Raw genomic sequence first — 288,358 nt, 5'->3', positions numbered from 1 at the left:
TATATGATTATATGACTCTTCTTACAGTGGAAATTCCTTATTGATCAAATGTTTCTGGCCCTCAGAAAACTAAAATGTTAAAGGAATCACCTTTGATCTTAGAAGTCAATGCTACCTGGATATCTTTTTTTTTTTTTTTTTTTTTTTTTGCTTTTTGGGTCATACCCAGCAATGCTCAGGGGTTACTCCTGGCTCCTTTGCACTTACTCCTGGCAGTGCTCGGGGGACCATATGGGATGCTGGGAATTGAACCCAGGTTGGCTGTGAGCAAGGCAAATGCCCTAGCAGCTGTGCTATCGCCCCAGCCCTGGATATCTCTTTCTTAAGAGGGTTTCTGCCACAGGTGTGAAGGTACTCTTAGCTTGAGGAAGAAACAAACACCATTCTGTAGTCAGAAATCAGATTCAAAATTTCTTGTCAATTTTTCCCCAACCCTCCCCTCCCCCAACCAGAGTTTTTCCCACTTTCTTCCCCACTTTCCATTTTCAAGCATTTCCATTTCAAGCATTTCCTGGATTTCATTTCATTTTCATTTGATAGGCAATTAGTTTCAGCCTCTTTAGATCTGTGTGTTTCCAGCACTCTCCAAAACTAGAACCTTCTTATTTGTTATGATTTGGTGAAGTGGGGTAGAATCAACAATACTTAATTTTTGTTTTTTTTTGGTGGGGGGGATGGAGGGGAACACCCAGGGGTGCTTGGGGCTTAATCCCAGCTCAGTGCTCAGGGACCCGGTGGTGTAGAGCTAGAACCTGGGCCTCATGCATGCAGAACATGTGCTCCAGCCCTTTGAGGGAGCTCTCTGGCCCCTGACACTCAAAACATTTTCCTCAGAGACTGGAATGATAGAACAGCGAATAGGGCATTTGCCTGGCACATGGCCGACCAGGCCACGGTTCGATTCCAGGCATCGCATATGGTCCCCCAAGCACCGCCAGGAATAATTCCTGAATGCAGAGCCAGGAGTAATTCCTGTGTATCACCAGGTGTGACCCAAAAAACAAACAAAAACAACAACAAAAAATATTTTCCCCCAAATGAATGATAACAGCACTGCAGACCCAAAGAAACAAAGCCCCAAATGGTACCCAACAGGAGGTTCAGCTTTCAGAGAGTGGAAGAACTCTGAACTCTCACTTAGAAGTCACTCAAGGTTCTTAGTAGCTACTGACCTGTCGTCCTTACTTAATGTAAGTCATTTTCTCTTTTGCCTCCTCCCTTTATGCACTAAGGAGAGTCATTCAGAGTGGACCACAAAGTTCTCATAGAAGACTCCCTATAGGCTGGAGCGATAGTACACCGGGTAGAGCATTTACCTTATAAGCAGCTGATCCGGGTTTGATTCCCAGCATCCCATATGGTCCCCCAAGCACTGCCAGGTACAGTAATTCCTGAATGCAAAGCCAGGAGTAACCCCTAAGCATCACTGGGGGGGGGGGGGGAGGAGGAGGAGGAAGAAGTGGAGGAGGAAGAGGAAGAGGAAAAAGAGGAGGAGGAGGAGGAGGAGGAGGAGGAGGAGACTCCCTACATTGTTTTCATTGAGTTTTATTTTTGATACCTATAGCACAGCAGATAGGGCGTTTGCCTTGCATGTGGCCGACCCAGGTTTGATTCCTCTGCCCCTCTCAAAGAGACCGGCAAGCTACCGAGAGTATCTCGCCCGCACGACAGAGCCTGGCAAGCTCCCTGTGCTGTATTCAATATGCCAAAAACAGTAACAACAAGTCTCACGATGGAGACATTACTGGTGCCCTCTAGAGCAAATCTATGAACAATGGGAGGACAGTGCTACTCAGATGAAACAGAGAAATTCCCTTTAAATTTCTTTTTCTGGACTGTGTATCAGGAGTCTGTTTCCTGATTACACTGGAATCCTTTTCAAATAATTACTATTCATTATTTTTTTTATGGCTCCCATGGTCACTTTGGTGTTTGTTTCCCTCTGCTGGCAGAATTATAGTGAAAATACACTTATTGGTTGTCACACACATATCGTGCAGGTTTCCATCAGTCCTGATTAAATCCAACAGGAACTTTCTTCCTTGGATGAAAAGAGAGGCAAATTTAGCAGCGCTCTGAGAATTTATGAGGCTGCATCATGATGTGTTGTGACTGGACAGGCCATCAGCATGGACAACACACTGCCACATGAAGGACAGGCAGGAGTTTGTTCCCCTAACAAAAAAAATTATTGCAGCATCAAGAGCCTATGCCAGGTTGGGAGATGGTGCTATGGCCCCCACTGCCCTGGGACCAGATGGGGCGGATCCCAGCAACCAACATCATCTTCAACCATTGGAAAGCTCCCCTGAAGTAGCAGCTCACCCATGATACTAATAATGATACTAATAGTCTCTATATAAAACAGAAAAGGGAAGAGTTGCGGGAATCCATTCCCCTAACAGAAACCCTCAAGGATGGGAGAGCCGCCCAGGTAAGATCATTCAGGTCTTAAAATGCAAAATTGCAGCCAGGAAAGAATAATATAGTGGGAAAGAATAGAATGCATGACAAATATCAGCTGCAAAAATGCACCAGGTGAGTATAGAATAAGACTGTTTAGGGTCCCTTAGATACAGGGACAAAATGGGCAAAAATAGAATTGGAAACTGTCAGGACTTGATATTCTAAGGGTGCTTTCTGATCGCTATGTAAAATATCCCAGCCTCTGATCAGCACGTACCTATTGAATGTTGAGGTGTTTAGGAAGTGTTTTTAATGTCTCTGTCAACAACTCACCTGATGGGAGCCCCATATGTGTGTGAAGGGGGGGAGTAATATTGTATTAAACATCTTGTGAGACCAGTGAGGGCTGCCCAGGTGACCTAAAGTGTGCTTGTTTGTCTCCTTACATGTTTTATCTCATTCTCTGCAACCAACCTCTGATGCACACGGGCCCAAGGTGCCAATCTGACTGGCTTTAGACAAGACACATTTCATGGGACATTTCCTCTGGTATTGGGAATCATGAGGAATTCACAGCCAGGACTTCCTCTAAATAGGCAGGTTCTCAGGATACTCTTTGTATCTTGGGACCAAAGAAGAAGTGAATCTACACTACTTGTCAGTTATTACCAGTCTGGTGGTGTCTTCCTCATCTGAGCTCTGCTACTTGATAGCTCAGCATCGGGGCCGAGGCTGCCTCTCAAGACCTATTGGCCACAGTTCTCTGTCTTTTGTGGCCCTTTCCTTTGTGGCCCAGCCACACCCATTCATATGACAACTGATGCTTTTTACCATACACTGGGGCACAAATGAGAGGTTAAAGGAAGCAGACATTCATCTGGATGCAAATGGTGGATTCAAGAGGAAGTTACCTGATCTGGAACTCCTTTGAAGTATTTGCTTTCTCTATACTTAGCCCACTATTTCTATAATCTATTTGACTGGCCAGTTTCCTGTAGGAGAGTTTTAAAACCTAGATTTTGGGATCAGAGCTAAATACAGTGGGTAGGGCACTTGCCTTATGTGTGGCATGCAGCTGAGTCAGGTACTATCCCTGGCATTCCATATGCTCCCCTCAGCCTGTCAGGAATGATCCCTGAGCACAGAAGCAGGAGTAAGTCCTGAGCATTGCTGGGTGTGGCCCAAAAAGTAAATAAAAACCAAATTCCTGATGTTCCTTCATACCCCACTTCCACCACAATACAACCAGCACCAAGGTCCTAGAAAGCAGGAACAGAGTGGAAAAACTGTACATGCCTTGGACATGAAGGACAGGAACTTGGCAACAAAAATGACCCAGTAGCCTTGACCTTCTTCCTAAACCCAGAACCTTTCTAAGTACCACAAAAGTGTCGGCAGCACCCAGAAAGGATACAAAAAGTTGTCCAAACAGATATCCGGATACCTAGATGAAAATTTGAACCTGAATCAAGTCAAAGGGTCAACCCTCTAGGGCGTTTGCCTTGCATGCAGCCTGCCTGGCCGAGCTGGATTCGATTCCTCTGGCCCTCTCAGAGAGCCCGGCAAGCTACTGAGAGTATCTCGCCTGCACAAGCTACCCATAACAACACATGTTCTAACACACATCTCTTCACCAGTATACATTTCCCACCACCAGTGTCCTTAGTCTCCCTCCCACCCAACATCCCAGCACCTCTATAGCAGGCATTTTTTCTATTCCTATCCCTCTCCCTCTCTCTTCCCCTCCCTGTCCCTCTTTTTCTCCCTCTCTTTTTCCCTCCTCACCCACTCCCCCTCTCTTCCTCCCTCTTTTCAGCATTATGGTTTGAAAAAAACTGAGTGCCCAAGAACAGATGACTGGACAAAGAAACTACAGTACATCTCCACAATGGAATATTACACAGATGTTAGGAAAAATGAAATCATGAAATTTGCTTCCAAATGGGTGGATATGGAGAATATCATGCTGAGTGAAAAAAGACAGAAGTAAAGGGACAGATATAGAATGACTTCACTCACTTGTAGGATATAAAAAAAAAAATACCATGAGATAATATCCAATGCCAGGGAAAACAGGGCCAGGAAGCCTAGTGAATGGTTGGCACAAGTGTGTGGAAGACAGAGGGCAGTTAGGATAGAGAAGGGACAGTGTGACAATAATCATTGGAAACATCACAAATAGCCTTGAACATTAAAGTCTCTAGCATGTCTCTTTGGTTAAACTCTTAACCAGGGGATAAATGAAGAAGTCACTTTGAGCTGGGGGAGGAGAGGGTCCCCCACCTATAATAATGCCAATATTAAACACTATACAGTTTGGCTCATTCCAATTTATAACAGCACAGTAAACAGGTTTTATTAAATCTGTTAAAACTAAGACTCAGGAAATTAAATAGCATGACCAAGCCATGTAGCTGTGAAGAAGCTGAGTGGAGTATTAAACTGAGGAACATGATTCCAAAGCTTGGGTTATTTCCCAGCATGGAAGCAGGAAGCCTGAAGAAGAAAGTGTGTTGAAAAAGGAGCTGGAATTTGGAAAAAGGCAATGGCATGGTTGGCATGTATCAGCAATTTGGAAACCTCACTGCCAATCAACAAAGTTAAGGGATTTTCTGCAATGAGTCTCCAAAACCATAGAGAGAACAAAGAAAATAGATGAGCAGATTGTCCGAGATTTGGGCTGTAGTAAAGTTCCCCAGACAGAAATGAAGGCATGATGACAATTATACCCACATAAGGAAACTCAAATACTCAACCTCATAAAACTGAAGAAAAAAATACAATAGTGGTGGTTATCAGGGAGGGCTGGATCAATAGCACAGCGGTAGGGCATTTGCCTTGCATGCAGCCAAGCCAGCCAACCCAGGTTCTATTCCTCCGCCCCTCTCAGAGAGCCCGGCCGCCATCTTTCTTTCCAGAGAGGAGCGGGCGTCATTCCTGTTTTAAATTAAACTGTTTTCCAGAGTTACTGTACTATTTTACATCCTGCCAGTAACTGAGTCATTTTTTTTCTCCACCTTCACCAAATTACGATACTCTCACCATTTTCCACTGGAGTATTCTGATAGGTTTGTGATTGTGTTTCATTGGGGGTTTGATTTACACGTTTCTGATGTCTATTGAAATTGACCACATATCTGTTCACGTTCTGGTCTAACATCTCTATTTTCTCCTCAGTATGATGTATTTGCATGTGTTTTTCCAACATTTTCAGTCTGTAATGTTTTAAGGGTGTGTGTGTTCACATACATATATATGTATATATATGAACCAATAACAAATATATTTATTAGTACGTTATGTTCATAGTAAGTTATAAAATTATTATATGTGTGTATATATCTCACAAGTCTATTTTTTGTTTGGGGGGAGTTGTGTGTGTATATGTGTGTGTTAGGAATCAAACCTAGGGCTTCCACGTGAAAGATAAATGCTCTACCACTGACCCACATCCTTGATCCTCAATACTTTGTTTTCTAAAATGAGGGCTGTGTGAAAAACTGAATAACAGAAGGGTGTGGGGATGGACTGGGATGACAAGGAAGGATTTGCAAACCGAGCAAAGGTGACTGGGTAGGTGTGGGGAGAGAGGGAAAGGAATCCTAGAAAGTAACTCAAGGAGAAGAATAAGTGAAGCCATTGAAGAGGCAAGTTTTGGAGTCAGAAATGGTGGGGGTAGATCATATCCCATCTCCTGCTTCATCTAGTTCTTCAATCCCATTCTTCAACTCCCTCTAACTGTCCTGGTGGCAAGATCCAATTCAGTAATACATGCTATGGTGTGAACTGATGCTGTAAGTGAAGGGATAGCAATGATGCCAGGATCAACTGCACTTAAACAGGCACCTCTTCCCACGTCCTTGAGAAAGAAAAGATCCTTAATGTCAGAATTGTAGGCACCACAGAGATGTGAAGGACAACAAGAGTTATATATCTTGTGTGAAGGCATCCCTCAGGACCTCCTCGAAATCTTACTACAAAGTCAAGGTCTAATCTACCTCTAAGAGGGTCAGTTCTCACAGAGGCATCTTCAAAAAGATGACCACAGAGGCAAAGACTATCAAAACAAAAACAGACAAATAGGACTCCATCAAATCCTAAAACATTTGCAAGTCAGGATAGCAGAGAGATAGTACAGTGAGTAGGGCACTTGCCTTGCATGTGGCCATCTGGGGTTTGATTCCTGGTACCCCTATAATCCTGAGTACTAACAGAAGTTATCCATGAGTACAGATCCAGGAGTAAACCCTGAATACCACCAGGTGTGCTCCCCTCCAAAAAAATTTCTGCACATCAAAAGATATTCAAGCTCTAATAAAAGACAGCTAATTGAATGGGGGAAAAATATTTCCACACAGTTTATCATGTAAAGGGCAATATTCAAGTTCTATAGAGCCCTCACAAAACTTAACAATAAAAATCCAATGATCCCATCAAAAATGAAGAGAGAAAATGAACATTTCTCCAAAGAAGACATAATGATAGCCAATAAGCATATATAAAAAGTGCTCATCTTCATTCATGATTAGGTAAATGCAAATCAAAACAACACTGAGGTATAACCTCACACTAGTGAAAAGAGTATACATCAAAAAGTTTGGAAACAGCATGAGTTGGCAGGCTTGTGGTGAGAAAGAACCCTCTTCCACAGTTGGAAGGAATGTCATCAGGTTCATTCTCTATGGAAAGCAATATGGAGATCTTTCCCAAAAATTAGGAATAGAACTGCTATTCAACCCAGCAATACCACTTCTTGGTATCTGCCCCAAAACACAAAAAAAAGTAATTTGAAGGAATATATGCACACCTACGTTCATCACTGCACTTAGTACAATAGCCAAACTATTGAAACATTCCAAAATGCCCAACTAAGAATGAATGGATCAAAAAGTTGTCAGATATACATAGAAAGAGAGAGAGAGAGAGAGAGAGAGAAAGAGGTATACTATGCATTTCTGAATAAAGACAAAATCATGCACTTTGCCATAACATCTCTCTCAGATGTGGGACTTAAAGAAGCACAGCAAGGTAGCAACAGTGGACCAAAGGCAGCACAATGAGAGAATTGAACTGAGTTTGTAGGGGTGGGGGGAGGTGGAAAGGTTTACAGGGAGTGCGTTGGGAGCTATGGAGTAGAAAGGTGGGTACACTGGTGATGGGTGTGGTGTTGGAATTATGTTCACATGGAACCATTTTTAACAGTATCGTAAATCAGGATTTAAGCAATACAGATTAAAAATGTTTTTAAAAGAAAAAAAGTTAGACATTGTATGACTGAAATAACTGTGCCATGAACAACTTTGTAAATCACAGTGTTTTCATTAAAAATTTTTAACCCAAAAGAAGAAAGAAAAGTTATAGCATGAAAAAAAAATAAAAAGAACCACTCTGCCTGAAATCTCTTGAATGTGTTTTGTGTTTTTTTAATTGAAATCACTGTGAAATACACAGTTACAATGTAATTCTTGATTAGGTTCCAGTTATATAACATCCCAACACTCATCCCTTCACCAGTGCACATTTCCCATCTCCAATGTTCCAAGTTTCTTTCCATACAGATCCCCAGACTGCATCAATAACAGGCTGATTCTTTCTTTCTCTCTCCTCCCCTCTTCTCTCTCATGCTCCTTCTTTTCCCTTTGAGGCATTGTGGTTTGCAATATTGTCACTGAAAAGTTATTATGCATATCACTTTACCTCCTTTCGGCTCTCCTGTTCTTGTCCAAAGTGATCGTTTCCAACGATCATTGTTACAGTGGTCCCTTCTCCAACTCAACTACATTCAAGCCCCTCTCCCCTACCTGTGGCCAACTTCCTACTGTGAACAGGTTCTCCTGGTCTTTGTTTCTATTGTCTTTGAAACTCAACCTTTAAAAACACTCATCCCATGTTTTTACAAGGCTCAAGTTCCACCTGGGACACCCTCTTGTCACAGTCAATAGTGCCTGGACACTCCCCTTCAACCTCACTCTGCTCTAGACAGCCTGTTCTCTTCTTGGCTCTTGGCCATTTCTTTCTTGCTGAAGGACTTTGCTCGTGTCATCATCTATGTCTGGAAACCTCATCCATCACCGTTTTTATGAGGCAACTTCTTTTCATTACTCAGGGCTTGCCCAAAATGTCACAGCTAATAAAGAAGTCATACCCAATCGTTCAACCTCAAACATCCTGTACCCTCCCATAGAGTACTTGTCCCCAGGTGTGATTACTGTGTTCATCACCTTCCATCTCTTTCACGAGAAAGTCAGCCCCATGCTAACTGGGCCAGTGCTGGTGCATCTTAAATGGTGTAGGCGGGAGAAGAGTCTCCCCAAAAGAAATTCTCCTGGTGACATGCAAATCATGTTGTAGATGATCTGACTCCTGGCTGTCTTGCCAACTGATGTAGGAACTGGGCTAAAGGAGGGAGGGAGGGAGGGAGGAAAAGAAAAGAAAAGAAAAGAAAAGAAAAGAACATTACTGCATTCCTGCTTACCCATTGGTCACCTAGAGAAATGCCTTAGAGGGTTTAGATGGTGAAGTCACTCATGAGCACCTAGATGGCATGGAAGCTTAGTGGAGTGGAAAAAATCCCATTTACAAATGAAAAGTCAGCCTCCCAGAGGTCAAAAGAGGCACTTTTATAATGCCAGCAAGCTTCAGGGAATGGGTATTCATAGTGCAAACTTAGATTTTCCTGTGCTGGTGGGTGCTTAAGAATTGTATGAAAGATTCACACATAAAATTCATAAGGTTAAGAAGTGAGAGTATATTGTCTATATCTATACTCTTTAAGTAGATGAATCCGGGTCCCGTCCAAAATGTCCAGATCTCTCCTCTACCTATATATGCCTATCCCTGGTGCTGTCCCATTCCATGTACATCCCAGTCCTGTTCCAGGTGGTCTACTCAATTCTGATGTACTATGACCAAGTCCCATCCCCACATGGCTTTCTTCATCTGAAATCTGTCCCTGGTCCTGTCCCAGATTATATCCCAATGGTTCCCTATGTCTTGTCTTAGCTTTCCTGAGTCCCCGGCCATGCCCATATGTGTGTGGGGGAGATCCCATCACTCTATACCTGTTACTGGACCTCTCAACTGTACCCTGGTACTTTCTGCCATCCTGTCCTGGCTTTTCTAGTCTCTCGCTATAGCCACATACATGTGGTTGAGACACCCTTGCTTAGTATCTGTCCCTGCCTGGCATCAAAACCCTGCCTGAATCTGAATGTTTCTGGTAGTCTGAACCCTTTCTGTATGCTGCCATCTGGCCCAAGGAGCCTGTGCTGGGCCATCCGTCAGATCAGGGGTACAGTCCTACCTGATCCTACAGTCTGCTGGGGAGAGGGGAGGGAAGGGGAGGGGAGGAGAGGGGAGGGGGAAGGGAGAAGGGGAGGCGAGGCGAGGAGAGGAGAGGAGAGGAGAGGAGAGGAGAGGAGAGGAGAGGAGAGGAGAGGAGAGGAGAGGAGAGGAGAGGAGAGGAGAGGAGAGGAGAGGAGAGGAGAGGAGAGGAGGGGAAAGGGAGGGGAGGGGAAGGGAGAGGAGGGAGAAGGGGAGGGGAGGGGAGGGGAGGGGAGGGGAGGGGAGGGGAGAGGAGCATGCTACCATAGCACCCTTGGCTAGAGATCTGACCAGTGATGTTTGAGTAAATAAATGGATGAATGAGTGAATGACCAAAGAGTGAGAATCTCAGACCAGCAGACAAGGGATGGAGTAAAAAAGGAAGTGGTTCCATTGGTATGTTGGTATGTGGTTTATTCTTTTTATGATGTACCTTTCAACTCTTCCTGTTTGTCCATTTCAATCAATTTCTCAGTGAAAAACTTGTAGGAACAAGACAGAGACTATCTGTGCATTTCTGTGGGCTCCACTGGTGTCCTGAAGATGATCCTGGGTCCTATCTGGCCTCGGGCACAAGTCCAGCAGTCAGTTTATGGTTAAAGACTGTACTGTGTTCCCTCACCAAACTCATAGGCCCAGTTGTAATATTCAGTATCTCAAAATAAAATTGTACTTGTGCACAAAGCCATGGGAAGGATACTGGGTTCAGTAAAGCTGTTAGAAAGAATCTTAAGGCAAGCTTACCAAAGCCTGTATAAAAGGAGAAAAATAGGACATATAGAATTTCTGGGGATGTATACAAACACAGTCACAACAAGTCTCACAATGGAGACGTTACTGGTGCCCTCTCAAGCAAATTGATGAACAATGGAAGGACAGTGCTACAGTGCTGTATGCAGAAAGTGTATGCAGAAAGACCACTTGAGGACACAGTGAGACTGTTTTACTCTCCAAGCTAAAGAGAAAGACCTCTGAGAAACTACCCCTGCTGATCCCTCCAACTTAGACTTCTAGTCTCCAGAACCGGAAGAACAAAAATGTCAGTGCTGAAACCACTCCATCTGTTTCATTATGACAGCCTGAACAGATGAATGTAAACATGAATAAATAGTCTTCTCGCACCCGGGATGACTTGAATAGACTCAGGCAGGCTGGATGGAGCTGACCTCACTGTCTGGGAAACAAGATGGTGCAAAGCAGATGACTATGCAATCACACTCCCACTCCACCGCGGACTTGTTCCCTGGGCACTTGGCCCAACTCTCTGGGAACCCATATCCTCCTACACAGTGGCATAAACGGAAGGATTATATAAGACAGTGTTCATGAAAATACGTGAGATGGACCTTGAAGGTCACTGCTCAACAGACATTCACCCTCCCCCCACCTTCCTCATCTAATCACTATACAGTGACCAATTGGAGTAGTAATACCTCTATTCAAGATTATAGCAAAACATCAGTCAAAATAATGAGAAAAATAAACACATCAGAGCCAGAATGTGTATATGCATGTGAATGTGGGGCACAGGAGAAACTGATCCATGAACTGATCTTCCTGACTAGCCGCAACCCTAATCTGATTTCAACTCAGGTCATCTGTGTAACACTCTCAGCCACAAGCTGGCAGAAACGTTCAGCTAAAAAAATGCCAGTATATGAAGGGATATATTCCAGCTTCCCAATTGCTGAGTGAAACTAAAATCAGCTTACTGTAGGTTAAGACAAAGTCCATTAGGGCTCTCAGTGATTTAACCAGCTCTCTGAGAAACCTCTCTCTGAAGATACTCTAGTTCTTTTGCACAGATAGATCCTAAATAATAACTTCCTAGGAAATGTGGACTTTTTTTTCTTTTTGGGTCACACCTGGAGATTCATAGTGGTTACTCCTGGCTCTGCACTCAGGAATTACACCTGGCGGTACTCGGGGGACAATATGGGATGCTGGGAATCAAACCCAGGTCAGTCACATGTAAGGCAAACGCTCTACCCGGTTATGCTATCCCTCCAGCTCCAAAATGTGGACTTTTTAAAAATTGTGATGTCATTCATAGTTTATTCTGGGATCACTGTTTTACACTTACATTGCTACTCTACTGATTCCATTCACCAGTGTATCAGGATTCCAATTCCCACCACTGTTCCATTCCCATATTCACCCCCGCCCCTACCCCTTAATAATCTCAGTGCCCAGTTCTAGTAACCAAGTCACAGGATTTCTCACTGGGAATTGTCCCCTCTCTTTGTTTCTCTAGACATTTTAGTGAGATCATCCAAGTATCTGCCTTTTACTTTCTGACTTCACCTAGCATGTCACCCACAGAGGATAAAGCTGGGTAAGATGGTCAATGATTACAAAATCCATGAAGGAACCTTAAAACCTCCCTTCATCAGCTATGTGGTTATAACATCATGCTAATGTCTGAGGGACAGTACTGGCACCCTTTTGTGCAAAAAATATATACTCGAGGGAGTGAAGAGACAGCACAATGGATAAGATGCTTTACCTTGAACAAAGCCTTCCCAGTTTGGGCCCCCAATATTCCATACAGTCTCCCAAGTCCCACCTGGAGTTATGCCTGGACCCAGAGCCAGAAGCAAACCCCGAGCATGGCCAGGTGTGGCCCCAAGAAATTAAAAATGCTTTGATGGATTTAATAACTGAGCAATCTTATTTCATTTGTAGGACCTAAGAAATAATTTGGTATTCATTAGTCTGCTTGAGCTATCATGATAAAAGATCCTAAATTTTTGTAGTCTAAACAACAGAAATTTATTTCTCACAATTCCAGAAGCTACCAAGTTATAAGAATAAGGTGCGGGGGAGCTGGAGCAATAGCACAGCGGGTAGGGCATTTGCCTTGCACAGAGCCGACCTGGGTTCAATCCCCGGAATCCCATATAGTCCCCCAAGCACCGCCAGGAGTAATTCCTGAGTGCAGAGCCAGGAGTGATCCCTGAGTATCGCTGGGTATGACCCAAAAGGCAAAAATAAATAAATAAATAAATAAATAAATAAGGTGGAGGCTATACAGGTATATTCTGTAACCTCTTGTTTTGGTTCATAGATGACTGTCTTTTTAGCTCTGAACTCTTTTCTTGCAAGGACATTAATCCTATTAGATTAGGGCCCAGTCATCATAACATATTTAATTTTTTAATTTTTATTGAATCATTGTGAGATACACAGTTACAAAGTTGTTCATGATTGGGTTGCAGTCATACAATATTCCAACACCCGTCCCTTCATCAGTGCACATTTCCCACCATTAATATCCTTAGTTTTCTTCCTTCTCTCCCACTCAGCTTGCCTCTATGGCAGATACTTCCTCTCCCCTCTCCCACCCTCCCTCTCCCAACCTCCCCCACCACCCCCCTCTCTGTGTAGTTTGCAATACAGGTACTGAAAGGGTATGATACATATCACTTTACCTCCTTTCAGCACTCAGTTCTTGTCCAGAGTGATTATTTCCAACTATCATTGTCATAGTGGTCCCTTCTCCATCCTAAATGCCCTTCCCCACAACTTGTGGAAAGCTTCCTACTATGGTCCAGGCCTCCTGGCTCTAGTTTCTATTGTTTTGGGGTATTATTCCCATACTATGATTTTTTTATATCCCACAAATGAATGTGAGCTTTCTATATTGGTCCCTCTCACACTGACTCATTTCACTCAGCATGACACTCTATGACCATTCATAGTATTGGCAAATTTCATGGCTTCATTTTTAACAGCTGCATAGTATTCCATTCTGTAGAAGTATCATAGTTTCTTTATCCATTTGTCTATTCTTGGGCACTTACATTGTTTCCAGATTCGGGCTATTGTGAATAGTGCTGCAATGAACATAGGAGTGCAGATGGTTTTTCTGCATTGTGTTGTTTGGGTCCCTAGGGTATGTTCCGAGGAGAAGTATTGCTCGGTCATATGGAAACTCAATTTCTAGTGTTTTGAGGAATGTCCAAATTGTTTTCCAGAAAGGCTGGATCAGTCAACATTCTTACTGAATGAGAATCCCTTTCTTCCCACATTAATATCTTTAACTTTACCTTCTAAAGACTGTATCTCCAAATACAATTACATTGATAGTTAAAGCTTCAATATATGATTAGACTGAGGGTGTAAGAAAATACAACTTAGTCCATAACAATGGATATGAAAATAGTATCTACTTTCATCATCTCTTCACTTGAAAATCTCATATTTTTTAATCTGCCTATACCAAGTTTACTCAACAAAGAAACAATAGCAATTTACTTAGTAATAACCCTCATCCTTGGATTATTCTAAATCCTGAATTCTCACAAGCTTAGCATTTTTATTTGCCTGATTTTTTTAATTACCTAATTTTTATTTATTTTGGTTTATTTTTATTTTTTGGTTTTGTGACAATGCCCAGTGATTCTCAGGGGTTATTCCTGGCTCTGCACTCATGAATCACTCCTGCCAGGGCTCAGATGACCATACGAGATGCCAGGGAACTAACCCGTGTTAGCTGCATGCAATGTCTTATCCACTGTACTATCACTCTGGCCCTCCTAATTTATTTTTTCATTTGTGTGTGTGTTTGTAACGTCTCCATTGGAGACTTTGTTGTTACTGTGTTTGGCATATCGAACACGTCACGGGGAGCTTGCCAGGCTCTGCCATGCGGGCGAGATACTCTCGGTAGCTTGCCGGGCTCTCCGAGAGGGGCAGAGGAATCGAACTCGGGCCGGCCATGTTGGTTGCGTGCAAGGCAAATGCCCTACCGCTATGCTATCGCTCCAGCCCGTGTGTGTGTGTTTTGCCACAGTGCTCAGAGACTACTCCTGCGTCTGCACTCAGGGGTCACTTCTGGTTGGCTAGGGCACCATCTGAGATGCCAGGGATCAAACCCAGGTCAGATAGGGCAAGAAAGGCAAACACCCTACCTGGTTTCTATCACTCCAAGCCCTCTATTTTTTTAATGCTTCTTTCAACAAAGAAATCAGTTTTTTCAAGACTCTAACATATTTTCTTATAGAATATCAATATAAACAATAACAGATATATGGGGGAAAAACAGACTGTGGGATAATGATGGAGGGATCTTGAGACACTGACAGAAATATCAGTGTGGTAGCTACACAACTACAAAATAACTTCAATATAATCATAAAGAATCCCCAATTTAAAAATGAAAAACAAAAAAGGAACCTCAAAAAAAAGAAGTTTTTTAAAATCCCCAATCTTAGGAGGGCCAGAGACATGGCTAGTACGGCAGATAGACTACTTGCCTTGCATGTGACCAACCTGGGTTTAATCCCTGAATCCCATAAGTCCCCCAAACTCCATCAGGGGTGATCCCTAGGCTTAAGTGTGATCTGAAAATAAGCCAAAACTGAGGGAGGGGCGGTAGAGCGATAGCACAGCAGGTAGGGCGTTTGCCTTGCATGCAGCCGACCCGGGTTCGATTCCCAATATCCCATATGGTCCCCCAAGCACTGCCAGGAATAATTCCCGAGTGCAGCACCAGGATTAACCCCTGAGCATTGCCGGGTGTGACCCCAAAAGTGAAATAAATAAATAAATAAAATAATAAACCAAAACCAAATATATATATGTGTGTGTATATATATATATATATATATATATATATATATATATATATATATCTGTGGGCTGGAGCGATAGTGCAGTGGGTAGGACATTTGCCTTGCAAGCGGCCAACATGGCCGACCTGAGTTCGATTCCTCCGCCCCTCTTGGAGAGCCCAGCAAGCTACTGAGAGTATCTCGCCCTCACAGCAACGCCTGGCAAACTCCCCGTGACATATTCGATATGCCAAACACAGTAACAAGTCTCACAATAGAGATGTTACTGGGCCCGCTCAAGCAAATCGATGAACAACTGGAGGACAGTGACAGTGACAGTGTTATACTTGTAACTATGAGATCTAACTGTATATGTTCCCAATTAATATACTGGAGAAAAGTGAATATGTGAATCTTTTAAAACTTAAGGCAATTAGTTGCCTTGGTTGGTGTAACAGTCCTCTCTGATATCCCCTATTAACAGAATATTTCCTATTAATAAAAGCCCTTACGTAAGACTAAGAAAAAATATTTAAGTATGTGTGTATTTCAATTAAAATTAAGTGTATCAGTGGAAAGTTGATAAACCCACACCCATTCTGAGATAAAAGTATTTCCCACTCTATTTAATTGAGGATAAAAAGTTAACAGTATAGTGGCAAGAAGATCCTGCAATGAATGCCACATACTTTAACAAGTCCTCTCTTCGCCCCTAAAATCTCTAACAAATGGTTTACATCCCCCATTGACTTTTTTCCCCCCTGGAGATAAGGTTTTAGTAAATCTAGAAAACTTCTAGACCACTGCCCCTCCTCACATCAGGTATATATGCTGGGACCCGTGGTGGTGGAGGATGGGCACTGGTGGAGGGATGGGTACATGATCATTGTATAACTGAAACCCAAGCACAAAAGTTTATAAGCCTATAACTGTACCTCATGGTGTTTCACTAATAAAAAAAAGGAAAAAAAATATGTTTTCAATGTAAGGGTACAAAGGCTGATGAGTTAAGGGGCTGGAGCGATGGCACAGTGGGGAGGGCATTTGCCTTGCACGCAGCCAACCCGGGTTTGATTCCCAGCATCCTATATGGTTCCCTGAGCACCGCCAGGAGTAATTCCTGAGTGCAGAGCCAGGACTAATCCCTGTGCATCGCCAGGTGTGATCCAAAAAGAGGGGGAAAAAAGGCTGATAAGTTGATAAAGAAGTTGTGTATATGGGACCAGAGGGTCAGTACAGAGGTGAAGAAACTTGCTAGCATGACTACGTCCACAACCCTGGTCAAATCTCAGCACTAAATAATGGTCTCCCCACTCATCCACACAAGCACTACCAGGCATGGTCCCTAAGGACAGATCCAGGTGACCACCGAGTCAGGAAGGACCCCAAGCAGAGACCTGGGTATGGCCCTGAGTGAGTCACCCAACCCCTCGAATATTTATAATATATCCCACAGTGGAATATGATTTTTCTGTAAGAAGAGATGGCATTTTGTATTTTTGCTGCAACATGGATAGAGCTGGAACATGTCCTACTATGGGAAGTTAGAAGGAAGAAGACAACTACCAGATGATGTCACCGATGTGTGGGATATAAATAAACCTTTTAATTCTGATCAGAGAATTGAGGTTATTGGGGTAGACATGGGGAGGTGGAAGGAAGTAGACAGCAAAGGTAGACCGATGTCATGTAGAGGTACTGGCACTTTGGGCGTAGAGGTGATGCAGTAACACTGGACCCCTACAACATAAACACTAACAGTCTTGCAGAGCTATTAGCACATGATTACGATCACGATCACGACCATCCTGTTATTCGCCGATTGCTTCGAGCAGGCCCCAGTAACGTCTCCTTCGTCCTAGCCCTGAGATAGTGCCATATTCAAGGCTCTTTAGGAGAATGAGACCCATCATTGTTACTGGTATTTGGCATATTGGGTACGCCACGGGGAGTTTGCCAGACTCTGCCGTGTGGGCAGGTCACATTCGGTAGCCTGCCAGTTTGTCCAAAGTAGGAATGAGATTAGCACGATTAAAAATAAAGAAAATATAGATAAATAAAATAAAGAAAAAATAAAACATATTTCAAGTTTTAAAATAGTTATACAGCTTAAGACATAGGTAAAGGTAAAGGCCCTCCCGTTGATCGTCGATTTGCTCGAGCGGGCCCAGTAACGTCTCCATTGGAGACTTTGTTGTTACTGTGTCTGGCATATCGAATACTCTCGGTAGCTTGCCAGGCTCTCCGAGAGGGGCGGAGGAATCGAACTCGGGTCGGCCATGTTGGCTGCGTGCAAGGCAGACGCCCTACCCGCTGTGCTGTCGCTCCAGCATAAGACATAACAGTTATATTTTAGTCACTGTGAAATTACAAATATATTCATGATTGGGTTTCAGGCACACATTATTTCATCATTGATCCCTTCACCAGCACCCACTTCCCTCTCCCAATGCTCCTCCATCCCCATTTGCCTCCCACTAACCAGTCTGCTTCTACGACAGGCTCTTTTGAGATATGTGTGTGTGTGTGTGTGTGTGTGTGTGTGTGTTTGCACTGTGACTTACGGTACTGTTGCCAGTAGGATTTCATGCATTACAGGGTACTACATTTCAGCACCATCTCTTCCTCTCACTTAAACGCTTCCATCTACCAAAGACATCGTCCATTCTCTGTCCTATCCCTAAGTTCCCTTATAAAGTAACATCACTTGTTATCATGCTAAGCGAAATGAGTCAGAAAGAGAGGGACAGACATAGAAAGATTGCATTCATCTGGGGAATATAAAGTAACAAAATATGAGATTAATACCCAAGAATAGCTGAGATCAGCACCAGGAGGATTACTCCATAGCTTAGAGGCCAGCCGGGCATTCTGGGGGAAAGGGCAGCTCAGATAGACAAGGGAGCACCAAATAAAGGGTGTTTGGAGGATCCTCCCAGGAGGGGAGATGCATGTCGAAAGTAGACTATGGACTGAACATGTTTGCCACTCAAAGCCTGTTTTGCAGACCACAACACCCAAAAGGAGAGAGAGAACACAGGAGATTGCCCTGCCACAGAGGCAGGGTGAGATGGGAGGGATGGGGGTGGGAGGGATATTATCCATGGTGGTGGAAAATGGGCACTGGTGGAGGGATGGGTATTTGATCATTGTATAATCGAAACCCAAGCACAAAAAAATTGTAAATCTACAACTGTACCTCGTGGTGTTTCACTAATAATAATAAAAAAAATTACAAAAAAAAAGTAACATCACTTGTATCGCTTGTCATCCAGTTGTTCATTGATTTGCTCGAGCGGCCACCAGTAACGTCTCCATTTGTCCCTGTTGCGTGCTAGTGTAGCCCAGTGGCATCTGCTCGCTCCAGGAACATGAAGAGCATCGAACCAATCATTCAGGGTCTTGATGAAGAAGTCCAACCATCTCGTAGGTGGGTGTCCAGGCATTCTTTTGACATCCCAAGGACTTGATCTTCTGCGCTTGCACCATCAGGTCCTTGATGGATGCTTCTGATGCTAGCATATGTTCATTGAAAATACATATAGTCATTTTAATCCTTTGTTTTGGCAGCCTAGTTCGCCCCTGAGATTTTAGCAGCCTCTCCTTACTCATCCTTCCCAACACTGCCGTATTGGGGGTTCTTTCAGGATCAGGGGAATGAGGCCCATTATCATTACTGGTTTTGGCATATCGAATACTTCATGGGTAGCTTGCCAGGCTCTGCTGATAAAGAAACATAATAACAAATAGCCAAAGACAATGAAAAACAACATGAGAACTGGTGGTATTCAATAGGAAACATGCGAAGACATAAAATTTACATCTGCATTCAAGACCCCACCCACCCCCAAATGAAAACTGTCCCCATGAAAGATAGAAAATACATAATAAAATACTGGGACATTTTGGGGTAAAGACAGGTGCCAGGAGTGGAACACGGAACCTCCAACAGGAGACCCAAGGCCCCTCACTCAATTGATGCACTCCCCTGAGCACCCTCCCCAACTCCCTTAAAGTCTGGATGCTTCAACATAACAAAACGATTACAAATATAGACTAGATTCTTGAGTCCAAGTTTAGCAAAGCTTCATCCCCTTGGGATAAAAGCCAAGTTAGTGCCTAGGGATTCCTCCTAAACAACTGGAAATGTGCTGCTACACAATCCAGAAAATTCATGTCCTTCCATTTTAAATTGGTATGATTCAATAAAATAAAAATAAATTAAATGTCATGCCGTTTGTGAGAAAGGTGATTCAAAATTTTGTAAGGAACTGTCAGGAAAAAAAAAAAAGAAAACTGCTCTACTGAGAAAAATAATAATGATTTAGTAAGAGAAACTCAGCAATGAACAGCGCTGTAACACTGTCCTCCTATTGTTCATCGATTTGCTCGAGCACGCCCAGTAACGTCTCCATTGTGAGACTTGTTGTTACTGTGTTTGGCATATTGTATACATCACGGGGAGCTTGCCAGGCTTTGCCGAGTGGGCGAGATACTCTCAGTAGCTTGCCAGGCTCTCCGAGAGGGGTGGAGGAATTGAACCCAGCTGGACTGGGCGGGCTGCACACAAGGCAAACACCCTACCGCTGTGCTATCACTCCAGTCCCAGCAATGAATAGGACTGAAAAAAAAATCAACACATGAGAACTTCCTCTAGATCAGAAGCTGAGTTTTATTTCCAAGTTGTTAATTAACATATTAACACACTATGAAGAATTTTAACTGTTAAGAATAGATCACCTCCCTGGGACTTTACTATACCTTCCGTGAAGAGACTGTTGCTGAAGACTGAAAATTCATTAAAAATTACCCAGTTAAAAAAATTGCCTAGTGAAATTGTCTCTTGAAGCTAATTAACTAAAGTTATCAGAAGTATCAAAATAAAATATCAAGTCCAAAGTTTTGAAAAACCTATAGAGTATTGCTAGCAAACTTTTTGCTTTTAAATTTGACAGAGGTTTTTTTTTCTGGATGCCATTCATCCTGAAATGTATGGGGGGAATAATATCTTTCGGTCTACAATTGCAGGAATTATTTTCCATGGGCAATTTCCTATTTCTAAATGTCACTGCATTTTAATTTTTGTAATCCTATCAGGTTGATGTCTTCTCTGCCATCTCAACCGAGTCCATATTAGAACTGCTGGGTGATGTGGGATTCATGGACGCAATTTCAGCCTGAATTTCAAGTTTGTTGGGAAGAGGGAAAATCTATTTCATGACCTTGGATGTGAGGGCACACTTCACCTAAGTTTAATGAGAATCAGGATTTGATTCTTTCTTTTTTGGCAGGGGAGGGGATCACACCTGGAAATGCACAGGGGTTACTCCTGGTTCATGCACTCAGGAATTACTCGGGGAACCACATGGGATGCTGGGAATCAAACCCGGGTTGGCCGTGTGCAAGGCAAACGCCCTATCTGTTGTGCTATCGCTCCAGCACCTGATTCTTTCCTTTTTAATTGACATCTACTTCTACTTGACTTATTTTGGTTTGGTTTGGTTTGGTTTGGTTTGGTTTGGTTTGGTTTGGTTTGGTTTGGTTTGGTTTGGTTTGGGGAGGGTTTGGGAGGGCACACCCAGAAATGCTCAGGAGAACCATATGAGACGCCAGAGACGGAACCTGGGTTGGCTGCCTACAAAGCAAGCGCCCTACGTGTTGTTCTCTCTCTCTCTCTCTCTCTCTCTCTCTCTCTCTCTCTCTCTCTCTCTCTCTCTCTATCTCTCTCTCTCTCGTCCCCAACTTGACATCTGAGAGCCTTTTGCTTTTGGAAAGTTGGAAATCCCTAATCTTCCCATTCCAGTCAACTTGGTCATGCCTAGTTAAAAATGAGGCAATTCAAGCAAGACTGAATCCTGTGAGTTCAAGCCTCTGTTTTCTCAGATCCTTTCTCATATGGAAAGATATATGATGGTGAGTGGGCTTTGCATTTTCCTGGCATCCAGTAAAAGAAGAAAATACAATTAAATCCTATGTAGACTTCTTCCACACCTAAGCTGGAGGTCATATAAGGTCACATAGCTCTATCCTCAAATGTTCCCAAGCAACATCACTGAGGGGCAGGATTTAGACAAAGGGTTAGGAAACTCAGTGGCTTTACCTGCTTTGTACCATAGTCAGAGAGCTCTACGCTCAGTTCTTCATCTATTCACATAGTAAGTCAGTTCAAGGTGCCATGCTGGACATTTTTGCAACTGAAGGAATGAAGCATATTAGGGATCCAACGCCCACCAGTATCCAAACCATGTATCTTTCCTCTCCAAATCACCTGCTCCTACCCTCTGAGAATTTTGTCTACTCTTTTGATTGAAATATTATTTTACATAGAGTGCAATGCATAAAGTCTAGTTCTTAATTGCCGACTTGATCTCTTTTAGTAAATATATATACACCTGCAGAGCCTGTACTCTTTTATAAGATATCCAATATTCAGGACCAGAACGAGAGTACAGTGGGTAAGGAATTTGTCTTACATGCTGCAGACCCAAGTTCAATCCCCAGCATACCACATGGCTCCAGGAGCCTGTCAGAAGTGACCCTTGCAGGCAAATGCAGGAGTAAGCCTTGAGTACTACCAGGTGTGACCCAAAAGCAAATAAACAAAAAATGACATCCAATGCTCTATCATTCCAGAAATTTATCTATGTCCCTTCCCAGTCAGTCCCCACCCCCAAGCATTCTTCTGATTCCTGTCATCAAAAATGAGTTTTGTACATGGTACTATTCCATAGAAATGAAATCACACAGTGTGTGCTCTTTGGAGTCTGGCTTCATTCATCTGACATTATGTTTATGAGATCCATTCATCTTGCATTTTTAAGGAGCTTGGACCAATACATGAATATTCTACCCTTTATCCAGTCACTTAATGGATGTTTACTTTTTTCAGGATTTCTTTTGTGAATATAAGTAAAACTGCTATGAACTTTCATATGTGAATCTATTAACATAGATTTGTGTTTTTTAGGTATAAAATTAATAGATTGTTGGATAAGTATATGCCAAGCCAATTCAAAATGAATTAAAAATTAATTTGAAATGGGTTAATTAAATATAAAAACAAGACCTGAAATCACATAACTTTTGTTCATTTATGTATGGGGGATTTGGGGACACACTTGGCAGTGCTCAGCTCTGCACTCAGGAACCATCCTGGCAGTGCTCAGAGAACCATATGGGGTGCTGGGGAACAAACCCAGATTGACTAGCTGCCATACAAGGCAAACATCCTAACTTCTGTACTATTGTTCTGGCCCCAAATTCATATAAATTTTAGAACAAAATACAATGGACAACTACTTGGCATGTGTTTTTTGTGATGATTTTATGGGATATGACACCAAGCACAAGAAACAAAAACAAAAATAAACTAGTATTTAATCAAACTAAAAATCTTCTGCACAGCAAAGAAACAATGAAAAGACAGTCTACAGGATGGAAAAAATACTTTTCAATGCATCAAAATAATAAAGAACACATGACAGCAAAAAAGTGTTTAATTCCAATGTTTCCAAAGATAACAGATATATATTTCCAAATGGCCAACAGATATGTAAGAAGCGATTCAGCATCACTCAGCAGCATGGAAATATAAAAAAAAAAGCTCATCATCCCAAAGACAAAAGAGTGAGCTACAGAGATACTTGACTTGCATTCTGCCAACCCTAGTTTGAATCCTCACCATCCCATATGGTCACCTGAGCACCATCAGGGGTCACTTCTGAGCACACAGTCAGGAATAGTCTCTGAGCACTGCTAGGTGTGGTCCAAAACACAGAAAGAAAAACAGACATGATATAAATGCTGGTAAGGATGTAGAGAAAAAGAACCCTTATGTACTGTTGGTGAGAATGTAAATTTTACATACACTACAGAAAGCAGCATGCAGGTGGTGCCTCAAAGTATTAAAACTAAAACTATTGCATGATCCAGAAATTCCACATTAGGGCAAAGGAAATTATCTCATGGTCTCAATGCCTGCATCCCTGTGTTGATTGCAGTATTATTTATAATAGCCAATAAAAACAACCTAAATGTCCATTGACTGATGAAAGAATAAAAATCTATATATACTGGTCTATTTTTCAAACATTTTTTTAAAAATCTTGCCACTTAGAACAATGTGAATGGACTTACACTGTTAAAATTATACTGTTAAAATTAGTCAAACCAAGATTATAGTCAAATTAGTAAAACTCAGTTATATCGTGCGTGTCTAAAAACTTATAGATGAAATCAGTGATCATCAGGAAATGGCCAAATGGGTAAAGATGATCAAAGTAAACAAGTTTCTAGTACAAGTTGAGTTCATTCTGTGGGTTAATGAAAGAATGGTGATTCTAGTCAGCAATTCTGTATGGTATATTTTTTAAGTTGCTAAGGGAGCAAGAGACACCCAAATGGAACTATGAGAAATGATAGATTTTTTTTAACTGACATTATTATGATCACCATTTGCTATATACACGTAACAACCATTGTAATATGTGTCTTATACAATGTTGTGAGTCAATTATACCTCCATAAAATTTGGGGGGGTTGGGAAAAAGGAAATGCCAGTATCCCAGGTAATTGTACATAGCCTATTTGGAGAGAGTCACTCTTGGCCATCTCACGTCTTTTCCTATTCTGCATTTATCCAAAAAAAGCTCTGCTATCTGTCCTCCAGGCAACAGGTACTTGAAAGCCTCACACACTTTTCTTGGGGCTGGAAACTGAGTACAGCAGGGAGGGCTTCTGCTTTGCACACAACAAATCTGGGTTCAATTCACTGCATCTGATTTGTTTCCCCAAGCCTGCCAAGAGTGATCCCTGAACACAGAGCCAGGAGCAAGCTCTGAGCATTGCTGAATGTGGCCCTGGAAGAAAGAAGCCTCACTTACTTTTCTCTATGAAAATAGCTGAACTTTATAAATCTAAAATGTCAATGCATCCAGACCAGGGATTCTACTAAGCAAAAGGTGGTTTTAAAATTAGAAGAATTTGTGTTCACATTGTGCTCTTTTGGGTCAGTCTATGATTTGTGAATTATTTTAAATAATGAAGAGAGGTTCAGTATTAAAATGGAATATGGGGTCGTAGTACTAGTAGGGTATGGCAACTACCTTGCACATGGCCCACCTAGGTTCAATCCCCAGCATCCTATATGGTCCCCAAGCCCACCAAGGAGTAATCCCTGAGTGTAGAGCCAAGGGTAAGCCCTCAGTAGTGTGGGGTGTGGTGCCCAAACCTCCTGGCCATTCTCAGGGGACCATATTGGGATGTCCCCAAATAAATAAATAGGAATGAAGAGAAAACAAATGACTGGAATCCTATTACTAAAATTTGGGGGCATACAATAATGCCACATAGAGTTTGATAATAGCCAACAGGCAGCGTGTGTGTGCGCGCACACACACACACACACACACACACACACAACAATTAGTCAATGGTTAAGACATGGCTCAGTGGTAAAACCTTACATATATAAGACCCTGGACTAGATAGAGCACCTCTTTATCTCCAGGCATGGAGCCCATTGTAGCTCCTGAGTGCCAGTATGGACCAAAAGCAAACAGAACAACAACAAATATATAAATATATATATATATTTTTAGACTGTGGAGCGTGATGCGGGGCATTTCACTGACCGATCCAGTGATGTCCCAATGGAAAAAAAGGAATGAATTCATCTTTTATTCAATACCTACAGCTATCAGCATACTTCCTGGTAAAATACAATATGAGGAGAAGCCCTAAATATTGCTCTGTTATGCCTCTATTCATAAATTATAAGTTACAGCCTCTGAGGATAAGAATTTCATGTAATAATTTTTATTTTTAAAAATTCTAGAAGTTGGGCAGCAGGAAGATAATAGAGGGGATCGGTTGCTTGCCTTGCACACAGCTGACCCCATTCGAGCCGAAACACTGCATATGGCCCCCCTGAGCCCGGCCAGAGGGATTCCTGAGCACAGCTAAGCATGGGCCAACCCAACCAGCCCCCGCCCCAAATTCTGAAACTTGGGGCTTAGAACCTGACTCAAACTGATAAAAGCACATACTTAATGTGTGTGGGATCTGGGTTCTAGTTCCAGTTTCATATATCATCTCCCATCCTCATCCCCACCACAACTGAGCACTGAGTAACAGAGCACCCTAGGTGTAGTTCCTAAATAAAAAAAAAATTTCATTCGGAAAGGATATACACTCATTAGACTCAGAAATTCTTAAGGAAGAATGCCTCCAATATATGTGTGTGGTGCATGGGGCCAGAGCAAACACAGCAGGTAGGGCATTTACCTTGCACACAGCTGGCCCACATATGATCCCCTGGCATCCCATATGGTCTCCCAAGCCCATCAGGAGTGATTCCTGAACACCACTGGTGTGACCCAAAAACAAAAATAAAATATTTTTTAAAATACACACACACGCGTGCCTTGCATCTTCATAACTTTTTTATTGAATCACCGTAAGATACAGTTACAAAACTTTCATGATTGAGTTTCAGTCATACAATGATCAAACACCCATCCTTCCACCAGTGTACATTTTCCACCAACAGTGTCCCCAGTATCCCCCCATCCCACCCCTCCCCCTGCTTCTATGTCAGACAATTTCCCTCTTACTATCTCTCTCTACTTATGGGAATTATGGTTTGCAATATACATAATCAGAGGCCATCCACTTTCAGCACACATCTCCCATCCCGAGCGATCCCTCCAACCATCATTGGTTTAGTGATCCCTTCTCCATCCCAGCTGCCTTCTCCCCCAGCTCATGAGACAGGCTTCCAAGTATGGAGCAATATTCCTGGCCCTTTTGTCTACTGTCTCTGGTATCAGTCTCATATTATGTTATTTTATATTACACAAATGAGTTCAGTCATTCTATGTCCGTCCCTCTATTTCTGACCCATTTCAATTAGCATGATACTCTCAATGTCCATTCACTTATAAGCAAATTTCACTTCATCTTTCCTAACAGCTGCATCGTATTCCACTGTGTTGATGTACCAAAGTTTCTTTAACCAGTTGTCAGTTCTCGGACACTCAGGTTGTTTCCAGATTCTGGCTATTGTGAATATTCTATGCTCATCTTAACTTGCATAATATACAGAATACTGTAGCTCTGCCGGTTCTGGGTCTTATGAACACCCAGCAGTTCTGCTCGTTTTGCCCTTAGGAGTAGTGGCTAGCCATGAAGAAGTATAGCTGTTTCTCCAGCTGAGAATAAGGAGGTTACATAGGGTGAGAGATATCAGGAAGTAGAGCCATGGAGTCCATTTGATGGTGAGAACAGAGGTTCTAAACCTATCCCCCATCAAACCATCCTCAGTGAGTCACCACACCTGGGGGTGAAGAAGCCTTTGGAAAGGTGCAGCCCCAAAGATATCACATTGGGTGGCAGTGATCTGTCCCCACCATATCCTTTCTAAATTCCTGACCCACAGGATAACAAGCACATAAAATTGGTATTTGAAGCTATGACGCCTGAGATTTTGTTTTTGTTTTTTAATGCAGCAATACATGTGATCTTCTGAGGAGTTGATCATAAGCAGCTGATTGAGGAAGAAATAGTGTTAGGCCTGATTTATAAATAGCTCTGTATGATAGGCTTGAATCACCCCCAAAAATTGACAACCAGGGCACCACAGTGCCATTCGGGAGCCACCCTTAAGGAGTGCGGTGGAATCTTCATGGTTGCCGGTTTCAAGCAAGGACAGATGGTCCTAGACAGAGATGGGTGCTAAGTTGTAACCAGTGGACTACTTATGACTTGACTGGAGGGACAGAGAATCAGAAGAAACAGGATAAAAAAGAAGTACTGGAGCTAGAGCGATAGCACAGTCGGTAGGGCGTTTGCCTTGCAGTGGCCGACCCAGGTTCAATTCCCAGCATCCCATTTGGTCCCCTGAGCACCACCAGGAGTAATTCCTGAGTGAAGAGCCAGGAGTAACACCTGTGCATTACCGGGTGTGACCCAAAATGAAAAAACGAAGCAGTGACAATATCTGAATGGAGTCCTGTGATAGCCACAGGGTGGAAAGGTTTGAATTCTGAGTTGAATATTCAACCAAGAGTAGCCTCTTCAACAGAGACAGACACAGAAGAAAAGCGCCTGCTATCGAGGCAGACTGGGAGTGGGGGATGATGGGAGGGAACCTAGGGATACTGTTGCTGGGAAACGTACACTGGTGAAGGGCTGGGCGTTGAAACACTGTATGACTGAAACTTAATCATGAACAGCTTTATGAAACCTAATCATGAAGAGTCTATCTCACATTGTTTCAATTAAAAAAAATTTAAATGTATCCTCTTCATCAGGTACATAAGATGACCTCTTCAGAGACTATCCATTGGTCTCCTTTTTAAGTCGCCCCAGTCCTTATGCGTTGACCTTTTGAGTCCCGAGGCAGGGATGAAAATCACACATGGACTCAGAAAATCATTTTTCCCTAGCACGAACCAGCTTCTTGCCTTGTGCTCCAGTGGTCGCCAGCCAAGCCTAACACTGAGTTTCTAATACAGCATCACTTTCTGAACAAATTATCCAGTATCTGGAAAAGGCAATGATTGTGGCCACTGGAAAAGATTTTCTGCAAAAGAACTTGCACTTTCTGACCACAAAGCTTCTGCCCAAATCAGTACTGGTAGGTTCATGAAATGCCTTGTCAGGTATCATAATACGCCAGAGAGTCTTATTTCCAATTTAGGAAACCATATCACACCCGAGTGTGAGCAAAAACTCATGCATATGGAGATCAAAAGTCTGGCCAGGAGCCTGAGCAGCCACTCACTGGGACGGAGCAACAGGATGGCCACTTGGCAACTCAACGATGGCATCAGCTAGAGGACACAATTGGAGGGGTGGAGGGAAATGAAGTTAGAACTGTTTGCGTAACTGTTAAATAACCACACCAAGGAAAGAGGGTCTGTGTCATCTGTCAGGCAAGGACCATGACCAACTAGACTGGGCAGATGAAGGAGGAAACTGTAAACACCAGCTGAGCTCTCCTGATGAGTTACAGGAACATGACATGCACTGCATTTCAGTATTTCAGTTTCCCTCTCCTCCCTCAGATCCAAACATGTGTTTACATTAACCAGTTGCTGTTATTTTCTTTCATTCTCCCTTCTAGCATCATCCAGATTCCCCGCTCCCTGCCCCCATAGTTTCTTAGCCTTGGCCTGAGTTACAAAGTTCTAAGATATCACAGGAAGAGCACGACGCCACACAGAGAGGAATAAATGCACCTAGATCAAGATTAAATGGCAAAGGGGTCGTTCCACCTTTCAGGTGGGAGAGGGTTAGCCTGTAGCAGATGATTTGGAAGACAGTGTGTCATGTTAAAAGTCAAACATGGGTAATGAGTTGGCAAGAAGAGAGTTATTGGGGGCTGGAGCGATAGTAGGGAGTTTGCCTTGCACGCGACTGACCCGGGTTTGATTCCTAGTATCCCATATGGTCCCCTGAGCACCACCAGGAGTGATTCCTGAGTGCAGAGCCATGAGGAACCCCTGTGCATTGTCGGGTGTGACCCCCCTCAAAAAAAAAGAAAAAAATTGGGGCTGGAGCAATAGCACAGCAGGTAGGGCATTTGCCTTGCATGCAGCCAACATGGCCGACCTGGGTTCGATTCCCAGCATCCCATATGGTCCCCCGAGCACCGTCAGGAGCAATTCCTGAGTCCATGAGCCAGGAGTAACCCCTGATCATCGCTGGGCGTGACCCAAAAAGCAAAAAAAAAAAATAACAAGAGGGTTATGCTAGTTTTAAGCTATGTCCTCTTCTGGCAGATGCCTCAGATTTGGGAGGGAGGCCATTATTAGTCTTTATTTTGTTTTGTTTGGGGGCCATATCCGGCTTGCTCAGCACTTTCTGCTTTCTACTCTGCACTCAGGGATCACTTCCGGTCATGCTTCAGAAAACATGTGGACCTCAAAGATGAGATGCAGGTAATCTCTAGAAAACCACAGACAGGGAAAAGTTTGCAAAGAAATAAATAGCACACCAGAGAAGTATGGGATTAAGTCAAAGGGAATGATGTAAGACTAATCAGAGTCCCTGAAAACCAGGAAGTCAAATGAGATAGAGAATAGTTAAAGAGATAAAAGCTAAGAATTTCCCAGAATTGAGGAGTACGGAAACTGGGGTCCAAGAGACCACAGGGGTTCCAGCAGAAATATACCCAAATAGAAAGACTCCATGCCCTAAAGATAGAGGCATCATATCAAAAACAGCAAGATTAAAAAAAGAAATTACACACAAAGGAAAGACCCCAAGATTCATAGCAGATGTATCAAATGAGACTCTATGAACCAGAAGAGAATGGTGGAATAGAATGAAAACACTCAGTGAAATAAACACCTCACCAAGAATACTCTACCCAGCTAGACTGTAATTCCTGTTTGAAGGAATGAGATGAAGCACCTGAAATGATAGATCATGTGACTTCAGAGACTGAGGTGGAGCATTTTCACATTCCCAGTCCCAACCCCTGGTGACATTGGAACTCTGCCCTGCTGGTGTTCCTCTCTACCCCAAGCCTGGGACTTTGCTCACCAATAATTTGTAAGATGTGGGGCTGGAGCGGTAGTACAGCAGATAAAGCGTTTGCCTTGCATGCAGTCAACCCAGGTTTGATTCCCAGCATCCCATATGATCCCCCGAGCACCACCAGGAGTAATTCCTAAGTACAGAGCCAGGAGTAACCCCTGTGCCTCACTAGGTGTGACCCCAAAAGAAAAAAAATGATGTGTCCTTCCAACCGGTGAGAAATTATTTTCTTAGCTAGTATGATGTCACGGACTTTGGTTTATCCTCAGTGAGAGTCAATCTTCCTGCTGTGGGAAGTTGTTTAAGCTAATGGATGATAGGGGGTGTTCAAATTTCTTGTTATCAACCAGAATTATAATCGTTTGCACTCAGTAAAAGTGTTAACAGAGTTCAGAAGAAGTAGAAAATCAAAATACTTCACATTCAAATTCATAACTCAATTTTTGCTGGGATAAATTCATTTTTTCCCAAATGCACGTGCTTTACTAAGGTGTCTCAAAAGTTCTTTTCCAAAATAAGATGTGCAGGACTGGAAAGATAGTACAGCAGGTAGGGAGCTTGCCTTGCACACAGCTGACTCAGTTCGATTCCCAGCATCCCAATGGTTCCCCAGCACCACCAGCAGTAATTCCTGAGTGCAGAATAGAAGTAACCTGTGACCATCACCAGATGTGACCCCAAAATAAAACCGAATTAAGATAGGTTCCTTGTTACTAAATTTACAATGTGAAACTAGAAAATAAACACGTGGCATCTGTCTGAATTTTTTATGTGCTCTTCTATTATTAATTAGACATTGTCAGCTAATCCCATCCCCAAAATGCAAAGTACTGATAATATTATGAATGGTATCACCTACTGAAAGATATTTTAGTTCAGGAAAAGCAGACATAGAAGAGTCCCTTAATCCCCCAATAGTGGAGTCACACCTGTGCTGAGTACAATATCCACAGTAGATTATTCTGCAACAATCTACTCTAGAACAACCTAAAACAATTGCTTTTTTTGTAATTTGAACAATTCCCTCCGGAATATTTCTATAACATATAGAATCTCTGTATAGATTCTTAATCAGTTATTAAACTACCTACAATCATGACATTGTTTTTTAAATTTTTTTATTTTTATTAGTGAGACATCATGAGGTACAGTTGTAGACTTACAAATTTTTGTGCTTGGGTTTCAATTATACAATGATCAAATACCCATCCCTCCACCAGTGCCCATTTCCCATAACCACAGATCCCAGTATCCCTCCCACCCCCCATCCCCCCCACCCCACCCTCCTCATGGCAGGGCATTCTCTTTTGTTCTCTCTCTCCTTTTGGGTGTTGTGATTTGCAAAAGAGGCAATGAGTGGCAATCAGGTTTGGTCTACAGTCTACTTTCAGCATGCTTCTCCCATCCTGGGAGTATCCTCCCAACACCCTTTATTTAGTGCTCCCTTCTCTATCTGAGCTCCCTTTTCCCCTAGCATGTATGGCTGGCCTCCAAGTCATGGAGCAAAATTCCTGGTACTAATCTCGGCCATTCTTGGGTGTTACTCTCCTATTTTGTTAGTTTATGTTCCCCAGACGAATGCAATCTTTCTATGTCTATCCCTCTCTTTATGACTCATTTCACTTAACATGATACTTTCCATGTAGTACCACTTGTATGTAAATTTCATGACTTTGTCTTGAAATTTTTAAAAAATTTTTAATTGAATTTTTTAATTGAATCATCATGAGATACACAGTTACAAAGTTGTTCATGATTGGGTTTCACTCATACAACGTTCCAACACCCGTTCCTTCACCAGTGTACATTTCCCACCACCATTGGTCCCAGTTTACCTCCTACATAACACCCCGCCCCTGTCTCTATGGAAGGCACTTCTCTTTCTCTCCTCTCATGCTCCCCCCGCTCCCTCCTTCCCTCTCTCCCTTGGGGCCTTATGGCTTGCAATACAGATATTGAACGGTTACCAAGTACATCCATTTACTCACTTACAACACTCAGTTCCTGTCCATAAGTACCATGTCCAACTATTATTAGATCATGACATTCTGTGTTTGGTCATATCCACACTCAGAAGTATTGGATTTTAATCTCAGTGTTTGTGGATAACCCCCGAAATTTATTTTAAAAGGTATTCTCTGCCCTGTCCACTATTGGGAACCGCTTTCTATTGTAGACAGTTCCAGTAGTAAATCCCAGGCGGGTTTTGTCTGCAGGCTAACAGTGCAGGTCCGGCAGAGCACAGCAGGCATTGCCATCTTACAGATGCTTCATTACATCATTCTCTGAAACAGACTGTTTAAGCAAGGACAAGATAAATGGTCGATGTCTATCTGTCTCTTAATCTGCAAGTGAATATAGGGCCAGAGGCAGCTGTTTCCTTAGGGCTTCCAATTAAGAGAGAGTAAGAACTTTCCTGCCCAAAGCTACCCAGACTTCTTCTCTGACTCTGCATCATCATATTGACTCCCTCTAAGAACTTCCACTACTGTGTGGCTTGCGAAACACCAGTCATATATTGAGAAAGACTGAAATTTACCAAGTTAGATCCAAATAGTTTAGGATCTGGAACCTAAGGGATACAGCTTCCCACTTTTCTGCCTTGTTCACTCCAGGTTTCTACCAGGAGAATATTCTCTCCTCCTCTCTGATCAGCATCTCTGAGTCATGGATTCTTCCCTGGAAAGGTTCTATGACCCACTGACCTTCCTGGGGTTAATTTGTCCCCAAATTCCAAGGCACTGGGCATAGCTGAGAGGGCACACTCTGACCTCTAGAGGGCACTGACAGCTCCCCTCCTCCATTTGGCAGGCCCAGGGAGATAATTAGCTAAGATATAATTGGCTGAAAGCACTTGCCGGAGATGCTTCACTAAAGGAATAAAAATGAAATGAATGGTCATCCTTTTTGAAAGGATTTCTTTCTCCTGTGTTGCATTGGGAGCTATTAAGTCAAAATTACCAGATCACAATGACCATTGTCAAAAGACCGCGTGGCCGCCCACCTACCATATGGTCAGACTTCTTCATCAAGATCATGAACGATCGGTTTGAGGCTCTTCGTGTTCCTAGAGCAAACAGACGCCATTGGGCTACACTAGCACGTGATAGGGACAAATGGAGACATTACTGGCGCCCACTCGAGCAAATCGATGATTAACAGGAAGTGATCAAGTGACCACAATGACCATTCGGGACAACCCTGATATGTCTTTAATCTAAGTCTAAATTTCAATGTGCACAGAGAGCATTTGGAGCTGGGTGTGTGCATTCTAAAAGAGAAAAGAGAATCAGTCCCCACGCCCTTTCTAGTTCCTAAGGAAGGCCTGCTTACCTGACTCCTGGCCCCTTACTTTTGATCTTTAAAGCCAGCCAGGATTTTATCTGCCTCACTCCTTCTATTTCTTTTAGCATAAGTCTATATGTGTGCATCTCTGTATGGGTGGAAAGGGAGAGGGAGGGAGGGGGAGAGAGAGAGGAAAAGAGGGAAGAGAGAGAGAGAGACTTTATGTGTGTGCACATATATATGTATATATGTATATATATATATATATATATATATATATATGCACACACACATATAGGTTTGAGGGCCACACCCCGTGATGCTCATTGGTTACTCCTTGCTCTGCACTCAGGAATCACTTCTAGCAATGCTCAGGGGACAGTATGGGGTGCTGAGGATCAAACCCAGGTCAGCTGCATGCAAGGCAAGTGCCCTACCCTGTATTATGCTGTACTATTGCTCTGGTCCAAGCAATATTTTATGAGTCTTTATAGATCACTTATTTTCATTTAGTTTCTTTTGGTTTTTAAATGTACACTGTAACATGTCTATAGTGGAGTTAACATATATGGTAACATATATGGTTTTCGCCACCAGTAGCATGTTTAAGACCCTCCACTGCTGTCTTTCTATTTGTGATCTCTTTGAAGGCCCATTTGAGAGATCCAAAGTGAATTTCTCACCTTCTCCCTTAGAGAACCTTAACCACAAATCTGCAAAATCCCTTTGGCCATAGGAAGTTAGATATTAACAGTTTTCTGGGACCAAGAGACAGACATTTCAGGAGGTCATTAGTCTCACTGCCCACCATCTATACACACACACACACACACACACACACACACATACACACATACACACATCCCTATGTGGCCATTCAAACACTTGTGAAGAACTCCCACACTGATATAGATGCTTGGGAGAGTAGTTCGTAATGTTCCCACAACAGAAGCAATGAGAGAGCAAGGGAAGCCATCATCGTCTCCATCTTTCAGGGAAGAGAAGGATGTGTGAATGGATACCTTCCCTTCTGGACAGAAGACGTCATCAGTGACTCTTTAAGATCACAACAACTGCAGGGTTTAGGGCCAGAGCAATAGTATAGTGGGGAGGGCATTTGCATTGCACACAGACAACCCCGGTTTAATCTCTGGCATCCCATATGGTACCTCAAGCACCGTCAGGAGTAATTCCTGAGTGCAGAGCCAGGAGAAACCCCTGAGAATCGCTGGGTGTGACCCAAAAAGAAAAAAAAACAACAACAACTGCAAGGCCCTCTGGCAATTAAAAACATGTTGTCACTGTTGCTCTATCACTGATATACTTATTACACTGTTTAAAGGACATGCGGTATTGGAGACTCTTTGGCAAAGGAAATAATCGCTCTCCCAGTGAATATTCTGGGCACACATGAACTGCTGTACAGAAGATGACTTAGAATTGGACAGCACCCCATCTGTAGAATGAGATTCAGCACCCTAAACCTCCTTTTGCCTCCTGAGTTCTTGGCCCAAGCCCCAAAAATAAGAAATATTGGGAGTCCTCCTCAGAAAAATGAAGATCTGTGATCTTTGGAATAAGGGATTGAAGAGAACAGATAAAAGGAGTGAAGGAAAGGAGTGAAGATGAGAGGCACAGAATTAAAAATTTTTTGGGCATGGAACCATAGCGACATCTTGCATTGCATGTATCCAATCTAGGTTCAATCCCCGCATCCCATATGGTGCCCCGTGCTTCACTAGTATTGATTCAAAACTGTAGAACCAAGAGTAACCCCTGAGTGTGGCCCTAAAGGGAAAAAAAACCAACATTTTTAATTAAAAAATAAAATTGTCTAATAGTTAGCAATGATCACTCTGGACAAGAACTTTTATATTTGTAGAATATAAAATAACACGAGACTGACACCCAAGGACAGTAGATACAAGGGCCAGGAATATTGCCTCATAGTTAGAAGCCTCTCTCATGAGCTGAGGGAGAAGGCAGCTGGAATAGAGAAGGGATCACTAAGTCAATGATGGTTGGAGGGATCATTTGGGATGGGAAATGTGTGCTTAAAGTAGATAAAAGACCAAACATGATAATCTCTCAGTGTCTGTTTTGCAAACCATAATGCTCAAAAGTAGAGAGAGAGTATGGAGGAAACTGTCTGCCATAGACACAAGGGGAGGGTGGGAAAGGAGGGGATACTGGGGACATTGGTGGTGGGGAATGTGCACTGGTGGAGGGATGGGTGTTTGATCATTGTATGATTGTAACTCAAACATGAAAGCTTGTAACTGCATCTCATGATGATTCACTTAAAAAAAAAAAAAGAACTGAGGTTGCATGCAGCGACCGGGATCCAAACCCTGGCATCTCATACGGTCCCCTAAGCATCACCAGGAGTAATCCCTGAGCACAGAGCTAGGAGTAGACCCTGAGCATTGTCGGGTGTGACCCAAAAAGAAAATGAAGGGAAGGAGAGAGGGAGAAAGAGAGAAAGGGAGGAAGGGAAGAGAGGAGGAGGAAGGAAGAGGGGAGGGAGGAAGGATGGATGGATGGATGGATGGATGGATGGATGGATGGATGGAAGCAAAGGAGGGATGGAGGGAGGAAAGACAGATGTCTGTTCTTTAGACTGACCACCTCCAGACTGAAATTCAGTGGCTGATTTGTGCCCCTTTCCAATTCTTGCATTGTGGTAGTTCAACACAATGAAATTTTCTGTTGGCTGGGAAATATTCTTGTTCTGTTTAGAGAAAATGTTCCTAAGTGTTGCAATTTGCAGAGCAAGGCAGGCAAGGTTAAGTGGCTCTTGGTGGCGGGGGCGTCTGCCTAAACCATCAGAGCTGAGGTCTGTTCCTCAAAACTCGTGTCTCCTCACTGAAGTGCTCTGCCCCCTTCTCCCCACATCAGGTCAGGCATGCAGCGCACCTGGGTGGCATCTGACAGGGCATCCTGGGGCTCGGGGAGCCTTTGAGGGAGGTGCCCAGGTAAGATGCCACACTCAGGACAGATTCCTGAAGATGTGAGAGGCGTGAGCTTCAGGATAATAAAGAATGTGTCAGCTGTGTTTGGGAGTCGTCTGTAAACCTGTGCCAAGGTCAGATGAATAGGTCAGGAGTGCCAAGGTCAACTGAATGGGTCAGGAGTGGTCAAGAGATGCATATGAAGAGTCTGCATCTGAAGGGAACCCCATAACGAGAACGCACACTTCACTGTCGAAGAAAGGGTGGACGTGAGGGGAGAAGATGCAGAATCTTCCCGGAAGGGCACTGGGGAGGGATCAAAAACAAGATCTGGGCTGGAGCGATAGTACAGCGGGTAGGGCGTTTGCCTTGCAAACGGCTGACCTGGGTTCAAGTCCCAGCATTCTATATGGTCCCCCAAACACTGCCAGGAGTAATTCCTGAGTGCAGAGCCAGGAGTAAACCCTGAGCATCGCTGGGTGTGACCCAAAAAGAAAAAAAAAACACCAAGAACCACCTCAGCCTTTCAGCCTCTGCCTCCCCAGACCGTGGAATCTTGCTGGTGCTGCTTTTGAGTTGTCTGCACGGTCAAATATATGTCCATGATGCAGAAAGAGGGGAAATGGTTGTCCAGACACTCAGGTCCAGCGGGAGTGCTGGAAGGAGGCAAAGGGATACGCACTATGACCTTTCAATACCGGTATCACAAACCATGCCCAGAAGGAGAGAGAGAGGGAGAGAGAGAGGGTAGAGAGGGGGGAGGGGGAGGGGGAGCAAGAGCAAGAGAGAAAAAGAAAGAGAGTGAGAGAGCCTGATGAGAGAGGAGAGAGAGAGAGAGAGAGAGAGAGAGAGAGAGAGAGAGAGAGAGAGAGCCTGCCATTGAGACAGCTGGTGGGAGGGGGAGATGGTGAGAGGGAAACTGGGGACATTGGTGGTGGGAAATGTGCACTGGTGAAGGGACACAGGTGTTAGAACACTGTATGGCTGAAACCTGGTCATAAGCAACACAACTGTAACTGTGTATCTCACAGTGATTCAATTTGAAAACAAAAAAATAACCACTCAAGTCTGGGGGGGAAAAGGGGGGGCAACAAATCTCCAGCTATCCAAGCTGCAGTCCACCCGCATTAAACACAAGGCACAGTGGACATCCTCTCTACCTGGCCCCCTTCCCCTCCCTTCCCTCCAGCCCCAGAAAGAACCAATATGCTGAATCTGGCCCCCGCCAACAGCCCTGTGTTCCAGGATGCTAATATGTTAACTGCACTATTTCTGGTTGCAAACCTGATTCAGAGGGTATCCTGCAGTTTCTATCCTCTGCATTGCTCTTGCTCTAAAGTTTAGGCTTCTGCCATTTACCTACTTGCTGTTTTGGGGTTAGCCACATCCTTTTTGGTGGCTAGTATTCAGGAGCTTAAATGTATTCTCTTAGACGTTGTTAGAGCGCCCTCTACAGGTCCAATCTGTGAAGTTCAGTCTGCGTTGTCGCACTCCAGACGCACCTGTAGGCGAAGAAACCTTCCTGCTAACAGGATTCAGTGGGAGGGAAGAGGGAGGGGCCTCCTTTTAGGATATTAAGTCTCCTTCCTGTCTGGAAGACAATTATTGGGTTTAAGAATACCCGGGGCTTCAGCTCTGCTAAATAGTGACAAATTTCTTCTCAAGTCCTCTCCGTTGGTGATTTGACAGAGGCTATTGACCAGAACATTAGGGCCCAGGGATAAGGGCCAGGAGGATTGCTCCACGGTTGGAAACCTGCCTTGTACTGGGGGAGAAGGCAGTTTGGATAGAGAAAGGATCACCAAGTCAATGGTGGTTGGAGGGATAGCTCGGGATGGGAGATCGTGCTGAAAGTAGACAAAGGACCAAACACGATGGCCTCTTGGTATCTGTATTGCAAACCATAATGCCCAAAAGGAGAGAGAAAGAAGTTAGGTGTCGGCCACAGAAGCAGGGGGTGGGACTGGTGGGAGGGAAACTGGGGACATCGGTGATGGGAAAGTTACACTGGTGGAGGGATGGGTGTTTGATCATTGTATTACTGAAACTCAATCATGAAAGCTTTGTAACTATCTCGTGGTGATTCAATAAAATGACTACAACATGCAGGTTGTTTTTTTTTAAGGGGGTTGTCGATGATGTGAAGAAGCGTAACACAGACACATGTCTGGTATCTATTAAAACAAATTGAAATTCTTTATGTTTAAATTATAATCTTGGAGAGCCCGGCAAGCTACCGAGAGTATTTGATATGCCAGACACAGTAACAACAAAGTCTCCAATGGAGACGTTACTGGGCCCGCTCGAGCAAATCGATGATCAACGGGAGGGCCTTTTACTTTTTTAAATTATAATACAAATTGAACCAATTGGCCAAAAAAAGTGGAGGGATCATACTCAGTAGGAGAGCACTTGCCTTGCCTCAATTAGGCCCCCTGGCAATGCCTCCCACTGTGACATTGCTGAATGACATCCTGGTCACTCTACCAATGGGATGCCCAGCATCACTTGAAATGTGTCATCTCTGGGGCCTTAGCGCCTGCTGCTCTGGGGATGCAACTGAAGGGACCCCAGGGGCCAAGTGTCTAACCCCACATCACATGCTGTGTGCAGTCTCTCGCCCTGAATCTCTTTCTCTCTATATTCCATAAGTTCCATTTCTTGGGATGACCCATACACATGAAATAACATGTGTTATTTCATGTTATTGCGGCCACGGGGGATCCAAGAACAAAGGCAGGAAGACCTGTTAGAAGGCATTTGAGAAACCTAGTAAAGGACCTAACTCCACGTCTTGTTTGGTGATGGGGACAAGTGAAACCAGGACAAAGGAAGAAAGAAAGAGAACAAGACCCGCTGAGGCCTGGGGGTGGGGGGTGGGGGCGGGCGGGTCCCTACCAGTCTCCTCTGGCTATTTTGGACAGCCCTGTGGGAAGCAAAAATCAGGAATGAATAATCAAGTTTGAGTTTGAGGCTCTTCGTGTTCCTAGAGTGAACAGACGCCATTGGGCTACACTAGGACGCGACAGGGACAAGTGGAGACGTTACTGGCGCCCGCTCGAGCAAATAGACGATTAATGGGAAGTCAAGTGATCAAGTGATCAAGTGACTAATCAAGAACCTCATCTGCCTCCAAACCCTGGGAAGTTCTGGTCCTTCCAACCATGGAGTCCAAGACACAAATCTCCAGTGTGTTGAAGATCACACTAACCAACAAGCGAGGCTGAGGCATAGCTGCAGAACCAGCTTAATGTTTTAACTGTGTCACTTCCCGCTTACAATACAGAATGATATCACTCCACCCCAAAACAATTAAAAATGCAGATGGCACCTATATTTTCAACATGCATACACCTGATTCCCTGTTTCTTAGGTGACAAAGTTCATTATTTATAACATTTTTGAGCCGGGGATGGGGGGAACAGAGCGATAGTACAGCAGGTAGGGTGTTTGTCTTGCATGGCATACAGCTGACCCAGGTTCGATCCCCAGCACCCCATGTGGTCCCCTGAATCTGTGAGCAGCACCAGGCATAATTCCTGAGTGTAGAGCCAGGAGTAAGCCTTGAGCACCACTGGGTGGGGGCCAAAACGCAAAAATCAAAATAAAATATCTTTGAGGGCCAGAGAGACTTGATGGTAGAACAATTGTCTGTGTGAGTCCCTGGGTTGGATTCTTGGCACAACAGGAAGGAGAGAGATGCTCCCTGCCTTTGAGTTTGGACTTTAGGAAGAATGAAACTATCTTTGGTTATCTAGTTTCTTCTTTGGTGAAGACTATGTGTGTATGATTAAGCAGTAATCAAGTTAAAAACATTGTTTGATGCTTGACTCAAAAACACTGTATGACTGAAACCCAATCACAAAAGTTTTATAACTGTACTCATGGCGATTTAATTAAAAAAATTAAAATTAAAAAGTCCTCAATAAGGCCAGAGAGAATACGAGGGTATACTAGGGTTAAGACACTCCCCTCGCATCACCACCTAAGCACCGCCAGGGGACGCTCCTGAGTACGGTCTCGGTGTGACGCAGTCCGGCCCCACTCCCGCACTCCCCCCTAACCCTTCAAAAAAGAACATTTCAGGTGGATACTTCTCCTGAGTTAACCTAGGAGGAGATAGGGAAAAGACAAGGACATAGAAACCTGGGCGAAAACCTTCTAAACAATGAGATTTTTCTTTCCCCTCAAATGATAATATTGGTGATCAATTCAAAAGACTAATAATAGTCTGCACTTAGTTGTTTCAGGAAAGAACTGGAAATCTGTTGTCTCCCTGCAGGAAATTAAAATTTAAGTATCAAATAGCACAATCTTAAAGTTTCCCAAATTGGACCACGAATTTTTCCAAACATCTCCCAGGACTGGTTAAAGTTGGAAAATTTTTCAAAGCGAAAAAGCACGTGTTCCTGCAATTGGCTTGGCTGTTTATTTACACACACGTGGATGTCCTTTTGCAATCTTGAAAGCAAGCAAAAAGGAAGGTCGAATGCCTTTCCCATTAGGTCTGTTTATTCCGGACTTTTATCATTAGAGAGAATTGCATTCGCTGGCCAGAGGCTAGAGGCGAGGGAGGGAGAAAAAAAGGAAGGAAGGAAATCATAATATAAATAGGGTTAAGGTCTGAAAACATTCCTGGTGAAAGAGTGCCCCCTTCTGGTCTTATGGAGAAAATTTGAGAACTGGCCAAAGTCACAAATTTGAGTTCAAATCAGATGGATTCCCCGCCTTCAAAAAAGACCCACTTTTAACCATTCCTAAACCTGCAGCTGTGCACGAAATGAACCCCAGAAACAAAGAAATTACACCCGAGTACAGTATCAGAAAATCCTATGACCCCCCCCCCCCACCGGCCCCAAAGCACAGCGCAGAAAAGACGTCTGCTCTCCTATGTTCATTACAGCACGATCCAGAATCGCCAAAAGACGGAAACAACCCAGACGCCCACCGATGACTGGAATACTACTCAGCCGAAAGAAAAGAGAAAGTCATGTGTTGCTGCAATAAGGTTCTGGAGAGTATCGTGTTGAGTGGAATCAGCCAGAGGGGGAGCAACAAATTCAGAATGAGCTCTCACATATGCAGGATATAAAGAAACCTCAGGGGGGCATATCAGATGCCCAAAGGCAACAGAAATAAAGAACAGGGAACTGGTCTTGAGTAGGAAGCTCAGGGCAGGAGTTGGAAGGATAAGTGAGTAAGGGGAAGGGAAGTGACTCCCACAGAGGCAGGCTGGGGGCAGGAGGGAAACTGGGGACATTGGTGGAAGGCCCATAAACGGACTCTCTGGCTCCTGATCTAGCTGCTTAACGGCCATGATCCTAGAGACTCAGACTCAGAAGGTAGTGCACACTGGTGAAGGGATGGGTGTTAAAACAACATACTCCTGAAACTCAATCAGAAATATTTTTGTAACTTTGTAATTCATGGTGATTAAATAATTTTTAAAAAATGAAATGTCAAGGGGCTGGAACAATAGCACAGGGGGTAGGACATTTGCCTTGAACCCGGCCCACCTGGGTTCGATTCCCAGCATCCTATACGGTCCCCTGATCACCAGGAGTAATTCCTCAGTGCAGAGCCAGGAGTAACCCCTGTGCATCACTGGGTGTGACCCAAAAAGAAAAAAAAATGAAATGTCAAGACACAATTTCTGTATATTAAAACCTTTGGAGCCTGAGTAATAGTATAGTGGGTAGGGCATTTGCTTTGCATGCAACCGACCAGGTTTGATCCCCATCATCCCGTATGGTCCCCCACTGAGCCCACCAAGAGTGATTCCTGAATGAAGAGCCAGGAGTAAGCCCAGTGCACTGCTGGGTGTAGCAAAAAATTTTTTAAAATCCCCCCCCACACAAAAAAAATATTGTTTTCATGACTACTATCTCTTATGCGTATTGCATGATTCACTTTTTAAATTTTAATAAACATTCACTTTGCCAGAAAAAATAAAAGAAAACACCATAAAAAATTAAGCTTACTCACCATCTTTCTCCATCCTCTTCTTCCCTGGTTCAAGGAAGCAAATCAGAATTATCTTCTCCTTGAGGGTATGGTGCTGCCAGCAGGTCAATCTGTACCTGTGAGGCAAGTGCATCAGCAGCCTGATGGCGCCTTCAGACTTCCACATACACCAAAATTGCTGCTGTGCCTTTGGCCAGACCCAAAAAACTTGGGGCAAAGTTTACCAAGAAAGTAAACAGCCAAAAGTTAGGTATGTGGGAGACACACCCACAAACCACCTTTGGCTCAGCTATATAATTGGAGGCATGGCCTCTCTGGCTCCTGATTGAACTGCTTAATGGCCATGATCTCAGAGACTCAGAAACAAATCTCGAAACCCAGCGGCTTTTGGCAGAAATGGATCCGGTCCCCGCAATAGGTTACTGGTGCTGGGTCATCCCAGATGGGAATAGGTTTTGTGCCTTGGCCTGTTTCCCTTGGTGGCCCAGTGGCCGCCATCCTCCAGAGGCCACGGGACAGTCATGTTTGGATCCACAGTGACGAGGCACACAGGGCCTCACCAAATGGAGGTGGAACTGGCCCTTTCCTCCCCATCCCTACAAGACCCCACTGCTCACGAGTGGCCTCTCTGGCTCCTGATCAAGGGGCTTAATGGCCATGATCCAAGAGACTCAAGAACAAATATCGGAACCCAGCAGATTTGGGCAGAAATCCCTCCAGATTTAATTGTTAAAATTTTGGAATTTCAAAATCGCTCAGCCACTACTGCAGCCACGCAACATCATATGTTATTCATAACCAGCAATAGAAAACAAATTGTCTACTGTTGCCTTTTCAGCAGATCTGAGTGTTGGGGTAAAATCCCAAATAATAATGGTGGGTCTGGTGTCAAAATATTGAATGTAATCAAAGTAGAGAGAGAGTAATGTGGAAATCATCTGCCCCACAGGTAGGGGGAGGGCGTAGAATGGGGGTATACTGGGGTTTATGGGGGTGGAGAATGGGCACTGGTGAAGGTACAGGTTTTTCATTGTATGACCAAGACTTAAAACTTGAAAGCTTTGTAACTGCTCTCACAGTGATTCAAAAAATAAAATTATAAAAAATGAAAAAAAAAAGATGGAGTTCATGCCCAATTTCAATCAGCTAATCAGTGACTGAATAAATAGCAGTACTCATACATAAAATAAATAAATAAAAGTGTTTGCCTAAGTGTGTACAAAAAAAAAGAATTGTCCTCTCTAGTGCGAGGCAATTTTTTCCACAAGAGAACCTTCTGGAAGAAGAAGCAAAAGAAACAGCAAATTGGGAAGTTTGAGGCCACTATGAAGTCCCTGACCCAATTTGCTCCACAAAAAAAAAAAAAAACAAAACAAAAACTTGCAATCTCACTTGCAGTCTGTTTTCTCAACTGGGAATGAGGTTGAGCCAGGGAAGCTACCAGAAACCAAATCCTCAGCACCTGCCGAACAGCTGATGGTTTGTTTACACGCTAGAGCCCAGGGCTGTGTGTGCTTTAGCACTTTGTTTGCTTACTTGCTTGTTTGTTTGTTTTTTTAACTACCCCCAAAGGTGATCAGGGCTTACACCTGGCTCTGCACTCAGGGAACGCTCCTGGCATTGCCAAGGGGACCAAATGGGGTGTCAGGGATAAAACCCAGATTGATGGCATGCAAGATGAGCATCATACCCACTGCACTATAGCTCTGTCCCGTGTCTTCCCTTTTCTTACATTTACTGTTTACAGAAACTAGAAACAAATTAAAAACTAGAAACTAGGCTAGAAAATAGTACAGAAGGTTAAGTCGCTTGCCAGGCTTATAACCGAGCCTGTTCCATCCAGGGCTACATGGTTCCTTGAGCACTGCCAGAAGTCACTACGGAGCACTGTCAGAGGTAGCCACACATGGGGGAAATAAGAGAGGGAAAAAAATCCCGCAAAATATAATCATTTCCAGGGCTGGAGCAATAGTACAGCGAGTTGGGTGCTTGCCTGGCACACTGCTGAGCAGGTTCTATCCCACTTGGTCCCCTGAGCACTGCCAGAAGTATTCCTGAGGGCAGAGCCAGGAATAAATCTGAGCATATCCCAGTGTGCCCCCCACCCAAAAAAATAGATAATCACTTCCTTTACAATCTGTCATTATGTAGCAATACAGATCATGAAAGCCATTTCAAGTAAACAATTCAGGGGTGGTGATTACTTTCCGTACCTTGTGCCAAAACGCCACTGGGATACACCAGCACGCAACAGAGACGAATGGAGACATTACTGGCGCCCTCTCGAGCAAATCAATGAACAACGGGATGACAGTTATGATGGTGATGATCTTGTGCTAACATCGTTTCCAAAACTTTGCCACAGCCCTTCACAATAGCACCACTTTCCCCAGGGCAATGAGTTAAGGTAAAACATCATCCTCCAACTCTACAAGAAAAAAACATCCAACCCCATCAGAAAATGAAGCAATAAAATGAACAGAAACTTTCTCAAGGAAGAAATATGAACGGCCAAAAGGCACATGAAAAAATGCTCTTCATCACTAATCATCAGGGAGATGCAGATCAAAAGAACTATGAGATATCACCTCACACCACAGAGACTGGCACACATCCAAAAGAACAAAAGCAACCGGTGTTGGCATGGATGTGGGGAGAAAGGGACCCTCCTTCACTGCTTGTGGGAATGCCAACTGGTTCAGCCCTTTTGGAAAACAGTATGGAGACTTCTCAAAAAATTAGAAATTGAACTCCCATTTGACCAAGCAATACCACTTCCGGAAATATATCCCGGAGATTCTAAGAGTATTGTCAAAATGACATTTGCAGTTGTATGTTCATTACAACACTGCTTACAATAGCCAGAAAAAACCCACATGCTCGAGAACAGATGACTGGTTAAAAGAAACTTTGGTACATCTACACAATGGAATACTGTGCAACTGTTAGAAAAGATGAAGTCATGGAAAGTATCATTCTAAGTGAAATGGGTCAGAAAGAGCAGGACAGGCATAGAAAGACTGCACTCACTGCACTCATCTGTGGAATATAAAGTAACAGAATGGGAGACTAACACCCAAGAATAGTTGAGATGAGTACCAGGAGGTTTGCTCCATGGCTTGGAAGCCGGCCACACATGCTGAGGGAAAAGGCAGCTCAGACAGAGAAGGGAACACTAAGTAAAGGGTGTTTGGAGGATCCACTCGGGATGGGAGATGCATGCTGAAAATAAGACTATATACTGAACATGACAGCCACTCAATACCTCTATTGCAAACCACAACACCCAAAAGGAGAGAAAAAAAGGCAGGGTGGGGTAGGGTGAGGTAGGGGGATAGGGTGGGGAGTGGGAGGGCTACTGGGATCATTGGTAGTGGAGAATGGGCATTGGTGGAGGGATGGGTACTTGATCATTGTATAACTGAAACGCAAGCACTAAAGTTTGTAAGTCTACAACTGTACCTCATGGTGATTCACTAATAAAATTTTTTTTAAAAAATCATCATTCTCCAGTTAAGCTCTTCTTCACTCAGTGTCTACACTCCTTGGAATTCCACCGCGGACTCAAGTCTCAGATTTTCCCCACCACTGTGATGGTTCCAAAATGATGACCTGCAAGGAACCTTCCATATCCCCTGGGCGCTGGTTCTAAATGAGGTGCGGCACTGCCTGTCGGCCAGCAGGGGGCCCCAGAGAAGCGCGTCACCTGAACTCAGAGGCGGTTCCCTTCCACGGGGGAGGGGGGGGGTAAATGGTGTAATTAGCAGGCACAGCTGCCAGCTTTCTGTTATCTTTCTACTCCTGATCCCTTTATTAAGGCAAGGAGCATTTTCCTGCTCTATGCTGCTTGAGTTCAGTTCGATGTATGAATTTTCAAGGAAAATTAGATCCAATAATTTTCAGTCCCATTAAAGGGGACAAGGAGAAAAAGTTTCTCGCCTGTGATTGATGGGACCGGTTTCATTCAAATCCCCTGCGTACTGTGAACTATATCGATCCAATCCCAGAGCAAAGTGAGTTCCTGCGGGTTAAATAAATAAATAAATAAATAAATAAATAAATAACTCGGACAGATTTTTCCCAGCTCACTTCCCTGCTCGCTCTGGCAAACTCACCACCTACCTACTAAGTAGTTCAACTCCTTCCTCTCTGGGTCCGCCTGCAAAAGAAAAACTTGAGATTGCCAGAACGTGTCCACCAGGGGGCAGTCGAGTATGCAAGGGATGTAAACTGAGGCAAAGCGTTTATTTATTTACATTTACTTAAATTGAATCTGGAGGATAGCTGCATAGCTGGATGGCTGAAGTGATAGCACAGCGGGTAGTGTGTTTGCCTTGCACGCGGCAAACCCGGGTTCGATTCCTCCGTCCCTCTCAGAGAGCCCGGCAAGCTACTGAGAGTATCCTGCGTGCACTGCAAAGTCTGGCAAGCTCCCCGTGGCGTATTCCATATGTCAAAAAGAGTAACAAGTCTCGCAATGGAGAGGTTACTGGTGCCCACTCTAGCTAATCGATGAACAACGGGACAACAGTACTACAGACAGTGCTTTAATTGAATCACTGTGAGATAGACCCTTACAAAGCTGTTCATGATTAGGATTCAGTCATACAGCGTTCCAACACTCATCTCTCCACCAGTGCACACTTCCCAGCACCGGTGTCCCCATCTAACTGAGCAAGGCATTTTTTAATAGAACGTTAACAGAGGCGGTTGACTGGATTCTTATCCTTGTCAACAAAGTAAACCCACAAAGGAAATGCCATTGGAGACTTTTAGAGGCTACACCACTTTGTTTTCTTCTAAAAACGCAAGGACACAAACCCATCCTTGACGTTCTTGCATTCTTAGAGCCAACCGATGCGTTTCTGGCTGGCGGTGCGTGGATTGGCATAGGTTTCTGTCTCTCCATGTGAATGTCTAATCCTGGCCACGAACACGAAGGAAAAGCTGCTGGAACACCAGACACTGTATCTCTGAGCCTTCTCTTCTCACCTCTAATAGAGATAAGAATAGTTGCTCCAAATCCCCGCGGATTTCATGAACACCAGACAGAACCTGCTTTGCCATGTATAAAATGATGCAAATGCCAGGTAACCGGTTTAGAAGGGAAAATGACTGCTGTTTTTTTCTTTCTCAATTATCCAAAATCTTCATCTAAAATTATTCATTTTAATTGTGTGTGTGTGTGTGGAGGGGGTGTTGTTGTTGTTTGGTTATTCCTTTTGGTAGTATTTGAGAGTCTTGCTGTGTTGACTCAAAAGAAGTCTTTGAAACCCCTAACAAGTATGTTCCTTTAGAGAGAGAGAACGAAAGGGAATGCCGTGCCACAGAGGCGGGATGGGATGAGGGGCTGGGAGGGTAGAAGGGATACTGGGATCATTGGGGGTGGAGAATGGGCACTGGTGGAGGATGGGTACTTGATCATTGTATAATTGAAACCCAAGCACAAAAACTTGTAAGTCTATAACTGTACCTCATGTTGTTTCACTAATAAATTTTTTTTTTGAAAAAGTATGTTCCTTTTTAAGACTAATATGTTTGTGGGTTTTTTTGTTTGGAGGTCACCCCCAGTGGTGCTCAGGGTCTACTCCTGGCTCTGCAGTCAGGAATGGCTCCTGGTGGTTCTTGGGGGGTCATAAGGAATGCTGGGGATCTGACCTGGGTCAACCACAATGCAAGGCAAGCTCCTTACCCAGACCCAAGACTAATACAGCTTTTAAAACTTGGTGGCCTCTGCGCGGGGGCGACAAAAACCTCGTGGGAAGGGGGGCGTTCCGGTCTGTCCTTCACGCCCTACCGAGGTCACCAGTTGCCCCCCACGAGCGGCTCTCCGGCACGACCACAGCCCCAGAAGCACAAGGACTTAATGCAGAACCCAGCAGCTTGGAGCAGAAAAGTGAACGGACTATGCGTTAATCCAGGCCATCATGTCTGCCCGGAGGGGAAAGGGTGTTGCTCCCTTCCGCCCTCCTCCCTCTGGAAAGAAAGATGGCGGCCACATGGGTGCCTTGTGGAGAGCAGGTGTGAGCCGGGGGTGTGGGGGCAACTAAAACCTCATGGGAAGGGGGGGTGTTCCAGTCCGTCCTTCACGCCCTACCGAGGCTACCAGTTGCCCCCCACGAGCGGCTCTCCAGCACGGCCACGACTCCAGAGCACAGAAACCAATCTCTTAATTATCTGACTCTCAGTAGAAATACTTCCAGGGTTAATTAGCAAAATAGCGGAAATCCAAAACCAACATTTAATTCTTGAACCCAGCTGTAGAAAGCGAATCACTTCACAATGCTTTTTCAGCATGTCTGATGTGGGGGGAGGGGGTAAACTCTAAATAATAGTGGTGCATCTTTTATTGAAACAATGAATCTAATCAAAGCAGATAGAGTGTCAACTAGAATTCATCTGCCTCGCAGGCATTGGGAGGGGTGGGGGGTGGGGTTTTATTGGGGTTCTTCGTGGTAAAAAATAAGTATTGGTAAAGGGAAAGGTGTTTGATATTTGCATGACTGAGACCTAAACCTGAAAGCTTTGTAACTTTTCCCACAGTGATTCAATAAATAAATAAATTATTAAAAAAAAAAAACTTGGTGGCCTCAGCATGGCTGGCCCAAACCAAGGCATCACCAACAAAGCACCCCCACCATTAGCCTGGCGTAGACTAAACAAATATGCAAATATTTATTTAATAGGTGCACATGGACATAGTTGAAGAGATGGGAATGAAGGCAATGGTCCCCATGATATGAAGCCCTCAGGTGGCTGTATGTGGCTGCCACCTAATGTCGATTTGAGGATTAAAGGATGAGAAATAGGCTAATGGAACCACCCGGCAGGGGTCCCCAGGTTTTATGTGAGTGTTAACCCATTGGCACCAGCATCATATACTGGTGGTCACCCATCAACGTGATTTAATTAACACTGCAGAGCAAGGGCTAGTATTTAATTCACGTTCCTAGAAACGCATTGTGCACATTTGAATTCACATGGATTTCATGCTTTTATTGATTTTTGGTTTGGGGGCAGTACCCAGGACTTACTCCTGGTTCTACACTCAGGGATCACTCCTGAAGGGGCTTGGGGGATCCCACGGAGTGCCAAGGATCAAACTGATGTTGGGCTTTTAAAACAGAAAGAGAGGCAGGAGAGATATAGCACAGAGGGTTGGATGCTTGCCTTGCCCACAGAGGACCCAAGTTTGATCTCTGGCATCCTATAAATTCCCTCCACCTGGAGCCCCTTCAGGAGTAACACCTGAGCTTCACTGCCTGTAACCCTCCTAAATATATATATATATATGTATATATATATATATATATATATATATATATATTCACTTGTCATCCTGTTGTTCATTGATTTGCTTGAGCAGGCGCCAGTAACGTCTCCATTTATCCCTGTTGCATGCTAGTGTAGCCCAATGGCGTCTGCTCACTCCAGGAACACAAAGAGCATGATTTTAGCAGCCTCTCCTTACTCGTCCTTCCCAACACTGCCATATTGGGGGCTCTTTCAGGGAATGAGGCCCGTTATTGTTACTGTTTTTGGCATATCAAATAGTTTACAGGTATCTTCCCAGGCTCTGTCCTAAGGGCAGGATACCCTTGGTAGCTTGCCAGGCTCTCTGAGGGGGATGCTCTCTTCCGGGAGCTTTGTTTTATAGTCTCTGGATCTTGGCTGTTGATGAGATTACATGGTGCCAGGGGAAGTTTGTGGGTGTGATTGCCAAGCTACCGGAAAACGGGGGATCTGGGTGGAGGAGGCCCAGTCCCGATCCAAGCAGATCTGGAGATCTCAGACACGGGTCCCGCATACCTGGGTTCCTCTGTTGACTCCCTCAGGTAAGGCTTGTCCAAGCGTGTGGAGAGTGGCCTTGAGCATGGCTGCGGCTACGTTCTGGAGGTTTTCGGCCGCCAGGGTTCTTCTTGGGGCCGGGAGGGAAACTCGACCTACCTCCCTCTGAGGTGCCCCGGTGAAGTCAGCCCCATCCTAAAAGGTTGGGGTTCCACCACTGGGAGACCCTCTGCTGTCCCTCAGGGTTGGGGTTCTCCCACTGTAAGACCCTCCCTCTAGCTTCATCCCTGGAAGAGGCACAGACATTCCTACTCCATCATCGCTGCCACACCCCGACTTCCCCAGGCATTCCCACTGGGGGTCCTGCCCTCCCTCCGCCCCCCCCCCCACACACAAACACACACACTGTTCCTTGCTGTGATGTTCCAGAAAAAAAAAGCACAACAGTGCCCGTTTCAGACCCATGGCTCCAAACACACAATGAGGAAAGCAGAGGAGAACAGGTAAGACTCTAGCACGGAAGGTCATCTGGGACCTGGTGTGTGCGTGGTGGCCAGATGTTCTGAAGTCACCCACCCTGGAGAATGCTCTCGGCTCTCATCCTTGAGTGCACTAGAAGCAGGCCACTATTCTGCTCTATGCAGCTTGAAGATCACATTATCCCGCCTTAAAGCTGGTGGAAACTCCAGCTCCTTGGAGCGGTTTCCGAAACTTTAGCTGGCCTCTGGGCGAGGCTGGGGAAAGGAGCCCCTTAGATTTTTGTTCGCTACGTGGTTTTACCTCTGCATTTACAAAGAAACAAACAAAACCCGCACTGTGTTAAACCACTCAGGGTCACTCCCAGCTCTGTGCTCAGAGGTCACCGCTAGTAGTGTTGGGGAAATAGGATGTAACAGGAATCAAATGCAGACTTCTTGTATGCAAAAAGAAAAAAAAATGTGTTCAAGAACTGGAGAGATAGTACAAGAAAAGGTCTGCCTTACATGTGGCCGACCCAGATTTTTAAAAATTAATTTATTTTTTTAATTGAATCACAGGGGCTGGAGTGATAGCACAGCGGGTAGGGCGTTTGCCTTGCACGCGGCCGACCCGGGTTCGATTTCCAGCATCCCATATGATCCCCTGAGCACCGCCAGGGGTAATTCCTGAGTGCAGAGCCAGGAGTAACCCCTGAGCATCACCGGGTGTGACCCAAAAATAAAAAATTTAAAAAAAATTAATTGAATCAAAGTGAGATAGTTACAAAGTTGTTCATGATCAGTCATATAATGTTCCAACACCTGTCCCTTCACCAGTATACATTTCCCACCACTAATGTCCCCAGTTTTCCTCCCGCCCCCTGCCTCTGTGGCAGACACTTTTCTTCTCTCTCTCTCCCTCTCTCCTCTCTCTCTTTCTCTCTCTGTCCCTCCCTCCTTCACCCCCACTTTGGGCATTATGGTTTGCAGTACAAATACTGAAAGGTTATCAGGTAAAGGTTATCAGGTATTTTCCTTTTACCTACTTTCAGCATTCAGGAACTGAGCCAACCTGGATTTTGATGCCCCGCATCCCACCTGGTCCTCTGAGCACCACCAGGCATAATTTCTGAACGCAGAACCAGGAGTGACCCCTGAGCATCTCTCTGTATGGCCACCAAACAAACCAAATCATGTGTTCAGCCTGTTGAGCTCTCTGCAGCCGCAGGCTTCTCTCGCTTGACTTCTTTGTGAAGCTGTCCTCACAAAAAATCTCCACAGCACGAAGCCCTACCAGGGCCGGGCTTCCCCAGGAAGTGCCCCAAGTTCTGTTTGTCTGCTCAGTGCCATGCACTCTTGAGGGAACCCAACCGTTCCCTCAAGAGTGTTGGCTCCAGCGCTGGAGCAATAGCACAGTGGGTAGGGCTTTTGCCTTGTATGCGGCCAACCCGGGTTCGATTCCCAGCATCCCATATGGTTCCCCCCGAGCACCGCCAGGAGTAATTCCTGAGTGTAGAGCCAGGAGTAACCCCTATGCATCACTAGGTGTGACCTAAACAGAAAAAGAGCACTGGCTGAGTGAGGATGACTGTGTTTCGTGTTCTGAACTTCCCTGGGACACGGAACAATACACAGTCACATTTGCTGAGCAAAGGAATGGCTTATCTCAGGCAAGTAGCCCAGGCTGGTCCCTTTGCAGCCTTGCCAGCGAGTGTCGCTACTTCAACTGCCCAGCAGAGACCCATCAGGCACTGGATAGATACTTTTGGCACAGTAAAGTCCAGCAAGAACTGAGAACCTAAAAGGCCGGACATGCCAATGAGTCCAGCTGACGCAGGAGGCTGGAAGTCAGCCAACCATGGAAGGGTTTGTGCCCAGTGCTTAGCAGGTGGGCACTGATGGTCGTGACCTTAATCTAAGACTGCCGGCCTGGCAGGTTTTGTTTTGGGGTCACACCTGATGATGCTCAGGGCTTACTCCTGGCTCTGCACCCAGGAATCACTCCTGGCGGTGCTCAGGGCATGCCGGGGATGAAACCCAGGTCAGCCACAGTGCCAAGGCAAACACTCTACCTGCTGTACTATCGCTCCAGCCTTAGCAGAACACATTCTTGGCATGAAATTATGTAAGTCTTGGGGCTGGAGCGATAGTACAGAAGGGAGGGTGTTTGCCTTGCACGCAGTCAACCCAAGTCTTAATTCCCAGCATCCCATATGGTCCCCTGAGCACTGCCAGTAGTCCTTCCTGAGTGCCAAGCCAGGAGTAACCCCTGAGCATCGCCAGGTGTGACCCAAAAAGCAATTAAATAAATAGATAAATAAATAAATGTGAGTCTCTTACAAGGGAAAAAGTTTTATTCATGCAGCACCCACAATTATGATGGAATCAGCCCCCACAGACCCCCCCACCTTCTAATTGCACCCGACACAGTGAGTGTACTGGACAGGAAATGGGGACCTACGGCAGGTGGAGATTTTTATGGGGTGCTGGGAAGGCCCCATTTCTTGCTCTAGATGGTGGGTCCATGGTGGTGTAGAAAAGGAAAAGACTTGCCCATCTATTTCCTGTCTGGCACACTGTATTAAGTATACATAATACTTAGCTTTTGAAATTCATTTCTGCAAAAGATGCCACTCCCTCTTTGTTGGTTTCCTTGTTAGTTTTTTTCCCCTGGGCTGTATCTGGCAGTGCTCAGGGGTTACGTGGGGTTCTGCACTCAGGAATCACTCCTGGTAGATTCAAGGAAGCAGATAGGGTACTAGGGCTTGAACCCAGGTCAGCCACGTGCAAGGCAAATGCCCTACCCGCCGTACTCTCTGGGGCCCTGATCCCACCCCCTCTTGGAAAAATCCTTCTATTTCTTTTGATTCATCTGGTTCTCAGCTAACAAAGCAGCAATGATTCAGGGGTACCATGGAGGGGCTGGAGTGAAAGTACAGCTGCTCAGGCATATGTCTTGTATGTGGCCCACGTGGGTTCAATACCACCAAGAGTGATTCCTGAGGGCAGAGCTACGAGTAAGCTCTGAGCATCGGCATGTGTGCCATCACCACCCCCCTCCAAATCCCCCCAAATCCCATTTATTCATTTAGAAAAACGAGACTCATGACAGAAAGCACACGCCCACATGCCCCTTGCCCCCCCAAAGCCTCATGACATGGTAATGCTTTTTCAGGGGGCTCCCACATTCAGCGTGAGTGATATCACTGAGGTGTGTATACCCATGGCTTTCCCCGCCCCCAAGTGCTGTATTTGAGGGACCAGAGTGAGAGAACAGTGGCAAGGGCACTTGTAGGGCATAAGCCAGCCCAAGTTTGATCCCCAGCACTCCATCCAGTCCCCCAGGAGAGATCCTGGAGTGCAGGGCTGGGACTGAGCCTTGAGCACCTCCGGGTGTGGTCCAAAAAATACAAACAATTTTTACTTTAAAAATTAGTAACATTAGGGCCGGAGAGATAGTACATCAGGTTGGGTATTTGCCTTGTACACGGCTGACTCAGATTATATCCCCAGCATCCCATATGGTTCCCCAGCACTGCCAGGAGTAATTCCTGAGTGCAGAGCCAGGAGTAACTCCTGAGTATCGCTGGGTGTGATCCAAAAAAGCAATAAATAAATAAAAAATAGCAATGCCAAGGATCATGAAGCATATGAAATTGTGGGGGGGAATAATGTGAAAGTATCAATAAAATTATGATTCCATTCTCAAAGGCATTCTTGTTATAAATAGTACTGTAACCTGAATTTTTTTATTTTATTTTTATTTTGCCTTTTTGGGTCACACCTGGCGAAGCACAGGGGTTATTCCTGACTCTGCACTCAGGACTTACTCCTGGAAGTGCTTGGGAGACCATAGGGGATGCAGGGAATCGAACCCGGGTGGGCCGCGTGCAAGGCAAACGCCCTACCCGCTGTGCTATCGCTCCAGTCCCTTTTTGAGGTGTCATAATTCATAAAACTATTGAAGTCATTATTTCTTACTGTACCAGTAATACTTCCCTATGGGTGCTTGCCCATGAAGGGCTCCTACTCATCCCTCCACCACCCCCATGCTCACAAGGACAGACACCGAACTCCCCAGACAGACACTTTCCAATATTTTTTATTGTTTGACAGGCATTTACAACGTTCCATTCATAGACCTAAAAACATAAAAATAGACCTTCTTTCAGCTTATAAAAGAAATATATAAGAACTTTTGACATAGACACGTCATGACCTTATGTACAAGAGACAATGGCCCCCTCTCCAAGCACGAGCCTGGCCAGCCTTCCCTGACGGACCGTTGCACTGGGGCTTGAACACGTGACTCGGAGAAGCTTCTGTTTGACCATCCGGGTATACAATCAAACTGGAGATGATGAGGGACAATGCAGTGGTACAAAGGGTATATATAGAAACCATTCTAAAGCTTTTTTATTATTATTTTTTTAAGAAAAAATCAGAAGATTTAGCAAAAATTTAATAGAATAAAACTTTCCAAAGATCAAGCTCAAAGCCCTGGAAACCCATTAAGAGGAAGGGTGCGAGATGGGAAGCATGTTCAGGCAAGCAGAGGCCAAGAGCACGGTGTTCGGACGTCTCTATTGTCTGGAAGTATAAAGTCATAACCGATTTTTATAAAATATAATTCCTAAAGCTACTATAAAATTCAGGTCCTTTAAAGTACCTACTGATGTGTCAAACACCAAATAGATAACTTCTTCCCCACCCCACCCCCCGCAAAAAAAAAAAAGAAAGTTTTCATATTATTTAAACCCTTCTTAGGAAGTGGACATTGTGAAATGGGAAAGAAAAAAAAAAAGCTATAAACCTTTTTCTTTAAAAAAAATCCTTTTGAAAGTGCTTTTTATTTTGTTTATGTTCTCCCTATTTGGAAATCTGTTTAGAATATTATGACCTTTTTTTTTTTTTAAAGCAAGTTTACCCTGTTTTGTTGGCGTGAGGGAAGTGTTCAATGCAAGATGTGTTGTTGAAGAGGTCGTTTTGTGAAGAGGTTTGGCTATGAACTGTCAGGGAAGGGTTAGGTAATCTATAGAGGAAGGATGCAACTTGGATGGGGTGAAAAAAAAAAAAACGATCACCATGGCAACCCCATGAGGTGTCTCCCCTCTCCCACCACGTGCAACAGACTCACACACTTGCCCGTTTGGGTGTCATGTTCAATCCAACCAAGTTCCCCTCTCAAATAGAGATTCAAACATTAACAAACAAAAATAATAAAAATAAAACAAAACAACTCCCCAGCCCATCCCTCCCCAGAAACCCCAAAACAACATCAACGACAACGAAAACCCGAATCTACTCTCTGGGGGCGGGGTGGAGGGTGGGTGGGGTGGAAAAAGTGTCTCCCAAGCATGAGCATCATATTGGCCTTTCATATATAAATATAAAATCACCATGACTCACTCTCTCTCTGTTAAAGGTAAAATCCTCACTTTTTAAAACTCAGAGTTACACTAACACTGTAAAATTCTCATCTGTCTCATCTGCTCCCCCCCCCCTTGCATCTCAGATAAAATAGAAAAAATAGTGTTTTTTTTTTCAAGTGATAAATTTGGATCTCTTTTTCAAAGAGTTTGGCATCTTTATAATTCTATGCAAAACTAGAACTTTCGAACACTGACATCAAGTAAGACCAGCCGTAGACCGAAAACAGGAGAGAACCAAAAAAAAAAAAATGGGGGGCAGGGTGGGGGTGGGAGGGAATCATGGAAACATAAATCGCAAATCACCACCCTCTCCTCACGCATCCTTGAAATACACAGAAATGCTCAGACGCTTAAGGGTGGGGGCGGAAAGGGGGTTCGAACACTCTCAGCTGTCCAGTTGCTTTGTTCCGGGCTTGAAGGTGAAGCTCCCCCAACCACTCGTGGCCAGCTCCCGGCTGGATTTCAGACACGGGTGTCACGGGATGACATGCTCTTCTCTGTCCTGGGGTCTGGACCCCGCATCCTGGCGGGGTGGGGTGGGTCCATGTGCTTTCCAGGGCCGGAGGAGACTTTGCACCGGGGCGTGTGTTTTTCCGGTTCCTTGGAACCTGCTTGGTGGCGAAGGCACCCGGAGCCCTTAGTCCGGTACCCGCTGCCTGGGGATGCTTCCACCGATGCGTTCCGGTGCCCGTTCCCAGTGACGCAGAGGGCTTTGGGACCATGTTTGTGGCTTCCGAACAAAGTCAGCTGCCAGATGTGTGAGCGTGCGAGCGTGTGTGCAAGAGTGCATGACCTAAGGGAAGGTGCCCCTCCTCTTCCAGGGGTACAAGAGGCGGGAGCCGAGGGCAGGGCAGGGATGGGCAGGAAGTTCTCGAGACGCGCACACCCACACACACACACACGCAAGCACAAATGCACACAAACGGACACACGTGCATACATGCACACACACACACACACGCGCGCGCACATATGCACACAAACGGACACACGTGCATACATGCGCACACATACACACACACAGTCACACACGCGTGTGCGCCCGTACGCCCACGCGCGCCCACACGCCCACACGCGCACGCGCTAGGGGGGCCCGGGGGACACTGTCAGATCTCCGTGTTGAGTTTCCGGGACGGGGCAAAGTCCTCGCGCCGGACCCAGATGACCTCCTCGCCCGGCGACTCGGGGCCCCCGTTGAGGCCCGACAGCGCCGCCTGCTTCTTGAGCTGCGTCATGCGCGACGCGTGGCTGTCCAGGGTGCGGCGGCCGCGCTCCCGCTGGCCGATGGACGCTGCCTGCAGCCGCTCCTGCAGCTCCCGGTCCTCGCCGCGCACCGCCTCGCAGAAGTCATCGTCGTCGCTCAGGATGTCCGTCTCCTTGATGTCCTCCTGCTCCTCGTACTGCGCGAGGTCAAACTGCTCCTCCACCCAGCGGTCAGTGTCCCCGCCGCTGCCGCTGCCGCCGCCGCCGGGGGGCTGCTGGGGCTCCTTCTCGGGGCTGCTGGCCGAGATGGCATCGGAGTCAATGGTAAACCTGTTACGGGCCAGTCGCCGCCGCCTTCTCCCAAGGGACTTGCTGGGGGCGGACACTGCGCACACACACACACACAAAAGTGTAAGAGATAAAAATAAAGCCCGCCCCACCCCGCGATGCTTTCACCCTGGGATGGCAAGTGGAGAGCAGCCGAGAGAGGGCTCATGATCCAAAACGGGGAGATGACCCCACGGTGCGCGGGGTATGGCGGCTGGAGCCGGCGGTCGTTATCAGCCTTGGCCGGCAGACGTTGGGACTGGGGGGCAGGGGTGGGACCAGGGTGCAAGTGATGGATACAGGGGACTGATGTGACTCACCCTTTCTCACTAAGGAAGGGGGATAAGACAGAGTGTTAATTTATTAGACTCTGCATTTTGGGGTTCCTTGGTGCCCTCAAGCTCATGGTACAGTGCTCCTAGGACACCCTCCAGCCCACTCCCGACTATCCTAGAACATTTAGAAGAGGTCTTAAAGAAGGGTGGAGAATATTCCTAGATGTGGGCTGTTTTCTTTTTTTTTTCCTAGAAACTACCATGGAAAGAGGGAATTAGCATGGTCTAGGTTACAGAGTTTTGCAGAAAACCAATGCCTCCCTCGAGGACTTGCACCAAGATCCAGGCTCTGGCACCCCCGTGGGGGTATTTACAGAGAAGAGAAGTTCTCAGAGTCCAAGCTGCCAGCTCAGGGCCCATACTCTCTCTCTAACGAAGCCCTAGATGCACCATGAGACCAAGAGACCAAGCTGGTGTGAGCCTTGGCCACTCCCAGCCACCTTCGCCCACCAGTGACGACTTCTTCCGCCCAAGCAATGCCTACAAGCAACGGAGCAATGACTCACAAACACCCCCCACCCAAGTAATGAGTCAGCCCTATGCTACCTGAAGAGATGAAGAGAAAACAAACGCAATTTCTGAATGCATTCTTCCCCCTGATGGTCCTTGAAGTGAGCCGAATTCTTTCAAGGAAAAAAATGACCTCCACTTAAGTACGCCAACCCCGAGCATGCCTGCAACTCCATCATTATGCAAGCTTTCACACACACACATCCACAGACACACACTCAGACACACAAACAGGAGATGCGGCAGCTCCTTCCTTGTTTGTGAAGGGGCTGTTGCCGTAAGAGGCAAGAAGGTACAATGCAGTGTGAGTTTTCCAGTGGAGAGAGAAGACTTGACAGTCCCTGGCAGCCCCTTTCCAGAGGGGTGAAACCAGCCCAAGCTGCTAGGAGGAGGAGGCTTTCTGGACTGCTCAGTTATTGTCCGGTGCACCTTGACCTCAAAACACAGCTGGCAGATGCAAGTCCAGTGGGCAGTGGATGGGGCTAAGTGACTCCTTCTCTGACTGACCTCCGCCTGAGTTGCCATACTGCAGCTGAGTGTTCTGTTCAACACTGACCAAATGGACAACATTCTCGATCACAGGGGAATAAAAACTACGTCCAGGAAAATAGAAAAAAAAAAAAAGCCTGGGGTGGGGGGTGGGGTAGGGAGAAGTGTCCTCCTTCTCTGATGAGAAAAAGGAAAAACAGAATTCTCATTCAATGCTGTCTCTACACCGCCCCGGTGCAGCCGGGATCTCTCCAATCACCAGGCCAGAACTATCTCCACTCGATACAGAGCTGCGTTGAAGATTTGCTAACAGGCTGGATGCCGATGTACTTAGGGGAAAAGCATCAAAAATAAGATGAGTGACAGATGACAGAGGAACAGGTGTGATGATGAAGTCATGGAAAATATTAATAGTACACTACAGATGGCAGGTGTGAATGTACACGATTCTTTGAGCTGTTCTATACATCTCATATTTTTCCTCAGGAAACGTTAGAACATTAATTAGAAAAAAAAAAGTCCAAGTGTCACTGCATTGCAGGCAAATGTTCACCTAAGCGAAGTACTGACGCAGGATACAGCCTGTTCCCAAGGTACTGTCCTGTTCAAACTGAACAGATGGGGAAACAGACTACCTGGGTACAGGAGGCAGGATGAAACACAAGCAAACATCCTCAAAGGAAGCCTCACTGGATTCCAGGAGAGAATCTTTGGTCTTGGATATCTGAGGGTCACCAGCCAGCACTGTGCTGACCACTCCCTGACTGACTCTTCTAACATGAAGATCCTGATGATAATAAGATGCTTCCAAAGCAGAGATCAAACAAACAAACAAACAAAAAAACACCTTTCTCTGGCCCACAAAGGGCCATCTGGCAAGACCTCCCCATCAGCCAAAGCCAAGAGGCTTTTTCTCGGTGATAGGATGCTCGTGGAAGTTGTGGGGTCTGGTTTTCTCTCCCTTCTGACTGGATCTCAGCAGGGAGACAGCTGGGTGCCCTCCAAAATAAACCTGCTTAGATTCAAAAGAGCTCTAAGACTGAATTTAGAATCACCGATTAACCACTGAAACCTGGGCCAGGCCAGGTAAGGCTGGCAGAGGTTGGAACATTCTAAGGAAAACATTTCCTGGGTAGCAAAAGGAACAGATGATTGGCTCCACTGAGGGCGATGTAGGGCAGCTTTCTCACAGGATGACCCCATGGGAAACTGTGGATATGGAGCTATCAGACCCTCAGGATGCCTCAGAGAACCTGACCAGGCACAGCGTGTAGACCACACCAGCTTTTAAATAAACACTTGTAAGTTAATCAGAGGATAAAGTCATGGTGATGAATCACTTAGCATGAGTTACACAGAAGATGCTCAAAGAATATATTCCAAGTCAAGCTACAGGCGTTGTGCCTATGAAAACCTTCAACCATTCAGTGCTTTGTGAGTCTTTTAACACACTTGGCAACAGGTGCAAATTGTCAGTGGGCTGTAAAACTGGAGGGCTTAAGAAGGCATTGATAAAAAATGTCATTGATCCCTACGTGTCATGAAAGTATCTTTTTCTCAAGATGCGATATACTGGCTGATACTGGTCTTCCTCACTCCATCGTTCAGTGATGGAGCCAAGTTCTAAAAGAATATTTGCTCTAGAATCATTTGAGCATTAGAATCCTCTTTATCCATAGCACCTCAAAGCCCCTCTCCCCACCAATCCAAAATATAAAAAAACTAACACTGATGCTAAAAATGGCAGGCATAAGGCAAAAGTGAAAAAAAAAAGGTGGGTGATCTGGTCTACCCAACATGGACTCAATCCTGAAAACTGGCACCACTGTGTGTGTCTGGGGTCCAAAGTCACCATGTTCTCGCCATGGCAGGCTGTGACCTCGCTAAGCCGTGATGCACGCTAAGCTGTGGCTGCTGGCTAGACAAAGCTGGCTGCCATGCAAAGCAGTGACTCTCATTCTGCAAGCAGGCTAAGACAGCAACCCTGCCGAAAGAGAAGATACGCTCACCTCCTGGCTTAGCAAATCAGAGAGGAGCTCACCAGCCACAGGAAGGCAGCCAAGGGGAAGCATGAGTCGGGGGACAAGAGGAAGAGAACAAAGGGCTGATTGCCAGGAAGCCAGTAGAAAGAGACCTCCGGACAGAGAAGACCCGTACTCCAACGTCAGCCCAAGGCCATGGCTAATTCTTACTCCATCACGTCAAGCTCCCTGGAGTTCTACAGTGGAGTGGGGGTGACGGGGATCGTGAAGGTCTGAATCCCCACAGTACCTGCCCTGCTCATGGCCGGCCTGGCCCCTTTCAACGCACACAATCTCTTTCCTCCAAAGGGGACATATTGCTGGGACGAGGGAAGGCTTTCCGTTTTGAGGAGCTGTCTTCTGTGCTTATCACGCAGGATGGAATGCACGGCCTTCAGGAATTCCTTTCGGCTCTCCGGAGAGCTGGGAAATGAAGATTGATATATGTGAGGGGATCTGCCTATGAGCCACGGGGAACCTTCCCAGGCTATGAAGTGAAGTCGAAGAAATATCCCTGAGGAAAGCCTATTCCTTTCCAGTTAACGCTCTGTCTTCCATTTCCTGCAGCCAATTTGGGGCAGAATGGCCCAGGAATGAATTGATGGGTGCGGAGATGGATTTTCCAACATAAAGTTGACAGTCTCTTGGTCCTTAAGGCAGAGCCTTCATTCTAAAGTGTTTTTTTTTATTAGACAAATGAGCCCCAACACCCTGGTAGTTCTGCCAAGTACCCTAAGACTAATACCCAATAGCATCAGTTCTTCAAAAACTGGCCTATTAAATATCACTCCTTCCAGACATGGTTCAACATGTAAACATTAGAGCAGTGTGAATACAGGACTGAAAAATCTCCCAAGTCCTCGTTCCCATAATTTAAAAAACTCTACTTCCTCCTGGTCAGCATTATTTTTTTTTCTGGTGAAAGCTGATAATATTTGACCCAGGTTAAATATCATGAAGGGAGACTCATCAGGTAACACTCAACTTGGGTGAGGGACAGAATGTAGTATGGCAGGTCAGCTGTGTGCAAGGCAAACATTCTATCTGCCATATTATCGCTCTGGCCTTTACCCTGAGTAAGCTTTATCTAACCTAACTCATTTGCTGCATCTCAGAGATTCTACCTCATAAACAATGTATCCCAATCTCCCAGATCAACTCCCATATGGAACCATGTCCTTCCTATAGACCAATGTTAAATATGAAAAGAAAGTTCTCAGTAAAGGTAGACTCTGAACACTGCATAAGAAAAAAAATCCTATTTAATTATTTCAGAAATATATTAATTGATTAGATTATTGTGTATCATCTGTTAGTATAGTATAATTAATCCAATGACTTATTTTCTAAGCATAAAATACTTTCTCAAATGCACACAGTGTCCAGGGTTGTCCAGGCTGGTCTGGAACCCAGAGGTGATGGAAGGAGGGCCAGCACAGTCACATCCCTGACTCTGAGCTCTAAGGGTTCCCATCCCAGCTCTGGGTTGCATGTCCCAACTCCAGACTCACCTGCAACACAGGTGAAAGACTCTCTCCGGCCTCCCTTCAGACTCCGATTTGACATGCACAATTTCACACACGGTGTTGGCTTCTGCGTCTAGAGCAATGGAGACAGTGGTGAATCAGAGGGTGTTTTGAATTAATGGCATGGTGTGAGAAAGCACTTCCCGTGCTTGGATCTCAGATGAAGTCAACCTGAGCAGCAGCCGACTGACCAAAGGAACTTGACTCAGAACCCAAGATCTAAGGAGATGATGCATAATGAAAAGCAAGGAAAAAGATGACTTGGACAATTTCTTTTATTTATTTTTTTTGGAGAGGCTCATACCCAGCTCTGCTCAGGGCTTATTCCTGGCCCTGCACTCAGGTATCACTCCTGAGGGCTCGAGAACCGTATGGGATGCTGGGGATGGAACCTGGGTCAGCCGCGTGCCAGACAAATGCCCTACCCTCTGTACTATTGCTCTGGCCCTGATTTGGGTAATTCTAACTGCTAGAATCTCCTTCTCGATGGCCTAAGAGGTCGACCAAGCAACCCGTGACAGTGATGGAAGAACTGAGTTATGGAGCAGCCCAGATTCTGGCGTCTGGCTCTTTCAATGAAGCAGTGAGTTCCAAATAGGGTTGATCCAAATTCCATCCCCCCCCCCCCCACCCCAATAAGGTAAATAAAATGCAAAAAAAAAAAAAAAGATTTAACAAGACATGGGAAGCTGGCTTTATGAGGACATAAGACAAGTTGTAGGCTCAGCACTGATTAGACACTAAGAACTTATGGGTCCTAGTAAGTGTGGAAGCGGCATGGATAGAAATGTCCACAGTGGAGGTCCACGGGCAGGGGGCTCTCTGGGCCACAGGTAGGCTATACCTGGCATCCAGGTGGGACAGGAAGCAGCTTTTCTTAGCCAATACCTGTAGTGCTCACCCCCTACTAGAGCTACAATATCTACTTCTCCCGTGCTTAAAGCATCCGCTATTCAGATTAAGTTGCCCAACAACTTGCTTCACTGCTATCAAGAGCAAAGCAAAGGAAAAGACATTTCAAAAGCCTTCATGCTGACACACACATAAAGGCCTGCGATGCTGGGGGGAAAGAGTATTCAACGGCTTTCTTGAGCTCTGGGCAGTCTGCTGGGATCTCCCAGTTAAAACTCATGTGAGTTCTGTGCATGGGCTGCATCTGTTCATTGTCTGGAGAAATCTTTCCAGAAGGAAGAGACTGACTGCTACCCAGAAGTTATTACACTGTACTGTTATTATTCACACATACAAAGAATGACTAGAATTCCTTGGAACAATGGTGAAAGCAACCCATACACTTAGGGGCTGCATTCCCTGTGCCTCCAAGGACAGAGAGCTGCCCTCACACATGGCTTTGCTTTCTGAGGGATCTACCGAGGAGGTGACCTACAGCCTTGGGAGGTGAACTGGGTTGGCCCCATAGATATGGGCACTGCAGACCTGAGGAGCCACCAATTTGGGGTGAGAACTGCCCCAAGATCTGTGATGGACCAGGAGCAAATGTTCTAAAGGAATGGCTGGGGCCACAGCAGCAATGGAGAGAGGGAGGGAAAGGAGGGAAGTGAAGCAGAGACGAACTAGGGTGGCCAGACCAGGAGCCTGGACTCAGACAGACCACCTACCCACAGGTCTCAGCGACGAGCCGAGGAGGTTACCTGCACTTGCCAAAGCTCGAACCTGCAGAGCCTCGGTAGGGATCATGTGCCGGAACCGGAAGGGATCCCAGTCCTCATAGATGGAGAGTCGGTGAGATCCTACCTGCAGGAAGAGAAGGATCCAGGGCATGAGAACCAGTGGCTGGAACCCAGGACAGCCCGCACCTGTGCTCACCCAGGAATCAAAGGAGCATCATTTCGGTGGGCATTTTTGTTCCCTCAGCAGAGAACAAGAGCAAGAGCTCCTGGGAGAGATATGCTAATTATATGCAAATAATCCCACAAATCAAGGGCCCAAAAGTGAAACTCATTAAGTCTCCCCTCCCCCCAAAATAAAAAAAAAGAAACAGAAGAGGAGGAGCGGGAAGAACAGGGGAAGGGAAATGCTCTAGGAAAGGTTTTAGACAGGGAAAATCCAGTAGCAACTCACTCTCAGGTTCTAAACACGAGAGGGAAAGGGAGGTGGGCATTTCCTCAAGACCCTAGTGATGCTTAGCAAGCAAGAAAAGAAATTATTAAAGAACTCGTGACTAAGGGGGAGAACTGGAATTATGTAGATCTGAGATGCAGAGAGAGAGAGAGAGAGAGAGAGAGAGAGGAAGAGACAGAGACAGAGAGAGAGTGAGAGAGATAGAGTGAGAGAAAGAGAGACAGAGAAGGGTGGGGGGTAGGATGAAACAGGAAGGCTTACGAGTTTCTTCTTCTGTTTGGAACCATCTTTGTACACCAGGACCACAGCAGTTTTGAAGACTGGGGGAGCAAAACATAAAAACAAGATAGTTACGGCCCTAGCTACGTGGGGTTCCCCCTTGGCTTCAACCACGGGTGATAAACACTCTGGCTATGAGGAGGAAATAGGGGTTCCGCCCACCTCCAGCAACACCCACGCGACCTTCCATTCACTTGACATAGCTGCAAAATTCACGAGCCCCCACGGAGACAAAATTCCCCAGGTTCAAAGTCAGCCGAGAAAGCCTGCATAGATGGAAACCACCGCCCCCTCCTCCCCTGGAAACTTCGAGGGCAAAACACGGTATTTTAACTATGGAATCCTTTCAACTTTCAAACTTCAGCTGAGACAGGCTTTGCTCAACATTCAGCTACATTATGTAGAAAATAATGCAAGCATCTTCCAGGGTTAAAATAAAGCAGTAAAGGCACAATGGCTTAAGAGGATTATATTTACCCAAATTAAGCTGCAATCACACAGACAAAGAGCCTATGTGTAAATAATTCAGAAGCTATCATTTGTATTTTGACTTAAAAGGTGAAAATTTGTTTATTAGAACTCCAGTGCCATCCCACGTCTCTCAGAAAGACTGGGTCACAGCAGGCTCTTCAGAAGCAGGGAATACACATATTAATTGTATTACTTGGTTTAGGATATACATGGTATTATGTTGTGCTGGACTGGAGCGATAGCACAGTGGTAGGGCGTCTGCCTTGCGCGTGGCCAGCCCGGAAGAGCCGGGTTCAATTCCCCCGCCCCTCTCAGAGAGCCCGGCAAGCTACTGAGAGTATCTCACCTGCATCACAAAGCCTGGCAAGTTACCCATGAAATATTCGATATGCCAAACACAGTAACAAGTCTCGCAATGGAGACGTTACTGGGCCCGCTTGAGCAAATCGATGAACAATGGGAGGACAGTGCTACAGCACTATGTTGTGCTGCGCACATTACATTAATTGTGCTACGTTATATTTAAGTATATAAATTAGTATATATGTTATTTTATATTTATACAATATTTTTATTTTATAAAAATAAATATTTTTAAATATTTTATATTATTTTAAATAATATATTTATTTTAAACTAAACATATTTATTAATATATTTTATATTAATATTTAATATAAGTGTATATATTATATACTATATAAGTATTCATACAAAGATATTCTATTGGGGGCTGGAGTGAGAGTACAGCGGGTAGGGCATTTGCCTTGCACGCGGTTGACCGGGTTTGATCCCTGGTATCCCATATGGTCCCTTGAGTACCGCCAGGAGAAATTCCTGAGTGCAGAGCTGGAGTAACCCAAGAACATCACTGGGTGTGACCTCTCCCTCCAAAAAAAAAAAAAAAAAAAAGAGAATATTCTTTTGGAAGGGCTTGGGGAGATTGGCCTCAGCCAGCAGTGCTCCTGGGTCTGGCTGGGGGAACACTCCTAGCCATGCTTGAGAACTCCCAGTTATTCTTGGGGGACCACATGGGGCACCAGGGATCGAACCTGGGTTGGCCAGGTGAAAGGCAACTGTCTTAACCCCCGTGTTATCTCTCCTGTCTTTAAGGGGTAGAGCGAAGGAACGAGTTACCCCTCATCTTCCTGAGTTCCTGATACCATGCCAAGCACGGGACACATTCCGCAAACCCAATTTTTTTTCTTTTTGGCTCACACCCAGCGATGGTCAGGGGTTACTCCTGGCTCTGCACTCAGGAGTTAGTCCTGGCAGTGCTCGGGGGACCACATGGGATACTGGGAATTGAACCAGGGCTGGCCGCGTGCAAGGCGTTTGCTCCGGGCCCAATGAACCCAACTCTTAGTGAGGAGTGTGGACTTTTACATGGGGGCCCCCCTCCCATCTCGCACTGCTGGCTCCTGTCCCCGTCCTGTCTACCTCCCTTCACACTCTTGCCTCCCAGCACAGCTGGCCCAAGGCTGGGGGAGTGATAGAGAATGACGGTGAGACTGAGCTTGAGGCATTCTCAGGGACAAGCTCTGGAGGTCTCAGGAGAGCAGCCCCTGGGAGGGAGCCTCTCCTTCTCAGTGGGGGTCCAAGCTGAGAAATATTTGTGCTGTGGTGCCTGCACCAGGCCCTCTACCTCACGGCACCCTCCTGGCCCTCCGAGTTGCCCGCAGACCCGAGGAGACCATCAAGCTCCATGCTTCCCAACTGGCATCTCCCGGAACCCAGAGTGCTACACAGGGTTGCCACAAAGCCCAGTGCAGCCCATGCTTCTGGCCACCCTTCCTCACCCCTCCTGGTCTCTAAAGTATACCCAGGGACCTCTTTCCCATCGGTGGTTGGCCAACTCCCCCACTTTCCCAGTACTTTTACTTTCTTCCAAATCTCTGTTTCTCGCGATAGGAAGCCCATATAGGCACTCGTGGGAAGAATCTCAGTACTGAGATGCGGGCTTACCTGCAGGCCAGTGTGTGGGGGCAGATGGGTTTTGGGGGAAATGTCTTGGGAACCCTACACCACGCCTCCAGGAGCTGATGGGAAGTCTCAGGGCACCCCAGAGTTCTCCAAGAAGAAAAGGCTAGGTCAGCCACGCCACTCTGCTTTGGGGTTTGCAAAGCAAATACTACCTGCTACCACGACCCATGCCTAAGTCATGCACCCCTATCACTCACACACACACACACACACACACACACACACACGGCTGCAATAACCCAACACTCTTCTGAACACCTGGCTCACATTCTCCCCCATACTTCCATACTCCTGATATTTGGAGAGGGTCTGGGTCACACCCAGAGGTGCTCAGGGATCACATCGGGTGAAGCTCTGGGGACATTTTAAGGTGCCAGACACTGAACCAGGGCCAGTCACATGCAAGGCACGTAAGCGACCTCCCCACTGTACTGTCACCAGCTGTCCCTAGTCTTGCTTGCATGCAGCACTGGGATCTTTGTGCCTTTGGGACCACTTGGCTCCCATCAGGGATTAACAGGGTGTTGAAGGATGCAGTTAACAGACACTCTCTTCTCCCCCCTTTTCCCCACCCCTAGGAAAATTAGTTCCTTTAGGGTTTGGGCCAAGGAATGCTCTCCCAGGGGGAGGCCGGGAAAAGAACAAAGCAGAGACGCCTGAAATGCTGACAGGCTCCTTTCTGGGGCTCCAAGGCAAGCATCACCATGGCAACCCCAAGCTGTGTCCCCCCCAAAATCATGCACTACTCCTGGGGGGCTCTGCAGAACTGCTCTCTTTCCTGAAGCATCTTACAATGTCATCGCATGAGCTTTTAACTGCAAGTCACTGCATCCATCCTAACGATTAAATTCATTTAAAAAGTGAATTCCTGGCAAACGACTCTACCATCCCCAAGGTTCATTATGCTGGGACTGCGGCTACCGCGGTGAGGCCACTGCAGGTCAGCTGAGAACCCAGGTCCCAAATTCTAGCCACACAGAACAGGAGGGACTATAAAAAGAAACTAGGATGGAGCCACAGTGATAGTACAGCGGTTAGAGCATCTGCCTTGCTTGCGGCTGCCCCGGGTTCGATCTCCAGCATCCCATATGGTTCCCCGAGCAACGCCAGGAACATCGCCATGTGTGACCCCAAAAATCCAAAAAAAAAAAAAAGAAAGAAAGAAAGAAAGAAAGAAAGAAAGAAAGAAAGAAAAGAAAAGAAGCTAGGATGAAGGATGGGAGGATGGGGGGTGTCTAAGAAAGACAGTAAATCTATCTTGATCTTTTTTTCCACTTTATTACATATGTTCAGCTTTGGGGGAGGGGTGAGAGGGGCAGTTACCCATATCTGGCAGGGCCAGGGCTTACTACTCCTGGCTCTGTATCCAGGAATCACCCCTGATGGTGCTCAGGGGGACCAAATGTGGTGCCGGGGACTGAACCAGAATTGGTCATGTTCAAGGCTAGCGCCTCAACCCCTGTAGTATGTATCTCTCTGGTCCCCACATGCGCTTACTTATTTGTGATTCTTGGGCCATACCAAGTGATGCTCAGGGGTTACTCCTGCCTCTGCACTCAAAATTCAATCCTGGCAGTGCTCGGGGAACCATATGGGTTTGCAGGAGATCGAACCTGGGTGGGCCGCCTGCGAGGCAAGTACCCTCCCCTCTGGTGCTATCTCTCTGGCCTCTTCACATTATTTTTAACCTGTCCTTCTACAGGGATATTCCAAGCAGCAGCAGTCAAATACAACAACGTGAATCAACAGATCTTTGCCCGTCGACTTCTTCCCGGAAGGTGTGAGTGAAGGCGTGTCACGGGTTGCTGGGAAGACCGCAGGAGAGAAATGGAACTAACCTTACTTGAGTAAATTCCACCATGTGTCCAGCAGAAGTGTCCTGCTGCCAAGGAAGCCCGTCCCCCATCCCACCTCCCACACCCTCCAACCCTCCCATACGCACCGAAGGCCGCCAACTCTGGCTCCTTTTTCCACTTCCCCAGGGAGGCCGGGGGGTTGGGCCAGACCACAGTGGTGTGTAGCAGCAGGTCCCCCATGCTCAGATCCGCGACCTGAAAAGCAGGCGGAAGGAAGGAGTGACTGGGCATTGCAGCCAACAGGGCGACTGTCATGCTGCGTCACGCAAATGTCATGCTGTGTCACGCAAATGTCATCCCCAAATAGCATCCCTAAACTCTGGGGGGAGGGGACGTGGCACAGGCCGAGTGTGCTCAAGGTCCTGAGCTGGACGCCCAGCATCACTTCTTTTCCTGCCCTCCAAACCCATGCACCCTCCACATTCACTTTTAGTTCCTTAGCATTATGACTCTTCGCTTTTTACAGTGAAATTTACAGTGAAATCCAGAATTACTTCTGTTTGTAACAACAACAACAACAACAAACACAGAATGAAAACACCCTATTTCCTTGACCGAATAAATTTCACTTCTGTGAAAAAAAATCATCAATTAAAATATAGTGGGGGTGTTTATGATCAAAAATGTTCCCAGGAATTGTTCAGAGTGAGCAGTCAACAGAACTGAGAGGAACTGCTGAAGGAAGTGAATAGGGATATCACTGTTCTGTCACACAATGCAGTAACTGTCCGAAAGCTGAAATAAGTCCTTTGAATAACTTAAAATAACATGAACATTCTTCATTCAATATCAGAAAAGTAAAAGGACCAACACTGTAACAATATCCTCCAGCTGTTCATCAATTTGCTTGAGCAGGCCCAGTAACATCTCCATTTTGAGACTTGTTGTTACTGTGTTGAATACTGCATACTGCATATTGAATACTCTCGTTAGCTTGCCGGCCTCTCCGAGAGGGGCAGAGGAATCGAACCCAGCTCGGCCGGGCTGGCTGCGTGCAAGGCAAATGCCCTACCGCTGTGCTATCGCTCCGTTAAAAGGACCAAATAGTCAAGTACATTGATCTATTTATACATACACACATTTTATACTATATTTTACAATTGAAAATAAATGTCCAACATTAAGAGCAGGAAATTTTGTATTTTGAGGTAACAAATGTTCTCCTTCCTTTCTCCATACTTTTCTCTGCTTTTTAATAAACACGCGCTTTTCTTCTTATCATAAAGAGCTGGAGAGATAATATAAAGGGTAGACACTGGACTGGCACCTGGTCCTGCCTCAAAAGAGGTTTATGTTTTACATCTATGATAGATGATGAGAGTTTGCCTCTCTCAGTAATTCTCTTATAATGATCCAAAAAAAAAAATGCATACCTCACTGATGCCGTAAAAATCAAGCTGGAGAATGACCCCTTCATCATTTGAGGATGAGGCTGTTTACTCTGTCTAGACTAAACATCCAGTTTTCTCCTCCTCCTCTTCCTCATTCCCCCCACCACCCCCCAGTGGAATTGCTGTTCTCAGTAATTCTCTAAGAGCTTTTCTTCTTTTTCTCTCTTGAGGCAAAAAGCAAAGCCAAGGACCAGCTGAGCTGTGATGGAGGGAGGCACAGAGAAACAATATCATTATCCCTCTGATTCATGGCGGGATCCTCAGCAAGTTTACTCATCCCAACTCTGCAATGACTCATCTCAGAGATTGTTCTTTTTTTTTTTTAATTAAAAAATTTTTTTTAAATGAATCACCATGAGGTACAGTTACAGACTTAGAAACTTATGTTTCAGTCATACAATGATCGAGTACCCATCCCTTCACCAGTGCCCATTCTCCACCACCAATGTTCCCAGTATCCCTCCCACCACTCTCACCCCATTACAAGCCCCACCGCCCCAATCTCTGTGGCAAGCACATTCCTTTTTACTCTCAGAGATCATTCTAAGATTTGCTGCTACATGCATTGGCTCCTGACACTGCCTCTCATAAAATAAGTTTTCTAGTAGATTTTTCACGTTCTGAACGAATAAATTCTTCCATTGTTGTACTGCCAGTCATAGTTTGCAGTAGTATAAACATCTGCAGTACTGAAGTCCAGTTACTAACCTCACTACAAAGGTCCCCAATACCTTCCACCAATTCTAGTTACTCTGGTACAGCTCTTCATGATCTCCCTATCTCCTCAGTGATCTCAGTTCTGTAATCCAGGGCATGGCTTTGTACTATGTCAGTTCCCTGTCTCTCTCCAGACCACACATGAGCGAGATCATCCGGCATTTGTCCTTAACCCCTCTGGCTTATTTAATTTCACATGATAGCTTCCAGTTCTTTCCACATTGCAATGAACTTCAAGATTACATCTTTTCTTATCGCTGTGTGGTATTCTGCTGTGTAAATATGCCAGAACTTCTTTATCTAGTCCTCTGTCTTGGACATTTAACCTATGTTTTGGTTTTGGAGTGACACCTAGTGATGCTCACAGGTTACTCTAGGCTTTGTGCTCAGGAAACACTCTTGGAGGTGCTCAAGGGACCACATAGTATGCTGGGGACCAAACCTGGGTCAGCCACATGCAAGGCAAGTGCTCTATCAGCTATAATATTGCTCCAGACCGCCACTGGACATTTGGGTTGTTCCCATAAACTACTGCGCTCAGTGCTGTAATGAACACACACATCTTTTTGACTTTGTGGGGTTTTTTTTTTTGTGTTGGGGGTGGAAGACTCTAAGAAACACAGTTGCTAGGTCGTGATAAAGCTCAAATCTTCTTTGAGAAATCTCCACACTCTTTTCCATAGGGGCTAAACCAGCCAACTCTGCCACCAGTGGCGAATTCGGGTTGCCTTTCCACCTCTGTTCCCACTAGAACTGATTCTTTTTAGTCTTTTTGATATAGGCCATTCTCCCTGGTGGGCAATGATAGCTCACTGTTTTGATTGGCATTCCCCTGATACTAAGCTACAACGGACACTTTTCCATACCCCTTCTGGTAAGTTTGTTTAAACAAACTTTTTCAGAGTTATTTGAAACTTTCCATTCATTCAAGGAACACATTTGAATATCCACTGTAAACAAATCATTATCGTAAAAGAAGGCTTTGTCCCTCTAACAGTGCTTGTGAAAACTGCCCCAGTGATGACCAAAGGTGACCACTTCACATTTAAGCCGGAATAAAACCACAGAGCTCCAGGGGTGCAAGCAGGAGATACACGTAGCCATGTTCCAGACTAACTCAGCTGGGGAAGAAAAGTCAGCCCTCCATTGGGATCAAGGAGAGAAGGGCTGGCCACAAAACATCTGCAACATGACCTGACCATCCAGGAACAGAGTGAAAACAGCAAAGCAGCCCAGCTTTCTGAAGAGGTGGCTGAGAAGTAAGTTGGCGGGTGCGTGTGTGTTTGTGTGCGTGTGTGTGTGTGTGTCAATAGGTGAGAAGTTGATGTGTGTGCGTGCATGCGCACGTGTGTGTGTGTGTGTGTGTGTGTGGCGATAGGGTGAGAAGTTGGTGTGTGTGTGCATGCGCACGCGTGTGTGTACGTGTGTGTGTGTGTGTGTGTGTGTGTGTGTGGCGACAGGGTGCCCTCACCTCCTTTTTCTCCCCTGTCTGCTCGGCAATCAGCTGGTCAAACACGGCTCCAAACTCTTCGTGAATCTTCTGCATTTCATTGATATGACTTGCGACCTTGTTCATGGTCTTGATGGCCACTGCAAAGAAAAGGACCCCGGTGAGAGGTGGGGGCTGGGAGGAAACGGCGGGGGGGGGGGAGAGGAGTTGGAGGAGGGGTTCCCCCATCCCGCCTGGGGCCTGACCGTCCAGATGATAGTGCTCCTCGCTCTCAGCGTCCGTCAGAGCAAACAGCTCCTTCAGCAGCAGCGGGTACTTGAGGATTCTCTGGATGGGCTTGATGAGGTAAGACTCCAGCGTGGCCGAGTGCTGCTGCCTCGGGTTCTGGGCGTCCAGGAAGGCCTTGAAAGCTGGGTCTGTCTTGGCTGAAAGAGGGTGAACAGAGGTATTTGCGGGGGAGGATCCATATGCTCCCCTGCTGACAGGGAATGCACGAAATCAGGGTCTGGGGCCAGAGGATTAGGACAGGGTGCAGGCACTGGCCTTGCATGCAGCTGACCAGGTGGGGTTCCCAGAAGCACAGAAGGTCCCCCCAAGCCCTGCCAGGGGTGATTCCTGAACACAGAGCAGGGACTGAGTTCTAAGAAGGGACAGGTGTGACCCAATATCCCCATCCCCGCTCAAAAACAAAAACAAAAAATCAGGAGCAGAGGCCAGGAAGATGGGTCAAACGGCTGGAATAGGTGCTTTGGTAGACAAGACCTGGGTTTTTCCTACCACCACATTTTTCAAACACCACCAGGTATGGCCCTCAAACCAAGATATTGTGATACTTTTCAGGAACAACAATGAAACAACACACACACATTATAACTATACTGAAATTGTAAGAATTTAAAAAAAATCTATGGGGGCAGAGTTAATTGGAATAATTACAAATAACACAAATTGAGAACTGGAGCAATAATATAGTGAGTAGAGCATTTGCCTTCCAAGTGGCCGACCTGGGGGTTCAATCCCTGGCATTCCATATGGTACCCCTGAGCACCTCCAGGAGTGATTCCCAAATGCGGAGTTAGGAGTAATTAAGGTCTGAGCACCTCCATTTATGGCCCAAAAACAAAAACAAAAAACAGAACCAAAAACCCCCCACATTTTGGAGGCCAGATGGATAGTACAATGGGTAGATCACCTGCTCTACGTGTGGCAGACCCAGGTTCGATCCCTGGCATCCCATACGGTTCCCTGAGAACCACCAGGAGTGATTCCTGAGTGTAGAGCCACGAATAAGCCCTGAGCATCGCCTGGTGTGACCCCCAAACAAAAATTGCAAAAAGTCACTTTCAGGACTGTGAGGACTTGAGTTTTACTGTAGGGCCAAGTGCTTCTACAGCCATTCATCTCAGAGCACCGGGTTTAAAATGAAACACACATGGGGACCCAACTCCCGGGCCAGTCCAAACCACAGGCTGCCAAGGTCTCCATCAGAGAGCAAGAGAGAGGAAATCCTGTGCATGCCTCCCCAGCTGTGCAGATCGGGGGCTCTGCGGTGTAGGCAGCAGTTCCCATCAAGTCTCTCTTGGCATGAGGGGCAGCTCTTTTGTTATCCAAAGAATTCACACTCTCCTGATCGTCCCTATGATCATTTTATTTATATTTTTAATTTTATTATTTATTTATTTTTTAAATGTAGGAGTGCTGCTATTTATTCAGCCACTGATTCCTATGATCATTTTGAAATGAAATCAAAGCTCATTGTCTTGGGCAGCAAGCAGGAACAAGGCATATGCAAATGCCCGGCCTCACCAGGGACCACAGTGGCAACTGTTCCCGGGCCAGCTGAGGGAGAGCGGGCTGGGCGCCAGAGACTTTCGACACCAACCTCGGCACTGCTTCTGGAGGGTTAGCCTAGGAAACGTTCCTCTCCTGCTTTGCCCTTTCACCCATCACCCCACAAGGAACAGGGGAGCAAAAGGACTCGGGCAGACCCTGAGTGTGTTTCAATCTCTGCCTCGGGCAGGCTCAGGGAGCGAGCTGTTGGCCCTTTGGAAAACTCAGCATGGCACTTGGCAAAGGCTGGCTAAAGCTCCAGCGATTCTCACAAAGAACCAAAACAGCTCGAAACAACAGTGGCAGCTGCAACCACGAGTCTCCAGGAGGCCAAGGGCTGAGGATGCGGCTCCAGGATGAAAGTAGATCATTATGGCCCTGCACGAAGATCTCGATTTGTGGCCAGAGCAAGCCCAGGGGGGTAGGGCGTTTGCCTTCCAAGTAGCTGACCCAGGTTCAATCCCTGGCATCCCATATGGTCCCCTGAGCACCGCCAGGAGTAATTCCTGAGTGCAGAGCCAGGAGTAACCCCTGAGCATCACAAGGAGTGACCCAGAAAACAAAAACAACAACAACAACAACAAAAAACTAGATTTGATCCCTAGTGCCACCAAGGGAAGAAACCAACCACATGAGGGAAAAGGTGAGATTCCACTAAAGGTGGGAGCGGGTGCCCAGAGGGAGGACAGAGAACTCAGGGTTGATTCCTCGCAGGCTATAGTGCAGCACTGGGGGTCCGCCAGCATGGCCTGGGTACCCCAGCACCACAGTCTCAGACTCTTGAACGGCTGCTGGCCCAGTTGGCTGAAAATCACCTCCTGAACAGTGTGAGAATCATAGCTCCCACACATTAAATAAAAGATGGAAGTGAGTTGTGATGGAATTAATGAAAAACAGCAACTAAGCTTAGCACGTAGAAGCTGCCCACCTTTAGGCAGAATTGCATCAAGGAACCAGTCATTCTGGCCCCCAAACTTTCATGACCAAGAAACAGAGGGGTGGGGAGATTTTCATTACCAGCAGGGAGGTTGTTTGCCTTGCATGGAGCTAACCCGGGTTCGATCCCTGACATCCCATATAGTCCCCTGAGCACTGCCAGGAGTGATCCCTGAGCATCACCAGGTGTGCCCCGCACCCCTCCCCCTCCACATAAAGAAACAGTGCCTGGAGAGATAGTATAACTGGTAAGGACTCTACCTTGCACGCGGCTGACCTGGATTTGATCCCTGATACCATACCAGGAGTGATCCCTGAGCACAGAGCCAGGAGCAAGCTCTGAGCACCTCTGGGTATGGCACAAAACCAAAAATAATGGGTAACAGCTGAAGAACTAGTCCAGGGGTTGAGGCACTTGTTTGCATGTGGAACCCCAGGTTTGATCACCAGCATCGCGCACGATTCCCAGAGTCTAACAGGAGTGGTCCCCGAGTGCAGATCCAGGAGTAGCCCCTGGGCACTGCAAGGTGTGGCCCCAAGCCCCCCACGCCCGTAAGGAAACGGACAAACACATTCCCGGGGATAACAATGATCTGTCATTTCTCTGATTCGTCACACAGATGACCGTGAGATTTCTGTTCCCAGCGTCCCCACAGTGGGTCTGACACCTATACCCCCCCACCCCGCCCTTCGGTCTGCAGGAAGCTCACCTTTCACCAGAACTTTGGGGACCTTCGTGTGGCTGGCGCAGAAGGCACTATAGAGCTTGAAGCGGTCGGCATAGTAGAGGAATGAGCCTCCCAGGGAGAACAGCACTTTCTGTGTGGAGAGAGAGAGAAGCGCCATGAGTGGGTGAGTTCTTCCTCTCAGCCCCTCCAAGCCCGCATCCCCATCCTGCATCAGTTCCCCTCACCCCAGCGGGGTTCATGGAAGGACCGAGGCTGCCCAGGGCAAGGGGGAGTGTGTGCGCCAAAACATGCTAGCTCCACTACCCTCTGGACGTGGCACCAGTGTTTGAGGGTGTTTTGGGGGTTTTTGTTTTGTTTTGTTTTTTTTACACCTCTCAATGACCCAATGGGGAACGAGTTTGAAGGTTAATGAGAAAACTCTACCCGGCATTTGGGAAGAGGCCGGACTCTGAAAGCTCTCCCAGCTATGGTTGGGAGGCAGAAGTGGCACACCCCACAAAGGTCAGGCAATGCGGACACCCCCAAAAGAGAAAGTGCACCTTCCCTCCGCCCTCTAGCAGGCCGCTCGCCTCTACCTGGGAGCAGTGAAGAAGAGAAGAAACCCAGTTTGAGGGACTGTTGAGAGGAGGAGGCATTCCCCCAAGCCTGAGTCCTCTGTCCCCCAAAGAATCAGAACTTGAGAGAGATGTGGCTATTAGCAGCTTAACACGCCCAAGGCAAGATACTCTCCTGCATCCCTGAGGTGAACATGGATACAAATAGGGAAACTCTCTCCTTTGTCTCTGAGGTGAACATGGATACAAACAGGAAAACTCTGGTGAGTCTGAGGTGAATATGGATACAAACAGGGAAACTCCTGTGAGACTGAGGTAAACATGGATACAAACAGGGAAACTCCTGTGACTCTGAGGTGAACATGGATACAAACGGAAACTCGGGAAACTCCTGTGCTGAGGTGAACATGGATACAAAAAGGGAAACTCCTGTGAATCTGAGGTGAACATGGATATAAACAGGGAAACTCTTGGGAGTCTGAGGTGAACATAGATACAAACATGGAAACTAGTGTAAGTCTGAGGTAAGCATGGATACAACTAGGGAAACTCCTATGAGTCTGAGGTGAACTTTAATACAAAGCGGCAAACTCTCTTAGTGTGTCTGAAGTGAGTATCACAAAAAATATTATTATTTTTTTGGTGGGAGGGGAGGGATTTGGGTCGCCCCTGGCAATGCTCGGGGCTTACTCCTGGTTCTTCACTGAGGGATCACTCCTGGCAAGGTTCAGGGGATCATTTGGGGTGCTGGGGATCGAAGCTGGGCAGGTCAGTCATGTGCAAAGTATCCTCTCTGCTATACTATTGCTCTGGGCCCAACTACTTCTTGAAAGGAAAAAAAACCCCCAAGTTTAGGGACTGTCACACTGTCACACATTGCATTAGAAGGTTGTATATTTTGGGCGGGGGGGGGGGGCAGGGGGAGGAGGGGGCATCACCACAAGTCAGTAGCTCACAGTCTGTATTAAACAAAACTTAAAAAATTTATTTGTTAGGAGCCAGAGCGATAGCACAGTGGGTAGGGCGTTTGCCTTGCATGCAGCCGACCCAGGTTCAATCCCCGGCATCCATATGGTCCCCCAGCACTGCCAGGAGTAATTCCTGAGTGAAGAGCCAGGAGTAATCCCTGAGCATCGCTGGGTGTGACCCAAAGAGAAAAAAAAATTATTTAGGTAAGGGAGCCGTATGCGATGTTGTGGGCTGAACAGTGACTAGCCCTTGGCCAAGGAAAGCTAGTATTTACCAAGAAACAGCTCTCCAACCCCAGACTTAATTTTTTTGTTTGTTTGTTTGTTTGGAGGCAACACTCGGGCTTACTTTTGGCTCTGCACTCAGGGATCACTCCTGGCAAGACTCACAGGATCACAAGACTTGGTGCTGGGGATAGAATCCCTGTGTGCCGTGTACAAAGCAAGTTCCTTACTGGCTGTACTCTCCCGGCCTCACTTAATTTTTAAAAAAAATACTATCTTAGGGCTAGAGAGATAGCACAGTGGGTGGGGCGTTTGCTTTGCATAATGCCACGGACCCAGGTTTGATTCCCAGCATTCCACATGGTCCCCTGAGCACCGCCAGGAGTAACTCCTGAGTGCAGAGCCAGGAGTAACCCCTGTGCACCGCCAGGTGTGACCCAAAAAGCAAAAATAAATAAATAAAAATAAAAAATACTATCTTAGACTAGTGTTCAGTGCAAACACAGTGGGACTATCTGAACCAATTTTGGGACCAGGATCTAATCAGAATTTTTTAAAAACTTTTTAATTGAATCACTATGAGATATACCATTACAAAGCTGTACATTATTGGATTTTAGTCATACACTATTCTACAACACCCATTCCTTCGCCAGTGTACATTTCCGAGCACCAGTGTCCCCAGGTTCCAAGCCATCACCCCCACCTCCCAGACCCTACCTGCCTCTAATGGCAGGTACTGTTCCCACCCCCTCTCCTTCTCTCTCCCCTTTCTCTTTCTCCCTCCCTGCCTTCTGAGCAATGTAGTTTGCAATCCTAATCAAGATTTTCAGCAAAAGGCCTTAGCAGAAACCCCACTGCAATAAACCTGGGCGCCAATACAGCAAACCCAGGAAGCAGCAGAGGGGCAAGAGAGGCATGTGGCCACAAACAGCCAACGGGCTTCAGCTGTCCTCTTTCCCGATGGAAGGGGGCCTGCCAGGTCATGTACTAACCCAGTCAATGGAGGGGCAGGGCAGGAGGCCCCACTGGAGAAGAGTGTCTGCCGCTCCAAGAGTGCCAAGCCCTCTCACCAGCCCCATGTCCCTGCCTCAGACCGGCGAGCCACTGGACCTCAAAGCCCAAGAACCTACCCCACCTTGAGAGGCCAGTGAGAATGGCGGCTTCTGAGTCTCTAATGGCATTCCGTGCTGACGGGCACCATCATATAGCTTTGTGGATTAACCTACCAACTCTCGGCCATGCAGAGGCGTCCCACTGCCTGTTCCCCGGCTTAGAAGATCCAGACCAGAGTTCTTACACCCTTTTACACCCGCACACTACTACTTCTCTTGCCTACCAATGCATGGACCAGCAGCCAGGTGGTTAGACTGATGATTTTCTACATTTCCAAGGTTGCAGACCAGCGACAGCACTACAAATAGAAACCTCAAAACCAAGCTGAAGGGCTGGAGTGATAGCACAGCAGGTAGGGCATTTGCCTTGCACGCAGCCGATCCAGATTCGATTGCCAGCATCCCACATGGTCCCCTGAACACCGCCGGGAGTAAGTCCTGAGTGCAGAGCCAGGAGTAACCCCTATGCATCGCCGGGTGTGAACAACAACAACAACAACAACAAAACCACACAAGCTGAACTGCTGAACTTCTCTGAGTAGCAAATCACTCTGAGGAGGTGAGAAAACTCACTCAGGCCTTTCTGTTTTCTCCCCCTGCTTTTTGGGCCACACCTAGTGGTGCTCAGCGCTTGCTCCTGCCTCTGCACTCAGGCATCACTGCTGGCGGGCTACGGGGACCATATGGAATGCTAGAGATCAAACTCAGGTTAGATACATGCAAGGAAAATGCCCTACCCGCTGAGCTATTACTCCGCCCACTCATCCAGCCCATTTTAAACACACAAAATGAGCTCTATGCCATACATAAGATGAAAAGAGACACTGAAGCGTTATGCCTGCGACATACTCTTAAACAGTTGTGAAAAAAAATTTACAAACATAAGGCATGCATATAGAACAGATACACAGGAGACAGGAAGGGAAAGAAAAGATGAAGCAAATATGCGCAAATGTTTAAGTTTGAGGATTCCAGGGCAAGGGTATTCAAGAGCCCTTTGCATTATTCGTGCAACTTTTCTACATGTACTAGGTTTATTTACTTATTTTTGGCTTGGGGGTACACTGGGTTGTTTGTGTTCAGGGGATGCTATGGGTAGCCAGGGATTGTACCCAGGTTGGCTGATTGCAAGGCAAGCACCCTATCTGCTGTTCTATCTCACCAGTCTGCCTCACACTGCAAACAGTGTATTACCACAATAAAACAAAATAGAGAACTGCTACACGATAACCTTTCATTACCTGTATTATATTGATGCCTAAACCATAATGCCCAAAAGGAAAGGGGGGAGGGGTGCAGAGAGATAATACAGTGGGGAGGGCGTTTGCCTTGCACTCGGCCAACTGGAGTTCAATCTCCGGCATTTCATTTGGTCCCCACCCCCCCCAGCACCGCCAGAAGTAATTCCTGAGTGCAGAGTCAGGAGGAACCCCTGAGCATCGCCGGTGGAACCCAAAAAGAAAAAAAAGAAGGGGGGAGAAAGAGTGAGAGAGAGCAAGAGAAAGAAAGTGATAGGGAGAGAGGGGGAGGGGAGGGAGAGGGAGGAAGAGAGAGAGAGAGAGAGTCTGCTATACAGGCGGGGTAGTGAGGAGGGAAAAAAAACAAGAGAACTGTCTAAAGATACAGGCATATGCATGGGTGTGTAGATGTGTGTTCTAAATAGCTCGTATGGCAGAAAGCCACTGGAAGCCACAGACACTTACAAAAGATGCCATCTTTGCCTGAACTACTAAACTGTTTACAGCCCCCACCCCGACCCCAGATGGCTAAACCTGACACACCAACCTCGAGTTTAAGTACGAAAGTAATTCCTCAGAAAAGATCAAAGGAAAACACAGTGCTAGAAAAATGAGGTATTCATAGACTTCCAAGTACTGACTTTGATGGGGCTAGAACGATAGTACAGAGGGTAGGGCGCTGGCCTTGAGTACAGCCAACCCGGATTGAATCCCCAGCATCCCAGATGGCCTCCCGAGTCCAGTAGGTGCGATACCCAAGTGCAGAGCCAGGAGTCATCCCTGAGCACTGCCAGGTGTGGCCCCAAACAACAACAGCAACAACAAGAACAACAAAACAACCAGAAAACAAATCAGGAAACAATCCAACAACCCAGATGTCCACAAAACACCTTTTGTTTTTTTTTTTTGGGTGGGTGTGCAAAAGTGGGTGCAAAAGGGCCGCCGCTCCATACTGTGATACGAACTTGATGATATAAACTTGGATGACTGCTCCATGGTATTAAAAACAGAAAAGTACCAACCGGGTATATATGTAGCAATTTGGACGGAACTCAACCATGCCGAGGAAAAGAGGCCACAGTACAAAAAAGAGTATAAACTGTAAATCCCACTTATATAAAGTCATAAAACTAGGCCAGGCAGAGGGCTCAGCGGCAGGAGCTCAGGCCTTGCATGCAGAAAGGCCCCCATGCCTGGTCACCATCCACCCCCAAGGACTGCGCAGACAGCAGTCCCTGGGCACCTCCCAGCGTGGCCCCCAAACCCAAACAAAACCACTGCCATGACAAAACCTCCGACTCCACAGCAGAACCAAGCTCTACTATGAGGAAGCAGAAGCTGGTTGCCCGTGGCTGAGAGACAGGAGCAATGAATCAGACGAGTGGGTGACACTCCCAGCCAGCCCCGTGGGAGCAGCTTCCCCAGCGTCTATTCTTTAAAACACATGACGCCTTGCGTGGCCTGCCACCAAGGCCACCTCTCTGCCGTGGAGACGTCTAGGAGGTGACGTGTGAGATGCTATCCCTGTGCAGGAATCCATGAGATCGTTTTTTTTTTTTTTTCTTGGCCAAAAGTGCAGCCCAAGAAATGTCCGTGATAAAGGAAAGCCAAGCATGGAAGGAAGCTATAATAAGCCGTGAGTGTCCGCGAAGGTTCTAGTCATAAATCCTCATTAAGACTCCAAGGACACAGCGTGCGGGGACATCTTCTTCCCGGATCACGATAAGCATTTCCACTAAGCCAAGTTTCCCAGAATAGCAGAAGTTAATGCGTTTGCTGGGAAGCCAAGGGTACTAGCAGTCTTGCTGGTTGATAGCAAAGGATCAAGGCTTCCCCGGAAACACAAAACAAGGTCAAGGTTGGCCCACCTTCCCAGTGTCATGGGGGGGGGGGGGGGGGGGGGGGGGGAGGGCACAAGTACCAGTTTAGTGTAAGTTTGGGCACCAGTTTGACCTTTCCTGACTGGAGGCAGAGTGGTTGCATCTCTCAGACTCCCCCCAAGCAGTCCACTGGCCGCTCAACCCCAAGCATCCACAGTCCCCTGTGATGCGTCACCCAATGCCTGGACCTGGCATTCGGGGTCACCCACCTCAGAGTGTCCCACACCTTGGGATGACGCTCACCTTGAATTGGTCGACTTTCTCCAGCTTTTCCAAGTCGGGGACCAGCCTCACGCCGTCTTCGAGCGTTTTCAGGAATTCAACTTGGAACTCGACCATTTCGGTGAGATTTCCAAAGAGCACATCCAGCTGGAAAAGGAAAACAAAGCCCTGAAGTGGAATCCAACTCCAGGAGTTATTAGCACTCTGGAATCTGATTGGCTTCTCAGTTCTGAGTTTTCCTACAAACCCTTGTCTGTGAGAATGGTAACCCCATCACCCCGGGGGGTGGGTGGGGGAGTGGAGGTGGGGAGGGGGGCAGGAGCACCTCCTTCTTCTGCGTGCGAGCAAAGACTGGGACTTGAGCAGGTCATGCTGTGACCGACTGGGGAGCATGGAATGGATTTAAAATGCTTTCAAGGGCGCATATGCTGCCTGAGCCCTTGTGCTGCTTGCGCCCACGTGGCCGAGCACATGTGGGCTGAGCACATGTGTCACCCGCATCTCCCCTCTTGAGATGTGTACTTTCATGCTTTCGTGTCTAATGCTAGGATGTGTGTAGGGGCTCTCTCCGCCCTTGGAGAAGCCCGTGTTCTCTCTTGAGTACGTTACTCTCTCATTCTCTTCCTCTCCAAAACCCCCAAATAAAATCTATTTACTTCAAATAAATAAATAAATAAATAAATAAAATGCTTTCAAGGGGCTAGGGCGTTTGCCTTGCACACAGCCAACCCTGGTTCAATTCCCAGCATCCCATATGGTCTCCCAAGCACCCCCAGGAGTAATTCCTGAGTGCAAAGCCAGGAGTAACCCCTACACATCTCCGGGTGTGGCCCAAAATGCAAAATTAAAATAAAATAAAATGCTTTCAGTGGGGCCGGAGCCATAGATCAGTAGGAAGGGCATTTGCCTTGCATGTGGCCAACTCAGATTCGATCCCAGCAACCCATATGGTTCCCCCGAGCACCACCAGGAGTAATTCCTGAGTGCAAAGCCAGGAGTCACCCCTGAGCATTGCCAGGAGTGACCCCAAAAGACCAAAATAAATAAATTCTAAAGATAAAATAAAATGCTTTCGGTGTTGACTGCCTAAGCCCATCTCTGCACCAGGCTGGCCTGCAGCGAGAACCTCCCCTATCAGGGCAGGGCCCCCACTGACCTCATCTTGGGTGAGAAAAGTCTCCTTCTGAAGAGGTTTCAGGTATCGCTCCATGAGACAGTTCAAGTCCTAAGGGTGGGAAGAACAATTTGTTAGCACAGCTGAAAAGCCCAAGAACACTCCAGAGGAAGAAGATGTGACGAGTTGCTCTGGAGAGTGGGGGGGGAGCTTGCCTTCCATGTAGCCCCACTCACGTTCAAGCCCCAATAGGTTCCCCGCCCCCCAAACAGTGTCAGGAGTAATTCCTGAGTGCAGAGCAAGGACTAACCCCCTGAGCATCACCGGGTCGGGCTCAAACCCACCTACCTCCCACACACACCCCCCAAAATGTGATGATGTCCTAAATGTGAATCCCCTGGTCTTGAATGCCACTGGACTCAACAAAAACTAAAGGATGGTGTCACAGTTCAGAAAGCTTTTCTATAAATATCTCAGGCTGTGCGGAGTATCAAGTCAAGACTCAGCAAGTCCACTGTCAAGGGAGGGAAGCAAGTACACTCTTTCTAGGACTGAATGATCCTGGCCATAAGTTTTCAATCAAACATTATTTGCAAAAGCACTTTTTTTGTGATAGTTGGAAATGATCATTCTGGACGAGACTTGAGTGCTGGAAGTAGATGAAAGGTACATACATGATAACCTTTCGGTTACTGCAAAGCCATAATGCCTAAAAGGAAAGGCACAGAGAGAGAGAGAGACAGAGAGAGAGAGAGAGACAGACAGACAGACAGACAGAGACAGAGAGACTGAGAGAGACAGAGAGAGGATGTGTGTGGGGTGGCAGGATAGAATCTGGTGATATTGGTACATTGGTGGTGGGGGACAGGTGTTAGAACATTTTATGGCTGAAACTTAAACAACTTTGCAAATGTGTACTTCACAGTGATTTAAAAAAAAATCCCAATAACTTTATATGCAAGTGGGAGGAATTTGACCCGAAATCTCCTATTCACCAGCCCCTGCTTCAAAATCAAAACTAGACCATTAAAAACATCACATTGTTTAGCATATAACTAAGGCTAACTAAACTATATATATAGTTACAGGAGCATATAATTATATGATGCTTATAGTGAAAGGAATTATGTAATAAATTATATAGTTACACCTATGAATTACACAGGGATAAGAATAGAACTGAAGGTCATCGTCAGAGCAAGGGAGGATGCAAAGAAAACAGACCCCATACTTTTGTTTTTCATTCTGTGTTTGTTTTGGGGGGTGCGGGTTCACCTGGCGATGCTCAGGGTTCACTCCTGGCAGGCTCCGGGGACCAAATCGGGTGCTTGGAATCAAACCAGAGTCGGCCACGTGCAAGGCAAAGCTACCCTACCTGCCGTACTGGATCTCTGCACCCCCAGATCTGACACTTTCTGACTAGCCTATATGATGATGATACTTTTAAACATTTCAAAAGATGAATTTAACTACTCGGTAACATGAAAAGATGTAAGTCACAGAATTTGCTGCTCCATGGAGGGGCCTGGAGAATGTCATGCTGACCAAGACGGAGAAAAACTGACACAGAACGGTCTCTCTTATACTCGGGATATAAGGAAGCATAGTGGGGAACAATGAATACCCAAAGGGCATGTGGACAAAGACAATGGAAACCAAAAAAACGTGAGACCTGATATTCAGTAAGAAACGGGTCACTTGTGGTGGCTGCAGGCTGGGGCAGGGAGGGGTCTATGAGGAAGGGAGCGGCAGCGTTCTGCTGGGAGAAGGAGGTGGTGGGGAAGATGGGGAAGTGACAGCAATGGAACCCCGTCGGCACCGGGGCTGTAAACCACAGTGCAAAAACGTATTATATAAAAAAAAAATCTCTTGTAGAAGCAGATTGGTGGGTGGGAGGCAAATGGGGGAAGGAGAGGGTCATTGGCGGAGATCAGTGGACACTTGGGAAAGTGTCACTGCTGAAACAGTGTATGCCTGAAACCCAATCAAGAATCATTCTGTCAGGGCTGGAGTGACACCATAGTGGGTAGGGTGTTTGCCTTGCACACGGCTGACCCGGGTTCGATTCCCAGCATCCCATAGGGTCCCCCGAGCACTGCCAGGAATAATTCCTGAGTGCAGAGCCAGGAGTAACCCTTGAGCATCGTCAGCAATGTGTAGTTTCAAAACTAGGGGGAAAAAAAAGAGAGAACAAAAGCAGCTTGAGTGATAGCACAGTGGGTAGGGCATTTGCCTAGAACATGGCCAACCTGGGTTGATTCCCAGCATCCCATATGGTCCCCCAAGCACCGCCAGGGGTAATTCCTGAGTGCACGAGGTAGGAGTAACCCCTGAGCACTGCCTGGTGTGACCCAAAAGGCCAAAAAAAAAAAAAAAGAATCACTTTGTAATTTCAGTGCCTTAAAAATTTTTTTAAGCTGAGTGTCATTTTAATATTCACGCAACCCCATCCTCACTATGATCTCCTTTCCCTGTCGATCAATTCATTATTCTATTGGTGCTCCGCTGCCAGGAAGTCCCTCCCCTCTCCTTTCTCAGCTGACCCACGCTGCATTCCCCAGTACCTCGCTTCCAGAATATTCACTATCATCACCTTTCCCAGTTGACCCATGACATCCCCTGGTGCGTCGCTCACAACCAGAATACTGGCCGCCATGGGTCCTTTCCAGCCAACCCCTCATAACCAAGAAGGAATCGCTCTCAGAATCAACATACTTCCAAGACACCTTAACGTCTCAACCAAGGCCCAGCAACATGAGAGAGCCCGGAGACACTCTTGCTGCCATCAGCGCCCCTTCCCTCCACTGAGGAGTCAACGCCCCCCACCCCTCAACCGTGCCTACCTTCACGTAGGTCCGCTCCGTCTCCAGCAGCTCGCAGATGACCTTGCGCAGCTTGTCGGCGTCTGTGAGCTGCCGCATGGTGGCCAGCTGCGGGCCGCTGGGGTCCTGCGGGGATGGGCTGGTGTCCGAGGAGCTCATCTCATGCAGGCTCCGGCAGAAGGCCGACACCTGTTCCGTGCTCTTCCGGGCACCGGCGAGAAAGCAAGGCAGACATGGTGAGTCTCTGGGCTCTTCCCGGGGAGGGACCGTCCCACGCGAGGTCCCGCCTCCCACTTGGCTGCACACACACGACTGCTCACACAAACCCCCTGTGTGGACAGTTGCTGGAACAGACCCGCAGGGCCTGGAAGAGCCCCTTTCCTGTCATGCGAGGACAGTGTGCTCAGAGAGGTCCAGGGACTCGTCTGAGATGACACAGCTGCAAGGCGGCGGCGAGGCTGGGATTTGAGTGGGGCCCGAGTTCCATCCCCGACACCAAATGGACCCTCAGCACAGAAGAGAATAAGTGCAACTGGGTAGAGTGCAAATATCTTCCTCAAAGGGAGAGGAGGAGGAAGAGGAAGAGGAAGAGGAAGAGGAGGACAGAGAGAGAAAGAAAGAGAGAGAGAGAAAGAGACAGAAATAGAGAGAGAGAGAAAGAGAGACAGAGACAGAGAGAGAGAGAAACAAAAACGGTTTTACTTCGTGACACTGGGGCTTTAGTACTTCAAAGCGATCCTTGAACACACAGTTAATACCGCTTGGCCTTACAAGTTTAAAAGGAACAAATAGGCCCAATGTTGCTGCCAAAACGAAACCCCCACGGACAGAGATGAGAGCTGCCTGCGAACTGGCCACCCCGGCAGCTTAGCCCAGCCCTGTTCTCGCTCTGCTGTGGGAGCAGCCCACACAGGCCCAGCTGCAAACGGGTCACTGGCACCTTTGCTTCCACGGAGATTTCCCGGCGGTCCCAGTAAATGCCATGGTGGCCTGTCCCCGTGACAAACAATGATGAAAACCACCCCATAAGACCACTGCAAACCCCTCAGTGAACCACAGTGCCTCTTGGCAGCTTCAGTCTTTAGACAAGCTAAAGACTTGTCTTTAGCTCCACCCACTTTGATTAAAATTTTTTAAAAAAATCACTCAGTATCCCCAAACAGAAAGTGCCCCCCCCCATCCCCAATAGTCCCTGAGGGCATGAAGCACCCCATTCTCTTACACGCTCTGGATCATTCCAGCACCCAGGGTGGCGGCTGGGGGGGATGAGAGGGGGCACTAGGAATGCAGTATCATCCACCTGGTGAAACTCTGCCCTTGGGACTCTAACATACTGCACCCAAATCAGGAAAATCCCAGCGACCCCCCTGTGTTTTCCCTCCTTGCACCCCAACTCCCTGCCCCATCAGCCGCACCCACAATGCAAAGGTTGGGCATTGAGGCCTCAGCGCTTTCGGGCCCTGGGTATTCCTTCCAGGAAATGAGGACGATTTCCTTCTGTTTTCCCTTCTGTTTTGGGGGCCACATCTGGCAGTGCTAACTCCCCGATTTGTGCTCAGGGATTCCTCCTGGCATGATCCGGGAACCCAATGAGGTACCAGGGATCGAGCAAGGTTGACTGTACGCCAGACAAGTGCCCTCCCTGCTGAGCTATTTGCTCTGAGCCCTGAATTTCCTCCACTTCCCCATACAGGACTTGAGCTGCTGGGGCATAAGGCTGCATGCAGATGCTCTGAATGCAGCCATCTCTAATGCCACCTTGACTTTGACCTTCAAGACCCACGTGACTCTGGGCTGGAGCGATAGGACAGTGGGGAGGGTGCTTGTCTTGCGCGTGGCTGACCCGGATTCGATCCCCGGCATCCCATATGGTCCCCCGAGCACTGCCAGGAGTAGTAATTCCTGAGTGTAGAGCCAGCAGTAACCCCTGAGCATAGCCGTGTGTGAAACAAAAAGCAAAACAAAGAAATAAATCTTTTTTAAAATAAAGAAATAAAGACAGACCCACGTGACTTGCCTTTCTCCCAGCCCCTGCCCCAGCCTGGTCCTGAATTCCATGAGGAACTGCTAAGTTTAGAAGGCCAGGGGACACCACCCGCAACCCCCAGAGATTCCTGAGGGTTCGCAGCCCCGACACTTTTCAGACTAAGGGAGCTGGGGCCAGGTGGCATCAGACTAGGAGGAAGAAGACAAAAGAAGTGTCTGCAGGAGCCTCCCTGTTCTCTCATTCAAGGTCTGATGAACACCCCCCGCCCCCTCGCCTGCGCCGCAGAACTGGGTCAAAATGGAAATCATCGCTTTTTTACTGCCAATTACATGTTCCATTTAAAAACACAAGATGACAAGGAATGATGTGTACGTGTCAAGGGGGGTTATTGCGGAGCTGCCTAATAGAATCTTGGGGTGCGCAAACAGTTAACCGAAAGAGATGTTATCAATTTTGAGAGACTGTTTTAACACAAGTGTTATGTGCCCCCCCCAGCCCCCAAACCTTAGAAGGAAGTTAAGAAATGTAGGTTGATTTTTTTTTCCTTTGTTTTAGAAGAAGCTCTCTAAGCTGGAGAGGTAGCAAACGATAAAAATGGCTCCGGCTTTGAACTCCCTCCTGCCCCATGGCTGTGGTCCTGCTCCGTCACAATCTACCAGGACTGGATGGAAGACCAGGTGGTCTAGTAGGTAGGGTGCTTGCCTTGCCTGCCGCGGGTTCTTGCCTTACACCACGGATGAGTCCCCTGAGTGCCACCAGGGGTCACTCCTGAGCACAGAGTCAGGGAACCGGCCCGGCACATACAAGTGGTACAATATGGAAAGTATCATGCTAAGCGAAATGAGTCAGAAAGAGAGGGATAGACATAGAAAGATTGCATTCATCTGGGGGATATAAAGTAACAAAGTATGAGATTAATACCCAAGAATAGCTGAGATCAGCACCAGGAGGATTACTCCATAACTTAGAGGCCAGCCGGGTATCCTAGAGGAAAGGGCTATTCAGATAGAGAAGGGAGCACCAAATAAAGGATGTTTGGAGGATCCTCCCAGGAGGGGAGATGCATGTCGAAAGTAGACTATGGACTGAACATGTTTGCCACTCAATGCCTCTTTTGCAGACCACAACACCCAAAAGGAGAGAGAGAACACAGGGGATTGCCCTGCCACAGAGACGGGGGGATGGGGGGATGGGGGTGGGAGGGATATTATCCATGGTGGTGGAAAATGGGCACTGGTGGAGGGATGGGTATCTGATCATTGTATAATTGAAACCAAAGCACAAAAAATTGTAAATCTACAACTTTAAAAAAAATAAAATAAAATAAAGGGAAACAAAAAAAAAAAAAGAATATTTTTCTAAACTAGAAAATGTATAATAGAAAAAAAAAAAAAAAAAAAAACCTAGCGGTACCCGAGTTCCGGCGGGAATTCAGTGGTGAAGCGTTGGCTGAGCAAGTGTGTGTGGGGCCTCAGACTCAATTCCCGCAGCTGCGAACACACACGCTCTCACACGCCAACCCCAGGATCTTCGCACCCATCCACGGGTTAGGGCGTGAAATTGACATGCTCAGCCCCCCTAAGGACCTTCTCAAGAAGCAAGGTGCCCTCCCCACTCCACCACTGATATGCCCGGGGCTCCCTCATTAAGCAGAGGACCCCGCAGCCAGGAGCTCCCAGAAGGGCAGCTAGCTGCCCAAAAGCCCAGCTTGCTGGAACTGGGACAGGGACTCAGGGTTGCTGAGAAAACAGTCCAGGTTTCTCCAAGGGGAGAAGCACAAAAGCCTCCCTCAGCACACACAGATTGCTGGGAGGGCCCCAATCGGTCACCCTAGAAACAGAAGTTTGTGGGGGGGGGGGGGGGGGAAGGCCGCGCTTGGGGGCCTTTGAAAGGCTCCAGCTCAAAAGTGCCAGAGGAGGGCAAGAGTTGTCCAGCTCCCAGGCCCCAAAGCGATCCCACCCCCACCCAGCAGAGGGCACTGCTGAGGCCACTGTGGCACTGTTGCTTCCAGGGCTTTCTTCCAGAGGAAGATGAAAAGCCCGCACAAAGAGGGCTAGGAGCGAAGCCTGCTCAGAGCACACCGCCACGCCAGACGCCCAGCTGTTCAGTCTCTGCCCGTTATGCAAGCACGAAGGGCGACTTCTTTCTGCCTCTGAGTTCAGAGTTCTAAAATGGTCCTTTGAGACTGACCGACTTAACACATCCCACAGGCTTTAAAAAGGGGGCCCAAGTGGCCTCAAATCTCTAAGCTGTATTTGGGATTTTTGGGGGAGAGACAAACAGCATGTAGGCGATGACCCCATCACCCCTCCGACCAGATCCACAGGGCTGACCCTGGGGGGTCTTCCTCGCCTCTTCCACCCTCCTGAAGTACCTCGGGAGAGGACACCACCACAGTGGGGAGGTTGTTGGGGGGGGGTCCACGGGGTGTAAACTCTCAGAGCTTCCTCAGATGACCCCAACATCAAATTGTGGGCATATTCCGCGGGGCACATCACACCCTCAAAAAAGTTTCTACTTATTTCGGTTAAATAATCCCTTGCCCCAAACACACTCAACCTTCTTTAGCAGGCATCAGCCAGCCCTAGCAGAGGAAGTCAGCGGCCACTCAGCCCTACGCCTGAGCCCTAACCATCTCCTTAAGAAAGCGGAAATAATGATCAAAGCGTTTCAAAGTTGGGAGTTTGGTGGTGGGGTGTCCTGTCTGCATCAGCATCGGCTGACCACGGCACTCACCCTGCCGACCACCCCAGAAACCCCACCCCCACTCCCCGACCATCCAGACTGAACATGGAAAAGGTCTACCCGACCTAGGGCATAAACACCCAGAATTCCAACATTCAAAAGAGGGGAAGGTCAAGCAATGCAGTGTTTAAAAGAAACAAAAGCAATCATCACACATTCCCTGGCATTAGAAAGCTTCCTTAACATCAGTAATCATAAAGATTCTTGGCTTCTCCCATCTCGCCCTGATGCTCCACCCGGTGCTAAAAATCTCTCCAATATTACTAGGAAGGGGCTGGAGGCGAGAGGGATCTGAGCTCGGGAATGGAAAAGATGGAAAAGACGCATAATTACTTTCCTTTGGAAAGGGAAAACATCACCAGGCCAAGTCGGTAACCTCAGGCTAACAAAAGAGAATCCAAAGTGGAAAGGGGGAAGGGGGAGGGGGGGCTCACCAGTCGGAGGGTCCCCGACCCTGGGTCACCACCGGACTTGTCACCGCTATCCATCCGGGCTTTGCGCTTTATTTTCCACAAGGCAGACATCCTGGGGGCCGCCGCTGGTCTCCCGGGATCCTTTACCACCTGCCGTGCTCGGCGGAGAAGTTTCTTAAAATAAGGCAGCGACGAGCGCATCCAGCACCCGGTCGGTCCGCGGCAGAAGAGGGAGCCAGCATCGTCTCGGGCGCGGCTGCGCTCGGGCGGGCGGCCAGCGCGTGAGCCCTACCGGGTGGCAGGTGAGACCTACCTATGGGCTCTACAGCCCGGTGACGGCTACATCCCCAACTACAGCTACAAGATAGCGAGAGCCGAGCTTCCCTTCCCACCAGCGCCCCTCGGGGCTGGTGTCAGCAGTCAGCCACTCCGCTGCAGCTGGGAAACCCGGCTGGGATTTCACCTGGCTGCCGAACCCCCCTCCCTAACCCCACCCCCAAGTTCCCAAGAAGAAGGCAGGGTCCAGCCGGATGGGAAGACAAAGCACTGAGAACCTCCCTCACCCCGCAGGAGTGGGACTCTCCCCCCCACCCCCAGGCAAGCCGGGACCAGCTGATTGGCCAGCATCCCCGCCTGCCCAGGAATGAATATTCAGCCCGCCCGCACACTCAACTTTGAAGCTGACCCTTCTTCAAGGGGTCTAGGGCTGGCACAGAAGCAAACACAACCAACCAACCAACCATATTTCCCCAAAACCCTTTCTATTCCCAACCCACTCCACTTTAAAAAAAAAAAATTCTATTAACGCTTGTTATGCAAGCAATTCCTAGAACATTTTCTTTTAAAAAAAGCGGCTTTCAGTATGACAGTGCTCTGAAAACTCTTCTGGAAACACCGGAGAAGCAGATCAGGTCTAAGAGAGCCTGGCATGGCTCGAGAGCCCCTTCCTCAGGCACTGAGAAGGCCAGCAGGGTTAACAGCAGTGAGGAAAGTTCACCACAGACAGAAGCGGAAGGAAGGAGGGAGGCGGGTACAAGACAAAGGGCACCAGACAAACCCCTGCAGTGCCAAGTGTGTGTGTGTGTGTGTGTGTGTGTGTGTGTGTGTGTGTGTGTGTGTGTGTGGTGGGGGGGCCAGGTCCATCCCAACTCTGAATGTGCCATTCTACTGCCTCCATTGCTAACACAACCTAACAACAGGCTCCTTATTATCTACTAACCTCAAAGGCCTGGGGCAGCCAAAATTGTGATTTTTTTTAAGGTATCAAAATAATCATAATAAAACTCCTAATAGGGGCTCTCTTCGGGGCTGGAGCAATAGCACAGTGGGTAGGGCGTTTGCCTTGCACACGGCCAACCCGGGTTCAATTCCCAGCATCCCATATGGTCCCCTGAGCACCGCCAGGGGTGATTCCTGAGTGCAGAGCCAGGAGTAACCCCTGTGCATCGCTCGGTGTGACCCAAAAAGCAAAAAAAAGGGCACTCCCCTCCCCATTTCTGTAAAACAAATTCAGCAAAAATTCTTTCAGAAACAACAACACAAAAATCACTGTGCCCTCACAAATATTCAGTCAGGTTTTTAAAAAAAACTTAGTATTTATTTTTGTTTTAGTGCTGCACCCAGTGATATTCAGGGCTTACTCCTGGCTCTGCACTCAGGGGTCACACCTGGCTGGTTCTAGGGACAATACGGGACACCAGGGATTGAACCTGAGTCAGCAGCATGCAAGGCAAGTGTGTAGTATCTGCTGTACTATGTCTCCAGCTTTCAGAATTTTTTTTTTTTTGTGGCTTTTTGGGTCACATCCAGCGATGCACAGGAGTGACTCCTGGTTCTGCACTCAGGAATTATTCCTGGTGGAGCTCGGGGGACCATATGGGATTCTGGGAATCAAACTGGGGTCGGCCGCATGCAAGGCAAATGCCCTACCCACTTTGCTATCGATCCAGCCCCAGCTTTCAGGATTTTTGAAAGGACTATTTGCTTCATTTCATTTAGTGGGTTCACTTATTTCTTTATGTTTATGTTCCTAAACCCTGCCTCTTGCCTTACAGCAAGGTTAACTCATCCTTCTAGGTTTAGGCAGTGCAGTGAAGAACTTAAAATAAAAAAAAAATAATGTTCTGTTTATTCTTAGGAAGGGCTAGAGCGATAGCACAGCGGTAGGGCGTTTGCCTTGCACACAGCCAACATGGCTGACCTGAGTTCGATTCCTCCGCCCCTCTCGGAGAGCCCGGCAAGCTACCGAGAGTATCTCGCCCGCATGGCAGAGCCTGGCAAGCTCCCCGTGACGTATTCGATATGCCAGACACAGTAACAACAAAGTTTCCAATGGAGACGTTACTGGGCCCGCTTGAGCAAATCGATGAACAGTGAGAGGACAGTGACAGTGATTCTTAGGAAAGGTCTCAGACTATATAAGACCTAGCTCCCCACGCACCCCTCCTCCAAATAAAACCTCTGGGAAAGGACTAAAAAAGAGTATAGGGGGTTAAAGCCTACTTATGGGTAACCGGGGTTCAATCCCTGGCTATCATACATGGTCTCCGAAGCACTACCAGGAGTAGTAGTGCATGATGCTCTCCAAAGCGACTCACTGAAGGTCACACAGCTCCCAGGAAAAAAAAAGGCATTGGGGGAAGTTGTGGGAGGGAGGGGTTTGTACCTGACAGTACTCAGGAGTTATTCTAGTTCTGTGTTTAGGAATACGCTGGGTGATTCCAGGGTCTTGATCTGGGATGAGAACTTAGCTTGCCAGGCTAGCACCTAACTGCCTATACTATCTCTCCAACTCCTCAAAGGGGGAAAAAAAAAGTTTTAACCTTAAGACATGAGGTAATATGCTTGCTCTGGTTTTAACTCCTAAAATAATATATGCCCAGAGAGCTTGAGCACTAGAAAAAAACAGGAAGGAATCACAAATGAATCTCGGAACCGAGCAGGTTGCTGCAGAGATGCCTGCTGACCTTGCCCAGCCGATCTCACCAGGGAGCCTGGGACGGGAGCAGGTGCCGTCCTTAACCTGCCCCCTAGGAGTCCTGCAATGGTCACAAACTTCCTGAGCCCAGTGAAAAACCCACGTACGCAGGAACAGGGACTGCAAACTCCAGGCCGCAAGGGCTCTGGGACAGGCCAGTCCTTCCTGTCTCCCCGCCCCTAAGGGGTTCTGGCTGTCACACCCACAAACTGCCTCCAGGTGCCATTTAAGCACATTCGCAGCCACGATCCAGAGACTCACAAATGAATCTCAGAACTGAACAGCTCGCTGCAGAGACGCCTCTGGACCCTGTAGCACTGTAGCACTGTCCTCCTGTTGTTCATTAATTTGCTCGAGCGGGCCCAGTAATGTCTCCAGAGTGAGACTTCTTGTTGCTGTGTTTGGCATATCAAATACATCATGGGTAGCTTGCCAGGCACTCTGAGAGGGGCGGAGGAATCAAACTCGGGTCGGCCTAGTCGGCCGCGTGCAAGGCAAACACCCTACCTGCTGTGCTATCGCTCTAGCCTCTGGACCCTAATTATTTAAAATTTTAGAATTCCAGGAGCGCACAGAAATGGGTGTGTGGCATCTCATGCTATTCATAACAAGCAATATAAAATAAATTATCTAGCATCTGCTGGTTGGGCAGGTTCGAGTGGTGGTGGGAAATTTCAAAATAGTGGTGCTGGGAAGGTGTAATGGTGGTGGGATTGGTGTTGAAATACTGAATGCAATCCATTATTGTGAACAGCTTTATGAGAATTAAATTAAAAACATTTAGGTGACATATGTACTTAAATATTAATATCAAAATACCTTTGGGGCAGTAGTCATAGAACAGTTAACACAAGGGATGGTTATGACCCCACAATACCACTTCTGGGAATATATCCCAAGGGTGCAAAAAAGCACAGTAAAAATGACATCTGCACCTGTATGTTAATTACAGCACTGTTCACAATAGCCAGAATCTGGAAACAACCCAAGTGCCCGAGAACAGACAACTGGTTAAAGAAATTTTGGAACATCTACACAATTGAATACTATGCAGCTGTTACGAAAGATGAAGTCATAAAATTTGCTTATAAGTGGATGGTCATGGAGAGCATCATGCTAAGTGAAATGAGTGAGAAAGAGAGGGACGACATAGAAGGACTGTACTCATTTATGGAATACAAAATAACATAATATGAGATATGAGACTGACAGCCACGGACAGTAGACAGAAGGGCCACAAATATTACTCCATAGTTGAAACCTGTCTCATGAGCTGGGGGAGAAGGCAGCTGGGATAGAGAGGAAATCACTAAGTCAATGATGATTGGAGGAATCGTCTGGGATGGGAGATGTGTGCTGAAGCAGATAAAGGACCAAATGTGATAGCCTCTCAGTATCTGTATTGCAAATCACAATGCCCAGAAGTAGAGAGAGAGAGAGTATGGGGGAAACTGTCTGCCATAGAGGCAGGGGGAGAGTTCGAATGGGGGGGAGGGGAGATACTGGGGACAATGGTGGTGGAGAATGTGCACTGGTGGAGGGATGGGTGTTTGATCATTGTATGACTGTAACTCAAACATGAAAGCTTTGTGACTGTATCACACAGTGATTCAATGAAAACAAATAAACAAACACAAGGGATAGTCTTGCTACCTGGGAGCTGTGTGACCTTCAGTGAGTCGCTTTGGAGAGCATCATGCACAAAATAGAGGGAATCACAGCATTTCTGGCAAAGCAGGGTACTGTGAGGACAAGATGGGCTCATGTGAACCACAGCCCCCGTATATCCAAAACCCTACGTAAGTATTTGCTCCCGTTTATTATCAACTGTGCATTCCAGCACCCAAGCTCCAGGCTTATTGACTCACTTTACAAGTTTTGGCTTTTGACTATCCTAATTTAACTCATTAAAGGGGATTTTAATTAAGCAACTTGGGTTGCATGACAAAACAGTTCAAATAAGGAAGGTAAAATTGGAACCAAATCAAAACAAGGCAATGATCTGGGGTAGAGAATCACTCCGTGTCCCCTATCTCAAACCGAGCTAGTCAGCAGTGAGTGAGGGGGGTGCCCTGCAGTCCACTGTTTGATTATTAAAATACTATTATTAGAATAACACTCAGAGTTGTCTGCTATTCGGAGTCAGTACTCTTTGTTTTTCTTCTCGTTGTTTGTTTGGTTTTGCTTTTTGGGTCACGCCTGGTGGTGCTCAAGGACAATATGGGAGATGTTGGGGATCGAACCCAGGTCAGCCTTGTGCAAGGCAAATACCCTCCCCGCTGTGCTATCGCTCTGGCCCAAAGCTCTTTGTTTCTATACGAGGTCCAGGAATAGTGCATCCACCAGCTCCTGCATCCTACCCAGTTTGCTCAGGGTGACATCTGGGCTTCATTCAGAGCAAAGGGCCAGTCAGAGCCAATCAAAAAACCTCAGGCCAGCTTCTCCCCCCACGTTCTCCCCGCCTCTTCCCAGCTGCCACAGCCTAATGTGACAAAGGACCCTCCTGAGGAACTCATGACACACAGTATCTAAGATGAAAACCAACTCTGAAGAATGTGCACACTTCAGTTGTTAGGGTGAAGTTATAAAAGTGATGCAATTTTGAGCCATGAGCTGAGTGCATGCTTTGCACATAGGAGGCCCAGGTTCAATCACCAATGTCACATGGTTCCCACTGCATACTGGGTGGGACTCCTGAGCACTAGGAACAATAGCCCCCCAAACCTGTTGGATGTGCCCCCCACCTGCAGCACTGTCCTCCCGTCGTGCATCGATGTGTTCAAGCGGGCCCAGTAACGTCTCCATTGTGAGACTTGTTACTGTGTTTGGCATATCAAATATGCGGGCGAGATACTCTTGGTAGCTTGCCAAGCTCTCCGAGAGGGGTGGAGGAATTGAACCCGGCTCAGCCTGGCCGGCCATGCGAGGCAAATGCCCTGCCCACTGTGCTATCGCTCCAGCCCCCCACCCTCTCACAAACAATTTAATGTCAGGAACATATCTCAGTGGAAGCACGCAAGCCTTGCCCGTGTAAGACTCTGGTTCCAATCCCCAGCACCACCCCCCCCCACACACACACCCCAGATGTTTTAAGTATTCAAAAATTGTTTTTAGCTACAGGAAAAACAGTTACATTCCACAAATCAAGTTAGAAATAGAGAATTAGCTTTTTAATTTTCACAGTCATGGTCCTCCCGTTGTTCACCGATTTGCTCGAGCGGGCCCAGTAACGTCTCCATCATGAGACTTGTTGTTACTGTGTTTGGCATATCGAATACATCACGGGGAGCTTGCCAGGCTCTGCCGTGCGGGCGAGATACTCTCGGTAGCTTGCCGGGCTCTCCGAGAGGGGCGGAGGAATTGAACTCAGGTCGGCCATGTTGGCCGCTTGTAAGGCAAACGCCCTACCGCTCTGCTATAGTTCCAGCCCTTTAATTTTCAATGACAGAATAACTTAATAAATGACTTCAAAAACATCTCCTTGGGGCTAGGAGATGGTAGAGGGGCCCAGGGGCACACGTTCCATGCAGCTGGCCTTGGTTCATATCCCTGCACCACATGGTACCCCCAAGCATTGAGAGATGCTCCCTAGGATGACCTCAGGAATCCCAGGTACCACAGGGCCCAGGCAGCCCTGTATCCCAGGGGCTTCCTGATCATCACTCTGGAGGACTAGCTCCCCCCCCAACACTCCCCAAAATATCTCATTCTGAAAAGATTCGTTTCTCTTCAAGGCAACTGGTCCTTCATTCCATCCCCAAAAACAGGAGTAAAAGAGAATAACCACAAAAATTAAAGTGACTTTAAGATTTGGCTTGGTTTAGGTAGGGCGCTTGCCTTGTACATAGCCGACCCCGGTTTGATTCCCGGAAACACTGATGACCTTCTGAACCCTATCAGGAGTGATCCCTGAGCACAGAGTCAGGAATAAGCCCTGAGCAATGTAAAGTGTGCCTCCCTCCTCCCAAAAAAAAAGTAAAAAAAGATTTAACTTGGTTTTTCATATTTAAATGAGACATTTGTGTCTACATTAGCCTATTTTGGTTTTGTTTTTGTTTAGATTTTGGGTCACACCCAGTAGTGCTCAGAAATCACTTCTGGAGGGGGTTGGAGGGCCCCTATGATGGGCTGGGGCTCACACTGGGGGTCAGCCACATGTCAGGTCAATGCCTTAAGCCCTGTGCGCACTTTTCATCCACTACATTAAGCTGCTTCCTAATGAGTAACTACAACGCAAAGACATTCAATCTATCAATACTCAACTCAAAAACACTGAAGTCGCTGTCAAATAACGCACTTGAGGCTAGAGCGATAGTACTGCGGGTAGGGCGTCTGCCTTGCATGCGGCCGTACCGGGTTCGATACCCAGCATCCCAAATGATCTCCTGGAGCACAGCCAAGAGTAATTTCCCAACGCAGAGCCAGGAGTAACCCCTGAGCGTCACCAGGTATGACCCAAAAAGAAAAAAAAAGTCAAATAATGCATTTGATACTGTGTTCCACTGAAGAGGTGACCGAGCATAGAACCAGGCTGGTGAGGGAAACACACAAAATTGGAAAGGGGAGGCTGAGAACAATCACACGGGGACTGGAGAGAGCCCCACGTTGGGCCAGAGAGACAGCATTGAGGGGTAAGGCACCCCCATTACAGGTGCCCGAGTCGGTACCCCCCCACCATATACAGTGCCCCAAGCACTGTCAGAAGGAGCCCCCAAGCACTGCTGTCTGGGGATGCGGCCTCAGCCCTCTACACCCCCCAGCCCCCTCCCCACAAAGAAAACCCTAGAGAGAAATATAAACAATGCAGGAGACCAGAAAGGAAACAGGGTGAGACCAATGTGTTTAAGATAACGGCTCCTGTTTTAAAGGTCTATTTCCCTTATCAATATACACAGCTGCCGAACCCGGACCCACCCGGTAACACAACAAAGGCACCAATCAACCCCCTCCCTTCTCCCCCTAAAAATATTGCAGACTGGACAGGGTGGAGGGAGGGGCAGAGGGCTGGGGGCAATCGCTAAAACTGTTGCACAGATCAAGTGACTGGACACTATCAAACCTAAGAGCAAGGAGGAGTGGGCCGGGCACAGAGGGAATGGAAAAAAAATGCCAGGGACACAGAGACTGCACCCACCCGCGCGATGGCTCTGCAGCAGGGTGGGCTGTGGGATGTCTGGTGCTCGGTCTCCCCAGGGACGTGCCTTGGCAAGAAGGAGCCGCATCCCACAAAACTCTCTATGATGCCACACAAGGCAAGAGAACTATGGAAGGGACTGTCTGTGTGTTTGGTTCTTTTCTGGGTCGCACATGGCGATGCTCAGAGATCCACGCCTGGCGGTGCTCAGGGGACCATATGGAATGCTGGGGATCAAACCTGGGTTGGCCGCGTCTGAGGTAAACGCCCCTCCCTGCTGCACTATTACTGCAGCCCTTCGTTTTTTACCTCCTTAATTTTGGCGGGGGTGGGTTGGGGAGGAGGGTCACATGCAACAGTGCTCAGGGATTTTTTTCTCAGCTCTGTGCTCATGATCACTCCTGGCAATGCTCAGGGACTGAACTAGGGGCAGATGCACACAAGGCAAGGGTCTTTTTTTTTTTTTTGGCTTTTTTTTCTTTTTGGGTCATACCTGGCAGTGCTTAGGGTTTACTCCTGGCTCTGCACTCTGGAATTACTCCTGGCGGTGCTCAGGGAACCATATGGAATGCCAGGGATGAACCCCGGTTGGCTGCATGCAAGACAAACGCTCTATCCACTGTGCTATCACTCCCACCCCAAGGAAAGGGTCTTAACCTCCATGCTGTTTCTCCCCCAAGAAACAGTCTTCTAAATTACAAAAAAAAAAAAAATCCTCCAGGGGGTAAGATGCTTGATCTCCAGCATCCCACTGAGTCCCCCCAGCCCTCCAGGAGTAAGTCCTGAACACTGCTGGGTGTCATCCCAACCCCCACCCCACAAATAACAACAACAATAATAATAAAGGGCAGGGGAAGATCATTTCTGGCCATTTCTTGTAAAAAGGTGTGATCGCAGAAGGAGCCTGCACCCCGGTAACGCAAAAGGAGTTGGTCCCCGAAGACGCCCAGTAAGGAAGCAAGGAGTAAGAGGAAGGAAGTTTCAAGGGAGAGAGAAGCAGGAGTGTGTCCTTCAGCGTGACTCCACCCCCTGTTCTCACACAAGGACTCATCAGGGGGAGGTCTGGGCTGCAAAGGCCTCCGAAGCGGCTGCAGCTACGAAGCTGGGCGAAGCTGAGCCGCGAGGCGGGAAGGGCTGTGGGCTCGAGCGTCTCACCTTGCTGCTGTGATCCGTCTCATCAGAGGATTCCAGGTCCGGCCCTTCGCTCTCCTCTGGGGGGGTTTCGGCACTGCTGCTCGGCTCACTGCCCACGCTGTGTCCTGCAGGGTTGGAGGGACAAGAACACATGGGTGAGCACTGAGCGCAACTGCCCCGAGCCAGAGCCAGAAGGGGCGCGCTGTGTGGCATGGGTTAAGCCCTCTCCATTAACTGGGCTAGTAAGGGTTACTGCGAAGGTGCTGCGGATACTTCCAGGATTTGTATTCAACAATGTCATACCTTTTGTTATGTTATTACAGGCAAAATGCATACCAAAATGCAATGTTTAAGGGCTTTTTTCCCCAGATTTTATTTTGCATTTTTTTTTCTGTTTTTCTTTCTTAATGTTTACTTTTTCATTTTACACGAGTTTAAAGAATACATGCACACCTTTATTCATGGCTGCACTTGGTCCAATACAGGAAAACAACCCAAATGCCCAACTACAGATGAATGGATAGGTATGTCATAGCTTTATGGGATGCCCTGCCCCACCCCCACCCACATCATGCATAAGTTGAAGTCCTAACCCCCAACGTGGTGGAATCTGGAGGCGGACTCAAAGACATATTCAGTCCTTATGATGAGTGAGGAGATTGGCTTTTTTTCAAAGGCTGGAAAACTAGCAGTATCTTCAGATATCTTATTCTCATCATGCCCTATATGACCTCTGTGAAGTAAAAGCAAAAAAAAAAAAAAAAAAAAAGATCCAGGGCCAGAGAGATGGTTCAATGGGCAGAGCACATGTTTTGCATTCTTGAGGTCTGGACTTAATTCCCAGTACTGCATGGGCCCCTGAGCACAGAGCCAGAAATACACTCCCACCCCTAGTTTCCTCCCTTCTTTTCCCACCCAACCTATGGCGAGGAGGAGGGTGTGAAGGGAGGCTGGAGACTATGCCTGTGGCCCCAAATCTGAAATAAATAAAGATAAACCACTTTCTTCTGGAACCAGCTATCAAATATAACGAGCATCTGAATCTTCAGGAGAATTATGGTTTGATTTTTCTGGGGTTTTTTTCCTGCCCCCCCCAGTAGCAGTCCTCGAGGGATCACGCAGTAATGGGTGTCAATCTTGGGGTCTCCCGCAAGCAAAACCTAAACTCTAGTACTCAGTCCTATCTCCTTAGTCAGAGGGTTCTGTAAGGCAAATTCAGAATCAACAGCTTTTAAACTGAACCTACATTCTGAATTTCTTTTCATTGTGGCAAGTGCCCTGCCCTTCGGGTGGTGCTCTGCAAACCAGGCTGTGCCTGGGATTGAGCCTGGAGCACAAAAAAGCCAGCACCCCAGGCCGTGAAGTCATCTCCTGGGCCCCAATTCTGCCTTCCTTAGAAGCTGCAATCAGCACGGCAGCCCACGCACCACACAGGGAGTAGCACGTCTCAAGACTTTTAACAACCTCTCAAGGCAGGAGAGAGAGGTAATCAAACCAGTCTGGCGGGGATCTGAGACTCCTCGCAGTCTAACCCGAGGAGACAGAGGGAAAAGAGAGGTGTAAGTTAGAAAGACCTTTCTTTGCCTGATCTCTGGACAAAAAAATGCCTTGTCTGCTAAGAGGCAGTCATAATTACTTCAAGGATGCCCATCCCTGTCAGTGGCTTGCCATCCCTTTCTATTCAAATTCTAAACTGGGTGGAAAATCGGGAGTGGTTTGATCCCTTGGCAATACACTTGCCCCCCTCGCCTTCAACCCCCACTGCCCAGAACTGCCAGGAGCAAGCCCCAAGCAGAGAGTCTGGGCTGGTCTGTAAGCCGACAGGAATAGTCCCCAGCCCCCCTTCACACCCTCCTCCTCGCCATCAGTTGGGTGGGAAAAGACGGGAAGAAACTGGTCTCTAAGGAAGTTTGCAGCCAGAAAGCAGCTTGCTTGCAGTCCGGAGCCTGGGGGTCTGCCCGCTTTCCCCTGTCTTGCTCTAGGACTAGAATTTTCCTTACCTTTAAAAAAAAAGAAAGAAAAACCAGAATATCAGGTTTCATTTTGATTTGCTATTACTGTTTAGGTAATAGGGTTACATGAGTGTTCAAGTTTCTAGTATTGATGTATAAAGTTCTTGCTTGCGCGCGCGCGCGCGCGCGCGCACACACACACACACACACACACACCAGGGAAGGAACAGAGGAAGTGGCTCATGGGACTTCGCTCCCACCCCTCCCCTTTTTGTTGATTGTCAGATACATGCTGTTCCCTCCCTTAGCACCAGGCATGTACTCAAGACCCTCCACGTATGTTCCTGTGCTCACTTCCAGGAAATCTATTCATTCCTACCCACACAGCCTTGCCATTCTCAGGCCTGTCTTCCAGGTCTCCAAGGCTTATAATCAATTGATAAGGTCCATATCCTCGATTTGTTTCTCTCTATGCTGCAGGTAAGTGAGACCATCCCCTATCCACCCTTCTGTGCTTGAGCTGCTTATCTTTTGCTTTTTTTTTTCCCTTTTTGGGTCATACTCGGCGATGCACAGGGGTATTACTCCTGGCTTTGCACTCAGGAATTACTACTGGAGGTGCTCAGGGACCATATGGTGTGCTGGGAATAGAATCTGGGTCGGCTGCGTACAAGGCAAACACCCTACCCACTGTACTATTGCTCCAGCCCCTCTCTTGCCTTTTTTGACATTATATGCACACTCCGTGATGCTGGTGGGCATCAATGGTCCCTTCATCACCTTAACGACAGTCAACAGCCAGGTGGGGTGGAGGAGGGGACAGGACAGACCAATAACCACTGGAACGGAATATTGAGTGAGCAAGAATAAATGTGGACTGTTAGGACAGATGAAGTTATGAAATTTGCTTATGAGTGGATGGTCGTGGAGGGCATCATGCTAAGTGAAATGAGTCAGAAAGAGAGGGACAGACTTAGAATGACTGCACTCCTTTGTGGAATGTAAAATAATATGAGACTGACACCCAAGGACAGAAGAGACGAGGGCCAGGAATACTGCCCCATAGTTGGAAGCCTGTGTCATGAGCTGGGAGAGAAGGGATCACTAAGTCAACGATGGTTGGAGGGACCATTCAGGATCGGAGATGTGTGCTGAAAATAGATAAAAGACCAAACGTGAGAGCCTCTCAGTGTCTGTATTGCAAACCATAAAGCCCAAAAGTAGAGAGAGAGTTTGGGGGAAATTGTCTGCCACAGGGGCAGGGGGAAGGTTGGAAAGGGGGGGTAATACTGGGGACATTGGTGGTGAAGAATGTGCACTGGTGGAGGGATGGATGTTTGATCACTGTATAACTGAAATTCAAACATGAAAGCTTTGTAACTGCACAGCGGGTAGGGCGTTCGCCTTACAAGCGGCCAACGTGGCCGACCCGAGTTCGATTCCTCCGCCCCTCTCGGAGAGCCTGGCAAGCAACCAAGAGTATTCGATATGCCAGACACAGTAACAACAAAGTCTCCAATGGAGACGTTACTGGGCCCGCTCGAGCAAACAATAAAAAATAAATAAATAAATAAATAATGACTGTGGAATTATCTAACCTCTCCCTGAATACATTTCCTTCCTAACGCAAGCCTCAGGCTGGAACTCTCTGTCCCTCTTGGCACTTGCAAGCAGGAACATGGTTTAGTGGAGTTTTTTTGTTTGTTTGTTTGTTTCTTTGCCAGGGGATGGGGGTTATACTCAGCAGTGCTCAGAGATGACTCCTGGCTCGGCATTAAGGATCACACCTGGCTGGGCTCAAGGAACTGTATGAGATGCCGGGGTTTGAACCCAGGTGAGTGGCATGCAAAGCAAAGGCCCCGCCCACTGTACTGTCTCTCTGGCCCCCTGCAACGCAGGAAAGATGGAGTAGAAAGAAGCGTGTGGGTTGCTTCCTACATGGGCAATTAAATAAATAAAATAAAAATACAAGGTAAGGGCGAGGACTATAGTCCAATGCTTAGAACCCTCGTTGGGGCGGGGATGGAGTGATTAAAAAATGTCAGGGGTCACACTCCACATACTTGAGCTGAGCCTCACCCACAAGCGAATCCCCAGAAAACCCAGCTACGCGGGACTTTGTGACTTGAGAACTCTGGGTTCAATGGAACAGGGCACAGGGATCCTCCACCCGTATTCCAGTTTCTGGCAACTCAGCAGTCATGCCCATAAGTCACCTCTGGCTGGCACCTGATAATCTCATCACCAGCCACGATCCATAGTCATGTGTCCTTCTCTCCCAGAAGGGAGCATGACACTCGCCATAACCATGCTGCCGGACCTCGCGCCAGGCTGTTTCACTCGGGCACCCCCCCCCGGGGGGGGGGGGGCGGGTGAGACCCCCTACCTGCCCCAAGGGACCCAGTCCTGGCAGCCCAAACTCAACCGCCATCATGCTCACGGCCGAGCCTCACCCACGAACAAACCTATTCCTGGACCACACGGCCACATTTGCAGCCTGGTGTCTACTCATACCTCACATCACTCATACTCCAAGAGTACCGTACCACATTTGGATGTGGATGCATCTCATCCTCAGCACCAAAATGGGGGAAAAATAAAACAAAAACAAAAACAAAACAAAAAACACCAATCTAAAAAAAAAAATAAAACAGAAAACAGCTATTTGATTCTATGCCTCAAAAGGGTACAAAAGCCGGAAACACAGCACAGGAACTCAGGGTCTTGCCTTGCATGCAGCAGCAGACCCCAGTGCGCTCCCAGACTTCACATCTGGGTTCTGAGCACCCACCTGGAAGTGGCCCAACATGCCATGGTCCCCGCCCCCCCCCAAAAAAAAGCCTTTTTTGGGGGGAGGGGCCACACCCGGTGATACTCAGGGGTTACTCCTGGCTGTGCACTCAGGAATTACTCCTGGCGGTGCTAGGGAGACCATATGGGATGCCAGGGATTGAACCCAGTTCAGCTGCGTGCAAGGCAAACGCCCTCCCCCCTGTACTATCACTCCGCCCTCCAAAGGAGGGTTCTTAAAAGGGTTAGCTTTGCCTCCTATATTAGGAATTATGTTAAATTTAGAAGGACAACAGAAAAAAAAAAAACCTGGAGTGATAGTACAGCAAAAGTTGGGCTTAAGCCAGGTTCGGTCCCCAGCATCTCATATGGTCCACCCCCCCCTACCCCGCCCAGCACCACCAGGAGTAATTCCTGAGCGCAGAGCCAGGAGTGACCCCGAAGCACTGCCAGGTTTAAAACAAAAACTTTTTTGAAAACTTACTAATATCCATTGAAAGGGGGAAGAGGGATTTAGAAATCCGATGCCAAAGAGGGAAGGTAAGAAAAGGAAAATAAGCAAAATGAGAACAAAAGGAGGAAGGAAGAAACAAAACCCAGAAATGCACCTAAATCTAGACTAAATTTAATACTTCAGCTTGATGCGCACAGAAAATAATAATAACAACAACAATAATAATAATACTGCAAGACAAAGTCCCACCCACATGCTGTATGCCAGCCATAGACCTGAACGGAGTGTTGCAGAAGAATACGAGGCAAGAAATGGAAAATTTTATTAGGCAACAGCAAGGAAGCGCTACAAGCCTCAGACAAAATAGACCTAGCTGGGATCTGGAAGATGTGTGTACCAGGAGTCATTAAGCTGACGGTGTTCATTTGCAACAATGACCTTATTTGCAAGAAACTGCGGATACACATTTTGCTCAAGGATTAGCAAGTTATGCAAATAGGCCATCCATGGGGCCACCTCTAAGTGGGGCCCCCAAATACCAAAGACTGTAGCACAGCAAGTAGTTTTGTTGTTGTTGTTGTTGGGAGAGGGGGGCGGGAGCAGGGAGCAGGGTTGAATTAAGTATGTTATGAAAGAGCACAGGCCAATAATAGCAGAGACAGCTTTAGAAAAGAAGTGCCAAGACCAGGGTGCTTTCCCCACCAGAGAGCCGAATGCATTACCAAGTTGCTGGGGTACGAGGCGAGGCAGAATTAGCTCGGAGGCAGGCGGCCAGGAGAGAGCAACCAGAAACAGCCCATCGCAGATGGACATGGGGGACGCAGCAGATGTGGAGAAGGAGCAGGAAAACGTGATCCGTGTAACTAGGACGGGCGATCACACACAGGAGGAAAGTACAGAAAGTTGAACCCTAACTTGCAAAGGAAGGGCACGGGGTGGGGGCAAAAAAATAAATGTCTGGAGCACAAACTCTGCATGAGGCAAGTGTGAAGTGTGGGCTGGATCCCTGACACTGGGTGGACCCCAAAAAACTCCATTGGCTCAAGTGGCTTCTTTTTTTTTTTCTTTTTGGGTCACACCCAGCAATGCTCAGGGGTTACTCCTGGCTCTGCACTCAGGAATCACTCCTGGTGGTGTTCGGGGGAATCATACGGGATGCTGGGAATTGAACCCGGGTTGGTCGCGTGCAAGGCAGACGCCCTACCCTCTGTGCTATCGCTCCAGTCCTGGAAAGTGGCTTCTGAGCATCACTGGGTATGGCCCCACCACAAAAACAAACAAACAAAAACCATTAGTATCTGAAGCACAGCGGTAGGGCGTTCGCCTTACAAGCGGCCAACATGGCCGACCCGAGTTCCATTCCTCCGCCCCTCTCGGAGAGCCCGGCAAGCTACCGAGAGTATTCGATATGCCAGACACAGTAACAACAAAGTCTCCAATGGAGACGTTACTGGGCCCGCTCGAGCAAATCGACGATCAACGGGAGGGCCTTTACCTTTACCTTTACCTTTATCTGAAAGGTGTAAACCAGAATGTGAAGAGCCCACATGATAAACCTTTTCGAAGAATATACAGAAGACAATATTGGTCAGCCCGGGTGGGGGGGAGGAGGGGGATTATTTCTTGTCTTTTTTTTGTTTGTTTTTTGGGTCACATCTGACAATATTCAAGGGTTACTCCCGAGTCTGCACTCAGAAATTACTCCTAGTGGTGCTCGGGGGACCATATGGGATGCTGGGGATCGAACCCAGGTCAGCCATATGCAAGGCAAACACCAAAGGGGGCAGATTCTTAAAACAAGTGTATAAAAAAGCACCAGCCCAGGCACAAGAGAGAACGCAATGGGCTTGGTAAGTTCTGCAAGAGGGAGATCTGGCCTCGATCTGGGCATTGCATGGTCCCCCTGAGCACCTCTGTGAGCACCCGCTATTCACAGAGCCGGGAGGAGTCTCTGGGGGTTGCCAGCAATGGCCCCCAACACACACACACCCATCAGTCTCATAAGAGCACACACCCCAGGAAACAGAAAATGAGATTTTTACCAAAGTTAAAATTAATCAATTTGCTTTAGCGGGCCCAGTAACGTCTCCATTGTGAGACTTGTTGTTACTGTGTTTGGCATATTGAATACGTCACGGGTAGCTTGCCAGGCTTTGCCATGTGGGCGAGACACTCTCGGTAGCTTGCAGGGCTCTCCAAGGGGGGCGGAGGAATCGAACCTGGCTCAGCCGGGCCGGCTGGGCGCAAGGCAAACGCCCTACCGCTGCGCTATCGTTCAGAGAACTTTAAATTAATCTTTTTTTAAAAAAAAAAATTTGTTTATGGGGAGTTACACCTGGCAGTGCTCAGGGTTTAGTCCCGGCTCTGCACCCAGCAATCACTTCTGCAGAGCTCAGGGGACCCTGCGTGAGGCTGAGGACCAAACCCAGGTTGGCTGTGGCATGAGCAAGGAGCCTTTGTGTGCTGTGCTCTCTCTGCAGCCTCTCACCTTCTAGATAAAGCATCACAAATGCCTCAAGACACATTAAAACCCAAGAAAAAAGTTTTCTGGAACATTAAACCTGGTTAAAAACAACAACAACACAAAAAATGGAGGGTTGGGGGTGAGATGCTAGAGCAATAATACAGCAGCCGGGCTGCTTGTCCTCACATGGGTTTTGATTCCTGGCATCCCAGCTTCCCCCAGGGTCCTCTGAGCACTAGTCAGGAGTGCTCCCTAAGCGCAGAGCCAGGAATAAACCCTGAGCACTGCCACGAGTGATCTCTGAGTGCAGAGTTAGGAGGAATCTCAAGCTGAGAGAACTCAGAATGAAGGGGATCTGACGCGGGGTTTGGTCAACCAAGCCCCAAACACCATGGGGCGCTGTTGGGAGCCAGTTCAGGCCAAGCCCGCAGAGGACAAAGCCACGTGGGTCACTGCAGGGAAGGGACACAGCACGGGCGCCCTGCTGAGTCCAGCCCGAAGACTGCGTCAGCTGGGGAGAGAGTCCATAGGTGGGGGACAGAAAATTGGGCGATGCGGTTCCCCCGGACCCGGGCAGGGTGTCCCCGGGGGTACCGGAAACTGCGGATGGTGCAGACCCCCGTCCGGACTGCTTTTCCAGCATGGACATTCTGCTGGGAATATTCAGTTTATAAAGCAGCCCTGGAAGAGACAAACGATGGAGATCCGCACTGCTATGAGGCCACCTCTGAACGGTGCGGCCGCTGCTCAGCACATTTCACGGTTATACCTCTCAGCCCAGGATGAAAACGAGCGGGAAGGAAAAGAACAATTCCCAGCCTACTTCCCTAGAGAGCCACTGTGCCAGGAATAACCCCAGAGCATCGCCGGGTGCAGCCCCAAAACACCAAGAAGTAAAATAAAAATAAAAAAAAAAAGGTTCTCATGGGCCGGAGAGATAGTACAGTGGGTAGGGTGCTGCCCTTGCACGTGGCGAGGCCTGGTTCGAATTGTGGGACCCCGGTGGCTCTCCCCAGCATTTCGCGGAGTGATTCCATGTGCACCAAGTCAGGAATAAGCCCTGAGAACAGTCAGGTACGTCCTGAACGCCAAAAAATAAATCAAGGGGCTGAAGTGATAGTACAGTGGGTAGGGCATTTGCCTTGCACACGGCCGACCTGGGTTTGATCCCCGGCATCCCAGATGGTCCCCTGAGCACCTCCAAGAGTAATTTCTGAGTGTAGAACCAGGAATAACCTCTGTGTATCACAGGGTGTGACCCCAAAAGCAAGCTAGCAAGCACGCAAGCAAGCAAGCAAGAGGCTCTCAACCTCCGTACCCCTCAGGGCCAGAGGTCAGTCGGGGCCTCACAGCCAGGCTGGGAGGGTCCCTAGACCAGACTCGACTTTATCAACAAACAAACAGAAGCTGCCGGGGCCTGCAAGACCTCAGAGAAACTGAACATCTGACATGTGCTTGTTTGCGGGAGGTGAGGTCTGGGACTTCCTCTTCCTGAACCCGCTTCCCTGCTGCTCCCCTGTCGCCTTAGTGGAATCCAGAGAGCCTGGACTGAGGCCCTCACACCACTGAGCACGAGGCAACGCACAGGGAGGGCAGAGGGTGGGGGGAAGAAAGGAGGGCGGAGAGCAAGGAAAAACAGACAGGAAGTAGTGGGGGGCAGGGGTCAAGGGCCTGGGGTTCAGCCATATATCCAAGACCACAGCTGCAGCAACACTGACAACAAGAGGTGCAAACCACAGCAACTACACTTAGAAAGGTGCAGGATGGGTGTTGGAGCCATAGTCCAACGGGGAGGGCGTTTGCCTTGCTCATGGCCAACTGGGGTTCAATCCCCGGCATCCCATATGGTCCCCCAAGCACCGGCAGGAGTGATTCCTGAGTGCAGAGCCAGGAGGAACCCCTGAGTATCACCAGGTATGACCCCCCCAAAAAAACAAAACAAAACCCCCACAAAACCTGATAGAGCTGCCCTAGGGCTTGGGAGGAGCAGTGAGGCGGGCTCAGCCCTTTAATCCAACAGCAAGCTCTCTCCTGGGGCTATCTCCGGACCTTCCGGTTAAGCCTCCCTTCATCTCCCTACAGTAGAGTTGGTCACCTGCCACTCAGCCCCAGACAGATGTGCCCAGGGGGAGGTAAAAAAAGGGCTGCTCCTGAGGCGCCCCCCCCACCATCCTGCCCCGTGCTCCTCATCTCATGATGACTGGAACGCGGTGGCCGGAAGCAGCCAGGACTCCCGGCTCCCTGCTGACCCCTGGAATGCCCGTCCATCAAAGCAAGAGCCACTTCCCTTGGCTGGGTCCTGGCTCCTTGGGGTTTGCTGAGCTAGTAGCATGACAAGAAGCTGCTACTCCCCCGCCCCCATGCCCCCAGACACACCCCAAGGCAGTCTAGTGGGACTCTGAGGTAGAAAGAAGCAGAGTTCACATATGTCCCCCCAGAACAAGTGAGGAACAAGGACAGCCAGAGATGAACACAGTCACCTGCTGGGTCCCGGGCTGAGGCTCCTATCAGGAGAGCAAGACTGGCCTTCTGCATCATTCTTTTTTTTTTCTTTTTAGTATCCACTGTTAGGGATTTTTAAAAAAATTTTCTTTTTTTGGGGGGGGGAGGGTCACATCCAGCAACATTCCTAGAACTCCAGCTCATGAAGGCAAGTCCTTGTAACTTTTTGTTGTCTGCCCTAAAGTTCTTTCTTTTTTCTCTTATGGGGGTGAGGGCAGTTGGGTCCCACCCTGCGGTGTTTAAGACTCCCTGGGGCTGGCTCTGTGCTTAGGGATCTCTATTGGTGATGCTTCAGGGACCAAATGGGGTGTTGGGGATGAAATCTTGGTCAGCCGCATGCAAGGCAAGTGCTCTACCCACTGTATTATCTTTTCAGCCCCTGCCCTATATTTCTTTATTTTTGCTTTTTGGGTCATACCTGGCGATGCTCAGGGGTTCCTCCTGGCTCTGTGCTCAGGAATTACTCCAGGTGGTGCTCAGGAGACCCTATAGGATGCTGGGGATTGAACTTAGGTCGGCCGCGTGCAAGGCAAACGTCCTCCCCTCTGTCCTATCGCGCCGGCCCCTCTGCTTCATTCTTGGTGGAGACGCCTTTGCTTCCTTTTGTGGGTGACTTCCCATTCTTTTTTTTTTTTTGCTTTTGCTTTTTTTTTTGGGGGGGGGGTTGGTCACACCGAGTGATGCACAGGGGTTACTCCTGGTTCTGCAAGAATTACTCCTGGCGGTGCTCAGGGAACTATATGAGATGCTGGGAATCGAATCCAGGTTGGCCACGTGCAAGGCAAATGCCCTCCCTGCTGTGTTATCGCTCCAACCTCCCCGTCCTATTCCTGAAGTGGTTTGGTGCCAGGGCCAGCTCGGGTCTGAAGGCTGTGTGAGTGGTGCAAAAATAAGAAAAAAATGCACTGGTTGGAAAAGGGCAGGACAGTAGAGTGGAAGTTGGAGGACAGAACTGGGTCAGGCATCCTGAGAGCTCTGGGGGCTGGCTACAGGCTCAGCGCAGGAAGCACTTAAATGTTGCTTCTGACTTAGGATCCTGTCACTGGGACATAAAAGAAAAAGAAACAAAGTAAGTCTTCCGCAGAAACAAAGTAAGGCTTCCACTTCCACGGAGGAAGTTAAAAGCGCAGGCAGCGGCAGTGGGAAGATCCCCTGGATTCAGCTCAGGGTTCCAGGGTGACAAGCAGGCAGGAAGTAACATTGGCAGGAAGTAACTGTCAGGAAAACCTCATTCTAAAAAAAAGGGGGGGGTATTGGAGAGAGGGAGAGAGGGAAGGGGAGAAAAAAGGGAGAGGGAGGGAGGAAAGGGGAGGAGGAGGGAGGAAAGGGGAGGAGGAGGGAGGAAAGGGGAGGAGGAGGGAGGGAGGGAGAGAGAGAGAGAGAGAGAGAGAGAGAGAGAGAGAGAGAGTTGTTTCTAAAATTCCCTGCCTACAGATACATTTTTCATGTACAGATGAGGCGGTGCCCTGAAGCTGGCTGGAATGGCCCCGTGTCCTGCTTTTTGCGTCTGGAGTCTGAGTTTGATCCCTATCTCGGATTCTAGAGGAATCCACAAACCCAGGAGCCCTCCAGCATACCCTAACTGACAACAATGTGTGACCACAACCCTCTCAATTTATCTCAAACACAATGGAGGTGAGGGGGAACTTTGGTTTTTGTTTTCTTTTTTTGTTTTTGGTCACACGGGACCATGCTCAGGGGTTACTCCTGGCTCTACACTCGGGAATTACTCCTGGCAGTGCTCAGAGGACCACATGGGATGCTGGGAATCGAACCAGGGTTGACTGTGTGCAAGGCAAACACCCTACCCACTGTGCTATCACTCCAGCCCCGAGGGGGGAAGAGTTTTAAAAACGTTTTCTTCCCCGCCAGGAATGAACCCTGAACACAGAACCAGGACTGAGCCCTGAGCACTTCTGTGTATGGCCCCCAAAACTGTCACTGTCACGGTCCTCCCACTGTTCATCGATTTGCTTGAGCGGGGCCAGTAACGTCTCCATCGTGAGACTTGTTGTTACTGTGTTTGGCATATCAAATACATCACAGGGAGCTTGCCAGGCTTTGCCGTGCGGGTGAGATACTCTCGGTATTAGCTTGCCGGCTCTCTGAGAGGGGCGGAGGAATTGACTTTCCCTTGGCTCCATCCATGTGCATCTCGGCCAAAGGCCCCCAAAACAAACCAGAAAAATAACAGAAAGTTTTCTCTTTGGGGGCCAGAGAGATATCCAGGGGTTAAGGCGCTTGTTTAACATTGTCTTCCCAATCCTGGTTAAATCCCCAACACCACGTAGGGTCCCCTGAGGCCTGCCAGGAGTGATCCCTAAGCACTGAGTCAGGAGTAAGCCCTGCTAAATGTGGTCCCAGAACCAAAGAAATAAATAAATAAACCTCCCCCCCCCACACACACACACTCTTTTTAAACTTGAAAGACGCATGCGAACACATGAAAGTATTTGAAAGAAATAGATTACAGAGATCTGCAATGTATGTCAGGTCATGTAGGATGATTAGCGGGCGCGCTATCTGCGGAACGGCAGTCACATTCCAGAGACTGTGGACACACAAACAGATCTCAGTGCCCAGCGCCCCCCTCCCTGGTGCTGACCGTCTTTCTGAGAATAAACTGTCAGAACTTCAGCTGCCCTTCACCTCGGGGATCAGCAAACGTCAGCTCTCCAGGGCCGGAGGATCCCTATTTTTGGCTTTGCCAACCACACACCTTGTCACAAGACCTCAGCATTGCCCGGCCCTGGGTGTCCACGGGTGTGAACCTGTTCCAAAGATGCATCATTTACAGAGACGGGCACTGGGCTGAGCTGGGCCGCAGGTGCTGGCCTGCCAAACACCTCAGCTGCTGCTTTCTGATTAACCCACAGGAGGGCAAGTGGGAGAAACCATCCAAGCCAAGTCCAGACACCAGACAGCTAGGTTGGGGTACGAGGCTGAACCTGCACGGGACCGACCCTGGTTCAGAGCTGGATAGCAGTGCACAGGGTCCTCCTGAAAACAGCTGTATCCCTGAGCATCCACCAGGGGTGGCCCAGAAACCAAAAACCAAAACCAAAAAAAAAAAAAAAAAAAGTTCAATATATAGTGTTCTTTATAACCAGACCTGATGAACCCTTTCATTAATCCTATGCCTAGATTTTTAAAATTATGGGTCGGGGCTGGAGCAATAGCACAGCAGGTAGGGTGTTTTGCCTTGCATGCGGCCGACCCAGGTTCAATTCCCAGCACCCCATATGGTCCCCGGAGCACCTCCAGGAGTAATTCCTGAATGCATGAGCCAGGAGTAACTCCTGTGCAACACCAGGTGTGACCCCAAAAGCAAAATAAAAAAAATTGTGGGTCACCAAATCTTAGAAAACCAAGAAAACTCATACTTGAAGTTGGAAAGATGTTAATCCACAGGACCAGTTAAAAGTAAATTCTGAACAGAGAACTCTAAAAAGAAAAAAAAAAAACGAAAACAAAAACCAAAACTGTCTAGAATAGAAAATAAACTGGAAACACACAAGCAATTGCAAGAAGAATGTGTAATGTCAGATCCTCAAGAAGTTTTTGACAAGAACTGGGACAACCCAAGTGCCCATAAAACCATGAAACACAAGGATGATTTTAAAGAAACGGTACCTGTCGAAAACAAAACAAAAATACCTGTGGGTGGCAATCCCACATGGGGTGACATCACTGAACGGAGAGAGGGAGTCACGGGAAAGTTGGTAACAGTGAACGGTTCCTAAATTCTCCACAACTGAGAAATGAATCCAAAATCAACCGCGTGAAGAATCCAGGCTGTTTCTGGCAGTGTTTGCCCTGCTGCGTTTCCCCGGTGAGTGAAAAGGGTTGAAAAAAAGCCTCGGTGTCATCTAACAACACTTGGGATGAGGCTCAGGGGTAGAGCATATGTGAGGTCCTGGTTTCAATCCAATGCACCCCAGGAAAGAAAAGGAAACACCACACATAGACACACACACACACACACACACACACACACACACACACACACACACACAGTGGCCCACCTAAGTCCCAGGACAGAAACGGGCTATAAACCTTATTTTCTGGGACCGAGCCTGCCACCTTGTGGTCACAGGAGGAAGCAACAGACTTCAGGGTCTCCATTCTCAACTGCACCATGAATCTGTTCTATCATTTGCTTGGCGGCTGAGAACCACAATGACATAAGGAAGCGAGAAAGTCAACAGAAATTAAGTGAAATTGATTTTTGACACCTCAATTTGCATGATTACTCATGAGAGAGCCAGTGGTCAAAAAAAAAAAAAAGAAAGGAAAAGAAAAGAGAAGAAAAAAACAAAGATGGCAACTTGTGAAACCAAGTTTCTGAAGGGTATTAAATCCAACAGTGGGGTGGGCTGAGGGCTGAGGGCAGCGAGGAAAGAGGAGTGGGGGGAGGGAAGGGGAGAGGGAGAGAGCTCGGTGGCTGGAACACAGGCCGGGTTCCATCCCTGGTGTGCCATGATCCCCCACGCACTGCCAGGAAGTCCCCACCGAGAGCAGTGAACTGAAAGTAACCCGCAAATAAAAATAAAAAACAATTAACAGCACAGCAAGAATACTCAGAAGGTCTGCACACTGATTTTGCAACAGAAGACTTTTGTTGTTGTTATTTCTTATTTTTCCTCATTTCTGGGCCACACTCAGTAGCGCTCAGAGCTTACTCCTGGCTCTGCGCTCAGAGATCACTTCTAGCAGGGTTCGAGGGATCGTATGGGATGAGGAACCATAAAAGTTTTCTTTTTTCTTTTCTTTTTTTTTTTTGAAGGGAGGTCGTACCCAGCAATGCTCTGCACCCAGGAATTACTCCTGGCCATGCCTGGGAGACCATATGGGATGTCGGGGATCGAACCCGGTTTGGCCGAGTGCAGAGCAAACACCCTCCCCGCTGTGCTATCTATCACTCTGGCCCCTTTTGCCAAGTTTCAGAAACAAATCTCTAACCCCCACTCATTAAATCGACCCCAACTCTGGGAGCAAGTCAAAGAGACATAGGTGAGAGTAAATCTGAAAGCCCCCACCCCCTGGCCGGCCAGCTGGCCACAGGTAGAGAACAGGAGCCGGCCCCAGAGGATCAGTCTCAGGAGAGGGAGGACCAGCATGGAAGCTGCTTTCAACGGGGTCAGCCACAATGTCTTGGCGGGACCCTTGTGCTCCCATGGGGGGCGCCAAGGGGGACTCTCAGGTCAGCCCAGGGGGAGGGAGGCCGGCAAGCAGCTTCCTGTGGCTTACTGGCTGATTCTGAGTTTGAGTTTGGAGCGGGGCCCACCAATTCTCCCAAGGGCTGGAGTTCATGCCTCTCGTGAGACAGCCTGGGGTCTCATCCGGGGAACCATCCAGGGTCCTCTGAGCACTGCACCTGGGAGGGGGCCCTGGGAGCACCGCCAGGTGTGCCTCCTCTCAAACAACAAAAATAATCAAGTCACAAAACAGATGACTTCTTGCACAAGAGCAGCAGAATGCAGGAGGGAGAAAGTGCAGAGTCTGGGAGGTGAGAATGAGCAAGGCGTTACTTAGGACGCAGGTTGAAGACTCCCGAGAGAAAAGCAGAAAAGGAGGAAGGATAGTCGTGCCACTGGACTCCATGCCAGGCTGTTTCACTCGGGGCGCCCCAGAGCCTCCCGGCCCCAAGGGACCCGACCCCGGCAGCCAAAAACCTCCAGAACCCAACCGCTGCCACACTCAAGGCTGCTCCCCACACGCTCGGCCTGAACTTCACCCATGAGGGAACCTATTCCTGGACACATCATAAGACACTCCCTACTCATTCTCCAAGAGTACCACATCACATTTGATTGGGTTCAAATAGTAGGCAACAAATCACAGAGGGAAATACATATATAAATGTACATATATATGCATATACACATAGTTTCAGATATATATACATATATATATGCACTGCACTGCCCTCCCGTTGTTCATCGATTTGCTCAAGCAGGCCCAGTAACGTCTTCATTTTGAGACTTGTTCTTACTGTGTTTGGCATATCGAATACATCACGGGTAGCTTGCCAGGCTTTGCCTTGGGGGCAAGATACTCTGGGTAGCTTGCTGGGCTCTGCGAGAGGGGCGGAGGAATCGAACCCGGCTTGGCTGGGCTGGGTGCATGCAAAGCAAATGCCCTACCGCTGTGCTATATATGAAAGCTCATACACATCACTCAACCTTTAACAATATGTTAGTTATATTCTAAAGAATGTCTTAATGGTTTCTGCCAAAATTGGACAAACTTCACACTGTCTCCTGTATGGATACTTTTTGTAGCATTTCCAGCGGCTTTCCACAACAGACAATACAAAATATATTCTTCTGGTTGTGCTTTGGGACAGGGATTGAGGCTTGGGATGGAAACATCCCAAATTTGGTGGTGGGACTGGTGTTTGAACATTAAATGTCATCAAATATTGTGAACCACCTTATAAAATTAAAAAAAAAATTTTTAAAAAGAAAAAGAAAAGCAGAAAAGGAGACTGGGGTAGAAGTGAGCGCCAGCTGCCTTCTCCACGCCTGTCCTGTGGGCAGGAAGTCAGGCTGGGTTCTGGGGGTGATGAGGACCGGAGGGGGGGGACACACAGGTGAGCAACGCTCCCCACCCCCCGGAAGAAACCTAAGACTTCTCCCCGCCTTGCTCAGCACCTGGAGACAGCCACCTCTTGCCTGTGGTCTGCCTCCAAGCTGGCAAGTGGCGGGCAGCCTGGAACTTTCCAGGAGGCTCAGGTAGATTTAAGAGCAGAAAACCGCGATGCCCAAGCACAAAGGTCCCGGTTGGACCCCTTTGCAATTTTTTTTACAGAAACTTGCAGACTCTAGATCTTTGCTGCCATTGCCAGCCAGACCCAGGAAGGGCTAGAGATCCACTGAGATGCAGGAAATAGACCAGATGCAAGAAACAGACAAGAGACAGGAAATAGACAAGCAATGCACAGGTTTGTGGGTTGGGGAGAAAGGGGGGGGGTCTTGTAGGAGACCCCTGGGCTCCCCCGGGCACCGGGCAGGGTCCTACCTGGGTTGCTGGCCAGCAGGGCCAGGGGACTGTCGCCCGGGTCTGTGGTGCTGTCCACGCGGTGGGGCGGGCTGTCCAGAAGAGCCGCTGCCCCCTCGGGCGGGGGGTAGGTCCTCACCAGGAGGCCCAGCGCTGGCTGTGAGAGGCAGTCTTTGAGCGCCGACGAGTTGAGGCTGCCGGCGGGCCGGTTATTGATCTCGAGAATCTCATCGCCCGCCTTCAGGCCTGCGAGGGGTGACAGGGGGAAGGTTTCCAAGAGCACCAAGACACCCACGCCGAGGCTAAAGGGCACCCGGGGTGGCGGGTCCCCAGCAGGTGCAGCGGCCAGCACGAAAAGAGATGACTCTGTGGTTTTCAGAAAGTTCTAGACAGGGACGTCACAGCTCGCCTGACAGAACACCTGAGCTCCTGCCTGAGCCCAGGGTTCCCAGCATCTGCTTCGTTCCCTGTGCAACTGTCCATCACCAGACAACTCGGAGGCTGGAGCGATAGCACAGTGGGGAGGGCGTTTGCCTTGCACGCAGCCGACCTGGGTTCGGTCCCCGGCATCCCATATGGTCCCCCCACCATCGCGAGGAGAAATTCCTGAGCACGGAGTCAGGAGTAACCCCTGAGCATCACTGGGTGTGACCTCCCCCCCCAAAAAAAGAAAATGCCCTCTGATGCCTGCAGTAAATAAATATGTGCAATCCAGCCAGCTAATGGCTATGATCAGCTCGATGGAACCAGGTGCAAGGACTTGGGAACCGGGAGATGGTGCACTAGATGGGCATGTGCAAGGCCCTGGGTGCGAGCCCGGATTAGCCCCGCTGTTCTCGAGCACCACTGGGTGGCCCAAGCAAAATCACCCAAACTGTAATGAAACTTCCGGTTGCTGCTATCAAAGAAGGTTGTCATGGCTTGTGTTTACAGACCACAGAACCAAACCTGACTTTCTTTTTTCTTTTTTCTGATCTTCTTCGTCCTTTTTTTGGTCAGCCATCAGGATCTGGATATTTATGTTTTGGGAAGCTTCCCCCCTGAAACGCTGATAAGCAAGCTAAGGGGAATCTCCAAAGTTAGGTAACCTGAGGAAAATTCCTGAGCAAAGCCAATTTAGGATGTCGGATGATGGTTGGGGGAGGACAGGCCAGCCTTAAAAGAACAGCCTTAAAAGAACATTGCAGAAGGGAGCAGTGAGGGAAAGACCTGACAGGAAATACAGTTTCCCCGCAGCTCTAAGAATGGGGAAGGAGGCTGGGTCTGGTTTTGGAGCACGATGCTGTGGTGCCGTGTGTGGGGAACCAAAGATGAAGGAGGAAGTGGGAGTTGGAAGGACGGCAGGCAGAAAAGAGAAGCCGCCTCTGATTCCACAGTCTCACTCCCTCAGAGACATACAAACACACACACACACACACATATACAGACACATGCACATCCACACACAAACACAGACACACATATCCATACACATCCACACATAAACACACACAGACACACATACACAGATCCACAAACACACACAGACACACGTACATACACAGATACACATACATAGACACACATACACACAGACACATGCACTATACACACAGACACACACATAAATACACATATACACATGCACACACAAACACAGACACACATAACACAGATCCACAAACACACAGATCCACAAACACACAGATACACTCACATACACACAGAGATACACACATACATACACACATACAGATAGATACATACACATATACAGACACAAGCACATACATACACACATAGGTACACACACATGCACACACAGACACGCATATACACAGGCATACAAACGTACACACAGATACACACACAGGCACACATAGACACGCATACACACATACACAGACACGCACATACACACACATACACACCATAAGCACATACGCACACACATATCCATACAGACAGACACACACACAGACACATGCACATACATACATATACACACACACACACACACACACACACACACACACCGCTCCTTCACTGAGTCACACCCCATCCAATCCTCTTCACCCTGAGCCAAACAATTCCGAAATCTGTTTCCTATTGTAAAACCCTTCCGGACCCAGCACGAGTGGGAAGGCAACGGAAGAGACCCTAGAACTCATCCCTGCAACTCAACTAGAGGGAGGAAGCCCAGGGAGCGAACCCCACTCACTTTCTTAGATTTGGAGTCTCACAGCTTTGGAAAGGAGAGTGTGCCATTTCTACATGGAAAAGGTAGTTGGTTGCTTTTGTTCTATTTGGGGGCCACACCCAGCAGTGCTCAGGGACTGCTCCTGGTTCTGTGCTCAGGAGGTGCTGGGGAACAAATCCAGGCAAGTGCCCTAGCCACTGTACTCTCTCACCAGCCTTGGGTCTTGTTTTTGCTTTTCATAGTTTTCTCTTGGACTTGGTTAGCTACTAGAGAGGCAACGTAAGGAACAAGAGAACAGGGTCTGGAGCAATAGCACAGTGGGTAGGGCGTTTGCCTTGCACGTGGCCGACCCGGGTTCGATTCCCAGCATCCCATATGGTCCTCCAAGCACTGCCAGGAGTAATTCCTGAGTGCACAAGCCAGGTACAGTAAGCCCTGTGCATCGCCAGGCATAATCCAAAAAGGAAAAAAAAAAAGAAACAAGAGAACTGACCAGAGTTAAAAAAAAAAATCTAGGGGCTGTGCTTTGTTTTTGATACATACACACATGTATCAGCTCAGCTGCTCAACTTTCTGCCTCTCTGCACCTGTGGCCCGCCTCACGGGGCGCGTGTGCATGCGTGTGTTTATGTGTGTGTGTGTGTGTGTGTGTGTGTGTGTGTGTCTTTTTGTTCTTGGCGGTATGTGGGTCCACCCTGGCAATTCTCGGTCAGTTTGGCTGGCAGTTCTGCATGAGGACCCAAAGGCCTGGCGTTGCTGGGGACTAAGGCACGTGTCTGAATGCCTTTGCTTTCTCCGGCCCTGAGTCCCGAGTTGACATGGCCCGGTGGAGCGGGAGGAGGTGGCGACTAGAACAGTGGCCCCAGAGCGAGAGTGCGCGCGCCCCAGAACTCATGCTCTGGCCCTGAGGGGCCTGAGAGAAGAAGACCAGGCTTCCTGACGGCCGGAAGCCCAGAGACCAACATCCCAGCTGGAAGGCACGAAGGAAGACAGACGGAAGTGACGATACCCAGAGGGCCCAGAGGATAAGGGGGCAAAGGGAACTGGGCCCCCTGTCTCCATCCCGAACAGCAGAGCAGCCCGAGACAGGACTGGGCTTGTGACCACAGAATGGGCCGGGAGAGCCCTGGAAATGGCGCTGACCCTGCTAAGCAAGGAACACGCATGCTCAGCGGTTTCTGCTTCTTTCTCTTCCACCTGCTGCCTGCAAACGTGCCTCCCCTCTCCCCATCATAGATGCCGTAAACCTGAATCCTCGCCTTTGTGCTGGGCCCGGTGTGGAGAGCAGGAGCCCGGCTGGGTCCGCAGGAGTAAATCAATCCGGCTTCTGCAGCTCAGGAAGGGAGAGGCGCTTGGTCTTTCCCAGCTGGGCCAGGTCAAAATCTCTCAGCAGCAGGGAAGGCAGGGGCTGCGAGAGGCCAGGGCAGCCCTGCAAGACCCAGGGAATGGAGCCTTGGCCAACTGCTGCCCCCCAGTCCCCGAGGCCCGGGGCCAGGAAGGCAGAGGGTGGCAGAGCAGTGCCAGCACAGAACTGAGCCGTGATGAGGAAGCAGAGGAAGGCGGGCCACGGGTGCAGAGAGGCAGAAAGTTGAGCGGCTGAGCGGAGCCCTCATGACCCAACACTGGCCGAGGTCACCCCCACCCCACCCCAGTTTCTGGGCCATGCCCAACTCTGGCTGATGGTCCCAGAGATGTGTCCAGAGGGCGATGACCCAGCTGGCCTGGGACCTCTCGGGAGTCATCAGAGGGTCCGGAGCTGCTGAGTGTGGTGAGAGAGAGGTGGAACCTGGGGCCCAGAGCCACCGTGAAGAGGGCAGGGGTGCTTGGCAGGCCCTAGTTCGACCCCTGGCACCCCATATGTTCCCCCGAGTTCATCAGGAGTAATCTCTGGCCACCATGGGGTATTCCCCCTAGCCCCCCATCATGGAAGTGAGGAAACCCCAGGGATCAGATTATCAAAGAGGCAAAAGATCAGATTATCAAAGAGGCAAAACGGTACGGGGGAGTTAGAGTACAGGTCACCTTCAGACACATCTTCCCAGCAGCTGGCCAGACCAGAGAGCACACCACAGGGACCATGAGCTGGGCTGAACGAACAGCACCCCTCATACCCTTCAGGGAACCCCCAGCGCTCGACAGGCCAGGTCTGGAGGGGGTGGGCCGGAGGTCAGCCCTCTAGTATCCGGGAGAACTCTGTTCCCCAGGGCCCGGGGAAGGGTGTGGGCAAAAGTCTGTTATTTTCTTGCACACGGGGGCCCTCGGATTCCAAGAAGACAGGATGTGAGTGAGAACGGCCCGAAGATTCCCCCACCCCCGGGGCAGAGAGAGATAAAAATCAGCCTTGGGGTGTGCAGAGGAAAGAACCGTCAGCCTTTGCAGAGCTGAGCGGATCGGTGGACCTGAGCCTGGGGCCCGGAGAGCCTGAACAGCCAAGGAAGCCAGCCCAGCCCTGCACACCCCTCCAGCCCCTCACCCCCCAACGCCCTCTCCTGTACTGTCTATGTGCTAAGCCCAGGCGCTGCGCTGGGTCTGCTGATAGTGGGGGAGGCGAAGGATGCAGCATGAGGTTTCGAAGGAACCGAGCAAGGGCCTTCCGCCTGGCTGGCCTCTCTAGCTGGCCTGGGCCTGGATGAAAGTCAGCACACTCAGATAGAGAAGGGAGCACCAAATAAAGGATCCTCCCAGGATGAGAGATGCATCCTGAAAGTAGACTACAGACCGAACAGGATTGCCACTCAATGCCTCTTTTGCAAACCACAGGAGAGAGAGAACAAGGGGGATTTCCTGCCACTGAGGCAGGGTGGGATGGGGGGATGGGGAGTGGGAGGGATACTGGGATCAGTGGTGATGGAGAATGGGCATTGATGGAGGGATGGGTACTCAATCATTGTATAATTGAAACCCAAGCACAAAAATTTGTAAGTCTACAACTGTACCACATGGTGTTTCACTAATAAAAAATTTTAAAAAAAATAGAAAGTCAGCATAGCCCAGGGGCAGGAGGAAGCAGGCTTTCCGGCCCCTTTGCATACCCCACGGGTTTTTGATCAGCCTGGTGGGTGATGTTTGCATCGCCTACGAGCATCCCAAGGCCAGACTGTGTTTGCGAACAGGCCTTTGCAGATGGACACAATGAAATGAAGTCGTGCTGGGCTAGGGAGCAGGGGCGAGTGGGGAGAGGGGCTGGGGGGCAGGGGCAGCTCTGCCCAGGAACCCGGGCTCTCACAGGCAGCCCCACACGCAGAGGAAGGCGGGTTGCTGATGCAGAGAGGCAGGACGCGGAGCGGCTGAGGCGAGCTGAGGTTTAAGCTGAGCAGAGGTTTAGACACAGAGTCCCCCGTCACCCCTCTGCCCACCCCGGGCAGGCAGAGCGAAGGAGAAATTCTTCTCTCCTCCTGGGGGCTCTCCCAGTAGTGGACCTGACACTCCCTGGACTGGGCACTTGCGGCCACCCGAACTGGGTTTTGTTGGACAAATACAGCAAATGAAAGAAAGAAGCCAGAACCCCTGGCTTGGAAGGGTCCTCTGAGAGGGGAAAGCACCTCGGCACCGGTTATTCTGGTTCCTTTGGATCCGGGCCAGGCTCTGTGGTGTGAGAGGATAACTCATAGTTGTTTGGATTTGGAGCTCCCTGAGGATTAGCGATGTAGAGCATTTTGTCATGTGCCTTTTCGGTCATTTATATTTCTTCTCTGAGGAAGTTTCTGTTCATTTCTTCTCCCCAATTTTTTTTTCCTGCTTTTTGGGTCACATCCAGTGATGCTCAGAGGTTACTCCTGGCAGTGCTTGGGGGACCGTATGGGATGCTGGGGATCAAACCTGGGTCGCCTGCATGCAAAGTAAACGCCCTATCTGCTTGCTGTACTATTGTTCCGGCCCCTGCCCCTCCCCACGATATGTTGGGGTTGGATGTTTGTTTTCTTGTAAAATTCTACCAGTGCCTTATGTATCTTGGATTTTAACCCTTTATCTGATTGGTATTGGATAATTGTAAACCATAATGCCCAAAAGGAGACAGAGACAAAGAAAGCGAGCGAGCAGGCAAGAGAGAGAGACAGAGACAGAGACAGAGAGACAGACAGAGAGAGACAGAGAGACAGAGAGAGAGACAGAGAGAGACAGAGAGAGAGAGAGAGAGAGAGAGAGAGGAAAAATGCCTGCTTTAGAGGCAGGCTGAGGGTGGTGGTGGCCGGAGGGGAACTGGGTCATTGGTGATGGGAAATGTACACTGGTGAAGGGAGGGTTGTTGGAACATTGTATGCCGAAAACCTAAGCATGAACAACTTTGTAATTGTGTATGTATCTCAAGGTTGGGGGAAAAAAAGTAGAGAGAGCACCAAATGGGGGTCTAGGGGGCTTCCTCCAGAGACCCACCTGAACTAGACAGCCCTGGGATGCAGGGGTGCTCAGACACGGAGTCCCCTGGAATTGCCCCCCTGAGCTGGTGGGATACCGGCCCCAGGGGTTCCACGGCTGCAAAGATTCCTCCACCAGGGGGCGCCACAGACCATAACTGCCTGAGACAAGATCCCAAGTCAAACTTTGACCCAAGCTGACCAAAGCACCAAAGGGTCTTCTGGAAAATTCTACTCCAAGAGACCGCCCTAGGGTTTAGAGTCCCTGAACAGAGTCGGAAAGGTGGTGAGAAAGGACCATCCCATGGACCCCGCCAACTGGGGCTCAAGTCTGCATTCTCCCATGCCTGGATAAAGGGAAGAACATTTCTATTTGCTGGGAGGTTTTTCTATTTTTCTGTGGTTCATTTTGGGGTCACACCCAGACCTTAGCTCTGTGCTCAGGAATCACACCTAGCAGTGCTCAGGGCTGGAGCCTCGGGGACCCTATGGGATGTTGGGGACCGAACCCGCGTCAGCTGTGCACAGGGCAAACACCCTCCCCACTGTGAGGGTTTTCAACAAGACAAGGTTCCAGGCTTCTCCTCTTCTCATCTTCCACATCCCCCAACTAGAAGGATCTAGAAGGGCTCGGAAGAGACGCCTGCAGCCAGGAGACCCAGGACTTACCTTTCTTAGACGCTAAACCCGTTTCCTTGACGCTGTTCACGTACAGTCTGCGCACCCCGTCCTCCTCCACAGAAGACAGCGAGAACCCTGAGGACACAGGACAGAGTGGTCAGGGTCACTTGCTCCAGCTGTGGCCAGCTCCAGGCAGGATATGCCACGAACACCAAGCGCTCAAAGTCTCTAGGGCTCAAGCTCAGAGCGGCTCCTTCCCCTGTTCTGACTTATTTTACCAAAAATACCTTGGTATTTTTTGCTTTTTTTGGGTCACACCCTGCAATGCTTAGGGGTTACTCTTGGCTCTGCTCTCAGGGATCACCCCTGGTGATGCTCAGGGGACCACGCGTGATGCCTGGATCAAACCCAGGTTGGCCGCACGCAAGGCAAACATCCTATCCCTGTACCATAGCTCTGGCCTCAGGAAGAGTAGCAGTGTGGCACTGTCCTCCCATTGTTCATCGACTTGCTCGAGAGGGCACCGATAACGTCTCCATTGTGAGACTTGTTGTTACTGTTTTTAGCATATTGAATACACCGCGGGGAGCTTGCCAGTCTCTGCGGTGCAGACATGATATTTCCTTCTGACCATATGGGACACCAGGGATAGAACCCAGGTGGGTCTCGTGGAAGGCAAAAGCCCAACCCGCTGTACTATTGCTCTGGCGCCGAAAACAAACAAACAAAACAACAAAACACCCTATTTTTGAATGCCTCTAAAAGATTCCACCGCTGGTAAAAATAAAATAAAATAAAAATAACTAACTACATCTAGTTACAGACTGCCTTTCTGATGAATTCAGAGAAAATAAAATGAGTCTGTTTTGCTGTAGATATTAGTCATTGCCATCATTTACCTTTATTTATTGAATTATAATTTTTAGAATTATTCATTACTGGGGGGGGGCTCACATCCAGATGGGCTCTGGGGCTACTCCTGGCTCTGTACTTAGGTGCTCCTAAGTGGTCCTGGAGGTGGGAGGGAGCCCTCAGCAGTGCCAAAGCTCCAGCCGGGTTGGCTGTGTGCGAGGCAAGTGCCATCTGTCTAGATCATCTCTCCAGTCCCGTTGCCGCCACACCACCCGACAGAACCTCTGGCTCCAGCCACGTCGCTTCCACTCAGCAGCAGTTGGCCGGGAGCGCCAACATCCTCAGCCCTGCTCTGAGGATGCCACTTTCTGCTGTGCTGTAAATCAGGACGGGTGGCCCTGACTTTACCAACCCCACTGCACAGGGATGGAGCACGCCACCCAGTGCGTCTGATCAGAAGATTATTATCTCCTCCTTGTCTGGGTTGCCTGAGCTCAGCAGCTCCTTAATCCTGGCTCTGCTAAAGTCCCTCCAGGGACAAAGTCACAGAGAAGGCAGAGGAGTTCGGGCGTGGGGACCCTGCGTATCCGTGAGTCCTGGCCACCTCCTCTGCTTCTGGAAAGGGCCTGGTAAATTCTCTTTTGTATATAAGAGCTTACTCGTGAGGGCCCGAAGCAATAGAACAGCAGGTAGGGTGTGTGCCTTGCACATGGCCAACCCAGGTTCGATTCCCAGCATCCCATATGGTCCCCTGAGCACTACCAGGAGTAATTTCTGAGTGTAGAGCCAGGAGTAACCCAGGTGTGACCCAAAACAAAAAACAAAAAAAACACCTCTTCTCCACCTTCACCATGCTCGGGGGCATAGCAAGCCTAGTTAATGTTGGTGCCCTTTGGTAGGTCTCTGTCCTCCAGGTCTTTTTTGTTTGTTTTGGGTCACACCCACTGATGATCAGGGGTTCCTCCTGGCTCTGCACTCAGGAATCACTCCCAGCGGTGCTCAGGGGACTATATGGGATTCTGGGAATTGAACCGGGTCAGGGGTCATTCGTATGCAAAGCAAACACCCTCCCTGCTGTACTAGGGCTCTGGCTCCCACATGAGTAAGTTTTTATGTACCAAAAAAAAAAGAAACCCAAAAACCAGGAGGTACCAAGAGCACCAACTCAGGCTCGAGTGTAGAAAGAGAAGGAAATGATTCATTCTAAACCAAGAGGGCAAATGCACAGGCCTGAGCACCACCAGAAAACCCTCCTGCTCCAACCCCCAGCCCACGGCCACAGGACAGAGAACAGATGATGTCTGCTAAAGGTTCTCAAAGTCAGCATCTCTGGCACAGGGAAAAGCAGAAAATGACATAAGTGGGGCCGCGGGACCTGAGGCTTAATGGCTGTCTCAGTGTCTGTGGAAAGTCACTGAGAGTGTTCTTGTGACATGTCACCATGCACAGAGACCACAATGATGGCGGGGCGGGGGTGGGGCGCTGTGGGGGTAAGTGGGGGTGAGCTAAGCCCCCTGTGAAGGACAATCCATGCCCCAACAAAGGCTGTATGAGTATCTAGCCTCTACGACTGGTGTATCCAGCCTGGAAGGTCTATCCAGCCTCAATGGCAGACTGCCCTTGACAGTCCCAGAATGGTCTGGACTAGTCTAGACTGGCATAGACTGGCTCACACTGGCCCAGACTGGTCTTGACTGGTCTAGTCTGGCCCAAACTGGCCTATACCGCCCAGACTGACCTACTGGCCTAGGCTGGCCTATACTGGCCCAGACTGGCCTATACTGGTCCTTCCAGCCTCAGTGTGGCCGATGCTCTGTGTCAGTGACACTGTATGGCGCCAGTACAGCGAGGAAATCGCTGAATGACGCATTTCTGGACCTGGGTGGGGGTATGGGAAGCCCCCGGAGGATAAGTGTGCTCATGGTTGCAACGATCCACTTCTTGTCAGTCTAGCTCTCTCGCTGAGTCGGCCTAACTCAACTTCTGTCCCCAAGGTCCAAGACCCGAAGTGGACAGAGGAACTGAGAGACAAACTCAAACTCAACGGGCCTCCTTCTATCTACCCAGTAGTGTAGTCCTATTTGCCCCCACAAGAGGATTCTCAAACAGGAGGCAGCACCCGGCTGGCAGCTGGGGGTTGTGAGGTGGTGGGGTGGTGGATGCCAGGAATTTTCACATCCAGAATCCAAGAGACTCAAGACAGAGTGGAAGCTGCACCCCGAGACGGGCCAATAGGGCACCCCAAGGGCTGAATTTAGAAGCTGAGGGAACTGGGAGATTAGAAGGAACCAGAACCCTTCAGATGGGGGATTCGGGGGCTGGAAAGGAAGCCCAGGAATCAAGGCGCTTGCCGGTCCAACACGAGTACCACAGGCAGTGATCCCTGAGCACTGAACCAGAAGTAAGCCCTGAGTACTGCTGGGCATGGCCCAAACCACCCCCAGACAAAAGATTAAAATTGGGGACTTGAACTTTCTCCAACAGTAAGCTGCCAGAGCACCTGAGGCCAAGAGGAACTGGGCTGTGAGAAAGTGAGTTCTTTTTAGTTCTTTTCAGGGAGATGCTGACCCGAGGCATGAGACAGATGGTTTGTTATTGACTGGACAGCAATCAGCAATCAGTAATCGCCACCAAGTGCTGAGCTTCCAAGATCCAGAAAGGTCTCAACCTTCAGCCAGGGGTGGGGACTAGGGGTGGGGGTGTCTGTGGCTCATAAAAAAAAACAATGATGGTCTACTCTCTTGGGCTGGAGTGATAGCACAGCAGGTAGGGCAGTTGCCTTGCACGCAGCCAACATGGCCGACCCGAGTTCGATTCCTCCACCCCTCTCAGAGATCCTGGCAAGCTACTGAGAGTGTCTTGCCCACAGGGCAAAGCCTGGCAAGCTACCCATGACGTATTCGATGTGCCAAACACAGTAACAACAAGTCTCACAATGGAGACGTTACTGGGCCCGCTCGAGCAAATCAATGAACAACGGGAGGACAGTGACAGTGGTCTACTCTCCAGACCAGAAATTAAAACAAAACAAATGGGGGGGAAATAAATCCCTGAATCAAACCCCTGCTACTTGACATCAGATAGTTTTTGTTTTTTGTTTTGCTTTTTGGGTCTCACCTGGCAATGCATAGGGGTTGCTCCTGGCTCTGCACTCAGGAATTACTCCTGGCTGGACCATATACAATGCTGGGAATCGAACCCAGGTTGGCTGCATGCAAGGCAAATGCCTACTTGCTGTACTATCACTCCAGCCCTGCCATCAGGTAGTTTGAGGGGCGAGGCTGGAGATACATGGTTGACGCCTGTAGCCTGCCTAAGACCTTTGAAGTGGAAATGCAACTTCCTGGATCTGAAAGCCCAGCAGTGCCTTCACTGAAAAGTATTCAGAGATGGGGCTGGAGCAAGAGCAAGGCAGGCAGGGACCAGGCTTGCATATCACCAACCTGGGTTTGATCCCTAGTAACCCAAATGGGTTGCCCGAGCCCACGAGGAGTAACTCCTGAGCATAGAGCCAGGAGTAACCCCAAAGCACAACTGGATGTGGCCCCCAAACAAACAAAAAAGCATTCAAAGAGGGCCCAGGGAGAGAGAGAGAGTACACAGGGCAAGTGGCCAGCCTTGAATGCGGCTGACCCCAGTTCGATCCCTGGCACCATATCCAATCCTCCAGAGCACCTCCAGGAGTGACTGATCCCTGAGCACAGAGCCAGGAGGAAGCCCTGAGGACTTCCTGGTGTGGTCCAACCACCACCACCTCCCTTAAGCATTAGGAAAGGGTGCAGGTGCTCTAGCTCTCTGAGGGAACTCCCTGGAAGTTGAGCCCCGAGCTGGTCTCAGGGAATGGAGGGTGTCGGTGGGCTCATAGGAGCTTAACTCTTAGCAGCTGGGCGATGGGCAGGCACTGGGTCTCCAGGTGCTACTGCGTGACAGTATTTCACAGGTCCTGGTTGTCTGATGCCTGGTGGGTTGCTTGTAAGGTTTTTGTTTTGGTTTGGTTTGGGGGCCACACTTGGAGATTGTTAGAGCTTACCCCGAGGCTCTATACTCAGGGCGGACTTTTGGCAGGACGCAGGGAATCCTGTGGGGTGCTGGGGATTGGACCCAGGTCAGCCGTGTGCAGTCAAGTGCCCTCCCTGCTGTCCTGGCTCTCTGATCCCTGTTGTGAGTATGTTTTGGCCAGACACTGTCCTGTGCTATGAATACAATGCTGGGGGTCAGATATGAGCCCTGTGACTCCTCTTAGGTACCAGCAAATTCAGGGTCTTCAGTCTTCAGAACCCCCAACACAGTAGCAAAATAAGTGTTTTTTTTTTATTTTTGGGTCACACCCAGTGATGCTCAGAGGTCCCTCCTGACTCTGCACTCAGGAATCACTCCTTTATTTAGGGGGGGGGGGAGGGAAGGGTGTCACACCTGGCGATGTTCAGGGCTTCCTCCTGGCTCTGCACTCAGGGATCACTCCATTTCTGTTTCTTTTGTTTTTTTCCATTTTGGGTCACACCCCAGCGATGCTCAGGGGTTCCTCTTGGCTCTGCACTCAGGCATTACTCTTGGTGGTGCTCGGGGGACCACATGGGAGGCTGAGGATCGAACCCGGGCCAGCCACATACAAGGCAAACACCCTACCCACTGTACTATCGCCCTGGTTCCTGCAAAACAAGTTCTTATATCCCATTTTTTGGGTGGGATAAGGGAGAATAATACACCTGTCCTGAGGACACATCCTGACAGAAGGCGCTAGGAAGATAGCTCTGAGGGCTGGGGAGACATACAGGCATTAGCCTATCCTGTGGCTGACCCACCTCTGCTTCCTGACACCACCTAGGACCCCCTGAGAACCTCCAGGAATGATTCCTGAGCAAAAAGCCAGGAGGAAACCCCTGAGCACTGCCAACAGCACACCCCCCAACAACCAAAAAACCCTCTAAGGCTGGGGCCACCCCATGCACTCAGGGTTCAATTCCTGCTTCCACATGGTCCCCTGGACACTGCCAAGTGCAATCCCCTCTGAGGGGAAGCAGCCCCTCAGCTCTTCTGGGTGTTCCCCACCCCAAAGAACTGTCACTGTCACTGTCGTCCCATTGTTCATCTATTTGTTCGAGCGGGCACCAGTAATGTCTCCGTTGTGAGACTTGTTACTGTGTTTGGCATATCGAATACGTCACGGGTAGCTTGCCAGGTTCTGCCGTGCGGGCAGGACACTCTCGGTAGCGTGCCGTGCTCTTGGAGAGGGGCAGAGGAATCAAACCCGGGTCAGTCGTGCACAAGGCAGACACCCTACCCACTATGCTATTGCTCCAACCCTCCCCAAAGAACAAAAATTAAAAAAAAAAATACAAATCAACTCCCGATCCATCCCTTTCCTTGTTTATGGGAGTCAAACATCTGTCAGCGATTAAAGTAACTTAAAGCCTGAGTGTGTGGTCTTTTTTTATTTTATTTTATTTTATTTTGCGTTTTGCTTTTTGGGTCACACTCGGTGATGCTCAGGGGTTACTCCTGGCTCTGCGCTCAGGAATCTCTCCTGGCAGTGCTCAGGGGACCATATAGGATGCCAAGGATTGAACCCGGGTTGGCCACGTGCAAGGCAAATGCCCTACCTGCTGTGCTATCTATCGCTCCAGCCCCCCGAATGTGGTCTTACCTCGGGTCAACATCCCCCCTCCACCCGTCAGTCTGGCTACTAAGCACCGCATCGAGGCCAGATGTACCGTTTGCTTTCACCCGACCCCCGAGGCAGCACGCTGCACGGCAAGCACATGTGTGTGTACACAGGAACGGCTTTCACGTTGGGGGAAGAAAGGATTCAAAGATCAAAGGAAAACATACCATAATTATCACCGGCAGCGTCTGACTTCTCAATCTGGATGTTCTGAGTGACTTTTGGACAAATTTCAATTTCTTTGTACAGCTGAAATTAACAGAGAGAGGAGTCTAATTAGGACCTCGTTAAAAATGACTTGTTAGGAATCGTCATCGTTTTGCACATTTATTTCTGCACCGCTGGGAAGCTGAAGGCCGTCACCTCCCCTCCCTCTGACTGAACACACGCCCCCACCTGAGGGAAAAAGGAGAAACAGATCTGTCTCGAAGTGAGTTCGGTTGCTGGTGTCCAAATCCTTCCCTGGCATTGCTTGGCATGTGGGTCCCACCCGGTCATATCAAAACCCAGAAGCAGGCAAACCAACACGAATGATGAACATCAAGAGGAGATTGTGAATAAAAAGGGGAGAGAACAATTGGATTCCTTCTCTTTCACTCACCTGCCAGTTTCACCCAGAGAGGTTCCAGGCAGTACACTTAGCTGAGGCCAAAGAAACAGGGAAGCCACCAAAAAGAGGAAGTCCAGTCGAGTCATTGGACTGTCCCCAAATTTGCAAGAAAAAGTCAAATACACACATGTCCCAAGAAGCTCCAGGCAGCCTCAGGACAGGGAGAGACATCTGGGTAACTCCTGATCAAGATGTGATTTCAGTGAGTTATCGGGAATGGTCATTATCACGCAGGCACTGACTCACAGAGGCTTTCCCAGGACCCCGTCAACTCACAGGCGCTCTGCTGGGGAATCACGATGCCCATTTTACAAACGAGGAGAATAAAAAGAGGTCAGAGGGGACTGGAGTGATAGCACAGTGGGCAGGGCATTTGCCTTGCACACAGCTAACCTGGGTTCGATTCCCAGCATCCCATATGGTCCCCTGAGCATCGCCAGGAGTAATTCCTGAGTGCAGAGCCAGGAGTAACCCCTGTGCATCGCCAGGTGTGATCCAAAAAAAAAAAAAAAAGTCAGAGAAAAGGAACTTTTCAAGTACAATTACTATGGGCAGAGCCCGGGGTGACCTCTCATTGGAGTTTCAAAGGCACGGAAAGGGGAGGATACCACCGTGATGATGAAACTTCCCAACTTCTAAGGGCTGAGCCCACCCCGTGTACTCAGGGTTCAATTCCTGCTTCCACATGGTCTCTTGAGCACTGCCAAAGGCAATCCTTAAGCACAGAGCTGGAGGAGCTTGGAGAGCAATAGGGCTGGAGCAATAGCACAGCGGGTAGGGTGTTTGCCTTGCACTCAGCCAATCGGGCCAACCCGAGTTTGATTCCTCCTCTTTTAATTCCTCCGCCCTTCTTGAAGAGCCCGGCAAGCTACAAAGAGTATCTTGCCTGCACGGCAAAGCCTGGCAAGCTACCCAAGACGTATTCAATATGCCAAACACAGTAACAAGTCTCACAATGTTACTGGGCCCGCTTGAGCAAATCAATGAACAATGGGAGGACACTGACAGTGACAGTACAGCAGGTAAGGCACTTGCCTTGCACACGGTCGACCATAGATCACTGGCATCCTAAGCGGTCCCTCCCAGCACCGCCAGGGGTAATTCCTGAGTGCACAGCCAGGAGGGAATCCCTGACATCACTAGATACGACCCCTTCGCCACCTCCCTCGAACCCCCCCCCCAAAAAAAAACTTCCCAAAGTAACAACTGTGTTCAGGTATTCACCTGGAAACTACAAATAGGTGCTCAATTTCTGAGTGAGCGTTGTTTCTGAGCTCCAGGCCAAGTCAGAAAGTCACCCTTGGGTAACCATGAGAAATCTTGGTGTTTCTCCAAACCTGCCTCTTCTAAATGCACGGCTGTCCACCCTGAGCTCACCCGGCAGGCAAGAAAGAAGGAACACTTCTCTCTCGTGACCTTCGCAGAGCAGCTGGCTGGTAGGAGAATCCCAAACCTAGGCAGCTGACCCGGGTTCGAGCCCTGGCACCCCATTTGGTCCCATGAGCACTACCAGTAGTGATCCCTGAGTGCAGAGCCAGGAATAGCCTTGAGCGTAACCAGGTTTGGCCCTCCTCCGACAAACAAACAAAAAGGAAGAGTAACCAAGAACCGTAAGCAGAGAATCGAGTTTGGGGTATGGATGGTAACACCATGGAAGGTTTGATAAAACGCTCTAAGGGTTCAATTTCCAAGTTCGATTTTTAAGAATTTCCTTGAGAACCATGCACATCCACAAGGTGGCAGTATAGCACTACTTGTTCTAAACCTCACGCAAACGTGACCAAAGGCTTTCCAGAGAATTAGTGGAAATAAACTAATTCACCAATTTCTGACAAATTCCTGTCCTTTCACCGGAAGCCCTCCTCTCTGACCTCTCCACGCATCCAGCTTGGATACCTACACATCTGAATGGTGTGGAGCCATAGCTTATGATAATGTAGACAGGGGTCTTGAAGAGCCTGCTTAGATTAAAACTGTTTAGCAAAAAGTATCTAAAACTGATGTAAGTCTACAACTGTACCTCATGGTGTTTCGCTAGTAAAATTTTTTTAAAAGTATCTAAAACTGTTTAGCATAAAGCATCTAAAAATCTCAAGGCTGAGCCGTACTTTCAGATATATAAGTTCAAGACAACCACTCTGCAAGCGGAGACGCTATAGCTATGTTTGCTCTACATAAATGTCTGGCACAAGCCTCGCACACGTGCCCCTGTTTTATTAATTCGGTGGTGATGCCCATTTTTCTTCTTTACAAAAACCAAATGAAAAGACCATCCAGCAGTTAGTAATGGGATTACCCAGGCCCTTGAGCTCTCCGTGGGGGGACCACGATCATTTCTGAGCATGTCCTCAGTGGGAGCCCCCAGACACATCAGCATCACCTACTGGCAGGAAGCACGAGGCTGTCTCCAGGCCTTAAGGCCCCCGGGAGCCTATGAGACGGGCAAAGCGAGTCTGTGAAAACCCGAGTCAGCCGCATCTGTGCTGTCCTGGGATTCTTCTTCTCCCTGGGCCCACCTTGGCTTGTACAGTGCCTCACTGCCTTCACAGACACACACCAATACACACACCAGACACAGATATAGACACACACAATAACACACAATATACACCTTTGACACATACACATGCCACACAATGCAAACACATATACATACACATGACGAACACACCAGAGTCCTACAAATATATATATATACACCCGTCACATACACAATCACAGATACACAAACACAACGTACATCTCGCACAAACAATGCACATCTTAGACATGCAACACACAGACACAATGCAGCCACACACAGAGCTACACACACACAAGACCCAAACAGACATATATACACATCATATACACCACCTACACAAACACATATGCACACATCACACATACCATACAATACACACAATTACAACATAGACTACGAACACACACAGACCATGCACACATAAACAAATACCTGCATACCACACATTACACACAGACCATGCACACATATACAAACATCCTCACAGCACAGACACACATGGACACACACACACAAACACAGACCATGGACACATTTACAAACATCAAGCACAGACACACAAATATACAAATCCCACATATCACATACACACACACACACCACGGACATGTATATAAACACCCAACACACACATATACAAATACCCATATACCACACACACTCACACACACACTCACAACCTCCACCCACCCTGCCCTCTGCAGAAACACTCGAACACTCTCTCCAAAACACCTATGACTCACTCCCACGTCCCTCACCTCCCAGGGCCAACATCACCCGTGGGTGTCAGCTCACCCAGCCACCTTCCCTCTCGCTCTCTTTATCTGCCTGAACTTTTGTTCCAAACCCAAATCCCCCCCCAGACCATCACACAGTTTCCCCATTGTCCAACCTCTTAAGAAGACATTCCGCCCCGTACCTGGCTCTTCTCTATGAACCTAAGGATCGGTCAAAGGGTTGATTTGTTTCATTTCTTTTTTTTGTGAGCATCATAGTGCCAAGGAAAGAGAAAGCAGAAGGGCATCCAACAGGAGGCAAACAAATGTTTGCTGCATGCACAAATAGATGCAGTGTGCTTACGCGGGCCCCTACCTGTCACGTTTAGAGAAACACACTGTGCTGGCTTTTGTTCCCCGAAGATCGTGACACTGTAGCCGTCATCTAGCCATGGACTAAATCCCACCACCAGCTAACGAGCCAAATCAGTATCTCTGAGGCACTAAGATAGACACCACAGAGCACCAAGATCAAGAAGAAGCAAGAGAATCTGCCCCAGTGAATAAACATCCTAGCCTGATCCACCAAAAGATCTTTCAGCACCTCACCTCCATTTCCGTTAAGAACTACTGACCTTGGCTACCCAGGAATATTTGACAAAAGTGGGAGAGACAGTTACGGGGGTAAAGGCACTGGCTGTGTATGCTGCCAACCGCGGCTGGAACCCCCAGCACCACATATGCCCTCTTGAGCACTTTCAGGACAGACCCCTGAGCACAGAGCCACAGAAGTAACTCCTGAGCACTGCTGGGTGTGACCCTAAGGCCAAAGGAAGCTGAACGAGACAATGAGCGAAAAGGAAAGAAAAAGCAGAAGGGGCCAACCATCTGGGAGTCGGAAGTCACATAGGACAGAATTGCCGACACCCAGGGTGTCACAACGACACGGGTGAAGAAAATCAGTTCACCACGAGGGTCCCAGGGCAGCCGGCAATCTCTCCAGGAGTGAGCAGGAAGGCTGACGGGTCAGAAGCCCGAGCAATCCTCTCCGATCCAATCAGCTTCTTGGCGGAAAGCAGGACTCCAGGATAAATTCTGGAGGCCTGGGAACATGGAGGTGGGGACCGGAAATGACATCTCGACATTCACTCACCTCATATTCACTAAATGAGCCCAGGCGACCCAGAGACATGTGCTTGGTGGCTGACAACGTCCTAGCAAGGGCCCTCACAGCTACTGTCTCGTTTCTGCTATCGTCCCAAAATATTCACGGAGGCCCACTGTGACTTCGAAATGGTGATGGCCGCAAGACCGCCCACCAGGTCTCCTTGTTTAATGGGTTCATAAATGCACACCCATATAATCTGCCATGTAAGATATGTGGCCCGTAATTATCTCCACATAATTGGGCCACGGGGCATCGTAGGCATTTTATTTCATGAACTCGAGGGTATGGGGAGGACTTCTTCTCAGAGGCACTGCTGGGAGGCCAGAGAGATCTTAAGAACAAAAATGTTAGGGAATTCAACAAAAAATAACGGTGGAGGGGCCCGGGAAATAGAGCAGGGGTAAAGGCTTCCAAGGGCCTCACTCAAGTTCCAGCCCTGGCACCACAAATGGTTCCCCGAGCACTGCAAACTGAGCTCTGAGCACAGAGCCAGGAGGGAGCCCTGAGCACTGCCTGCGGTGGCCCAACACCACCAGCTGCCAAGAATAGAGGTGGCAAGGTGACACTTTTAAGGACAACCTGAGTAATAAAGTGAGTGAGAATATGGCATTTGTTTCCTTAGGTATCTCTAAGTTGGAGATGTTTCTCAAAAAAAAAAATGTCTCACAGTCTCTTGATAGTTTACAGATTTTCCTAAAAATCATAGGCACCATGGGGCTGGAGCAATAGCACAGTGGGTTGGGCGTTTGCCTTGCATGCAGTCAACCCGGGTTCGATTCCCAGCATTCCATATGGTCCCTGAGCACTGTCAGGAGTAATTCCTGAGTGTATAAGCCAGGAGTAACCCCTGTGCATCGCTGAGTGTGACCCAAAAAGAAATAAAAAATTATAGGTACCAGCAGACGACCCTGAGTCTCCCATATAACGGCTAAGACGAAGTGAGTCAATGTCATTTCCAAAACAAGGTGTTTGAATGTATAAGATATATACATCCAGTACTTATAATGTATAAGATATCGGGGATAGGAAAGGTGCCCAGGGGTGAACCGGATCGTTCAGAATCAGGCTAATTCATTTCCCCGTAACAGGAAAACAGATCCTTGAGACTCTGCTGTAACCAGCAAACCACCTGAACCCTCTCACCCCTCTTTTTTTCTTTTGGCTTTCTGGATCACACCTGGCAATGCTTGGGGGTTCTTCCTGGCTCTGCACTCAGGAGTTACTCCTGGTGGTGCTCGGGGAGACCATACAGGATGCCGGGGATTGAACCGGGGTTGGCTGAGTGCAAGGTAAACGCCCTCCCTGCTGTGCTATCACTCCAGTCCCTCGCCCCTCATCCCTCTGCTAGAGACAGGTGCTGACCGGCGCCTTCTGCGTCAGCCTCTCTGTGCCGAGAGCCCCCTCCTCTGCGAACACACGAGGGTTTCAGAGAAGTTTGAGGATGACTCAGCCCTTTGCCCATGCGTGGCATGGCTTGATGCCGCTTCCCCCCCCCCCCCCAACATGCTTTCTCTCCCATGTCACGAGAATGCTTCAAGAGGCATACCCATTTCAGGGACCCAGTGACAATGGGGGTAATAAGATGATCGACTGTCTGTATATGCTAAAAAACGCTTGGATCAAATGGATGCTCAGAAATGGGGGAACTTAGCTGCAGAGAAAGCAAAGCTCAAAAGCACTGATGAAAATGAAACTCCTGGACTGGGCCAGGGGACCCATGCTGGAGCACTTCCATGCAAAAGTCTATGCCTGATCCTCAAAATCATCCTGAAAAAGTATAATGGAGCTACTTACTACTTTATTTAATTTATGTTTTTGGCTTTTGGGCCACATCCAGCAGTGCTCAAGGGTTTACTTCTGCTCTGTGCTCAAGGAGCACTACTGGGTAGGTCATGTGCAAGGCAAGCGCCTCTGATCTAGCTCTCTGGCCGCCCTGCTAACCACACTTCCCTTTTTCAGAAACCACTAGGATTCAAATGCTCAGTTTTTTCCACTGTGATGAAACTGTCTGAAGTCCCTCTACAAGCATATATAGATCCAGAGCAAATAGCTCGGGAGTGTTGGGGAGGGAGAGAGGGAGAGAGAGAAAGAGGGAGAGGGAGAGAAAGAAGGAGAGGCAGAGGCAGAGGCAGAGAGAGAGAGAGAGAGAGAGAGAGAGAGAGAGAGAGAGAGAGAGAGAGAGGAGAACAAGACTCCAAACTGTTTCTTTTCTGGAGCTCCACTCAGCTAACAAGCTAAGAATCAGTCCCAATATTACGACTACGACACTCCTTTATTAAGCATCTACTATGTGGATTCTAATTTCTTAACTCAGCAAACCTCCTAGAAATGAAGTATTAGCACCTCTCTCCTTCCTTCCTGGCCAATGCCACAAAACTAGTAAGCAGCCATTAGCCAACAGGTTTGTACAACCAAGAACAAGTCCCAGAATGAAACTCCAACATACATAAATGCCCTCACAAGTCTATAGACACACGGCCGCATGAGGGAAAGGCTGGCATCTGTAATTATACAGTGACCTGTTTGCATGGCAGAATTCAACCCATGGTTTCAAATCTGTGGGTACTAAGTCACACAAACATTTAAAAGGGTTTCCCTTGTTTGGGGCAGGGGGCGGGGGGCTGACTACAGCCAGCTGCTCTCTGGGACAGATACTTAAAAGAAACCACCCATCTGTGTTGCTAGAAGAGGAGGAACAGGAGCAAAGTGCTCCTGAGGCCAGCCCTGACTTCCACTTTTCCTGAGAGCAGCCAGCATTACTACTGGCAAAGACCGAGGTGCCATTTCCACCCTGTGCCCACCGTGAGCTCTGAGAAGGGCTCCGGCCACAAGCTCCAGCCCTTGAGAAGAGCCTCGTCAGCTCCCACGTTCGCTCCATCCCCCAAATCGCCTGGACACACACCCGCTCTCGGGAGGGTCAGTGGAGAACAGTCTGAAACCTTACCAGCTCATAGATGTCCTCCTCGGGCTTGGGGACATAGTGCTGCATTTTGTTCTCGATCAGAAATTTCAGACGCAGGTAATGAGCAGAATGGTCCAGGTGATGCATCTGGAGGTGAAGGAAAAAAAAAAAAAAGAGAAGAGGAGAATGTGTCTGTTCAATACTAAACAGGAAGAAGCACGAAGTCAGGATTGGACTGTCGTGAAATCCCAAGGGTACAGCATGTGCCTCTGGACATGGGACACGGTTTCAGACTTCATAAAATATCCAAACCTCAAAAAAAATGTATATATATATTTTGGCTTTTTTGGGGTCACACCCGACGATGCTCGGGGTTACTCCTGGCTCTGCACTCAGGAATTACTCCTTGCGGTGATCAGCGGACCTTATGGGATGCCGGGGATGGAACCCAGGTCAGCCGTGTGCGAGGCAAATGCCCTACCTGCTGTTCTATCGCTCCCGCCCTAAACTCATTTCTTTTTAAAACATTAATAACATTAATTTACAGAGTGCTTCCGATTCCAGAGAAATGACTGAGTCATGTTTTCACTTCTGCTTATCAGGACCATGATTCTCTCTAACCCTGATGAAGGCCGCCACACCGAGCCAAGAAGACCGGGATAGAATTCCCAGTGGACATGAAGAAAGCAGTAAAAAGAGTGACAAAAAAATCAACAGAGGAACCGGAGCAAAAGGACAGTCAGGAGGGTGCTTGCCTTGCAGGCGGCTGATCCGGGTTCAATCGCCCGCATCCCATATGATCCTCTGAGCACCGCCAGGAGTAATTCCTGAGTGCAGAGCCAGGAGTAACCCCTGAGCATGGCTGAGTGTGACCCGAAAAGCAAAGAACAAAAAAAATCAACAGAGGGTTTTCCAGTGTTAGGGGGAAAAAAAACTGTGCCCAGGCAAGCAAAGTTCCTTACCCACTTGGGGACAATTGTTCATGGGTCATTGGAGAGCCGGTGTGAGCGAAGATTTTGGTCTTATTTACCTTCACCCAGAGCGAGCCCCACTGGAGGAGTTGGACATAGGCATAGGTCCAACTTTGGAAACACAGCCACTGGCCTGCCCAAAGCAAACAACTGTAAAATAGTGATGGGTTGAAACTTCCAGCCCTTCTCCCTGGGTTCAAAATGGACCAATTCAAGCTCTTTTTTTTTTCTACCAAGAAGTTCATGCATGAATGAACTTTACAGAGAAAGCAAGAAGGTCAACAGAGGCTTATATCTCACATGCTTTTGAGAAGGTGCAAAGGGAAAAGTCAAACGTGGCCTTAAAAATATATGCGACTATGGGAAAATGTACTACGAGGCAGAAAATGTTTCCGGCAAGTCATTTTTCTCTGGAGCTTCCTTATCTGCCTGAGATTCATCCTCAAGGACCAGCAGATACAGACAGGATGTCTGGAATTTGCTTCCAAAATAATCCCAAGCCAGGGTCAGGGGGAGGAAAAGATAAAACATAATCTCGTACTTCTGATACTTAGTTTGGATTTGCTTGTGTTATTTACCATATGCTCTCTACTCCCAAGTAAGTCTCTGAGTTCTGTTTTTTTTTTTCTTTTTGGGTCACACCCGGCGATGCACAAGGGTTACTCCTGGCTCTGCATTCAGGAATTACTCCTGGCGGTACTTGGGGGACCATATAGGATGCTGGAAATGGAACCCGGGTTGGCCACATGCAAGGCAAATGCCCTACCTGCTGTGCTATCACTCCAGCCCTCTGAATTCTTTTTGTTGTTATTATTGATTCTGGGCCACCCCCAAGAATGATCAGGGCTTTTTCCTTGCTCTGCAACTACGGTTGAATCTCTCCTGGGAGGCTCATGGGACCACACTGGGGTTCCAGGGGCTGAACCCAGATGGGCCATGTGCAAGGCAAATTCCCTACCCACTGCACTATTACTCTGGCCCCTGAATTCTTCCCCCCCCCCATAAACATCAATGTTCCTCACGCCAAAATCTCTACTGATAAGAATCACCATTAAGTGAGTGAGGTCCTTTTTTTCCCCCACTTTTTGGGTCACACCCGGCGATGCACAGGAGTTACTCCTGGCGGTGCTCAGGGCACCATATGGGATGCTGGGAATCAAACCCAGGTTGGCTGCGTACAAGGCAAACACCCTACCCACTGTGCTATCGCTCCAGCCCTTTTTTTTTCTTTTCTTCTTGGGTCATACCCAGCGATGCACAGGGGTTACTCCTTGCTCTGCACTCAGGAATTACTCCTGGCAGTACTCAGGGAACCATATGGAATGCTGGGAATCAAACTCGGGTTGGCTGCGTGCAAGGCAAATGCCCTACCCGCTGTGCTATCGCTCCAGCCCCAAGTGAGGTCCATTTTTTCACAAGTTTAGTTTTTCTTTCTATTCACCTCAGGGCTGTATGGACACACGGGCCGTTCTTTCAGCCCTGCTGACTCAGTCCTGTCACACAAACTCTTGAGGGGGACGTTGGGAGAAGGAGGTGCAGGAAATGGGAGGTGGAAAAAGGGGTGTGATGGGGCCTCCCATGGGTATAACTACAAAGTCAATGCGTATACCTCAAAGTGGCACAGAGCTTTTGCGCGTCCACGAGAAGATGCTAGAAACATTCTCCAGGGATGATCCTTGGGACCCCCAACATTGGCTTTCCCTGCTCCCAAGTCACCGGAGCCTGTGGCCCACTGTGGTGCCCCCATGCGCACCTCACTTCCTCTGACTCATGGAGCCAACAACTGTGAAATAGTAATGGTTGGAATTTACAGCCCTTCTCCCTGGATTATTACTGGAGCGATAGCACAGGGGGTAGGGCATTAGCCTTGCACATGGCCAACCCAGGTTCGATTCCTCCGTCCCACTCGGAGAGCCCGGCAAGTTATCCAGATTATCCCATCCCCATGGCAGAGCCTGGCAAGCTCCCAGTGGCATATTCAATATGCCAAAAACAGTAACAACAAGTCTCACTATGGAGACATTACTGGTGCCCGCTTGAGCAAACTGATGAACAATGGGGGACAGTGCTACAGTGCTCCCTGGGTTGATGGGCTTTTCCCTGAGAATACAGACAGGTGTGTGAGAACGGGGACGGACCAAACAGGGTGTTTGAAGGGGTGGGGGGGCCACAGGGTGATGAGGACTTGCTGAGACAAAACAGCAGATTCCAGGCGGCTTGGGACAGAGAAGCAAGAACAGTTTCCCTCACAGAAAAGGAAGAAGCAAGAACATCCCCAGCTACCTAGGTGTTCAGAAAACTCTGAAACGAGAGGCCTGATTTGGGGCTCACCATCTGTTTCTAGTCATCGAGGTGGGTGGGAAAAAGAAAGAAAACTTGTTTGGGGGTGTAAGTGTGTTAGAGGGAGAGTTTGGGTTCACAAATCCCCTCATGACCTTCTGCATCACTGTTTAAGAAGCGCTTGGCAGCCACCTGTCTAAGGCATTGATGGAAATCGACCCCCCCCCCCCCAGTGGCCCTCAGAGGCTCTGGAGGAAGGAGGGTTGGGTGCCAGGCCACCGCCCCCTCTCACCCCAGCTTTCCAAGTGGCCGTGTAAGTGCCCTCCCTCCTTCTCCTTCCCCTGCCCCCATGTCAGAAACACAGACACACAGATGGGCAACACCAAACGGCTGCCCATGTGGCGGGCCCAAAGCCGCCGGGCATCCACAAAAGAGAAAACACAAGATCAGCTGTGGAGCATGGTAACAGGCACTGGAGCAGATAAGACCCGACCTTGTAAAGCGGCCCAGAAGCAAAGCCTCGCAAGAGGGAGTATCTGGACAAAGTTGGCAAGAACAGGGTGGCAGCCAGCACCAGGTGTTCAGCCTTGAGCCCCAACTCGACCTCCTGGTCACATGAGCCCAAGACACAGAAACTGTCACGTATGCTTAGGAAAGTCATCCTAAATGCAGCATCTAGCCTTGATTGGGATTGGACCGGCGCAAAGCGGAGTTGGAGAGGTGAGAGGCCAGTAACGCAAAACTTACTGTGACTGGACCTTTCTGTAAGCCAAGACCCTCTATAAAATATGTGTGTGTTTGGCAATAAAGGGAAAACAGCCATCAGCTGCTCCCGGAGGGTGTTTCTCCACGTGCCCATTATCCTTCACCCCACGTCTGCCCGGACCTGGTGAACAAAGTGTCCAGGCACATTGGGGGAAAACTGTTCCCCAACAATCAGCGTTCCAGTGACATGAGAGCAGGCATTGCCAGCCTCTCCCACCCACCACACTTGTTTGAGTTACAGTCATCCCGTGGCAAACACTGGAGAAGTCAAAGTAAACTCATGCAGCAAATCATCATCCTCTTAGAACCCAAGTCTGATGGGTAAACTGAGACCCTGCAAATGGGCCGCAGAGCCAAGCAGCTCATCATTTTGTAAAGAATTCTCATTTAGGGGCTGGAGCGATAGTATGGCAAAGAGGGCAATTATTTTCTATGTGGCTGACCCTGGTTCGATCCCCAGCATCCCATATGGTCCCCAGAGCAGTGCCAGGAGAAATTCCCAAGTGCAGAGTCAGGAGGAACCCCCGAGCATTGTTGGGTGTGACCCAAAAAGCCAAAAAGTGGGGGTAAGATTTCTCATTTAGGACTGAGTGAAGGACTGGTTGGAGAGAAAGGGCGAATCGTAACGCATGAACTGGATCAAGCAATCAGAACTCAGCCAGAATTTCATGACCCACCAGAATCAGGTGGGAGTCCCAAAGCTGGCTGACGACTTAGCACCGTTGCAACATATTTTTGTGCAAAAGCATTCCCAGTATTAGTATTTTGACAAAACGAATCTAAAGTTGGCTTGCTTTAGGCTTGGAAGACATTCACAAGCAAAATTTCCCAGCATGAGAAATTAACCTAAGAAAAAAAAAAAGTCAATGGTAGACATCTGCCTCCCCCGTCCAATACCTGAGTGACTCGGAGAGCACTGGGCTGATTCTGAGACAAGGCAGCAGCAAATTACACCGCGTGATAAATATTATCATGGAATGGCTTGGGGTTTCGCAGGCAAACATTTGCCTCTTACTGTGATGGCTTCACAGTACGGAAAAGCAAAAACACAAAGTCGGCATTTGCAGTCAGTAGCTGGAGCCCATGAAAATAGGGACTGACAATCTTCCAGTCTAGCACATCTTGTTCAAGTCCACTCCGGATGTGTCCACTGCAGTCCAACATCTCAGGGAAACATAGAAGCATGCAAGCACCAAATACACACACACTTACACACACACAAACACAAACACACACATGTGCAAGCACACAAAAATAATTGTTCAAGCTACTGAAAAATTTCCACAGATGTTCCTCTTTCTTTCAAGAACTCTTAATCTCTTTTCAATGCCAATGGTTATGGACTATCTAAAGCCATTGGCTAACATAGCAATTAAGAGCGATAAAACCAGTTTCCTGGTCAGACATGAATTTTTTCAGTGAATTCGAGTGAAGGAACTTCTCTTTGGCCAGGGTTTTGCCAAACACAATCACCAGAAGATAGACCGAACTCCAGGAGCTGCCTGGTCAGTGCGATTACTGATCACTGGCAATTAATCACTTTCGTGACCCCCCCACTCCCGGAATGGAGATCTCGAAATATTGACTAGACCCTGATGCGTGGGTGGCAGATGGCAAAATGATGGGAAATGATGTGGACCAGAGGAAATAGGAAAGAGAATGAGGCAAATGCAAGAGGCGAAAAGAAAGAGATGCAATACAAGAGCGAACATCTATCTGCGATGCGGAGAGAGCGACAATAGAGGCATCAAAGACATCATGACAATCACGTTTGGTTTTGATCCCGCCCCCAAAAGAGAGGAGGGAGGGAAAAGGAAGAAAAAAAAAATCAAAAACACCAAGAACCCTCACTCACCATTAATTAGATCATTAATAACATGTGGCACTGTTTCCCCCATTATCTCCTTCCCTCTTAAGAATAAAATCGACTCTGCTAATTAGCATAAAGTGTTTTCCAAAGATGCGGCAGGCACGCTTTCAAAGGCACCTGGCTCTGGGCACACTGTGTAATTTACCCTCCACAGATGCGTTCCAGAGACCATCAATTTCTTAAAGGGCACACTAAAGTTTTCCGTTTTTAAACTCCTGAGGCGCAAGGCTGTTTGGCATCATACTGTTTTGGCCTTTGTCTCTGCGTTTGGGGGGCGGGGTGGAGGGGAAACAACTGAGGAAAGATCCAGGAGAAAAGGGGGTGGGGTGACCTTCTAAATTCAGAGAAAGGGATCTCTGTGCCCTAAGGATTCCATCAAAAACCTTTCCAGGGACAGTGACAATGGTGGTTTTTAGGAGGGGGCGGAGGGCAGGAGCCCCTGAGTTTCTGGTGAGGGTCTCTGTTGTTGGCACTTTTTTTTTTTTTTTGCTTTTTGGGTCATACCAGGAGATGCACAGGGGTTACTCCTGGCTCTGCACTCAGGAATTACCCCTGGTGGTGGTGCTCAGGGGACCCTATGGGATGCTGGGAATCAAACCTGGGTCGGCCGTGTGCAAGTCAAACGCCCTATCCGCTATGCTATCACTCCAGCCCCCTGGCTCACTACTTTTTGCTCCTTCCCTCTGCTTCTATCAGAATAGAGACCTGGGAAGGGCATCACTTATTTCTGCACCCACATTTCCATTTCCTAGGGCTGGAGCGATAGCACAGCGGGTAGGGCGTTTGCCTTGCACGTGGCCAACCCGGGTTCAATTCCTCCGTCTTGGAGAGCCCGGCAAGCTACCAAAGGTATCCCGCCTGCATGGAAGAGCCTAGCAAGCTGTGCGTGACGCATTCGATATGCCAAAAACAGTAACAACAAGTCTCACAATGAGATGTTACTGGTGCCCGCTCGAGCATATCAATGAACAAAGGGAGGACAGTGTACAGTGCTACCAAGGAGGGTTAACGGGAAAGGTTGGAAGACCTCTGACAGCTACCTGAGGTCAGTGTAAACAGTAGGTGCCAAAGCAATGCGACTCCCTAGCCCCACCAGAGTTCTGCTTATACAAAAGGGCCAGAGTCCTATTTCTGACACCTTCTCCTACAGTTCTGAGAATAACTCCCACAGCTCTGCGGAACAGTAATGGGCCTCTAAAGAATCCAGCTAATCTATAAATAAAAGAATGCAGAAATCCTCAATAGACCAATTTTGCTAAGTAACTAAAATGAAAAAATGTGCACAGAAACAGCATTATCTTTGTAAAAAAGTGAGTGCCCCAGAGCAGGCGGGGCATGCAAGGGGCATGACTTATTTCTAACACCTCTCTGGGGGCTGGTTTCAGCTTTGTCCTCAAACAAATGGTCCTTCTACTGTTCCTCCGAGTCAGAGGACCCGGAAGGCTCAAATGAGCTGCTTCCCCGACTCAGAGCCAGTTCATTTTTGGTCCTTACAAAGGCTCTAGTGATTTCTCTTCCTGAAAACAAACATGGGCTGGGTCTCGAGAAATAGTACAGAGCTAAGGCTCTTGCCCTGCAAGCGCCCACCCCGAGGTTCAATCCTCAGCATCCTACAAGGTCCCCTGAACCCTGCTAGGAGCAGTGAGCCCTGAGCACCGCTGGGTATAGCCCAAAAACTAAAAAAGAAAAAAAAAGGAAAAGAAAATAAGAGAAAAGAAAAGAAAGGAAAAGAAGAGGAAAGAACAGAGAAAAGGAAAAGAAACGAAGAGAAAAAAAAAGAAAAGAGAAAAGAAAAGCAAAAAGAAAAGATGGACCAGAGAGTGTCACAGGGTTAAGGCATTTGCCTTGCACATGGCCAGTTACATTTCCATTTCTGACATCACATATGGTCCCCCTGAGCACATTTGTGGCTCAAAAAACCAAACCAATATGGGGTTAGGGAGACAGTACAGTGGGTAGGGCTCTTGCCTTACATGCAGCTGACTCAGGTTCGATACCTGGCATCCCATATGGTCCCACATACATGCCAGGAGTATATCCTGAGTGCAGGAGTAACCCCTGAGCATTGCCAGGTGTGGCGCAAACACTAAAATGGGGGTGGGAGTGGGGGTAGGGCAGACCCCAACAACAACAACAAACCACATACACTGACACATACATTTTTAAGAAATACACCAAAATAATTGCTTGTGGCAGAATTACCCAGTTGATGATTGAGCTCAGGCACTGTTATTCGGTCCATAGAAGCCACTGGGTTGAATGATAAGATGCTAAGCGCATCTTCCACCTCCCTCTGAGATAAAGTGGTGATGGCATGTGTTTGCACTCCCGGCCTCTCCCCCTGCAGGAAGACCACTGCCCAAACCTTACAGCCTGCATTCCGGCCACCATCCACTGGGTGCTCTTGGGACCTCCCACCCGTGGTCACAGGTGGCCACACCCAAGCTGGGAGTGGCCCAAGGCAGGTTGAGCACCTCTCCTGCAACCACCTGCAAGGTGAAACCAGGCAGGCACCAAGGGTCTCTGGGCATCAGAGGGGACAGAGTATCATCTCTTCTCACACCCGACAGAACTGCCAGATAGGTCACAAACTGGAAAGGAGGCGTGGGGAGCTAGCCAGGGCCCCTCCTTCTAAACCCTTCCCTCACTTAAGGCCGTTGATCGAACTATCCTTCCCGGGGGAAACTCTGAAACCCAGTTCACCCAGGAAAGTATCAAGAAGCCATCCCCCCTCCCCCCACCTTTCTGTTTATGAGCTACATCTGACAGTGCTCAGGGCTTGCTCTGTACTCGGGGATCACTCCTAGCACAGCTCCGGGGACCCTACACGGAGCGGGGATGGAACCCAGGTCAGTCACATGCAAAGTAAGCACGCTAACTGCTCTACTCTCCCTCTGGCCCTCTTGCTCAGGCAGTTTCTATAACCTAAAGGGAAATCGAGAGGAAGGTAGCGCTGTCATTTTTCATCCCTTTCTGCATCGCCCCCAAAATGGTTCATTACATGTCCACAGGAAGAGGAAGTGGTTGGAGTGGGGGGGGGGGGGCGAAATACCAATCTCCGTTTTTCCTCCCCTCTGTAGATGCTGTGGTTGTGTCACTTACCCTCCTCAGCGAGCTGGTTACAAACTGTGCACCTCATCTACTGTGGTCGTGTGTGTGTGTGTGCGCGCGTGCGCACATGCGCCCATGCGCATGAGTGCATGTGTGTATATGTGTGTGTGTCTGTGTGTACATGCCCATGAGTGCGAGTGTGTGCATGCACACGTGTGGAGAGAAGGAAAAGAACTGAGACCAAAATCAAAACGTTTCCGGGAGTCACTTCTGCATTGCTGGGGGAAGGCTGACCTATGCATTCTGCTTCATGCTTTCCCCAAAACAGTCGAAACTTTTTAACAAAAAGCATGTAACAGACCGAGTACAAACACACTGAAGTTGGAGAATTCCCTCACTCAGACCACATGTGTGCACTGTCATGAGAACCCAAGGCCCGGGAGAGTGGTCTCACGGCGCCCCTTGAGTCCGACCTGCCCCTGCAGTTCCCCGTGTGGACCCTGCCCATCCCTCCAGGCTCTAGGACTCCTCCTCAAGAGAATCACCCCTCGTGGCATCGTACCTTGCAGATCATCTCCAGAGTGTCACGGGCAGTGTCCCCCGGCCGGACCACCGTCAGGACTGGCTGGTTATTCGGCAGACAGAACCAGGAGGGTGTGAAATACTCGTGGACCCAAATGTCACAGTCAGGATTGTGCTGGTGGACGCTGGGTAAGACCAGGTCTTTGTCCCTCTGTCAGAAGAAACAGAGTCAGCTGGGCAGTGAGCATGGTATCTAGCCCTGTCGGGTCCCCATCAGGGTCCCTATCACCCCCTGAAGTCCCCATGGTAGGTCAGTGAGGAGGATCCAAGGTAGGAGGAAAAGGGGAACGGAATCCTTGCACGGAGGAAAAAGCTATTGAGAAAGGAGGTTTCCTGGGGACCTGCAGGGATCTTGGGGCTCGGGAGGGCATGACATAAAAGCTTGGAGGGAAGAAGTGGATCATCCATCCATTCAGTTCAGTTTTATGGCGAGTGTCTGACATCTGGATGCCATCCAAGTAAGCTATCTGGCTCAAGCTAAAAATAGCCCATACCGTAATGGAATGACAGAAACACTGTTTTCTTTTCATTGCCTTCTATTTCAAATCTCATTAATAATTTTCCTTATAACATCTCTTGAATATGCAAAGTTGCTCTTTATCTAGGAGTCACTGAGTGGTGCTCCATAGCCACATAACTAAATCAGTGGTGTTTGGGGGGCAGAGAGGGGGCTGGCACCAGGGATCAAACTCAGGACCTCACACATGCTACCACCTGATCTGTCTCCCCAAACCCCAATTTCTTTGAATAATGTTAGGGCTCAGCAGTAGAAAAATCCATATTGGGGGACTGGAGCAATAGCACAGAGGGTAGGGCATTTGCCTTGCACGCGGCCAACCCGGGTTCGATCCCCAGCATCACATATGGTCCCCCGAGCACCACCAGAAGTAATTCCTAAGTGCATGAGCCAGAATAACCCCTAAACATCGCTGGGTATGACCCAAAAAGAAAAAAAATCCATATTGCTCTATCTGATTCTTGCTAATGAATAAGCCTTGATTACTGGTTTATAGCCAAGCTGCTGACTGGTTAATATGTACTAACAAGGCTTGGGATCAGCAAATTACAAGGGGGAAAAAAACCCCCACATTTCCAAAGAGAAGTTGAGAGACGGTAATGTAACAGTGTCCATACATCAAAACAAGGAATCCAGAAAAAGGCCAATTTTTGTCAAGGCCACTAAAGGAAAATTCGATTGTTGAAGACAATTTCAGCGGTGCCTTTGAATGGTGTTACTTGCACAAGTAAATTGAACCCCAGGGGAGGAATTGTCAAAAAGCAATCAACTTGCCTAAATCCCATTAACTATAATTGGACTCTTCCCACTCGGTCCCCACATGCCATGTTAAATAAATGCCCTGTAGCAGTGGATCAACGACTCAAGCTTTGCGTGGAGACTGCTTCGTGGGTACAGGGCATTCCAGCCAAGAAGAGGGATAAAGACGAAGGCAGCAAAACGGGGACATCAAAAAGTCAACAGAATTACCCGACAGAAACTCTGAGCTCTTCCTAGGATCCAAGAGCCTGGAGAGCATCTCCCATGGACAGCATATTAATATCGGTTGCAAAATAAAATTAGCTAAAGACAAAATGGCTATACACACGTTTTAAGGAGAAAAAAAAAAGGACAACCTTGGCCTGGGTGCAAGTACAGCAATTTCATTTCATCCAATTTCATCAGACACAGAGAGAGATGCTCCAAGGATGGGTGTTTCCAAGGACAGTTGATTTTTGTATCCTCAATGACATCATCCAAGAGCGGTTCGGGTTTGAATGGGAGAAAAGGTTTCTCTTCCCAGTCCCCCTGGGCCCAGGGCTTCCGAGATCAGGCTGCGTCTAGAGCGTGCGGTCCAGCCAAAGCTCGGTGCCACTGCCTGGTTGCATGGCAACCAGAAGCTGAACTCTGTCCTATTGATTCCGAGAGGGGGTGGGGACCAAGATCGTACCAAGGTCGTCTTATCCATAGCCGAATCCCTGGCACAAAGAGGCCGCTGATATCACTTCTAGGGGCTGTACAGCTAAGGATGTCCATTTATCGTGAGGATGGTGGGGGGAAAATGGCTGAGTTTAAAAAAAAAATCAATATTCCTTATGGGCTTTTCAATCACAGCAATGAGAAAGCTCCTTGGAATGCAAGCGCAGAGCTGAACCATGTCTGTGAATCTTTCATGGTTGCTTATCTTGGGAGGGTAAGATGGAGGTTTCTGAAAGAACGTACTATTGGAGCAATTCTCTCAAACAAATGGGGGGAGGGCGCCAAAAAGCATGTGTCAAGTCAGACAAATGGGTACCAAGAAGTTGGCCCTGAAAGCTGCGTAGAAAAAGAATTGGTGAATGAGTGAAAGATGGAGCTACACAGCCAGATCCCAAATGTCTTCTGAGATTCTAGACGAGAGCTGACACCTTTCCCCGACAAAGACGGAAAATTCTGTGGCAGGGGAAGTGTTATTTAGAGCTTGTTACCAAGTTAGGACGCGGAACACTTTGCAACTCTTGTTGGCAGGTCCAGAGATTTTAAAGAACTGGTCCCTTCAGCACTGAATCCCGACTCGACTTAATTTGAGAGCCCCCAGAAACCACGGTGTGGTATGTAATGGGATGCCTTTGTGGCGTTTTTTAGAGAAAAGAAAAGGCGTTTATTTTTACCTTGCCATCTGGAACGGTGTCATCGAATATCCCCTCTAAAGATTTCTTGACAGCGTCCGTGCCCTCCCCGAACACCTGCGCACACAAAATTACGGTCTTAGAGAGAAATTAGGGTAGGAGGGTGAGGGTGAGCTTGGAAAGGGCAGGAAGACAGATGGGCAAACAGAAACACAGCATCTCCCACCCCACCTCCAACACGCAAGTTCACAAACAGCAGAGGACCCCAACATTCCACACCTCCATCCAGGGCACATCGCTGATCTTGGATAACTAAAAAAAGTAGCTAAAGGGGCTAGAGCGATAGCACACACAGCAAGTAAGGCGTTTGCTTTTCACACGGCCGACCTGGGTTCAATTCCCAGTATCCCATATGGTTCCTCAGCACTGCCAGGAGTAATTCCTGAGTGCATGAGCCAGTAGTAACCCCTGAGCATCACCGAGTGTAAGCCAAAAAGAAAAAAAAAAGAGTAACTAAAATCGAGCTGGACAAAAAGGACAGTGGGTAACGCACTTGCCTTGCATGTGGCAGGCCCCTGCTGGATCCCAGAGTGCAGAACAGAAACATTGCTCAAGACCTGCCTGGAGGGACCCCTGAGCATGGAACCAGGGAATAAACCCTGAGCATGGTTAAGAGTGGCCCCAAGACATTAAATGATCTAGCGTCTGGCCCTGGCAGGCAGACTTGAATGGTGGTGGGAAAATTCGAGCAAAACATAATGCCCAAAAGTAGAGAGAGAGTATTGGGGAAATTGTCTGCCATGGAGGTAGGGTGAGGACTGGGATGGCGTGCGTGTGTGTGCGTGGGGGGAGGGGGATACTGGGAACATTGGTGGTGGGAAGTGTGCACTGGTGGAGGGATGGGTGTTTGATCATTATATGGATGAATCTCGAACATGAAAGCTTTGTAACTCTATCTCATGGTGATTCATTAAAAAAAAAAAAGTAATGTGGAGTTCATACCCAATTCAATCAGCTTAATCAATGGCTGAATAAATAGCAGTACTCCTATATTTAAAAGAAAGGGGGAGTGGCCCCCAAATAAAAACTGAAAAAAAATAAGAATCAGTGAATGGACTCTAATGTTTAGATCTGGATAATTCATCTATGTGCAAAGAGTGATAGCATAGCAGGTAGAGCGTTAAAAACTTTGCCCTGCATGTGGCTGACCTGGGTTGATTCCTCCGTCCCGCTCAGAGAGTCCAGCAAGCTACCCAGAATATCCCACCCACATGGCAGAGCCTGGCGAGCTCCCTGTGGCATATTCAATATGCCAAAAACAGTAACAACAAGTCTCACAATGGAGACGTGACTGGTGCTCACTCAAGCAAATCGATGAACAACAGGAGGACAGTGCTACAGTGTAAAGAAAATAAACTTAGAAAAGTAGTGAATTTGGTTTATAGACAGTGAGGGATTTTCTGTTACGAGTCTTCTCTGCCTGATCAAAGTTTATCAGTAACTGGGGGCCAGAGAGATAGTACAGTGGGTAGGGCATTTGCCTTGCATGTGGTTGATCGGATCCGATCCCTGGCATCCCATGCAATCCACCAAGCACTGGCAGAAATAATTTCTGAATGCAGACCCAGCTAGGAGTAACTGAGCATCACAGGGTGTGACACCCCCCCTCCAAAAAAATAGTATTAGTTTCCTTTTGAATACTCTGAAAATACACTCTTAAGATGCAGAAAGCATTGTTTCATTTAGAAATTAGAAAATCTAGTCTAATCTTTGAAAGAGGATGAAACCTCTAACTTAAAGCTACAACCAAATCCTGATCTGCGTGCCAACAGGCAGTAAAAATCAAAACAGGAAGGTCGGAGACATTTCATATATTGGCTAAACCTGGCAGATACTCACTCTTAGGATAATAATCTTGATGAAGAACAAGCCTTTCCCCAATGCAAAGGAGAAATACCAAAATTACAATCGCTTGTTCATTTCAAAGTACCAAATCAACAAGTACATTTCAACGGGAATGCTTATGGCTTGGCAAGATTTTTTTTTCTTTTAACTATTTAATCGAAAATATGAATTGCTTATAAGGCATTACGTGGTCCTCTGACTTGAAAAAATAAGCATATTCTCTTGGATTCATTTAAATTCAGTCATGTATTTCAGCAGCAGAGAGCAGTGACGTAACCTGGCTCGAGTAAAGTAGAACCACATGAAATAAATAAGGATTCTAACGCTTTTGAGGGGAGTGATGTTCAAACCCACTTGTCAACTGCCAAGTCCGGACATGGCTCTGTGGCTGTGAGCTGAGCCATCAGCAGTGCTGGGGGTTGCATGGGGAGGCCTCCTTCCCCATCTCCACCCCCCAAAAGGGGAAAAATCCTGATTGCTTTATGCCCCCTCGTCCCCACTTCTGCAGGCCTCCTCATGAGCATCTCATCTCTGAGGGACCTCATCTGATGAAATACTGACTTTGCTCCAAACAGTTACTTCTTCAGCTAGACGGAGACGCCCAGTGCAGCCAACTGGAGCTTTGTGTCTCCCCAGAAGTCATGAAAAGAACTGCAAGAGGGCTCAGTCTGGGGCTTGGTCTCGCCTCCTTCCTGGGTCTCCTCCAGGGCCCCCCAGAGGAGACAGGGGTGCCGCGTGTTTGACCGGGAATACCCCCTTAGCTTTCGTGATTCCTCTCTTCATATCTATTTCCATGAAGGAATGGTCAGAGCTAGCAAGGCAGGATCTATTCGAGCAGGTCGCTGATGTCTCTTGCTAGGAAAGGGCCCAAGGAAGAGGGGCAGATGGATGGGCAAAGGCATCTGCTGGGTTCAAATGCTTGATCCCGGGAGTGGGTGATTTGCATTGTACGCTGGAAGCCCCAGGTTCGGTCTATGACACCGTGCACAAGGAGAGTTTCAAAATACAAAACACTCCTGCCCTGGCTGAACATGCTGCCTGGGACCCAAAGCTGCGTTTTTCCTCCTAAAAGAGGAGAACCTATTCTTCAGGCCCGGACACTCCACCAGGCTGCACTGGACCATGTGGTTTCAGAGTCGATGAAGGATGCCAACGTGTCACTTGCACAGGGCCCGGGCCAGGAAGGAGGGAAAGCAGTGTGATACCAACACGGGGTTCTTGGGGTTCTGATGCTGAGCCCTTCAGGGAGGGGGTGCCCTCTGTGAAACCCTGAGACTCCCTTTGGAGAGGGAAGAAGGGAGTCCAAGTGATGGTGAGCTGGTCTCCTGGAACCATGTGAGAACTGTTCATTTCATGTCAACATAAGGGGCACAGAAACAAATGCTCGTGCCAGGGGTCTGCCTCTGATCCTGCACCAGAGCAGGGGGCCCCAGCAGGATCCATGCCAAGCCACGCAGGTGGCCTCATCATCTGCCTTTCTCTTTGTCCTACCCTGCAGGCACTTTTCAGGAGGTCTGAGAGGATGCAGGAGGGAGCCAGCCCAGCACCCGAGGAGGGTCCAATAGCAGCATTCGAGGTGACGAGGAGTCTCCTTTATCCATTCAAAGCATCTTGCGTGACTTCCTCTCTGTCCTCGTGGTAGATGTTTCAGAACATTCAGTCATCAACCAAGAAACGCACACATGACACACAAACAAATCCTGGACCCGAGCAACTTGCTGCAGAGATGGCCCGAGACTTTGCGATAGGCTTTCTCTGCTGGGCTGCTCCAGATGGGGGCAGGTGTTGTCCATCTGCCTGCCCTCTAGGAGCTCCGGTGGCCGCCATTTTCTAGAAGTCAGTGACAAGCTCCAGGTACAAGTTGCGGTGACGGCAAATCCCAATTCTCACAGGACAGGGGAGAAGTGGGCCCTTCTCCATCCCCCCGCCCCGATGGGACTCCGAGATGACGCCACATCCGTCTACTTAAGCTCCCTCACGGCCACAATCCAGAAACACACAAACGAATCTTGGACCCGAGCAACTTGCTGCAAGGATTTCTTCAGACCCTAATTATTAAAATCTTAGAATTCCTAGAGCGGGCGGTCATTCTTGGAGCTGCACGACATTATATTATATCCATAATAAGCAATACAGAACACATTGTCTAGTATTGCACTTTCGGCAGGTATGAGGGGTGGTGGGACTGGTCTCGAAATATCGAAGGTAACTAAAGTAGAGAAAGAGAGCATTTTTGCAAATTGTCTGCAACACAGGCAGGGGGGAGGTGTGGAATGGGGTGGGGAGGGGCGGATACTGGGAATTTTGGTGGTGGAAAACGTGCACTGGTGAAGGGGTGGGTGTTTGATGACCGTATGATCGAAGCTCAAACATGAAATTTTTGTGACTGTTCCTCATGGTGAATTAATAAAATAAATAAATAAAAGAAATGTATACAAGCACACTCCCCCCCCCCAAAGTGAGGTGAAGCGATGGAATGCGTCCTACCTGATTGATGCTGGGGCGACCCTGCTTCTTCTTAGACGTGGTGTCCAGCCCCCAGAGGGAGGAAAACCTGCTCCTCCGCTTGCTGGCAGACCGGGACATGGCCTGAGTTCGCCGCCTCACTCCGGTCTCTCCTGTGCGTGCTGCCACCTGAGCAGAGCCAGGAAAAAACTCAGTCAGAGTGATGTGGGGGTTCCCCAGGGCCACCCCTGGCCCCTGCCCCGAGATGATGCCCTGTCCTGCAAAAGCCAGAGAAAGCGCTCCACTGGCTGAGCGTAACACGGACCCTTTACAACAAGATGAGCTTGAAGAAGGACAAGACGATGAAATCGCCACCAAGAAACACCCAGAGTGGTGAAACGGTGACGTTCAGATTCAAGAGAGTCGCAGGACCCAGACCAAATAGGAGTGGGAAATGACAAGAAAAAATATTTTAAGGGGCTGGAAAGACAGTACGGTGGGTGGTGCAGGGGAGTCCTTGAGGGGCAGGAAGCAACTGCATGGGAGCGGATCCACAAAGATCTCTCTCTCTCTCTCTCTCTCTCTCTCTCTCTCACACACACACACACACACACACACACACACACACACACATGCTTGGGAGGGCGAGATTTTTCTCCCTCTGCTTTGGGGGCTGGCTCATCTCTTTCTCACTTTTCCATTCCCTTGCTCTCTCCCCACCCCCGTCCCACATTCTCCGTTGAATCAGAATCCTCCTTCAAGGAAACCATTTTACTGAAAAAAAGGGCCAACTAGAGCAGTGTTCCAACTCCAACCGTAAGTTCAGTAACCGCCACTGCCTAACACACAGAGACCCACTGAGTGACGGAACAAGGAAACAAACATCAAAAAGCCAGAGCCGACATTCGCCATCACACCGAGACAACAACCAAACTGTGATTCCTGCATTCACAATTTTTGAAAAGCAAGAGTCTGGCAGGGCCCTGCACACCAGCCTGAGTATTCTCAGTCACCAGCTGACTCGTTACTTTAGTCTGTTGAACAAACGGGCACTTTATTTAGGGTTCCGAGAGAGACTCTGCCAAATTGTCGGGGACCTTGTAAATTGCAAGAGTTATTGTGAACAACCCTTAAGATGATCAAGACTCAAAATGAGCAAAGTGATGCAGAAAGAAAAAAATTTTTTTTTTAAAAAGTGGACCAAAAAAGGAAAAAGACCATTGGACAAAAAGCTCCAGAGAGTTTCTCAATGACCTTCCCTGCGACAATGGCTGCCTTTATGGCTGAAACCCGATTACTCTATCATCCCGCTCATCTGTGCAAACAAGAACAAAGATAACCTTCTTTCAAAGAGTACAGCAGGACCCTTCAGTTAATTACCACCAATCACCGGGCATTCTGGGAAGCCCTCCTGGTGAATGGGACTTAAATTGTAGCTCACATCTCCCCTCCCCTTGGCCTGTTACCCTCAAACCTCCTCCTCCACCTCCTCCTCCTCCTCCAGGGCTTAAAAACAGGAGGCAACCAAGTCTGGACAAAGACTAAATTGAATGTTTCAATCCCATGAGAGGGGAAAAAAATTCCCCGAGGTCAAATGACATGGAGAGAAGAAGAAAATGAGCATCTAATAAATCAGAGTAAACTTCCCTGCTTGCATCTTGAAGGGGAGGTAGAGAGACGGAGTGAGCAGGCACCCAACGGGCTGGCCTGACTTGTTCTCGGGGATAAGGTGGCCCTCCAGGAAAAGGGAAGTTTGTAAAGATATATGGAACCTAGATTTGCATTGACAATGTGGCCAGCAAAAAACAACAACAACAAAAAAAAGGAATTGAGAAGTCACTCTTATTCTTATTCTGCTTTCAAATGAACCAGCCAAAAAAGCCCAAGTAAAACAACACAAAACAAAACCAATACAATCCGGGTCGAACCCCTTACACACACACACACACAGATTTGAATGACCTGCCCATCAAAGGAAAATAAACACAAATCACAGATATGGAGACCAAGGAAATTAGAAAGTTGGGAGCTGAGTTCTGGAAGCGTCATATCCAGAGGCTTTTCCTTGCCCCTCTCAGAAGTGGGGAGATGCAAGGGCTCTGAAATCAATAATTAATGGATGGAATAATATCATCCAAAGACGGGAAGTCTGAGGGGAAGAAAGAGGATGTCTCCCCCGAACTCCCTCAAGCCAGGTCAAAGAAAAGAGTTCAGGGCTTGGCAACTCCTATCCCTTACCCCATGGTTGGCATCGGAGCAGCCTTCACATACGCAAAATTAAGCTAAAAGGTTCCTCAAATGGATGACTTGTTTCAAGGGAAACAACAGGAAATTTTTCATCCTGATATTGCTGAATAGGCAAAGTGAGACTGGGAGATATGGTCAACGTGGGTCCAGGTCTCAGAGGAAGCATTTTAAACTCAGGCACAGAACAGGTTTTGCCTGGAATATTCATGACAGTACTTCTGACCCATCGTTACTTTAAAAAAAATTTTTTTTTTGAAATAGGCCTTTAATAGCTCTATGGAGAGGTGGTAGTCAGGGAGACCAAGAGCTGTAATTAGCTGAACAAATCAGGATGCCAGTTTTAATAACTCCTGAAATTGGTTTAAGACTTCTTTAAAAATGTAAATCTACCCCTAATTATCCGAATGATGACGCTAATCTATTTATAAAGAATACAAACGCCTCTGACTGAATTACAGCTCTGAATTCAATGGGAGGGTACAGCTGACGTGGCCAGCCCAGAGAACGTTGTGCTAAGGGTTTTCTTTTTTTTTTTTTTGGATCCAAAGCAGTTCTGGAACCTGCACTAACATTTCATTCCCCAGCAAATGTGCGAAGGTGCAGTACATTTTAAGTGGGTGGTGACTTGGAGAGGCTAAAACCATGTTACTCGCCTAGTGATTTTTTGAGAAAAGAAAGGAGCCCCAAAGTACACAAAGCTGCTCGCAATTTAGCAAGTACATGAAATTACAGATTGCAAACACACACCACCGCTCTACAGTCTGCCACTCCGGAGGGCGGGGGCAAATCCTCTCCCCCCAGCAAGTGACTCTGCAGGGCTAGCCAATAATGGGAGATTGGGCTGCCTTGTTCTAATGGATCAGCTGTCTTGGATCAAAACTCTCTGAGGGAACTAGAATATCCAAACACTCAAATATCAAGCGAGAAGGGAGATGGCGAGACCTCTGTCTTCTAGGCCGGGTGCAGGATGGAGAGCACATGGCTACGAGCATGGAGAGATGGATGGATGGATGGATGGATGGATGGATGGATGGATGGATGGATGGGTGGGTGGGTGGATGGATGGATGGATGGATGGATGGATGGATGGATGGATGGATGGATGGGCAGATGGGCAGATGGATGAATGGGTGGATGGACAGGTGGATAGATGGAAGGACAGATGGGTGGACAGAAAGATGGATAAACGGACAGATGGATGAACGATGGATGGATGGATGGATGGATGGAAGGATGGATGATAGATGGAAGATATGGACATAGAAGTCCACATTCCATATGATCAATATAAAAATATGTACTTGGGTTAGTAGCACATCAATACCCAAAGAGGGTTGAATAACAAACTTTTGTGTGTATGTGTATGGGTGTGTGTGTGTGTGTGTGTGTGTGTGTATGCACGCGCACGTGTGTACATATCACAGACCAGCAGCCTCCATGATTCCCAGACTTATTTGGCCTATCCCCCTCCCCACATTTCAGAAAGATACCCCTCAGAGGTCCGCCACCCACCCTTTCTGCTCTTCAAGATGTTTCTTCTTCTTTTTTTTTTCTTTCCTTTTTTTGTTTGTTTTGGGCCAGAGCCAGTGGTGCTCAGGGCTTACTCCTGGCTCTGGGCTCAGGGATCACTCCTGTCAGCTTGGGAGACCCTACTGTTTCCTGGGGATCAAACGTGGGTCAGCCATGTGGTTTTTTTGTTTGTTTGTTTTTGCTTTTTTGAATCATATCCAGCAATGCACAGGGGTTAGTCCTGGCTCTGCACTCAGGAATCACACCTGGCAGTGCTCAGGGGACCGTATGGGATGCTGGGAATCTAATCTGGATAGGCCGCTTGCAAGGCAAGCGCTTTATCCACTGTGCTATCGCTACAGTCCCGTGGGTCAGATATGTGGAAGGCAGAGGCCCTACCCACTGTGCTATCATGCTGTGCCAACCCCTCTCTGACCTGTAGGTCAACCAACAGAAGTACCCCCGACTCATGCCATTGTTGCTCCCAAGCCCAGATCACTCTAATCCAACCTCTCTGGGAATCACTACAGAGAATATTATGCTATACTAGATAACAGACTAGATGTACAAGAATAGACTAGCTATACCATCACAGGTAACACTGCAGTGGCTCATGCTACTCACATTCCCTTTGCTCAGTAATTGAGACCCTGTCTGGATTGATGTAAGGGATCAATTTCGGAATAGATTCAGATCATGGCTTCGATGTTCTGGGCAGAGAGCAGATGGGTCTGAAAGCAACACGCAGGGCAGGAGATCAACTAGAACAACCGTCCCCAGACACTTGCATCCCTGCTCAGGATTATCAGTCAAGGGAAGCATTTCTACCGAATACAACAGTGATACTCACCAGGGCATGGAAAGACGAGACAGAGAAGATGCCCAGGCGGCCCATGGCCACCTTCGTTGGCCGGCTGGCGAAGGCAAGTAGCCTTTTGGGGTTCGGCAGCTCCCCACCCTGAAGGCTAGCTAAATAGCAGCGGTAACGGAAGAGGTCCATTTGGAACTGTTCGAGGTTCTGCTCCCAGACGAAGACCTACAGGGATAGAAGATATGGAAAGAGTAAAAAAAAAGGGAGAGGAACATCCAGTACTAGTGTTCTCAAACGGTACAGAGGCCTTTGGGGGCAAGGTCCTTGTTTGAATCCTAGGGCATAAAAGGTACCTGAAGCATTTTAGTAATTAGCAGGGCTAATTGACTATTACCCAAAACACTATTGAAGTGTTTTCTGCAAAGATTCGGGACAACAAATACAGTTATGACAAAAGACCTGCCAATATCAGCGACAAGGCAAGCTGCCATCCGACGGTTCCTAGGTGCAGGCATTGGCGTCTGTTCGGTCCATGCTCTGGACCCCAAACTCAGAGACAGAAGAAACGAAACCCACAGAATTTCCAGTATGGCGAACGAGGAAGTTTCCCGAGGGTGGGTTTGGCATAGGTAGAGAGAGAGAGAGAGAGAGAGAGAGAGAGAGAGAGAGAGAGAGAGAGAGAGAGAGAGAGAGAAGAAAAGGAAGGCGAATTAAAGATCAAAGGCTGGAAAAAAAGGCCAAGAACAACTGGGGAAGGGATATATGACAGAGGGTGGGGGTGGGGGTGTGGAGGATGCTACAGGAAACAGATGCTGGGGACCCAAACTCTGGGATACATAAAGTTCCAGCCTTGAGGAGAAGCCAAGGTTATTTTTTCAAAGTAGCACAATAGTACCCAACTCCTAAGGCTGCAGGGATGGCGAGATGAGGGATGAAGACTTGGCGTACAGCAAAGACACCAGGGTACTGACACTCTTCCAGGTAATTTGTACTTTGTACAAGAGCTACTTTGTACTTCAACTTAAAATAAAGCATGAGAACGTTGCCCAAGGCATTATAACCAAAAAGGAGAAATCGCCCAGAGGTCCATCACAGAGTGAACAGAGAAAGAAACGGGTGGCGAAACACAAAAAGCAGAAAACCAATAAAAGGGGAAGAGACTACTGACTCTTCTCCAAAACACAGCACCAAGGGAAAGACTTCCCAGCACAGAAGCCACACTGTGGAGTGTAATTCCATTCCTATGAAATATCCCAACCAGATAAATCTATTAAGATGTATAGAATGCTAGAGGGGGTTGCGGGAGTGGGGGATGAGGGGTGGGGTGGGCAGAGGGGCAGTGACTGATGAGCAGGTACTGTGTTTTCCTTGAGGGATAGTTTCTGGAGTAGGCAAAGGTGATGGCGGCACAATTGTGAGCGGGCAAAGTACATGAACTGTACAATTCTGAAGGCTTCATTTTTTTGACTAGGTGAGTCTCGCCCGCAGTCACGGTCCTCCCATTGTTCATCGATTTGCTCAAGCAGGCCCAGTAACGTCTCCGCTGTGAGACTCTGTTGTTACTGTGTTTGGCATATGGAACGCATCACGGGTAGCTTTCCAGACTTTGCCATGCGCGTGAGATACTCTCGGTAGCTTGCTGGGCTCTCCGAGAGGGGCGGAGGAATCAAACCTGGGCCAATCAGGTCAGCTGCGTGCAAGGCAAACGTCCTACCGGCTGTGCTATTGCCTCAATTTTTCAAAACAGGGGGGCACTTGATAGGAACATGGTCGGAGAGCAGGGTGGACTATGCTGTGAGCCTGAACCGTAACCGTCTCTAAATAGTATTTGTTCAGGTCACACATCCTAGATGTTAGGTTAGAGGACCCCATGCATCACTAGATGGCTCTTCCTGCTGCTAAAGCAAGAGCACAGAAGGTAGGCACCCCATCTCTCCTTCTTAGCTCAATGCAGGCTTATGATCATCCTCAGAAATTACCTGCAGCCCAATTTTTTCTTCCTTTAAAATTCTAACTCTCTGGAGGCATCGGAAAAGAATCCCACCATGGCCTGAGTCTGAGTGCCTCTGAGAAAGTGAGAACTGATGGGGCCGGAGAGATAGCATGGCGAGGAGAGTATCTGCCTTGCATGTAGCCAACCTGGGTTCAATTCCCAGCACCCCATATGGTTTCCCTGAGCCTGCGCAGACTGGTCCCTAAGTGCAGAGCCTGGGGTAAGTTGAGCACCATCAGGTACGGCCCAAAGCCCAAAGTGAGGAACGAAGTGTCAGCATTCCACAGCTCTGGGAGAAGGGGCATCACCATTCTCAATTCGTTGTCTTTTATTCCATACAATCTTGTTCCACTTGGATTATAACAATCACTCATAAACAATGGGTGAGGAAAAACTGAGTCACAATAACAAAGCTAGCAGCCTGGATGACGTGCTGACAGGGGGATCCCGCCAATGGCTGGGGAGTCCGAGGTGACCAGAAAGACTGGCTAGACGTAAGTGATTTCTCCCCACCCCCACCCCAGCCGGCACCCATGGGGCACGCTCACCTGGTCTAATATCGTTTTCTTCTTCTTGGAATCAGTGACGGAAGACAGCTGCATTTCGCCCATCTTCTTCATCTTCTCATCCATGTCGATCTTCTGCTCCAGTTTCTTGATCTCTGACCGCAGGAGGCGAAGGGTGTCTTCCTTGTGGTGGTGTCTGGCCACGGCGGCAGCGCAGGCTGAGTGCACGGCGGTGATCCAGTTTTCCAGCTCCGTCTGGCTGGTCGTCTGTAGGGGGACGAGGGTGGGGGGGACAGGGGAAGGAGTGAGAGGGAAGCGTCACCTCTGAGGTTATCCGAAAGGAAGGGGTGTCTGCAGAGAAGCCAGACCCTGTCCAGACACCCCAAGGGGAAGAACGGCCTTTTTGGCCTCCTCCTTGAGAGAATGGTCAGAAAGTCACCCTTAGGGCACCACCTCTACCACCATCAGGGCTGTAGGAGTTAGGTGGCCATGACCGCCCTACCATGTCCATCCTGCCATGTCTATCCTGCCATGAGCATCCCGCCATGTCTAGCCCACGATGTCTATTTTCCCATGTCTATCCCACCATGTCTAATCCCCCATGTTTATCCCTCCATGTCCATCCTGCCATGTCATCCCATCATCTCTAATCTACCACGTCCATCCCACTATGTTTATCCCACCATATCTATCCTGCCATGTCTATCCCATTATGTCTAATCACACATGTCTATCCCACCATGTCTATCCCATCATCTCTAATCCACCATGTCCATCTTACCACATTTTTCCCACCATGTCTATCCCGCTATGTCTAATCTGCCATATCTATCCCACTGTGTCTATCCCACCATCTCTAATCAACCATGTCCATCCCACTATGTCTATCCCACCATGTCTAAACCTCCACATCGATCCCACCATGTCTATCCCACCATGTCTAATCCTCCACGCCTAATCCACCATGTCTATTCCATCATGTCTATCTCACCATGTCTAATCCTCCATATCAATCCCACCATGTCTATCCCACCATCTCTAATCCACTATGTCTATCCTGCTATGTCGAATCTGCCATGTCTATCTCACCATGCCTGTCCCATTGTGCCTATCCCACCATCTCTAATCCTCCATGTCCATCCCGCCATGTCTATCCCACCATGTCTAATCTGCCATATCTATCCCACTGTGTCTATCCCACTATATCTAATCCACCATGTCCATCCCACCATGTTTATCCCACCATGTCTAATCCTCCATGTCTATCTCACCATGTCTAATCCTCCAAGTCTATCCCACCACATCTAATTCTCCATGTCTATCCCACCATGTCTGTTCCACCACGTCTAATCCTCCATATCTATCCCGCCCTGTCTATCCCATCATGTCTAACACACCATCTTCATGGTATTTACTGGACTTGCATACTGCAATGGACTGATGCTCATGCTTTCCTACTTCACCCCACACCCCCAAATTCAAGCATGGAAATCTTAACTTCCAGTGTCATATACTAGGAAGTGGGGTTAGGGAGGTAATTAGGTCATGAAAGTGGAGCCTTCATAAAGTCCATCAGCGACCTTCTAAAAAAAAAGAGGTCACAGAGCAGCTACCCAACCCCCTTCACCACACAGCACACTGCAAGGAAACAGCCCGTGATGAAGTGGGGGAGTTGCTGTCACTGAGAACCAACTCCGTTGGCACCCGAGCTTGGAAGAACAGGGGCAAATCAATGTCTGACCTCTACAAGCCAGAACTTAGGCAGTTTGCTGTTAGCAGGAACTAAAAACACCTGAGTGTCTCGTAAATCAGCTGAGTGTCTCGTAAGATAGCTGTGTCTAGTTGCTGTAAAGCAAAAAAAAATCAGGTCCAAGAAGAGAATGAGGCCAAAGGGCATTGCTAGCCAAGGAAAATGCTACAAGACACTACAGTCAGGCTTCTAGTGAGCCACTGTGACCCAAATCCAAAGGTCCTTGGCCATATTTGAGCAGCAATGATCCATTCAGGTCTGAGGAGGTTGATTGAGGCAGTATTAACAAGACAGTCTAGAACACACGGGGAGAATACCCAGAACTGCAGCCATTGCTAAGGATGGCTACGTCAAAGAGGACCACAGAGACAAGGAGGACTGAGCCAGAGCTATATACTACAGCGGGGAGGGCATTTGCCCTGAATGCGGCCGACCTGCATTTGGTCCCTGGCAACCCATAGGGTCTCCTGATCACCACCAGGAAGTAATTCCTGAGTGCAGAGTTAGGAGTAACCCTTGAGCACTGCCAGGTGTGACCCAAAAATCAAAGAACAAATAAAAAAGACAACAAGGACGAACACCTGCAAAAGGGCACCAACATCAAAGTGTGCTTGCTGTGCCCCCGAGAACGGTGAAGGCGGAGATGTTTTGGAAGACAATCACTGTGTAATCGAGTGTCATTACTAAGTACTTAGAAGCTCAGCCCACCAAGAGGCCCTGAGCAAGTCCAGATAGTTCCTGAAATCCAGGGAAGTTGCAGAAAATCTCAGAGGTGGGCCCACCTGGGGCCAGAGTGGTCGTACCGCGGGGAGGGCGTTATGTCTTGCATACAGCCAACCTCGGTTCAATTCTCGGCATCCCATATGGTTGTCCGAGCACCACCAGGAGTAACTCCTGAATGCCTGAATGCAGAGTCAAGAGTAACTCCTGAGCATCACCTGGTGTGACCCAAAATGCCAAAATAAATAAACAAACAGAAGTGGGCCCACCTGACAAATGGTTCTCTTCAGCCACCACAGTCCCAAGACAGCTGCCCACATCAATCTTTTAGGCATCAAACACTTGGTTTTCTTTTTCCCCCACACATGCTCCAATTTTGTTTTCTGACTCCTTTGAGTGCTGGTTTGCAAACAAAATTCTCTGAACAGGACCACAGGCTTGTCCCACTGGCAACTGAGAGCTGAGCCCAGGCCGTGTCGTGGATGTGACGGCTTCTGAAGCACATCGGTTTGGGATCCCACCCCAGAAACAGCACCTAAGACCACAAACACTTTCTATTTTTTTTTCTTTTCTTTTTGGGTCACACCCAGCGATGCACAAGGGTTACTGCTGGCTTTGCACTCAGGAATTACTCCTGGCAGTGCTTGGGGGACCATATGGGCTGCCAGGAATCGAACCCGGGTCGCCCACATGTAAGGCAAATGCCCTACTCACTGTCCTATCATTCCAGCCCCCACAAACACTTTGTCTGCACAGACTCAGGGCACGCTGGGGTTCATTCCAGATAACTGCTTGTGACACGATAACCTCTCAGTTTCTGTACTGCAAACCATCATGCCTAAAAGGAGGGGGGGGGGGGGTACAGGGAAGAGAAAAGTGTCTGCGACAGACACCATCATGGAGGGAGAGAAACAGGGGACATAGGTGGTGGGAAATGGATACTCAGGGAGGGATGGTTGTTGGGGCACTGTATGACTGCATCCTGATCGTGAACAGCTTTGTAACTGTGTGTCTTACAGTGAACCAATATATAAAAAGGGATTTTTAGAAATAATAAAAATCACTTATTGAAAAGAAAAAGAAAAAAAATAACTGCTTGTGTCGAGAGATGGTGAGTTTTACAGCCTCCCGAGGAAACCACCAGAGAAAGCAGTGTTAACCTTGCATAAAGAGACAGAATGCAGAGTGAGGAGAGCAAGTAGGACAAAAACAGCAGGAGAAACGGAAGGGCAGGAGGACGCATGGCGACTTTGCTTCCTGTTCGAAAGCCCACTCTCCACAAGGAAAGCCGATGGGTCACGACCATCCCCTTTGTGCATCCGAAGCTACACCGCACCAATTTAATTGTTACATGAGTAAGTAGTTCCCAAGACTCTAGTCAAGGAGTAATGCTCATATCTGTTCACTTTAATCGGATCCTTTCAATTCTTTTGTTTGTTTGGGTGGTTTTTTTTTTTTTTTTTTTTTTTTTTTTTTTTTGCTTGTTGGGTTACATCCAGCAATGCTCAGGGGTTACTCCTGGCTCTGCACTCAGGAATTAACTTCTGGTGGTCCTCAGGGGACCATATGGGATGCTGGGGATCAAACAAACCCTGGTCAGTCACATGCAAGGCAAATGCCCTTCCCTCTGTACTATCACTCGAGCCCCTTGGATCCTTTTCAAAATAATTTTTCTTTTTCGACTGGTAGGAATAACAGATTTCTGCTTAGTGAATGCAGAAAGATTCGTGCTTTGTGGTTTAACTATGTATATCAATGTGATGATGTTTCTTAAATAGGCACTGTAAAATATTGCCCTTGGCATTTTCTTCTTAAAGACGCCAAATAACGCCTAATAAAGAAATAAGTAAATAAAGTGATGTAAGAAGAAAGATGATAAATAGTTTTAAGATCTTCCAGTAGGGCCAGAGCGATAGTACAGTGGGTAGGGCATTTGCCTTACACACAGCCAACCTGAGTTCTAATTCCCGGCATCCCATATGGTCCCCTGAGCACCGCCAGGAATAATTCCTGAGTGCAGAGCCAAGAGCAACCCCTGAGCATCGCCAGGTGTGACCTCCCACCCACCCCCAAGAAAAGCACCCCCCTCAAAAAAAATGCCCAAAATTCTGTTTGGTTAAACAACAGGCAAGTAAAAAAGAAAAAACCCAGCCCCAGAAAACTGAGAGAAAGACAGAAAGTCTGACCACTGCTTTAGGAAAAACCAAGCCACAGGCGGTCTTACACATTTAGTGTGCCTGCATCCTCAATGCATTTCAAACCTGTCAGCGGCCGAGAAGGGCCACAGGAGGGCATTTCTGCTTCCGCTGCCCTGTCTAAATAAAACAGCGGGCTCAGCCTCACTCTGCCACTAAGGCTGATGCATTTCTAAGTCTTGCGGTTCCCTAAAGGAGCTTTTCGACATTCTGTCCCTTTGCAGCGGCAAACACAGGACTCTGCGTGCATGCCGGCCAGAAGAAGGGGGGTGCACAGAGAGAACCCTGATGGCTGTCACTCAGGGGTTCGAGAGAGAGAGAGAGAGAGCTCTGGACATGGTCTACCATGGTTTACAGGGCTGAGCTGATGATAGCAGACCCCCAATGCCCTTCAACAGCTGGTTGTTCTGATAATGATTTTGGCAATGGAGGAAGTAGGGGGTGGGAGGGGGGAAACGGAGTTCTGGGGGAGTCCAGCCTGATGGTGGTGAGGAGCCCAATGCTTTGGGACCATACGGTGCCCAAGAAGTATGAAGTGCAGGAGATCAAACCTAGGGCCAGTAACTTGATATGATGCATGTATCCTGACACGCGGGGCTGGAGCGAGAGTACAGTGGCTAGGGCACTTGCCTTGTACGTAGCCAACCCCCACTGGATTCCTGGCACCAGATCCGGTTCTCCCAAGCCCCACGAATGATCACTCCTGCTGAACAGAGCCAGAAATGGCCCCTGAGCAAAGCTGGGTATAGCCCTTCAAATCCAAAGCTTCAACTTAATTAAACACAGACACGCAAGGAAATATCTTTGAAGGCGGCTAGCCTTGAACCAATCGAGGTTCATTTAGGACATGGCATGGATCACAGGTTCCCATCTCAGGAATGGGGGTCCACAAGGTGGAGGAGACATCCCCAGGGACCTTCTCAGGTTCCTCATCTCCCTCACAGGCCCCCTGGACAGAGCACTGCGGCAAGACAGGTAGAGGGGGTGAATTTGGACCTTCTTCCTTGGCCTTGTGGGGAAGCTATAAATACTGTACGAAGTTCAGTCAGGGTTGAATAAGCAAAGTTCTTGGCAGCACAGGAATATAATCAACCCGAGATGCATTTTGCATGAGTCCCCCCTGAGTGCAGAGCCACGATGAAGCTCATTGGGGCTTCGTGATGGATTTAAACAGACGGAGCTTTCATTATCCAGCTGAACGGAGGAGATGCGGTGATTTCGGATAATCAATGGTTTACATAAGTGGCAGCAAAAGCGAAATGCTTTCTTTTTCTTTTTCTTTTTTTTTGTTAGTGATGGTGGTACTTGGCGGAGGGGGGGTGGGATTCACCACCAACTCCATATCTGGCCGGGCTGAATAAGGTGAATAAGGGTGAGGCTGTTGGCATCAAGTGCCAAGGCTCAAACCCAGGGTCTCAGATATGCAAGGTGTGTGCTCAACCACTTAATCCACATCCAGCTCCAGATAAATCATTTTATTTTAAAAGTTTTTTCATTTACTTTTTTGGCTTTTGGGGGTCACACCCAGCGATGTTCTGGGGTTACTCCTGGCTCTGCACTCAGGAATCACTTCTGGCAGTGCGCGGGAGACCATGTGGGATGCCAGGGATTGAACCGGGTCGGCTGGGTGCAAGGCAAATGCCCTACCTGCTGCCACCATGGAGGCATGCTGAGGCCTCCAGGGCCAGACCCAGCAATCTGGGGGGTGCTGGGAGGACCATGCGATGGCAGGGATGAACCAGGGTCAGGCATGTGCACGCTACACTAACCCTCTAGGACCAGATTCACAGGACTTTAAAAATCATGTACACCAGCATGCATCCTGCATGATTCGACAGACACAGAACAGGGCATAAATGACTCATTAAATCTACCTCAGCCTCCAACATCTTCCAGACTGTTCCTAACCCAGTGGCCGGGGCCCCATCAGAGAACACCCACTCTGGGTGCTGTCAAGGACACCCTCAGGGATTGGAGCAATAGTACAGCAGGGAGGGTGTTTGCCTTGCATGCAGCCAACCTGGGTTCGATCCCCGGCATCCAGAGGGTCCTCTGAGCAACACCAGGAGTAATTCCTGAATGCAGAGCAGGAAGAACCCCCGAGCATCACCGGGTGTGATCCAAAAAAACAAAAAATAAATTAAAAATAAATAATTGAATGTTTTTAAAAGAAAAAAGACACCCTCAGTCCCTGCATGGTAGGGGTTCCATACTTTGAAAAGATGCCCGGGGTACCCAGAAAAGGCAGGTCTGAGTGGAACACTTCCCAGAGCCCTCTGCCCCCATCTGAGGATGAGTTTGGTTTGCGGACTTGAGTTTAGGTAAGTAAGTTGGCACTGCCAGTCTAGCTGATATTTTACTCGCCAGATGGCATGAGACTGGGCTAGTGGCATGGTGTCGGCAAGCAAGTTCCTTACAAAGATAAATTTTCTTTGACTAGTTTTGCTCTTCAGCTGCTTGTTTGTTTTACCTGCAGCAAGACACATACTGGCCCTTATCCTGCCCCAACTATCCTGGCTAGAACCAAGGAAACCATTTCCCCTGGGGCTGCCTGCAAGTAGGTGTGATAGAGGGAGATGCATTTTGGGCTGAGCCAGAGACTAAATCTAATGCTGACACCCACCAAGAAGAATGGAACGAGCCTTCTAGGGGCTCAGGACCCCATCTGAAGTGCACAGGGCGACCCACCCCAGGGAAAGAGAGTAGTAAAGACCCCTAGGATGATTCCCATCAACACCGCATTGAAAAAAAGAACCAACCCCACGAAGATACCATTTCAAGGAGGTTCCTGCAAGGAGTTGGGCAGCGGGGCTTGGCTCTGAAGATGGTATGGAGAGAGGAGCCTGCTGGGGTAAGAGCTGGTGCTGAGGGCGTGGCAGGCCATGGGCCAGGATGACTCAACAAGGAGCTCTGTGGCTTCTGCTATAAATGAAGGAATTGACCCTCGAGGCCTGGAGGAAGAAATGAAAGCAGCTGGGACTGACCGCAGACCACACCCTAGGGTGGGCCCTCCTGGTGCTGACAGGGTGTGGGTTCCAGAACAGGAGTGCAGAGAGGAACTAGATCATAGCAGGGAGGACCTGAAGACCAGAGGGAGGGAAGCCCGTGTGTGTGTGTGTGTGTGTGTGTGTGTGTGTGTGTGTGTGTGTGTGTGTGTAGAGAGAGAGAGAGGTGAGCAGGAGAAAGGCTCTCTCCAGCAGCTCGAAAGGACGCAGAAGCTTGACACTCCGAGGGTGACTTACGGAAACGAAGGACCCCTGTGTGTGGAAAAAGTCCCCACAAGAGGCAAAAATGCCTGAACATTGGGAAGAACTTTCTAGAACGTGGCACTGAGGAGACAGGGCGCTTCCCAGGGAAGCAGGTTGGCAGGGAGGCAGGCTCACCTGCTCTCCCAGGCTGCTCAGAGAGGACACCTGAACTTCAATCTACTAAGACACAAGGTTGCCTCTCAAGTCTTCTCTGCCTCATTGTGTAGATAAGGTCACCTTGTATAAAGATGATTCCAGATGTTTCCCTTTCCTGCCTTGTCCCTGTCAACGGCAGTTACCGACCTTTGCAAGCCTGACCCATACGGCCACTGGTGGCACTTCAACAAATGATGAGTGGCATAGGGTCATTCTTGGACTCGTGACCCCCTCCCCCCCAGCCCCCAAGGTCACACTGGGCTTTGCTTCTGAGAACAAGCACTGCAGAGGAGCGCAGGGAGGGGTTGGGGTGAGGCCAAGGAGCTACACATGTGCTCAGCAGGAGCCGCTAAGTGCGATCTCCGGCACCCCACAGTCCACCAAGCACTGCCAGGAAGAGCTCTCAAGCACTGCAAGATGTGGCAAAGAAAACTGGGGGGAGAAAGGATGAAAAAAATTGCAGGGATTCTGGAGCTTTTTCGAAGTAAAAGGACGATCATATTTTTTGAACATCTGTAAATTGCATGATCACATCTAATCAATGCAATGGGTATAAATTTTTTCTCTGTCTCTGTCTGTCTGTCTGTCTGTCTGCCTGCCTGCCTGCCTGCCTGCCTGCCTGCCTGCCTGCCTGTCTCTCTCTCTCTCTCTCTCTCTCTCTCTGTCCCCCTCTCTTTCCCTCCCTTCCTCCTAGGGATAAAACCAGGGCCTCACACATGCAAGGCAAGTGGTCTACCACTGAGCCACATCGCTGATCCTAACCAGCCTCTTTTATTTTTGTTTTCAGGCCACACCTGGGGATGCTCAGGGGTTACTCATGGCTCGGCACTCAGGAATCACTCCTGGTGGGGCTCAGGGATCGGATGGGATTTGGGGGATGGAATCCAAGCCAGCCACATCCAAGTCAAGCGCTCTGACTGCTAGATGAACGCTCTGATCCCACCAGCCCATTTTTAACAGGCATGCTAAGCGCTAAGAAGAAAATGTTCTACGCAGAGACAGGAACCAATCAGGAATAATAATTTCTACACTTTTTCAGCGATATAACCTTCCACCCCTTGGTGTATGGTTCTGATTTGGAGTCACACATGGTGCGGGTGAGGGAATTCTTTCCATGGGGTGTCCATGGGATGCTGGGGATCAAACCCACATACAAAGCAAGCACATCAGGCCTTGGCACCATGTCACCCACCTCTCAAGCTACATTCATTTGCTCGTTGGTAACTTAATTCCCAGAGCATTAGAGGACTTGAAAAAAGAAGTAGTAGGAAATGCAATCATAAAAGTCACTGGGCTTCTTGGAAACGCACGTGATGTCTTCCAAGTACAGACAAATCACGTGCAGGGCAAGGAAATTACTCTTTAGGAGGTGGTAGGAACTAGCCTCCTCTGCCTGCAGACTAACACTTCTCTTCCATAAGCCACTCTTAACACTCAGGCCCCTTCCCACCCCACCCCCCCCCCCACCCCACACACAAAACCCCCTTTTCTACTTCTGCCGGTAACAGGACTCTCCTTTTCACGGGCAGGACTCTGAATAGCAGTGTGGAATCAGCAGCACACAGCTCTGGAAACTTCCTGCAAAGAATGGAGCCCTGGGGCTGGAATAACCTACAAATTATTTCCATGATGGTGCTTGATCTCCCTCGCTTTTTAACCTCACCCCCTGCACACACAGGTTTCTTTCAAACACAGCCCTCTAGAGTTCCCCGCATTACAATAAGTAGAAGGTAGAAAAATGCCCTCACGAATTCCCCAACAGCAGTAATTTCCTCTGAAAAGGTTCACTTTGTGCTCTATCCCACGTAAGTAACAGAAAAATGTCTCCTGAACAAGAGGACACAGAGGTTTTCATGAATAAGGTCCTATGTGGCCACAAAAGGATTTTATTCGATGTGACCTATTGGGTGGTGAGATTCTACTAGCAATTTTAAGGCCAGGAAGGTCCTTTGAGAAGGAATTCACACGCAAGTGTGAAAGTTTAAAATAAAAAGGAAAGAAACACTTGAAACTGATCCGGCTGTCATGTGAAATACAGTCATTTTCATTTAGAAATAGTCACCAATGGGTGGCTTAATTCGAAAGATGAGAAGGAAACTCTTTCTACGGTCAGTGATTCTTGCTCAAATTCTTCTTAAACATAGGTTGATGGTACAGTTGTAAAGTATACACTATATCCAAGAAGATTTGGAAAGACGCGTCAGTGAATTTAGCCCCAATCCACTTGGCTTCTAAGGACTATGCTTGTAGCCTTGGCTTTGCCAAACTGGGTACATGATCCATCTTCACAAGGCAAAACGTGAAAGGCAAGGGGTCTAACCACTGAGTCACATCCCTGACTCTTACCAGCCCCTTTACCAACCCAACTCCCTGATTCTGGTAAGAATTAAATGGACACTGTAAAGCATTTTCAAGATGGCAGCATCAAGTAGGGTTGGGAGTGGCGGGGGGGGGGGGGGGAGGTTGGTAGAACAATAGTACAGAGAGGAATGTGCTTATCTTGCGAACAGTTGAACTGTATTCAATCCCCAGCACTACATATGGTCTCCTAAGTCCCGCCAAGAGTAATCCCTGACTGCAGAGCCAGGGGTAAGCCCTGACCACCAGTGGGTGTGGTTCAAAAATTAAAGGAAGGAACTAAAGGGTGGGAGTTGAGGGAGAGAAAGAGAAAGAAAGGCTCATTAAAGACTGCTAGCTAATAACCAGAATCTGGAAACAACCTGAGTGCCTGAGAACAGACGACTAGATAAAGAAACTATGGTACATCTACACAATGGAATACTATACAGCTGCTAGGGAAAATGAAGTCATGAAATTTGCCTATAAATGGATGGACGTGGAAAGTATGAAGGTGAGTGAAATAAGTCAGAAGGAGAGGGACAGATATATAATGACTTCACTCACTTCTGGTACATTAAAAGAAATATATGCAGTAGAAGACTAATATCCAACGGCCAGGGAAAACAGGGGCTAGGAGGACTCGTCAGTGGTTGGAATCAACCACAAGTGTGTGGGGAGCTAAGAGTAGGTAAGATAGAGAAGGGACCAGTATGACAATAATAGCTGGCAATTATTAATGCTGGGCAAGAACTGAGTGTTAAAAGTAGATACAAGGAATATGCCTGACAACTTTTCAGTATCTGTGTTACAAACCACAATGCCCAAAAAGGGGGAGGGGGTTGATGGAAGGGTGATGGGAGGAAACCTGGGGACACTGGTGCTGGGAAATGTACAATGGTAGAGGGATGGGTGTTGGACACGGTATGACTGGAACCTAACATACATGAACAGCTGAACAGCTTTATAAGGGTCTGTCTCAGTGATTTAATAAAAAATAATCTTTAAAAAATAAAGCGAGCTAGCTGTTCTTTCCATATTGTTATTCTAAAAGCACCGAGACATTTTCTCATTTGCAAGATTTCCAATTCAATAATAAAAGCGATGTCAGTTGCAGAAAAACCGTTGCTAAGACAATCAGGATATTTTCCTGACTCAGAAAGCAGATTCTTCCAAATTGGACACACAGAGCCCCACTCATCAGCACGGGCTCGAGAAACACGACTCGACTGAAAGTTTGCAGCTGCATCACAGGGTGAGTGACGGAGTACAAGGTAAAGAGTCTTACATGCACCAACACTCACTTGGGTTCAGTCTCCAGTACCCACACCCTGAGCACCACACCAAGAGTGACCCCATGGCAAGGATTGCCAGGCAATACTCTGGGATCTCAATGAGGGCAAGCACCTGTACACACTGCGTGAGGCGACAGGGGTGACTCCTCCTGGCTCTGTGTCACCACAGGCCCCAGCATCAAGATTTGGGACCTGAAGATCATCATGGATGAGCCAAAGCAGGAAGTTACCAGCATCACTAGCAAGGTCCAGCCACCCCAGTGCACATGCCTGGCCTGGTGTGCCCATGGCCAGACACTGTTCGCCGGCTACACAAGACAACCTGGTACGAGGGTGGCAGGTGACCAATGACACCTGCTAGACCTCAGAGCGAGCGTAGTTTTAGAAATAAAGCCCTAGGCAGAATCTCCTGCCCCCGTGCCAGGCTGTCTTCACCGGGGCCCCTCTGAGGGGAATGCGTTGAGTTTCCCTCCCTGCCCCAAGCAGAACTCTGGCAGCTGGAAACCTCCAGAACCCAACCACAGCCACGCTCAAGGCCACTCTCCACATGCTTGGACAAGTCTCACCCATGAAGGAACCAGTAGAGGAACCCAGGTATGTGGGACCCGTGGCTGAGATCTCCAAGCCTGCTCAGAGCGGGACTGGAGCTCCTTCACCAGCTCCCCAGTTTTCCAGCAGCTTGGCAGTCACACCCACAAACTGCCCCCAGCGCCACATAATCTCATCAATGGCCAAGATCTAGAGACTATAAAACAAAGCTCTCCAAAGAGGGAGATACAGTATTTCCTGGAGCATGAGGCTGCAAATGCAGCCATACAACCTCTTATACTCTAGCACACTGATGTACCTAAAGTAGCACACATTTGTTTGATCATAACATACTTGCTTGTATTCTCTTATATACGGGCTAAAATGGCCCCAAAATGAAATACAACAACCTTCACATACTTCCCTCTTATGGTGGTGGGAAGATGCTCAAATGTGGTGTGGGTGTTTGAATATTATCTGTATTGAAATATTGTGAACTACTTTATGAAAATAAAATGTATAAAAATCACAAAAAAAAAGAAAGAAAGCCCTAATTTATCTGGCGGGGGGAGTGAGCCCTGAGCACTGCCAGGTGTGGACACCCACGCCCAAAAGTACAGCAACGCTGCAAAATTGCAGACAATCTTCCCGATTTAGGGAAAATCTGGATCCAGGGAGAATGAGGGAAAAGTTAGAATGATAGTTTTGGGGGGAATGTTAATTTTGTGACTTCTTTAAAGTAAATCTGAGCTATCTATAGTAATCTGATACTACTACAGCGTGGGAGACAAGTCTTTGTAAAACCATGAATCCAAATAAATGACTATTTACAAAAAAAAAAGTCGCAAAATTGCAGTCTGACAAAGGACACTGTGAAGGGGGTAAAACACCTGGTCAAAGAGTGGAAATACTTGCCAATCAAATAGTTAACAAAGAGTTGATTAAAAAAATAAAAGAATATCGAAACAACTGCCAAGCACATTAAGAAGGAGAATGACCCTTGAGCACAGAGACAGGAGTAAGCTCTGAGCACTGTCAAGCATGCCCTCCCCACCACCCTACCCTCTACCTGTGAGACACTGGGAAAGGGGCTACTCATGAGCTTTCCCTGGTCCTGGGAATCCAGACAGTCCCATCAAACTACGCATTTGACCAGAGGACCCACGGAAGTCTCTGAAGTCCCCTGAGAAGGCTGGGCAGCAAACCAGCTGCCTGCCCATTCGGTATGCACACAAAACCCTCAGAGAGGCTGGGACACACACTGCTGGCTTTCAGACACTGAAGCAAATATTACAACTGACCACACAGCCAAAGGAGCAGAGACTTCTTCAGTCGCATGTGACAAGACAAAATGATTTTACAGAAAGGCTGGCACACCTACCAGAGAGCAATAGTCCGCAGGTTGGATGCTAAATGAACATATGACATCATCTATTTTGAATATAATCATAGCAATACAGGGGATCGAGCCTAAAGCAGTATGAGAATGATGCTTGAGCAGAACAGTTCAAAAAAGAAAAAAATAACAATTTTTCAAAAGAATTGAGGGCCAGAGAAAGAGTACAGGGCTTAAAGTGTTTGCCTTTGCATTCCAAAGGTCCTAGTTTCAATCCCTGGCACCACACATGGTCCCCCAAGCATTTCTTGGACAATTCTTTCCTTATGAACTAAATATAAATTCCAGAGTTACATGGTGAAATCAATGAATGATGCAAAATTCCACAGAGGAAATGAAGAAACAAAACACAGTGAACCTCAAGTAGACCAATTGAGATTATCCAGTCAAAAGAAGCAGCAATAATAAGCAAACAAACAAAAAGATGTGGAGAAATAAATACAGAGTCACAGATCCGCAGGACACCAGCAAGAAAAGTAAATTAAATAGAACAAAGTCCAAAAGGAAAAGATGAATGGGCAGGAACACTAGCAGAAATTTTACGGAGTGAGATTTATACGCACGCATCTACAGTAAGCTCAATGAATTCCAACTAGAATAAATCACTGTCACTGTCACTGTCCTCCCGTTGTTCATCGATTTGCTCAAGTGGGCCCAGTAACGTCTCCATTGTGACAATTGTTACTGTGTTTGGCATATCGAATATGTCACGAGTAGCTTGCCAGTCTTCGCCGTGCAGGCGAGATACTCTCAGTAGGTTGCCGGGCTCTCTAAAAGTAATCAATATCTAAATAGATCACAATCACACTGTCTAAAGACCAAATCAAAAGCCCCAGAGCAACAAGAGAAAACCAACTTATCTCCATAAATTATCCTTAAGCTTAAGAACTAATGTCTTATCAGAAACCATGGACATTTTCAAAGCACTGAAATAAAACCATCAATTGAGAATTCTATATGCAGCAAAACTTTTCTTCAAAAGGAGAAGCTAAGCAGAGTTATAGTACAACAGGTAAGGTACTTGGCTTGCAAACAGGCAGCTCGGGTCCTGGGTGCCCTCTCTTCTGTGCCTGCAAGGCATGATTTCTGAGTTCAGAGCCAATAACAAAGGGAAAAGGAGGAGGAAGAAGAGGAGGAGGAGGAGGAAGAGGAGGAGGAGGAAGAGGAGGAAGAGGAGAAGGAAAAGAAGAAGGAAAGGAGGAAGAGGAGAAGGAGCAAGAAGAAGAGAAGAAGAAAAAGAAGAAGGAAGTGGAGGAGGAGGAAGAGGAGGAGAAGGAGGAGGAGGAGGAGGAAGGAAGAAGGAAGAAGGAAGAAGGAAGAGGAGGAAGAGGAAGGAAGAGGAAGGGAGAGGAAGGGAAAGGGGAAGAGGAAGCAGCTGCTGCTGCTGAGAGCAGGTAACCCCTGATAGACTAAAGGGTCCTCATTTGGAAGACAAAACTCATATTCACTCTATTCAACCTGTAAGCTGGCAAGCAGACAATGGTGAGAGTTATGGTACAGGGGATTAAAAACCTTCCAGTGCTTATTCTGGGGGTAGCAGTTCACTGAGAACTCTTCTGGGTGGAATACTCATCTCTATTTCTTTATATAGATTTTACATCACAGTGGGGTTTTTTTTTTGGGGGGGGGGTTCATTGTTGTTTGTTTGCTTTGCTTTTGTGCCAGATCTGGTGATGCTCAGGGGTTACTCTTGACTCGGCACTCAGAATTATTCCTGGCAGTGCTCAGGGAACCATATGAGATACCAGGGTTCAAACCTGGCTGGGTCACATGCAAGGCAAGTGCCCTACCCACTGTACTATCACTCTGGTTCTATAAGTATTTTTAAAAACAAGTGATTTTTGTCTGTTGACCAACAAAATTACTGTGCTATCTTTCTTACATTACTCACACAAACAGAAATAACATTAGAAGACAACTGCAGAAATCTGGGAACATAAACTACAGGTCTCTTTCACACCTCTCTCTCTTCCCAACACTCCGTGCAGATGGAATATTCTCATGCATGAGCATTTTTTTTTTGGCTTTTTGGGTCATACCTGGCGATGCACAGGGGTAACTCCTGGCTCATGCACTCAGGAATGACTCCTGGCGGTGCTCGGGGGACCATAAGGGATGCTGGGAATTGTACCTGGGTTGGCCACGTGCAAGGCAAATGCCCTACCTGCTGTGCTATTGCTTCAGCACACACATGAGCATTTCACCCAATTCATGACTATTCTCTTTGCAATATCCACTGTCAACTTTACTATATAACAAACACGTATCTCCAAAGTCTGTCTCCCATTTTACTTCTATGTGAAACACTTTCTTCTTTTCTCTTTTTCTTTTGGAGGCCACACCTGGCGATGCTCGGGTGTTACTCTTGGCTCTGTGCTCAGAAATTTGGGAATTACTCCTAGCAGTGCTCAGAGAACATAAGAGATGCTGGGGATCGAATCTAGGTTGCCCGTGTGCACTGTAGTATAGCCTGGGCCCCTATGTGAATCCCTTTTAAATGTAAAAAACGAAGGTAAAATCATCACTAGGAGTGATCTCTGCATGCAGAGACAGGAGTAAGCCAAGAGCACTGCCCGATGTGGCTCCAAAGTAAAACAAACTAATGAAATCATTTAGGTATTCTCAATAGCAGGGTGCACAGCACAGAAGCATGTTACAGCGGGAGCCTGAGATGAAGGTTTAAGGGATTCCTGCATCCTTGGAATGGAGGAAGGAATTCTCCTGTGTTAACAGTACTAAACGTTTTGGTAGAATCTATGGTAACTGCCCTAATTCAAGGCATTCCATACAAAAGCAAATGTTAGTCCTGAAATGATTAGTTGGTTAGTATTTCTTCAAACTCACTTAAATGTCAAGAATATTACAGAGAAAGTTTGGGGAAGATGAGGAACAGAAACTATTTGGGTACAGCTAGTTATTTTGGGGATGTCACTATTTTACCTTATGAGTAATATTAGAAGAGAACACATTATGATAAAAACTTTTTCTGACAGCTCAACCCATGCCTATATTAAGGAATTCATGATCCCATTTCTAAAACTCTACAAAAAGGTCTCAAGAATACACTCAAGAATTCTTCAACATATAGCAAGACAAGGCAAGTTTCTCAAATTCAAGTTAACACCTCCCCGGGGTTTCTTTCTGGAACCCCAATGGGTGAGTTTAATCGTGTCTGGAAGAAATATCTCGGAGATGTTTATTTTGTCAATCACAATGTTTGCGTCTCTAATGGGAAAAAGAGAAAAAAAAAAACACTGCTGGATATTAACCCTAAGTGTTTCAGGCTTCATCAGTGAACTGCCCCTTTTTCTCATCCCGGCGAGGCTTACAGTGCTCTTTCAATCATCTCAGTATATCTTTAACCTTTCTTTTGTGTTTTACACCGCATTGTCACAGTTCTCTAAGTCAATCTTGGTTACTTATAAGCCAACACTCTCTGGTGATTCTGGATTTTGTATTTGTAGTGAATTACTTGCTTTTCTATTTTCCCTATAACCTTTTTATATTTTACTATAGAGCAATGCTCTTTGCTTAAACACAGAAAGACCTTAATGCTATGCTCCTAATATTTGGAAGTTGATTGACTCTGAAATATATCTACTCCTGGGTATCAGTCTGCTGTAGCTCCTAACCATCCAAAAAAGGGAGGTCCCGCTGTGAGACTGGGATGGACCTGAGGCAACTGGTGAAGCAACCCCGACATCGAAATGGGACAGTCTAAAAAGCATATATGCATGGTCTTGGTGCAAACTGTTATGACTTAAGAGACAGGACCTCTATGGGGAAGGGCTGGCTGAACTGACCTGTGGACTTAAGTCTGGGATTTACGGTAAAAGCCTTGCTTGCTCTCAGAGCCCAGAGAACTAAGTTTTCGGATCTTTATCGCTTACTATGTTTATCCCAACGACTGCACGTATTGGTAAGAAGTAAAATTAATTGTTTGACTAACTGTTTGATATATATGACTAGAGGGAAAGAGAAAAGCAATATAGATATCCCTGGGAGACAGAGCGTCTCCTTGAGCTTATTTCCCGCAGAGAACTGCCTCTGCTGGAACTTTTTACCTCTGTAAATCACACTGACATGCAGTCCGACACCTATGACCTCTTCAGATGTTCTTTAAGTATGCTAGCAGCTCTGCATTAAACGGACCATTTTCACCACCAGGCTGTGGTCCCCGTTTCTCTGTCTCTCTCTCTGTCTCTGCTGGGGAGGCCCAGGAAGGATGGGAGGTGGCTCTCGGCCACCGGACCATACATGCATCATTGCAGCACCACCCACCCACTGCTTAGTGAACACATAAAAAAACAACCAATGAAAGAAAATCAAAGGAAGGTTCACCAGTGGAGAGCTTCTAGAGGCTTCGAGAGGCTTGGCCACGTGTCAACAAACCTGGAAGAGGAAGGCATCGCCCAGGGAATTGCTGAGGCAGAAGACGAAATCCTTCTTGGGGTGCTCAGGCACGGCCTGCACGATGCTGTTCTCCACCCAGACGGCGTGTTTGGGGATGCTGTTGTGGTCGATCCCAGACCGGCCATCGCCTTCGTAGAAGAAGAGCGTGCATCCTGCCAAGACAGAAAGGGGGTGTGCGTGGGTATTGGGTGCTTTGCAGCAACATGCCTGCCACGGAGGAGATCACTGGATCACTGGCTGTCATCACCCAAATTGTAGAACTGGAAAATCAAGTATGCAAAGCCCACTGAGAGTCAAAGTCCCTGGGGCCATGCTGGGACCAGGATTGTGCACATGTGGATGAGCAGTAAAACAAAAACAAAAACAAAACAAGAGGGGCTAAATTTCTTTTTCTTTTTGGACCACTCTCTCAGTGCTCAGGGGACCATGAGATGCTGGGGGTTAAAACCAGGGCCTCCACACACAAAGCGCGTATTCTGACCCCTTGAGCTACCTAGCTGGCCAAGAAGTTAAAAAAGCCTTTGATGGACTGATTTTTGTTTTTTGAGGGGGGAGCAACTGGCGATGCTCAGGGGTTACTTCTGGCTCTGCACTCAGGAATCACTTCTAGCAGCGCTTGGGGGACCTTATGGGGCACTGGGGAAAGAACCCGGGTCGGTCACATACAAGGCAAAAGCATTACCTGCTGTGCTAGCTCTTTGGCCCCGAGGCAAAAAATATTAACCCACCAACTCTCTGCCCACAGGTACTTCCTTCATGTGCGTCCTCAAGTTCCTTATAGCATCTTGTTTTAGGTGTTGTGCTTCATACTATGGAGCCAAGTTGGGACGGGAGTGTGGATGGACGGCACTCCCCTGTGCTATGCACTGGCTACTTCTATTGGCCGGGCATTTCAGTACGGGCATCCTCTTAGGCAGGCAGTAGTCATCCAGCTCCTTGTCCAGAGGGGATAAAATGTAGATCCACGGGCAAGATAAGCAACTAGCTCGGTGTTAGACCATATGCAACCATAAAATGGCCTTCCTTCCTTCCTTCCTTCCTTCCTTCCTTCCTTCCTTCCTTCCTTCCTTCCTCCTTTCCCTCCCTCCCTCGTTCCTTCCTTTCCTTCCTTCCTGCCAACCAATCATGAACAACTTTGTAACTGTGTGTCTCACAGTGTATCGCTGTATCACTGTCATCCTGTTGTTCATAGATTTACTCAACGGGGTGCCAGTAATGTCTCCATTTGCCCCAGCCCTGAGATTTTAGCAGCCTCTCCTTACTCATCTTTCATAACACTGCTGTATTAGAGGCTCTTTCAGGGTTCAGGGGCATAAGACCTGTTATTGTTACTGTTTTTGGCATATCGAATATGCCATGGGTAGCTTGCCAAGCTTTGCCATGCGGGCAGGATACTCTTGGTAGCTTGCCGGGCTCTCCAATATATATATATATTACTGTCACTGTCCTCCCATTGTTCATCTATTTGCTCGAGCGGGCCAGTAACGTCTCCATCGTGAGACTTGTTGTTACTGTGTTTTGGCATATTGAATACGTCACGGGTAGCTTGCCAGGCTTTGCCGTGCAGGCAAGATATTCTCAGTAGCTTGCTGGGCCCTCTGAGAGGGGTGGAGGAATTGAACCCGGCTCAGCCGGCCGGTTGCATGCAAGGCAAACACCCTACCGCTGTGCTATCGCTCCAGCCTATATATATATATATATATATATATACATATATATATATGTACATACATATATATATATGTATGTATTTCCTTCTATATGGTATGGTAATTATGGAAAATGGGTAGGAGTGTCTTATGATGTGTTATGGTCCACGAATATGTTCACTAATATGTGAGGCTCGGCCTGAGCATGTGGAAAGTAGCCTGATTTGCAAGATGGATGGAAGTGGCGGACTGGGGGTGCCCAATGTCCTGGGAAGTGGCCCTGGGCTGGACCCGCTGATGTGAGTGTTACGTTCTGAGCTGAAGGATGTCCCTTCTCTCCCTACTCCCTAGTATCACAGCCAGCTCCCGTCATGGTGTGAGGGGCCTGCAGGGATGCCATTCAGGTGAAGAGGGTCCCCGGAGGGGGTTCTTGTCTCATACGTCAGCGTTCCTCCGGAGAAGGGGGACTTTGGATTCAGGGAAAAAGTGAGAACAGAAGTTGTGGGAAGAAAACCACAGCCACCCACCAGCCCAGGAAAGAGGCCTCAATTAAGACCAAATCTGCAGGGGGCAGAGCGATAATACAGATGGGAGGGCACTTGCCTTGCACGCAGCAGACCCAGGTTCGATCCTCGATATCCCATATGAGCACCGCCAGGAGTAATTCCTCAGTGCAGAACCAGGAGGAACCCCTGAGCATCGCTGGGTTCTGTCTGTAGCACTGTCCTCCCATTGTTCATCGATTTGCTCGAGCAGGCCCAGTAATGTCTCCATTGTGAGACTTTGTTGTTACTGTGTTTGGCATATTGAATATGTCACGGGGTAGCTTGCCATGCTTTGCCGTGCAGGTAAGATACTCTCAGTAGCTTGCGGGGCTCTCCAAGGGGTGGAGGAATCAACCACATTGGCCGATTGCAAGGCAAATGCCCTACCCGCTGTGCTATCACATCGCTGGGTGTGACCCAAAAAAGCCATCCCTGAAAAACGACCAAATCTGCTGAGCCACTCTGACCTTCGGCTTCACCTTCCAGGTCAGGGCTGTGAGAAGCCACGTTGCTCTGGCTGGAGTTTCCCTGAAGGTGGAACTTGGCTAGCATGGCCTAAGGAGACTCCTGCTTCTATGATGGGCCCCAACTTAGATGTCCCTGCATCATCAGGATTAGGGACAACCCAGAAAGTATCTCAGAAAACTGAGCTGCAGGAGGGAGAAGGGAATGGGGTGGAAAACTTTGCTGATGGTGTGGAAAATTTAGGCCTTTGTTTAGAAAAGTCCTGAGAAGACAAGCTGCCCCGGGGAACCGAGACCAGGGTGGGTTCTGACACCGGTACAATGGGAGAAGGGATGGGAAAAGGGGTATCCTATCCCCCCAGCTGCATTGCATAGCACCTGGTAGGTACAATCCAGACATGACTCAAAACAAAGCTAAGACAGATCACTTGAGAGAACAGAGGCCCTGCTCATTCACAGGAGGGATGTCTGTACCTCGCAGGCCAGATCCCTGCCTCAAAGAACACCCCTACATCCCCCGCTACTTCTCACAGGAAAACAGGAAACCTGTTGTGCATGTGTGGAAATGGTTGGGATTCTTCTCCAACGGGACACTGCAATTTCACATGTGTGTGAATGCTTTGGCATCTCCTTTCTAAGTATGATAATGTGGTATTTAGAGTTCAGCACGGAAAAACACAATTCAAAGTGATATAAGAACACCCTAGGCAGCTTTCTGTGGAGAAAACACTGCGGCTGTCAGAATGGCCTGTTCTGTTCCGACTTCCAAATCGCCAAGACAGACTCTCGGGGAACGAGAAAAGGAGCTACGGCAGAACCTGACTCCTGCCAAGACATTCTGGGAAGTGGGTGGATGAGAAGTCAGAAACAAGAGACTCAGGGAAAGGAGACCTGAAAGGAAAGAAAAGCAGTGGTCCGGCCTCACAGGGCAGTGAGGACAGGTCTGCAAGACCCAGGGCGCAGTAGGCGGGCCTGGCAGAGGAGAGAAGAGAGTCCTGTGGGAGCGCTGGGTGATGCCCAGGAAGAATTCCCTCTTTCCTCACACAAGGAGTCTTTCTTGCTGCCATTACAACTGGGTCTCATCCAGGGAGGAGGACAGAGAGTCCTGAGGCAACTTCTGGGCTGGCGTGTGGAGGAAGCCACTCTCCATGTACCCATGAGAAGCTCTGCTGGAATCTGTGCCTGCTTGGAGAATGCTCTTGACTAGACAAACGCTCTATCCAAGGAACTGAGCCACATGTGAGGCAGATGGGCCTTTGGATAACGTCACCCAGGAAAGAGCCACCATGCCAGCCTGAGATGGTTGACCACCACGGGTAGGGAGAAATCCAATCTACTGTCCTGAAGGCCACATTGCCATTGTGGGTCTCTGTGGCACGCAGCAGCCATGGGTTCTAGGCAACACACCCCAGGTACTGGAGCAATGGCTCTCTGAAGCAACGGACCATGGGTGCCTGTCCGTGGACACTGCACAGAGTTCTGAGCTCTTCCGGGCCAGTAGGGCTGGAATGTCACACCAGCCTCAGTTGGTGGACTCATTTCCAACAGCCTCATGCGTGCATCCTACTGGGCGGATCCCAGGTGCCTCCTGTACTTGTTCAGCGCACTTGTTAGCCAGGCTATGTAATCTCACGGACTCACTCTGCTCCGGTCCCAGGTGGGACCAAAAACCTATGCCAGCTCTAAGAGTTCTCAACAGTCATGCAACTTCTACACCACCAACAGTGCTGGGACTAAAGTGAATACATGGCGAAGAATGCAGACCCCTCTTTCAGGAGTGCAGGTAGAAAGATTGTGACTAGAAGCATCCGAATATTGAACTTCTCTTTTTCTGTTTCTGTTTTGAAGCTATACCCAGTGGTGTTCAAGGACTACTCCAAGCCTGGTACTGAGAAAGAGGGAGGTTGGGGGGACGATCACTCCCAGCAGTGCTTGGGGGACCAGCTCAGGGGTCCCACATGTACAGCATTAGTGCAGTCCTTGGAGCTATTTCCCCAGCCTAAATAGTATACAAATGAATGAAAACTATTTATATGCATACACACCTCTACACACGCACACTCCACTGTGAAACACTGATTATCTCCAGAGATAAGCAAGCACACAATAAGCTGGACAAAGCTAAGGGAAGTGTTAGGTTGGAATCCCTGACGTGAATGCTTTCCGGATGTCTTTATAATTACCTAATAAAATTGGCAATTCCAATAGGATTTGAATGGATTATTTCTGCTCCCCAACGTTGAGCACTGAGCCAGAGGCGAGTCTTGAGCACCATCGGATGTGGCCCCCCCAAAACCAAAAAAGCGTAGTATAGTAGCAGTAGAAATAGTAGAAAATACTATAAATAGCATAGTCACAGTATCAAAGAAGAAAATACTATATAGTACATAGTATGAAAGAATATATATATGTGTGTATATATATGTATATATGTATATATATATGTATATATATATGAGGCTGGAGCACAGCGAGTGTGTATGTGTGCATATATATATGTGTGTGTATATATATATATATATGGCTGGAGCAATAGCACAGCGGTAGGGCATTTGCCTTACAAGCGGCCAACATGGCCGACCCGAGTTCGATTCCTCCGTCCCTCTCGGAGAGCCCGGCAAGCTACCGAGAGTATCTTGCCCGCACGGCAGAGCCCGGCAAGCTCCCCGTGATGTACTCGATATGCCAAACACAGTAACAACAAGTCTCATGATGGAGATGTTACTGGGCCCGCTCGAGCAAATCGATGAACAATGGGAGGACCGTGATTATATATATATATATATATATATATATATATATATGATGAGGCTGGAGCACAGCGAGTGGGGTGTTTGCCTTGCACACAGCCAACCCGGGTTCGATTCACAGCATCCCATAGGGTCCCCTGAGCACCGCCAGGAGTAATTTCTGAGTGCAAAGCCAGGAGTAACCCCTGTGCATAGCCGGGTGTGACCCAAAAAAGCAAAAAAAAAAATTTTGCAATAGAACAATCTTGCTCGAGCAGGCCCAGTAACGTCTCCATTGGAGACTTTGTTGTTACTGTGTCTGGTATATCGAATACGTCACGGGGAGCTTGCCAGGCTCTGCCGTGCGGGCGAGACACTCTCGGTAGCTTATATACTTGGCCTTAGAGATAGGACAGCCACCCTTGCATGCAGCCAAACCGGTTCAATCCTCGGCACCCTATATGATCCTCTGACTTACACCTGGAGTATTCCCTGAGCACTGAGCCAGGACTAAGTACTGAGTACCATCAGAGGTGGTCCCCAAAACACAAACATTAGGGGGGTGGAATGAGAGTACAGCGGGTAGGGCATTTATTTGCCTTATACCCTGCTGACTGGGATTCCAACCCTGACACTCCAATCACCACCAGGAGTGACCCCTGAGCATTGCTGGGTGTGACCACCCTCCAAACCCCCCTCCAAAACCCCACAAACAAAGAAGGGGGAGGAGGAGGAGGAGAAGGGGCCAGAGTGATACCACAGTGGGTAGGGTGTTTGCTTTGCATGTGGCTGACCCGGGTTCCATCCCTGTCATATCATATAGCCCCCTGAGTACTGCCAGGAGTAATTCCTAAGTGAAGAGCCAGGAGTAACCCCTGAGCATTGCCGGGTGTGAGGTGGGTGTGTTCGAGTGTGCATGTGTGTCGCCGGGGCGCGGGGCCCCCCTACCTTTCAGGGACACCCAGTAGTGCTTCCACTTGCGGCGCGTGGCCGACTCGACCTTCTTGCTCTTCTTGTGCACGAGGAAGTTCTTGACGGCGAGCGCGCCCGCCTTGCGCACGGTGCCCTGTGCGGCCGAGAGCAAGAGGTCCGACTGGCCAGGCGAGCTGAGCGTGCCACTGCTCTGCTCATCACTGTGTGCCGAGCCCGCGTCCTCCAGGCTCTCACTGTGCGTCGTGCTCAGCTCCAGCTCCCGCCTGAAGTTCTCGTACACGCCCTGGCGGGCCGCGTCGCCACCAGCTGAGCTGCTGCCGCTGTCACTGCCCACGAAGGCGCGCCCAGCGGGCGGCGAGTAGCTCGCGGTCGTGGCATTGGAGCGCCGTGACAGCAGGTCCGTGTCGGTGGCGGCGCCCTCGATGCCGCTGTCGGCGAACTCGCTGCCCTCGCCCGCGTTGACATCCTGCAGGGGCGGCAGGGACAGAGACAGGCGTCAGGCGGAGGGGTGACCCCCGGGGTGGCAACAGGTGACCCCTACCTAGGGCCTGGGCCGTCCCCCCTCCTTCTCATCACCGTCCCCCGCGCTGGAGGTGGCTCCCAGACACGCATGCTGGCAGGCCTCTCCCCAAGGCGCACTAGCTAGAAAAGTTCAAGAAACGTTTCTCTGGCCCTCACGGAGCTGCTCTGGGACCCTACTCTGAAATCAGCCCCGGAGAACACCCCTCCTCTCCCCCTTGCCACACAGAGCACCCCCACCTCAGCCCAGCCTGGCAATTCTGCAAGCTGAGTTGCTCCACAGGGACTGGGTGACAGTAGATAATATGGTCTTTACAGTGCATCTCTGGATCTCTTAAAATAATAGCAATAATAATAATAATAACAACAGGGGCCAGAGATAGAAGAGCAGATAAGGTCCCTCCCGGGCTCCATAGCAGGCATCCTATATATATGGTGCCTGGGCACCACCAGTAGGAATTCCCAAGCGCAGGGTCAGGAGTAACAGCTGAGTGAAGTGCCTGGATAAGAGTCTGGAACGATGCAGTGATGGACCTGGTCTAAGCCCCCTGCCCACCCCCCTCCCCTGCCACCACACACACACACACACACACACACACACACACACACACACACCAAGGCCCCATCATGCAAGATGTGTGCCACTGGGTTCGCTCCAGTCGGCCTCTCTGCAGGAGTTAGCAGGGGCTCCAGTGACCTTATCTCTTATTTTAAAACTTTAGGGGTCGGGCTGAGAGTACAGCAGGGAGGACGTTAACCTTACATGAGGTGGACCCTGGTCTGATTCCCCCCACCCCATATGGTTCCTAGAGCACTGCCAGGAGTAATTCCTGAGCACCTAGGCAGGAGTAACCCCTGAACATCACCAGATGTGACCCGAAAGTGAAATAAATAAATAAATACATTTATTTTTATTTCTGGGCTGGAGCGATAGCATAGCAGTAGGGTTTTGCCTTGCGCGCAACCGGCCCAGATGAGCCAGGTTCGATTCCTCTGCCCCTCTCAGAGAGCCCGGCAAGCTACCGAGAGTATATCGCCCGCACAGCAAAGCCTGGCAAGCCACTCATGAGGTATTCAATATGCCAAACACAGTAACAAGTCTCACGATGAAGACATTACTGGGCCCGCTCGAGCAAATTGAGGACAGTGCTACAGTGCTATTTTTATTTCTATTTTTTTTTGTTTTGTTTTAGGGGCACACCCAGCAGTGCTAAGGTCTTACTCCTGGCTCTGTGCTCAGGGGGTCCCTCCTGGTAGGATCCATATGAGGGTACAGGGGACCAAATGGGGTGCAGGGCTGCATGCCAGGCAAGCATCTTACCCGCTGTGCTATCTCTCCAGCCCCCTGCCTTGGCCTTTCAAAGCTGGGAGGGAGCCCCTGAAGCAAAGGACTCGCTCTCCCTGGAGGCAAAGTGACAAGCTTGGGGTACCCCCCAAGGAGGCTGGGGGTTTCTGCTCCCAGTTGAAGCCCTTTAGGGGTTTAGTGTTCCAGGAGCAGTAGCTTAGTGCCCCAGGCAGGCATTTCCAGGGCCCCAGGACAGGGCTTTTCTTCCACCTGAATCCTAATTTATCCCAAGTGCTGGAGGCACTGGCAAAAACAATCATTAAACCACAGCAGCCATCTCAGAAAGGGTCACGGCCAGCTGGGCGGCCTGACAGAGGAGTAGGGAGAGTGGCCTCCCACCAGGGCCAAGAACACGGGTCTGCCAGAGAGGACACGGCAAAATTGGAGATGGCATGGGGCCTTCTCCACTTTCTGAGATTTTTATCTCATAAGCAGCTCATTTCTGAATTATCCACTCATATCCCAAGTGGGTAAACGGACAGGAGATTCTGAATTTCCAAACAGAGGAGCACTTGTGGGGGGTCCGAAGAGATAGTGCACTGGGTAGTGTACTTGCTTTGCACGTGGCCAACCCCTGGTTCTATCCCCGAACATCCCATATGGTCCCCTGAGCACCACCTGGGATGAGCCCTAGTGCAGGGCCAGGAGTAAGCCCTGAGCATTGCCAGGTGTAGCCCCCAAACAAACAAAAATGAGTGTTCTGGGCTCAGTCACTGCTGAGTGGTCCGGGAGACCCAATGGGCCCAAACATACCAAGTTAGCAATGCAGAGTTGTTTCCAGCAAGCTCCCTAAGCCCCCTCTCCATCACAACCCTCCAAGGTCACCTGCGCCGTGATGCCTTAAAGAGCCACCAAAGGCGGACACGGCCAGACGAGAAGACAAACACTGCATGACGTGTCTTGCAGATGCCACACAAAGAAACCTGCACCATGATGGTGGTGGTGGTGGTGTGTGTGTGTGGGGGGGGGGGGGGGAGAGGGAGGAGCTGTCCCACCCACAGAAGCAGCAGTGGACAGGAAGGGTGGCAGCAGAGGCAGGGACAGCAGACAATGGGGTTCCAGGGCCCAGTTTTCAGGTCAGGGAGGAAAGTTCTGGCAATCTCAATATGGCACCAGTGTGCCCTTGAAAACTTGGCTTAGAGGGTAGATGGTGCGCGCGCGCGCACACACACACACACACACACGGGTAATTATGGGAGGTGATGGAGGTGCTAATTAACTTGAGTGGGTAATCCTTTCACAATGTATATGGATATTAAATCATCATATCCTACACTTTTAAAAAGGCAACAAAGAACACAGTATTGCCCAGGGTGGGAAAGAGCATCTTCCCAGCCGAGTGGCCCGTGCGCGTCCTCCACCAGCTGCCACACATACTGTGTCTGGGGAGCGTGGGAATGGACTCCGTCCGCACCAACCCAGACCCCGTCACAACTTTCAGGCAACTCCCAAATGCTTTTAAGGAAGGAAGGAAGGAAGGAAGGAAGGAAGGAAGGAAGGAAGGAAGGAAGGAGAAAGGGTGGGATAAGGAGCAGACAGGTGAGTTAAGTTTCTGGGCCAGAGAGACGGTACAGGGACCAAGGTGCTTGCGTTTTATGCTGCTGACCCTGGTTTAATCCCCAGCACTGCATATGGACCCCCAAGTACCCCCAAGAGGTCAGAGTCCTAAGCACAGAGTCAGCAAAAGGCTTTGAGCATCAAGTATCTAGGGGCCGGTGCTAGAATATAGCAATAGAACACTTGCTCTTGCATGTGGCCAACCTGGGTTCAATCCCTGGCCCCACATATGCTCCCCCATCAGGAGTGATCCCTGGGCACAGAGGCAGAAGTAAGCCCCATGTATCACCAGATATGGCCCCCAAATCAAAAATAAAATAAAAGCTTTTAGGGCCAGAGAAGTAATACAAGGGGTCAGTTGCTTGCCTTACATACGGCCGGTTCTCGACACTGCACATGGTTCCCCAAGCACTGCCAGGGTAAGCTCTGAGCACCACTGAGTGTGGCCCCCAAACAACGAAACAAATAGTACTACAGCTAAAAAGAAACAGAGCGATCCATTCTAATGACCCCGAGGCTCCCACTTTTAAGCCCTGAGCACCACCAGAAAAACAAATAAAAATAAGTTTCTAAGGGAGCGTCCAGAGATATTGTAGGGTGAAGCCCCTGCCTTGAAAACAGCAGGTTCGATCCCCAGCATCCCTTGTGGTCCCCTGAGCATCACCAGGAGGGGTACTGAGTGCAGAATTGGAAGTAATCCCTGAGCATCGCTAGGTATGGCCCCCAACCTCCCCCTGCCAAAATGTTTAAAATATAATAATAAAATAAAAGGACAATACGAAAGTTTCTAGGGCCTACTCCATTTCCAATGCATTCCCAGCCCCGGGGATTTTAGAGGGATCTCAGTGGAACAAAAAAGCAATAGGTGCATCTCATCTCTCTACTCTCTGCCCATGATCATCTGCCATAGGTGATCCGAAAGGGTCTAGATCTGCCAACCAACGGAAACACTCAGTGGGTACCCTACAACTCAGGCTCCCGTGTGTGTGTGTGTGTGTGTGTGTGTGTATAGGGGGGCTGAGGTGGAGGAGGGAATATTAGGCCACACTTAGCTGAACTTAACCAGGACTTCTTCCCGGACCCATGCTCAGGGATCACCCCTGGCTGTGCTGAGGGACCTTCACGGAGTTCCACGTTGGCCACGCGCAAAGACAACACCTCCCTCTCTCCCCTGCCCCCCCCCCCACCTCGTTTGCTCTCCCGGGCCTCTCGGCTGCATTTTGAATAGAAGGCAAGAGAGGTCTTGACTGTCCATGATCATTTGGGGGCACCCCACATCTATGGGGGGAGGAGAACATGGCGGTCTTCGCCAGCTGCTAGGGCCACTTTCCGGGGTCCCCACCCTTCTTGGGAGGAAGTGAAAGAATCTGCCACAAACACTCTACCTGTGGCAGTGGGAACTGAACCTGGGGCCCCCCCATGCAGGCAAGGCAAGTGAGCGACCACCTGGCCGCATCCCTGGCCCGCTCCAAGCTGACAAATGCACGAAGCAGAGAAGTTCCTGAACCCCTCAAGACAGGACCGATGGGCACAGGGCAATCCCCACGGCTTCAGATGAGGGGAGGGGGGGAACCCTGGAGAGCCCCCAGTGTCCTGGGTTCAATGTGGAGGATGAGGCCAGGCGTGGAGTCGCAGGTCTGGCCCCTGAGGGGTTGGCAGATGGGAGGCTGGGCCTGGTGCCTTCTAAGCCCTCCTCTGCTCTTCATTCTACAGTGGGCCCGTGGCTTGGCCCAGCGGCCTGGCCACTCCACTGTCCACTCCATGTACTCCCCTTTTCCAACAGTGCTCCTCCTAGGGGTTCCCGGACAAGAGATTCACATCTATTTGCCTTGCAGAGTGTGTGTGTGTGTGTGTGTGTGTGTGTGTGTGCATGCATGTGTGTGCGTGCATGTGTGTGTGTGTGTGTGTGTGTGTGTTCAAAGAGAAGGATAGAGGCAGAGAGCTGACAAGCCAAGCCTCCAGAACAAGTCTCTTCATGGTTCCTAACACCCCCACAAACACGTCACCCCTCGCTTCCCAGACAGCCCCAACATCTGAGCGTGAAGCCGCAGAAACACTCACCTCTAGCCCCGGTGACCTGAACATCTGCGTGGGCCCCCCGGTGCTGCCTGTCCCCTCACCGCAGCTCGGGCTGTGTGTGTATGTGTGTGTGAGCCTGGGACCGCCAATGGAGCTGGGCCCAGGGGTGGTGAGTGCAGCGCCGAGGCCTGCGGGTCCCTGCATACTTCAGGAGCCGCATCCCGGTGTCAGCGCTGGGGAATGCTCCCCACCTGTGAGCGTGGCCGACTCCACCTTGTCTCACAAGTGGTTAAGCAGGCCGGGTGACACCCCAGACGTGACGTGGCCCCATCGGCAGGGAAGCCGCTGGCTGCCCAGCCCCCATTTGGTCATGAAGCTGGGATGTCCCAAATACCCAGAAGCCCAGGCGCTGTCGGCCTGGTAAAAAAAAACGATGCCAGACCGAGGCGACGCTTGTCACCTCCTGGTTTGCTCAGGGGCACCAGCCGCCTCCAACTCAACTCGAGAGTGAGGCTGTTGGGGTCAGATGCCTGGTGCACACTGCGAGGTCTCAGGAGCCTGAGGACAAACAGAAACCATTCCCTCCACAGAGGCTCTGAGCATCCCAGGAGGCTGCATTCCAATGCAGGGATGGCCCTGGCATTCTTGGAGGCCTGGACTCAGCCCTGGGGGACGGGGCTTCCAGCTGCTCAGGAGAAAGGCAGTTTTACTATGTAGTGAACATTCTGGAAGACAGGCTTTCCAAGAGCTGCACTGCCCTCTCAAGTCTCCAGGAAACCCCACCCTCCGTTTCCCCTACCTCCGGAGCCCCTGAGAACCTGCAAACTCTTCACAGCGGCAAGGAACCCAGAAGATCAACCCCGGGCGGAGTTCCAAGCAAGGCTCAAATGTCTCTAGAGTGAGGCTGAGAGACAGTGCAGTGGGGAGGAGACCATTGTCTCACCAGAACATGGTTTCCCCACTCCCAACCCTGCCAAAAGTGATCCCTGAGATCTGAGCCAGGAATCGGCCCTGAGCACTGCCGGGTAAGGCCCAGAAATAAACAAACAAACAAGAAGTTTCTGCAGCAGGTGCAAAGTGGATTCCACCCACAGAAGGCTGAGCATCCTGAGGCAACTAACCGGATCCTGGATTGTAACCCACAGGGCAGAGGAGGTGGAGGGAGACAGTCAGACCCCCACCTAGAGCGAAAACAAATCCCAAAAGGGTGAGTGATGGAGTTCCTGAGACTGGCAGAGATGCGCTAGCAATGAGCCTTCTGGCCCATAATAAAGGACTTTCAGGGCCGTCGAGAGACTTCGAGTCTCCCGGACCAACTCTCCCCAGTCCAGCTGTCTGGCCATTGACCAGTCTCCATTCCACTAACTAGTTTCCGAGGAGGAACAAGGTCCACGTCCCTCCTGGAGGAGCAAGATCTGGGGCCAAACATGGGACAGGCTTCAGGGTTGGGTCAGCCCAGAGACACCTGTTCCAGCTAGCCCCGGGACACTGCCTTGGAAACTTGGGGGGCAGGTGCCTCAGCTGGCACCAAGGTGGGCTCTCGAGGTGATTCCTGCAGGGATTTACACTCGGAGGGACGGGATTTCCCTGTGTGTGCAGCAGGAACACAACTGGAAAGGTAACTGCCCATAACAGTCGGAGGGTCTGCTCTGCGGGGCACTTGGAATATTGAATAGATTTACAGACCTTATTGTTGGCTACGAGGTCATTTCTCTGATGAATTTAATGTAGCTTTGAAAATAAAGGACCAAATAAGATGGCCTCTCAGTATCTGTATTGCAAACCACAGTACCCTAAAGGAGAGAGAGAGTGAGTATGAGGGAAATTGTCTGCCACGGAGACAGGGGGAGGGTTGGAAAGAGGGGATATACCGGGGACATTTGGTGGTGGAGAATGTGCACTGGTGGAGGGACGGGTGTTTGATCATTGTATGACTGAAACTCAAACATGAGAGCTTGTAACTGTATCTCACAGTGATTCAATTAAAAAAAAATTAAGGTAGCTTTAATAGAGTTGGGTAGAGGGGGCTGGAAACATAGTCCAGCAGGTAGGGAGCTTGTCTTGTATGAGGCAGACGCAGGTTCAATCCCTGGCATCCCACCTGGACCCCAGAGCACCGCCAGGAGTGATTCCTGAGAAGTAACCCCTGAGCGTCACTAGGTGTGGCCTCCCAGAAGTTACACACACACACACACACACACACACACACACACACACTTGTGTAAATAAGCCAAAAAGAATATAGGAGAAAAGACTGAATTTTTGTGGGCTGAAGTGACCTTGGCTTGCAGAGACCTTGCACTAAAACCATTTCTACCTTGTTATATTTTAGGTCGTACTTTGCCAACTCTATTAAGTAACTCTGCGATGCTCAGGCATTACTCCTGGTTCTGCACTCAGGGCTCAAGAAGAGGTGCTTGGGGGACCATATGGGATGCTGGGGATTGAACCCTGGTTGGCTATGTGCAAGGCCAACACCCTACCCGCTGTGCTATCTCTCCAGCCCCGTCACGTTGTTGAAGTCTAGCATGTTCCTAATCCGATTGAACATTGCCTTCTTATTGGAGGGACAGAGGCTTCCAAGCAGTGCTCAGAAGGGTCCGAGGCCCACCAGTGATTTCCAGTTAATCAGGCCAGTGGGCCAGTGCTAGGTCTGAGGAAGGGATAGGAAGCATGCCCCACCCCCCTCCCAACTGGGCCAGGGATTACTGGGGGCCACCACAGAGGTGCTGGAGACCTCTCAGGTCACAACAAGAGAGCATGCTCAGGAGAGCATGTCAGGTGAGAGGCCTGCCAGGCCATGTGCCCTAACTGAAGTACAATCTACCACCCCAACCACCATCTTCTCTTCTCCCCACAAAGCTATGGACACTCCCCTTCCCCGGACAAGGAGGCTGTCGAAGCCTGTCCCAGCTTCCTGATACTCCCTCCCTGGTACACCCAGTGTGCTCTGGTTTAACTCTCCCAGGTAATAACCTCACTGCAATGGGCAGCATTCTCGACAAGAGGCAAACCTATCAATCTATGCCAGCCAGAGCACCGAGACGGCGACATCAGCCACTTTGAAAGGCACCAAGAGCCGGAGCTAAGCCAGGACAAGCTTCTAGGGCTGTGCCCACCCGATCCCCTCAGCTGTGTGACTATCGTCACAGCCCTGGCTGTCTTCAACTAACTCTGTCTCGGCCCCAAGTAGAGAAGGCTCAGCTGAGCTCCCTGGGGGAAAGTGAGGGCTCAAAGAGAGGGAGACCAGTGCTCCAGCAAGCAGACCAAGTCCCCAAGGTACCTGCCACAGGTGCCAAAAACACACAAGACTGAAAAACTGGATATAATGGCTACGCCCTAAAGTGAATACGACTGGGTATGTCACTCACTGGAAATACTGCAGTCTTTGTTTTATCCCTCTCTTGCACCTTTTAAACATTGGGATTGTACTTAGCATGATACTCCCCATGACCATCCACTTATATGCAAATTTCATGATTTCATCTTTTCTAATAGCTGCATAGTACTCCACTGCGTAGATATACCAAAGTTTCTTTAACTGTCTGTTCTGGGGAACTCAAGGGTGGGAAGATGTGGGGGTGGCAGGAGGGATACAGGGAACTTTGGTGGTAGAGAATGGGCACTGGTGGAGGGATGGGTACTTGAACATTGTATGACTGAAACATAATCACGAAAGTTTGTCAGTTTGTAACTTACAAACTTATTTGTAAGTGACTCATTAAAATAAAATTTTTAAAAATTTCAGACTGTAATGATCACGCTGGGTAAGAAGTGCATGCTGAATGTAACAGGTAAAGGAACAAACATGATCACCTCTCAGTATGTGTTTTGCAAACCACAGTGCCCAAAAGGAAGGAGAGAGAGACAGAGACAGAGACAGAGAGAGACAGAGAGAGACAGACAGACAGGCTGGGGAGAGGGTGGGGAGAGGGAAACTGGGGGCACTGCTGGAGGAATGCATGTTGGAACCCTGTTTGACTGAAACGCAACCATCATCAGCTTTGTAACTCTGCATCTCATGGTGATTCAATAAAAAAGAAAAGAAAAAGAAAAAGAAAAGAAAAGAAAAGAAAAAAAAGGAAAAAAGACATACAGATAGACAACAAGAAAAAATAAACCCTGAATTCTAGGGGCCAAAGAGATAGTATAGTGGGTAGAGCACTTGCCTTACACATGGTCAACCTGGGTTCGATCCCTGGCACCCCACCTGGTCCCCAATACCTATCAGGAGTGACCCCCGAGATCAAAGCCAGGAATAATCCCCGAGCACCTCTGGGTGTGGCCCCATAACTAACTGAAAATTCGAATTTTCATTTTGTCACTTGTATTTCTCCACAATGAACCCCTTAATACCTGCCCCAAGCCCACTTAAATCTGGCTCATTTCTTTTTCCCTTTCCTCAGGGCAAATTTTCCAGGATGCCCTTTCGGCCTAATTCTCTTAGAACTCTCTCATGGACAGCCACTGGAACTGGAGTCCTTGAAAAACTTAAAAAGAAGAAAAACAAGGGGCTGAGAGAGAATGAAGCAGGCAAAGTGTTTGGTCGCACATAGCTGACCCGGCTCCTCTCCCGGGCACCACATCTGGGTCCCCCAGGCACCAGCAGGCACCAGCAGGAGTGATGACCCCTGAGTGCAGAGCCCGGAGTACGCCCTGAGGACAACACTGAGTGTGACCCTCCCAAGACCCCCTCCCCACCAAAAAGAAGATAAAGACAAAAAAGGGACTCAGACATAATTCCGAGGATGCTTGAAGCCTGGCCTCAGGTAACTCCCAGCTGAGAGGGAGTCAGAGCTCATGAGTCATCCTTTCTCTTTCCACCTGGCTTCCTGGGTTCACGTCTCAAACCCTGTCCCCCTCCCTTCCCTTTCTCGCCATCTCAAGAGGATGCTGCTTCAGCCCCTCTCCTAAGGCCCCCACTTCAGCCATAGGCTGGCTCTCCTATCTGTCTGCACCCTTTTCCCTACCAAGGCCCAGCCCCAGGCCAACACTCCATCCTGCATCCTTATCCAGCTGGAGCTTGGAGCTTTGGATAAACCCATTCACCGGATTCGTTCCAACCGTGCTCCTCATTACCTCCAGTACTCCTCCTTCTTCTCAAGAATGCACTGAATCACCGTGAGATGCCAAGTGGCAGAGATGCTCATGACTGAGTTTCAGTCACACCATGGCCACCAGCATCCTCTTCCTTCCATCAGCGTCCCCTGTTTTCCTCCATCCCCCCAGCCTGCCTGCCTCTAGAGTAGCACTGTAGCACTGTCTTCCCATTGTTTATGGATTTGCTCGAGCGGGCACCAATAACATCTCCATTGTGAGACTTGTTGTTACTGTTTTTGGCATATTAAATGTGCCACAGGGAGCTTGCCAGGCTTTGCCTTGCAGTGTGGGCGGGATACTCTCGGTAGTTTGCTGGGCTCTCTGAGGGGGATGGAGGAATCGAACCCAGGTCGGCCGCGTGCAAGGAAAATGCCCTACCCGCTGTGCTGTCGCTCCAGCCCTGCCTCTAGAGTAGATACTTTATTCTTCTTAGGCCCTGTGCTTTGCAATACTTCTACCATTGTCATAATGGTCCCTTCTCTGTCCATCTACCCTCCTTCCCTCTTCTTTTTTTTTCTTCTTTTGGTGTTTGGGCCACACTTGGGTGCCTGGGATCGAACCCAGGTCAATTGGCTACATGCAAGATAAGCATCCTCATTACCTTACTATTCCTCCAGTCCCCTAAATCCCTCTTCCAAGTCACATGCTAACTAGCCTGCACCCTCCCTTCCCCCTGCCTCACCTCTATACCGGCCCCATTGGCCTCAGAGCTAGCCTGCAACTCCTGGGGCTTGGACCCACTTACAAGTCAAGGCTAACTCCCTTCCTTGCTATAGGCCCCGTCCCCTCAAAGGGCCAATCCCACCAGCCTATCTGAAATAAACACACACACACACACACACACACACACACACACACACACAACACACACACCGCCCACACTGTTTTACCTGGTCTTTCTAACCATGCCCCATTCTTTTGTCCAGAGCAGGCCATTAGCTTATAATATCAATTGTCTGCACACACCCAAACCCACACCCCCCCCACACACACAAGCACACACACATACACAGACACACACCCCATGCTGTTTTTACCTGGTCTTCCTAACCATGCCCCATTCTTTTGTCCAGAGTATACCACTAACTTATAACACCAATTGTCTGCACACACGCACACGCGCGCGTGCACACACACACACACACACCATTTTACCTGGTCTTCCTAACCATGCCCCAGAGCATGCCACTAACTTATAATGCCAACTGTCTGCACACACACACACACACACACACACACACACACATACACCCCATGCCATTTTTACCTGGTTTTCTTAACCATGCCCCATTCTTTTGTCCAGAGCATGCCACTAACTTATAATGCTAATTGTCTGCATGCGTGGGCACACACACATGCACACACACACACACACACACACACACGCATGCTCATACACACATGCACACACACACACACCCGATTCACCTCAACTGGCTCCTCCACAAGTTCAGGGATCTTTTCTTCACGGGTTCCTCCCAGGTGCCAAGAATAGCGTCTGGCATGGGGTGGGAGCTTCAGAGAAAGCGCTGCCGAGTCAACTCGCTGGCGGCTGCTCGCCCTCTCAAGGAAAAACAGCAGCGCGCATATATTTTCGCCCGATTTAAAGGTTGACTCATTTCGAGGGCTCGGCTTCCCACTCAGCGCACGTTGGGGTGACAAATTACTCCTCACCAGAGGCTTAACTTTGCAACATTCCACCTGCCCCCGAATCAGCCGACTTTTATCTCAACAATGTCTCTGTCATTATCTTTAAAGGATGGGATGCAGGCAGCCCCACCTGGGTCCACCCAGGGCACAAGAAAGTCCCTTGAACACATCTGGGAGAAGTCCTGTGGGGTGTACCTTAAATGCCCCCATGTTTTAAAAAAAATAAATAAAATATTGGGGCTGGAGCGAAAGTACAGTGGGTAGGGCGTTTGTCTTGCACGCGGCCGACCTGGGTTCGATCCTCGGCATCCCATATGGTCCCCCACCACTGCCAGGAGTAATTCCTAAGTGCAGAGTCAGAAGTAACCCCTAAGCATCGCTGGGTGTGACCCAAAAAGCAATAAATAAATGAATAAAATATTAAAAGAAATTAAGGATGACACAACGAACTGATTTATGACCCCGAGTGGACACTCTAAGGTGGATGGGAAGCAGGGGATGTCCAAAGGAAACGCGGCCTCATTTGGTTCTGCTTGGGCTTATGCTCAGGCGTCCTCAGAAGCTCCTCTGCCCTCTCATCTGGCTTAGGAAGCCAAGGAGGAAACAGGGGGTGGGCCACAGTGTGTGTGCAGGGACACAGACTTGGTCACTCCCTGTGCGGGCACAAGGCGAAGAATGAGACTTTCACAGGCCTGAAACATCGCCACTCGATACCGGCACAGAAAAGGAGCTGCTCGGAGAAAGTGGACCAAGGGGGTTTGAGATGATGTCGTGTGCGTGTGTGTGCGCACGCTTGCGCATTTTGAAGGGAGAGGGGATCTACTGCCCTTCCTATTCCAACTACCTGGGCGAGACCAGGGACCCCCCACACCCAGCAGGGCCCCACAGACAGTGCATGCAGGAGCAGCCAGGAAACTCCCAGAGGTCTTCTGGGAAGCCAGAAAGCGAGGGGCGGAGGAGGGGGAGAGATTTGCAAGCACATCAGACCGGGCCTCCCAGCTCACCGCTTTATTTTTGAAATAGTTTCATGAGAACAAGCTGGGAGCTTGCTGCGGCTATTGGACTGGAAGCGCCAGGCATTGTTCACACTCGTTTCTCCATTTTTTAATGCCTGACGCACATCCAGATCGGACCCCCAGGGACAGTAGCCCCTTAGGAATCTGTGATCCTATTTGGTGAGTCCAAAGGGATCAGGGAATGGCTGCTCTGTCCAGAGGAGAGAGAGAGACAGAGGAGAGAGGGATTCTTGTTGAAAGGGCCAGGAAGATTGGCCCATAGTTGGAAGCCTGCCTCATGAGCTGAGGAGAAGGCAGCTGGGATAGGGAAGGGATCACTACGACAATGATGGCTGGAGGGATCGCTCAGGATGGGAGATGTGTGCTGAAAGTAGATAAGGATCAAATGTGATAACCTCTCAGTATCTGTTTTGCAAACCATAATGCCCAAAAGTAGAGAGAGATTATGGGGGAAATTGTCTGCCATGGAGGCAGGGGGAGGGTGGGGAAGAGAGGATACTGGGGACATTGGTGGTGGAGAATGTGCACGGGTGGAGGAATGGGTGTTTGATCATTGTATGACTGAAACTCAAACATGAAAGCTTTGTAACTGTATCTCACAGTGATTCAATACAAAAAGAGAGAAAAAAAAAAGAAAGAATTGGACGAATCCGCTCCAAAATGAGTCATCTCCAAAGAGAGGGGAAGGTACTCATCCTGCAGGTGGCTGACCCCAGTTCAATGCCCAGCCCTGGACCTTGACCCCTGAGCACGTCCAGGAGTGATCCCCAAAGAGAGTCAGGAGTCAGCCCTGAGCACAGCTGGAAGGACCCCAATTACCACCCCCCCCAAAAAAGTGATCTGAGTGTTTAACTTGCCTGTCACAAAAGGAAGATCAAAGGGAGAACAGGAGCATGAAGGAAAAGATTAGGGGGCAGGGAGACGGCTGAGAAGCTACAGCATGCAGGAGACCCAGGGTCAAACCTGGCACCACCTGGTCCCCACCACAGCCACTGCCAGGGGCGACCCCTAAGTATGTGCTCCTTGTCCCCAAACACTGTGGGGTGTGACATCCCCCCCCCAAAGTACTTGGTAGATGACAAAAAGGGAAAGAAAGAAAAATTTTAGAAGGATTTTGTCTGAAAAAGTTGGTTTCTGAAACAAGTAACGTTCGGGTCTTACAGAGAAGCTTCAGTCTGAATGTGTGGCAGTCCTAAAGCTTCCTCTGAGAGCCTCAATCGTTTCTCTAGGAGCCCAAGACACTCTTCAATCCGACTTCAATTGAGTAACCAAGCGAGAAAGTCGGGAGGGATCCAGTTTCCTTCTCCACTCGTTTGGTTTGATGTGTGTGGGTCCCACCCAGAGATACTCAGGGCTGACTCCTGGCTCTGTGCTCAAGGATCCCTGAGCAGGGGGCCTGAAGGGCCGGCTTGAGCACATTCTGTCTCCTATTCCATCTTGTGCGTCCCACTCTGTACCCTGCTGTAAAGAAGTACTGGGAACCCCCCCCCCCACAAGGTGTCAGAAACTGGACACACATGTTGCCACCAGCACCCCCTCATGACGAGGGTGCTCAGAAAAGGAGAGCACTGCACCACTTGGATAGAAACATGAAATTCATCTCACTGTCTTAACAAAGGGCCTCCTGGCTAAGCACTTCTCCTGAGCAACACGGACGTCATCCCAGGCCCCGTGCTAGGGTTGTGTTATCTCCCCTCCACGGATCCCCGAGCCTCTCGGGGAGGTGAGAGAGTGAGTTCTGGAAGACCAACCACGTCAACCTCTTCCAACCAGATCACCCTTAGTTGCAGCCCCTTGAGATGGGCCATATCAGTTACAGCTCCTTGAGATGGGTCAAGCCTTGTGCTGGACCTTCCCACACATTCCCTAAGCCCTTTTCAAGAGGCCGACTCAGGTTCTATCCCCGGCACCCCCAGATGGTCCCCAGAGCCTGCCAGGAGTGACCCCTGAGTGTAGAGCCAGGAGTAAGCCCTGAGCACCACCAGTAGAACAGCCAAACAAGACAAACCAAAGAGGCACTGAGATCCATCAAGGCTCCTGCCCGGCAGGGAGCAGGGTTTAAAGTCACGGCTCAGCTCTACTGAGGTTTAATAACTGCTGCCAGCGAGGACACCAGGTTCCCCCTCCTGGGGCCCTGCCCTTGGCGCCTACCAACAGACCAACGTTCAAGTCAATGAGGTGTCCTCCATCAAATGTAAGAGACAATATTCTCCCTCCCTCCCTCCCTCCCTCCCTTGCTCGCCCCCTCCCTCCATCTTTCTCTCCTCCATCCATCCTTCTCTTCCTCCCTCTCTCCCTCTCTCCCTTCCTCTCTTTCCCTCCACCTCTCTCTCCCCCCTCCCTCCCTCTTTCCTTTCCTCCCCCCCCTCTCTTTCCAAAACTAACACCAGGACACAGCCCTTAGGTAGGACCACCAGAGTGAATCCCACAGCATGCTGGGATGCAGGTGCTAGGCTGACAGATGCTCAGGTACGCTGAACTTTTTATTTTTTTTTTTTTTTGCATTTTGGGTCACACTCGGTGATGCACAGAGGTTACTCCTGGCTTTACACTCAGGTATTATTCCTGGTGGTGCTCGGGGGACCATATGGGATGCTGGAAATTGAACCTGGGTCTGCCACGTGCAAGGTAAACGCCTTGCCTGCTGTACTATCGCTCCAGCTCCAGGTATCCTGAATTCTAAGCATCTCTGCAATGCCACCATCATGGACCTAACAACGCTTAAAAATCTAAATGTAAACTCCAGTGCCCACGTGTTTCAGTAATACAGTCAGTGACTGAACAAATACTGAGAATGACCAACCCCTCTTGCTTGGATCACGTTTGAGACTAGCGAGCTGTCCGTGTTATTTCAGATAAAACTCTTTTGTTGTCTACTTTGGGGCCTCACTTGGGTGGGTGCACTCTGGGCTCTGCACTCAGAAATCACTCCTGGAGGGCTTGGGGGATCATATAAGATGCCCGGGATCAAGGCTCAACTCTGGGCCAGCCATGCGCAAGGTGCCCTAATCGTTGTACTATCACTCCGGCCCCCATAAACCTATTTCCTTCTAGTCTCAGAGGTCACAGTCTGGGGTCTGTCAGAAACACTTTCCTCCGAGGGCATGAACCTGATGGCACAGGTTTAGCGAATTCATCCCTCTGGGTCAAAAATTTTCACCTCCTTTGGTTGGTGAAGGAAAAAAAAATGAAAGAATTCTTTTCAAGGAAGGCTTCACACTTACTGCCTCTTAAAATACACTGCTTGGCACGTAGTGGGTTCTCAGGAAATCGCATTGGACAAACACGGCCAACTCAGTCTAGGAAGTGTGGGCGCAGGGATAGTGGAGCGCATAACTCTGGGATTTGCTTCAAAAGATGACATCTTCACTAAAACTGCTCACTCGGTTCAGAGTGATAGTACAGCGGGAAGGGTGTTTGCCTCACATACAGCTGGCCCATGTTTGATCCCAGGCATCTTATATGGTCCCCCGAGCACCGCCAGAAGTAATTCCTGAGCAGAGAGCCAGGAGTAACCCTGAGCGTCATCACTGGGCGTGAGGAAAAAAAAATGCTCATTCAACATAACAAGGGGCTATGAAAACCAGACTTCCCTTCACTGTAGAGCCCACCTCGAGCCCATTTGGTGGACACACAGCCCAGAGCCTATAGTCACTCACACTCTGGGTAGGCAAGGTCAAAGGTCAGAACAGAGGGGCCCAGAGACCACTGCACTCTGCACGCCACTCAGCTGTGGGGGCTGAGTGTAAAAAAATTCAGCACCTTACAGAGATGCTCCTTCCGGAGGATTCCGTGCCTGTTGACGGACCAGGCTGGCAGGCCACAGGCCAGAGAATGGGAATTCTACCAAGCGGAGACACGTGAGCACTGGGGGGGAAGTGGAGGGGGAGAATCTCTCTGAAGGAGATGCACCTTGAGCCGCACCCGGATGCTGTCGGGAAGCAGAGGGTCAGCGCCGCTCCACCCCCGCTCCTCGTCCATGGGGTGTGAGGGTGAAGGCCAGGGCCAGCAGCCTCCACTGACCGAGACAAGGCTGAGAGGGACTTAGCGTAGAGCTGCACATTTGTCTCGAATCATGCTTCCTTCGCATGGTTCCAGGTCAAAGAAACGCACGCAAGGAATTTGCCTTTAGTGACATTCAAGATCTAAACTCCCGAAGGCCCAGGGCCACCGCCCAGCATCCACCCAAAGAAAAAGACCATGAGAAGGGCTGGAGTGACAGAACAGTGGGTACCTGCACAACCTGGTTCTATCTTCGACACCCCAGATGGTCCCCAGAGCACCCCCCCAGGAGTGATTCCTGAGTGCAAACCCAGGACGAACCCCTGAGCATCGCCAGGTGTAGGTCCCAAACAATCAAAAAAAAAATAGTGTGGAAACAAACTATAAGATAGTATAGAACTGGGGGCCGGAGCGATAGCACAGTGGGCAGGGCATTTGCCTTGCACGCAGCTGACCCATGTTCGATCTCCAGCATCCCATATAGTCCCCCGGGCACCGCCAGGAGTGATTCCTGAGTGCAGAGCCAGGAGTAACCCCTGAGCATCGCTAGGTTGACCCCCCCACAAAAGCCAAAAAAAAAAAAAGTATAGATCCTGACAGTTCTGTACTCTAGGACTACACAATACTATATAGATACTGTCAGATAAACAGTGTAGGACTATACAATAGGATTTAAAAAGAAAAGTAAGAAACTACCAAATAGCTACTCTAAGATATATACTGTAGGACTATACTCTAAGATACTATGCCACATAAATACTGTTAGACAATACTATGAGGACTACAGAGACTATAGATGAGTACTATATAAGTATACTATACTGTAAGATACTATAAGAACTATACTCCATAGATGCTGTCAGCATAAATACTGGAAGGCCCTACTGATCTGGGCCCCCAGAAATCCCCTTTCTACAGAGAGTGTGAGATGGTTGTTGCCAGGGGCTGGGGAAAGTGGGAATGAGAGCTTTGTTTAATGGGGACAGCATTGGGCTTTCAAGATGAAACCGGAGGGCTAGAGTGACAACACAGCGGGTAGGGCATTTGCCTTGCACGTGGCTAACCCGGGTTCGATTCCCAGTATCCCATATGGTCTCCCGAGCACTTCCAGGAGTGATTCCTGAGTGCAGAGCCAGGAGTAACCCCTGTGCATCACTGGTGTGATCCAAAAAGAAAAAAAAAGATGAAACGAGGTCCACAAGCAGACATGGGGAGCCTTATACCTCACGTAACTTCAATCACCCAACTCTGCCTGTGCTCATAGCAAGATAAAGACGGCAAACTCTTTCTGGTGGGCAACGGCCACAAGAAAAACCCTCCTGTCAAAAAAGAGGGAACAGGGCAAATGCACTTTCCCCTGCAGAGGCTTCGGAAAAAAAGCACCATCCAACGGTTCCGATGCAGAAACGTAGAGTGACTTAAAAACCAAACCAGAAAATGAATCCCCAGAAGACTTGTATGATGTCTAATTTAAAATTCCAAAAATAAAATTAGAAAACTAAGATTTTGAAGGGGTAAAAAAAAATTCTTTAAATTTATTTATCTTTTTTAAATCTGCTCTCCAGCCAGCACACAGAGAGTGCAATGCCAATTTTTTTTAGCGCCACCCTCCACCCCACCCCCCACCTCCCCGCTAAACTGCAGGTTCTCCACCATCTGCCTGTTATATTTAGACCCCAGCCCCCGGCTCTGCAAGAAAACTAGATCTGGAAATGCCCGTTTGACTTGCAGGGGTGGGCATGGACCTTCCTGGCCAGGTCGAGGTGGACCTGTTGCTTTTCAGCTGATCACACAATGGGGGGTGGGGGGAGTGCCAGGACATACCTTTCAGCTTTTAAATCCAAAGCCCACTCCTGCAAGCCCCCTGCTCCTCCTTCTCACAAGCCAGGTTCCTCGGGGTTGGTGGGGGGGGGGGGGGCGGGAGGGGGCTGCAGGAAAAAACAGCTTGCAGAATGATCAGCAAGGGACCCAGGTGGCATGGCCGTCCCTTTGTTCATCATCCTCACCAGTTAAAGGTCCTGGATCTTTCAGCCCGTCTCTGAGAATAAAACGCTTCCCCAGCTACTCACTCTCCTGTGCCCAGAGACGCACCCCGCCACCCCTTAAGCAGGCAAAACTGGGCGCCCTTTAGCTCACTCTTCCGAAGGGTCCCTAGTCAGGACTGGCCCAAGGTCGGGTCTTCACTTGAACACAGAGTGGGGAAATTGGAAGCCACGCGCGTGCAGGTCCTCCCGCTCTCTCTCCCCTCCAGGGACAGGGCTGGCCGGCATCCCCAAGGGAGCAGGAAATTTGTCAGGTGCTCCTCTTCAAACAGGAAGCCTGGCAGCCTCGGGGGGCGGGCAGGGAGAGGGGAGCAAGCTGACAAGTGGCCGGAGCGTGCCCCCTGCATCCCCCGAAATGCCACCTGGGGTGCCCGGGCACCTTCCAACTAACCTCTTCCCACCGGCGGCCGCGACGCCGAAGCAAAGCTCCCAGAGTCCACAACCCACCGTGCCCATCTGTCCGCCGCAAGGAGCACCGCCAGGCGGGAAGCAGAGAATCGGAGAGTCTCGAGGCCGGGAGAGCCGGCGGAGGGAGTGTCGGAGAGAGAGGCGGTTTCTCCCGCTCTGAACTTATCAGCCGGGCTCCCACTGCTATCAACATCACCCCCACAGGCAGCACGCCTCCCGGAATCCCCACCCCTTATCTGCAGAGCTGTCACCAGAGGGGCGATGCAGGGGGAGAGAGGGAGAGAGAGAGAGAGAGAGAAGGAGAAAAGCTGCAGCCGTGGCCGCCGGGGTGGAGGGGTACCCAGAGGAAAAACCAGAAACCCAGGGAGCTGCAGCCCCGGGGAAATCAATCATGCCGCCTGGACCCTGGCATGCTGCCAGCGTCGTCTCCACCCCCGCCCCTGCGTGTGACTTGGGTCACTCCTCTTACCTGTGTGGTCTTGGCCCTCCTGCCTTGCATGCTGTTGCTGTGGCTGATCTGGGGGTTGGTGGCCCCCTCGGAGAGACAGTGAGATTTCCGGCAGGGCAGCGTGTTGTAGTTGCTGTAGGGAAGCCCCTCGTCGGTGGCGGCAGCTGGCACCTTGTGGCTCGCCAGATCGGGAATATCCGACACCAGGTTCCGGCCATAGCCCGCAAATTTGCCGCCGGGGCCCCCGTTGGCCGCGCCTGCCGCTGTCACCGCCGCGGACACCGCTGTGGTCTTCTGCGGTGGGTACAGGTTGCCCAGGGAGTTGGCGCGCTGGCAAGAGCCCCGTGGGCGCGGGCTGGCCTGGGTGCCCATGCCCCCCGGCTCCTCGCCGTCTTTCTCCTCGGCCGAGCCCAGGATCTCCTCGTTGCTGGTGAAGTGCTCTTGGCTCAGATCCGAGAGGGAGAACTCGAGGCTGTCTTCCCGCCAGATGTCAGCCGACTTGGAGCGCTTCTTCTTGAAGCTGGCCGTCTCCATGAACACGGGCCCGCCCGAGGAGGAGGAGGTGGCGTAGGGCCGCGGCTGCCTGCCTCCCGCTGCCAGGCAGCGCCCACCCCCGCCGCCGTACAGCCCCCGGCTCTGCTCGGGCTCCGGCATGCTCTGCACGGAGGCGGCCGTGAGCACCAGGCTGCCGTCCACGTGGGGGGCGATGGAGGAGTCCGTGTAGGACACGGGTCTCAAGCCCAGCCCCACCCGGTCCACCCAGATGGGGCCCTCGAAGTCCTCCAGGGGCCCCTCCGGCGAGAAGGGCTCCAGGCCATTCTCGGCCAGTGACTGGGGGATGCTGGGCGTGCTGCTCGAGCGGGTGCTGACCTCCGAGTGCCGGTGGATGGCCTTCCCCGAGCTGGCGTGCCGGCTGCGCCGTGCCTTGTGTGACAGCCGCAGGGAGCGGGAGGTGTGCTTGCGCCCCAGGCTGGCGTGCTTCTCACCGTAAAACTCGTGCTCTACATTCTGGCTTTCGGCGTTTCCCATGGTGTGAGGGTCTGCAGCAGAGGGGGGGCAGGGGAGGAAAGAAAGGGGGAGTTGAGCACATGAGAGGCAGGACTTGGAACAGACGGGGCTCAAGGTGGAGCAGTGAGGGCAGATGCCCACCCGGGCACCACCCCGGTGGACTTCTCATCAGAGAGGGGGTGGGTGAGAACCGTCAGCACCCATCACCTCGGGAGAGGTTTGCAGGGATCAGCCTCACTAGAGAATCAGACGGGAATGCAGGTGCCTGCAAACACACCAGAGGGGGCAGTCCTTGCCTATCTCCCTCTGTTGGCTTTTTTTCCTTTTCTTTTTGGGTCACACCCAGCGATGCACAAGGGGGTTACTCCTGGCTCGGCACTCAGGAATTACTCCTGGTGTTGCTCGGGGTGGTGCCCTATGGGATGCTGGGAATCGAACTCAGGTTTGCCGCGTGCAAGGCAAACGCCCTACCCGCTGTGCTATTGCTCTAGACCCCTCCCTCTGTCTTTTTTTTTTCTTTCAGTTTGTCCTCCCAGGGCTAAAGCGAGAGAACAGCAGTCAGAGCGCTTGCCTGGCACGCAGCTGACCCAGGTTCAATCCCCCGAGCCCTGCTGAGAGTGATCCCTGAGCACTGAGGGAGGAGTCAGTCCTGAGAACCATCAAGTGTGCCCCCCCCACCCCCCGGTCGAAGGAAAACAAGGAGAAGCTGGACTCTCAGATGTATACTTACAACTCCAAGAGTGGATTGGAGAGATAGCACAGGGGTGAGGGTGCTTGCTCTCACACAAAGCTGACCTAGGCACGATCCTCAGCACCACAAAGGGTGCCCCGAGCCCCGCCAGGAAGGATCCCTTAGCAAAACTGAGTGTGGCCCCAAAACCAAGGGGGGGGTGGGGGGCAAAAAACTCTAAAAGTACAAAACCATCAGTGCCTGCCAAATGAATTAATTTCCTTTTGGGAATGACCTGCTTCACCACACAAAATAAAACTCAGGAGGGTGTTGTTCGGGCCACTTTCTTTCCTCCCAGACCTCCACAGCCTCATGCTTGCCTCCACAGACATTTCAAAAGCAATCGCGTGCAAACAAAACAAAACCAACCAAAAATACCCCCCTTCCCAAGTCCAGACCTGAGACACGTTATTAGGTTTCCCAAAGAAGCAAAGTTGAAGAAGGCAAAAATAAATACATAGATCTAAAAAGGTGCTTTTGGGGGTACTTTTCATTGCCACACATTTTGCAAGCCTTGATTTTGGTGTTTTGGGGGAGGGGGTGTGAAGTAGGAGGGGGCAGGTGAAGGGCTGGGCTCAACAAAACAGACACCCTGAAAGGCTGAGCCTCTGCTAGCAGCCGACTAATGGGTCTATTCTGGGAGCCGCTCCAAGCCCGAGAACATGGGTCTGGTACAGTGAGCGCCGGGAACAGAAATGCACATTATGAAACCGCTCGGTGTGGTTCAGCCTCTTGGGACAGCCCAGGCTGACTGGAATCCCTCCTGCCCCGAGTTCACTGACCTGAGGGCTGTCGAAAACAATGAGACACAGACAGATCTTCTAAAGTTCAACAACCGGGACTTGATTTTAGCTCATTCTCTTGAGCTGGCAACGAGGCTGCACGTACTACACTGAGTCCCTCTCCGCACAATGGAAATGGTCAGGAAGGAGAGAGGTGGAAGAATCAAGCAGTCCTGAGCCTGCAATCACCTCCTAGATACTCATGCAAGAAGTAGCCAATGAGTAGTTAGAATGTTCTAGAAGCCCAGGACACAGAGAGGGACAAGGGTGCCACATCCCTGTCACTAGTAAAATTAACACGTTTGGAGCCAAGAGATTGTACAGTGGGTAGGGTGCTTGCCTCACACGTGGCCGACTCAGGTTCAATCCCCAGCACTGCCCATGGTCCCCTGAGTACCCGCCGGGAGTGATTCCTGAGCGCAGAGCCACGAGGAATCTCTGGTCATCACCAGGTATGACCCCCCCAAAAAAAACAAAAACTAACATGTTAGCCCGAGAAGGCAACCAACAGAGTGACAAATGGTGGATTCTTACAAATCTGGGCCACTGACCCCTTATGTGTGAATCTTTTAGTCTTCGACCATTCTACTGAGAACACTGCTTAGACAACTACAACCCCATTTTTATGAAAACAACAATTTGCAGCATCAAGAAAGGAAAACCTCCACAGACTGTTCCAAGATTTCCGAGATAAAGTAGTCGGGGGAAACCAAAGGCTTAGCTCTGTCAGGGCAGAACCTCTCCCCCCCCCCCGCCCGCCCCCCCACCCCACGACAGGTTACCCATCCCAGGAGGTTCAGGAGGCTCAGGGGGAACTTTCCAGGAAAGTGAGTAGCAGCAGCAAGAATATTTCAAAGCAACTGGTTCACACGCCTCTCTGGCTGGTATTTTTATGAGCCCAGAAAGAAAGAAAAACAAAAGAGAAGATTAAAAACTCAATATGGTAGAAGGGAAATGAAATGATCCCATTTTCATGCATGGCCATTTATTTGATTTATGGCATCTACATTCCTAAGAAAGGCTCTCCATGACTTTGAAAAGGAAAATAAACACACATTTCATCAATGTTGAAGGACATACATGAGCAATTGCTTAAGAGTTTGTCTGTTTGGGGGTTTTTGTTGTTGTTTGTAGGTTTTATTTTTTTGTTTGTTTTTTGGGGTGGTTTTTCAGGGGCTGTGTGTGTGTGTGTGTGTGTGTGTGTGTGTGTGTGTGTATGAGGAGTCTATTCCTACCAGTGCTGGGGATGGACCCCAAGGCCAGTGCATACTAAGTCTGTGGTCAGCCCACTGGCCAATCTCTCCAGGTCATAGGTCATGATTTTAGTTTTTATTCATAGTTTTATTTTTATTTTTTGCTTTTTTATGTGTAGGGCCAGGAATCAAACACAGATTGCACGCAGAGCAACGCTTGTGCTCTGCTGTTAGGGTGCATCTGTGGGCCCTGACTTCTTTAAATGTACAGCGAAAGAGCTGGATGTGGATGCCAGGAAGATGGCAGAAGGGTATGAACGTCCTTTGCAAGTATGAGGTTAGGAGTTCAACCCCTGACACTGGGATGGGTATTGGGACAGCGTCTGACTGAAAACCAATCATGGACCAACCATTAACAATACTGTAACTGTGTATCTCACTGTGATTCAATTAAAAAAAATTATTTTTTAAAACTCTGGCACCACAGGGCTGGAGTGACAGCATAGCAGGTTAGGGCATTTGCCTTGCATGCATCCAACCTGGGTTCGATTCCCAGCATCCCATATGATCCCCTGAGCACTGCCAGGAGTAATTCCTGAGTGCATGAGGCAGGAGTCACATTGCCAGGTGTGACTCAAAAAGCAAAAAAATAAATAAATAAAATTGTCACTGTCCTCCCATTGTTTATCGAATTTCTCGAACAGGCACTAGTAACATCTCCATTGTGAGACTTCTTGTTACTGTTTTTGGCATATCGAATATGTCACGGGTAGCTTGCCAGACTTTGCCGAGCGGGCAAAATACTCTCGGTAGCTTGCCAGGCTCTCCAAGAGGGGCTAAGGAATCAAATCCGAGTCAGCCACATGCAAGGCTATGCTATCGCTCCAGCCCAAATAAGACTAAAAAATAAAATAAATAAACTCTGACACTGCATGGCCCCTTGACCACTGCCAGGGGTGGGCCCGGTGGCAGCCTGCTCTGTTGGGCCCAGGTGGCAAGGCAGCTTCAGGCCCCAGCACTGGCCCAACAGTCTTGGTTGGCCAAGCACTACTGGGAGCGCACTGCTTAGAAGGCACCCTCCAAAATTAATCTTTAAATACATTTTTGAAAAAAATATATATATACTTGGGTGTATCTAAGTATCCACGTATTTGCTTGCTAGAAAGGCATCAAAGCTTGGGGGATAGGGGGACTCAGAACACCCCTGGAGGGTTCCTGGTTTCCTTCTAACACTGGGTGGGGGGATAGAGGAAGGGAGACTTGAAAATAAGAATTAATCGTGGGTTGAAAACTCTGGGCCTCCTCAAAGTCTGGGTGGGCAACCTTCCCCAACTCCCTGTACTTCCAGAAGCCCTGGCAGCCACAACTGTGACCCAGTTTTCATTGCTATTTCCAGTAAGTTAAATATTCTGTCCATTTAAATATTCTGGATTTTCTGGAGTGATACCTCCAAGCTCAAGGATACTAACATCCCAGTAGGAGCATACCAGGTTGGATGGGAATATAAACAGACCTCAGTAAAGCTTGACCAACCAAAAAAAAAAAAAAACCAAGAAAACAAAAACAACAACAACAAAACATTAACACAGGAGGCTCAACTAGCAACAATAGCTTAGCAAACTCTCAGACAAGGACATAATAACAATTTTCACAAATTTTCTTTTACTGGATTATTTTCTGATCACTTCATTTGTCATTCAGTGATAACACACAATACAAGATAAATAACTGTGGGCCTGTTATGGGGGCAGGCTTTGAGGGGTGGCTGGAAAAATGGACACAGTGGTAGAGGGAAGGTGACAGGGGTGTTGGGACTGGGGTTGGAACACGAGTGCCTGATGTTCAAAGCATCATGAACATCTTTGTAAACCAGTGTTTAAATAAGATGGGAGGGAAAAAAATAGAAAATAACTAGCCCTGAGGGGTGGTAGGGGTAGGAGACGGGGTGCAGGAGAGAGATTACACAAACCGTATCAATCCCAGCACCATCAAAGTTCCCTGAGCACCGCCAGGTGTGGCCTCAACACCCCCCTCCAAAAAAAAGGAAGTATCCCTGGCCCCAATTTAGGCCCCCATATAATCACATCCATTTCACTATAAAAGAGGAGTGCAAAAAAATAATGTTTAAAGGAAGAGGTAAAAACTTGAAGGGCGGGGAGGCTGGAGTAATAGTACAGTGGATAGGGCATTTGCCTGGCACAAGGCCAACCTGAGTTTGATTCCCAACATCCCATATGGTTCCCTGAGCAATGCCAGGAGTAACCTCTGAGCATTGCCAGGTGTGACTCAAGAAGCAAAAACAAAAACCAACCAAACAAAAAAACCTTGAAGGGAGGAATGGGGAAAATAGTCCCCTGAAAGTCACTACTAGGGACCCTCCTGTGTCACTGCTGAAATGCAGATTGACAGGCAGATGCTGAAGAAGCCATTTCTGGTTTACCCAGTTCCTGCCAGCAGAAAATGAATCCTGGGGAAAGCCCCCTGGAGAGGAAAGAAACGTCCCCAGTCCCCAGCCTTGGCCCATGCATCCCCACGACGGGGCCCTGAGAAAGTGCGTTTGGAGGAGACTCTTTCCAGCCAGCCCAGCTGGGAGGAGGCCCCTTTCTAAATCCTGAAACAGGAAGCTCAGAGATGAACACCCACCCAGGCTCCTGAAATCCCAGCCCGAGAACTGCTCAGGGTCCTTGTCTTGGCTGAGTCAGCAGAAAGTAGGGAGCCACTGGAGGGAAAAGAAGAAAGGTTCCAGGGTCTACAGAAGTACCCCTCAATTTGAAAGTGTTTTCAGAGCACTGATGGCCCATGGAGGGAGTGGGGAGCTGGATGGGGGATGAGGGCAGAAATCTGAAATAATAAGAGGAGAAAAATTTGGGGCTGGAGCAATAGCATAGTGAGTAGGGCATTTACCTTGCACGCAGCTGACCCAGGTTCAATTCCCAGCATTCCATATGGTCCCCCAAGCACCATCAGGAGTAATTCCTGAGTGCAGAGCCAGGAGTAACCAACCCCTGTACAACGCCAGGTGTGACCCAAAAAGTAGAAAAAAAAAGAGGAGGAAAAATTCAAACTGCTCATTTTCCCACCACAGCCCCTCCACACACAGCTCCTTTCGCAAAGGTGACCCCAAAATGTCAGTGGCTGAAGCACTAACTCACCCCCAGACTACCTGGCAACTGACAGATATTCCTGCATCCTGACAAATGACTTCTCTCCAACTTCACTCTTTCTATTTACACACACACACACACACACACACACACACACACACACACACACAAACACACACACACACGGCTAACACATTGCCTTTCCATCACCTTATGTGTCACAAAAACAAGTTTGGGTCAGATAAGGACTTTTGCTTCTTTCTTCATTCATTTGTGGCAGTTTTGACAGAGACCGGAAGTGTCCACCTCCTGACAACAAACCAACACATACCCAGGCATGTTCAGTAACAAAAACCATAGGTAAGCGTGAGAACGGTGGGTATTTTGGCAGCAGCAATAAGAAGGACCAACTACACAGCGGCTGGGGCAGAGCCTCAAAGGGCCAGAGTGCAGGTCTGGCAGGTATAAGGTCCTGAGTTCGCACCTCCCCCAGACATAACCCCCGAAGCACAGCCAGGCTGAAGCCTCAAAACTGTCAGAAACTGCACGGCTGGGCAGAGGAACAGAGGACTGGCCCTCAAGCACAGCTGGGGACTGCCCCTGCCACCCCCAAAAAAGGAAATAATGAAATTATGTAGCACTGTATCACTGTCCTCCTGTTGTTCATCGATTTGCTCGAGCGGACCCAGTAACTTCTCCGTTGTGAGACTTGTTGTTACTGTGTCTGGCATATCGAATACATCACGGGGAGCTTGCCAGGCTTTGCTGTGCGGGCGAGATACTCTGTGTAGCTTGCCGGGCTCTCCGAGAGGGGTGGAGGAATCGAACTCAGGTCAGCCAAGTTGGCTGCGTGCAAGGCAAACACCCTACTGCTGTACTATCACTCCATAGCACAATGAAATTATGAAAATAAGGCCATCTCATCTCAAACCAGAACTTGTTCCCAATTTTTTTCTTTTTTTTTTAGGTTTGGTGGCCACATCCAAGTGCACACAGCAATCACGCCTGTCTCTGAGCTCAGGGATCATTCCTGGCAGAGCTTAGGGGAACATATGTGGTGCCAGGGAATCAAACCCATGTCAGCGGTGTGCAAGACAAGTGCCTTACCCACTGTACTTTCTCTCCGGCCACTCATTCTCATTTTAAACCTACTGAGCTCTCAGTCTCCGACTTAACTTGGAGAGCACCATACACTACCTTTTTGAGGGTAGTTGGCGCATTGGGATAATAAGCCAGAGGTAGCACTGTAGCACTGACCTCCCCTTATTCATTGATTTGCTCGAGCGGGCACCAGCAACGTCTCCATTGTGAGACTTGTTGTTACTGTTTTTTTGGCATATTGAATACGCCATGGGGAGCTTGCCAAGCTCTGCCATGCGGGCGGGATACTCTTAGTAACTTGCCGTGCTCTCTGAGAGGGATGGAGGAATTGCAAGGCAAATGCCCTACCCTCTGTGTTATGGCTCCAGCCCAAGCCAGAGGTAGTATAATGTTTTAGAAACAAGAACCAACTCCCAGTTTTTGCCACCAACTGGCTTCTCCAACTTCCTTTTCAAGAAACTAAAGTTCTGGTTGGACTGCACGCTGCCCCAGGGCCTTTGCCTATGCTCTTCCTCTGCCTGCAGCCTTCTTTCAGGTACCCAACTAAATGCACTTAATCTGACTCAAAGATCATACCTCAAGGGTGGCCTTCCCTGGTCTCCAGCCCAAAGGGCAACTCAGCTTACTCCGATTTCCCTACGTATCCCCTCCGCGAGCTGACCACAGCTGGAACCAAGGAGAGAATTAAGACCTTACAGAACATATCCAGCAGTGCTGCAGGATACTCCCAGGACAGTGCTCTGGGGAATGTGTGGTGCCAGAGGTTGAACCCAGAGCTCTCACATGCAATGCCCCCACTCCAGTCCCTTGAGCTGCCTTCCTGGGCCACTGAGGAATGACTTCTCTCATTCCTCTTACCCAATCCTCTTCCTAGCTTCCTATGCTTTGGGGGAGCTACAACGCTCAGGGGTTATTCCTGCATGCAGGAATCACTCCTGGTGGTGCTCAGGAGACTATATGGAGTGCCGGGGATCGAACCCAAGGCAGCCGCATGGGAAGGCAAACGCCTTACCCACTGTATTAATCACTCTGGCTTCATGAAGGGAGATTTTTAAAGCAGTGAGTATAATTATGATCCCTGTGTCAAGGTAAATGGTCTTGGTATCAATAGCAAAAAGCCAAGAGCCAAAAACACACAACTAAACAAAAGTAAGAAAATGAGATCAGAGCCAGAGAGATAGCACAGCAGGTAGGGCATTTGCCTTGCACGCGGCTGACCTGGCTTCGATCCCCAGCATCCCATATGGTCCTCCAAGCACCGCCAGGAATAATTCCTGAGTGCAGAGCCAGGAGTAACCCCTGAGTATCACTGGGTGTGACCCAAAAAGCAAAAAAGGAAAAAATAAAAATGAAATAAGACCAGGGAAACTCAGAATCAACTCGTCTCCTTCAGAACCAAGGAAGGCGTCATCGTATTTGTGGGGTTAGGATGTGGAATGACTTGGGGGCAGACCAGACATTCAAGTATTCCCTCCAAACAGTGAGCTGCATTCCCCACCTGCACTCAAGGAAGAACAGGAAAACGCCCTGCTTCAGGCCTGACTTCTGGGCCAACCTGCCACAGCTTGTACCACTCAGGAACGAATCATGCAAAAGAGAATGCAACCATCATGGCCAAACAAATCTCGAGCAAAACTTGTCATATTCAGTGGGACTGAAAACTGAATTTGGAGAGACACATTTCCAACTTCTTGACTTGAAATGGACTGAAGTTTTCATTAAGAATACAGAGTCGGGTCTGGAGTAATAGGACAGCTGGTAGGGCATTTGCCTTGCACGAGGACGAGCCGGGTTCGATTCCCGGCATCCCATATGGTCCTCTGAGCAACACCAGGAGTAATTCCTGAGTGCAGAACCAGGAGTAACCCCTGTGCATTGCCAGTGTGACCCAAAAAGAAAAAAAAAAAAAAGAATATAGAGTCTGGGCTGGAGCAGAGAGAGCATTTGCCTTGCGTGCGGCCAACCAGGGTTTAATCCTCAGCATCCTATATGATCCCACAAGCATTGCCAGGAGTTATTCTGCTGATCACAACACTGTGGATGGCCCCTCTGCCAGGAGTGATCTGGACAACAATGCCAGGAGTGATTGCTTAGCACAGAGCCTGGAGTAAGCCCTGAGTGGTCCCAAGAACAAACAAAAAAACCAACTCCAACCAAAAAAGGCTAGCACATGTTTTACTCGCAAGGTCCCAGGGACCATATGGTTTCCAAGCACTACCAGGAGCAGGCCCCTGCACTGCCAGGGGTGTCCCCTCCCCGACAAAACTAAAAACAGAACAATATTTCACTGACACACATCCACACAGAGGCAAGAACTATGCAAACATTTTAAAATGCAAACATTTTAAAAGTGTCTCTTATGATCAGAGGGGCTGGCTGGTGAGGTCATTTTGCTTTTTTTTTTTTTGGCTTTTTTTTTGCGGGGGGGGGGGGATGATCACACCCAGCAATGCTCATGGGTTACTCCTGGCTCTGTGCTCAGGAATTACTCCTGGCCGTGCTTGGGGGACCATATGAGATGCCAGGATTGAACCTGGATTGGCAGCATGCAAGGCAAACGCCCTACCCGCTGTACTATTTCTCCGGCCCTGGTCATCTTGATTTTTAAAATTATACTCATACTTTTTAACTGTCTACCCTAAATTTAGCTGGAGCGATAGCACAGCTGTAGGGCGTTCGCCTTACAAGCGGCCAACATGGCCGACCCGAGTTCGATTCCTCCGCCCCTCTCGGAGAGCCCGGCAAGCTACCGAGAGTATCTCACCCGCACGGCAGAGCCTGGCAAGCTCCCCGTGACGTATTCGATATGCCAAACACAGTAACAACAAAGTCTCCAATGGAGACGTTACTGGGCCCGCTCGAGCAAATCAACGATCAACGGGAGGGCCTTACCCTAAATTTATTAATTCACTCATCTATTTTTTTAAAAATGGTTTTGGAGCCACACCTGACAATGATCAAAGATTATCCTTGCTCTGCATGCAGGGATTCCTCCTGGCAGTGCTCAGGGCCCTTATGGAATGCTGGAGAGCAAAGCTCGGTCAGCCACATGCAAGGCAGGAGCCCTAGCTGCTGTACTCTCTCTCCGGTCCTTGTAATTTCTTTATTTTTTACTTTTGGGGTTACACCCAGAGATGCTCAGGGCTTACTCCTGGCTCTACACTGAGGAATTACTCCTGGTGGTGTTGGAGAGACCCAATAGGATGCCGAGGATCGAGCCCGGGTTGGCCGCATGAAAGGCAAATGCCCTCCCTGCTGTACTATCGCTAAGACCCCTTGTAATTCATTTTAATGAAAGAAAAAAAATAGGTAAAAATCGCACCTGGATTGAACCTGGATTCTTGGATAAATGGCAAAGTCAGGATGCAGGCACGAGGCAGACGGGGCCACAAAATGTCTCCAAACTCAAGCAGCAGACAGATGTCTTAGGGCGGACCAGACGTTCAAGCAAACAGCCTCATGCAGACAGAACAACTCCCAGTGGCCACTGACTCGACCTCTACAGCACTCCTTCTCCCATCCTAGCCAATCTCTTGCTGGCGGGGACCATGCCTCATGTGACATCTGGCTGGTTAGCTAGACCAAGACAGACTTTTTGCTTGCTTATTTTTTGGGGGGCCACACCCGGCGATACTCGTGTCCTACTCCTGGCTCTGAGCTCAGGGATCACTCCTGGCAGTGATCAGGGGACCTAAGGCAGTTCTGGGGGTCGAACACGGAATCAGCTGCGTGCAAGACAAGCGCCGTAACCTTTCTACTCGCCCTCTGGCTCCCCGGCTCAGGTCACAGACAGCCCTTCACACTAGCAAGGCTCACTGTCTATTCTGCCTGTACATCCGCCACCCAGGGAGACCCAGAATGGGCCCAGGAGGACCCCATTTCTGTCCCCATCAAGTCCCAAGTTCACTTCAAAGCCGAGACTTTCTGCCTTCAGCGAGGGCCGGTGCGAAACAAGCACGAGGCCTCGGATGATGTAAGTCAATTATAATTATTAATAATATAATTTTCACTCCCCTTGAGGTATTTAAAAACTCATTAAAATAAACCTAATGATCACCCTTCAATGACTTGAAAACAGACCTCCAAAATTGCCGGCGAAAGGAGGAGATGTATTTGTTTCGAAGTTAAATTTGAAGCGAAAAAAATCACAAGACAACAGATTGCAAATTTAAAATTAGATTCTAGTGGGAGGTCTTGGTTTTGAGCCTGCTTTTTTTATTTTTTTTTTTCCCCTTTTTCCTTTTTCCCAACCGGAGGCTGGGCATGAAGACGGGGAGCAAAAAAAAAAAAAAAAAGAGCTAAGATTAAACTGAGACGAAGTTCTGAAAGTTTCTGCTAACATCTTTACAAACCCCTGCAAAGGGTTTTTGCCAAGTCACACATGCAAAGAAGACACTCCCCTCCACACCCCCCTTCCCTTCCCACCAGTCCCCTGCCAAAAAAAAAAAAAAAAAGGCAGAGACTTAAAACAGGTATGTTTTGCAATAAATAAAAGATGATCTTGGATTTAGAAAGATTATTATTTGGACTGAATTTATTTCGCTTTTTAAAAGATTAGCCGAACCAGAAACAAAAGAAATGATTGTTTGGAAGTTTAGATTCTGGAGACCAGGGTTGGCTTTCTGCAAAATACACCCAACCCAGTGGAAAGACATGAGGCTCAGGGGAAAAGTGTAAAATATCTCAAGGGAAGTCCACAGGGACAGAAAAGATTTTTGTAGGTACCTGCGCTCTCTCTCTCTCTCTCTCTCTCTCTCTCTCCCCTCACTCTTTCTCCTTCTCCCTCTCTCTCCCTTTCTCTCCCTTCTCTCTCTCGCTCTCCCTCCCTCCCTCTGTTTCTGTATCTCTGTCTCTGTCTCTCTCTCTCTCTCTCTCTCTCTCTCTCTCTCTCTCTCTCTCTCTCTGTTTTAAGGCTTAATGCCTTTGAATTGTTAGATGGGTGTAGCCCTAATCCCAAGAGATGAGTCCAAATTCTTTTTCCCACAAGAGGAATACAAGACAGCAAATCCATCTATACTCAGAGGTACCTGCCCTGCCCCCACAGCAGCATCCCAGCGACCTCGTCGAGGCCCCAGAAGACAGATGAGGATGCACCTACCTGCAGAGGCAACAGTGGTCCCCAGCCCAGCCGGTCCTGAGAGCCGTGGGGCATTTAGGTCCCGAGAGTGGAAATGGCCACGGGGCAAAGGGGCTGGACGTCAATCAGCACCTGGGCCTGGAGGTGGACATCGGGGACTCCTCTGACGCGGGAAGAACGTGCCCCAGACCTGGAGAGGACGGGAGGGAACGTAGAAAAGAAAAGAAAAAAGGCAACGGTCAGACAGGCCTATTTCAAGGTTCCCCCCAACTCGGTGGGCCTCCTGCATCCAGCCACTCGGAGTGAAAGGCTCAAGCCCAAGGAGGCGATATTTTGTTCCAGAGAGGTGACTTATGACACTTGTCTGCAGATCCACAAAGACAAACCGAATGGCATGTTTTTTTAATTTATTTAATTTTATTTTTATTAGTGAGACATCATGAGGTACAGTTGTAGACTTACAAATTTTTGTGCTTGGGTTTCAATAATACAATGATCAAATATCCATCCCTCCACCAGTGCCCATTTCCCACCACCACGGATCCCAATATCCCTCCCACTCCCCATCCCCCCCATCCCACCCTGCCATGTTTGTGGTCATCAGCAGCTTTTACAAAGTGACTGGAACATTCGAACCCATCTCAGTGGACGAAGAGGTCCGGTCACCAAGACAGTTCCCTGAGGGGTGATTTCCCTCCCAAGAGGCAAAAAAAAAAAAAGTCAGTCACAGCGATGCTTGAAATACAGCTGTATTTATAAATTGAAAAAGAAAAAAAAATTAAAAATTTAAAAAATAAAATTAAGGTGGAATTCATGCCCAATTCAATCAGCTAATCAGTGGCTGAATAAATAGCAGTACTCCTACAAAAAAAAAAATTTAAAAATACAAGGAAACACCACGACCCAATTAAATGCATGACCTATCGTGTGCAGGTTTTCCTAAGATGGCAAACATCAACCTCAGAAGAAACACAGAAAAGAAAGTGGGGGGGGATTGTTTAGGTAAAGGAGCACCATGTTCTTTAACACAGAAAAGAAACTGACCAGGGACACCAGCACACAAGCAGGATTTCAAAGCCTCCTGTGGCTGCCCGCTGAGGTGAGGCGGCAGCTACTAGGGAAGGAGAAAGGGTGGCGGGTGCCTTGCTGTCACTGCCTCTGATCACCCAGGGCTGTCTGCCACCAACCTTGGCCACTGCTGGCTACAGCAGGACGTGGAGACTTGGGGCGGGAACACAGGGCAAACCGCTATTTAATGGGTATACAGAGATGTCACGGACATCAATAAATGCACCCATGCAGAGAGAGAGAGGGGAGGGGAAGAGAGAGAGAGAAAGAGTAAGTGAGTGATAGAGCGAGGGAGAGAAAGAGGGAGAGAGAAAGAAAGAGAATGGGAGAGAGGGAAGGAGAGAGGAAGAGAGAGAAGAGAGGGAGAGGGAGGAAGAGGGAGAGAGAAGAAAAAGGGCAAGAGGGGGAAGAAGAGGGAGAGAGGGAGAGAGGGAGAGAGAGAGAGGGAGAAAGATAAGAGAGAGGAGAGGGTGAGGGAGGAAAAGGGAGAGAGAGGGAGAGAGAAGAGAGGGAGAGAGAGGGAGAGAGGAAGAGAGGGAGAGAGAGAAAGAGAGAGAAAGAGAGCAGGAGAGAGAGGGAGAGAGAGAGAGAGAGAGAGAGAGAAAGAGAGAAATCAGCCAAGTGCCCAAACCTGTCTCAGAAAACGAGATCTTGCCGGGAGCAAGATGGTGGGTCCTGCAGCCCTCCCCCCCCCCCCCCGTGGTGCTCCCCTTTCTCCTGCTGCCAGCCCTCGGACCCCTCTCTTTCTCTCTCTCTCTGGGGCACCCTCCTCCCCGCCGCTCAATGCAAAGTTTCCAATTTCCAAAGCAGTTCCTGAATCGCTTAGGAACTGGCAGAAATTAATAAGCGAGGGCCCATTTATATTGAAATGGACTCATTACGGTACCAGCTGCCAATAATTTGCCAGGCTGGGTCCTCGCTGGCACGCGGGGCCTCGGCGGCTGGGTCTCCACCTGCGCGGCGGAGGCTGAGCGTGCAGTTTCCATAGGCCTGAAAGAATCCGGATTCCATGGACCAGAACCACAAGTTTCCTCGGCCTGCCTCAGAGCTCCGGGCAGACTCCCCAGGGAAGCGCGGGAGCATGACCAGGCACGGCTTAGGAAACATTTAGTAAAGCTAAAGAGTGTCTGGTAGGACATTAAAGAAAAAAAAAGGGGTGGGGGGTGGAATCACAGCTGGTGTTCTTGGGTAATTCCCTATGAATTTGGGGGGTTGCTCCCATAGGTGCTCGGAGGACCTTGCTATGCCAGGGATCAAATCTGGGGCTCCCTCACACCCTCCAGCTTTAGAGCCACACCCCTAGTGCTAACATTTTAAATCATTTCCTTTTCCAAAAATGTTTAAATTGAGTTTCTGTGGTTTACAATGCTATTAATCATGGTTTCTCATGCACATAAATCTCTTTTGAATTTTTTTTCTCTTCAATTCTAGGCACGGGGATTTGCAACACTGCTAATGATCCAGTTTCCTGCAGGCACAATGTCCCTAAACCATCCCGTCCATCAGAGTGACCCCCCTCAGCCCCTCCCCTCACCCTGGGGAGCTCGTTATCAGGTTCTGTGGCCTTTAGTCATTTGTTATTCCCTGACTATGTTTCTTTATATGCCACACAGGCGGCAGATCTACCTGCATCTGTTCCTCACCTTCTGACTAATTAAAAAAAATTAATACAAATTAAAGGGGGGGGGCTGGAGCAGTAGCAAAGCAGGTAGGGTATTTGCCTTGCCCGTGGCTGATCTGGGTTGGATCCCCGACACCCCATATGGTCCCGTGAGCCCCGCCAGGTATGATGTCTGAGCGCAGAGTCAGGAGTAAGCCCTGAGCACCCCTGGGTGTGCCCCTACCCAAACAGACAAACAGAAAAAAACAAACCCAAATATTAAAATGAAAAGGAGGGGGCCTGAGTGATAGTATAGTGGGTAGGGCATTTGCCTTGCATGCGGCCGACCCGGGTTCAATCCCCGGCATCCCATATGGTCCCCCAAGTACCGCCAGGAGTAATTCTTGAGCGCAGAGCCAAAAGTAATCCCTGAGCATCGCTGGGTGTGACCCAAAAAGAAAAGCAAATGAAAAGGAGGTTCAGAGAGACAGTATAGATGGTCAGAAACCAGAGCACCATGGGACGAGGGCCGCTACACATAAAAACTTTTCCAAGTATTTTTTTCATTTCATAAATTGGACACATTTGCATGACACCCTGTGAGTGCCATTGTTGTAATATTCATCACGCGACAAGATTAGTACCAAATTACTGTCTCCACGCACCTGTTCACTAGCTGTCTACAGGTTCCCGAGCTCTTACTTACCACAACTCTAGGCCCTTAAGCACCATCAGTCTCACCCGCAACTGCCTGTCCCTGGCAAACACCATTCGGCTCTGGTTAGGAGGTTTGTTTTATTTTGCTTTTTGGTTTTGGGTCACACCCAGTGATGCTCAGGGGTTCCTCCTGACTCTGCACTCAGGAATTACTCCTGGTGGTGCTGAAGGACCGACCCCCCATGGGATGCCGGGGATGGAACCCAGGTCGGCCACATACAAGGCAAAAGCCCTACCTGCTGTACAATTGCTCTGGCCCCACTATGTGTCTTCTAGGCTGAACTTTTCCTGAAGTCACATCTAAGTGAACTCATCCAGGGCTGCTGTATGTCCTTGAGTACGATGCCCTCCTGAGCTACCTAGGCTATGTCCAATGACAGGATCTGATTCTTTTTCTTTTTCTTTCTTTCTTTTTGGGTCACACTCAGTAATGCTCAGGGTTTATTCCTAGCTCCGCACTCAGGAATTACTCCTGGCAGTGCTTGGGGGACCATATGGGATGCCAGGGATCGAACCCGGGTCGGCTGCGTGCAAGGCAAACATCCTCCCTGCTGTACTATCATTCCAGCCCTGGGATCAGATTCTTTCTCAGGATGGAGGAAGAAATATTGCATGGAGTGCACAGATACTTGTGGCAGGAGCTATTCTGAGACATGTGGCCGTGGCCTCGTGGTACAGAGAGCACAGCTGGGACCCCACATGTGGCCAGGTGGCCGCTCCACACCTTTGGCGGGGTAGGACCAGAGATGCATATATGAGGTTCCCCAGACCCCTAAATGCTGGCAGGAAACATGTGGCTATGTGTCTCTGGTACTTTTCCTTTGGGTTTAGTGGCATGCTGTGGGTATCTGTGGCCCGGCCTGTGGCTGCTGAGAAGCCACATCCATCCGCGTGACACTGGCTTATACAAAAAGCAGGTTGCAATATGCCAATAAACTGGCATCTGACCCTCAGGTGGGTCAAGATGTGGAGACCGGTGGGTGCCACTGGTGGATCATGTCCGAGTGTAGCTTAATGATGATAAACTGTGGCGCTGACATCAACATATTGCCGTGGCCCCCACAACTAAGGCTCCTGGCCATTCCCCCTAAAACCACACACATTTGATCTCGCAGGGAGGTGGCGAGACCCCAAGCTCAGGGCTGGGAGTTTCCACGATAGACCCCGCAGGTTCAACCTCAACTCTGTCACGGAACTGAGGGTCATTAGAAGCAAACTCAAGCACCAGGGAGGCGGTACTGGGGGAAAACACCTGGCCGGCTTGGTTGAGGCCCCAGGTTCAATCCCCAGCCCCGGGGAAGAAAGGCACAAAAGAAGTCAATTCAAAATGACAGCTCTACCCCTCAACACACGAGGATCATGACCGTCCCTGAGCCCGGGGGATGTTGTAAGCATCAAACGACATCACTGGTGTCTGGTGTCTCATGATTCACTTAATGCCTACCTTGCAGCCAGGCCTTAATTAATCAACTGTCAGCTATCTTTTTTATTTAGTATTTTTCTTTCGTTCCTTTTCTTGTTTGTTTGGGGGCCATATCTGGCAGTGCTCAGGACTTACTCCTGACTCTGTGCTCAGGACTCACTCCTGGTGGTGCCTGGGGGACCAGAGGTGGTGCTGCGGCGTCAAACCAGGGTCAGGCATGTGCAAGGCAAGCGCCTTAACTCCCGGACGATCTCTCTGGCATCTGGACTTTTGTTTTAATCTTATTTTTTCAATCTTTGTATCCTATTTTTATCTTTTTATCTGTTGTTTGGGGGCCACGCCTGATGGTGTGCTGGGGATATTCCCAGCACAGGTGCTCAGGAATTCCTCCTGGCCTTCTCAGGGAACCACGCTGTGCTAAAAACAAACTCCAGCTTCCTGTATAGAAAGGCTGTGATCCACTGGGTTCTGAGCTCTCTCTCTCTCTCTCTCTCTCTCTCTCTCTCTCTCTCTCTCTCTCTCTCACACACACACACACACACACACACACACACACACACTCTTTCTCACCCTCTCACTCTTCTCTGTCTCATTCTTTCATTTCTTTTTCAATAACCAAACAAAGAGCCAGGAACAGATGAATGACTGGAATGATCAAACTGGAGCTCAGAAATTCAGGTTGAAAAGCAGTGTTTTTCTGTACTCAAGGAATATGCTTGATTCAATTTTCAGCGTATTTTATGCCTTCGGGCCTTACATTCAGATCTTTCATTCATGTTGAATTAATTTTTTGTGTGTACATGGTGTAAGGTGGTGGTCACTCTTGTGTGTGTGTGAAACAAATAAAATAAAAAACAAAACGTTTTTGATTTTATTATTGGGCTACCCCTGACACTGCACAGAGCTTCCTCCTGGCTCTGTGCTCAGGGAGTCCTCCTGGCGGGTTCAGGGGCTAGAAGTGGCCATGTGCATGGCAAGCTCACATAGGCCCAGCAACTGTCCTGGTGGACCCGGGGACCTGGCCCCCTCCCCAACACTGCAACTGTGAGTCTCATCTCTGCCGACCAGTAAGAGCAATGACAGGGAGAGTCTGCAAGCGACGCAGCCAGGGATGGTCCCATACGGGAGTTGAGCGGCTGCAGTGTCATCCCTGGCTGGGGCCATGCCTGACATGCAGAAACCTCAGGCAGTCCCCAATGAAAATGGGACCAAGTGGACAAGCACCTCACCCAATCATGTGCAAGGACCAGGCAGGCAGGGGAAGGGGAACCCCATTCATCTACTTCCCTTCTTGATCTTTCAACCACTGTGGCATTTGAGGGGAGACCCTGGAGGGGACTTTCGGAGGTTTCCAAAACCAACGGCTGGGGAAAAGAACTCCAAGGGCTGGAGGGAGTATGAAGCTTAACGAGCTTGTCCTGCCACCAGCCGGCCCTGGATTGGTCCCCTTCACTGCATAAGATCCCCAGAGCACCAGCAGGCACCACTCCTGAGCACAAAGCCAGGAAGAGCCCTTCAGCACCGCAAGGTGTACATCCCACCCCTGCATTTAATGCATGCACTCCACCTGGGTGTGGTTCCTGGCACTGCAGGGTACTAAAGCACTGGCTGGGAGCCAGCCAGAGCACCAGAATGAGAGTAGCCCCTGAGCACTGCTGGATGAGTCCCACCCCATGCACACCCCTCCCCCACTCCCCAATCCCTGCACCAGAAATGGTACCATGGAAACTGGAATTGAGTGTCAGAAGAGAAGTGCATCCTGGGAGGAGGCAGAAGCAGAGGGAGAGCGCGGGGCAGAATGAGGGGGGTGGGATGAGGGGGATGGGCAGGCGAGACCCATGGCAGGGCTTGCAGCAGGCACTGGAACCACAACAAGCAGCACAGCTGGAAGACCTACAGGAGGAGGAGTTCGCGGCTCTGAGATCAGAGAGAAGTTCCCACCGGATTCCTCTAGGGGCTGAGCCCTGAAGGGATGGCCCCCACCTGGGCTCCCCTGAATGGTTCTTATATTGATAGATTATTTTTGGGGGGTGGTCAAGATTGAGGTTAACACACCGGTGTGCTCAGGGGACCATATGGGGTGCTGAGGATGGAACCCCGGGCTGGCGGCAGGCAAGGCCAGCATCCTCCCGGCTGTGCCCTCACCCGGGGCCCTCCTGGCAATGTGCTCTGGAGCGATCCCCTGGCGGTGCTCAGGGGGACCCCAGAGGGTGGGGAGACTCGAACCGGGATCTTGAACGAGGCAGCCATATACAAGGCAAGGGTCTGGACTCCTGTATTATCTCAGGGGCCCCGATGGTGGACTTTGCCAAGCAACCCGCAGCAGGGGAGCTGGGGAGGCAGACACCGAGAGGATTCAGAGCCTTATCCCCTCCCGGAAATCCCCTTGGAGAGATCCTCTCCCCTAAACTGAGAAGTTGGGGGGACGGGGCTTGTGTAGAGAAAGTCGCGGGTTCACAAGCACACCTGGTCACGCTGGCAGATGACCGGGGCTCAGCTGGGGCAGAGAGACAGTGCTCTCGGGAGGACCGTTCCAGTCTGTGTGAACCCCAAGATGACACCAGGATTCCTCTGTGGCCTGCTTAGGGGTACCCCAGGGCACTGAGGGTACGGGGAAGGAATGTCAAAGCCTGGGCGCTCGGGGATAAACAAAGCTCTCCCCAGAGAGAGGGCAGGCACCCCAAACTCCTCCTCCAAAAAAAAAAAATAAATAAACAAACCAAAAAACCACAGGCAAAGTGGGTTAATGCAACCCACATCTCTGAGGCAAATATAGCACAAGACACCCCTAAATGGTCAAATAACACACCCCTGAAGGCTCTGTATTATCTCAGGAGCCCCGATGGTGGACTCACAGTCTGAGCAGGGCACACTCGTGGTATCTCCAAAGGGGACCCCAAGGGAGCTTAGAAAAACATGCTCCCAGAACCCCGAGCTGCAGGCCAAGTGTCACTGGAAAGCCCTGTGCAATCTGTCGCTTTCATTTTAGAACAGGGATCCAACAGGTTCCCCGGGACAGGGATGGCCCTGTCTCTTACGGGCAAGTGGCTGCAGACGTGGTGAGGGTCCCCGTGCCCTGAGGAAATGCTTCCTCCTCTCCCAGCACTGTCTCCAGGGCGCTGTCTCCAAGGCTCCGGGCCAAGAGCCTCCCCAGGTTCTCTCCGGGTTCTTGGCGTTTTCCACCCACAGCCTCAGCTCAGACAAGTCCCACACTGCCGTCCTCACAAAAACACTCCCTCCTGGCTCTAAGTGACAGCCCTGCAGTCCCGAGGGACCAGCAAATCACTCCAATCCTCCCCCCCCCGGCACCACCCCCAAATGAGGACTTCCAGTCCTTCCCAAACCAGGACTCACAGGAGCCACCCCGCCCCTGCCTTCCTGTAATAGATGAACCACAGGCACCGCGTCATTTCCCAGCACCACAGACCGTCTCTGTGGTTCACTCCTGAAGGATTCCATGGCACGTGGCGATGACCGAGACCCCACCCTGACACGGGCAGAAGCTGCTCGGGGTCGCCAATGCCTGAGTCCAGCCTGAGCTCTGGCGGGAGAAGGCCGCAGAGATGACCCAAGACACAGAAAGAGTGGGGTGGCCGTGTGTGTGGCAATCAGAGCCTGGCGAGGGTCGCGCTGCTCTGTGGCCCTAACTGGCTTTCCCAGGACGAGGAACTGTGGTACTGGGCAGGAATGGCCCCGGGAGAAGGGGACACCACGCTCCCTGTTTCATCGTTCACCTCCCACACCAGGCATGGTCTCCCAACACTGCGCATACTCCTGTCTCTCCCAGCCAAGCCACCGTGCTCCTCACGAGCTGGAGATGCCAGCCCAGACCCCGTCCCTTCCCACCAGGCAGCATCGCTCTCTGCAGAAGACACCCCATGACTGGATTCCTTCTGGTTTCCCAGCATAGGGAAGGGGGCGCCCTTCTTCTAAGCAACACTGTCCTGGTCCCTGGTGCCCTGCCAACCCAGGCTGCTGTCCACCCAACACTGTCTCCAGGCCCCTCAGCCCACTCCGGGGTCTTCACCAGCAGCAAACCCCCAAACTGGGTCTGAGGCAGGAGGAAGTTCTGTCAGGCCAAGCAAGGCAAGAGACTGGGGGGCCCTGGAGTCATCAGGGCAGGACCCCACGGCCGTTTCCCTGTGTTCCTGTCACCCCAGGTGCAGTCCCTAGTCAGGCTCTTTCCCACACCAAGTGGCAGAGCCATCCTGGGTCAGGGACGGGCTCCCAGGGCTGAGGTCACACACCCCTGAGGCCCGTGTGGCAACTCAGCCAGGCAGTCACCTGGACTGGGAATGCCCACACCTGACCTGAGGGGATGAAAGTGCCCAGGCCACCACCTCCTCCACGGTCACAGGACTAGTGGCCCAACCGCTCCCCCCACAGGGAGCTCATCCCCACCCCACCTCTATTCCCCTTCCCACACTCCGTTCTGCTCCAGTTACCTGGCAGAGGGTCACAGGGTCCAGAAAACAGCTGGAAAAACTCTGGCAAGCCAGAGAACCAGAGGGAGGAAGAGAGGGCGGAAACGCTACGAGCCTGTTGGTGTGTGTGGTCACAGAGGCATTGGTTTAAGTAGCCAGAGCCAACGAGCGAATAACGCGGGGTGGAAAACGGGCACCCGACTTCAAAGGTACCTCCTGGCGCGCCAGAGAGGCAGTAGGACAGAGAAGGTGCCCACCTTGCCTATGGCTGCGGCTCGGTTCAAACCCCAACACCACGCGAGGTCTCGGAGCCCCTCCAGGTATGGCCCCTGAGCCCAGAGGTCAATCTGGTCCCCTAGCACAGCCAACCTGAGCGCCCTCTCAAAAAAATAAAAATAAAAAAAAAAGAGAACCAACTAAAGTTCTGGCTTCAATCCCATCATCCTAGGGGTGCCCCCAAGCACCGGCCAGGAAAGGCAGAACTAGAAGTCGACCCTGAGCAGCCTGGCTGTGGGCTCCAAAACCAAACAAAAACCAAGGATAACTGCAGCAAAGGAGACTGCCTGCCTGTAGCCTGGGGCTAGAGTTGGATCCCCCAACATTGCCCTCAACAAGCGCTGAGTGTGGGTGGACCCAGCAGCCACACTGACTGGGAGACTCCCCCAGAGCCGTAACAGAGCAATTTAAGGGCCTGACATCTAGGCAAGAATGAGAGTTGAATGAATGCCATCACCATGCCTGTGTGAGGTCCAGGGCAATGGCGGCAAGCAATGAAAGCAGAATGCGCAAATACCACAAGGAAACAGTGTGTGACCCTCTCCACATCCAAACACACACACACACACACACACACACACACACGCACAGCACCGTGTCCAAGAGTTTGAGTACCACAACCAAGCAAACACTGATCTCCAAGTCATCACAACAATGTGGCCGGGGGGAGCAGGAAGAGAAGGGCAAAAGACAGAGACTGAATAAACACTTTTTTCATAAAAAGCAAAACCTGGGGCGCTGGGCTGGCTCCCCTCAACCTGTGCCTCACCTGTTTGATTCTATGTCTCTTCGCTCGCTCTCTCCACTCTGTTCTCTCCTGACACGCGTTTCCCTTCTCTCTCCCCCTCTCACATCTTTCTAAATTACTTTCCTTCAATAGACATGATCTTGCTTCACACTTGGTTCTGCTCCTGCCACCAAGGTAACCTGGCAGAGGGTCACAGTGTCCAGAAAACAATGGGCGAAACTCTGGCAACCTGGAGAACCAGACGGTGGAGGAGAGGGCAGAAATGCAACGAGCCTGTTGGTGTGTATGACTGGAGCGGCTTGGTGTAGTAGCCAAAGTCAATGGGCAAATACGAGGGATGGGAAAGACAAACACACGAACAAAGTGGTGTGTGTGTGGGGGGGGTGGGGGGGGGAAGCCTGCATGGGAGAGAGAGTACAGGGTAGATATTAAGGCACCTGCGTGCACATGATCAACCCGAGCTCGGTTCCCTGGCACTACAGAGGGTCCCTGAGAATCACCAGGAGAGACCCCTGAGCTCAGAGCCAGGAATAGCCCCTGAGCACTGCCAGATATGATTCAAACCATCCCCAGCCCCTCTTCAAAGTAAGTAAGAAGGGCAGGAGCACATGCTATGTCTGACCTCAAACACTGGTTCCTGTGTGCTCGGTGTGACCCGCAATATACAAATTAATTAATAATGCAAAGCAGAACCCCTTTCGGGGTCCAGAAGATAGTTCAACAAGCTAAAGCACGTACCCAGAAGGCACGGGCCTGGGTTCGGGCCCACCACAGGATGGCCTCTCAAACACTACCTGCGGGGAGGAGGGGGGTTAGCCCTGACAGCAGAGAAGGCCCAAAGTGAGACAGAAATCAGGGGCTGGAGCAGTAGTACAGCGGTTAGAGCGTTTGCCTTGCAAGCGGCCGACCTTGGTTCGATTCCCAGCATCCCATATGAGCACCACCAGGAGTAATTCTTGAGTGCAAAGCCAAGAGTAACCCCTGTCCACCGCCGGGTGTGATCCAAAAAGAAAAGTAAAAAGATGGAAATCAGTTCATACAAAGCAAAACATAACAGGGTCCCATATAATCCAACCATCATGCAGCTATTCTAAGCATCAAGCTTCATATGAGGTTCAGAGTGAGCAGGATTTTCCTCCTAGACCAAGTGAGAGAAGCATTTCTGTGTAGTAAAGGGTGTTCCACTTTGAAGTCAAATTAAATGATCGCATTTTAATTTTTCAAGGACTCGGTCCCCAGGGTTTTCCACACAGGGTAGATTCTTGGCCCTAAGCCCCCATGTGTGAAAACTACTATGGCTTACTCATAAGCTGGAGTGGCAGGCAATGTTCTACAGGACAAGAGGCCAAGCCAGTCCCCGGGGACTCAGCTCAAGATGCTCCTTTGCCCTTTCCACAAGTTAAAATGAAACAAAAACCAAAGAACCAAAAAGCAACTTTAGAAATGATCTCAATCTTTAATCAGTAAATCACTTCCTTTTTTTTTGGGGGGGGGGAGGTATTCTACAATGAAGGCTATAAACCCTAAAAGTTAAAACACAATCCCTTATTTCATGGCTTCGACGAAACACATATTTCACTTCTGCTGTCTCTGAAAGTGGAGAGACTTTTACAATGATAGCATTCAAGGACGACTTTACGAGCAGCCGTTTTTGCCTTCGTGGTCCATAAAATAAAGCTGATGATTCCATTGGATAGCACCTTCTGAGACAGAGGGTATAAAACAGATTCTTTAATAATCACATTCAGGACAACCTTAAAACCTGGCTGCACACAGTCTATGTAAAAAAAAAAAAAAAAAAAAAAAAACCTCACCCACCCAAGAATCTCACTGACAGCTATTGATTCAGTCTGAGTAAACCAACCTGTACTGGGACCCACAACTAAGGAAACTGGGACCACACAGCCCAGAAGACAGGCTGATAAAGGCACATCTGATGCGAAGGCGCTGGGAATAGTGGTGGGTGGGGAAAAAAAAAACAACAACAGGCAACTCTGCCAGAAGTTGGAGCTGTGCATGGAAGGATTATAGTATTTCGTGTAGCCTGTGAAGATCAGAAAAAATGAACAAAAATAAGAGGTATTTACGGGGCAAGGGATCGGGGGAGAGGAGAGAATGAGCAGACCATCCCAAGAAAAGAGCAAAGCAAAAGAACGAAGGCACCATTAGCCTCGTGTGGCAGAGAGGTAGGTGCGTGGAAAAGAACCAGAATGGGGTGATGAGGTTAAGAAGACAATGGCTGTGGCCAAAGAGAGAGAGAGATTAAAGTGGTTAAGGTATAGAGCCAAAAATAAACAATGATGATCCAATTTAAGCAAAATGAAGAAGACCGAGGGATCAGAGCGATAGTCCAGTGGGTAGGGTGTTTGCCTTACACGCGGTCGACCAGGTTCAATCCCCAGCATCCCATATGGTCCCCCGAGCACCACCAGGAGTAATTCCTGAGTGCAGAGCCAGGAGTAACCCCTGAGCATTGCTGGGTATGATGCCCCCTCCCTGCAAAAAAATGAAGAGCATGGGGCTTAGGGATGTGATGCAGTATTAGGGCATCTGTCCTCCATATGTGAGGGCCTGCGTTCATCCTTCAAAACTGGCTGAGAGTGGCTTGGTCGCTCCCAATTCCCACCTGCTGTGGCACGCACAAAATACAATAAAGAGGACAATCTGAAAGTTTCTCTGCTTTCTACACAGAAAAGAAGTCTGTGCTTCTGTTTACAATAGCCAGAATCTGGAAAAAACCTGAGTGCCCAAGAACAGATGTCTGATTAAAGAACCTTTGGTACATCTACACAATGGAGTACTATGCAGCTGTTAGAAAAGATGAAGTCATGAAATTTACATACAAGTGGTATTACATGGAAAGTATCATGCTAAGCAAAATGAGTCAGAAAGAGAGGGACAGATATAGATTGCATTCTTCTGGGGAACATAAAGTAACAAAATAGGAGACTAACACCGAAGAATAGCCGAGATAAGTACCAGGAGGTTCACCCCACATACTAGGGAAAAAGGGAGATCAGATAGAGAAGGGAGCACCAAATAAAGGGTGTTGGGAGGATCCTTCCAGGATGGGAGATGCATGCTGAAAGTAGACTATAGACCGAACATGTCCACTCAATGCCTCTTTTGCAAACCACAACACCCAGAAGGAGAGAGAGAACAAAAGGGAATGCCCTGCCACAGAGGCAGGGTGGGATGGGGGGATGAGAGGTAGGAGGGATACTGGGATCAGTGGTGGTGGAGAATGGGCACTGGTGGAGAGATGGGCACTCGATCATTGTATAACTGAAACCCAAGCACCAAAATTTGTAAGTCTACATACAACTGTACCTCATGGTGTTTCACTAATAAAAATTTAAAAAAAAGTCTGTGTTTCTCTCACTTGCTTAAGTCAAAAAAATATGAGTATCACCATGGAAACCACCATAGCATCTCTATGCTGGGCGTAAGTGGCTTCAGGAAATGTGTCTGTTGTTTGTTTTGATTTTTTTCTGGGGGGGGGGACTACACCCAGCAGTGCTCAGGGCTTTCTCCTGACTCTTCTCAGGGATCACTCCCCGTGGGGCTCAGGGGTCTGGGTTTGGACACATGCCAGGCAAGCACCGTACCCACCCACTGCACCATCTTTCCAGCCTCCATCCCACCCCACGCAAGAACCTTTGTACTCAACAACCAACAACAATTTACCAACAATTTATCCTAACCGAATTAGCGATTTTACAAATGAGGAGCAACCCAAAGCACCGGAAACCATTGTGATGTAGGCTGGACGGTTAAAATTCAGAGATGAAGCACAGCGGGGGGGGGGGGGGGAACAACTAAAACCCAGAACCTCCCACCAAGCCCAGCCGCCTTTCCCTGAAGCCCTGAGTGGCTAATCAGCCCCTTCCAACATCAAGGCCTTTCCTGGGAAGTCTCAGAACGTTCCTGTAACTCAGACACATCAAAGTGCCCAGGCAGAAAAACCGATACAGAGAATCACAGGGCCAATCTGTTTCTTGTAGGATAGCGACAAGCTTAAAAAGCTTGACATTCATTGCCAAGGAATATCTCTGGGACCACACACAGAGCCAGCGAGACAAACACCAGCTCGGCTGCCTTCGAAGAATTAACGAGCACTTTGAGCACTCGGCTGTCCAGGGGCCTCTGGGCCAGTGGTTTTACAGTTCAGCTCCGTTGAAGGGAAACCCTCGCCAGCATGCCCGTCCACCCCCAAGCAGCATCCCGGTCCTTGACTGACGCACATCACACACACAGTCAGCGTGCCGACGCGCAGAGAAACACAGTGTGCTTTTCATGTCTATGTCCGGACACAGTGCCTCTCTTTTTATTTGGACCCAAGAGACATTACACTGCACGAGAAAGAAAGAAAATCTTCGAGTCCTTCCCACAGCCACATGAAGTCATCTCACACCTCCCTGGAACACGAAAGACCACCACATGTGGAAAACTGATCTAGACACAAGAAAAAAAAATTAAAAACAGCCAGAAGAGACTGTAAAACTATCCGGAATGCCTCCAATCCGGGGCTGCGTGGCCGCACAGATAACAGACCCGCTCTTTTCTTTTCTCTTCCCACTATTGTCCCTATTGTTCTTGCACCATCCTCACTCAGGGCAGGCTGCTGAGACCTGCCCAACAGGTAACACCAGCAAGCTGCAAGAGACTTTCCTAGTAGCATTGAAAGACACAAACGGGCTGGAGAGACAGCACGACAGGTAGGGCGCTTGCCTTGCACACGGCCTGCCCGAATCTACCCCCCACCCCACCCACGATATGGTACCCCAAGCTCCGCCAGGCGTGATTCTTGTGCCCAGAGCCAGTAGTGATCCCTAAGCACTGCTGGATGTGCTCTCCCTCAAACAAACAAACCAAAATATCCTACAGAAGGGGCTAACGATAGCAGATAGGACAGTGGGTAGGGCGTTTGCCTTGCACATGGCCAACCCGGATTCAATTCCCAGCATCCCATAGGGTCCCTCAAGCACCGCCAGGAGTAATTCCTGAGTGCATGAGCCAGGAGTAACCCCTGTGCATTGCATAGTGTGACCCAAAGAGCAAAACAAACAAACAAACAAACAAACAAACACCATAGAAGAGGTATCTAACCCTATCCCACAATGCAAAAATTCATCTGTTAAAAGCTACACCGATGCCGGTGGCAGAGATACATAACCTGGAAACACCCCAAATGTCCAACAACAGATGGATAGAGAGTCCCCGACACGCATGCACGAACCAAGAGTACACAGCAATGAGAAAAGCCGCAACTGCCAATTTTCCTGCCGTGTGGGTAGAACTTACGGGGCAAGGAAGTCTGAGAAGAACATCCAATACCAGATAACCTCACTTGGCTGAGGAACAGACTGAGACAAAAATAAGGGGAAAGACAATATGGAAAAATCACAAGCCCTTGACTTTGGATACTGAAAACCAAATCCTGGGAGGCGACGATAGTAGGACTAGAGGTGATGGGCAGTTGGGGGGCAGGGGGGAGAGAGGGAGTTTGAACACTTTAGTGGTGGGGGATGCGGCGACTTTGTATATCAATGCTGCATACTTTGTACTTCTTACCCGTACAGAAATCAATTTACATACATTAATGTCCATGAACTAATGCCCATGAACTAATGGAACCATCTAACCCAAACTAAAATAACATTTTAACTCTTTTTTTTGGAAGCAAACAAACTGAGCCTACTTACTGCCAAATCTCTCTGACTCTCCAGTGGAGAGCCTAAATTTCATCAAGTCACGTCGCCCAGAATCTTATCCCCACTGAGCAGTGCCAGGGATGGAGTCAGAATTCCGCACATTTTCTCTTTCCTTTTCTATCTTTTTTGTTGTTGTTGTTGTTGTTTTGTTTTGGCTGTAGTTGAGGTTTGGTTTTTGGGCCACACCTGGCAGTGCCCAGGGCTTACTTCTCCTGGCTCTGCACTCAGGAATTGTTCTTGGCGTGGCTTGGGGGGACTCTATGGGATACCCCGCAAGGCAAGCGCCCTACCTGCTGTGCTATCGCTCAGGCCCCGTGTTTCTGGTTTTGGCGCCATACCTGGCAGTATTACTCCTGGCTCTGAGTTCAGGGTTTTGTTTTGACTTTTTTTTTCTCCGAGGACAACGCAAAGGATTAATCCGAGGCCTCTCGCATGCAAAGAATAGATTCAGCCCTTTCAGCTCTCTCTTTCGGGCCCCCAGAATCTTTATGAGGGTAACAAGTTCCCCCCTCCGTGGACATGCGCTGAAAAACTCAAGCTCTGACACCTTCTGCTGAGAGCCCTCTCTCCCACTCGGGGCCACTAAATTCTGCTTTTGCAATTCGGTTTCTAGTCCATAGCTCTTTGCCAGCATTTTCACGAAACAATGCTACATGAAGCAAAGAAGATGACCTAAGACAGAAGGACTCAATTTCGCAATCTCTCCGTCCTCACCCACACACCGCCCAACAATGAGTGGCTAATGGTGTGCAGTAAGCACAGGCCTGATTGCAATCACTACTGCCCGTCTCTGTGTGGGTTATGGCAGGAGAAGCAGCCAAAAAAACCTTGGCTACAGAGACCAGAAAAATGGAGGCGAAGAACAACATAACTTTCAAAAATTTTTTTTTATTTCAAATTTTGAGGGCCAGAGAACTAGGACAGGGTTTAAGGTACTTGCATTGCATGCAGCTAACTGCAGTTTGATACAAGATGTCATGCATAGTCTCCTGAGCACTGCCAGGAGTGATCCCGGAGCACAGAGCCAGGAGTAAGCCCTGAGCACGGCCAGGTATGGCCCCCAAAACAAACAGCAAAGAATCTATGTCACTCAGAACCCTGTCCAGGAGGAGTTGGGGTGTCTTGATTGGGACTGAAGTTTTCAAAGGTTCCCCATTTCTAAAGTAAGATCTCCATCGCCCTTAAACAAAGCACCACAGAGAGTGGACAGAAATTCTTTCTTTGAGGGCCTTGGTATCTGAACACAACAAGTGTGGGGGTGGGGGGAGGAAGAGGAGAAGGATGAGGAGGAGGGGGAGAAGAAGAAGAAGAAGAAGAAGAAGAAGAAGAAGAAGAAGAAGAAGAAGAAGGAGGAGGAGGAGGAGGAGGAGGAGGAGGAGGAGGAGGAGGAGGAGGAGGAGGAGGAGGAGGAGGAGGAGGAGGAGGAGGAGGAGGAGGAGGAGGAGGAGGAGGAGGAGGAAAAGAAGAAGAGGAGGAGGGGGAGGGGGAAGGGGAGTGGGGAGGGGGAGGAAGAGGAGGTGGAGGAGACTGCTATTTGATGCAAGTCAGGTGAAAGGAGAGAGCATGTGGAGGGAAAACCAGTCAGAAGGAGAGAGATGAACACTGGGTGATCTCCCTCATCTGTGGGGTCTAGGGAAATGAAACATAGACACGGACAATATCGAGTGATAACACACTCTAGGTCCTGGAGTCTAGAACTCAGCACACAAGCTGGCAGGGGGCAGGGGAGCAGTGTTGAAGCAGGAATGATGAGGTAGACTGGTGACACTGGGTGACACAGGGTTAGGCGAGCCATGGGCACTTTGGTGATGGGGAGGTGGAGTAACTGTACACCGAGTCCAGAAATGTTGACATCACTGTAAACTTAACTACAATACACTTTTTAAAAGAAATTCCCAGTTCCGTGCATGTTGCAGTGAACTGCACAATTTAATCTTTTCTTATGGCTGTGTAGTATTCCACTGTGTGTGTGTACATATACACATATATATACATATACATACATACATATATATATGTATATTCCACATCTTCATGGTCTGCTTATCTTGGACAACTAGGTTGAATCCAAATTTTAGATATTGTATTGGGCGCTGGAGAAGAGGGGGAAAAGAGACAGATGAGAAGCAACGGGGGCCAGGTCAGGGGAGTTAGTACTAAGGTAGTGTTAAAGAATGACAGAGCCCAATAGCCAAACCACAGAGTCAACAATTCTGAAATCAAGAGTCACACAAACTTTTAACAACCAAACTTAGAAAGGTTCCTGTCAAGAGGGCAGGCCGGGGGCAGGATACAGGAGGGAACTTGGCACATCTTTGGAGAGAAGTTGACACTAGTGGTGGGATGGGTGTTCCAATAATGAATGTCTAAAACTCAACTCTGAATAACTGTAAATCACAGTGTTTTAATAAAATTTAAAAATTTCACACACAAAATCAATCTCTCTCTCTCTCTCTCTTCCCCTCCCTCTCTTCCTTTCCTAGACATTTTTAATACATCATTTGCATCCTCTGAACCCCCTGAGTGGTCTGTTATTTGGATACTACTCTTAATCCACATCCAAGTAGTACAGCTCCAAGTCCATCAGTAAAGAACTGAAACCGAGTCCTCGCAAACAAGGATTCATCCTACGGCATGCGCCCATTCTACTAGTCACGGATCTCCAGAGAAATCAAGCCAACAAGGATAGAGATGGATGGGTAGGTAGACAGGCAGTGATGGATAACAGAGAGAGAGATAATCAAATAATCAAAATTTAGTACAATTCAGTGCCCCCATTCCCTCTCATCAGAATTGAGAGCAAGTGCTGGAGAGTCAGCATGGTCGGTAAGTTGCTTATTTTGCATGCAGGGCTCACCTGGCTTTGTCCCCAGCACCCCATAAGGTCCTGAGCACTACCAGGAGAGGACCCGAGGCATAGCTGCTTATGACCCAACCTTACTCCCGTCACACACCATAATAAAAGAAATTCTGCAGGATTTGAGGAAGTTGGGGGGGGGGAGGGAGAAGGTGAACCACGCCATATTCAGGGCTTACTCCTGGCTCTGTGCTCAGGGATCTTTCCTGGTGGTGCTCAGGGACCATATGTAATACCGGGAATTGAACTCAACACCCTCGGGGGGAACAGTTGATGCTGACATCTTGAATCCATGGGTATCTGGAAGCAGTTCCTCAATCTTTATTTCTAAGTCTCTAAGTGAGTGGATGAGTTCCATTTACAAGCTAATAATAAGGGTGCAGGCTAATAATGGGGGGGGGGTGCGTTACTTACTGGCTACTCATTCAAACTCTGATCACCACGGACCAATGCGCCTGGACCTTGTTTCTACTGTCTTTGGGTGTTAGTCTCATGTTATTTTTTTTTTAATATCCCACAAATTAGTGCACTCATTCTATGTCTGTCCCTCTCCTTCTGATTTGATTATCTCTCTCTCTGTTATCCATCACTGCCTGTCTACCTACCCATCCATCTCTATCCTTGTTGGCTTGATTTCTCTGGAGATCCGTGACTAGTAGAATGGGCGCATGCCGTAGGATGAATCCTTACTTCACTCAGCATGATACCCTCCATGTCCATCCATTTATAATGGAAGTTTATGACTTCTTTGTTTTTTTTTTTATAACAGCTGTATAGTATTCCATTGTGAAGATAAGGGCTGGGGGAGAGAGCAGTTGGGATAGAGATGGGACCATTGCAACAATGATGGTTGGAAGGGATGGTTCTGCTGGTCTCTCAGCTTATATATTGCAAACCTTAATGCCCAACAGGGAGGTCAGGGGAGGGAGGGAAATGCCTGCCATAAAGGCAGGCTGGGGGTGGGTGGCAGGAAGGAAGGATATGGGGGACACTGGTAGTGGGAAATATATACTGGTGGAGGGTCGGCTGTTGAAACATTGCATGACTGAAACCCCCTCATGAAAGTTTTGTAACTGTGTATCTCACGGTGACTCAATTAAAAATGAATAAAACACTGATCATATGGACACAGTCTTCCCAACCACATCCCTACGGCTGGCCACAGGAGCCTCTGCAGAAAAATCACCACCACCTGCCCCCACAGACTTGCCTTCCATGCCAAGCACTGACATCAGCATCAGGCAAAGGAACTGAGAGAATACAACGAACCGCCCTCCCCCTGCCCCAAACGTCAACAACAGACGTCGGAGAGGCTCGTCCCCACCACCAGCCCAGAAGCTCCCCTAGCTGGAGGACACCCAGGGGTGCTCCCATTCACCTCTAGCACAGCAGAATCTGAGCAGCGCCATGTTCTCAGATGCTGCATGTAACTGTCTGGCCGAGAGGCATTGCAAGAGGCCACCAGGCCCTCCTGTGTGCCCATGGTGCATCCCCCACCACACACACTCACACACATACACACACACTTAAATCATATATATGCATACACATTCATACACACATTCACACATATATACTCACACACTCACACACATATACACACACACTCTCACACACTCACACATGCTCACAAACACTCACACACACACTCACGTATACACTCACATACATTCTCACACACTCATACACTCACACACTCACTCATACATATTCATACACACAAATTACACACATTCAAACACACATTCACACATACTCACACACTCAGACATACTCATATACACACACACACTCACAAACACTCAAACACACATTCACACACGCATACACTCACACACATATACATACACTCATCCACACACTCACACACTCATACATTCACATACACACACATCACACACACTCTATCACACCTCCCCAAAACACACACTTGCAGATGGAGAACAGAAACGCAGGTAATGCTGCGGTCCAACCCCAGCTCCAGGTCCCAGCAGCTGCCCCTGCCCCCGGCACCCCCCAAATCCCGCAGATCCCAAGCACACGAGCTTCCTGCAGTGACATTTCGACTCTGAGCTTTGACTGAAATTACCGGCCTCTCCCTCCCCTGCGCGGGCTTCAGGCACACAGCAGGCTGGGGGCGGGGGGTGTCCCCAACTCCATTCCTGTGAAGCTCTGGAAAGCCCGATGGGAAGGAGGAGGAGGAAGCAAAGGAGGAGGAGGAGGAAGGCCGGGAAGATGGGCAACCACCCTCCCACATACCGCCCGTGACTCACACATCACACGGGGAAGGCGATTCCTGCCAGGGGCCTGACAAGCAGACAGGGCTCAGGGGTCTGCAGAAATTCACCTGGAGAGAAAAACGATGGATCCCCCTGCCTAGGGAATAGAGGAGGCCCGGGAACCTGAGGGCCAACCCCCTCCTGTCTCCACCATCTCTGGTTCCCTGGGCACCCCTGGGCCCTCAGAAACACCTTCCGAACCCTGGGCTCCGCGCACTGGCTGGTCCGGCTCAGCACAGGGGGAAAGAGGCTCTATGTGTTTGCCGGAGTGATTCTGCCGCTTAAAAATAGCTTCCACAGGCAGGCGGGGGGCACTCGGCAAGTGTGTTCCCTACACAGAGCCGGGTGATGAAAATAACAGCAGCCTTCTGGCTGAGCCAACGCCAAGCGGACCCGCGGGTGGCCTCGGTGCCTGCTGGCATCGGGGTGCCGGCGCTCCAGCCCCCTGCTTTGTTCTTGTTTCTCTCGCGGGAACAGGCTGCCATCTGTGCTGTGCACCCAAGGGACAGGAGCGCCCGCGTGCCTTCTCTGCTCGCAGCAACCTGGGCCCTCCAGTCAACTCCCGTTAACTCAGCCCAACTCGGCGATGCCAAGACAGGTGCCCGGTGCCTGGTCCCTGGCGGAGAAGGGAGGGTTCGGGCCATGAGTGCACGTGAAGGTGTTAGGAGAGAGGCAGGAGAAGGCTCCTTGGAGGATCTCAAGGACCCTGAAGAGTAATGAGGAGGAAAGAAAGTGAAGGCCCCCAGACAGGTCTCATGACCAAGACTCAGACCTCTCCAAAGAGCTTGCAGGTCGAGGAAGCAGCCACGAATCTTTTGTTTGTTACTGGGGGGGTGGAGGTGACACACACCAGCAATGCTCAGGGCTGACTCCTGGCTCAAAGCTCAGGAATTACTCCTGGCAGTACTCAAGGGACCATATGGGAAGCTGGGGATTGAACCTGGGTCGGCTGCATGCAAGGCAAACACCCCGCAGTATTATGAATCCAGCCCCACAGCAGCTAAATCCTAATGATATGAAAGAGATGTTCTTGGGCCAGAGTGATAGTACAGTTGGTAGGGCATTTGCCTTGCATGCATCCGACCCAGGTTCAATTTCCAGTATCTCATATGGCCCCCCAAGCACTGCTAGGAGTAATTCCTGAGTGCAGAGCCAGGAGTAACCTTTGAGCACTGCTGAATATAACCCAAACATTTTTTTTTTAAAAAAAGACGTTTTTCACAGAGTCTTGGTTTATTAACAAACACAACCGATTTTTAAAATACACTCAAGGGCAGATGAACTGCACCATGATTTTTGTTGTTGTTCACCCTGAGCTCCATGACGACAACTCACAAAAAATAACATTTTGCCCTCTTATTCCATCCATAACTGGAATCCTGCTGGAATTCCAGGAAAGCACAGATTTCCAATTGTGAGGCGTAAGTATTGGGTATTTGAAAATCATTTCCTATTTTGAAAAAGGCACAACAGCACGGATTATCATTCTTTTAAGTCACTGCCACTCTCACTGTCCTCCCATTGTTCATCGATTTACTCGAGCGGGCCCAGTAACGTGTCCATTGTGACACTTGTTACCGTATTTGGCATATCGAATACGTCATGGGTAGCTTGCCAGGCTTTGCCATGCGGGCCAAGATACTCTCGGTAGCTTGCCGGGCTCTCCGAGAGAGGCAGAGGAATAGAACCTAGGTTGGCCAGGTCGGCTGCGCACAAGGCAAACGCCCTACCCGCTGTGTTTACACACACACACACACGTCCTTATTTTAGTAAACAACCAGGTTCGGCCCACCTTTCCACTTGGGGACTATTTAAATGGGGAGAAGGGGTCTGGGCAGGCCAGACTCAGCAGTGCTCAAGGTCTACTCCTGGCTCTGTGCTCAGGGATCACTCCTGGTGGTTCTTGGGGGACCCTACAAGGTGCTGGAAATTGCACAAAGGCCTCATGCCTGGTAAGCATCTTGTTCCCTGTACTATCCCTCTGGCCCTGCGCTGTTTAATTTCTTAATGTCTGCTTATTGTGTGTCAAGGAACAGAATTTCTCCAAACCTATCAAGAGCCACCAGGTAAGAATCATGAGATACGGGGCCAGGGGCTAAGGGGTAGTGTAGCAGCGCACTTGCCCAGCGTGTGTGTGTGTGTGTGTGTGTGTGTGTGTGTGTGTGTTGGGGGGAGGGTCTGGGTCCATTCCCAGCACCAAAAAACAGAAAATGTGTCATTCAACCGGGGCCACCAAGCTGTATGCCCAAGAGGAAAAGACGATCAACTAGTTCTAGACCCTGACGCCAAAACTTAGGTGCTAAACAACAATCGCCAATTTCCCTAGCCAAAGACCCACATGACAAACGACGAGTAATTTACAACGCACCAGAAACCATGGCAGGCTGGGCTGGGGAAAGTCGAAGAAGGAAAATCAATGTTTGGAATCCTGCCAGCATATAAGCCACAAACAAGATTAAGAGACAATCCCTGGGCGCGGAGACTTCTTTCTCTCCCAGTTCACACACGGCTTTGAACACCGGCACCTCCCTTAGCTACAATTTGAGGATGAACCACTTCCATGATGAGCTCTGCTTAAAGATATACCCTTCTGTTTCAATCTTTTTTTTTTTTAATAAAGATAACACTGGTTTACTCTATGAGTTAGGGGTACAAGTTGACACCTCTTCAAAATATATCAAGTAACTGGATCTACTTTCACCATAGTCCACTGGACCACCCCCGCTCCTGACCACCACCACCCGCAACGCACCTTCCCTTCTGGTACCCCGGGTTCTGGAATCAAAGGCTCAGGATTCCTTTTTCGCTGGCCTTTGTCGGCTCCTTTTGTTTCTTCATATACCACAGAGGAGTGAATATGACATCACCGGTATTTGTCTTTCTCCTGACTAATCTCACTTAGCCTGACTCCCTCTGGTTCCATCCATATGGTTGCAAAAGGCAAGATTTTTATCTTTTCCAGGAGCTGAGTGGCAGCAAGCTACGTTCATCCGTGACAGTCTCTCTCCCTCAAATCACGAGCCATGCTGACGCATGTGACGCAGGAATGCCTTTGGGTCGACGCCCTTATCTGGCTGTGTTGAAACACTAGCACCCGGGGTTGGAGACGTACGGGAGAAAGGTGCATGCTCCTGGCATGGGCCAATCCTGGTTCAGTCCCGGACACTGTTCAGGGATCCTCCAAGCACTGCCGGGAGTGATCCCAGAGCACAGAGCCAGAGTTGAGCCCTGAGCACCTCCTCTGGGTGGGACCCCACTCCCCTGCCACAGCAAGATTGGCACTAGGGGTGGGGGTGTGGCTCAGGGGAGGAGCACTTGCTGGTCTCATGTGGTTCAATTCTCAGGAAAGAGGGGAGGGGAGGGGAGGGGAGGGGAGAGGAGAGGAGAGGAGAGGAGAGGAGAGGAGAGGAGAGGAGAGGAGAGGAGAGGAGAGGAGAGGAGAGGAGGGGAGGGGAGGGGAGGGGAGGGGAGGGGAGGGGAGGGGAAGGGAGGGGAGGGGAGGAGAGGTAACACAGGAGGTAGGGAATTTGCCTTGCATGTGGCTGACTAGGTTTAATCTCTGGAACTCCATATAGTCCCCCAAGCCTGCCATGAGGGATCCCTGAGTGTAAAATCAGGAGCAAGCTCTGAGCACCTTGGGGTGTAGGGACGCAGGGAGGGAGGGAGGGAGGGAGGGAGAAAGGGGAGGGAGAAAGGGGAGGGAGGGAAGGGATGGAGGAAGGGAAAGAAGGAAGGCAGGAAGGCAGGAAGGAGACACCAGAATTGAGAAACTCACACAACATATATTAAATCTGCCATCATGCACAATGAGGGGAGATTGAAGACAGTTTGCTAAGGAAATGAAATAAGCCAGAAACAAAGCCAGACACAAAAGGATAAAGATTCTCTGATGCCAAAAAGATGAGGTACCTAGAGATGGAATGGTGGTTGCCAAGAGCTGGGCAGAAGGGGAGTTCCGTGGAACAGAGACAGAATTGGAATGCGGGCAAAGGGGCGAGTCTGGGAGCGGGACAAGGCGAGGGCTGGAAAAAGGATGAAGGTTCTGGATCCTGCTCACCTCATCATGGTTCACGTGGTACGTTTTGTAAGTCTACTGAGTACCATAACCAAGTCATATTTGAGGGTGCTTCAAAACTTGAAAAGCATTTCTACATGCGTTAGCCCATCTGACGATCAGGGCGACGGGAAAGAACTACCTGTGGCTCTCTCCTACCCATCTGTGGGTAGCCGATATGCCGACAACCATCCATGGCGAAACAACGGCTTGACCACCATCTGAACTGGGCTCAAAACAGTCTTCTACACAGGCTGCGCTCACCTCTCAGTAGCATACTGGCTTTCGGCATCTCTGCACGTGTCATGGAGCTGCGGGAAGCCCCAGAAATTGGCCCTCTAAGGCCGAAGATGGGAACTTGAATCCCTGAAGGCAAGGCCTTCACTTTCCAGTGTTTCCCAAATGCTCTGAACCGGGAAATTTCATTCTGTACTTATAAGCTGTAGGGGTGTGTGTGTGTGTGTGTGTGTGTGTGTGGTGGATTCCTACTGTGGGAAGTGGTCCCCATGAAAGGTACTCCTTTTTATCCCTACCCACACTGTCTCCTTTCAAAATAAAATTTTAAAAAAAGTAGACAAGACATAATCTGCTGAAAATTCTGGTATGCAGGTTTTGTGACTGAAATCTCCAGGCTTTCTTGGGGGTCAGGATGGGCTACCTCCCCACCAACCTCCCTGTACTTCCAGAAGCCTCGGCAGTCACATCCATACCCCAAAGGGCCACCCAACTGAAACGCTATTCCATCCCTTACCGTCCCAATAAAAATACTGTGTGACCTGAACAAACACCATGACCTCTTACTTCGCATCTATATTGCAAACTAATGCACAAAAGGAAAAGGAAAGGGAGCAAGAAGGAAAGTGCCTCCCATAGAGGGAGGCTGGGGGTAGGGGGTGAGGCACTGGGAGATGGTGGTGGAGAAACGGGAGACATTGGTGGTGGAAAATGTACACTGGTGGAGGGGTGGGTGCTGGATCATTGTATCACTGAAACCCAATTATGAACTCCTTTGTAATGGTCTATCACAAATATTCAGTTTTTTAAAAAAATTTAAAAAAAAGATTCAGAGAAAAAAAGATTCAGAGACTATAAAACTGGCGCCGTGTAATCCCATCAATGGCCAAGATTCAGAGACGATAAAACCCAGCTCCCGGAAGAGAACAGCGCAGAGTCTCCTGCCCCCGCGCCTGGCTGTCCTTGCCGGGGCCCCTTGGAGGGGAGCGGGTTGAGTTTTCCTCCCCGCCCCGACCAGGGCTCCGGCAGCCGAAGACCTCCAGAACCAGCCACCACCATGCTGAGACCACTCTCCGCACACATGAAGGTACCGGCAGAGGGACAAAGCCACGTGGGTTCCGGGCCTGAGATCTCCAGGCCTACTCGGATTGGGGCTGGGCATCCTCCACCCAGATCCTCCAAATTCCAGTAGGCGGGGGTCACACCCACCAACTGGCCCCCTGGAGCCGTGTAATCCCATCAAGGGCCAAGATTCAGAGACTATAAAACCCAGCTCCCGGAAGCGCGCGGCCACATTTGCGGCCGCGCGACATCTTATCATCTCATTTCTACTTTAGACAAACTGGCAGGCTACCGAATGTAACCTGCCCATATGGCAGAGTCTGGCAAACTCCCCGTGGCGTGCCCACTATGCCAAATACCAGTAACAATGAAGGGTCTCATTCTCTTAACTCTGAAAGAGCCTTGAATATGGCACTTTTTAAAAAAAAAAATCTCAGGGCTAGGACGAAGAGACGTTACTGGGGCCTGCTCGAGGCAATTGACGAATAACAGGATGGTTGTGATTGTGATTGTGTTCATGCCCAATTCAATCAGCTTAATCAATGGCTGAATAAATAGCAGTACTCCTACATTAAAAAAAAAAGGTAGTCCAGGTGCTTACTGAAGGGGCAGTTCCAAATATCCATATATCATCTCCAACACTACCCTCAAGTGCTCATCTTCCCTCATGCCAATCTTTCCATCCATTCTAAGAGTCCAACCCAGACCGTGAGGAAGACAGTAATGACTGACCTGGCATCGTCCTTGGCTCTTAAACCTCTTAATCACTGGGCCGGGGTCAGTTGAGATCCACTCGCAGCGTCATGAGTAGGGGCTGCAGAGAGAAATGTCATGTGTCTATATGATGGGTTCGAATAGAGGCTTCTGAAGACATTATAACCACGATGTTCCCCACAACACCCCCATCTCCCACACCCCACTCCCGTCAAACCCAGTCCCTCTGTCTTGTTTGTAATTACTCATCTGGTAATAAATGACTCAGAAAAAAAGAAACAAATATCTCACGCCATGTTAAAGAAACATATCGGAGGAGGAAACCACAGGGTAGAGAGGAAAACAGGTTTTACAAGTGATTTTATATCGCAACAAGACAGAGTCCGAGTCCAATATGGCTCATGAGCAGTTTCTTCACACTAAGCAAATCCAGAACATTCACGAACCAAGATTTCTGATCCACAGCCCGTGCTTTAGCTTTGAACGAGCGGCATCCGTTAACCTTTAATGCTCAGCCATAAATTCTTCACACAAGAAAAGTGTAATATTGCACACATACAGATTTCAATTCCCTGAGCCTCTGATGTCTCCTCCTAGGAGTCAATAAAAAATAAGTTCTAAAAACTAAACTGGGGCTGAAGGAAAAGCACAGTGGGTAGGGCGCTTGCCCTTGTCTATTGCTGACCTGGGTTCAATTCCTGGCATCCCATATGGTTCCCGGGGCACGGTCAGGAGTGATTCCTAAGCGCAGAGCCAGGAGACATCCTTGAGCATCTCTGGGTGTGCCCTAACCCCCCCCAAACAAACAAAAACAAAACAAAACAAACCCTAGAGTTCTGCGGCTAGGAGTTGGGTTGAAGGAAAACCCAGCACCAGCTTTCCGAGCACACACCCGGCCACCACCCGCTCCCCGGCTTCTGCTGCATCTCCGAGAAGGCAATTAAATGGGCCCTAGCTTCAGCGCAGCCTGTTATTTCTTGTTGGGGCTTGCGCTGTTTGCTACGCACCTACCTACGTTCCATTGAGAATGGAGTTTGTCAGCTTCTTTTGTTTGAACTTGACACAATAGGAAAATCCCTTAAGGGTTAATCATTAATCTCAGAATGAAAAATTAAGCAGATCATGAGCAGGTCTTGAGCAAGGGCGAAAGACACCCAAACAGCATCGCGGGCAGCTTCGGGACGGTTCCCAGACCAGAACCGGCTCCGGCGCCATGGCTCTGCATTAGCAGAGAAGCGGCGGGGACTAAGAGATTAAGGCTGAGAGCACGGATGGGAGAGATGGACAGAATCAGGTGGGAATCTGGCTTCGGGTGCTTCACACCGAAGCCGCTGTGAAAGTTCCTTCCCAGCAGACAACGTCCCACTTGGTGAAACAGAAATTATCAGAGTCCATGGAAAATTCTAGTGGGTGTCCCACACCATCAGGCACCATCTGAGGTGCAGAGCTGAAGCATCAAGGGTAGCCTGGGACAAAAGTCAAAGGCACCAACAGGTTGATGAGATGAAGATGTCAAGAGCAAGAGAGCCGGGGCTAGAGAGATAGCACAGTGGGTAGGGCATTTGCCTTGCTGGCAGCTGACCTGGGTTTGATTCCCAGCATCCCATATGGTCCCCCGAGCACCGCCAGGAGTAATTCCTGAGTGCATGAGCCAGGAGGAACTCCTGTGCATCACCGGGTGTGACCCAAAAAGGAAAAAAAAAAAAGAACAAGAGAACCTGGGAAAGGATCCACGAATTGAGTGCCTGGATGTGGGTGATCGCATCTGACACGGATCAGAACCAAAACATGAGAACAGGGAAGCAGGCGTACGATCACCTGGGGTTGCTTTTCAGCCATCAATGACATAGATGAGAAGAGAAAGCCCGAAGAACTGTTACCTAGTCAGATCAGACGCTGATTTTCTAGCTCCATTTTATCATCACAAACGTTTCAGAAAGATGACTCACCCAAAACGAAAGTCACCACCAAAAGCTCATCTTCTAGGGTCCCAGAGAGATAGTCCAGGGGGTAGAGCACTTGCTTCCACAGTCAACCCAGGTTCAATCCCCAGCACCACACAGGGTCCCCCAAGCACTGCCAGGAGCAATCTCTGAGTGCAGAACCAGAGGGATAAGCCTTGAGCACAATTGGGTGTGGTTCAAAAACAAACAGAAACCCAAATTCACCCTTTCAATATATGCAGTAACCAAGGCTGGCTATTAATGCAAAATCACTAGCGGCCAAAAATGTAAATGTCTTGGAAAGAATGTTGCCAATGGTAAGAGTTGGCCCAAACTTGGTAGGAATGTATAAAAGCAAATCCGATTCGTGCAATTAATAGAAATACATTACAGAGATGCCCTCAGTACTATATTCTATAACATGTACATTTGAAAGGTCACGGCTACAAGGAATAAAAAAGTAAATTCCTGGTGTTTCATGGAAGAAGCTGCCAGTATCGAAATGTGTATGCTACTAAATTGACTCAGAGGAGTCAGCACCAAAATTTTCATTCAGAGTCATAACGTTCCCGTTGTGGTGGGAAGAGATAGTAAGAATCCATTGCAATTTTTTTTATCTTATTTTTGTAGGGAATAAATTTTTTATTTACATTTTTATGGGGTGGGGGGGTGGTGTCTGGGTCACATTCTGCAGTCTTCAGGGGTCACCGCTGGCTCTGCACTCAGGAATCACTCTAGGGGTGCTTGGGGACCATATGGGATACCGGGATCGAACCCAAGCTGGTTGTGTACAAGGCAAATGGCTACCCACTGAACGATCGCTCTGGCCCTGCAACTGTGAATTTTAGAGCAGGGACCAATCCTCGAGAGCAGGGGAACATCACGGCCTGTGAACTCCTGTGGCTTGGCCGTGGCACACACGGGATGGATACACGCATTCATCTGGCCCTGCCTCTTCTTACAGTATGACTGAGAATGACGCAGTAGATATCTACATGGCCCTTGGCAGGAAAGCAAGATTCACCAGCCCTGATCTCGAGAATAAAACATGCTCATTTTTTGTTGACAAGCATAAACAGAAGCAACTGAGGGTGACACATGATGATGTGTGCTTGGGTTTAGGATGGGGACAAGGGTGGGATCTGGCATCAGTTCTATGACATAATTATGGTTCTCCTCATCACTTGGCCAAGAAGGACCCTGCTCATGGGCCCCGCCCTGAAACCCAGAGATCTCTTCCTACAGGGTCTAGTTTATAAGAGATTACCGTGAAATTCAAAACAGACATTAAAACCCTGGGCCCAATTTCTTACTCTTCTTTGAACCCTCTAATTATGCAGCCCCTAACTACAGAACACAAACAAGAGCAGGAACAAAGACAATGCTTGAAGTGAGAAGCATTATGAAGGAACTGAGGGGCCCAGGAGACGGTACAACCCATGCGACGCATATGCCCAAACCAAGTTCAAGGTCCAGCACCATATGGTCTCCTCACAAGCCTTGCCAAGTGCATCCCGGGCTGACCCGCAACCGCCACTAGAAATATCCCTGGGGGGTCCCCAAAACCATAAGGCATCCTCGGCCCCTCGCAGCGCCAGGATGGCTAAGCATCTAGTGGGGGCACCTTGGTATCACTAAGCCTCCCCCCAAATATATACAAAATAAGAAATAAAGGAGTTCTGATTGGAATCTTACTCACAGTGCAATCACCAAAGTGTAGAGGACAACAGGAGCTGACCAGAGTCTGCTATGTCAGTGGGATATTAAGCTCGGAGAATGAAAAACCTTATTATTCAGCTCGTGACTGAAATGCCAACGATGTGGCAGAAGGAATGCGTGGTGGATTCTAAGTACCTCCTGAGCTTCAAATCTGGATTATGGAGAGGCTTGGCCTCAGCAATTATTAGCATTCAAAATGATTTACAACTGTTAAACCAAATGATCTTTTACACAAACGACTCATTCCGAAGGGCAATGACAAACAGCACACGCTAATGACACCATCAATATGAACCTCTAGGGGCTGGAGCAATAGTACAGCGGGTAGGGCGCTTGCCTTGCACCCGGCCGACCCAGGTTCGATTCCCAGCATCCCATGTGGTTCCCCGAGCACCACCAGGAGTGATTCCTGAGTACAAAGCCAGGAGTAACCCCTGAGCATCGCCGGGTGTGACCCAAAAAGCAAAAAAAAAAAAAAAAAAGAAAGAACCTCTATTCCAACAGTCTCCATGAAAGTGAAGCATGGAAGATGTTCACGGGGTTTCTGACTCACAGCCGCAGTGGGGTTGGGAACCACGTTAGGTTCATCACTCTGAGTAACCCTCACGGTCACGGTCAGTTATTCATTGATTTTCTCGAGCGGGGGCCCAGTAACATCTCCATTGTGAGACTTGTTACTGTGTTTGGCATATTGAATACATCAAGGCAGCTTTGCTATGCAGGCGAGAGACTCTCGGTAGCTTGCCGGGCTCTCTGAGAGGGACGGAGGAATTGAACCCGGGTTGGCCAGGCCCGCTACGTGCAAGGCAAATGCCCTACCGCTGTGCTATCGCTCCAGCCCTAAGAGTAACCCTCAAACAAAGAAAAAAGCCCCTTTTATTCAACTCTTAGAGGGCTCCAGACTGGCCTGAAAATGTCGTATCAAAGTTATACCAAAGATTATGGGGCTTGATCAAAGTAGTCACAGAAAAATGTCATTGGAGTGGGTGAGCAGAGGGAAGGGAAATGACCTTCAAAACTTCAGGTCCAAGGGCTGCAGAGATAGTACAGCAAGGAGGGCACTTGTCTTGCACGTAGCTCACCCAGTCTTGATCTCCGTCATCCCAGATGGTCCCCCCAAGCACCACCAGGACTAATTCCTGAGTGCAGAGCCAGCAGTAATCTTGAGCATTGCTTGTGTGACACCCCACCCCACACCAAAAAATAAATAAATAAAACTCCAAAACTTAAGGTCCAAAATGTAAGAGAATACACCTATTACATCTCAACTTGAAATGTGTCAGCTCTTTTTCCTTGAGAGAAGCCATCAGGAGAATCTCTTTTTCTGATTTGTGCTTTGTTTTGTTTGGAGGCAGGGAGCTGGGCCTCTTTCAGTGGTGCTCAGGGTTTAGTCCAGGGTCTGTGCTCAGGGATCATGCTTGGCAGTGCTTGGGAAACTATACAGTGCTGGGAATCAAACTTGGGTAGGCTTCGTGCGTGACAAGCACCCTATCCACTCTTAAGACCAGGAGAATCTCTGTTTTGTGGGGGGAAATGTCACTTTATCTGTGTCTCACCAGGCTTAAAATTGGGTGCCTGGTTTGATTCAACCTAGCAGGTACCAAAGGTAAAAATGACTGTGTTAAAATAAGAGCATGGTCTCGTCTAAGAAACAGTACAGCACATAAGGTGTTTGCCTTGCATGCAATTGACCCAGGTTCAATCCCCAGCATCACATTTGGCCCCCTGAGCCACCTGGAGTGATCTCTGAGCACAGAGCCTGGGTTATGTCCTGAGCACTGCTGGGTGTGGCCCCAAAAACAAAATAAATAAATAAGAACATAATTCTGACTTTTTTAAAAAAAATATGGGTATGGTCACTTAATATTCAAGAGGACAAACAAAAAGAGAACTTTTTAATCCTACTAAATTCTGATCATAGATTGCACTGTCATGCTGTGAATTTCCAAATGTATCTAATTCCTGTTAAGAGTAAATACAATCTCTCATCACACTGGTCTGTGTGTGAGAGAGAGAAGGAGGACAAGAAAGAGAGCAGAGCTTATAATTATAAAGCATTAAACCAGTCCATTCTAAATATTCAACTTGGCAAAGGTGTGCAACTGGAATCATTCAGGAGAAGCTTGGGAAGCAGAGAGCTAGTTAAGGCAGAGCTAGTTAAGGGATTAAGGCACTTGCGCTGCCTGCAGGCAACCCAGGTTAGTTGCCTGCCAGCACTGCATACAATCTCTCAAGCATCGCCAGGAGTGAGCCCTGAGCACCGCTGGGTGTACCCCTTGTTCCCCCACCCCATGCCACACCCCAAAAGGGAACCCGGATAGGGGCCTTCCACAAGCTGACACAGCCCAAGTAAACTAGATTCTGGGAGCCCATTGGTCCCTGTCCTCTGAGCATCATACACTTAAAGATTACAGTTATCACATCACAAATAAAAAAATCTACCCAGAAACAATTCCCTTTTATTGTCTTTGGAACCCAAAATGTTCTTGGGGGGTGTGGCAAATGATATTAAATCATGAAGGAAAACGGAGCCGGAACAAATGACAGCCTGACTCCACGGGTGAACAGGAAGACGGGCCAGGGGATGGGAGGGCAGTGAGGGCGGGGGGAGGAAGAGCGGGGCAGCGGGAGGACGGAGAGCGGGGGCATACGATCATCCTAACGAAGCAGGGACGGGAGGTGGCAAAGATCCCAGGCAGTGGAGCAACCGTGGTCCACAGTTGGAAGCTGCCTCAAGGGCTGCAGGAGAGGCAGTGGGGACAGAGAAGGGACCGTTATGACAAAGATGGTTGGAGGGGTGGCTCTGGATGGGGGATGTGAGCTGAAAGTGGGCAGAGGACCAAGAATGATGGCCTCTCAGTATCTGTATTGCAAACCACAATGCCCAAAAGGAGAGAGAGAGAGAGGAGAGAGAGGAGAGAGAGAGGAGAGAGAGAGAGAGAGAGAGAGAGGAGAGAGAGGAGAGAGAGAGGAGAGAGAGAGAGGAGAGAGAGAGGAGAGAGAGAGAGGAGAGAGAGAGAGGAGAGAGAGAGAGAGTTGCTGGCCAAAAAGGCAGGCTTGAGGTGGGTGGCAAGAAGGATACAGGGATAGTGGTGGTGGGAAATGTACACTGGTGGAGGGATGGGTGTTGGAACATCATATGATTGAAACTCAATCATGAAAGCTTTATACTGTATCTCATGGTGATTCAATAAAAAAAAAAAAAGGAGGGCTGCAGTGATAGTAGAGCAGATAAAGTGTTTGCCCTGCATGGAGGCAACCCAGACTCAATACCTGGCATCCCATATAGTCCCCTGAGCACTGCCAGGAGTAATTCCTGAGTGCAGAGCCAGGAGTAACCCCTGAGCATCACTAGGTGTGACCCCTAAAGTTACGGACCTCCAGCTACATGTAAAAAAATGGGCTCAGATCTGTCCCTAACACCAAGTAAAAAAGTAAGATCAAAATGGATTAAAGACCTCAAAATCAGACCGGAATCCATAAGGTACATTGAAGACAAAGTTGGCAAAACCCTCCATGACATTGAAGCTAATGGTATCTTCAAAGATGTCACACCACTGGCCAAGCAAGTGAAAACAGAAATAGACAAATGGGACTATCTTAAACTAAGAAGCTTCTGCACCTCAAAAGAAACAGTGACCAAAATACAAAGACAGTCTACAGAATGGGAAAGGATATTCTCCGAATACACATCCAACAAGGGGTTGATATCAAGGATATACAAAATACTCATTGAACTCCACAAGAAGAAAACAACCAACCCCATCAAAAAATGGGGCGATGAAATGAACAGAAACTTTCTCAAAGAAGAAATCTGAATGACTAAAAGGCACATGAGAAAATGCTCCACATCATTAATCATCAGGGAGATGCAGATCAAAACAGCAATGAGATATCATTTCACACCACAGAGACTGGCCCACATCCAAAAGACCAAAAGTAACTGGTGTTGGCGTGGATGTGGAGAGAAAGGGACTCTCCTTCACTGCTGGTGGGAATGCCAACTGGTTCAGCCCTTTTGGAAAACAGTATGGACAATCCTCAAAAAATTAGAAATTGAGCTCCCATTTGACCCAGCAATACCACTCCTGGGAATATACCCCGAGAAGGCAAAAAAGTATAGTTGAAGTGACATCTGCATTTGTTTGTTCATTGCAGCACTCTTTACAATAGCCAGAAACTGGAAGAAACCTGAATGCCCAAGATCAGATGACTAGTTAAAGAAACTTTGGTACATCTACACAATGGAGTACTATGCAGCTGTTAGAAAAGATGAAGTCACGAAATTAATATACAGGTGGTACTACATGGAAAGTATCATGCTAAGCGAAATGAGTTAGGAAGAAAGGGACAGAATGAAAGATTGCATTCATCTGGGGAACATAAAGTAACAAAATAGGAGACTAATACCCAAGAATAGCTGAGATAAGTACCAGGAGGATTATTCCATGGCTTTGAGGACAGCTGCACACACTAGGGGAAAAGGCAGCTCAGATAGAGAAGGGAGCACCAAATAAAGGGTGTTGGGAGGTTCCTCTCAGGATGAGAAATGAGAGATGAGAGTAGACTATAGATCGAACAAGATTGCCACTGAATGTCTCTTTTGCAAACCACAGCACTCAAAAGGAGAGAGATAACAAAAGGGAATGCCCTGCCACAGAGGTAGGGTGGGATGGCGGGATGGGGGGTGGGAGGGATACTGGGACTGGTGGTGGTGGAGAATGGGCACTGGTGGAGGGATGGGTATTCGATCATTGTATAACTGAAACCCAAGCACAAAAATTTGTAAGTCTACAACTGTACCTCATGGTGTTTCACTAATAAAAATTTAAGGAAAAAAAATAAATAAATAAAGTTATGGTCCTCCCATTGTTCATCGATTTGCTCGAGCGGGTTCAGTAACATCTGCATCGTGAGACTTGTTGTTACTGTGTTTGGCATATTGAATACGCCACAGGTAGCTTGCCAGGCTTTGCCGTGCGGGCGAGATACTCTCAGTAGCTTGCCGGGCTCTCTGAGAGGTGCAGAGGAATCGAACCCGGTTTGGCCAGGCCGGCTGCGTGCAAGGCAAATGCCCTACCGCTGTGCTACCGCTCCAGCCCCCTAAAGTAAAAAAATAAAAAAAAAATTTAAATAAAATTAAGTAAAAAGCATTTTTAAACTTACTGCTATGACAAGTAATATAAAATAAATTATTTTCTGCCTGCTCAGGGGGCAGGCTTGCAGGGTGGTTGGTGACAATGGGAAAGAGATAAGGGAAAAGGAAAAAAAAGAAAAGATTCCAAGTGGGTGGCCCCTATGCCACCCTAGGGGAGTGCCCACTCTGCTCACCCAAAAGCCTCCCTGGGAACCTTCCTGCTTCCTCAGAAATCTTATCAACATCCAGTTGCAGTGAGAGGGAAACACACACACACACACACACACACACACACACACTCACACACACACACACACACACACTCGGATGATGACGTTTCTAACCGAGCGCTACAACATGACTGAACAGCCTGGGTCTTGCCCCGGTTTGTGTAAGAATGCAGCCCGAGGCCAAGGCACCCCTTTCCCTGCCAGCCTACAAGCTAAACAGGCTTCCTCTGTCTTCCATGGGGCACAGGATCAAGTCTCCCCTACATAAACATGGCTGTGGCTTCTTGAAACCAGCATCACTGAGAAATGGACTTACTTAAAAAAAAAAAAATCCAGTAGAGAACTGGAGCCATAGCACAGCAGGTAAGATGCTTGCCTTGCACACGGCTGGCCTGAGTTTAATCCCCACATCCTCTATGGTCCCCACGAACACCGCCAGGAGTAATTAGTTCCTGAGTGCAGAGCCAGGAGTAACCCCCGAGCATCGCGAGGGGTGGCCCAGAAACAAAAAAAAATGCAGTGGGGCCCAGAGAGGATAGAGTACCCTCTATGCTCATAAAAACGGGGCTGGCGGGAGGTATCCCCTAGAAGAGGAAGCAGGGAGTCAGAGTAAGAGGGAGTAAGGAAACGGGGGGGGGGGGGCAGGGGACACACATCTACAGGCATCTCCCAAGCATTGCTGGGGTGGTCTGGGTAATCCCCAGCACTGGGGGTCATTGCTGTACCCTTAAACGTCCTTACCAGGGGTCACACTTCCTGGGGAGCATCACAAGGGATGCTCATGTGACTTTTCAGCTCTGGTGCAGGCCTGGGTGGTGCTTACCCAGACCTGGCGGTGGTGCACATGGAAATCGCCTGTATGGTTGGGGACCACAGAGACATCAGGATGATGCTCTGCATGTGTGGGAAACCATGGTTGGCCAAGTAGGCGCTGGAGCCGCTGCATCACCTTCCAGGCCATGTGCATTGGTTATATTCTGGACCCCTTCAGTGCCTGGGAAGGTTAAGGCTTGCCATAAACCACCAGAGACCGTGCCATACAGCAAGGGCTGAGTTGCGTCTGTTGCGATTAAGGAGGTTGCCCAGGCACATGACCAGCATCACAGGACTTGGGACTGGCTGGAGCCAGGTGAGCCGACTGCCAAAGGATAAAGGATCCCAGATGAAGGATCAGGAATTGCTGATATCATTAACGGGCCTCCCTCAGCTGCGGTACTTATCCAGAAGTGACTGATGCTCGACCTAACATGCCCAGTTCTCTGGCCTGACAGCGGACGGTAAACATGAAGGCAGGGGTAACGCTGAAGAAGCAGGAGGCAGAGAGGAAGCTCAGAAATATATCTCGAAAACAGAATCTCGGGGACAGAAAGATAGCCAAGGAGGTAAGGAGGTGCTTGCTTTGCATGGAGTCGACCTGACTGGGGTTCAGTTCCTAGCCCGGAATGATGACAGGCAAAGCCAATGTAAATCTGGGTATGCTCTTGAAAGAGAGCTGGAGAAAAAAAGGAATCGTGCTTGAATATATTTATTTGGGGCAAACATTTATCTTAAGTGTGATTGATTATTCTAGAAATTCAACATATTTCTGTCCTTCAAGATTAACAGGACCTACAAAAAGTACTTCTGAGAGATTACAATGACACAAAAGTTGCTTAGCTTTCTTTGTGTGGAGTTTTTTTTTTTTGGTCTTTGCTACATTTACTTTAATAACAGATCCTGACAATTGAGTTTTAATGATATTCTGAGTCTTCAGGGAGATTCCCATCTGGATTCCAAATAATCAATGTTTGCAACATTTGTAAGTGAACAGAATGTTGGTTCATAATATAGAGAAAGAAAAACAGATTGTTCTTTTAATGTCATTTATGATGTGCGTGGAACAAAATCATTTATATTAAAATATTCAGGAACTAAAACGGCTACACTTTTTTTTCTTTTAAAAAAAATATAAAGGCATAAACAGATGCTTTTAAACCAAGGACACTATAAGCCAAAGAACTCATTTGCTTAGTTTAACATATTCAGAACGGACAACTCACAGATTCTAAGAAATTCTAAAGAGGCTCAAAAATGTGATTTCTGCAGGGTTAACTATTTAGCTATTCCTAAGAATAATTACGTTTATTAATGGGTTTGAGTTATGCATTTTATATTGATAAACTCATGGACTCTTCTAGACAATCCCAGGGAAAGGACATATTGTCCTTGAGGACCATTTTATAGACGAGTAAACTGAGGTTTGGGGAGCATCAAGTTCCTTACTTAAGGGAGGTTAAAAGGTAGCCGAGCAGGGATCAAAGGATGGTCAAGAGAGACAAGATTTAAGCTGACTGACAGACTGAGGGACACTAAATTTCACAGCATCATCGTCACAGATTGCATAACTCTGGTGGGAGGGTTGAGGAGAACAAAAAAAGGTACAGCCTGACTATGAGGTGAAGCTTTTTTTTTCTCCTCCTTTTGTTTTATTGCAAAGCTTTTTTTCAGGGCTAAAAGCCAACTGGGGGACAGAAAGAAAAGGGTGTGATGATTAAATGCTGGTGACAACCGTACTGCCACTGTCACTGTCCTCCCGTTGTTCAGCGGGCCCAGCAACCTCTCCATTGTGACACTTGTTATTGTGTTTTACCAATTTTTCCAATGAGAGGCACCCAGAGACGTTTAATATGGGGAAGGTCATCACGATGGGGGAAGTCACCAAGATTGGCAACAAAATCAGCTAAAACTGCTCACACGTTGAAATTAAATCAACATGCCTCATCGGAGGGCATCCCATTCAGGATGGCCACAAATCAGGGGACCCCAAATACTGAGCAGCCACTGTATGGAGTATGGCACATGGGCATCTGAGTGCCTGCCATGATGCTGGGTTTCAAATTAGCATGAGGAGGGGGGTGCTGGCGCAATAGCACAGCTAGTTGGGTGCTTGCCTTGCATGCAGTCAACCTGGGTTTGATGCCTGGCATCCCATGTGGTCCCTTGAGGACTGCCAGGAGGAATCTCTGAGTGCAGAGTCAAGAGTAAGCCCAGAGCACTGTCTGGTGTACCCCCAAAAGCCAAAAACAAAAAAGCAAAACCCAAAACCCAAACTAGCAAGGGAGGAGGTTCAGCCACAAAATCCCCAATATTCTTCACAGTGTCCTTGGACTACAGCCACCATAAAGCTAAAATCTGCAAGACTAAAGCTTGTCCTCCACCTGCCTCTCCTGAATGTGAAGATAATTACAGGTAAAGGAACAAACACAATAACCTCTCAGCACCTGTACTGCAAACCAAAATGCCTCAAAGAGGAGAGATAAAAAAAGAGACAGAGACACAGAGAGAGACACAGAGACAGACAAGGAAAGTGCCTGCCACACAGACAGGTTGGGGGTCGGGTGGCGGGAAGGAAACTGGGGACATCAGTGGTGGGAAATGGACACTGGTGGAGGGACGGGCGTTGGAACGTTGTATGACTGAAACTGAACCATGAACAGCTTTGTAACTCTGTATCTAATGGTGATTCAATAAAAATAAATAAATAAATAAATATTTTTTTAAAGAGTCTTTGCCGCTTTCTGAGGAAAAGCCATGGCATCCTCTTCACCCTCATAGGTGCTCCCTTCACCGCCCTCCTGCAAACGAACTCAGATTCAGCCATTTACTTTCTAGCAGGTCGAAGTGGGTCAGACTAAGGCAGCTTGGAGTTTGCAAGAACACCAGAGCCAGGTTCCTAGGCCTGAGCTTTGCTCCCCAGAGAAGATCTTCAATGACACAGAAAACTTCAAGGTCTCAAACTCCTTGAATTTGAGGGACTAACCCACACACCGTATTCTGGGGATCTTCAGACCTCGGAGAACCCCAGGTCGGGCCCATTCTACGTCATGCAATGGGCATTTGCAGAAGTCCGAACCCAGGAGATGTAAAACATTGCTGTTCACTGCTACACCTGCCTGGGTGGGCAAGAGCTGCTAACTCCACCAGTGAGAGAGACCCGGGGAACTAGACCACAGCTGTACCTCTAAGCCACAGCCTCTGATCAGACCACGACAAAATCTCATCTTTTGGTCTGTATCTGTTGATTCCTCTGTCCTATCCAATCGGTCAGCAGCACTTGTGCAGAGTTCACTGTCAAACCCCAACCAGCTCAGTCTTCTCCATATTCTGGACTCCAAGCCGACCAACCACACTTCCTGTAACGGAGCATTCCTCCCTCTCATTTCCAATCTCAAGGCAAGGTGAGGGTGTCTCCTGCATTAGAAAGCACTAATGCATAGTCTCTGCGTTGTCACACAGCCCACACAGCTTCCAGAGAAGCTCCTGGAAGCAGAAACTCCCAATGACTGGCACAGTCCAGGAGAGGATTTCAGATTAAAAAAACAACAACAAAAAAGATATTTTCATTGAGTGTCCAGTCAAAAATAAATAAATTTATATAATAATTTCAGGATGAAAACCATTAACCCAAGATCTGGGTGCTCCTGGATCTCAGCAGAGAAAGAATATCTTTCTACTATCTTGTGAAATTTCAGAATGACAAGTATTTGACTGTATTTGGAGACCCTTAAGAGTGTACCCTTTTTGTGGGGGGGCAAAGGGCAGTTAGGATAGGGAAGGGACCACCCTAACAATAATAGTTGGAAATGACCATTTCGGACAAGAACTGAGTGTTGAAAGTAGGTAAAGGGATATATTTGATAATCTTTCATGATCTGTATTGCAAACTATAATGCTCAAGAGGAAAATTCCAATCATGAACAACTCTGTAACCATGTATATCACTGTGATTCAGTTTTTTTAAAAAAAAAAAGGCAAAAGAAAAGTGAGTATACTTAAAACCCTTTAAGTTGTACTGTTTGGTTTTGGGTCACACCCAGTGGTGCTTAGGGCTTACTCCTTGTTTGGTGCTCAGGGATCATTCCTGGCAGGGATCAGGGGGTCATACAAGGTGCCAGGGATTGAACTGCGATGGGTTACATGGAAAACAAGTGCCTCAACCTGCCCTACTATCTCTCTGACCCCGCCCTTTGAGTTTGAAGTTCAGGATAAATCAGCAGTGGTTTAGCAGCAGTCAGGACAGAGAGAGAGAGAGAGAGAGAGAGAGAGAGAGAGAGAGAGAGAGAGAAAGAGAGAGAGAACTACCCCAAAATCCCAACCCAATATTCTAGTTCCCACTCAGAGTTCTCCCCCCAGCCAGATTAGTAGAAGCTGCCAGTTTTGTCATGGTTCACCCAACAAAATTAAAAACGTGGGCAATCACTCCTTCGGGCTCTGAGATTCAGAGGAAAGAGTTCTGTATATACGTTTCCCTGACATTATTTTGTCATTGTCTTGACAATGTTACTAGAAAGAAGAGATTGTGAGTCAGGCTGGCATGTCGTTCAAAACGTTTCCTCTGTGTCTTGGCAATGCAAGTGGCCTTCATTTTGCGGAAAACTTCCTGTGTCTCTACGGTCTCCGTTTCTATTACTCACATGGTTCTACGTCACTACAGCAAAATAATGGGAGATGAGGTGTTTCTCGCTTTTTCTGGAGCTCTCTCTTGCGCTGAGGAAAAAGAATCACGTGCATCTGAAAGGTGCTCAGTTTCACTGACAGCTTTCTGATGAACCCCTGTTTTCAGTCCTTCCTGGTAGAGTCCCAGGAGTGGAGTGGCTTGGTTCCTGTGGTACAGGTCCCATTTTAATGTCACATTCTGAGAAGCCACCAAACTGTTCTTCCCCAGCTGCTACAACACCTGACATTCCCAACAACATTGCACCAGGATGCCCATTTCTCCACAGGCTCTTTTGTACTGATGGTGCTTTATTATTGTGGGTGCTGCTGGTCTTATGGTGGGCAAGACTGGGTGTCTCAAGCCGGTTTGGACTTACAGTCGCCTGATAACTTAATGGTGTAGAGCAACTTATGGGTGATTTGTTTATCTTCTTCGGAGAAAATGTTTATGTGTCCATTTTTCACTTGCAGTTGATTTTGTGGGTCACTGAGTTGCATAACTTATGTTCACAGCAGCACTAGTCACCACAGCCAAGACGAGGACACGGGAATGTCCACTGACAGGCAAGTAGATGAACAAAACAGCGTGTTTGATCATATGTTGGTTAACGTTATACTCATGATAGTGGGCCCAATAAAGCCACCCCCTTCTGCCAAGGTGTGTCGGAGGTCAAATACCATCTCACTTACGTAAGGACTCTCTAGCTTGTTTGAACACCATCAAAATCACTGAATGGTGCATTTCTCAGAACATATTCCCATCATGAATACATGGCTATATGTACAATACAATATTATTCAAAGGAAAGGCATGGGTTTCTTATAAATGCTAAAATATGAACGAACCTTGAAAACTCGATGCTCACTAAATGAAGTCAGCTGCAAAAGAACACAGCATCCATCTACCTCTATGATGAAATTCCTATCCTCATAAGGAAAATTCTTATGTCAAATTCTTAGAATGTAGAACATAAATTACGAGGCAAGGCAAAGGAACAGCGGCGGGTGTGTGTGTGTACATATGATGATGGAGGGGAGGGGGGGTCTCAGTTCTTGGGGAAAAAAGCCTCACTTTGGGATGATGAGAACATTCTGAAAACACACAGCGGTCATGGTTGGGCAAGATCATGAATACCACTACGTCCGTTCAAAAATGTCTGTAATGGCTGATTTTATGTTGCGTGAATTTTAGCACCCTACCAAGGCAGCAAAATTTTGTGGACCTCATAATAAAAGGATTTAAGAAAATATCCTCAACATAGGTGAGGGGAAATGGGAAAAAGGAAATGTGGAGGGGTTGGCCTTGGGCAAAGCTGGCTGAGTTGGGGGGTCTTGAGGCAGCAAAAAGCATCAAGGTCACGTGACCACCACAGACTGACTCTCCCCTAGACACAGAGTCCTTCACCCTCTCATAACCCGTGCAGTGAGAGACTTGAGAGTGAGTGTGGATGGTACTGCAGGGACACGGGAAGCTGTGGCTTGAAATGCTGGGTGCAGGGACAGGCTGGGTGAGCATTGCCCTCAGAGATGGCCAGGACCCCTCCAAAAGGGTGAGCCCCCCCTCCAGAGACAGGAAAGGGACACTCAGCCCAAAGGCAGCCCTGCCCTCTTGAGACACAGTACTCACCATGCTCTCCCAAGGCTCCCAACAACTTAATTTCTTCTGTGTTATGTAAGGAACAGACAAAATAGTCATGCGAGAATTTGTGAAAGCCAGTCACAACTGCCTTCCTTTCCATAACATGGGAAGACACAAAATTGGTGCAATTAAGTGTGGGGAAAAGCATGAGGAGTCCCAGACATTCTTCAAAAACCAACTCAGTGGAAGACTAGGAAAACAGCAAAAAAGGCTCAAGTGGTAAGAACACGTGGGCCAGGCCCCACACGGCCTCATGGTTCCCTGAGCATTGCTGGGGTGACCCCAATCGCCAGCTAACCCACGGAGTAAATTTTGGCCATAACCACCACACAGAACATCTCCGGGGGTGGTTCTCTGGAACTCCAGTTCTGCTGTACACTGCCCCTATTTAAAACAAAATGTCTAGTGGCTGGAGTTGGGAGGGCGTTTGCCTTCAGGTGGCCAAACCGGGTTGATCCCCAGCATCCCATTAGCACCGCCAGGAATAATTCCTGAGTGCAGAGCCAAGAGTAACCCTGTGCATTGCCAGGTATAACCCAAAAAGAAAAGAAAAAATAAGTCTAGAGGACCAGAGAGCTAGCACAGGAGTTAGAGTATTGGCCACACACACCGCTGACCCAGGTTCAAATCCCTGTCACCACAAACCATCCCCCCAGGATCACTCCTGAGCACAGAGCTAGACACAGTCCCTGAATATAGCTGGGTGTGGTTCAAGCACCTGGAACTCCTCCCCAGCCCCAAAAAACACATACAAAGATGAGCAGGAACAAGCAACACGTGACGTGTAGGTACCACAACAAACAGGAGCGTTCTTTACTGCTCTTCTACGGACACCAACTTTTTCTTTTTTTCGCTTTTTGGGTCACACTCGGGGATGCACAGAGGTTACTCCTGGCTCATGCATTCAGGAATTACTCCTGGCAATGCTTGGGGGACCACGTGGGATGCTGGGAATCGAACCGCAGTCAGCCGCGTGCAATGCAAACACCCTACCCGCCATGCCATGGCTCTGGCCCCATACCAACCTTTTCACAGAGAAAGAAGAATGAGGAAGGAAGGAAGGAAGGAAGGAAGGAAGGAAGGAAGGAAGGAAGGAGGAAGGAAGGAAGGAAGGAAACAGAAAGAGAAAGAATGAGGAAGGAAGGAAGGAAGGAAGGAAGGAAGGAAGGAAGGAAACAGAAAGAGAAAGAGAAAGAAGAATGAGGAAGGAAGGAAGGAAGGAAGGAAGGAAGGAAGGAAGGAAGGAAACAGAAAGAGAAAGAAGAATGAGGAAGGAAGGAAGGAAGGAAGGAAGGAAGGAAACAGAAAGAGAAAGAATGAGGAAGGAAGGAAGGAAGGAAACAGAAAGAGAAAGAGAAAGAAGAATGAGGAAGGAAGGAAGGAAGGAAGGAAGGAAGGAGGAAGGAAGGAAGGAAGGAAGGAAGGAAGGAAGGAAACAGAAAGAGAAAGAGAAAGAAGAATGAGGAAGGAAGGAAGGAAGGAAGGAAGGAAGGAAGGAAGGAAGGAAGGAAGGAAGGAAGGAAGGAAAAAAGACAGAGAGACAGAGAAAAGGAAGTAAGTAGGCAGACTCTCAGAGGCAAAGCTGGGTGAGAGGTGAAAAAGGTAAAAAAATGTTCTCTACATCGATGGTAGATGAAGCTCTAGGCCACAGGGAACCATTTTCCGTGATAAAATGTGTCAACTTCCAAGAAGCTGAAAACGACCTTCTGGATAAAGACCCTGCATCCTGAGCAGGGCGGGGCTGAGTAGACAGTGCAGCCACCACTCACACTCTTGGGTCACAGGGCAGAGGCGGGATGCTGCTGCCTGGGCAGAGTGCGCCGGTGGGAAACTCCATCCGATCCCATCTCCAACCCAGGTACTCCATGCCCCGCCCACAGTGCTCCAGGCTCCTTCCTGGATTACTGCCTGCCTGCACCTCGGAGCTGCCGTGCCCAGTGGTCTCTAGGCCACTGCCCCTCACTCCAGGCTCTCTGGAACCCTCTGGGTGGGCTCAGCAAAGGTTTCCTCCCCTCCAGCCCTACCTATCGTGGCTCCCATATTCTCCGTGCTTTGCTGCCCGGCAGCCCTTGACTCAAACTCCAGCCCGCCTCCCGTCAGCCTCACCCCCTCATTCTCCTGAGAATGTTTATCTGCCCAATCTCCAAGTTGGAATGACTCACCCGTCATCGTCATCACCACCATCATCCTCATCGACTCCCTTTTACCTCCCTCCAGAATGCTGAGCTCACCCATGAAGAGAACTCTCGAGGCCACTCTGCTCTCTCCATCACCTCAAAATGCCACATAGCCACGTACATGGTCAAGCCCTTCTGGCTAAAGACAGGAACAAGAGCGTTGAAGGTGGAGACACCAGCCCTAAGGGAGAAACACACACACACACACGCGCACACACGCACACATGCATGCACACACACACGCATACACACACGCACATGCACGCACACACATGCATGTATACATGCACACACATATGTACGCGCACACAAGCATATCTGTACATGCATGCACACATGCATACACACACGCACACAGACACACATGCACGCTCACACACATATATGCATGCATGCGCATACACGTGCACATGCATGAACACACACATGCACACATATGCACACGCACGCACGCACACGCACAAAAACACATGCATGCACATACATGCACGCACACACACATGCACATGCACAGAAAACACACGTATGCACGCGTGTGCGCACACACACACGCATACACGCATGCAAGCAGCAGAAAACTCCTTGATCATTGCTCAGTTCTGTGACCACAGAGGAGAGGAAACCAGCCCAAGGCCGAGTCTGACTGCTTTTGTGCTCCAGGCAGCAATGTTTGTCTCCCCAGGCTTGATCCAAAGAGGGGAGTCTGAAAAGCGGGATCGACCACAAGGAAACGTTCCCCATCAAGTGTATCCTCGGCTTCAAGGGTGCCGGCAATATCCGCCAACAGGTGCAAGAAAACTGGAACTTGAAATCAACGTTCTTCTGGCTATTAAGCCAACAGAGGGGAAGAAGAAACAAACAAAAAAAAAACCCCACCTTTCTCTTCATCCCCACCCTCTCTGCAGATGAGAGCTCCACACTGAGTTCCTTCCCCACACTGTCCTACGAAGCCTAACCAAGAGGAGAACAGAGCCCTAGGGGGCCGGAGCGATAGCACAGTGGGAGGGAATCAGCCTTGCATGCGTCTGACCTGGGTTCAATCCTTGGCATCCCATATAGTCCCCTGAGCACTGACAGGAGTAATTCCTGAGTGCAGAGCCAGGAGGAACCCCTGAGCATCGCCAGGTGTGACCCCTCCCCCCCAAAAAATAAAAGAACACAGGCCGAGACACTTGCTGTTGGGTCAGCCACGAAGAGAATTCAGAGCTGCCCCTCATTTTCGACGTCGATATTGTGTCTAAACACTGCACCAAGCAATTTAAAGCTCACTGCAAAAGCAAGGGAAGGACTAAGAACTCTCAGAAGCCTTTGTGTTCAGTCATGGGCTGCCTCCTTTATCAATACCCCCCAGAGACCAGGACACAGGTCACAACCCAGGAAGCTACCCTGTCACCCAGAGCCTAAGATCAGCGGGCACACCTGCCATGACACGCCCTTTATGAAGCACCCCAAGCCACCACCACAGTTAGCGCAGAGATGTTTCACTGCCCTCAGATCCTTGTTTTGTGGCCCTGGTCCCTCTCCCAGGCTCCGAGCACTGAGCCTTACGCCCACTCCGTTGCCTCAACCTCCTCCTCCAATGCGCCACCACAGGGAGCACTTGGAAACTGGTTTCTTAGCAATAGGCACCCAAGCCTCCTCCCTGCCTCCACACTCCTTGAATGCATTTTCTTTTTTTCTAAGTAATAGTTTTATCATTTTATTTATTTATTTATTTATGGCTTTTTGCATCATACCTGAAGATGCTCGGGGGTTCCTCCTGGCTTTGCACTCAGGAATAACTCCTGGCGGTGCTCAGGAGACCATATGGGATGTCAGGAATCAAACCCGGGTTGGCCACAAGCAAGGCAAACACTTTCCCCACTGTACTATTGCTCCAGCCTCTGAATTTTTTTTTAATGATGAATAATATTCCGCCATCTGGGTCAAGAGTTGACTAACCCATTCACCCACCGAAGAACATTATCTTTGCTTCAAGTTTGGACATGTATCTGCCTTATTTTTGTTTGTTTTAGAGTCACATCTAGTGATGCTTGGGACTTACTCCTGGCTCTGGAAATACTCCAGGTGGTGCTCAGAGGTCCATATGGGATGCTGGGGGATCGAACCCTGGGCAGATGCATGCCAGGAAAACGCTCTACGCACTGTGGTATCACTCAGGCCCTGATAAGAATCTGCTTTATGCATAAAGCTCCCATCAACTCTATGTATATACGAGTTTCTGCGTGGATGTTCACATGCTTTTAAAAGCTTCATAAGGAGTAGAAAGGAGACAGAGAGAAAAATGGAAAGCACCATCATGGTGAGCTGCAGATAAAACAAGCTCTTACTCAAGGGAAGTCCCTCTTTCTAAGAACACTTCTGAGAAATTAAATTTGTCAAGGACATCTGATTTTAGTTTCTAAAACCACACAAATCTATTTCTAACTCTAGAGTTTTCTTTCTTTTATTTTTTTCCCTTCCCAAGCCTTTCAAAAGGACTTATACACTCCCGAATGTAAATGTTTTGAGTTGGTTTTTTTTTCTGTTGTCGTCATTGGTCCTTATCAGTAAAACCTGTCTGTGGGATTTGTGTGTCAATTCCATTACACTTGACCCATTTTCCCCAAGTGGGACCATCGGCCCATCAGTTCCACTGAAACATCCTTGCATGGCGACATGCTTCCACTGACTGGACATCTACTAGAAGCTAAATGTACTCCTGGCTGGTGGAAGCATTTCAAATATTCAACTATTATTCAACCAAGAGGGATTCAAACGCGTGTAAAAACGAAGAGCCACCAACATCCCAGAACACAGGTATTGAGATAACACAGCAAGCGGGGGGGGGGGGGGGGTTGGCCTTGCACACAGCTGACCTGGGTTCAATCCCTGGCATCCCCAAGCACCACCAAGAATAATTCCTGAGTGCAGGGCCAGAAGGAACCCCCGAACATTGCCAGGTGTAGCTACAAAACAGAACAAAAAAAGGAGAGTAACTATCCATTCCATCAACTCTATGTCGAAATCCACATACTAATTATTAAAAGGCAGGGGGATGAGGGTATCAGCAGTCTACCAGATTCAGCTCTTGGGAACGGGTTTTCTTGCCACATCAAAACACAGGCCCAAGCCCAACTGCTCAAAGGCACCCCAGGCCCTGCCAGCTGTCCCGAATCAAAGGTGAAAAGACGATATCCGGATCCCCAAGAGTCTTTTTGCTTAGGGCTTTGTAGTTTGGTTTTTGTTTCGTTTTGTGTTTGGACCAAAGCTAGTGGAGTTCAGTGACTATTCCTGGTTCAGTGCTCAGGAGTGATCCCTGGCAGTGCTCGGGGGACCTCATTGGTGGTGTCAGGGATGGACCAGGATCTACAGGATGCAAGGCCAATGCCTTGACTCCTTCACCATCTCACTGGCCTTCTAAATGTATTTTAATTCTTGTTTTGTTTTGTGTTTTGCTTTTTAGGTCACACCCAGTGATGCTCAGGGGTTACTCCTGGCTCTGCACTCAGGAATTACTCCTGGCGGTGCTCAGGATGCTGGGAATCGAGCCCAGGTTGGCCGAGTGCAAGGCAAACGCTCTACCCTCTGTGCTATTGCTCTTCAAGGCCTCTGTTTTGCAGGAGGCCTTCCACAACCCGCAGGAGCCACAGTCCCAGGGATGCCTGCGCACTTGAGCCGACACCCGCAAGTGGGGGCCAGTGAGGATAGAGAAAAGGGCCGTGGGGGGGACCCCCAGGAGCCCAGGGTCAACAGAACTCCTGGTCCTCCCCGGTGGGGTTCAGCCTGATTTCAAATCACAGCAGGTGCTAAGAGGCCATTGTGTTTGTTCCATAGTCTCTCATGGTGATTCATTAAAATAAAAAAAAAATTAAAGCTGCTACAAAAAAAAAGCACACTGTTAATTAGATAGCCAATTAAAAGAAAATTAATAAGACTAAAAAAATCAAAAAATAAAAAGTCATAATGAAGAGTTTATCTGGTGCGGTACACTTTTTAATTTTTAACTAATGTTCATCAAGGCAGTTTAAAAATAATAATCTCGGGTCCGGAGCAATAGTACAGCAGGTAGGGTGTATGCCTTGCACACGGCCGACCCTGGTTCGATCCCTGGCATCCCATATGGTCCCCCTGCACTGACAGGAGTAATTCCTGAGTACAGAGCCAGGAGGAACCCCTGAGCATCACTGGGTGTGACCTCCAAAATGCAAAAAAATAAATAAATAAAATAAAAATAATCTGTAGAACGTAATGATATGTATTGATTGACAAGTCTATAGAACAATAATAAAAATTTAAATATAGAAAGTATATTTACCAACGATTAATTTTGTAAGTAAAATTTTCTATTGTATGAAATTTTTAAATATTAACAAAAAAAAAATCAGAGCCACCAGAGGCAGCGACAGGAAAAGAGACGCCGAGGCCAGCTTCACAAGAGCGCTGAGCCCTGCTGCGTGCTTCCTCAGCCGGTGGAGTCCAGAGTGAAAATGGCCTTGGCGCCCGGCGCATCCGATGACCACAGCCAAGCCCGGTTCGCTCCTGGGTCCCTTTCACCCGACTGGCAACAAAACGAAGCATTTCCCCGTCTTGTTTAATTTCTCGGCTGCTTGAAAATTGCTTCCAGACCCTGTCGTTTCTCCGGTTCCCATTTTCCTCCTCCGTGAACCACCAACCCGACCTCCATCCCCCGCCTGCCAGCCCACTCCCGGAGTACAAAGGACAGAGAGAAAAGAAAACATCACCAGGAAATCACCCGAAATTTTGAATATAGAAGTCTAGCCACGGCATCTGGGCCTAAGATGTTTCAACAAATAATGCGGGGCTCGTGAGCTCACTGAGGCTCAGGATATGAACTTCCTATTACAGGCCTGATGACCTGCAGAGAGAGTCTCCTTTTTTTAAGGAAGTTATTTTTCTGGGGCCAGAGGCAACATACAGCAAGTAGGGTACTTGCCTTGCAAGCAGCTGAATGGGGTTTGATCCTGGGCATACCATATGCCCCCTCCAAACCCACCTCTCCCGTTAAAAACTAAAGTAACTTGTTTTTATAGAGATACAATAGGCATTGGATACTAGTTTCACACACACACACACACACACACACACACACACACATATCATGATTTGATATTTGATCCCATGGCAAATGATAATCACACAAGAAGTCTAGTGACCACTCATCACCACTCAGACTGACTTGTGTGTTTTTTTTTTTCTTTTTGGTGTGATAAGTTTTACCTGAGCAACTTTCTTTTCTTTCTTTTTGTTTTTTTGGTTTTTTTGGGGGGGGTCATATCCAGAGATGCTCAGGGGTTCCTCCTGTTTCTGCACTCAGGAATTACTGCTGGTGGCGCTCAGGGGATGCTATAGGATGCCAGGGATCGAACCTGGGTCGGCCACGTGCAAGGCAAACACCCTACCCATTCTACTACTGCTCCGACTCCCTGAGCAATTTTCAAAGACCCACCAGTTATTATTACCGAGGGCAAGGGAAACTTCTGGACAGCACATGGATCGGTAGGATGCTATCTGCTTCCCCACGTCAGCAGCTCACTCGTGCTCCAAGACCCCGGCAGCACACAAGTTGAGAAATTGAGTCTCTTCTGGCGGAGAGCCCTGGTCTTTTGGATATCGGATTAAATAAACACTGAAATATAGTGATAATCGTTTTGCTTAAACAGAATCGCGGAGTTACTATAAATACCTTCCCTTATCTAATTAAAAATATAGACATCCACCACAAGACCAAAGGGCCTGGTGCCCTAGAAGGAGGCCACTAGCATCATGGAAACACCCAGAGAAGGGACCGGAGTGAAAGTACAACAGGGAGTGCGTTTGCCTGGCACGCGGCAGACCTGGGTTCAATCCCCAGCATCCCATATGGTCCCCCCAGCACCGCCAGGAGTAATTTCTGAGTGCAGAGCCAGAAGTAACCACTGAGCATCGCTGGGTATGACAAAGAAAGAAAGAAAGAAAGAAAGAAAGAAAGAAAGAAAGAAAGGAAGGAAGGAAGGAAGGAAGGAAGGAAGGAAGGAAGGAAGAAAGGCAGAGCAGAAACTGTGAGGGGGGCCTGCTCTTTCCACTTTAAAAAACAAAACAAAACACCCAGAGAAAACCAAAGAAAAACCTCGTAACCCACATCCCGGATGACAACACCTCCCCCCACCCTCCATATACGTGATCACGAAAATCATGCTCCAAGCATCTAAAGTAAAGTGCCCTGGTTGGCTCTTTCCTGGGGGAAATAGCCACTCAGGGAAGCCACAGAAATTGCTCTCTACATGGAGAAGAGAAGAGTGGAAATGCCAAGTCCCCCAACTGGTCCTCTGCCTGCCTTCCCTGTGGAAAAGAAACGGGCACCTCCAACACTATCAGAACAGATGACTGGTTAAAGAAACTTCGGTACATCTATACAATGAAATACTATGCAGCTGTTAGGAGAGATGAAGTCATGAAAACTGCATATAAGTGGATGGACATGGAGAGTATTACGCTAAGCGAGTCAAAGAGAGAGAGACAGATATAGAATGAATAGCGCTCATTTGTGATAAAATATCATAATATGAGACTGACACCCAAGGACAATAGACACAAAGACCAGGAAGATTGCTCTATAGTCGGTAGCCTGCCTCATGAGCTGGGGGAGAAGGCAACTGGGATAGAGAAGGGATCACTAAGAAAAAGCTGTTTGGAGAGATCGTTTGGGATGGGAGATGTGTGCTGAAAGTAGATAAAGGACCAAACGTGATGGCCTCTCAGTATCTGTATTGCAAACCATTATGCCCCAAAGTACAGAGTATTCAAAATATTGTCTGCCGTGGAGGTGGGCGGGGGGGGGGGGGGGAGGTTGGAAAGGGCGTATACACTAGGGACATTTGTGGTGGGGAATGTGCACTGGTGGAGCAATGGGTATTTGAACATTGTATGATTATAACTCAAACAATGAAAGGTTGTAACTGTATCTCAGGGTGATTCGAAAGAAAGAAAGAAAGAAAGAAAGAAAGAAAGAAAGAAAGAAAGAGAGAGAAAGAAAGAAAGAAAGAGAGAGAAAAAGAAAGAAAGAGAAAGAGAGAAAGAAAGAGAAAGAGAGAAAGAAGGAGAGAAAGAAAGAGAAAGAAAGTTAGAAAGAAAGAAAGAAAGAAAGAAAGAGAAAAGGAGAGAGAGAAAGAAAGAGAAAGAAAGAAAGAGAGAAAAAGAGAGAGAAAGAGAAAGAATGAAAGAGAAAGAAAGAAAGAAAGAAAAAGAGAGAGAAAGAAAGAGAAAGGAAGAAAAAGAGAGAGAAAGAGAGAGAAAGAGAGAGAGAAAGAAAGAAAGAAAGAAAGAAAGAAAGAGAGAAAGAGGAAGGAAGGAAAGAAGAAAGGAAGGAAGGAAGGAAGGAAGGAAGGAAGGAAGGAAGGAAGGAAGGAAGGAAGGAAGGAAGGCGGGCGGGCGGGCAGGCAGGCAGACAGGCAGGTACCATGCATTGCACAGGAAAATCAGACTCTGGGAATGTAAAGCGGCAGGGAGGACAGTTAGCCCTCGCTCTCACAACTGGGCCCAGGCTGACGCGTGAGTGGGAGAGGTAAGGGTACACCTGCGACTTGCTGTGCACACTTGTTTTTGCACATGGCTGGCCCCACTTGGTCCTGAGAACCTTAGCAGGGTCCCCTGAGTGCTGCTAAGTGCAAGCCCTGAGTGTAGAGCCGAGAGCGAGCCCTGAGCATGGCTGAGTGTGGTTCTCAAGCAAAAGCAAACCACCACTGGGTCCCGGATCGCTCTCTGCCTCAGTTTCCTCAGCTGTAAGGTTGGGCTGGTCACTGCTCAATGAGCTGGCCAGAGAGTCAACACACGCACAGAAAACCTCTCGGAGTGCAGAAGGCAGAAAGTCAAAGAAATGAGTAGTTCTCTGCTTTCTTCTCTTCTTCAGTAATGATGGACGTGAATTGGATATTTAAAGTACACCAGCAATCATCTTCCTTCCCTCTGTAGCAGAAATTAATATAGAAAAAGTTGAGATGGCCTCTCGGCTTGGTATGTGAAATGGAATAGCATACTGCTAGAATTACATGCAAATAAAGGACAAGATATTTGGGGAAATATGCTCTGTGAATGTCTTGGAATTATGATTGGTCATTGACAACTATCATCATGAAATTATGTCAAGAAGAAGAAAAAAAACTAGCCTATGAATAGCAAAAAAAAAAAATGAGCAGTGATATCGTTGTGGGGTTTTATGGGTTTTGTTTATTTTTTGTTGGATTTGGCTTTTTAGTCACACCCAGCGATGCTCAGGGGTTACTCCTGGTTCTGCACTCAGGAATTACTCCTGGCAGTGCTTGGGGAACCATAAGGGATGCTGGGGCTCTAACCTAGGGCAGTCTCGTGCAGGGTAAATGCCCTACCTGCTGTACTATCGCTCCAGCCCATGATAGCATTCTTAATCATGTTCTAGTGGCCCACTACACCATTGAATGGCCAATATCCAGAACTTCTAGGCACCAAACTCTGAATCTGTCCTTTGAGCCTCGATTTTTTTTTTTCATGTCATCAGTTCTTCCTCCCTTCTCCACCTACAGGAAGTCTGAGCTGCGTGACACAATTCCCTCAATGATACTCCCAATAAGGATCAAGCCCACTTGGTACCTAATGAATGACTTGCGGAAATACAAGAAATTCATCTCAGCAACACGGAAGATATCATGTTAAATGAAGTAAGCCAGAAGGATGATAAACACAGGATGATATCACTCAAAGGTGGAATTCAGAGGAACTAGATGAGGGAAGACAGTGTTTTAAAGGTGTGTGTGTGTGTGTGTGTGTGTGTGTGTGTGTGTGTGTACACACGCCGTGGGGGGGGGGGGGAGGCAACTGTCCTGATCAACACTGACCCAGTGTAGAAGGAGGAGAAAGAAAGAAAGAAAGAATGGAGGGAGGGGGGAGAAGAGATGGATGAGAAGGTCAGGGGATTAAGCAGAAAAGTGGCGTTAAGGAATGACAGAAACAAATACCCAAACCGCAGAGTCAACAACACTGTAACCAAGACCCAAACTTGAACAACGAAACTTAGAAAGGGATCTGCCAAGAGGGCAGGCTGGGGTAGGGGTAGGGAGTATGGGAAGGAAGTCGGGAACATTGGCAGAGGTAAGCTGACTCTGGTGGAGGGATCGGTGTTACACTACTGTATGCCTAAAACTCAACTCTGAATAACTGTAAGTCACAGTGCATTAATAATTTTGCTTTTTGGGTCACATTCGGCGATGCTCAGGGGTTACTCCTGGCTCATGCACTCAGGAATTACTTCTGGCGGTGCTCAGGGGGCCATATGGGATGCTGGGAATCGAACCCGGGTCGACAGCGTGTAAGGCAAATGCCCTACCCGCTGTGCTATCGCTCCAGCCCCAATAAAAACAAAAACTTTATGTAAATTTATGTACTACTCTCACACCCCACCCCTGCCACCATCCATAGGAAGCCCAGGAATAGGTGTCACTCTGTGAACATGGATAAGAGACCTTCATTGGGTTTGTTCGGACTTCAAAAATAATAAGTCAGAAACCACGATAAGCTTGGGCTGGAATGGGGAGTCTCCAGCACCCCTCAGGGCTCTGACCTTTGTGCTTTTGATGGAACCGAGGGCTTGGTCTGCAATCAAGGCCACTGCCAAGGCCACCCCAGTGTTCTCTCAGAAGCAATCAGCCCCCACGTGCCCCCACTGGAGGTCACATCCTGCCTCCTCCTTTGGGTGGGGGGGGGGAACGCTGCTCCCCGACTTCCCTTCTGTGTGCTGGCCTTCATTACCGTCCTTCCTAGTTTCACACACACCTCCAGCGTCCACTGCACAGACGGGCGGTACATGCCCAGCAGTACAGTCCCCGCTCAGCACCACCGACCACCACAGTCGCAAGAATTCAATGACTTTCACCCTTGCCCCAGCACCCACGACCCTGACCCGGAAGGAATTCCTCCCCTCGCTCTGAATGTAATCGCTGCACTGGCCATCACTCACCTGCCGTCCTGGGACCTCTATCTCCACCCCAGTCCATTTACAAATCCACAGTAGGTGGACCCAGTCTGGGGTACCCACCAGAGTCACCTCCACCTTCCTGGAACCAGGTATTCGTTTCCCCTGTGACAAGTGAGCATCTCCCACCAGCCGCCCCTCCCGAGCAGGCCGTCCCCTACCCCTCGACCCAGGCTACCAAGAGCAATGCCAAGAGCCCCAGGGAGACCATCTGCTCCTGCCACGCCAATCTTTCTGCCATGTGGGCAGCAGAGGGACAGCAAAGAGGTTCCGGAGGGCCCTGCTGGGCGCGAAACCCAAGTCCACAGCCCGGCTGGACTCAGAAGGGCCAAGGGTGGCTTGCAAAGCACCTTCTTGTCAGAGGAAGCTGAAAACTACTTAACTTCCCCGCGGGGGTGCAAAGAACAGGCCTGGCCTGTCTCATGTGCAGGTGGGAGCTACAGACAAAACCTGAAGACGCCTTCCAAACACACCCCACTCTGTGGCTTTTCTAGCTCAGGCCCACCTCCCCTCTTCAAAGGCCACCAAGGCTGACATGTGGAACTGCCCGGGTCACCACGAACGGAGGGAACAGACCAAGGCAGATCGGGTGGAGGTCGTGACGAGTCCTGAGCTTGGAGGCCCCTTGGAATCATCATGGAAACACTCCAGACGGGGACAGCCTGAGCAAGGACCCCAGGAGGGGCAGATTCTGCCTGAGTGTAGGAGCCAGATCGCAAAGTGCAAAGCCGCACTCAACATCACCAGGTCCAAAATCACCCACTCGGGGCTGGAGCCATGGCAAAGCCGGCAGGGGGTTTGCCCTACACACAGCCGTCCCGGGTTCCATGCCCGGCACCCCAGAAGGTTCCCCAAGCACCAGCAGGAGTGATGTCTGGGTGCAGAGCTGGGAGTAAGCCCCAAGCACCACCGGGTGTGGCACCCAAACAAACAATCAAAAGAAAAAAAAAAATATCCACTCACAGAGGCTCCATCTGCTGGACAGGCGTCAACTGAAGCAAAAGGAAGTAAAAAGAGGAGGGACAAGTATATTCCCCGGGGCACACAGTAGGGGCCTAATGTGTGCACTCTCTTTCTGTTGGGTCTCTGCTTCGGACCTGACTAAGTATGGCACAGCCAGGAGGCAAAGCAGGTCTCAGGACGGCAAAGGGGGTCCCCCAAGTACCTTCTGGGCAAACTCACTATGCACCACCCCTGGAACATTCGCTGTCTCTCTGTCTGTCTCTAGCTCTCAGTCTGTCTGTCTGTCTGTCTCTCTCTGTCTGTCTGTCTGTCTCTCTCTGTCTGTCTATCTGCCTCTGTTTATCTCTCTATATCCCTCTATCTCAGTCTCTGTCTATCTCTCTCTATCTCTGTCTCTGTCTGTCTGTATGTCTCTCTCTGTCTCTGCCTCTATTTATCTCTCTATCTCTATCTCTCAGTCTCTGTCTCTGTCTATCTCTGTCTAGCTCTCTGTCTCTCTCTGCCTCTATCTCTGTCTCTCTCTATCTCTGTCTGCTTTATCTCTCTCTGTGTTTCTCTGTTTCTCTCTATCTGTCTGTCTCTATCTCTATCTCTCTGTCTCTGCCTATCTCTTCGTCTCTCTCTCTTTCTCTCTCTCTCTCTCTCTCCCCTCCAGCCCCCCCCACTCTCCCTCAGCTCAGGAACATCTGCGCCTTCTCGGCGGGGGCAGGCTGGGTGGGTGGGGCAACCCCTCATAGGTTTCATGACCATTTGCACACAGTCTGTCAAACCCCGTCCCAGGTGTTGGAAGAGAACCCACATTATTCATCGCCCAAATCTGCTGAGATTCCCTGGGGGTTGAGGTGGGGGGGAGAGGCGGGGGCTGGCTGCCGTGGGGGTGGGGCACGGCGGCGAGGCTGCAGGTTGGAAGCCAAGAGATGAGGCATCGAACCTCTGATTCAACAGGCACAGCTGCCGAGAGGCACGGCTGGCGGGGCTCCCTGGCTAAGGCCCCCCACCCCCACCCCCGGCTGCTTCTCTGCTCTGCTGGGCTCTCTGGCCTCCTGATGTCACTCAGAGGACAGGGGTGGGGGGACGCTCTTGGCGTTTCTTTCCAGGACTCTCATCAGGTTTGGCTCCATCACCTGAGCCATTGGGGGCGGGGGAGGAGGGACCCAGGAGGGACCCAAAGTCTCTGCAGGGCTGAGGGCCAAGTTGGGGAGAGAGCAAAGATGCACCCCGAGAACCACAGTCCCGATTCTGGGGGCCAGGTGGGGTGGCCCGGGGAGGCTGGGAGGGCAGCATGAGGAAGGGGGCTCGAGCTGACACTGGATGTAGGGCTCAGGGGCAAGTGAGTAGACCGGAGACGGGCCTTTGGCGGGGCTGAGGCCAGGCGGGTGGGCCTAGCTGCTCAGTAAGGCAGACATTTACGGGGGCCGAGAAGTGCACAGCAGCTAAGGCATTTGGCCTTGCACATCGCCGACCCGGGTTCAAGCCCTCGCACCCTACATGCTCCCCCATCACTGCCCAGAGTGATCCCTGCATGCAGAGCCAGTCACCTCCCACCTCCGTGACTTCTGGCAAGTTCTCTAGCCAGAGCTGAGAGAAATTCCAGTGGAGAGATTCTGGAGGAAGAAAAGGGTCCAGAGAAAATGCACTGTGGGGGGCTGGAGCAGTAGCACAGCAGGTAGGGGGCTGGCCTTGCACACGGCCAACCCGGGTTCAATTCCCAGCATCCCACAGGGTCCTCCAAGCACCAGCAGGAGTAATTCCTGAGTGCATGAGCCAGGAGTAACCCCTGTGCATCGCAGGGAGAGACCCAAAAAGAAAGAAAAAAACAAAGTGCTGTGGGCTCAGGACACGGAGAAATGAAAGCAGGAACCTCAGTTACCCCAAAACGCGCCCCCAGCCCCTGCAATGCCGAGCCCCAGCTAAGCTGCTGAAGGGCCGGGGTTCCTGGGTCGGAGGGGACAGCCCTGCCACAGAGGGAAGGGGTGACAGGAAAGAAGCTGACCTTCAACCAGGGCCTCCAGAGGAGGAAGAGGCCAGAGGCGGGGCCCCAGAGTCGAGGCCAGAGGGTCTGTTTAGAGTTTTGTATTTTTCAAAACTATGAAGGCGCCATAGGGCATTTGCCTTGGGCGCAGGCGGCCTGGCCAAGCCTGGTTTGATTCCTTCGCCCCTCTTGGAGAGCCCGGCACACTACGGAGAGTATCTCTCCCACACGGCAAAGCCTGGCAAGCTCCCCGTAACGTATTTGATATGCCAAACACAGTAACAATTGTCACACTGGAGACGTTACTGGGCCTGCTCAAGCAAATCTATGAACAACAGGAGGACAATGGTCAGTGATGAAGGCGCCGTGACACGGTGATCCACCGCTGAGCTCCAGGTGTACGGATGTTCCAACCCCAGAACAATACCAATGTCACTCCCCTCCACCAGTGTCCCAGGTTCTGCCCAACCCACACAGCCTGCCCCTGTGGCAGGACTATGACAGTCTGTATTATTACCACAGCTTGAGCTTTTTATTATTTCTTCCCCTGGGGGCAGGGCAGGATGGGGATTGTAGCGCAGAAAAATAGTACAGTGGGGAAATGACCTTTCTTAAGGTCTTGCACAAACCCTGGGTTAAATCCCTGGGGCTATGGATGGTCCTGGGAGCACCATCAGGAATGATCCCTGAGCACGAAGCCAGGAATGATCCCTGAGGGCGGAATCAGGGGTGATCCCTGAGCAGAGTCGGGAGTGATCCCTGAGTACAGAGCCAGGAGTGATCCCTGAGCACAGAGCCAGGAGTGACCCCTGAGGGAAGAACCAGGGGTGATCCCTGAGCACATACTCAGGAGTGATCCCTCAGCACAGAGTTGGGGAGTGATCCCTGAGAACAGAGCCAGGAGTGATCCCTGAGCACAGAGCCAGGAGTGACCCCTGAGGGAAGAACCAGGGGTGATCCCTGAGCACATACTCAGGAGTGATCCCTCAGAGCAGAGTCGGGGAGTGATCCCTGAGCACAGAGCCGGGAGTGACCCCTGAGGGCAGAACCAGGGGTGATTCCCTGAGCACATAGTCAGGGGTGATTCCTGAGCACATAGTCAGGAGTGATCTCTGAGCGCAGAGTCGGGAGTGATCCCTGAGCACAGACCCAGCGTGATCCCTAAGCATGGACCAGGCGAGATCCCTGAGCCTCCTGGTGTGCCACCACAGGCCAGGGCACTGTGCATGCCGAGAGGTCCGTGTCCACAGAGTGAAAGGAGTGGCCGGGCTGTGGGGCGGAACCAAACAGGCCAGACAGGAGGAACGTGTCAGAGCAGGTGGGCGGGGAGAGCGGGAAGGGCAGCGAGAGGCGGGCAGAGCAGCAGGGGGGCTCCGACAGCACCCAGAGCGGGACCCAGACCCTAGGCTACCAGCAAGCCCAGCACCCAAAGCGGAGGACGCGGCCCCACCCACGGCCAGAGGGATGGGGGCGAGGGGGGGCCGCCACGAAGGAACGTGACTTGGTCTCCGGAAAGGAGAAAGTCACTAACCCGCCCAGGTGACAACACAGACAAACCCAAGAACATTGTGAGGTGTGACAAGGCCAGGGACAGGGGACACAAAGGGACGAGGGCCTCTCGAGGGTGCGGTCCAGGGAAAGGAAGAGCCGCGCTCAGGTCAGCGGGGCCCAGAGGGGTGTTGGCCGCGGCTGGGGGTGGAGGAGCAGGAACCTTCTGTTCTGCCGGATCAGCGGGCAAACGGGGCCACGGCCAACTGTCCTCTGCTGGGGCCTGAGCAACAGGACAGCAGGGAGGGCACTGGCCTTGCACACGGCCACCTACCTTCAGTCCCTGGCAGCACACACAGTGCCCTGAGCATGGCCGGGTGTGCCCCCCCCCAAAAAAAATCAACACCCCTCCCCCCCAAGTCTGCTGAGTATGTGAAAAGCTATGAAGGAGTATTCTTTGCAGTGGGGTGGCATGGGGTGGGCACACACACAACGCTGCTCAGGGCCCTTTACGGGCTCTGTACTCAGGAGTGACCCCTGGGAGTGCCCAGGGTACATCTGGTGTAGGGGACAAACAGGAGACAAGAGCCTAGCCTCCTGGGTCACCCCTCTAGCCCCAAGGAGTTTTTTGTTTCTGGCCCACTCGCAGCAGTGCTCAGGGCAGACTCCTGGGTCTAGACTCAGGGATCACTCCTGGCGGGATGGGGGACCATATGGGGTGCCGGGGATCAAACCTGGGTCAGCCACATGCAAGGCAAGAGCCCTACCTGCTGTACTATTGCTCGGGTCCTATGGGCTAAGTCATGTTGTATGATGAATTGTTAGATAAATCAAAATGACTAACGGGGCACAGGTGGAGGTGCAGAGAGGGCGGGCGGGCGGGAGGGAGGGAGGGAGGGAGGGAGAGAGAGAGAGAGAGAGAGAGAGAACAAGAGAGAGAGAGAACAAGAGAGAGAGAGAACAAGAGAGAGAGAGAGAACAAGAGAGAGTGATAGAAGAGAGAAGTGTCACCCTCCAGGGCAATCCAAACACTCAAACAGCACATGGTCCCCACCAACCACACGAGGCTCTGTGGCTGAGACAAGGTCTCCCAAATCCCCCGTCACACTCCAACCTCCCCACAAGGATGCTCTCTTCCCATCACCCGCCCCTCCAGTCCCCGATGAGAGCCAGACAAGTTTCTGTTTCCCGTGCATCCTCCTTAAGAGCGAAGAGCACCTGGCATCTGGGCTGGCAAGAGCCCTTTCTGGAACCTCCCAAACACGCACTATCTATTCTCATGAGCTGACCATCAGCAGCGGGTGACTGCAGACACGGCCTGCCGGCCAATCTGCCATCTTCGAAAACAACTCCCAGCAAAGGCCGATTCCTCTGAGATTTCCACCGACACTCGCTCAGAGAATCGGGGTCCCCACCTAGGCCAGAGGAGATACCTGAGTAGCAAATGCCATGCCCTCCGGGCTGTGCTCTCCATGCTATACCCTCCGTGTCTCGCCTTTCACACCATGTCCCTGGGCCTGTCCAAGTGACAGCCCCCAAGAACACAGGCTGAAAGACCAATGACCTCAACAATGCTTTCTCTTCCTCTGCGGGGAGCCCTGTGCCAGCGATCTCTTCTGCCCTATAGTTTCATTTGCCCTGCTTGGTGACAGGGTCAGCCCCAGGATTAAACAATCCACACTGGCCCCAGGGTCTGAGGAATGCTCTGCCCTGGAAGAAGGATTCTCAGAAAAGCAACGGCAATGCAAAACTGATGCACAACCCTCCACACCACTGACCTGCCAGGTAAATTCTGGAGTAACTGAACTGAACAACTGCTGCTTCTGTTGAAGCAATCCCAGCGACACATCCAAGGTCTGCCATGTAGAACTGCATGCCCGTTCAGTGGAAGGAAGGGAGGGAGAAAGGGAGGGAGGAAGGGAGAAAGAAAACAGGAAGGAAGGAAGGAAGGAAGGAAGGAAGGAAGGAAAGAGGAGGGAGGGAGGGAGGGAGGGAGGGAGGGAGGGAGGGAGGGAAGGGAGGGAGGATGAGAGAGAGAGAGAGGGAGGGATGGAGGGAGAGAGGGAGGGAGGGGTAAGACTCCCACTAAAATCAGATGCACTGAAGAAAGCCTAATATTTATAGGTATGACCTTCCTAATGTCCACAGTACATGGCATTAAACTGAGATATTACACAGGCAGTCTAATGCCAATCAACTAGGATATGAAGATGAAAACCCTGAAAATAAGGAACGTGCCCCTAGTAAGCGCATTAGCCCCAAATGAAGTGAGCACAGCACCAGAAGAGTCATTCATGGCAATCAACTGCCTTCAGAAAGGAGGAAGGATGGGGGGAGGGGCCGGGGGGTATAGAGAGAGCTAAGTGCACATGCTCTCTGGGCAGCGGACTGGACATGGGCACCTTCCAGGAACGACCCGCATACAAACCCTATCTCTGGTCAGGGCTGCAGAGGTGGCAACGGGGTCAAGCACTTGCCCTGCATCCTGCCAACCCCCCCGCCAATCCCAAGCCATCATATACAATCCCCCTGGGTCTGCCAGAGACCCCTCCTGAGCACCAAGACAGGAATAACCCCAAGCCCTGCCCAGTGTGGCCCCAAGTCTCCACCCACCCCCCTCCCCCCAAAAACAACCCACAACAGCGCTCTCAGCAGTTTTGATTTTCTCTTCCTCTCAAATGTAAACTCAGAGAGGTTAGGCAATTTTCCTGAGGCCACACAGCTACAAGTGGCAGAGCAGGAATCCAAGCACAGCAGGAAGCCAAAAGTAAGCCCCAAGATTTGTTTCTTTACTGGTACGAACTCGAAGAAAACTTCTAAATACCGAAAGTCGTGCATTAAATATGAACAACAATCAACCCTTCTTCCTCCCTCAATAGAGCAAATTTGCTCTAATCAAGTACAAAGTAATTGTGTGTCATCAAGTGGGTTGAAGGCAGCTACAAATCACACTGAGTTGCCAGTGTGTCTTAGGTAAATTGTAGCTAGATGTTTCCAAAACAATTTTGCAGGGCACACCCACGGGGGCGTGGGTATGATAAATCTCTCCAGAACAATCTGATCCAACCTGTCTGGCACCCAAAAGCACAAGTAGATTTAATAAAACTGAAAGAAAAAAAAAAAACACTGTATCGAAGACATAAAAATCAATTCATACCAGCCCCCTGCTTACCGTGAATTGACGCTGAGACTTCAAGGTTCTTAAAATCTACTTCTGACAGACTTAGCATAGCAGGCTTTTTGTTAATGCATATAAGAGTGAGTGCCTGCTTTTGCTTCATCTAAAATACAAACTAAATCCAAAGCTGATTCATTCAAAAGACAAAAAACAAAAAACAACCCACAATGGGGGGCTGGAGGGGGTGTTGTAGAGGAGGGTGGGGATATATTACAAGGCAAGGCTGATGAAGAAGAGAAATGCACGCATAATCAAGCCCAGAGATAAAAGACGAGAACTGTCTAAAAATGCCACCGTTCTTAAAAACAGAATAAAGGTCTAATACCTGCAGCCTTTCACCCGTCAACATAAGCTTTTATTTATATAGAAGGACATTTGCCCAAGAAATGAGTTCCCCAAACAAGATCCTCCTGAGAGTCGTATTTGTAACAAACAACTGTAATCTGCAACTCCATCAAAAAAAGAAGAGGCAGAGACAGGCCAGGTTTTCAATGAAGGCAGCAAGAAGAGAAGGAAAAATGGCACAGACATGGTACCCCTCACCAGAAAGGCCGGGCACAGGGTAGAACTAACCCCCCTGCAAATGTCTTTAAGAGGGGGAACCTGTAACTGGCGCGTGATGGGGAAACCCTCAATGAATAACACATTCCCCTTCCCTTGGGCTCCTGTTCCACCCGACCCTGTCGGTGCAAAGCTCTATTAGTCAGTCCCCTCGGCCCCGGTCACAGTCACGAGGTCCTGCTGGGTCGGTTTGTCTTTCCTGTTAAGTGACATGCTGAAGGTTGCTCAGGAGGACTGGGGGCGAGGGAGACGGCCCGAGCCTCGTGCCAATCACCAGGGCAACACGGACCTGCCAACTGCCTGATGAGCACTGGAACACGGAGCTCCAGAGGAGCAGACAGCCTGCACCTGCCACGGGGCTCATGCCTGGTTTGCGTGACAAGAAATTCCGTTTCGTGTTCCCTGAATTTCAGGGAAGCTGAAGGGTGGGTAGCAATGAAGGCTAATGGTGCAGCGGGTGGTCTCTCCGTACCCAGCGTCCATAGAGAAGATCCCGCCTCTGAGTGACAGCCAGCCGCTGCTCCTTCCCGGGTTTGAGAGAAACCTCAAGCCAGTGCTGCGTGCACCCCCCAGAAGCGGGGTGCACGGAATGAGACTGGGTTCTGGAAAAGTAGCTTTACTTGTACACTTCTTTGCCTGCCTTTCAGGTTCCAAGGCATGAAAGCTTATTCTCTGCTTACAGGGGCAAGCAGACAAAACACAGCTTTCTAGGCACCCTCCCCCCCACCCCCCCCCCCACTCACACACACCAACAACTAACCTGCTGATCCAGTAGAAAATACGGGAGCCCCCAAAGCCTCATCTGATCCCCATACAAGTGAGCAAAAATCACACAGGCTGAAGGACAGCTGAATTAGAAATGGGATGGGGGTGGAGAGCTTCAAAACTTCATTCGTGCTGAGAGCAGATATACCAGTGGGGGAGGGGATGGTGAGGCATCCCTGATTCCAGTGCACCCGCCATGCCAACTCCCACTCCCCACTCCAACCAGCAACAGGCCAGGGCGATCAATCTGAAGACAACCCAGCCAGCCACACACATCACCCACGCCCCAAATCCCAAGCAAAGGGCACCTCCAAAGGCGCACACAGACCAGCTCTGCTGCTCCAGTTGGCTGCGTGAAAGAACAAATTCAGGAGAAACCCAAAACTTCCGATGCTTCACTCCAGAAAGTCCCCTGCTGGAACCAGTCTGGCCCAGAGCTCCGAGATTCCAGCTTCCAACTGGAATCCGCAGCCCTTCCCGGGGTTCATTCCCAGCGACACTGACCTGGAAACGAGCGAGCAAGCAAGCGAGCTGGCCACGGGGCAGCTGGGGGACCAGGTGCATCCTTGGTGGATGACTTACTGCAGTGTCCCCCCCTCCCCCCGTTGTCCTTCCTCCTTCCCCCCAGATCTGGGTGGTTAAAGACGGCCAAAGGAGGGGTTATGGGGAAAAGTAAAAGCGTTTTCCTAGCCCGGACTTCCAATATCCCGGGGCTGCCAGGGCGCAGCGCGGAGCAGACCTAGCTGGGAAGGGCCACGGGCTGACTCAGGACGCCCCAGCCGCAAGCCTGAGCTCACCCCTGGCCTTCCCGGGGTCCCGAGCTCCCATCCCCCCGGGCGGAGGATCCCTCGCCTCGTGCCCCCCGACCCGGCCCCAGCACGCCGGGAAGCCGGTCGGGTCGGGGAAGGGCCGCGCAGCTCACCCCGGCTCCCGCGCGCCGCTCCCGGCCGCCGTCGCATCGCTCGGAACTCGCCGCGGAGGAGGAAGCGGCCGCCAGCGCCGGCTCCCGGCCCAGCGAGTGGGCGTAACTGCCCAAGTTTCCCCGCAGGGATGAGGCTGGTCATCTGGGTGTGCTGGAGGGGCCGGGCCCGCTCCTCCCCGCCCGCCTCCCCGCCTTCCGCCTCCCCGCTCCCCAGGAACGCGCGCCCGGGCCGCGCGCGCCCCGCACGGTACCCGTCGGCGCCCCGGGGAGGGAACGGACCCAGGGGGTCCCTCTCCAAGGACTGATTCTCTCTCTCCTCTTCTCTCTCTCTCCTCTTCTCTCTCTCTCTCTCTCTCTCTCTCTCTCTCTCTCTCTCTCTCTCTCTCTCTCTCTCTCTCTCTCCTCTCCCCTTCCCTCCCCCTCCTATTTTTTGGCTCAGATCTAGCCTGAGACAGTGCTCTGGACAGATAAGAGACTAGAAATCTCCAGTGAGTTCAAGAGCCAAGAACTGGGTGCGCTGGGCAAGCTCACAGCAGAGAGACCTGCTTTCTAAACATCTCTTATTCTCTGTGTTTGGGAAGTTTGGGGACCCTAGGGTGGTCTCCCTGCACACCTGAGGGAGGATGCAGCTGGAGGTCAAACCCCTCACCAGCCCCCAGATCTGTTTCAAAGCAGAACAGAAACAGCAACTTCCCCTGGTTGTCTTTTCTTTAGAACTTACTATAAAATATATCCAATGTGCAAAAATGCATTTGACTCTCTCCAGGATCCAAAAAAAAAATGTTTAAAATGTTAATGAGAGGGCAGAAGAGACAGCACAGGGGTTAGGCTGCTCACCATGCATGTGGTAGGTCCCAACTCAATCCCCAGTACCGTATATGGACCCCAAACACCCCCTGAAGGACCCTGAGCACTGAGTCAGGAGTTAGGTCCTGACACCACCAGGCATGGCCCAATCCCTCCCATTTTTTTCAATTTTTACAAAGCTATCTGTAAACTCCCCCAAACTGCACTGTCCCCAACCCCTTTGCTGCTGAGCAAAGAAAACCAGCCACAATCTTGATTTTCCATGAATGATTTTTAGATGACAGTTTCAGAGAATTATAAAGACTCCTTAGAAGTGCATCAGAAAGCAAAAAGGCCGCACACGGGGCCTCACCTACAGTTTCTAAACGGACGAGTCCCTGATTTAAAACTTCATTGATTCACTCGTTAGGGGTTTCCTTGGGGACCATAGAATGCAATGCTCAGAGGCTGCTCCAAGCTCGGTGTTTGGGGGAGTGGGGGACAAGAGGGGTGCCTCCTGGGGACACTGGTGCTGGGGAATGTACACCGGTAACGGAATGGGTGTGGGAATACTGTATGATTGAAATCTGATCATGAACAGCTTTGTTGTGGGAAGGTGTAAAGGTGGTGGGACTGGTGTTGAAATATTGAATGTAATCCATGATTGCGAACAACTTTATGAAAATTAAAAAAAAAAAGGAAGAGGAACAGCTTTGTAAAAAAATTAAATAAATGGCATAAATGTTTTAAAGAGGGGATTTCTCCTGGCAATGCTGCGGGAATGGAGGATACCAAGGATCAAACTGGGCCTCTTGCATGCAAGTTCATACCTTTTGCTCTCTCTCTCTCGTTCTCTCTCTCTCTTTCTCTCTCTCTTTCTCTCTCTCTCTTTCTCTCTCTCTTTCTCTCTCTCTTTCTCCCCCCCAGCTCCATGCTTAGCCTCAGGTGGGAGTTGGTGAAGCAGAAAGAGTGAAGTGACAATATAAGAAAACAGGAGATGTGGCGTGCCAAGCAGAGACGCGCTTGAAGCACTGAAACCGCCCACACTCCAAGTGAGAGAGGAACAGGGTCGCTCATTCCACCCTGGGATTCGCCTCTGTGGGCACCAAGGGCACCGCCCCATGCTGTCAAATTGCCCGAGAAATTCTCAAAAATACAGGCCACAGAGACAGAGGCACAACATTCGGGAGAGAAAGGCATGTGGGGGTGACCTGTGGAGAGCAAGAGCTCAGTAAAGGGAGTTGGGAGCCAAGGTCAGATGAAAAGCCAGTGGGGTTGGGGCCGGAACAATAGTACAGCGGGTAGGGTGTTTGCCTTGCACACAGCCAACCCGGGTTCGATTCCCAGCATCCAATATGGTTCCCCAAACACCACCAGGAGTAATTCCTGAGTGCAGAGCCAGGAGTCACTCCTGAGGACTGTTGGGTGGAGAAAGAAAGGAAGGAAGGAAGGAAGGAAGGAAGGAAGGAAGGAAGGAAGGAAGGAAAGAAAGAAAGAAAGAAAGAAAGAAAGGCAAGCAAGCCCTGTGAGGCTTCAAGAACACCTCACTCACTAGGTGCTGGAGTGATAGCACAGTGGGTTGGGCATTGGCCTTACACACAGCCAGCCAAGGTTTGATTCCCCAGCATCCCATATAGTCCCCTGAGCACCGCCAGGAGTGATTCCTGAGTAACCCCTGTGCATCGCGAGGTGTGGTGCAAAAAGAAAAAACAAAACAAAAACAAAAACAAAAAAAACCTCGCTCACTCGCCTGTCCATTCCCAGCACCTGCAAAAAGCACTATGGATGTGGGACCAGAGCAACTGTACAGTGGTGAGGGCACTTGCACACTGCACACCTGGGTTCGATCCCTGGCATCCCAGGAATCAGCCCTGAGCGTAGCTGGGGATGTGGCCCAAAGACCAAAAAACAAACGAACGAAAACAGAAGTCACTATGGACACACAGATGCCATCCAAACCAACTGCCGGCCCTGAAGATGTCCAGGAAGGAGCAGAAGGGAAAGAAAAAGAGAACAGAGAGTGGGGAGGAGCATTGGACCTGGTCGAGAGGCAGTTTTGCCCACCGCCACTCCTCGGCAAGTGCTTCCTGAAGCCGGTGGGAATGAGGCGAGGTTGCTTCGAATTAGGCAGAAACGCACAGGAAAGGTCCATGGCAGAGAATGGTCTGGTC

General features: G+C 48.9%; 1 protein-coding gene across 4 annotated transcripts; it reads right to left on the bottom strand.

Annotated features, from left to right (window-relative positions):
- Nucleotides 1-56,763: 56,763 nt before the first annotated feature.
- On the bottom strand, nt 56,764-285,584 carry TIAM1 (TIAM Rac1 associated GEF 1). Of its 4 annotated transcripts, XM_056109264.1 has the most exons (28): nt 285,402-285,584; nt 247,269-247,350; nt 220,102-220,270; nt 207,107-208,125; nt 186,995-187,445; nt 180,639-180,811; nt 162,664-162,888; nt 160,162-160,347; nt 155,598-155,744; nt 151,248-151,322; nt 148,582-148,752; nt 139,125-139,229; nt 131,330-131,411; nt 124,697-124,783; nt 117,515-117,739; nt 100,351-100,454; nt 85,961-86,140; nt 83,160-83,228; nt 82,025-82,150; nt 75,823-75,931; nt 72,592-72,771; nt 72,368-72,486; nt 68,875-68,983; nt 64,461-64,519; nt 63,770-63,872; nt 62,103-62,190; nt 60,842-61,014; nt 56,764-57,294 (listed from the first exon to the last, which is right to left on the bottom strand). In XM_056109264.1, exons 4-28 carry the CDS (start codon nt 208,112-208,114, stop codon nt 56,813-56,815), a joined length of 4,836 nt encoding a protein of 1,611 aa, XP_055965239.1. In that variant the 5' UTR covers nt 208,115-208,125; nt 220,102-220,270; nt 247,269-247,350; nt 285,402-285,584; the 3' UTR covers nt 56,764-56,812. The 4 variants fall into 4 exon arrangements, with proteins under 4 accessions (XP_055965239.1, XP_055965240.1, XP_055965241.1 ...); XM_056109265.1 differs by lacking the exon at nt 247,269-247,350; XM_056109266.1 differs by lacking the exons at nt 207,107-208,125; nt 220,102-220,270; nt 247,269-247,350; nt 285,402-285,584 and adding an exon at nt 206,621-206,690.
- Nucleotides 285,585-288,358: the final 2,774 nt, after the last annotated feature.

The sequence above is a fragment of the Sorex fumeus genome, unplaced genomic scaffold, assembly GCF_029834395.1.
Source record: "Sorex fumeus unplaced genomic scaffold, SorFum_2.1 ptg000265l, whole genome shotgun sequence".
Lineage (NCBI taxonomy): Eukaryota > Metazoa > Chordata > Mammalia > Eulipotyphla > Soricidae > Sorex > Sorex fumeus.
The sequence above is the reverse complement of the archived record's forward strand: the minus strand, read 5'-3'. Positions and strand labels throughout refer to the sequence as shown.

Bases quoted from the DNA above. Each gene is read 5' to 3' on its own strand.
- TIAM1 (XM_056109264.1), bottom strand. From the start codon at position 208,114: ATGGGAAACGCCGAAAGCCAGAATGTAGAGCACGAGTTTTACGGTGAG. The intron at 86,141-100,350 runs GTGAGACGCTCG...GGTGCCCGGAAG, and splicing joins AGACGGATCACAGCAGCAAG to AGCACGGAACAGGTGTCGGC. The intron at 64,520-68,874 runs GTGCGTATGGGA...TTGCTCCCCCAG, and splicing joins GCCAGAGTTGGCGGCCTTCG to TCTTCAAAACTGCTGTGGTC.